At 31.4% G+C, this 266,647-nt stretch overlaps 36 protein-coding genes, 1 long non-coding RNA gene, 3 other non-coding genes and 2 pseudogenes across 63 annotated transcripts; 23 read left to right on the top strand and 19 right to left on the bottom strand.

Moving 5' to 3' along the window:
• Nucleotides 1-4,122: 4,122 nt before the first annotated feature.
• On the bottom strand, nucleotides 4,123-5,194 carry LOC8287620. Its single transcript, XM_002529415.4, has one exon. It carries the CDS (start codon nucleotides 4,975-4,977, stop codon nucleotides 4,396-4,398), a length of 582 nt encoding a protein of 193 aa, XP_002529461.1. The 5' UTR covers nucleotides 4,978-5,194; the 3' UTR covers nucleotides 4,123-4,395.
• Nucleotides 4,679-17,092, bottom strand: LOC8287621 (condensin complex subunit 2). The gene is made up of 14 exons (XM_015725550.2): nucleotides 16,332-17,092; nucleotides 15,829-15,936; nucleotides 15,612-15,729; nucleotides 14,308-14,369; nucleotides 14,162-14,222; nucleotides 13,876-14,076; nucleotides 13,480-13,763; nucleotides 13,242-13,386; nucleotides 12,889-13,145; nucleotides 12,011-12,041; nucleotides 10,953-11,095; nucleotides 9,881-9,991; nucleotides 8,465-8,719; nucleotides 4,679-4,814 (listed from the first exon to the last, which is right to left on the bottom strand). The coding sequence occupies exons 1-13, from the start codon at nucleotides 16,572-16,574 to the stop codon at nucleotides 8,492-8,494; spliced, it is 1,992 nt and encodes a 663-aa protein (XP_015581036.1). The 5' UTR covers nucleotides 16,575-17,092; the 3' UTR covers nucleotides 4,679-4,814; nucleotides 8,465-8,491.
• Nucleotides 17,093-22,599: 5,507 nt separating this feature from the next.
• LOC112536423 lies at nucleotides 22,600-30,801 on the bottom strand. The gene is made up of 5 exons (XR_007217410.1): nucleotides 30,516-30,801; nucleotides 29,918-30,210; nucleotides 24,945-24,995; nucleotides 24,477-24,548; nucleotides 22,600-24,401 (listed from the first exon to the last, which is right to left on the bottom strand). It is a non-coding gene; the product is annotated as an uncharacterized LOC112536423 (long non-coding RNA).
• Nucleotides 25,002-26,598, bottom strand: LOC107262072 (annotated as a pseudogene).
• Nucleotides 30,802-37,913: 7,112 nt separating the features above from the next.
• On the top strand, nucleotides 37,914-41,160 carry LOC8287622 (GDP-L-galactose phosphorylase 2). The gene is made up of 7 exons (XM_048379028.1): nucleotides 37,914-38,844; nucleotides 38,969-39,090; nucleotides 39,209-39,268; nucleotides 39,397-39,639; nucleotides 39,746-39,931; nucleotides 40,098-40,346; nucleotides 40,455-41,160. The coding sequence occupies exons 1-7, from the start codon at nucleotides 38,709-38,711 to the stop codon at nucleotides 40,815-40,817; spliced, it is 1,359 nt and encodes a 452-aa protein (XP_048234985.1). The 5' UTR covers nucleotides 37,914-38,708; the 3' UTR covers nucleotides 40,818-41,160.
• A 2,408-nt stretch (nucleotides 41,161-43,568) lies between these two features.
• LOC8287623 (stigma-specific STIG1-like protein 4) lies at nucleotides 43,569-47,804 on the top strand. Of its 4 annotated transcripts, none has more exons than XM_048379052.1 (2): nucleotides 43,569-43,945; nucleotides 45,399-47,804. In XM_048379052.1, exon 2 carries the CDS (start codon nucleotides 46,847-46,849, stop codon nucleotides 47,540-47,542), a length of 696 nt encoding a protein of 231 aa, XP_048235009.1. In that variant the 5' UTR covers nucleotides 43,569-43,945; nucleotides 45,399-46,846; the 3' UTR covers nucleotides 47,543-47,804. The 4 variants fall into 4 exon arrangements, with proteins under 4 accessions (XP_048235009.1, XP_002529464.1, XP_015581029.1 ...); XM_002529418.4 differs by having other exon boundaries at nucleotides 43,714-43,945; nucleotides 45,399-45,942; XM_015725543.3 differs by having other exon boundaries at nucleotides 43,719-43,967; nucleotides 45,399-45,942.
• A 402-nt stretch (nucleotides 47,805-48,206) lies between these two features.
• Nucleotides 48,207-50,939, top strand: LOC8287625 (aspartate carbamoyltransferase, chloroplastic). The gene is made up of 6 exons (XM_002529420.4): nucleotides 48,207-48,442; nucleotides 48,707-49,252; nucleotides 49,335-49,474; nucleotides 50,025-50,198; nucleotides 50,378-50,614; nucleotides 50,687-50,939. The coding sequence occupies exons 2-6, from the start codon at nucleotides 48,742-48,744 to the stop codon at nucleotides 50,792-50,794; spliced, it is 1,170 nt and encodes a 389-aa protein (XP_002529466.2). The 5' UTR covers nucleotides 48,207-48,442; nucleotides 48,707-48,741; the 3' UTR covers nucleotides 50,795-50,939.
• A 212-nt stretch (nucleotides 50,940-51,151) lies between these two features.
• Nucleotides 51,152-55,733, bottom strand: LOC8287626 (adenylyltransferase and sulfurtransferase MOCS3). The gene is made up of 11 exons (XM_002529421.4): nucleotides 55,342-55,733; nucleotides 54,964-55,056; nucleotides 53,925-53,980; nucleotides 53,467-53,531; nucleotides 53,146-53,220; nucleotides 52,938-53,016; nucleotides 52,509-52,547; nucleotides 52,270-52,378; nucleotides 52,037-52,155; nucleotides 51,795-51,911; nucleotides 51,152-51,683 (listed from the first exon to the last, which is right to left on the bottom strand). Exons 1-11 carry the CDS (start codon nucleotides 55,598-55,600, stop codon nucleotides 51,291-51,293), a joined length of 1,404 nt encoding a protein of 467 aa, XP_002529467.1. The 5' UTR covers nucleotides 55,601-55,733; the 3' UTR covers nucleotides 51,152-51,290.
• A 5,830-nt stretch (nucleotides 55,734-61,563) lies between these two features.
• On the top strand, nucleotides 61,564-62,537 carry LOC8287627. Of its 3 annotated transcripts, none has more exons than XR_007217327.1 (3): nucleotides 61,570-61,724; nucleotides 61,873-61,922; nucleotides 62,057-62,161. XR_007217327.1 is itself a non-coding variant. In XM_048379180.1 (3 exons), exons 1-3 carry the CDS (start codon nucleotides 61,706-61,708, stop codon nucleotides 62,330-62,332), a joined length of 306 nt encoding a protein of 101 aa, XP_048235137.1. In that variant the 5' UTR covers nucleotides 61,583-61,705; the 3' UTR covers nucleotides 62,333-62,537. The 3 variants fall into 3 exon arrangements, 2 of the variants coding, with proteins under 2 accessions (XP_002529468.1, XP_048235137.1); XM_048379180.1 differs by lacking the exon at nucleotides 61,873-61,922 and adding an exon at nucleotides 61,803-61,813 and having other exon boundaries at nucleotides 61,583-61,724; nucleotides 62,057-62,537; XM_002529422.4 differs by lacking the exon at nucleotides 61,873-61,922 and having other exon boundaries at nucleotides 61,564-61,724; nucleotides 62,057-62,537.
• A 655-nt stretch (nucleotides 62,538-63,192) lies between these two features.
• Nucleotides 63,193-66,123, bottom strand: LOC8287628 (endoglucanase 11). 2 transcript variants are annotated; one of them, XR_003080446.2, is made up of 6 exons: nucleotides 65,860-66,123; nucleotides 65,556-65,768; nucleotides 65,118-65,318; nucleotides 64,400-64,654; nucleotides 63,591-64,315; nucleotides 63,193-63,483 (listed from the first exon to the last, which is right to left on the bottom strand). XR_003080446.2 is itself a non-coding variant. In XM_002529423.4 (5 exons), the coding sequence occupies exons 1-5, from the start codon at nucleotides 66,064-66,066 to the stop codon at nucleotides 63,659-63,661; spliced, it is 1,533 nt and encodes a 510-aa protein (XP_002529469.3). In that variant the 5' UTR covers nucleotides 66,067-66,121; the 3' UTR covers nucleotides 63,193-63,658. The 2 variants fall into 2 exon arrangements, 1 of the variants encoding a protein (XP_002529469.3); XM_002529423.4 differs by having other exon boundaries at nucleotides 63,193-64,315; nucleotides 65,860-66,121.
• Nucleotides 66,124-70,349: 4,226 nt separating this feature from the next.
• Nucleotides 70,350-72,825, bottom strand: LOC8287629 (small ubiquitin-related modifier 1). The gene is made up of 3 exons (XM_002529424.4): nucleotides 72,538-72,825; nucleotides 70,760-70,909; nucleotides 70,350-70,652 (listed from the first exon to the last, which is right to left on the bottom strand). Exons 1-3 carry the CDS (start codon nucleotides 72,619-72,621, stop codon nucleotides 70,587-70,589), a joined length of 300 nt encoding a protein of 99 aa, XP_002529470.1. The 5' UTR covers nucleotides 72,622-72,825; the 3' UTR covers nucleotides 70,350-70,586.
• Nucleotides 72,826-74,314: 1,489 nt separating this feature from the next.
• LOC8287630 (B-box zinc finger protein 18) lies at nucleotides 74,315-76,459 on the bottom strand. 2 transcript variants are annotated; one of them, XM_015725542.3, is made up of 5 exons: nucleotides 75,993-76,450; nucleotides 75,751-75,847; nucleotides 75,158-75,273; nucleotides 74,822-75,058; nucleotides 74,361-74,651 (listed from the first exon to the last, which is right to left on the bottom strand). In XM_015725542.3, the coding sequence occupies exons 1-5, from the start codon at nucleotides 76,083-76,085 to the stop codon at nucleotides 74,646-74,648; spliced, it is 549 nt and encodes a 182-aa protein (XP_015581028.1). In that variant the 5' UTR covers nucleotides 76,086-76,450; the 3' UTR covers nucleotides 74,361-74,645. The 2 variants fall into 2 exon arrangements, with proteins under 2 accessions (XP_048235611.1, XP_015581028.1); XM_048379654.1 differs by having other exon boundaries at nucleotides 74,315-75,058; nucleotides 75,993-76,459.
• Nucleotides 76,460-84,462: 8,003 nt separating this feature from the next.
• LOC8287633 (glucan endo-1,3-beta-glucosidase 12) lies at nucleotides 84,463-87,148 on the top strand. The gene is made up of 3 exons (XM_002529426.4): nucleotides 84,463-84,764; nucleotides 84,902-86,209; nucleotides 86,837-87,148. Exons 1-3 carry the CDS (start codon nucleotides 84,689-84,691, stop codon nucleotides 86,869-86,871), a joined length of 1,419 nt encoding a protein of 472 aa, XP_002529472.1. The 5' UTR covers nucleotides 84,463-84,688; the 3' UTR covers nucleotides 86,872-87,148.
• An 849-nt stretch (nucleotides 87,149-87,997) lies between these two features.
• On the top strand, nucleotides 87,998-88,081 carry TRNAL-CAA. The gene has a single exon. It is a non-coding gene; the product is annotated as a tRNA-Leu (tRNA).
• Nucleotides 88,082-107,147: 19,066 nt separating this feature from the next.
• LOC8269014 (ethylene-responsive transcription factor 3) lies at nucleotides 107,148-108,351 on the top strand. The gene has a single exon (XM_002531146.4). The coding sequence runs from the start codon at nucleotides 107,570-107,572 to the stop codon at nucleotides 108,254-108,256; it is 687 nt and encodes a 228-aa protein (XP_002531192.1). The 5' UTR covers nucleotides 107,148-107,569; the 3' UTR covers nucleotides 108,257-108,351.
• Nucleotides 108,352-110,756: 2,405 nt separating this feature from the next.
• Nucleotides 110,757-110,829, top strand: TRNAF-GAA. The gene has a single exon. It is a non-coding gene; the product is annotated as a tRNA-Phe (tRNA).
• A 3,493-nt stretch (nucleotides 110,830-114,322) lies between these two features.
• TRNAF-GAA lies at nucleotides 114,323-114,395 on the top strand. Its single transcript has one exon. It is a non-coding gene; the product is annotated as a tRNA-Phe (tRNA).
• A 3,813-nt stretch (nucleotides 114,396-118,208) lies between these two features.
• Nucleotides 118,209-121,234, top strand: LOC8269016. Its single transcript, XM_015726623.3, has 4 exons — nucleotides 118,209-118,772; nucleotides 119,841-120,290; nucleotides 120,403-120,694; nucleotides 120,841-121,234. The coding sequence occupies exons 1-4, from the start codon at nucleotides 118,356-118,358 to the stop codon at nucleotides 120,975-120,977; spliced, it is 1,296 nt and encodes a 431-aa protein (XP_015582109.1). The 5' UTR covers nucleotides 118,209-118,355; the 3' UTR covers nucleotides 120,978-121,234.
• A 725-nt stretch (nucleotides 121,235-121,959) lies between these two features.
• On the top strand, nucleotides 121,960-127,492 carry LOC8268119 (EH domain-containing protein 1). 2 transcript variants are annotated; one of them, XM_015726630.3, is made up of 16 exons: nucleotides 121,960-122,361; nucleotides 122,459-122,538; nucleotides 122,631-122,699; nucleotides 122,783-122,840; nucleotides 122,940-122,995; nucleotides 123,086-123,128; nucleotides 123,207-123,280; nucleotides 123,605-123,718; nucleotides 123,876-123,978; nucleotides 124,107-124,156; nucleotides 125,483-125,611; nucleotides 125,699-125,950; nucleotides 126,087-126,166; nucleotides 126,424-126,550; nucleotides 126,804-126,947; nucleotides 127,039-127,492. In XM_015726630.3, the coding sequence occupies exons 1-16, from the start codon at nucleotides 122,277-122,279 to the stop codon at nucleotides 127,222-127,224; spliced, it is 1,650 nt and encodes a 549-aa protein (XP_015582116.2). In that variant the 5' UTR covers nucleotides 121,960-122,276; the 3' UTR covers nucleotides 127,225-127,492. The 2 variants fall into 2 exon arrangements, with proteins under 2 accessions (XP_015582116.2, XP_002531194.2); XM_002531148.4 differs by having other exon boundaries at nucleotides 121,969-122,361; nucleotides 123,083-123,128.
• A 3,842-nt stretch (nucleotides 127,493-131,334) lies between these two features.
• On the top strand, nucleotides 131,335-134,767 carry LOC107262213 (upstream activation factor subunit UAF30). 3 transcript variants are annotated; one of them, XM_048379631.1, is made up of 4 exons: nucleotides 131,335-131,549; nucleotides 132,057-132,258; nucleotides 132,953-133,077; nucleotides 134,275-134,405. In XM_048379631.1, exons 2-4 carry the CDS (start codon nucleotides 132,085-132,087, stop codon nucleotides 134,306-134,308), a joined length of 333 nt encoding a protein of 110 aa, XP_048235588.1. In that variant the 5' UTR covers nucleotides 131,335-131,549; nucleotides 132,057-132,084; the 3' UTR covers nucleotides 134,309-134,405. The 3 variants fall into 3 exon arrangements, with proteins under 3 accessions (XP_048235588.1, XP_015582122.1, XP_015582123.1); XM_015726636.3 differs by lacking the exon at nucleotides 134,275-134,405 and adding an exon at nucleotides 134,740-134,767 and having other exon boundaries at nucleotides 131,340-131,549; XM_015726637.3 differs by lacking the exon at nucleotides 134,275-134,405 and adding an exon at nucleotides 133,346-133,983 and having other exon boundaries at nucleotides 131,340-131,549.
• Nucleotides 133,759-135,437, bottom strand: LOC8268121 (GDSL esterase/lipase At4g26790). Its single transcript, XM_015726635.3, has 3 exons — nucleotides 134,764-135,437; nucleotides 134,083-134,572; nucleotides 133,759-133,982 (listed from the first exon to the last, which is right to left on the bottom strand). Exons 1-3 carry the CDS (start codon nucleotides 135,127-135,129, stop codon nucleotides 133,789-133,791), a joined length of 1,050 nt encoding a protein of 349 aa, XP_015582121.1. The 5' UTR covers nucleotides 135,130-135,437; the 3' UTR covers nucleotides 133,759-133,788.
• A 2,853-nt stretch (nucleotides 135,438-138,290) lies between these two features.
• On the bottom strand, nucleotides 138,291-141,901 carry LOC107262210 (annotated as a pseudogene).
• Nucleotides 141,902-143,591: 1,690 nt separating this feature from the next.
• On the top strand, nucleotides 143,592-146,692 carry LOC8268122 (grpE protein homolog 2, mitochondrial). 4 transcript variants are annotated; one of them, XM_048379537.1, is made up of 6 exons: nucleotides 143,600-144,042; nucleotides 144,883-145,069; nucleotides 145,157-145,350; nucleotides 145,489-145,656; nucleotides 145,789-145,917; nucleotides 146,340-146,692. In XM_048379537.1, the coding sequence occupies exons 1-6, from the start codon at nucleotides 143,899-143,901 to the stop codon at nucleotides 146,427-146,429; spliced, it is 912 nt and encodes a 303-aa protein (XP_048235494.1). In that variant the 5' UTR covers nucleotides 143,600-143,898; the 3' UTR covers nucleotides 146,430-146,692. The 4 variants fall into 4 exon arrangements, with proteins under 4 accessions (XP_048235493.1, XP_015582111.1, XP_048235494.1 ...); XM_002531151.4 differs by having other exon boundaries at nucleotides 143,605-144,042; nucleotides 144,868-145,069; XM_048379536.1 differs by having other exon boundaries at nucleotides 143,592-144,042; nucleotides 144,883-145,350.
• A 536-nt stretch (nucleotides 146,693-147,228) lies between these two features.
• Nucleotides 147,229-149,255, bottom strand: LOC8268123. Its single transcript, XM_002531152.3, has 3 exons — nucleotides 148,846-149,255; nucleotides 148,465-148,608; nucleotides 147,229-147,577 (listed from the first exon to the last, which is right to left on the bottom strand). Exons 1-3 carry the CDS (start codon nucleotides 149,146-149,148, stop codon nucleotides 147,446-147,448), a joined length of 579 nt encoding a protein of 192 aa, XP_002531198.1. The 5' UTR covers nucleotides 149,149-149,255; the 3' UTR covers nucleotides 147,229-147,445.
• A 165-nt stretch (nucleotides 149,256-149,420) lies between these two features.
• On the top strand, nucleotides 149,421-156,136 carry LOC8268124 (trigger factor-like protein TIG, Chloroplastic). Its single transcript, XM_002531153.4, has 13 exons — nucleotides 149,421-149,762; nucleotides 149,871-149,954; nucleotides 150,381-150,509; nucleotides 150,977-151,065; nucleotides 151,273-151,456; nucleotides 152,389-152,479; nucleotides 152,946-153,100; nucleotides 153,477-153,569; nucleotides 153,641-153,733; nucleotides 153,962-154,042; nucleotides 154,146-154,295; nucleotides 154,567-154,662; nucleotides 155,845-156,136. Exons 1-13 carry the CDS (start codon nucleotides 149,457-149,459, stop codon nucleotides 155,920-155,922), a joined length of 1,629 nt encoding a protein of 542 aa, XP_002531199.1. The 5' UTR covers nucleotides 149,421-149,456; the 3' UTR covers nucleotides 155,923-156,136.
• A 122-nt stretch (nucleotides 156,137-156,258) lies between these two features.
• LOC8268125 (phosphatidate cytidylyltransferase 1) lies at nucleotides 156,259-161,612 on the bottom strand. 6 transcript variants are annotated; one of them, XM_048379532.1, is made up of 12 exons: nucleotides 161,460-161,612; nucleotides 160,982-161,125; nucleotides 160,177-160,430; nucleotides 159,899-160,050; nucleotides 159,483-159,624; nucleotides 158,903-159,059; nucleotides 158,098-158,145; nucleotides 157,919-158,005; nucleotides 157,326-157,454; nucleotides 157,173-157,229; nucleotides 156,867-156,950; nucleotides 156,259-156,676 (listed from the first exon to the last, which is right to left on the bottom strand). In XM_048379532.1, the coding sequence occupies exons 2-12, from the start codon at nucleotides 161,057-161,059 to the stop codon at nucleotides 156,590-156,592; spliced, it is 1,275 nt and encodes a 424-aa protein (XP_048235489.1). In that variant the 5' UTR covers nucleotides 161,060-161,125; nucleotides 161,460-161,612; the 3' UTR covers nucleotides 156,259-156,589. The 6 variants fall into 6 exon arrangements, with proteins under 6 accessions (XP_048235489.1, XP_048235491.1, XP_048235487.1 ...); XM_048379534.1 differs by having other exon boundaries at nucleotides 161,491-161,510; XM_048379530.1 differs by lacking the exon at nucleotides 161,460-161,612 and adding an exon at nucleotides 161,285-161,440.
• A 4,303-nt stretch (nucleotides 161,613-165,915) lies between these two features.
• Nucleotides 165,916-170,643, top strand: LOC8268126 (65-kDa microtubule-associated protein 1). The gene is made up of 11 exons (XM_002531155.4): nucleotides 165,916-166,063; nucleotides 167,040-167,092; nucleotides 167,211-167,300; nucleotides 167,414-167,617; nucleotides 167,704-167,952; nucleotides 168,059-168,274; nucleotides 168,818-168,973; nucleotides 169,060-169,371; nucleotides 169,617-169,704; nucleotides 169,812-169,960; nucleotides 170,130-170,643. Exons 3-11 carry the CDS (start codon nucleotides 167,229-167,231, stop codon nucleotides 170,433-170,435), a joined length of 1,752 nt encoding a protein of 583 aa, XP_002531201.1. The 5' UTR covers nucleotides 165,916-166,063; nucleotides 167,040-167,092; nucleotides 167,211-167,228; the 3' UTR covers nucleotides 170,436-170,643.
• Nucleotides 170,644-172,333: 1,690 nt separating this feature from the next.
• LOC8268127 (protein HOMOLOG OF MAMMALIAN LYST-INTERACTING PROTEIN 5) lies at nucleotides 172,334-175,861 on the top strand. Its single transcript, XM_015726634.3, has 6 exons — nucleotides 172,334-172,540; nucleotides 172,638-172,738; nucleotides 173,179-173,288; nucleotides 173,994-174,069; nucleotides 174,275-174,415; nucleotides 174,946-175,861. Exons 1-6 carry the CDS (start codon nucleotides 172,447-172,449, stop codon nucleotides 175,699-175,701), a joined length of 1,278 nt encoding a protein of 425 aa, XP_015582120.1. The 5' UTR covers nucleotides 172,334-172,446; the 3' UTR covers nucleotides 175,702-175,861.
• Nucleotides 175,862-178,254: 2,393 nt separating this feature from the next.
• LOC8268129 (indole-3-acetate O-methyltransferase 1) lies at nucleotides 178,255-182,352 on the bottom strand. The gene is made up of 4 exons (XM_002531158.4): nucleotides 181,944-182,352; nucleotides 181,072-181,491; nucleotides 179,840-180,115; nucleotides 178,255-178,988 (listed from the first exon to the last, which is right to left on the bottom strand). The coding sequence occupies exons 1-4, from the start codon at nucleotides 182,280-182,282 to the stop codon at nucleotides 178,635-178,637; spliced, it is 1,389 nt and encodes a 462-aa protein (XP_002531204.2). The 5' UTR covers nucleotides 182,283-182,352; the 3' UTR covers nucleotides 178,255-178,634.
• Nucleotides 182,353-186,161: 3,809 nt separating this feature from the next.
• LOC8268130 lies at nucleotides 186,162-193,040 on the bottom strand. Its single transcript, XM_015726631.3, has 7 exons — nucleotides 192,310-193,040; nucleotides 191,017-191,398; nucleotides 188,680-190,100; nucleotides 188,352-188,465; nucleotides 187,910-188,064; nucleotides 186,900-187,021; nucleotides 186,162-186,336 (listed from the first exon to the last, which is right to left on the bottom strand). The coding sequence occupies exons 1-6, from the start codon at nucleotides 192,757-192,759 to the stop codon at nucleotides 186,973-186,975; spliced, it is 2,571 nt and encodes an 856-aa protein (XP_015582117.1). The 5' UTR covers nucleotides 192,760-193,040; the 3' UTR covers nucleotides 186,162-186,336; nucleotides 186,900-186,972.
• A 3,060-nt stretch (nucleotides 193,041-196,100) lies between these two features.
• On the bottom strand, nucleotides 196,101-200,641 carry LOC8268131 (putative BPI/LBP family protein At1g04970). 2 transcript variants are annotated; one of them, XM_015726619.3, is made up of 6 exons: nucleotides 199,797-200,641; nucleotides 198,571-198,794; nucleotides 197,834-198,182; nucleotides 197,444-197,692; nucleotides 197,072-197,197; nucleotides 196,101-196,516 (listed from the first exon to the last, which is right to left on the bottom strand). In XM_015726619.3, the coding sequence occupies exons 1-6, from the start codon at nucleotides 200,196-200,198 to the stop codon at nucleotides 196,301-196,303; spliced, it is 1,566 nt and encodes a 521-aa protein (XP_015582105.1). In that variant the 5' UTR covers nucleotides 200,199-200,641; the 3' UTR covers nucleotides 196,101-196,300. The 2 variants fall into 2 exon arrangements, with proteins under 2 accessions (XP_015582105.1, XP_002531206.1); XM_002531160.4 differs by having other exon boundaries at nucleotides 198,571-198,710.
• Nucleotides 200,642-200,779: 138 nt separating this feature from the next.
• LOC8268132 (serine/threonine-protein phosphatase PP-X isozyme 2) lies at nucleotides 200,780-205,697 on the bottom strand. Its single transcript, XM_002531161.4, has 8 exons — nucleotides 205,378-205,697; nucleotides 204,567-204,719; nucleotides 203,260-203,322; nucleotides 203,099-203,184; nucleotides 202,211-202,286; nucleotides 201,869-202,137; nucleotides 201,721-201,799; nucleotides 200,780-201,315 (listed from the first exon to the last, which is right to left on the bottom strand). Exons 1-8 carry the CDS (start codon nucleotides 205,516-205,518, stop codon nucleotides 201,265-201,267), a joined length of 918 nt encoding a protein of 305 aa, XP_002531207.1. The 5' UTR covers nucleotides 205,519-205,697; the 3' UTR covers nucleotides 200,780-201,264.
• A 3,571-nt stretch (nucleotides 205,698-209,268) lies between these two features.
• On the top strand, nucleotides 209,269-212,792 carry LOC8268133 (syntaxin-52). Of its 4 annotated transcripts, none has more exons than XM_048378968.1 (6): nucleotides 209,269-209,442; nucleotides 209,792-210,029; nucleotides 210,662-210,867; nucleotides 210,968-211,068; nucleotides 211,229-211,273; nucleotides 212,412-212,792. In XM_048378968.1, exons 2-6 carry the CDS (start codon nucleotides 209,812-209,814, stop codon nucleotides 212,541-212,543), a joined length of 702 nt encoding a protein of 233 aa, XP_048234925.1. In that variant the 5' UTR covers nucleotides 209,269-209,442; nucleotides 209,792-209,811; the 3' UTR covers nucleotides 212,544-212,792. The 4 variants fall into 4 exon arrangements, with proteins under 4 accessions (XP_048234925.1, XP_048234924.1, XP_048234923.1 ...); XM_048378967.1 differs by having other exon boundaries at nucleotides 209,271-209,442; nucleotides 209,784-210,029; XM_048378966.1 differs by having other exon boundaries at nucleotides 209,272-209,523; nucleotides 209,784-210,029.
• A 3,661-nt stretch (nucleotides 212,793-216,453) lies between these two features.
• Nucleotides 216,454-222,246, top strand: LOC8268134 (transcription initiation factor TFIID subunit 6). Its single transcript, XM_048378950.1, has 12 exons — nucleotides 216,454-216,830; nucleotides 216,928-217,014; nucleotides 217,230-217,331; nucleotides 217,424-217,532; nucleotides 217,870-217,973; nucleotides 218,064-218,201; nucleotides 218,287-218,382; nucleotides 218,623-218,747; nucleotides 219,196-219,328; nucleotides 220,780-220,905; nucleotides 221,008-221,119; nucleotides 221,692-222,246. Exons 1-12 carry the CDS (start codon nucleotides 216,546-216,548, stop codon nucleotides 222,054-222,056), a joined length of 1,782 nt encoding a protein of 593 aa, XP_048234907.1. The 5' UTR covers nucleotides 216,454-216,545; the 3' UTR covers nucleotides 222,057-222,246.
• Nucleotides 222,247-222,772: 526 nt separating this feature from the next.
• Nucleotides 222,773-226,250, bottom strand: LOC8268848 (cell division protein FtsZ homolog 1, chloroplastic). Its single transcript, XM_002531164.4, has 6 exons — nucleotides 225,838-226,250; nucleotides 225,478-225,577; nucleotides 225,145-225,374; nucleotides 224,524-224,691; nucleotides 223,716-223,949; nucleotides 222,773-223,247 (listed from the first exon to the last, which is right to left on the bottom strand). The coding sequence occupies exons 1-6, from the start codon at nucleotides 226,072-226,074 to the stop codon at nucleotides 222,978-222,980; spliced, it is 1,239 nt and encodes a 412-aa protein (XP_002531210.1). The 5' UTR covers nucleotides 226,075-226,250; the 3' UTR covers nucleotides 222,773-222,977.
• A 487-nt stretch (nucleotides 226,251-226,737) lies between these two features.
• LOC107262208 (V-type proton ATPase subunit e1) lies at nucleotides 226,738-229,513 on the bottom strand. The gene is made up of 4 exons (XM_015726618.3): nucleotides 229,353-229,513; nucleotides 229,031-229,152; nucleotides 227,797-227,844; nucleotides 226,738-227,108 (listed from the first exon to the last, which is right to left on the bottom strand). Exons 2-4 carry the CDS (start codon nucleotides 229,126-229,128, stop codon nucleotides 227,042-227,044), a joined length of 213 nt encoding a protein of 70 aa, XP_015582104.1. The 5' UTR covers nucleotides 229,129-229,152; nucleotides 229,353-229,513; the 3' UTR covers nucleotides 226,738-227,041.
• Nucleotides 229,514-231,221: 1,708 nt separating this feature from the next.
• Nucleotides 231,222-232,021, top strand: LOC8269010 (cold and drought-regulated protein CORA). The gene is made up of 2 exons (XM_002531165.4): nucleotides 231,222-231,396; nucleotides 231,500-232,021. Exons 1-2 carry the CDS (start codon nucleotides 231,291-231,293, stop codon nucleotides 231,718-231,720), a joined length of 327 nt encoding a protein of 108 aa, XP_002531211.1. The 5' UTR covers nucleotides 231,222-231,290; the 3' UTR covers nucleotides 231,721-232,021.
• Nucleotides 232,022-240,220: 8,199 nt separating this feature from the next.
• LOC107262211 (cold and drought-regulated protein CORA-like) lies at nucleotides 240,221-240,998 on the top strand. The gene is made up of 2 exons (XM_015726624.3): nucleotides 240,221-240,447; nucleotides 240,583-240,998. Exons 1-2 carry the CDS (start codon nucleotides 240,342-240,344, stop codon nucleotides 240,834-240,836), a joined length of 360 nt encoding a protein of 119 aa, XP_015582110.1. The 5' UTR covers nucleotides 240,221-240,341; the 3' UTR covers nucleotides 240,837-240,998.
• A 2,373-nt stretch (nucleotides 240,999-243,371) lies between these two features.
• On the top strand, nucleotides 243,372-244,056 carry LOC8269011 (glycine-rich protein DC7.1). Its single transcript, XM_002531166.3, has 2 exons — nucleotides 243,372-243,565; nucleotides 243,688-244,056. Exons 1-2 carry the CDS (start codon nucleotides 243,463-243,465, stop codon nucleotides 243,861-243,863), a joined length of 279 nt encoding a protein of 92 aa, XP_002531212.1. The 5' UTR covers nucleotides 243,372-243,462; the 3' UTR covers nucleotides 243,864-244,056.
• A 1,620-nt stretch (nucleotides 244,057-245,676) lies between these two features.
• LOC125371150 (glycine-rich protein DC9.1-like) lies at nucleotides 245,677-246,530 on the top strand. Its single transcript, XM_048379582.1, has 2 exons — nucleotides 245,677-245,885; nucleotides 245,993-246,530. Exons 1-2 carry the CDS (start codon nucleotides 245,780-245,782, stop codon nucleotides 246,244-246,246), a joined length of 360 nt encoding a protein of 119 aa, XP_048235539.1. The 5' UTR covers nucleotides 245,677-245,779; the 3' UTR covers nucleotides 246,247-246,530.
• A 3,378-nt stretch (nucleotides 246,531-249,908) lies between these two features.
• On the top strand, nucleotides 249,909-251,501 carry LOC107262209 (cold and drought-regulated protein CORA). Its single transcript, XM_048378888.1, has 3 exons — nucleotides 249,909-250,085; nucleotides 250,233-250,547; nucleotides 250,635-251,501. The coding sequence occupies exons 1-3, from the start codon at nucleotides 249,977-249,979 to the stop codon at nucleotides 251,222-251,224; spliced, it is 1,014 nt and encodes a 337-aa protein (XP_048234845.1). The 5' UTR covers nucleotides 249,909-249,976; the 3' UTR covers nucleotides 251,225-251,501.
• A 2,031-nt stretch (nucleotides 251,502-253,532) lies between these two features.
• LOC8269013 (BTB/POZ domain-containing protein At1g63850) lies at nucleotides 253,533-256,915 on the bottom strand. Of its 2 annotated transcripts, XM_048379232.1 has the most exons (4): nucleotides 256,677-256,914; nucleotides 256,215-256,313; nucleotides 255,084-255,797; nucleotides 253,533-254,790 (listed from the first exon to the last, which is right to left on the bottom strand). In XM_048379232.1, the coding sequence occupies exons 3-4, from the start codon at nucleotides 255,735-255,737 to the stop codon at nucleotides 253,849-253,851; spliced, it is 1,596 nt and encodes a 531-aa protein (XP_048235189.1). In that variant the 5' UTR covers nucleotides 255,738-255,797; nucleotides 256,215-256,313; nucleotides 256,677-256,914; the 3' UTR covers nucleotides 253,533-253,848. The 2 variants fall into 2 exon arrangements, with proteins under 2 accessions (XP_048235189.1, XP_002531214.2); XM_002531168.3 differs by lacking the exon at nucleotides 256,215-256,313 and having other exon boundaries at nucleotides 256,677-256,915.
• Between the last annotated feature and the right edge of the window lie 9,732 nt (nucleotides 256,916-266,647).

Raw genomic sequence — 266,647 nt, 5'->3', positions numbered from 1 at the left:
AACAAATATATAACTCTCTCCTTTGCTTTCACAACTTCCAAGAAAATTAAACTATATATTCACACCCCTTGAATAAGATTGCAGTATAAAATTTTGATGCAGCACATCCGGTAAAAATTTAAAAAATAATAATTAATAATTGATTTAGTCTAAATTAGCTGCAGATTATTTTATCTCTATTTTATAGCTTTTTCTTATTAATTGATAGTTGATTTAATTTTTATTTATTGATTTGGATATTATTATCCTTATTAAGACTTATTAATAATAACTTACTTTTAATCTCATATAATTAAATTTTTATATTTTATAATAAATAATTAGTACTTTGAGATTATTCATAATGTTTAAATAATTATAATTTTTGTAATTATGGTATTTGAAATTAGAAATTCTTATTAGTAGAGTTTAAATTTTTATTTTATTTTTAAAATAACTTTTATAAATATTTTAATAATAAATAAAATTGAGCTAAAAAATTAATTGTAATATTTTTTACTTATTATATATTATTATATTAATTTGTATCACTGAATATAATATAATATAATAACATATATTTACCAATAAATTATACCATCAATGGTTATTTAATATACTAACAACAACTGCTAATAAAATTTTACTAAATGGTTTAATTTATCAGCCATCAACTACCATTATCCGCCATCAGCTACCAGCTGTATTAATCAGTCGAATCAAATAGGCCCTAAATTATAAACAATACTTTCTATTTTACTCCATAATTAAATTCTTATTAATAAAAAGAAAAAAATAAATAACAAAAGAGAATGTGACTCTTGAAAAAAAATAAAAGATATATATATATATATATATATATAAAATATACTTAAGAGTCAATTTCTCCCTCGTAAAATTTAAAGAGAAAGTATATAGCTCTTAATTCATTTTTAAGAGAAAAAGATAACTAAGGAATTTGTTAAAAGTTTAAATTTTACATATACTTTTTATAATAAAAAAGAAGCATGACTTAAGAGTTCGCAATGATGCTCTTAGAGTGCTCAAGTTTTCTAGTTCACTGTATTGAATATGATTGGAGAATTAGTCTTTGATGTTGTTCTTTAAGCATTGAGTTTACTAGTCATAAAATAAAAACAGAAAAATTAACTAATTATTATAGAACTATAATAATCTTTTAAGAAATTTATGAGAGCTTAAACTTAACAGCTAGCAAGGATAAGATGCTTAGCATGCAATAGAAAGTTATTACACCAAAAGGTTCAACAAGATTTATTCATGTGCACAAATCTAAGAGATGCTCATCAAGTTGTAATAATATGATGTAAATGTGGACCCATTTTGATTCACATCACACTATAGATTTTCATATCCAGAAAAAGAAGAAAGAAAAACATAACAAAAAGATGACTGCATGCATCACAATGATTATAACTTAAATATATATCCAAAAGAACTTTAAAAGGGAGCAAAACCCATGAATCTATTTTCTGATGGCTGGCCTCCAAAATAAATGACTAGGAAATGTCACAAACTGGCATGAGAATATATTTATCAAAGGGAAGCATATATAAGAGATGAGAATATCCAATTCCATTTTGCAAGCAGCCTCTCCAGAAATGGACCACCTCAATAAGGCACACATAAATGGAACTTTAATCTATATTTGAAAAAGAAAAGAGTGTCGTCCTCTTTTGATTGTATTACTTATTGTTATTTTTCATCCATCCCCACCATAAAGAGTGATGAAGATAAAGTGAAGAGGAATGAATTGAAAAAGGGATTCAACTTTTACAACAAAAGAAAGGGAAACATAGAAAAAGTTGAAATCCTTTTGAAAACAAACGGTCCAAGAACATTCCTGGAAACTTACCCCACTCGACCCTTAGGGAAAATTCTGCTTTTGAGAAGGATCATATACCCCCATCATCTTTCTTTCTGCACATTTGATTTGGTTGGTACCACCATTTATCCATCAGAGAAATTGCCTTACAACCTGCCAAACAAATGATATCATAGTTTATAAAATTAGGGTATATATATTATAATCATAAAACATATAGAAAATTATGTATTCTTTTACCAAGTAAATTTTATAAAGATCACTTGTTGGCTTCCTTAAGAAATGCTTAATGTTAACATTTTTTTTTAAAAAAAAAAAAAGGTATAAAAGCTAATATGTTGGGGGGGATGACCCTTAAATAGTGTTTACATGCATCAAAGGTTGTACAAAATGTAATAAGCATGGAACTGTTCTTCATTACTAAGAACTGTCAAGTTATTGTCATAATAAGTTGGAGCAATGTATTGAGGTGACCATAAAACAAACTTCTAAATGGTAATCAAACTAAAACCCTGTGGCATATATACTTATAAAGTGAAATGCTTGATATTGAGGTTTAAGTGTTAGGCGAAAGTTAGATTTTATGGGTGTAGATTGTACAGTTAAATTGTAGAGCTAAGATTTGTCAAAAGTTTCGATATCCTCTTTTTAAGAATAGTTATCAAATTAACCAAATCATCTATTTTCATCAACATGCATCTGAATATGAACTTCCATATACTTTGGATAATTCATTTGTTTGTGGTAAATATACTAATGTAGCTTTTCTAAGTATTTATTGAACTCTTTCTTTCATTTCTTTTTATATTGTTTTCTATTTTTAAAACCTTTAGTTAAATAAGATAGAAAAATAGTTCTATATCTCTAATGTATTTCTGAATGAGCTTGGAGCACGAATAAATTTAGATTTTTTTTTTATAAAAATATTTAATTAATATTATAGAGATAATTATAGTTGAACTCGAGATTTTTTTATTATAAATGCTCTAATACCTTATAAAAAATAAACTATTCCATTAAAAAATTTAAAATATTAGAATAAGGATGTAAAAATAATTTAATATCAAAAAAACCAAACTTGTGCAATATCTTTATCTTAAAAGTAAATAGCTAAGGTAAGAGGTAGCTTAGTTGGCGAATAGGTGTCTCTATTATTGATTAGAGTTGACTGTCACATTGGAGACGATAACAACGTTGCTTCATAAAATTTACCTTAGGTTGGTGTGAATGGTATACATTAATTTTTCTTTTTTTACTACTTGAATTCTGGTTTTGGAGTTCAAATTTATAATCTCATTTCCTTCAATAACTCTAAGATAATATATTTGCATCATAACAATTTCATTAAGAAAAAGTATTCAACACCTTTTTTTTTATACATATATAATTTGGAGCGTGTCGGGCAGGATCATTACGAATGGTAAAATATTTCCTTAAGAGGTCTAACGCAGGTGCATAGGTGCATACCTAAAATCTAAATTCGGCACCTTAATTAAACTAAAAGAAATTATTACCATTTCATTTACATATGGATCAATACTTTTTTTTTTAATATGTTGATGAATAAATTTATCTTGAGGTGGTGAATTTATGAGATATAGATAAGGTAATGAATTTGTAAATCCTTCTCAAAAAAATAAATTGATAAGACGGGAATCATTAGGAATTTGTACCCAAAAAAAGATTTAGAAGTTATGATCAAATATTGATTTACAGACATATTCCTTCCAGAAAAACAAATTTGCAATGGCGTAATATATAACATTATTATAAAATCTTTTCTAAGTTAAGAGAAAGATGATGCAGTGTAGAACTTCACTGCCCTTTTTTTATATATCAAAGCAATATTATTTTATTACTCATTTAATAAATACCGAAGGAAAAATTTATATTTGAGTTGAAGCTCCCCATAGCCAGAAGGCTATATCCAATGCCCTAAAGAAATCCTAAGCATCTCAAATGTAAGTGAAAACACCCTCTACACAAAATAAATAACTTGCAGAATACTGAAGCTACAACATAAATAACTGAAAGAGCTTCACTGCCCTTCAAAGAAGACATTTGCCACCAGAAAGACTTAAATTTTTAGCTCTACCCATCAACTTTGAACACATAAAATTAAGAAGTGAAGATCAGAAATAACACCGTGCACAAATCTAATTATTTATTATATAATTATGAATATCCAATTCACCCCAGTTTATATATATATATATATATATATATATATATATATATATATATATATATATATATGGATATTGAATCCAATTCCATGACATTCAACACATAAAATCTTGTTGAATTGTCTGAGACTAACTAGTCCTCACCTGTTATATATTAATAGGAACAAGCATATGATCATAGAGAAAAGCTGCAGAAACTAATATATGTACAAAAAGACCTAATAAAATATGGCCAGGATGAACCATGAGTCAAATATTCCTCTCTGTCTACGTCCATTAATAGCCCCTAAACCAATAATACTAACTTCTAGACTGATCCACCATACAATCACCTGATCTTGTTCAGTGCAGATGCTTATAGAACAATCAATTACTGCATGCATATGCTTAAAAGGCTTTCTGATAAAACCCATGAATCCGCTTCCAAGATTCTTCTCTTTGCATCTTTAACTGCTTGTAGAAGTTGCCTATAAACGTCTCAGCTTTAGTAAATAGTTCTTGCCCACTAATTCCTTCAACTTCTTCTTCTTCAGCTTCCTCTTCATGTTCTTGAACCACATCTTGATCAACTACTTCTGTCTCTCCACTTCCTATAAAGAACAGGCTTGGCATGGAAGGACATTTCTTTACTTTCTCCACCTTTGTAATACTCGAGCTCCTGACAATCTTTTCAGACGCAGATTTTTCGACAACCCTAGTCTTAGAAACTTTAGCCTGCTCAGGTGAGGATGATTGATGATGATCTTGAGCTGTGGAAACAGGAACAGGATGCTTTCTGTCATGATCTAGTATTGGCTTGGAGAAGGCTGCAGAGAGAAGGCCGGCTTCAGCACCAAGAGCTACGATAAGAAGATTAATGATGAAATAGAGGTACTTAGGCCTTATTGAAGAAGATAAAAGGGGTGTTACAAAGAGAAGTGCTGCTAAGAGTGTTAGCATTAGGACTTGAGACTTCTTGAACTTGCTCATGGCAGCTCCTTTTCTTGGTCTGGAGATCAGAAGGACAAGAGCAGTGTGTCTGGTTTTTTTTCCCCCTCTTGAGCTTGAGGAATGGAAGAGCTTGTAGTAGTAGAGCTCAGGTACGGGCCTAAGGACATATATATAGAGGAAAGACGGTAGAGAGAGAGAGAGATATATATGGATGGAACTTGTCGTGTGACAAGAGTGATGGATGGATGTATTTGTTCATTATCAGTCACAATAAAAAAAGTACAAAACAATCTATAAAATGAAAACAGTAATTTTTATAATCTTAAATATGTGTCTCTGTGTGTGTGTGTGTTTTTTTTTGGTTAAGTCTTAAAAGAAACACTCTTGAATTTTAGGTTTGAAAACCCTATTTGGATATCTGGAATTATAAAGGCAGAGACTCAACCACTAATTAGCTACTAGCTAGTCCAAATATTATAATTTAGTTTCTTTGCATGATACTCAGTTAAGTATAACATATTTATGAATAGATCTTTTGTGGTCAAGCACTAAAACATTGGTAAACAATGACATTTTCTAATATTAGATCTCGTTTTCAGTCTTCAGTATATAGCCATCAAAATCCTCAAATAGGTCAGCCTACTGCCAGGATAGGGCTTAAATTTTCTGTCCATTCATGAAATTATAAGCATATCCTTTCTCCTATTGCATGCAAAAGCCGAAAGGAATCTACAGTGAAGGGCAGAGTAATAAAGGATGCAAGAGTATGCAGACGGCCATATGTAAATGCTTAATTATTCAAAATTCATGTTTAAGCAAAACTAGAAAGCCGTAATCTTTATCAGGATGAGAATGCGAATCCCACATTAGTCACAATCATAGCACATAGCTGTAACCCACTTGAGAACTTGGGATTTTTTTTGTCTCATATATAAGAAATGAAGCTATGCTACAAAATCATACAAACAATGTATCAAAATATTAAAACCAAAATTTAATGCTAATCCAAAAGTTACATAAAACTAATTTCTTGAAACTGTAAAAGATTTAATCATAAACTTTCAAGAAACAACAAAGATTCATGGAAAGATGTTAAGATACAAAAATCCCATGTTATTTTATCACTTGAACGTACAAAGAAACAAAGAAAAATGACATAAGATAGTAGCAAGAGGAAGAATAATAGGGACAAGAGAACATGCAAGAGGGGAAGGACTGGAATATAATTGGACAATGGTTGATAAGGTCGGTGAAAGCATATTTTAGTGCTCTCTCTTCTTAGCTTTCCCTTTTCTTTTTTTGCCTCTTTGTTTAAATCTTTGAACAAGACCAAGACAACTAGTGGTCTATTCCCACTTCAAACTTGCATTTCAATTTCATTTCTTTCTTTCACAATTTATATTTATATCATTGGAGGAATGGCATATATTTTAAAATTTTATATTAAAATAAACACAAAGTAATCCATATTAACATATCAAATATTATTTTTCCTTCTTTCTTGGCCCCAAACTGTTGATGGACCCATATCAAGACATCTGATATTTCATTCTTTTGCAACCTGAAGAATATTTCCCGCCAACCCAGAATAACCACTTGCACTAATGCTCGAGTGGTCCATTTCAGTGGCCTTTCAAATTTCGCCTGTGCCTCTTTAGAGGCTCTTCCTTCAGCTCCAACGAAAATGGCCCAAAACTCCCAATCATTTTAACCTAATTTACCTGTGTAAAAATAGGCAGCCATGTATCTATCAATATCATTTGTATGGCTATGGGCTCTTTATTTTGCAAATGACCCATCAACATAGCCCAATCTCAGTCCTCTCTCTTTCTCTCGTATCTTTTGCAGAGATGTTCAGTTCAATTTCATATTGCTTTCCTATTGTCCTAGTAGTACTTTTTGATTTGGTTTTTCTTTTGATTTACGACCAAAAGAAAAGTGGGTCAAGAAAAGAATGAGTAAGCACGAGTGTTTTTTTGCACTTTTTGAAGCTACTCTGTGGCTAAGTATAAGATATGGCAAGCCTTTTGCAAAATTCAAGTTTATCCATTTTGCATCACTTTTATTTCCCTCACTTTATAAAGAAATTTAGATAATCATAACCACTGAGAAAAACATCAGAGACCCACAAATCACGGGGGCCACATAATTGGATATATCATCTATAATGGAGGCAAGATCGAGCACATGAATAGAGCCATTAGCTAAAAGCTGAAGATTCCTATAATCCCTTTTTTTTCTCCTAAGAAAATCTCGCCAGGTAATCTATTTCGGACAACGTAGGCTAAATTATTCGCTTTTATCCTTGAAACAGCAGTCTCTCTTTCAGACCAAAAGGAAAGGAACAATGATCTCCATGCAAGGGATAGCATATTTTTCATCTTTGGAAGTGAAGTAACTAGTGGTAAAATACATTTAATCTACCTTATCCAATGATGCAACTGAATACCTACTCATCCCCATTTCCCTTTTAAGCATACACAAGCTGATTATGTCTTGTAGCAATCTGTAGGGAGATAAGTAAAGTGCAGGTTGTGAAAGATTAAGAGCTGGCAAGGGAAACATAAAAACCAAAAAGATAGGCATTAGTTGAGACTACAGTCATCCACACCTTGCTAAATATGGCATTACAGCGTCAGGATTCTGTCAAAATGATACTGTTTCCCCTTTTACAGTTTTGGGTCATTTTCCATTCCATCAATTAATTGAACCTAGGCCTCTGTCTCACTTAACTACGCAAGCATCAATAATGTACACGGTATTCTTGCCAAAAAGACTAACAGAGGAACACATCACAGCTCTAGTTACACACTAGACAAGTAGATTTCAGGTGGCCATGGCTATAACTCACTAGTTACCTAACCAAGGCAACACTTAATTTCATCTTGCAGACCTACTCCTTGGTGCCTTTACCACAATAAGACAAACCAGGAGGGTTGCTTGTAATTCCAGAAAAATCTTGAAATGGGGAAATCAACAATCGTAATGCCTCAATTCATTATTTGTCTAGAACTATTAAGTAAATATATGAGTGTGATAATAACTATATATCTTAGTATAGTTAACTATAATGTTGGCTCATACTTGTAGAGGAATAAAATGTGCTAATCGCCTTTCAAAAAGGCTCTAGGTTCAAGTTTTGGCATCCTCTCAATCAAGTAAATTGCGTTTCTCAAAGTGAACCTAGTTGTATAATTTGAATATTAATAATATTGCAGTAATTTATTGACCAAAAATAAGCCTATTAATAATAACGTGGGGAATGAATGAAACATAAATTAGGTTCATCACGCAGTCCAAGAACAATTCATGATCAAGAATCGCCGAGTAAAGACAAAGACATCAGACAGGCAGACAGATATCATCTTCGAATAAGGCAGACAGATTTTGGAATTTCATTTACATACAAAAAACAGTAGGACAAGGTTATATGTGCATATATTGCATACACAGAGAGAGTAAAATTTTTCATGCTGATTAGCCCAAAATCATCCACAGAAAGAGAGAGAGTGCTTTCTAACTATACCTTTTGAAACTTACAAAGGATCTTTGACTATGATGAAAACTGCTCCACCCCATCTACATTCTGCCCCAAGGGAGGAAGATGTATGCTGAGATCATCCAAACTCGGGTAATCCTGGATGCTTAAACCATGCTCATTGGCTAAATGCAAAAGGCAAATGAAGCACAAGTGTGGTGAAACATCCTCTGCAGTTGTAGCTTTGCAATCAGCAGAAAACGTGGCCAAGACATCTTTGAAAGACACCATGTCTTTGCAAACCTGCTATGAAAAAAAGATCTTGCACTCATGATAATAATTTGAAAACATAAATATTAACATGTTAATTTGTAGTGTCCAAAAATGAAACGATATAAGAAAGCTCAAATATCTACAGTAACTAGTTAATTAATTAAAGCAGGGAGCTGCATGAGAAAAGTTCCGGTGCCTAAGATATAACTCCCATAATGTCCATAAGCTAAAAGCTAGGGCTGCCACTATGATCTGCATCAAGCTCGGTACAGCTCATCTATAATTTCACATGAGAGTGAACAAAGCACAGGCCTCAAATATTTTGACTAAAGATGACACACCACAGAACATCAAAGATCCGTCAGCTTTTATCCAGTGACTCCTCTAGTTAAAAGCAGATGACGATTCATAATCCATAACAAAGAATCTTGATTTAGTGAGACAAAATACTGCAGTTATTTCCAAAGATTGCAGCAGGATCTCAATTTCTTATTTATAAGGAATAAAATAAGGCTGCAGAATTGTCCTTGACTGGTTTGCGATTTCGAATACAGAGTTTCCAACTGTATAACTAATTGAAGCATGAATGAGGCAAAGTACACGCTGCAAATTAGGGAAATTTGCAAAGTCCTTTCCAGTCCTAGACTTTCATGTTCTTGGGCTTGTTGAAAATTTTTTAGAGGAACACACTGCTTTCACTTATCAGAGTATGCAATTGAATTCAATTCTGCCATTTCCTGGAAAATTAACGTGGCCCATGAAGTTCTAGCACAGAATATATGGCTCTAATAAATACAGTTTAGAATCAACATCGTTGAGGATAAAGCTTCACTCTAAATTCAGAAATCAGGATTCAAAACTACATCCCAAGCAATACTCATTATTCAGTTTCAGGTTTAAATTTTATCTAGCATCAATGGGCTTTGAAGAGAATATGATCTTCTTTCAGGAAGAAAGAGCCAATGAAGGAGAGGCTAGAATTAGATGCTGATGTATCGGTTAATGTATTATGTATCAAGCTTAATTTCAACTAGTTCATAGACTTGTGCTATTATGAGCTTGACGCTTCATATTCAGTGATAAGTCAAAAACAAAATGCACGACCCCCTTAGTATAAAATATTGCGAGACAAAATGCAGAATGATATCCATGTAAGATACAGAGTTCTGAGAGTTAAAATAGTTTGCTCACTGTTTCCGGCACTTCAATAGATTCTTGTATGTGATCCCAAAGTATTTCTTTCAATGCCTGTACATCAACTTGTTTAGAAGTTTTGTCATACTGAACTTCAGTTTTATCCACCTGAATGTTAAGAAAATTTTAGTAAATGTTTCTTTTAATTACATTTATAAGCCTAATTTACAATCTTCAAGGCCTAATAGATGCAAAAAGGAAAATTCATGTGGAAGATATATTCCACTAGTAAGAGTATCCCAATAATACTATATATGCTTCTCTATTAAATTATAAATAATTAACTCTATTTTAATTTGTTTTGAAATTGTACATTCCAATAATATTCTCTATTTTACTCTCTAATTAATTTTTTATTAATAAAATAAAAGGAGAGAGCAACAAAATATGTATATTCTAACAGTAATCTCTATTTTACTCTCTACTTAGATTTTTTAATAATAAAATAAAAGAAGAGAGAAATAAATAAGGAGAGAGAATTTGACTCTTAAAAAAATAGAAAAATAAGAAAGAGAAATAATAGAATATATTTAAGAGCCATTTAAGAGTCACTTTCTTCCTGATTAAATTTTAAAAAGAGAAAATATATCTCTTAAGTTATTTTAGGAAAGGAGATAATTAAAAAATCTCTTAGAAGTTTAATTTTTGCATATACTTTTTATAATTATTTTTGAAAAAAAAAAAAGACTTTAAGAGCTTATTAGAGATATTCTAACAGAAGTAAATATTTTCCTATAAAAAATAATCATACATGCAAGTCCAATTGCAACATGTAAATCTTTTGGAACAAACAAGAGCAAGAAAAGACACTTGCATTAGATTATGCAACCAAGATAAAGAAAACATCTGCCAGTCTTGTGCTTTGTCGAAAGCATTAACAAATAAATTTCTTATATCATGCTAGAGAGGCAAAGTGAGTATCTTAACCCTCAGTCCTAACTAGTTCACTCACTGAAACATGTTAATTTTCCAAAAAATAAAGTGTAATTTGATTTGCACGTAATAATAAAGAGAAGAAAATTTAAAAAAAAAAAAAAAAAAAGCACAAAACATAACAAAATAAACCAACCTGGCGAGGCTTAGAAACAAGTTCATCAGCATCAACCCCACCTTGAATATATTCATCATTATGTTGACCACTAACAATACTCTCATTGTCCCATGATGGCAATGCTTCACCAAAAACATTCCTTCGTTTCCATAATATATTATCTGGAAAATATAATGAAAGATAACTAGTCAACTCAAATAACACTAAACGAAAAGAATTTGGATAGCACATCCGAAATACGTCATATATTTGGCCCTAAATCAAGGTGAGTGGAGGTAGGATTCATATAGTTTTTTATAACTTTTAAGTATGCGTTTCTTTCTGATAATAAGAAGTATGTGATTATAAATCATGATAAAAGAATATATCTCATTGTTAGAAAGTTATGATTCTCAAGAATTTAGCCACTTTTATTCCGATCAGTCATCATTATCACGTCGTTTGTATTTGATAACATGAGTTTAGAGCTTAGCTAATTTTTAATTTCATCGTTTGACCGTCAAATCGTAATTTAAAAATTCATTGATCTCATGAGATTGATTTAATGGTCAAATGATAAGATTAAAAGTAATTAAACTCTTAATCTCTTGTTATCAAATATGGACAACATGATAATGATGGCTGATCGAAGTGAAGATGACTAAATTTTTGTGAATTTAAACTTTTTAACAATCAGATATTTTTTTGTCATAATTTGTAACAACATACCTTTTTTGTTGAAAAAAACACATACTTGAGTTGTAAGTCGGTAAACCACAAAGTATTTTTTTGGTACTTATCCATTTAATAAATACATATTATTTTAAATGCCATATTGATGTTTGGTTGTATTAACAAGGAAACAAGAAGGAATAGCCCAGAGAAGTAATTTCCTTTCACTACAGAAATAGTGCAAAATCATAAAGGAAAAAAAATGACTTGATCCTTGCAGTATATGATAATCTCCTCTTAAGAATTTTATCACATTGGCAAATCCATACATGGTGAAATGATATAAATAATGAATTATATTAAAATATAGATAAATCCTAGAAAAGGATAGCAAGGATACATGTCCACAGGAAAAAATCTCATACCTAAAATTTCCCTTCTTTTCTTTTCCAGAAACTACAGGAAAAAAAAAGTGCTCAATTATTAAATACTGCAAAGAATTTTAAGGAAAGTTGTGTATAGAGCATAATAATCTAAGTAGTGAAGAGCAGAATAATCAGCTGGCATATATGCTTTTTAGTGTGATAGAGCAGATTTTGTGGTAAAATATGCTGGTGGAAAATGGGTTATCGGGCTTTTCAATAAATATCAATACAACATAATCATGTCCTGAAAGCAGAGGAAAGTTTATTAACGCTTGAGGATAGCCTGAGATGAGAGTGTCATAAAACAGTATTAGATGTTGGTATCCACTATTTAACTGTTAAAGCATTCACCGAAACTTGGGAGCTGGGACCAAATATGCATTTCTGTTGGCATGTAAGAAATGATCATATGGCATTAGAAAAGTAGAATCTTTCACATGATAAGGGAACCAGGGGAGTGAATTTTGCAACAAATTTATAATAGCATCAAGGACCGCATCTGCACATGCACTTAACAATTTGCAGGAAAAACATGACTAGTGCAGTTATTGAAACTGAAATATGTAGAACAGAAACCTCTCATTCTCATTGTATTATGCATATTTAGGTCAGTACATGCTACCATAGTTGACTCATTTCTGAGACAGAAGATTAGATTTTTACCACCAACAGATAATAGCATAACTTTCAGTATCGAACATCTCAGCATAATTCTGACAAAGACATGGTGCATAAGGAATCAGACGAAGCTGAGACCAGGACTCGATGCTTTACATTGAGATCAAAATGATACGGACAGTCTATTGATCAAATTTTCATCTCCATACCCTGCTACCAAGAAAAATATTTTAAAATTAGCATAGAGATTTTTATGTTACCATGACATTAGGAAGAAGAAACAACTTCACAAAATTCTCAGGTTGATAATGGCAATCTTCTGGTAATGTGTTGGTAAATGGTGCTCGGTTTGCTGGTAGTAGTAAAGACTTTAGACTTTTAGGGGGAGCAAGGATATCAACCCTTTCTGTGTTCAATGATATCCTGAAATCAGTATCCATCTCTGCTTGATTTTTGTTCTTCTGTCTCTTAGTAGTGAATGCGGATCCACCTTCTGCAACAAGAGTATGTTCTATACCTACAGAAAGGATGCCAGACTAAGTAGCAGACAAATATGCATGATAGAAAATGCAAAATTATAAGCAGCATTTTCTTCATCTTTGCTTATACTTACTATTGTACTTCCGGAATTTCCAGTGATCAGGACCTACCCATATATTTTTCTTTGAAGGAATACCCAACCCTTGAATCAAAAACATAGCGACATTCTCAAGACTTTGATATACATCAGATTCAAATGATATACTGGAGTGATTGTCCTACAAAATCACACCAAGCTTGTCCTCTTCAGAAAAGCACAAAATAAACCATGCATCATACAAGTAACGAGAAAAGTAATATGAACCAGGCACCACAGAATGTCTTTGAAGAGTAGAATCACAACTGAATCTCTCTTTAAAATCGATTGTCTCATCATCATGATTAGATGTCCATGCTTCAAAGTTCCCAAATGAACTTTTATCCATTTCCACTTCACTATTATTAAACCCATCAGCTGTTGCATCAGAATTCTTGTCTACATCTAATGTATCAGATGACCTTTGATTATGTTCATCAAAATGACATATGATATCACTTAGAGTTGGAGAAATTTGATTCTGTTCTAGCATGCTCATCGCCATCTGCTCAATAATTTCTGCAAATAGAACATTCAAATAATTTAATTGAAAGGAAGGGTAGCATTCATCAATGCATTATCTTCACAAAAAATAAAAGGTAGAAAGTGCCCTAATCTCAATGTCATACACCTTTGGCAAATGAGATATCAATCTTATCTGAGAAATCATTCTGGTGTAAATGTAATTTGCACTTCCCTGGCACTTCAAAAGAATCAAAAAGCACCCGGCATCCTCCATATACTCCAAGATTATTCAAAAGGAGGCCCTTGGTCCTGCCTTCATCAAATTGGGCAGATGTCTGATGATACACAGGATCCACTGCAAATGCAACTGCAAAACCAAGATGTCTAATTCCAAGTAAGACGGGGAAAAGAAAAATCAAAGGTCGAAAAGACAATGTAGGATATGCACTTACAGTCAAACCTCTTCACATTTAGAGCTTCAAACGAGAATTCCAATGTTGATAATGATGAAATCTGCATATAGTAAATTGTATGAGTTTGTAGTGTACGCATGCGAGCATATAATTTTCACCAAGGAAATATATGATAAACTGTTTACTTTTTTCTCAGATTCCTTCTTAATATGACTATCATCTTGTTGCCTGCTAACGTTCTCACCTTCTGCCACCAAAGCATTTCTTAGGGAAGCGAAAAAATAATTTCTCTATGCAGAAAAATAAATTATATGTCAATTAACAATCCAATCTGTAATACTGCAGACTGAGAATCAATGAAGGAGCTGATAAATATGGAGGACAAACTTGATTTACGAGGACCGACTATAGAAGAATGTTTATAAAGCCACATGCTAATTTGAAAGCATGGTTACAATAATTTTTAACAGAGAGGAAGCAGAAACTTTATGAAAAAATTAGAAATTATGATAGTCGTGCCAACCATACTACAGTATACATTGTTAATTTGGCTAGTATTCCATTAGTCATTAACATTCTGATACATACTCTGAAGTTGAAAGGCAAGAAACAAAGGGGGAAAAAAAGAAAATAATACCTGTAGTACCTTCAACTAAATAATTTAAATCAGAAATTACCTAAATAATGATGGAGTGATACTGCTATGTCTTAGCTCTTACCTATGCCTAACAGAGGCTGTAGCAAATATTTACTAAGTTGATACAAGAGAGAAGGGAAAGCAAACTTTGGTTTCATGTAATGTAAGAGAGACAAATGAGGAAAACATAACATAGAAGGAATAATCAGTGCAAGTACAAACATATATCTCTAACCTAAGAGGCTGAAAAATAATAAGAAAGAGATTGGACTCCATATAAACTGATAGCCAAGTGTGAAATGTCAACAGATCAGCATTTTAAATATTACAGAAATCTGAATTTCTTTGGCATGCAGACTCATCATTGATCAATCACTTCGGAGAACATTAGCCAAAAAAACAAAACAAGATATCAAGTTTATCCAGAAATGAGTGAAAATGACTATCAACTTATGGAAGAGATGTGAATATGTGAAAATATGAGTGTCACAAACAAAATGCAAATGATTGAATAAAAGCAAATTTATTAATTCACAAGAGCCAAAACTCTATTTTATCAAACAAGGAAACAAAGGAACATCTTAATTTTCAACATGGAAAGAACAGATTCAACTTTATTCACAACTTCAGAGATACAATAATAATATTAAGTGATCCCGGGGTAGCATGCTCTATAAAGCCATTTCACACAGATGTGAAAAAAGCTAAGGACTTTAGTCTTCAGTCTTCACCAAAAAATGGAAAAGAAGGAACCCGCGTATAATCACTAAGGCACAGAAACATGAGAGCCCAAGCACGCACAAACAAATTAAATTTTTGAGTAAAAAACATAAGAAGTCCTAGAACCATTACTTTGTTCATCTTCTAGACCAGCTCGATTGATCTCAGCAAGCAATTTATAAGCCTCTGAGTGCAATGAATCCACCCTCACAGAGTATATTTTTACTCCTGCTTCTAGTGTGAAACTTGCCTGCACATAATACTAATCACGGACATGCTAAAACTAATACATAACTATAAGTATGAAGTCCTTCCAAAATCAATTAATTAAAATTTCAATAAAACAAACCTTTTGGAAATTAGTCTCTGTATCACCTCCTCCTCCTGTTTCAACTTCAATAATCTCACTAAGATGATCTATTAGCTTCAATTCCCATGTATTTTTCAGATTTATTTTCTACAGTTACATTTTGAGACAGAACCACATTCAGGTAATATAACTTTTTTTTTTAGAAAAAGTAACTTTTATTTTTAAAATAATGCAACTTAAAAGGTTTGCATTTCTAAGGTAATGTGCTCATATAGTTTGTAGTTTTAGGTCATTTAAGTAACTCAAAAATTTCGCAATTTTATGTAATGAGCTAAAAAAATGTATGCATTTTTATGCATTTTTTGATAATTTGCTAAGAGAAGTTTGCATTCTTATATGTAATGTGCTCACAAATGTGAACTCTTTTACGTAATGCAACTCAAAAAGTTTGCATTTTGAGAATAATATTACTCGGAACCCTCGTATTTTTTTCAAGTAGGCACATCAAGAACAATAGATTAACCAAGGATACAAATATATACATTCTCAGTGGCGAGCTTGATACAGTTTTGAAACAACTCTATAATTTGATCTTGACTAAGACAAGGAACGTGAGAACGAGGAGGAGAAGAGGCAAAAGTGGTGGCTTTACGGCGGATAGCAGCGGCGCGTGCAGCAGCTCGTGCTTGAAGGCGTTCAAGTTGACCATTATTTGAACCTAAAAGGAAGGAATTAGTAGTCGGTGAACGGTACACCATCGCTGGTGGCAGTGGCGATCTTTGCATCTCACTAGAGAGAAAGATGATAATTTTGAGAGGGAACGGTTTCTTTTTATTTTGGAATGTTCTGATGTTTAAATATTTTGTGGCAATGGAAGTTGTAGAGCCATAATTTGCTTATTGTACAAGCTAGCGTGAGTTTGTAAAACGACGTCATATGTTTTGTCGTTTATTGAAGAGTGCAAAGTAGCAACCGACCAAGGAAATGGCACATAAATTTTTTTTTTTTTTTTTAACTTTGGGAATTATAATTTCTTTAATGGTTTGATGGATAAAATGGAGAGGAAAGGGGAAAAGAAATATTTATTACTAAAATTAAAGTGGAGATAAAGGAAAAAAATTTATTATAATTTTCTTGTTTTGGATAAATGAGTAAAAAAAAAAAAGAGAAGAAGAACAAAGAAAAAATAAGCCCTCTTAAGATTTTTTAAAAGAAAAGGTTTGCTATGCCCTTTTTTGAATAAAAAGTGTCACATTTTAACTGTAAATAATTAATATTTCTCTCTTCTTAATCCTAAAATAAATACTCCACAAAACTAATTTCAATGTTATACCTCAATTAATTTTATTTATTTTTAAATGTGTAAAATATTAAAAAATGACATTTTTTTACCAGAAATATTACTTTAATAAATGCTTAAATATTAATTTAGTGATTGATTTATATGATAATGAGTAATATAGAAAAATGACATTTGATATATTAATACCTTTAATATATCATGATTGATTATAATTAATCCGTAATTTTAAAAATATCATTATAAATTCATCATTAATTCATAATTTTTAATATATTATATAATATATAACTTTTAATATTTCATACGACGGTTTCATATCAATATAAATTAAGTCATCTATAACTCATAACTCATTTACTTTTAATATGTCAACTTTACAATTCTCTCGCAAGGATTCTTGAACCATTAATACTCACTAAACATGTTTTCAAGTATGAGTAGAAAAGCTCACACTGAGAAATAAGTTAATATAAATCAGATAATTATGTACAAGGCATTTAGTTGCGCTATGGTGCATGACAATTGAACACCCCAGAATATTAATTACAATGAGTAGAACCCCCACCAAACAGAAACTTCGCTACTTTTCTGGAAGAGTAGATATGCTCGTGCCGTTTCACGGATGAGAAGGGCCTATTTGATTTTCAGTAACTAACATCAGAGAAGCATCTTTAGGATATTATCCTCTAACTTGGACTTCTTATAAGGACTGCTGCAGTGAACCCCAGCATGGCACTAGCAGCAACCTAAACAGCATGTCGTAACATATACGCAAGTAAAATTGAAATAAGGAAATAGTTTTACAATAAAGATTCCATGCATGAGAGACAGAATGAATTTTTCTGGAACAAAATAGAGTCATGACAAAGTTTACATTTTTTTATTCAAAAAAGTAGGAACTTTGTATTGGTTCAAACTTCAAAAGTAAGAGTATAAATGGAAATTTTACATCAAGCTGTTTAGCACAATTTTATGTAATTTTTTCTTTGTTTATGTGTTGCTTCTTCAAATGAGATGAACAGTCTTCAATCTCCAAGTTTGAATAATGAACCTTGAATTTTGAATAATGAACCTTGAATTGCCTCTTGAATGCCTTAAAATCCACACTTGATCTTCAATGCGATGCTTGAACCACTAAAATTCATCCTTCAATGCGTGAAATAGTCTCCCAAAGTCAAGCGTCGAAGTCTGGAAAGAGATGGCTTGCGTGCATATATAAGTTCCAAGGTCAGGAAATGTCGGAACCCTCGAAACAAAGCGAAAAAAAAAACCTATAAAATTAATTTAGTACGACCGTGGTCAAACCCGTGCTGGTTAGCACGGGACGAGTCTAAGCCGTGCTGAGCCTCCGAGTCCAAAATCAACCCCTCGCTCCCTGGCTGCACCCTCACCGGTGCTGAGCCACCACGGGTCGTGCTAGAGGCCGTGGTGGCCTCGGAAACCGTGCTAAAAAGTCAAATTTGAAGATCAAAGGCTAATGGTTCGGTACAGCTAAAGGCCAGGTTGTGTTGATCTGCACTATCTTGACCTAGGTCGTGCTCAAACTTGAAATGCGAGCCTTTGCCCAATTTTGATGAATTCCAATCTGTTTTCGCTAGTATCACTCGCAAACATTGATAATGTTCATCAATAATCACCTGAAACATGAAAGGAACCAAAACACAAGTGATTCTGGCATACCAGCATAATTAGGCAATACCCGGATTTATATAAAATTACAACTGACAAGTCTAAAATTTCTACTGTAGAGAATCTAAAATTTTACAAGTCAAACATACCAAAATCGATTACATCGGCCCGATGATGAAGGAGTCGGGTTGCTAGATAAAAACTGCGAGAAGACTAACAATCACCTGAAAAACAGTGAAATTGAGACTGTCAGTCTCGAGAGTGAGTTAAAATCATATATCCAAAAATAATTACAAACACTTCCATAACACATTTATTTAATTTGAAATAAACATTAAATCATGCATAAATATACATGTCATGCCATGCTTAAATAAAAATATAACTTTCACATACTATGGGACAGAGTACTGCAGTAGAATCTTAAACCCAACACTAATACCTCGACTCTCTCATTCCAACAGAACTGGCGCCAAGAGAGCGAAGCTCCACCAGGGACCTTTACTCCGGCAAACTCACTCAACTCAGCCCAGAGAGCAATGCTCGACCAGAGCAAGTCCTAAATTTATCTTTAAAATTACAAACTTTTACCCATTATTTTCTGTCTCTGATTCATACCGGTGCGCATGCGGTCCTGATGTAATCCATCAGATGCCATGTTCTATTGTCGTTCCATCCCGAGTCAACACGAAATTAACAAAATCACAATATGGAAAATGAAACATATATAAACAATTAATAACTAAATATTTAAAATATTAATCATTTAATCAGAGATATCGCATAAAAATCTTAGCATGACATACGTAAGCAGATATATGACTTTAACTCACAGCTTTGACGACCTCCTAGCTCTGCTCCGATACCTCAGGTGGAGCGAGCCGAACTGACAGATTATCTAATCACGGAAATATAATTTAATCAATAACATTGAAACATTTGACAGTTACCCCTAGGTCTATATTCCTAGGACAGGCTGTCTAAAAATTCGACTCGGGTAAATTCTACTGAAAATTCGGCAGAACCTCCCCTAAACACGGATGTTTACACCCTGTAAAACGGTCAGAACCTGCCAAAAAACACTTCAAATATTTCAACAGTTTATTTTGACGAGAGTCGAGTCCCCAAGACTTCACTATTTTTTCCGACTCCGCCACACATCACAAATCACGACTAATGGCAGACAGTCCGACAAACTATTTATTTTAACTAACAATATTTCTAATGCTCAACACATCTTAATAAACACATAATTTTACCAATAAATTCTAAAATCAACGGGCCAGAGAAATTACCGAGACGCTTGATCGCTCGGTCGACTCGCCTCTAGCCGCCGAAATCCGATCGATGATCTGAACGCACCCACAGACCCGAAATGATGCGCTGATGACAATCCCAGCTTCCGATCTTCCGATCTGATTCCCAATCATCCGGAGAGATTTACAGACGATCTTGGCCGTTGATTTTTGAATGGAGTTCGATCGCCACGAAACTGGTGCCATTAGAAAGCTTGAGCTGAGGGAAGTCCGGATATATGCCCTCCGATCGGCCAACCCTCGCCGGAGCTCGCCGAAAAAGCCAAAAACTCCAGTTGCCTATACTCTTTTCCCATCACCGGATCTTGCAATTCTGGTAGCCTCAAGGGGTGGCAATGGTCGGAAAAGAAAGCCTCGAAGTTACTGATCAATTTGAGCCCAAGAACGTCGCCAAAGGTCGCCAGAAACTCCATAATCTAAAGAAGGAAAAATCATACGTTTAGCAATTCCCACGCTAACGCCGCTATCACTGCACTCATTGCTCCTCCTCGTCGTCACACGCATACCAGACGGTGGCACGACTCTCTTCCCCTTCTTCCCCGACATTTCGACGCTCCTCCCTCCTTCTTCTTCTTCCTTCTTTCTTTTCTTTTCTTTTCCTCTCCATATAGACTTTTGGTCTCTGACTTTTTTTTCCGTACCATTTAGTCCCTCAACTTTTTTAATTACTAACCATTTCATCAAGCAAAATTTTCCATTAATTCTTAAACTTTTCTTTAGCTTTTCAATTAAGCCCCTAACTATTTAATTTGGTCCAAAATAGAATTATTGAAAATATATAATTACATATTTACCCTTGCTTTTAAATGTAAAATTACCAAAAAGCCTTTGTCAATATATTTAATTATAAAAATACCAAACATACAAGTTTTCATTAAAACTCCATATATTAATAAAATTATATTTTAAATCCTTATTCCAAAATAAATTTCTAATTTAATCCTAACATAAAATTAATTTAATTAATCAATTTGCTAATATTTTTCAATTACAATTAAAACCATTTGCTAATTAAAATTTATCATTCCCCGATAATTCTTTTATAAAAATATTATTTACTAATTCTTTCATAACTCTCAAATATAGAATTTTAATTCGTATATTCATTTTGGAGAAAATTGAATGGCCAAAAATATAATTTATTTCCGAGAGAATTTGCTTAATTATTTTCTGAAAAATCAAACTAATTGGATATAGAAAATAACTCCCTTATTTGTCTAGCATTAAAATTCTATTTAAATCATTTCAATTTAAACCAAATAAAAATAAAGTAAAATTAATTTAAATAAAAACTCATTTATTAGTTATTATTAATATTATCATATTATTAAAGGAAAATTCCAAGTATTACATTCACAACTTAACCTTATTCAACATATCAAGAATGAAACTCAAGTAGCTAAATAAATCATACACCTTCAAAGAAGAACTGTGATAATACCATCTCAAAGTACAACTTATATAACAACTCAACATTAAAGACTAGGAACCATTATCTCACAAGAATCTCTCAAATCACTCAAAGTATTTACAGGTAAAATAAAAAGATTCCCTCAATGCAGCTGCATAAAACCTGTTTACTATAAGCTTGCTCATAAATCTCATTTTCGCTACTGCGAATAAATGAATACCAAAATCAAAGGGTCTTTACAAGGGTTGTAATGTGGCTAAGGTAAAGAAAGGTAAGAACATTTTGATAGAAGTGTAAAATATACTGAAAAATCATATAATTATTTAGAATCAATGCTCAAGGAACTGAATGCCAAATCAACAAAAGTACTCACTAAGCTTTATTTGAAGTAAAAGATGCTCAAAAAATTGAATCTAAAAGAGAAAAGAACTAAGAAAGAAGCACAATAAACACTTAATTATTTTTTATTTTTTTTATTTTTTTAAATGCCACAGCGGCTTACACAGGGTCTGCATGGTTAATTAAACAAACAAAGAGAATGATTATATAAATTGGATTGAAGGGAGCATCAACAAATGATTGAAAAAGACTAAGTGAATTTATAACAAAATTAGACACTATAATTCCATAAAAGAAAAGGCATATCACATAATTATCCAGCATACAGGGTGAAAGAAAAGACAAATGTAAAGAATGACATAAATATAGTATATAGATGTAAATCGTGTAGAAGATATCAAGGCTCAAAACTGATTGATTAATGGAAATAAAGGGTAGGCCTTTTGCCAAATGTGGTGAATCCTAAGTTACCCAAATCATTTAATGGTATTAAAAAATTCATGTAACCTCAACAAGCATTACAGAGCAAGTTCTAGAAACAAAAATAAGTATAACGCACACTCAAACAAGAAAAATCATGAGCATAATTGCAATGGATGCTCAAATTTTGGTTCAAAAACTCACGTTTGAAGTAGCTAAAATTTGCAATTGGTTCCCAAACTTATCAATTGAATCATCACATAAATGATATAAAAAATTGACATAATCAAAGTTCAAAGATAAAGGTTAAAAATTTACAAAGAACTCAAGCGGCAAAGATTTAACCCGACCAAAGTGATATATTGAACAAAGTGAAATTGCTTTCCAAGGGATAATAAAACCGCAGATTCCCACCAAATACTTGAATTGAACATTGTCCTCAGTGTTGGAAAGAGTGGGTATATAACATAGATAACACATAATAGGAGTGAAGTTCATATCAAATATACATATAATAAGGGTAAAGCAAAGTATTCAAATAAAAGAACATAAGATGAAAAAAAAATAAAATAAAATAAATAATGCAAAAGAAAAATAAAGAAAGAAAATAAAAAGGAAAAGGAAAAGAAATAGAACATAAGATTTCACTACTGGTAGTCTGTTGGAGGCACATCCTTAGTGGCTGGAAGGTAAGGAGAAAGGGAAGGCGTTGAGGGAGGTGGCGGTGGTAATGGCATAGGATCCTTAAAACAACCTCCTAAATCAAACTCCATGTCATCAAAGAACCGGTGAGATTGTGCTCCTGAATCCGCCATCTTTTATGTCTGCTCCGCCATGAGGTCCGTTTAGGTGGCCTGCCTATCCAATCCATGCATAAGCTGCTGGAGCATATTAGTTAACCCTTGGAGTTGTGCCCTAGTATCATCCTGAAACTGCCCAAACTCCTTCCTGTACTGTACAAACTCAGTATAGTGATCCTGCTGTAAATCACACATTTGATCTAATCGGTAAGCCAAAGCACCAATCTGAGCACTCGATGTCCCTGTAAAGTAAGAAGAATAAGCTCTAGGTGAAGGCTTGAATACTCTAGCAGGGTTAGGAATCCTAACATCTGGAATCTCGGTAGTAGGGTCCTGATCTCCTCTAACTGCTGCCTCTCTAGCATCTCTCACTATTGCACTAACAAGCCTGTACTCAAGTCTATATGGATGTTGGTTGGCCGTGACCATCTACATGTTGATCATATGTCTAACCCCTAATGGTGTAATGTCGCCAATCTGAGAAAGATCGGCTAGACAGTCGTCCAGTACACCCAATCTCTTAGCCAATCTAGTCACATATGGGCCAAAGCAACAATGCATTTTGTTCTGGGCGTCGACTATGAAGGATCGTACTTGACAAGCAACCAAATACCCCATGTTAAGCTTCTTACGGTGTTGCATAGCCCAAAGAATAAATACATCGGTCTCTATGACCGCTCCAAAGCTATTTCCTCTGCCCATAATGGTGTAAGTTAAAAGTGCATGAAGATAGCGAAGATGATCTGGAAGGCTAGATGCCTTAGACCTGCTGGGATAGTACGGTTCTGGCTCGAGTACGATTGAATCCCACATGGCGTTGTAAGAGATGGGGTGGACATAGATGCATCCCTGATATTCCTCGCCTGAGATCTCCTGCTCAGTCCATAAACCCAAATGCATCTCGAACTACGGAACTGACATCGAGAACTCCCTTCCTCCAAGTCTAAAGTAAATTGCATCAGGCTGATGCCAGTTTGTGATCTGCTGTTGTAGGAAGAAGGTGCTTAGAAACTCAATGGTTAGCTCACGGTAGGTAGGCTCAATGATATCGAAGAAGCGTGCGTAAGGCAATGTGTCAAATAGTGCACGAACATCCTGAGCCAATGCAACTTTCTCCAAGGATACAAAATCAATGAATCGCCCGGCCGTTACTTGCTTCCATCGCATGACTTGGAAGCGGCTCTCATGATCAGCATTTTAGAATATCCATAGGCGATGTCGAGCAAGTGTGTGTGGATGTGCAACTGCTACTCTTCTTTCTCGAACCGGCTGCTGTTGTGGTGGGGATGCTGGTGCTGGTGGTCGCCTAGGTGAAGGTGAAGCAGAAGAAGAAGGTCCATCAGCGGTGGGTTGTGATTGTTGGCAACGGTCTTGTTCTTGTTCTTTCATATTACCTAATACAATCAATCATTAGTAATCGACCAAGTAATCAAATCAAAACAAATTCCACCGAAAATTCAGCAGCATACCGGCTAGAAATTAATTAACAGAAAACTTTAAGCTTCACACTGTGCCTAAAGCCTCAAATTCCTGCAGAAAAACTAATGCCCAATGGCATTCCAGCACAAAATAAAAATTTGGTAATAGCTAGATCATACAAAATAGGCACATGAATCAATTACCAAGTAAAGAGGATTTATGCCATGAATTGATCAACATAAAAATTAAGGCATGAATAAAAATCAAGGCATCCTTATCCTTCTACGCATAGGATTAATTAAAAGAATTTTATATTTCCAATTACCATAGATAGCAGATAGTGCAGATAAGTTCTACTAAGCAAAATAAATTATTTATCTTGAGAGGGGCATGGAGAATTCTTCACATCATTCTATTCTTTGTTAGAAAATTTCACCAGATTCCATAATGAATTTTATTAATTGATTGGAAATTATGCACTTACAACCAAATAAATTAACTCTAATAAATAATCTTACTTCAGCTTGGCGACCAGCATGAAGTCTAACACCAATAGCATCATACATAACCTACAAAAAGCCGACAATTATCCAAGAAGGCTGAGTAGAAGTAAATAATGACACAACTGATTATTTAAACGAGCATATGGTAGTAGGCACAAGATGTAAAACACCATAAATGACAAGATGACAATGTAACAGCATAGTTAAGGCAGAAAAGAAATCCTACTTTGCAAGAATAATTTGTTCGAGTCCATATACATGAAAGTGGAAGCAGAGGAAATAATTCATTCTTGTTTAAAAATTTTCAGAAGACACCAATAATTTCAAAATAGTAAAGATGCATGCCCATGGTACCACACCATTCATGAACTCTCATTTGACTGAACGTTAGATAATTAAAAGGAACTTTTTGACATGAAGCATACCTCACAGAGACAAGTATTTGTAAAAAGGGTAAAAGACCAAAATATCAACAACAAAATTAGACATGCCAACAAAAATGAATTAAGAAGACCTGGATAACAAATACATACAACACATGCTAAAACTAGTGCAATAGCAAATGTCAGTGCTCTAGTTCCTTCTTATAGACCAATAGCTACTGCTAGAGAACTAACAGATGTATGTGATGACGGCATTCCACCTGATCCAAGCATCCGTTTAGAATCCCATCTCTTCTCCTTGAACCGGGAAGGGAATTATAAACAAATGAACATGTAGATAGGAGATTACTCCGAATTACCAACTTTAGCTATTATTCTTAAACACAGGAACTTGAAATTGTAAGATATTCAAAATTCTTAGAATCTAAGATATGTGAAATACACCATTTTCTTATTCTCCAACATGTCTTGACCTACATTAGAAGTGATAGAAAACTAAAAGCAACAAGTATCAATCCTATCATCTACTAATCTCATTCACTTTATTTTCATTTTAGCTGATCATTTATGGTCAAGTTTTTTTGCTTTCTTTTCCCTTCTTCCTACTTCAATGCAATCACTCCATCGTTTGCACCATCTAAAGCCTGCTTCCAAAGGAGCTTTTGATCATTTATTGAGCAACAAATTTTAGCAATGAACAAATTTGAATTATAAATTTAACTACTTATGAAATTACATTTAACATTTTCAAATTCATTGGGTTTCCTTTACCTTTACCATTAATACTATTCAAGATAGTTCCAAACCCATATAATACCTAATAAAAGAAGGAAAAGAAACAAGTGTAATTTTTTTCAAGCATTGCATACATTAAAAAGCACAATAATAATTGAAAATTAACCAAATTTCATGCTCAGTAGCATAATTTAATGTTCAGGACACCAATAATCAAGTTGACAGTTAACAACCCAGTTAAAAATATAATTTAAACCATATATAAAACAAATTCATGAACAAGAAAAATAGATACCAGGTGGTTAAGAGTTTAAGGAACTGAGCAAGGGCAAAAGCAAGGAAAGCGGAGAGCAGAGGGGCATCGGAGGGAATATTGGACGGCTGAGATGATGCTCATCGAAAGCTTGACGATGCATCAGCGGCTGTTATTACTTGGTTCATTGGAAGCAAGGGGAGGGGAATAAAGCTTTTTCCTCTGTACATTCCAATTTGACAGTTCGCTTTAAATTTACAAAATAAATTAAGAAAATATTAATTCTGATGAATTTTTCTTTAAGATAATCTTTTTTTTATTTATCAGATTTAAAATATTCTTTAAAGTTCTTTATAAAAGTTAGAATTTTAAAATAAAAATACGAAAACTATTATTACATTCTTAAATATTTTTGTAAATCAATAAAAGGTATTTCTTATTACTAAAACACATTAAACTAATAATTTACCATAAAATGTATTAATCCAGGACAGAAGCTAACATTTTATATTCCTCTTTTAATTTTAGATTTCCTAGTTGGCAGAAAACAATATTTATTTTAAAAGTTACTTTTGGGCTAATTTGGGCCATAATTTAGAAGCTAAACCAACTTCTTGTTACTGCGAGTGAAAATAGCCTTTAACCCATATATAATTTTCTCTATTGTGACATAATGCCCTAATTATCAATTTTATATGTGTTTTGTAGTCCTTGATATTTATTAACATTAAACAATTTAAATCAAATCCTCCATTTGTATAAAGGGATGCTAGAATTTTTATGCGAACCGATTAAACGATTTGACACGTAATTAAATAGGTTTAGGTTTAGAATAAATGGATTCACGTCATAAAAGGGTCAATCTGATTATAGCATAGAAATAAACTAAGTTGAAGCGGATTGACCTGCCTAATCTGTGAGTAATGCGAATTAATACGTTTATTTAAATAGGTATATAACATGTGTATAAACAAGTACAAACACATTTATTCTCTTATTTTATATATTTATATTAATAATTTTATCATTTATAAAGATATAATTATATTTTAAAATAACAATTCATTTTATAATTAAATAAATATATTAGTTTTTCATTTAAAAAATATATATTTCAAAAACTAAATTTATTAAACATATTATTCAACTCAACCCATTTAACTTAATTAATAAATGTGTCCGTGTTTGGTTTTGATATTTTAATAAGATTAGTTAAACATATCATTTTCAGATTAGCCATTTTTATGTTATACACATATTTTGACACAATAAAGACACTAATTACCAATACTCGACCTATCTCTTTTATAAAACTAAGGTAGTTAGTGGAATTAAGTATTAAGAACTAAAGCATTGTGGACCATAAAACTCGAGAAATTAAAGTGTTGTACGTATATAAGTTTTAAATATTCAATTTATTGGAGCATATTTTAGTCATTTTTCCTCTACTGACAATCAAGGGTGCAAAGTTCACACTTAGGGACTAAAGATATTATTTTTAAATTTAGGGACTTAAGTGTTTTGGGACCAAAACTAAGGGACTTCGAGGCAATTGTCCCAATAATTATAGGCCGAAAAATGCTTCGAAGAGTTAAGATGGGTATTGTTTTTCATTTCACTTTCGGGCCATATATTTCACTATCAATCACTTTTTTGATCCAAAAATTTGGTTTATGGCCATAGCATTTGTGTAGATGCCGACTTCTACATAATTTTTGGGCCAAGAAGCCCAATAGCATTAAATGTGAGATCGACACAAATAGATTACTCGATTATCAGTATCACACACTAAACTATCTAAAAATTTCATATATATTATATTAATATTGATTTATGTTATATATAAAAAAACAAGAAAAATTCGTATATCTATTAATAATATATAGCTAAGTTTACACATTAATATTAAACGATTAATACATAATACTCTGTATTTTAATATTAATAAATAAATGTCAACTATCTATCTGTTTTATATATAGCTGGATATATACATCCAAACTAAATAAAAAAATAAATTTAATAATAAATTATGTATATTAAGTTTTTGTCGGTCAAATTAAAAATAAAAAAAATTAATTAAATAATTAAATATATTAAAATAATAACCGAATCAAATTAACGGATTAGAAATTAAAAGCGATAAATTAACTCAATTCCAATTTGATAAAGTAAATCTAAAAACGAGTTTTTAATTAATCAGAATATTTAATGCACAATCACTTTATTATCAATTTCATATATTAATTACTAGCAATGAGCTTGAAGTGGAAATCAATTATATTGTTTTTATGTAGAAAGCTTTACAAATGGAAAATCTTAAAACTTCTTAAGAAAAGAGTGATTTACAGTTATTATAAACTTCTAAGAAGACTTAACATGTTATCATGCAAATTTTTCACCCAAACACAAATGTATATTTTCTTTATATTTATATATTCTTACATGACAATTGACAAGGAAATTCCCATGTATCTGTTTCAATGCATGTGGAGAACAGAGGAAAATATCAGCACCTTTAAAAGAAAATAAAAAATGAATGAATGAACAGTAAAGTGACACGTAATCTCAGAAGACTGAGGAGGTGGGAACAATATTTCAATTATTTTTGACCCACGTAACATGAATATTCATGGTACAAAATAGACAGCAGAAAGACAATATGGCCATTTATTTGTGCCTTCTGGATAAACGATGAGCCAGTCACTGGAACAGTGGTTGGGTGTTCAAAAAACATATGGGATTTTTTTGATTTAATATTTATTTTTTAATTTACTTATAAACTATTTTTCTAAATTTATTTTTAGAAAAAATATTTATTCACTTAATTTTGAATAAAATAATTTTTAAAATTAAAGTTAAAAAAGAAATTTCCGAAATTTAATGTCAACCCGCAGACATAGTCGGAGAAAGAGATATGAAGATATAAAATTGAATGGAAGAAAAGAAAAGGGGAAAGTATATAAATATTTACTTAGTAAAGTAATTGTCATGTAAGAGAAAATACCGATGTAATAAATAATAATATTTAAATATAAAATAAAAATAATCCAATTTAAGTTTTTTTTTTTTCCCGTTATGTACACTTCAGTTTGTATTTTATGGTTTAGATAAAATAAGGGGCGTAGCGGATAGGATATTGACGGCTTAATATCAACAAGTACTCCACGGTTGAGAACTCATGACATAGGCAATGATGCAATTTATAATGATTTCTTTCTATTGTATCAAAAACTTTGGTTGTTTTGTTTATTTTTTAACTCATGATTTGATAAATTAAAAACGAATTGATACGTTGAATCTATCTTTTACCGTACGATAAGAAAAAAAAAACTTTGATCTTTCAGACTTGCAAAGGGTTTAGAATTTAAATAATTTAAAATATAAAAATAAAAATTAATTATAATAAGCTCGAAGGAAAAGAAAGTCGGGTTGTCAAGAGATAAACGATGAAGAATTTAGATATCATCTGAAAATTTTAAAATTAAAACCGTCAACCTCGATTAATCAGAATATCAATATCATAATGTACTAAAATATGTGTCATATGCCATGATTTAAAAAAAAAAAATACAATTTAAACGCTTATGGGACGAGTGTCTCAGTAAAACTCTAACCCCAATACTAGTAGTCTTTCGTCTCTCTTATTCCAATAGTTCTGGCGCCATAATGTGAAGCTCAACCAGGATCTTCAAATCCAGTTTGGTCACTTGCTTTCTAAATAAGTCGGCGCGAGAGAGCAACAATCAACCAGAGACCTTCCTCCGACAGTCAAATTTTCACAGCCTAGAGAGTTGTACTCGACCAAGGCAAATTTTAAAAATAATAGTTTACTACTTGTCTCTGATTAATCCATCACACGCGGTCCTGATGCAACCCATCAGGTGACATGTTCTACTGTCGCCTCATCCTGATATTACAATTATAGCATCAATAATAATTAATAATAGTATAAATCATAAACAAACATAAAATATTCAATAATATATAAAGAATTAAAGTTGAATAGCCTCGAGTGTAGCAAACATATAAATTATGTGTAATAATAACAATAAATATGATAGCAAAAATCATAGAATAATGATACTAATAATATTCGTACTAATTATTAATTAAATAAAACTAAGCTAACAATAATTATAATTATTAATCAATTAACATCGCATTTAATTTAGACATAATAAAAGTACAGTTAACTATATGACTTTAACTTACAGTTTTACCGCATTTTGCAGTCTGCTCTTATGCCTCGGGTGGAGGTTATTTCGTCGACAACAACTCCTTTTCCAAGCTTGATATCGGCAGCGAGTGGGGAGGAAAAGAAGGCAGCACGGGCAAGGGAGGAGGAGAAAAGGAGGGAGTTGCCAGCGGCTGGAGGTGGTGGCAGGCACAGGACAAGAAGGAAGGTGACGGGGGAGGGGTGGGAGAAAGAAAGAAGAAGAAAAAGGAGAATGGGGAGGGAAGAAGGAAGAAAGGAAAAAAAAAGTTTCCCTTCTTTTATTTATTTTATTTTATTATTATTATTATTATTTAATTTTTTTTAGAATATTATATTTTTTACTAAATTATAATTCAGTGGCAGGTGATAATATATAATATCTAAAAATTATTAATTATACTAATCTGATTTAGAACTTTTTTACTAGTGATTTTTTTATCTAATTCATATTAAAATACTTAGTAACACAATGATCTATATTAAATTAATTTTTACATAATTAATTTTTATATTCATGTAATTAATAACTATTATTTTATAATTATAATTAATAATCAAATAAATATGAAATTCCTACTTTATAGCATTTGAAGAGGAAGTTTCACATGATAAAATTAAACTTCAATATCTATTTCTAAAATAGCTTCTAAAAGACGGAATGATGTGAATAATAATAGTCTTTCGATTGGATGTTGAGAAATGAACATAACGACATTTCCTTCTATTGAATTCTAAACTAAAGAGCAATTAAGTCCTTGTCATTACCTAATCACAATCCACAAAAAGAAAAAACAAATTGAGGGTTGCTATATGACTAAAAGCGTCTCCTTTACTAATAACATTACTTCTCGAATCCTTTTAATTTTTTTAGTAATATTTTCTAAATTTCAAAATAATTAAGGTCGCATTTTCTTTCCTCTCTTTTGAGAAAAAAAGAAAAAAGAAATAAAAAATGAAAGGTAGGCATTGTTAATTCTTGACACACTCTTGACCACAGATATTAAATGGGCAAGTTATGTATAAATAAGTGGTTGAATTGCTCAATCAAAGAGCAAATTAAGGTCGGAATTAACACTTGAAAAGTACCTAAAAACTTCAACATAATTCCTTTCTTTCTTTCTTTTTTCTTTTTGTTTGTTTTATCAACCCTACATTATGATATCATATGGGAAAATTTGGTTTTGCCTCGTCCTTATGCGATACTCCTATTTTTGTTGGATTACCAATCACATCATGCCAATCTGAATTGGAGAAATTTGTACGTTCCTCCAGCAGTATTAATTCTGTTTTCCTTTTTAAATTTTAATGTATCTATAGAAAAGCTAATTAATAATATTTGAAGATTTAGGAGTTTAAAATATAATAAGACATGAGTATCCTCACCAGATTTTTAAGAATATTTCAATAACTTCTTCAATTATACTTTTTTTAGTATAAGAAATATATATATATATATATATATATATATATATATAAATTAAATTTTAAAAATTTCAATTTTATTTTCTAAAATGATTTAAGAATTATATTTTTTCTTTAACTTTTTTTTAAAAAAGTGATTCTTAAGTGTATTATATTATTTTTTTATTTCTCTATTTTTTAAGAGTCATATTTTCTTTTCTTATTCGTTTTTTTACTTTATTAATAAAATATTAATTAGAAAGTAAAATAAAAATATTATTAAGAATATATACATTTTAATAAAAAAATCAATTATTTACTATAATTTAATTAAAAAGATATTAAAAGTATTATTAGAGATATCTAACGAATTATTCTCAATAAACTGAATAATTAAAGCTAATACCGATTTAAAAGTGAATTTTAAATCAGAATTTAGACGTTGAAAAATGACAGTGATTAAAACAAGGGAATCTTATATATATATATAGGACATTATTCAATGAAGTGTAGGATTAGTACACAACAGAATAAACAATTGAGATTAATATTAGATTAGCTTTCTCTACGGTGCATCTGAGTGTAGTATATATCTAGAAATTGACCTACAATTAGAGAGTAACATTAAGTAAACTTTAATTTAGTACAACATGTTATTTTAGTTGTAGTAGGTCTCATTTGTATTATAACATAAGAATAATTTAATAAGTAAAACCAGGTAATGAAATCAATAGGTTTGATAGAAGCAGCTATTAAATTAAGAAAAGAGAACTGGAAATTTTTAATTAATTTTTTAAATTTGAATTAGTTGAATAGTTAAATAATTTCAAATTAAAAAAAATATGAGAATAACAATATAAAAAAATCCACACACAATTAATAAATTATTATAAAAATTATTTTATAAAATGGAAAATAATATTTTCTAAATAGATAATGAGTTACTTAATCTGCAACAAATTTTGTAGGTATATATTACAGCTATAGGGACAATATATTATAGTTTCTGCGGGATGAAGGAGAAAAACAATTAATGAGTAGAATATGAATATGGATATAGAGGGGAAAGGTGGATCTATTGGAACTTTCTCTGCAATTATTCATATGGCAGGGATTCCTGTCCCACATTGGAGGGACCATAATATTCTCTTTTTAGGAGATAAGGAAAATTATGTGAGTAAATAAAATTAGTGCAACTTGAGATTTTAAAATTGTGGAATGGCCTGCTTAAAAAATAATGATTATTATGTCAACTTTATATTCCAATTCCTTTTAAGATTCTTTATATATACAACTATTAGCATTACTCTTTATTATTACATTTTTGAGCCAAGTAGCTCACTTATAAGGAACGAGATTTTTAATATTATGCATGGCCGAAGAGACAATTAAAAAAAATGAAAAGAAAATATTTATTATATTGTATTTGGTTACGTAAAAAAGTGATGTGAATTAATTAATTTTGAATTTTTTTATTATAATTATAGAGAAAAAATAATTAATTATTTTAATTTATTTTCATGAATTTAAACTTTTATACACTATAAATTGATATGTAATTAATTCAAATTCTACAAGAAGATGAAATCATTCTCTTCCTATTCCCTTCTCTCTTAAAATATTTTATTTGCCAAACAAGGTTAAAAGTAATTCTCTATTTATTATTCACTTTCCTTCTTCTCATATTAGCCTCAATCCCCGCATAGTGTAAGTGAAGTTAATATATAGTTCATAGATATATGAGAGGCACAGTGAAGTTGTGAGGATAATGCTATCAGAGACTACTAAAACTCAGAATGCAGTCACTCTGAATAAGGAAAGAATCCGTCCATCCTAATTTAAATACGACACATTGTCACTTCTAAGAGATTCTTACCATGGAAGCTAATATTCCATCCTCTAACACGCCATAATATGCTACCAAAACTCTCTCTCTCTTATTTCTGATTATAAAGATAAGATATTTAATAAAATAACATTATATTATATTCAAATTTTGCCTTTCATTTTTTATTTATTTATTATTAATTTGGTGATCGATACTTAAATCTTATATTTACTTTTAGTGCCTTATTCTTCAATTACTTATTGTTAATTTAATAATAAGAATGGTTACTGAATACTCACTCCAATACCTGGTTAATCTTATATTATCTTACAAATTTAGCCACACTACTCAAGATTGAACAACCATTTAGCCATATCCATTATTCAAATTTACTATATAACAGAAATCTAGCATGGAAGGAAATAATACTAAATTTGGAGTAAAAAAATGTTAAAAGCACATGAGAAATATTTTTAATTTATAAATTTTAATTTTAAAAAATCTAAGTTTGATGTAGAAATTATTAATAAAATCAAAAATTAATTTTTAAAATAAATTGTAAAAAACAGGATAAACGATATTTCAATAAAATATTTACTCTCTTTTTCGTAATTTTTAAAAATACTTTTTTGTATTTTCTTTGAATAAAAAAGCATTAGAAAAGGGAGTGGGATAATTAAGGCCACTCATGAAATCAGGTTATCCAGTCCGTAGAAGTATTATTTCATCTCAAGGATACTCTTCTTTCTTTTTTTCTTTAAACGGCAAGAAAATGTATGTCGTATTCATAATGTTGTAAAATAATTATTCAACTCAAAATTAAAAAGACATAAATAATAATGATTGATTATTTTATTAGAAGGGCTTGCCCCCATCATCCGTCGGTCCACATAACGGATCACAAGATTAAAATCAAGTGATGAGATGCGTGTGGATCAGAAGGATGCGAAGCATCTGATAAACACACGGATTTACCGATAGTGCATCTCACAGTAGTATTTCCTCTGCTTTTTGCAGTAACTTTTGTCTGCTTCCAGTTGTGTCCCCGACTCCGAGTTCTCAATGACAGACAACGGTCCCCATCTCTTTTTTGTCGCAATAAATAAGTACTCACCAATTATCAAAGGCCTCATTTAGCAACCCACGTGGTCTCTTTCTGTACACGCATCATTATTACTATTATACTAATTAGAAGTATATAAATTCCTTGATGCCTTCAATTAATCAAGTTTAACCTAATTAGTCTTTTATGTTTCGTTTAAATAAATATATTTAGTCAAGTCAGTGACTGTTATTAAAATTGGGAATTCAACAATGGGTTGCAGTAATATAAAACTCTACTCCCCACATACAAATTGCCCGGAGATCATCAATAAAAAAACCTTCTACCTTTTATTTTTTTTCCCCCCTAAAAAGGAACTATTAAATGTTTGAAGGCTTAACTGCCATAGTAATCTTTAAATTTTTAATTTCATCATCATATTTTAATATTTTGATAAAATTATTAAATTATATTTATTTTCATCATATTAACTCTAACACATTTTTTATTAAAATATTATTGTTTAAACATATAAATTAATAAAATTTCAAAGTAAAAAAATATGAAATTAATTTTACATTATTATATGACAATATTTTAGTAATAAGATAGAGATATCAATTTAAATATTAGCTGAAGTCTTTTTTGTTGATACTAAAATTCACTTGATGTCGGTAAAATCTAGCTAAAAATCTTACTAAATGTTAAAATTAAATCAATATTAAAGTATAATGCTGATATTTTTTAATAATGTAATTGAATTATCATTTTGATCAACATTTATTTTCGCTGATTCTTCTAATTTTTAATCAAATAAAAGGTTATAAATATATTCAAATTAACAAGTTAATATTTGTTAACAAATGTGGATATTTCAGTTTTTTTTTTTTATAGAAAAAGACAAGCAAGCATTAAAATTTCTATAGGCTTAATTAATAAAAAATATTGTCATTCGGACCACAACCTAAATAATAATAAAAAAAGAAAATCTTATAAGTGGGTAGCTTTTGAAGGAAAGATACAGATTCAAGTGGATCATTGGTTTTATGATAAATATAAAGGAATGATTATCATTTATGTCTATTTAAATATGTTTATGGTTTTGATATGATATGATTTTGACCACCCACATAAATCTATACTTTGAATTAATTTTTTTTTTTGGCCATGATATTAAAAATATAAAGAATTTAAGGGAATCTTTTAAGATCTAAAATCTGATTCCTTACGACAAAATTTGAGATAAACAATTTAATTGGGAGCAGTCAAACAGACAAAAAAAAAAAGGAAACAGAAATCCTTAGAATAAATTAAGGCGAAGACCGAGTGGAAATGTAACGTTGTAGGAAAATGTGGCTGACAAATCACGAGAAGGCTTGGCTATGAGCAGTCCAGTCGAGTCCAGGGGGAGGAAGATGGATGGCCTAATTATCGCCGTACAAAGATACGTTTTTCTCGTGCGAGGAAGCTTCCTAAGGTGGAGGCTTTTGTGTGGTTCCCAACCCATCCACAATTTGATATGGCAGTTCGTTGCATTTATATTTCTAATTTTGAGATTATCGAGTTTAAATCTAAAGATTATTTATGTCATTGTTAAATATAAACACAAATTTAATTGCTATTTTGGCTCTCGTGCAAGGACATTAGGCTTTTGAAAAATTTTGGGTTAGACAAATTTCATAGACATATAGTAATTTAAATCAGTTTAGTCATTTAAAAAATCTTAAATTTTGTAATAATTATTAAATTTAACACATAATTTTTATAATTGTAATATTATAACTTTAATATTTAATGAAATTACTTGTCAAATTTATTAAAATAGAATGAAATTTGGTAACAAGTTAGTTTAGTTAATATTAAAATTGTTTACTTCTTTTGTTATTAAAATATTATCGTATAAATATATAATTTTTTTATATTTTTTATAATTTTAAAGCTTTATTAATATTATGTGTTTAAATGATACATTTTAATAATAAAAGTACCAACTCAATTTTTATTTATTTTGTTGTCATCGGACACGACACGTTAATAAACTTTAATTTAAGATATTATTTTTCAAAATTATATATATATATATAGATAGTAAAAATTAAGTTAATAGATATAATTTAATAAGATTTTGATATTTATATTAATTTATAATATTTTAAATAATAATAGTAAACTAATTACTTTTAAGTATTTTTAGTTACAATTTTATTAATATAATAATATATATATTTTTTTAAATTTTTTATTAATTATTATATAAATTAATATTAGTATAAATATTTTTTAAAACTAACAATTTATTATATACTAAAAATTATTTATATTAAATAATAATTAAAAATATTATTTTTCAAAATTAGAATTTTTATTTTATTATTAGTTTATATAATATTAAATGTAATTAATATATCTATAAGATTAATATTATGGTATGATTAGAAAATTATATTTGTTAATAGAATATTACAATATAAGTAATATATCATTTTTAAAATTTAAATTTAGTTTTAATTAGAAATATAATTTATTAAATAATAATTAATAAATAATTATAAAATTATATAGAAATTTAAATGCGACGTATTAAAAATAAATATATGATCAAAATAAAAATTGTATGTATATAAATTAATATATATAAATTTATTAAAAATTGAATAATATTATATTAAAATTAAAAATAAAAAAATCGGGTGTTAATTTACTAATCAGTGTAAATTATCATTCATTTTTACAATTATAGCATTTAATTATGATATAGCAATTAAATGAAAAGACTTGAGTTGAAAAATAATATTTTAATTTTTTATATAAAAAGCGCAGCGAACATCCTAAGAGACGGCTAAATTAATTTATTTCCAATTCCTACCAAAACATTAAAAAAAAAAGAAAAAATATAATATTCAAATTAAAAGAGAAAAAAAAATGAGCGTGTTTGGTTTGGTTTGGCAACATGACATGACAAGCCACTCACGTGGAACACGCATGTTCCTTCGAAGACCGCGCGTGTGCCACACGGCAGTTCATCTTTCCCAATAAACTGGGATTAAGAAAAAAAAGCATTAAAAATCAAGAAAAACCATAAATCAAATATTGCAGTTCAAGGCAATTTCTAATAGCAGAAGAAACCAAAACCAAGAGAAAAAAAGAAAAGAAAAGTGGTCCTAGCATAGCAATTTCCACCGGGTCCGTACCAAGTTCGTGGTCCCTCTCCGGTGACCTTATTGGGCGTTTTGATTTGAGAAAGATTGTAGCTAAATAGTAATCACACCTTTTTGTTCACCCATTCACAACCACCACTACTTGCATTCTCTCTTATCTATATAACCACCATCTCCTCTCCCACTTCTTACCCACACCCAGATTCCCTTTTATATTCCTTCGTCAAATTTAAAACAATCCACTACAAAAATCTGAGAGAAGAAAAGAAAAATAGAAAACCCCCAAAAGTTTCGGAATCAAGAGATAGCTTTCTCTCTTATTTTCTTTCTAAGTATCCAGAAGTTTATTTGTGATTTGGTGAAAAGGGTAGGAGTTAGTTTTTGTAAAAGAGAGGTGCTTTTTTCAGGGTAATACCCAGGGTAGACAAGTTGTAGACATCACGGCTATACACGGAGTAACTCGGCCTCTAATTCATGTCCGTGCAGTACGACGTAAGGGTTGTGTAACCGAGAGCAGCAACCCTTCGCCGCACGGTGGACGTGGTGCTTTGCCTTCTGAAGGCGGTAGTCCTTCCGATCTCCTTTTCCTAGCTGGTGGTGGTTCTGTCCTTTCCTTTGTTGCTTAGAGTAGTTTCTTTTTATATTTCTGCATTCAATAGCTGCAAGGATAATATATAAACAAAGGTGTTTGTTTAGAGGTATTAGATTTCTCTATTAAGCAAAATCTATTGGGAATTTCGAGAATTTTCTTAAAGATAAGATGAGTAACAAATTGATGCTGAGTATCAAGAGGGTTCCCACTGTTGTTTCCAATTTCCAAAAAGACGAGGCCGAAGATGGTGCTAAAAGGAGTGGGGGCTGTGGCCGTAATTGCCTTCAGAAGTGTTGCATTCAAGGTATTTGTTGAAAGAAACTTTCGTTTTGCTTTTCTATGTATGGTTTTGATGGTCACTTCATGAAGTTTTGGTTGATCGAGTCTTGTGTTATGACTGATTTATGTATTATTTGCTGCATGGACAGGCGCAAAGCTCCCTTTGTATGCTTTCAAGAGATTAAATAAGATTGTTTGCGAAAAGGAGGAGATTGAACATGAGAACATTGAACCTCCTGTTGCATTCCTTGACTCGCTCCTTCTTGGGGAGGTATAATAGTTTAAGCAAATTTAAGAATGAAGAATCAAAATTTGTTCTTTCCTTTTCTGTTATTAGTTCAAATATTGATTTTTTGGAGTTCAATTTCGTATTTGCTTGGATTTTATAGTGGGAGGAACGTATGCAGAGAGGCCTTTTCCGTTATGATGTTACTGCCTGTGAAACCAAGGTCTGTTTTCATATTTATGATATTTCTTTGCTAGTTTGAGTTGAAATTTGAACTAAAAAACCTGTAGAATATGATGTTTACTTTGGAATTTGAAATTTATGCAAATTCTGTGATGATATTGGCTTTAGGTGATTCCTGGCCAGTATGGTTTCATTGCTCAGCTGAATGAGGGCCGTCACTTGAAGAAGAGGCCAACTGAATTTCGTGTTGACAAGGTCCTCCAGCCCTTTGATGGGAACAAATTCAACTTCACTAAAGTTGGCCAAGAAGAGGTGCTCTTCCAGTTTGAAGCAAGTGAGGACGATGATATTCAGTTCTTCCCAAGTGCCCCTATTGATGTTGAGAATTCTCCAAGTGTGGTTGCCATTAATGTAGGTTGATTAATTTTTGTGCTAGACTAAATCGTTATTATTGCTTAATTGAGAGAAGTACTTTAAAGGAAATGTTCAATCGTGACATTTGTTGTGCTCATAACAGGTTAGCCCTATTGAGTATGGGCATGTTCTGTTGATCCCACGTATACTAGACTGCTTGCCACAGAGGATCGACCGTGACAGCTTATTGCTTGCACTTTACATGGCAGCTGAAGCTGGGAATCCATACTTCCGTTTGGGTTACAACAGCTTGGGTGCATTTGCTACCATCAACCACCTTCACTTCCAGGTTTGTATTAACTTGGAATTGAACTACAATGAATTTGAATTTAGATTCACCATATCATATCACATATAATTAATTAGAATGATGAGGAAAGAAAGCTTTATCATCCTTAATCAAAGGAAGAAAAAAAGAAATTAATGAAAGCAATTTGTTAATTTCCATGGAACAGGCTTACTACTTGGCTGTGCAATTTCCTATTGAGAAGGCACCCACTAAGAAGATTACCACTTTGGATTGTGGGGTGAAAATAGCTGAGCTTGTGAATTACCCTGTCAGAGGACTTCTATTTGAGGGTGGAAATACTCTGCAAGATTTATCCAATACCATTTCCGATGCTTGCATCTGCCTTCAAGATAACAACATACCATACAATGTGCTCATCTCTGATTGTGGAAAGTGTGTCTTTCTCTTGCCACAGGTAATGAACTTGAAACATGGTAGAGGTGACTCTGTTTGCTCCTTGATATGTTATTAGAAGCTTAGTTTGTATCTATGTTATTAATTTCAAAAAAAAATGGTTTGACAGTGTTATGCAGAGAAACAAGCTCTTGGGGAAGTGAGTGCTGAACTTCTTGATACGCAAGTGAACCCAGCTGTGTGGGAAATTAGTGGCCATATGGTGTTGAAAAGGAAGAAGGACTATGAGGAGGCATCTGAGGAGAATGCTTGGAGGCTGCTCGCTGAGGTTTCTCTCTCTGAAGCAAGATTCCAGGAAGTGAATGCTCTCATTTTCGAAGCCATTTCTTATGCTGGTAGTAGCAGTGATAATGAAGCTCAGAACATGCTTGAAGACGAAGATGTCAATTCTGTTGGAGAAGTTGGTGCAATTAACCAAAGCTCACACTGCACTATGGTGACTGGGAATCAAGAATGCCTCGTTCAGCAGTAAATTTGTCTGTGACTGTGATGAGCAAACCAATTGTGTTGGGTTCTTATGATTAATCACAGAAGTGTGGAAGTGAATCAGTAAACTACTGTTACTGCCTGAGTGAGCTTCTGGCAGTAGCCTAAATAAGCAAAACTAGGTTTTGCATTGTCAGTCTTGGTTTGCCTTCATTCAGTACCATTCATATTGGTGTATTAAACATATCGGTCATGTCATTTCCTATTTGTATGTACTATGTCAGGTTGTGTAATATTACGCTACGGAATGTTTACTGTTATCAGGCAGCTTATGTAAATAATGCCCATGTATTGGTTTATGCATTTATATGATTGACGACTTTAGGTGAGACATGAATCATTATTATCTAACCAAAAGCTTTCCGGGAAACCATGAGGATCACTTTGATCTTGCTTACTTATAATTCCTTTTGTATTCTGGGCATGGTGATATGGATTGGCCATCAATTTGATCTGAAGAAAGGAACCATTTTCCAGAATTCTATGGTTAAACGAAAACTCATCTTTTCCCAAATGGTAACACCTAATTCCTTACTGACATCTATTAGTTATCATCAGACGCTAAAAAAACTTCAGGGTTTTTCAACCCTTGGAACTTCTGCATGATTAGATCTATTTGACCATATTTTTAATCTCTTGCTTACGGCAGCTATCAATAAAATAAAATATAAAAAGAACAATAATAGAAAAAGTCCATAAAAGGACAATGCAATAGTAGGTCAATACTAAATTTTGAGGTCTTATTAGTACAGATACTTTAAAAATAATATATATAGTTAAGTGATCATAATCCAAAAACAATCTAATTACATGACTTATGCAGGGATGAATTATGGGTAGTATATGCTTAATCAAATTAGATTAAGATGAAGATGATGTCTTTTAGCTGTCATTGTGAATACATAAGCTGATAAGCAAGCCTTTGGCACATTAGGTAGCCAATGCATACTTTTTCCACAATATTGGGCATAAAATGTTAAGAATTGACTTACTTTTGATTCCATCAATAATATTTAAAAAGTGCCAATCATTTGAATGCCTTCTATAATAAAAAATTAATCAAGCACAAATATCATTTGATTAGATAATGAAACTAATTAGCATGTGGGGAATCTCATTACTCATTTTCTACTATATGCTTCCTTATCTTGCAACCCCTCTCTAACCACCCCTTATAGTGACTTAATTAGAGGATAACTTATCCTGTTATTGCTCATACAATATTTCATACTGTTGTCCAATGATAAATTATAATCTTCTAATTTAGTTTTTTTTTTTTTTTTTTTCAAGAACAATACTGTTGTCCAATAATAAATTATAATCTTCTAATACTGTTACATACTTCATTTTAGAAAAAAAGAAGAAGTATGTAACAGTATTTGAATAAAGTTTTTAAAAAATTACTTAAAAGGGTTTAATTTTAATTCATTCTTTTTGAATTCTCCAGTTCTAATACAAAGAACTACTCTTTTCATTAAATTGGAAGAAAATAATTCAAAAATAAAATTGAAGAAATAAAAGAAAGAAAAAAAAAAAAGGAACTCATAGAGAATCCAAAGAGATGGGATAGGATGAGTTTAAACTATAATGATTCATGCCCCACCTTTAAGGAGTGTATTTTGTCCTCTATTTCTTGAGAATTTTCTGATTCGAAATGTTCTTGGATATGAATATTAAGAGTGGTTTTGGATTGAGATTTTAAATGATAAATTTTATAAAATTTTTAGATTTATTTTAAATTTATTATCTAACAAATAAAAAATAGTCTAAATTTATAAATTTTAATTTTTTTTTTTATTTTTTAAAATTTTTATTTTAGAGAATTTTAATTTTGTATGTAGAAGAATTTATAATTTTGAAAGAATAATAAATTAATTATAGTACATTTTAAATTCAATATTATTCCTAATAAATTTATATTATTTTTGATTTTAAATAAAAATATATTATTTTTATATTTAATTTTAATAATAAAATTTATAAATTTATAAATTTTAAATTTATGAACTCCCCAATCCAAATTATACCCGAATTCTGCTTAATGCCTGAAGTTCTTTTTCTTTCCTTTATCAAATTACAGTCAATCTTTCATACTTAGTTTTTAATTAATGAATATCAAGAATTCATTTTTTTATAGTTAGTTAATAAACAGATTTATTTATTTAATCAATAGTAAATCTTGGAAAACCTATTAATTATTATTTATAAAATTTAAATATCTTTATTCGACCCTTTGTGAGTTAAGAAATATTATATCAAATTTATAACTTTCTTATTTATTTAAAAAAATTGCAGGAATAACTACCAAATGAATGAATATTTGGTAGTGCCATTATGATATATGTATTAAATAATATTAGTAATATATTTTTAATTAATGATATTATTAAACTAAATATTATTAACTTATAATTATATAGTGCTATTATGATATATGTATTAAATAATATTAGTAATATATTTTTTAACTAATTAAAATAATATAAGAGAATCTTATACCATATTATTATGGAGGGAAATTTGAGTTTTAACTTTCAATTTTTAATTTTAATTAATTAATTTCACTTTTATTGTTAAAATAAGATATAAATAAGTATATGTATTGTGTTATTATATTTAGAAATATAAAATAAACTTTTTATAATTGAATATATTATATAGATTAAATCTTACTTTTATAATGTCAAACTTAATATTTATATGAAAAATAAAAAAATATATGAATTTAAGAAATTTTTTATTAATAAATAAAAATAAAAATATTACATGTAAATTAAAAAAAACAAAAAAAAGTATGTAATATTAAGCAAAAAGAGAAATTCTAAGCAAAACTAATAGTTTCCGAAAACTACGCCGTTTTAGTTTTACATAAAACTATGTAAAACTAGATAGTTTTGGTATATACCAAACTAAAAGAAAATAAGACAAATTAAACCCTAATTCTAAGCCTCCACCCTCTCAACTCAAGCCTCCATCCTTTCAACTCAAGCCTCCACGCCGTCACATTCGCCGTCGCCGTCGCCCTTGATGTAGTCGTCAGCTGCAGTGGTCGTCGCCCTAGCTGCAATCGCCTCCACCTTTGCTGCCGTCGTTGTCGCCATTGCTGCAGTAGACGTATATTTCTTCAGTAGTTTGGGTACTTCTATGATAAAAATAGTAAATTCTTTTAATGCTAATTTGATTATAGTGCCAGTTCTATATCAGTTGATGATTATCTTGGCTTAGGCAATATATTATAGAATCAAGAGACTAATCCTGTGTTGGTGTAGATTAGTGTGTGTTATTGTTGGATTAGTGGGTGTTGGTTGAGCTTACAAAGCTATGGTTGACTGAAATTTTTATTTTCTTTAAATTGATTATTGAAATAAATTAGGATGCCAACGGAATACTAAAATAGAGCAAATGTCCTAGCTTCTTGGTTTTTTCTTCAACCGCAATTACTCTACCTACATTTGTTAAGATTCCTATCTTTAATTTTTGTTGAAGAAAAGAAATTAGATACTGTAATATTGAATTTTAGGTTGGTATTTGCTACAATGAGGATAACCTTGATAGTGCTGAATAAAGAAGATATCTTGTAAATTTATTTTAATAAAATAGATTGATATCTTGTAATTTATATTTTCATACATAAAAGCTGCATTTTACAGAAACTACTGTGACGTATTAGCTTTTAATTTCTTTGCTTATTTATGATTAATTGTTCATCTTCAATTGAAGAAGGTGTTGAATTATGATGTGTATTTCCATGAAGTTATTTTTGAGCAAGTGTTATTTAAATATTTTTTTATAATAATAGTTATAAATAGATCTATTATTTTAGTATTTAATATGCTAATTAAGGTTTTCTTTAGGAAGCGGTAGATAAATACTCTTAAAGATAGAGTTGGAAGATGTACAAGTTAAGTTGTAATAGTATTGCATCTTATTTGGTTTTTATTATTTAGAACATTATTTTAAATTTTATTGAATTTATGCTCGGGTTGTATTAATATATTAAACTTTTAATGTTGGATACTTAGATTTGATTAGTTTATATTTTGTATTTTTTGTTTTCGTTAATTTTTGTTAATATATTTTAGAATTGAATTATTCTAAAATGGTTTGGTAAACGGGTACCCATTTAATTACCCTCATGTTCATATAAATGGATATTTAACGGGTAGGATATCCATTACCCATTTTAAATATCCATAAACTATATTTAATTACTATTTAATTGAAATGGGTTTTAATCGGATTCGGGTAGTATGCGGGTATTCCTATTCGAATTTGGGACGGGCTTCCGTAAAAAGGACAATTTTCTAAATGGGTTTGGGACGGGTTCGGGTATTGTTATTTAATTGGATTTGGGTTCAGATATTTTTAAATGGGAGGGTACCCTACCCGTTGCCATCCGGGGTTCTTGTTCTTGGTTCAAATTATTTTGCGTGCTTTTCTTTTCTTTCTTTTTCCTGTTTCTTTTGCTGAAAGTTCCTTTGATTTTAGTCGATTGAAATCGACCGTTAAATGATATTGCATTTGTGTTTAGTAGCCCCATCAAAATGTGTTATTGTTGGATTTGCAGAAAGATTCATAGAAAAATGAAGAAAGGAATCCACCCTCAGATGCAGTGGATATCCTATGTGACCCAGAGTGGGAGATTGATGCACATTATGATGACTAAAATTCACCATGTTGGTAAAGTCTACCACTTCAGGGCAAGACGACAATTGGCTGAGAGTTTAGGACAAGTTGCCAAGTTTAAGCGTCGCTATGGCCAGGAAGATGCTGAAGACACTGCAAAATGACCCTTTCTATTATTTTTTCTTCTTTTTGTAAGAGGCTAGAAGGAGCTTGGTATTGGTGCTCAGTGAGTGCTCTGCTGCACAATAAATTTCTTATATATGGGAGGATATTTATTAGGTCAGTTTGCTGTCATATCACTTCCCAATAACAATCATTGCAAGCAGCTTTGCCAAATTTAGTAGTTCATTTGGGTGCTATGAAAATGGAAACATTAAGGTGAAACTCTCTGTATTGTGGATTTATAGCTTACCTGTGGCTGTGATGAATATGTAGCAGTTATGGATTTCTCGTTCAATGAGTTTAATATCTGTTTCTTTCAGAAATATCTTGTCTGTTTATGATTACTTTTAGTTGGAGTTTTGATTATGTATAACTTTTTTTGTATAATTTGATGCATGGCTTTGTAATTGTCCTGCTTCTATTTGTTATGGTCATGATGTAATGTATGAATTAATAACTGATATTGGTTTTATTGTTGATCAAGTGGTCAGATTATTTGCCAATTAAGGTTGGGGATGGGGACATAGAAATGTTAAAACTGTTTGTTGCGTCCTTTGCATCAAAAAATATTTTTCATTTTCTTTTGCTTAGTTGATTACTACAGTAGCCATGGAATTCTTGGAACCCTTTCAAAAATTGTTGGAGTTTCATTTGATGGGGCTTAGGCAGCCATTGCTTTTCATGTGTGTTTCTGCTGTGATTAGTTAATGATATAAAACCTAACAGATGAAGCAAGATAGAATGGTGGTTCACAATCTTAATTGGTGGCTCATACAAAGTTGGTAATGGTTTGGGGAAAAAAAAGGGAGTTCCATGGAATGTTATATACACCTCATGTCCACCATGTGGGCCATAACCTCAAGAAAACTGCCCTACCACCACTCTTTTTAAACAAAAACAACAGCCATTGTTTCTTGAAATAGCACAAGTTCAAGAACAGTTCGATCACACCAATTAGCATCTGTAACTACTATCATGGATTTGTAAAAGCAAAAGACTACCTTCAATACACAAAGCAAAAAGAAAAAGAATAAGCCAATCCTCTCCCCAATCACGTACTTGGTGATTACTGCCTCCTATAACACGTGTCTTCATCTGTAACCTATGTAAGAAAAACATGAATTCCCCAAAATATTCAAGCTTCTCTTTTTGGGAAGAAGATAATTGAGTTTTTATGTATAAATGTATATCTCGTTTTCTGTCTTATTCTTTATGTAGCTAAAAATAATGCAGCTAGGCAATGCTTTTATTGCCATCTTGCTTATATTGATACTCTTTTGTATATCAATAGATTTTTCAGTAGCATCAGCAGGATTGAAACAGAATTTCACTATTGTCATATCACAGTCACCGTGGCTCAAGAACGTGACGGAAAACCTCCCGCATCCTTACCCATACCCACCGCGACTGTTGCCTGGGTGCAGGAGAACACCATGGATATGTAGAGAGGGAATGCATCTACCTAGAGCTCGAATGCATTGCTGCAGAAACAAATGTGTTGATGTGTCTTCTGATATAAATAATTGTGGTGTCTGTGGAATTAGATGCCCCTTTACTTGGCAATGTTGTCACGGTTTTTGCATTAATACCAATGTCAGTCCTTTCAACTGTGGCAGTTGCGGTAACAAATGCCCCTGGGGTGTCCTATGCGTTTATGGGATGTGCGGATATGCTGAACCATGGCCACCATGGCCTCATCCCCATCCCCATCCCCATCCCCACCCCCACCCTCACCCTCACCCTCACCCTCACCCTCACCCTCATCCTCATCCTCATCCTCATCCTCACCCTCCTCCTAAACCGCCAAAACCATGGCCGCACCGCCCTCCTCAATCTCCTCCTAAACCAATAAAACCATGGCCACACCACCCTCCTAAAGCTGACCATGAGCCATCTCAAAGTGCAATGGGTCCGAGTTATTGATCATGTTGAAGTTGGGGACTTATATACCTATCTGAGCTAATCCCTATTCTTTGAGTAAAATCTTGAGCTCTCCTATGTTGGAATTTCTAGTATATTTATGTAGGTGCCTCTTTCTTGTTTTATGTTTAGGGGCACTAAAACCAACAATGTAATATGGTCAGTGGTTGGTCGGTGGCAGTTGTTTGAAGGTAGCATGTTTTCTAAGAGAGTCTCGTAATCTCTGTTATAAATTTACAATAAAAACAACTGGTGGTGTTTTGCATGAGATGTGTTTTATTCTGCTCGTACATGATAGAGAGTGTCTCTTCTTGTTTTCTGTTACATTTTATTAGTTCAATAGGTTGATGAAATTGCCAAAAACAAAAGAAGGAAAGTTGATTCATGGAAATATACAAATGCATTTGCCTTTCTAACTTCAAAGTTATGATTGAAGATGGAACTTACATTTGCTAATGTGAGAATGGTCAAGTAACAAGTCAAACAATACAACTCTATACAAAAGTAATTATCATTATTTCTCTGTTTAAGGCAGCATTTCAATTTCTACTTTAAGCAGGACATATAACTATCTTTGAAAAAAAGATATTATAAATGCAATAGTAAAACCATAAATTCAGCTAGAAAAGGGAGAATAATATTAAACAAATTGAAATTACAAGGAAAAGGCCACTAAAAGCTAAGGCTAAACGCTACACTTTCGTCACAAAAAGTGCATTTATTTATTTGCGCCAAAATCAAGCATGGCTTTCTCCTTATAAAGATCCCGCTTTTTCTATGTTGATAATCACTTTCACTCACTTTCTCTCCTAAAACCCTATCTTTCTTCTCGCCAACCAGACGCACCAAATTAATACAAACAACAGTAAAAGCAATCAACTTTCTCTTATTACAATCACTGAGGTACGTGCTTTTTCTTTATCTCTTTCTCCCTATCCTTGTTTCTCTAGTTTTAATTTTGTTTAATCTCATCTCTACGTAGTTCAGTTACATATTTTTGTTTTTAAGAAAAAGGCAATTCTTTTATCAACAAAATGAAGTCAGTTTCAATAGATATGCATGATATACATAGATTAATGAATCTGCATCGCTGGATCAATGATACTGTGTTTTAGGCTATAAAATTGATTTTGTTTTGTTTTGTTTTGCTTTTTTTTTTTTTTACAGGTTAACATTGGGAACAGCTTATAATCTTATTTTTAATGGCAACCTCGATTGGGTTTTCTTCTTGTTGTTTATTGAATAAGCATTCAATGTCTCCTGTGCCCATAAAGTCCTTTAATGGCTTAATGTGCAATTATTCAAGTTTGTTTAGCAAACAAACATGCTCTCCAAAGCCAATATCTTTTTCTCCTGTATTAAGGCCTTTAATAAGGAGTGGTGTTAGGTGTAGTGCATTGGAGATTGGAAATGCAGACCTTTTATTTTCAACTGGGAACAGGTTTCAACTTGAGGATGTTATTGAAGCACAGCAGTTTGATAGAGAGATTCTCAATGCTATATTTGAAGTTGCACGAGAAATGGAGAAGATTGAAAAGAATTCTCCTGGGAGTCAAATTCTTAAGGGTTATTTAATGGCTACCCTTTTCTATGAACCGTCTACCCGTACTAGGCTTTCTTTTGAGTCTGCGATGAAACGGCTTGGTGGTGAGGTTTTGACTACTGAAAACGCAAGGGAATTTTCTTCAGCTGCTAAGGGAGAGACACTTGAAGGTGATTATTTTGATCTTTTTTTGAATTAAATTGTTTTAGAAGCAATTTGTTTGTTGCTTATGGTTTGGAGCTTGATTTGCAGACACCATTAGAACTGTTGAAGGTTATTCGGATATCATTGTTATGCGTCATTTTGAAAGTGGCGCTGCAAGAAGAGCTGCTACTACTGCCTGCATTCCTGTTATTAATGCAGGGGATGGTCCTGGACAACATCCAACTCAGGTGTGCTGCAATTTGTCTCTGCTAGAATATTGTTAGTTAAAAGTTAAAAGAAGCACTGAAGATATTGGATTAGGAACAAGTTAGTTATTTTACATATTTTCTGAAAGAGTAAGTAGAAGTCAAGGAGACTGTAGAATTTGAGAAGTTGCTGAATTTAGTAATCTGATTGTATCATTTTTCACTGTTAATCTTTTGTGTGAAGCAGCTGCATCAAGCATTTTTCTTCAGTCCCCTCTTCTTAAGAGCTCTCTGCCTGTGTATCTATTATTTGTTGCACAATGTTCTTTGCACGTTGAATTTGGTATGATTGTAGCATGGAAAACCTCTCTCACCTTACATTTAATATAACTGGTCATCAAGACAGTCATTGAATGTTAAATGTGGTAAGAGAAGATGTTAAATGTCACAGTTTATCAGTTGGTGCTAGTGGCCTAGACTTTTGGACATTAACATATGCTCTTTCAGTTACTATTTATTTCTGCTGTTTGTGGTTGATTATATTGGATACCATAAGTTCTTAATGTCAAACTTCGTTTTTGTAATAATGCAGGCTCTTTTAGATGTATATACTATCGACCGAGAGATAGGTAAATTGGATGGCATCAAAGTTGCTCTTGTGGGAGATCTTGCTAATGGAAGGACAGTTCGCTCACTTGCATACTTGCTTGCCAAATACCAGGATGTAAAGATCTATTTTGTGTCTCCTGATGTGGTAAAAATGAAGGTGGGTGGTAGAACTACCTATAATTAGAAAGACAAACATGTATCTTTTGAATGTTAAGTGGCCAGTAATCAGAAAGTAAATCTATTGATAGTTGAATTTGGGTTAGATGATTCAGAAGAATTATCGGAAATTTAGGTTCTAGAGGTCTAGCTCCTCATGTTTAAGGATTCTTTTCTCAGGATGATATAAAAGACTACTTGGCATCGAGGGGAGTTGAGTGGGAAGAAAGTGCTGATTTAATGGAAGTGGCGTCAAAGTGTGATGTTGTGTATCAAACTCGAATTCAGCGAGAAAGATTTGGAGAGAGAATTGACCTTTACGAAGAAGCTCGAGGCAAATACATTGTGGATTCTGATGTGTTAAATGTGATGCAGAAGCACGCTGTGGTCATGCATCCTCTTCCGAGGCTAGATGAGGTAAATGTTACAAGCATCTTTTCAAAGAATATGATCATTGTCTAATTGAAATCGTTTCGTTTTACTCTCCAGATAACTGTGGATGTTGATGTCGATCCAAGAGCTGCTTATTTTAGACAAGCAAAGAATGGTCTCTACATCCGAATGGCGCTTCTGAAACTTCTACTTGTTGGTTGGTGAGGGATGTAATATGAAGTTTCAAGTTTTGACCTTTGACATTTGCTTTAACCTGGTTGTTCATGAGTGAATAATACTTGGTAAAATTGCAAGAACCGTTTGACATCGAGAAATGGGTAATCAAATAAGCAAGGATGTATTTTACTCACGGTTCCCTTTTAGTCAAATATCCTACGAACTCAATTATGGTCTATATTGAACAGTGCTACCATTGAAATAAACCAAACAGTCAATTCCATCCAAGAATATACAACCTCTTTAATAATAGCTCTGGAAAGACGAACGAATATATGTAAAGACAATATTCGATTATCTTTCCAGAGCATAAAATCTTTTTATTTCTGAATGGGACAAAAGAAATAGAGAGACCTCTTGCCTTTCATTCTTTATAACTTCCTTTTTAAGAATCAGAATCAGTACACCACTGGCACAGATAAGTAAAGTCAAAAATTTGCAAACAGAGTTGAAAATAATTTTACAAAAATGATGCGTTCGGCAACTAATAGGTAGGGAAATTTGGATCTACATCATGTGCCCAGGCCTCTATGCCCCCAATGATATCCTTGGCTATACTAAAGCCTTTCTTGTGTAATAATTGAACAGCTCTTTGTGAATCGTTTCCTCTTCTACATACTACATATAAGTTCACACCTGATTCTGAATCAACACCCCTGCGCTCTCCCTCTTCCTTCAAAGCTGAAGAGATTTCAGGCAACCTGGCTTCCAGACTAGATAGTGGTATATTTAGGGCGTTGGGAAGAGCAACAATCTTGAAATGGTGAGCAGGGCGTACGTCTACCAAGACATGTGTTTCCCCTTTAATCACTTTCTCATTGAACTCTCTACTGTTTATTCTGGAATCTGCTGGAAGCAGGTCCAACTTCAAGGGAGCCTGAAAACTCACAAAATAGTAGTTAGGAATTTAGACTAAAAGCCAACTTTTGGTATTGACGACAAAACATAGGTTAAAGATAATGCATCTATTTCCAACAAGTCATAATACCATTGACAATGGAGTCTGAGTGAACTTCTCATAATCGAAATCTCTAAATTGCTTTTGGGTAAATGCTGAATTTTCTCCACAAACTTCGCATTGTAATGACCTACCCCTAATCTTGACCTAAGCAATGAACAACTCAAGCTCAGATAAATCAGCTATTTGCACCATAAAGATCATATAAAGCAAACTAGAAACAAGAACCAAGGTAGTAAAGGTACTGGAAAACATATGAATGATGAACATACAATTCGAATTCGTGCTGACAATGCATCAAATAGTAGCATCCTTCCTGATAGTGGTTCGCCTATGTCACTTGCAATTTTAATGGCCTCGAGTGCTTGAAGACAGCCAATAATGCCAGGAACTGCAATATAAGTTAATTAAAAAGACCGAACTATGACAGGTGTTCAACAATATGGTAAACTAAAACTAAAACTAAAAAACTGGCTTTGACAGTGATGGGAATTGATTCACATACCAACTCCTAGAACTCCACTATCAGCACATCTTTGGCATGCAGTTGAAGGAGGTGGGGTTGGAAAAAGGCACCGATAGCAAGGACCTCCTTTGTAATTATAGACCGTGAGCTAGGCAGATAAATTTAACGGTGTAAGATCAGGAGCTTGCACAGCACATTAACACACAGAAGAACGTTTATTTGAAACCAAGAAGGTTTTTTCTATGCAAAAAGGCATAATAATGTCCCCAATAACATACCTGCCCTTCCAATCCCAATGCAGCACCTGAAACAAGAGGCTGCATGTAGACGAATGCGAAAGGATTAATTCTTGGAAGAAAATAAATGGCACAGCACTACTCTCCTTTCTAGCTATTAACATGGGTCAAAACAAATAACTAAAATCTCATGCAATGTTTAACTCTCGTGTTTATATTCAAATGAACAAATTGGCGTCACATGCACACAAGTGAAGAACCATTAAGCATCCTCATGGCATTAATAAGAACACTATCCATTCGGATTTTACATAATTTTTAAGTCCATCAAGCAACATTATGAACAACAGAGATACAAGCTATATGTCACATGAATTGGATTTTTAAATTTTCCTAACGTAAATATATGCTCAATAGTATCTTTATAGTCAATTCAAATTGAACTTGCATAATCACTTCAGGATGCCATACCTTTCCCAACACTACACAACAATCACTAATCATGTAACGGCTTGGAGCATTATCTGTTGCATCTACTATTATGTCATATCTAATAAAAGTTGCTGTTATGAAAACCAATCACCTTTCTGGTCATTACGAAACTCAAAACGAAAAGAGAGAAAAAGTATAGAGCATGGAGAAATCTTCATAAGACATAAACTTGTCATCTCAAGGATACTGGCTAAAAATTTCCAAGGCATTGGATGTGCGTAAAGCTTCTTGGTGTTCAACAATCTGAATAGTAGAGTTGATCCTGGAACACCAATGTAAATATTTAAACAGAAGTAAGACCGTAATATCAGGATACAAACTTTAATACCCAAGAGAGTGTAAGTGAAAGTGTTTTCATCCTTCATAGTAAAAGCATCCAACCTTCCAACTGCAAAATTATTATGCATTGACTTTCAAAAGAAGATATAGCTTGACATAAAATATAAAATATGCAGCTAGAGAGTGAATATTAATTGCAGTAAGCATGCGATCTAGAATATGCACATACGAGCGACAGGCAGCAGCAGCAGATTTCACTTTTGGCTGACCAATAAATGCTTCAGTATGTATAACCTGAAGAAGCAAAAAAGAATTAGATACAAATTAGTAACTGAGAAACTTATATAGACTATCACCAATTAATAGAAGTAATTGACAAGAAAAAAGCACAATAGAAAAAACATAAAACTACAAATAATAGGAAAAAGATTCAAACTGCAAGCTAATGATTCAACAACAAAAAGACACATAGGCAAGAAAAATGAAACTTAACCCTAAGTCATTAAGTCTTGTCGTTGGAATTTAAGCAGACAATATAAAAGTGAGAGAATATTCAGTCATAAACACCAATTAATTATGCAAAGAAACGTCGCTTGAATTTTGCTCGTTAACAATTTCTGATACTGTCAGTGTAAAATTATAATAAGTATATCCATGATTATAGTGATATTCAATGCAAGTTCTTACCTGTCTGTGCATATTATTTAGTTCAACAACATCATGGTCAACAACACCCAACCGACCTGTGAGGTAAACCCCAAATTTTAAATTAAACAAAAAAGGAAAATTCAAATCTGAATAAAAAAATAGTTCGGTACAATAACATAAAGAATTGTTAGAATTTCACCAGAATCAATTACATAGAATAATATTAATGATGAACAATGATATTGAGCATTCTTTTACTAAAAGAGATCCTCTGTATAACTAAGTCAACTTAACTTAGCATTTTATCCTAGATAATAGTTTAGAAAATATATCCATCTTCATAAGTTTTTAGCAAAGACAAATAAATGCTTAGGGCATAAAAGTCATTCAGGCAACTCAAAACATAATTATCCTAGCCATTCCTCCACTAATCAGCTAAAAACTGCTAATTTCTCCATGAACAAGTTATAGTCACCTGAACATTCCTCCTATCAGCAAAATAACACGCTCCAATCCTATCACCATTTCTTTTTCTTTTTTGGTCTTTTCATGGCAGTTTAACTTGATAAAATGCTAAAATAAGTAATGATAACTATGGCATTTTACCAAAATAATAAAGATTCCACCCATCCCTCAGTTTCTGAAGCATCTACCTAACTTATTTCGTAGTTAACATTTTGAATTCTAACTGGTTTCCCCTGAAACTATGATCAGTAACCTTTACTGTACAATAGACATGATTTCTTCAATTATCAGTAACTTGAGTTTCTTCCCATTAGTCATGGTAGATGGGTGCATTAGTCCTTACACTCAATCATTATTATGCTTTTCCTACTGTCAAATATTCTTAACTATGATTGTAAAAAAAGAATATTGATTGAACGATACTTTTAGAAAACTTGATTGTGCTTTACACATGCAGAGAAATAAAAAAGCAAACTTTAACATTTAATTTGTCTATATAATAGCATATCCCATTTCATTAAATGAAAATGTGTCGTAACTTGTGACCATAGCATAGCACATGTATTCAATGATAGTACTAGATTAGTTCATAAAGAGTAAATCTTAATCTTACCAACACCACAAGCTGCCAGATATAACAAAGCAGGAGAGCCCAATCCTCCAGCTCCAACAACTAAAATAGAAGACTTTAACAGATTTGACTGCCCTACAAATTCACCAACACAAATGTAATTAAAAAAAGAAGAAGAAAGAAAAAGCTTATTTTCCACTGTGAAAAAACATTCTATCATATTAAAGATATTTTTTAATATACCCTATAATTAAATAATGATAAAGCCACTAAATTTTTAATAAAAAATTACTTTGCACTGTAAAGACAAGCATTCACATAAAAACCAATACTTTTAAGCTAACACTACCAGATTGTAAAGTTACTCAATTTTAATAGAAAAAGAAACCTATATATCAATATAAGAAAAGAAGAAAGGACCTTGAATTCCAAAAGAAGGCAGCAAAAGATGACGACTGTAACGATAAATCATATCAGACGATAATGCATGGCTTAGACCAGAATCATTGGTGGAAATTAAAGGACATGAACCGTTAGATGAAGCAGTGTCGTTTTGGAGATTAATTTGACGGAGTTGAGCTTCAAGAGCTGCAATTCGATTGTCTATATTGCTTTTCTCGGTCTTTAAGGTTTCAATTTCGCGGAGGATTCCAGTTGATTCACTTCCATTTGATTCCATTTCTTTCGAATTTGGAGACTTGGATTTTGCGTTTTGCAGAGAATCAAATCAAGATTTTAGTATGCAGAACGAGAAAGAGATAAAGTAAAAGAGAAGAGCAGAGAAACCCTAAATCTATTTAGAAAGGGGTTTTACCGTTTTAATTGAGCAGTTAAGAGTGAGGTAGTTTTGGTAGTTGGCACGTGCCGGATTTGAATAGTAGTTTTTGTCTTAGCAGAGCTGATTGTAATATTACCTTCAAAAGACTGCTGCCACCGTAAAAGAAAGGGAAAATGCTCAAATTTGCCCCTAACGTATGACCACCGGTGCGGATTGGCTCTTCAAGTATTTTTTTTAGCCAGTTGTACACAATATCTTGCCAAACAGAATTCTTAAGCTCCTCTTTAGCATGGAGCTGAAGAACAGAAGAAATTTTCGTTAAATGCAACTGATGTAGGACCTACAATCCAACGGTTTTCCAAAGAAAAACTACTCTCCATCACCATCTCTCCTTCTCTTTCATCACTTTCCTTTTCATAGAAAATAAGTAACCTTAAATTAACAAATTGATTTCAATTAACGTTGACATCGCCATCATCAACAACCACAGGAAACAATGACACTAAGGTTCTGTGAATGTCAAAGATTTTGCGAATGCCAAAATTCTTGGATGTCGAAGGTTCGATGAATGTCAAAGGTTCTATGAAGGTTGAAAATCTGGACGTCGAAGATTGTGTGAATGGAAAAAGTTTCAAAAATGCTGTAAAAGTCCAAAGTGTGAAGATAGAGAAAAAGATGAAAGGGAAGAAATGAAAGAGATTTGCAAACTGAAATGGAAAAAATGTGGACTAAGCTGAGGAATTTGAAAGCTAGCAAAGAAACAGAAATTGAACAGCTTCAATATGAAAACACAAAGATAAAAAATGATTTTGTTGTCTTGTTAATTGAATTATTAGCTTGGATTGCTTATAGGGATTTTGTGAAATGAAATTAATTGTGGTAAATTGCTTGGAGCAGAACTATTATTTGTGTAATTTTGTTAATAGTTTGATAAAATGAAATTATGACAGTTGATTTGAACACTGGATGTACACTGAAATGAATTGTTGTAAATAGAAAAGATTTGCTAAACAACATTCATAATCATAACCAATGAGCAAAAAGCAATGACATTGGCATACTACAGTCAATATTGAGTTAAAGTATCAACACCACTTACTCACAAGCAAATAACAGCAAAGTAGCAATAATATACAAAAGTTACTGACATCACCTGTTACTGCAGTTAAATGTTGACCAAAAAGATAATGCTTGCTCTAAGGCATTAAACACCAAAGTAGCAATAAAATTAAAAAAAAATCATGGAAGCTCTAAGGCACAAAAGACCAAAGTAGTAACAGAATACAAAAAAAGATATTGCTAGCTCTAAGGAAGAGAACACCAAAATAGCAAAAAAAAAAGTAGAAAATGTGCTCCAGTCAAACTAATAATTTGTGGTAAACTATTGGTCTGTTGTAGTAGCATCACTAACTATCTTGCCTTTCTTTTTCTGTCTGCCTATTAGTTGCTCTTTTTGAGCTTGCAACTGTGAAGAGGTAATTGCAACTCCTCCTCTCCATTGCAGTTCTGGAGGTTCAAATGGCAGGTTAGTAGCAAATGTAACTTCTGAGCCATCTCCAGTGAATTTGATTGTCCTTGTAATGGATGATGCATCCCTTTTCTCCTTGCTTCTTCTGAAGTCTCTTTCACATGGTATTGGGAATCTAGTTTGAGGATCAGTTTTCATTTCCTCTGCTTGTAGACCTTCACTAATTACTCTTTCAGTAGTTTATCCAGGCTGTGAATGTCAAAATGTCATATCAAACATGACACAAACTAATATTTATAAGAAAAAAATAAGTATGAAAAGTTCCCTGACATTATAAGTTGTTCTTCCTGTATTCAAATCCACATGACATCCAAAACCAATTGTCCTCCTTGAATTTGTCACACACTATCTTCCTAAGCTTCTTGTAGTTTCATTTCTTTGGTGTGCTTCTTTGGGCGATTGTTGGTGTGCTTCTTTGGAGCACTTCTTGTTGTACTTACTTTGGAAGTAGTTGCTCTTCTTTGGACCCGATTCTTTGGTGTGCTTGTTGGTGTGCTTATTTGGACCCGATTCTTTGGTATGCTTCTTTGGACCGATTATTCATTCTTCTTTGGGCGATTCTTTGGTGTGCTTATTGGACCACTTGTTGTTGTTCCCTATAAAGTTGAAGGCAAACAATTGCACTCATTACAATTTCAAAAATTAGATAATATAAATACTCAATGTGATGCAAAACTATGTATTTTACCTTCTTGTTCTTATTTGGATACTTAGTTCTATTATGTCCTTCTGTACACAACCCATAACTCTGCTTTTTGCCTTTCTTAGTAAGCTTTCCAGTTTTACTGGTTGTATTAGGCTCATTTGATCCCCGAATTCTCTTCTTTCTAGGCCTGCCTGACATCTTAGTTAATGGAGGAGGTTATACATTTGCCCCTAACGTATAACCACTGGTGTATATTGGCCCTCCACAGAGGTTATACGTTAAGGGCAAATTTGAGCCTTCTCCCAATAAATACATGCAAAGAAAATGAAAAATGCTCACCTTTTGCATGTCAGAGATTACAGTATAGGCTGCTCCATTTTCAAGTTCAAGTTCTTGCTTTAGCCAATGCAAAAACCATCTCCAATTATTCTTATTCTCTTTGTCTATCATTGCCCATGCGATAGGCACCATCTGATCATCACTATCTTTGCCTACTGCAATAAGAATCTGGCCCTTAGTAACCCCCTTTAAGAAACATCCATCCAGACCTATGATAGGTCTGCATCCACTCTTCCAGTTCCTCTTAAGAGCATCAAAACATAAGAACATCCTCCTAAACACCCTTCTTCCTTCTTTCAATGCTTCCTTACATAACTCAATCTCTGCTTTTGTACTAGGATTGCTTCTTTTAAGTATAGCTGCATATGCTTCCAAATAACCAGACTCCACTTTGAAACTCCCATCCATTTCTTGGATTATCATCCTCTTAGCCCTTTTACACTTAGCCAGACTAATATTAATTTTTAACAAGCTCTCTGCATCATCTTTCATTTTTTTTTTTTATCTTTATTGAAGGATTTTTATAAATCCTACCCTTGAAATAATTGGCTAAAAACCTAGCAGTAGCACTAGGGAGTGAGAAATCCCTAAAGCATCTATGCTCAGGTATTAGTGTCTTTACTGCTAATCCAGGATTTTTGCCATCTTTTGAAATGAAAAGCACAAAAGTGCAGCTTTCCTCATTTATACATTTAACCTTAAGTCTAAATGGTTCATTTGGATTAATTTTTAGTTTAACACCTAGAGCTACTCCATAGTTTGCTTGCAAGAGGCTTGCAAGAAGAGGCAGAACAAAGTAAAGCAGAAATAATGACTGCAACTCTTAGAACTCTAGCTGCAACTGATCGTAAATGAAAAGATTGGTTATGGAGAAAAAAGAAGAGGGATTGTCTAGCCTCATTAGCATTAGCAAAGGTCATTCGAAGCATGAAATAGCTTTGCCCATCACCTTCATCATATCTGACCCTCTCTCTAAGTGCAGACTGTTCAGGATCAGTTTCCTCATCACTAGATTCTTCACTTCTATCATTTTCATTTATGTTTGCACTATCATCTTCATCATCCTCTTCCTTATTGCTAATATAGTCTGTAGGACCAGAACTATTAACATGTTCTTCAGTAACAATAGACTCAGGTTGACTAGCATCAACTCTATTATTTGGATTAAAATAGCTACTCTGTATAGGCATTTCATTGTTAATGTTTGCAGCAGATGCATCCATATCAATATTCCATTCAATTTCCAGAGTATTTGGTTGAAATTTTTTGGAGTGATCAGCATAGAAATCTATTTTTTCTACCCAATTGTATTTGCTAATATAATTCAAAACTCTCATAATTTCCTCATCATCTTCAACTAAATACAATCCATCTTTCATTTTTTTTTCCAGGTTCAAGTACAAAAATATGTTCCACATTTGCATACCCAAGCAAATTCCTATATCTATCCTTAAAATGTTCATAACAGAGGAAGTCATAATCAAAATCATATAATATATCAATATCACCATCTAGATAATCAATTTTTGGATGTAATTGCCATCTACCACCACAGTTAAATCTCATATTCACAACACCAGACATTCAGCATAAAATAAAATAAAAAAAACTTTAAAATCATTTTCTTATGACAGCAAGCAGACATAGTGTATACAACCACATATAGCTCAAGTATTAAAGCAATCGCAATACTTAACTCACTTTACACAACATGAGGACTACTATTTCGAAGAGGACAACTCAACATATAATATTAAAAAGCAATTACATTTCAAAACAGAATAAAACAATGAGACCCACATGTTTCGGCTTTAACATACTTGGTAACTGCAACTTGTAAACATAGTATACACTTAAACACAGCCGTAACTCACTTCCTTGCTATATGGTTGAGTGGTAATTTCAGTATGTCTTAAGGTTAAAAAAAACGAGCTTCAATCGATCGATTTAGCCCTTACAGTTACACCAGGTTGGTTGTTGGGACAGGACAATAACTCCCACCATTAATTTTTCTTTTTATATCATAAGGAAAAGAAGCCTAGCAAACGTGTCCCGCTTTTATTAAGTTGCTTCCTTAAATGTGGGTTCTAGTAACGGTTATATGTTTTGAACTTAACGTTCTTTAGCTTCGTTCTAAAGAAGGAGCTTAAGAACTCCGTTTGGCGAGATATTGTGATCAACTGGCTAAAAAAAAAAACTTGGAGGGCCAATCCGCACCAGTGGTTATATGTTAGGGGCAAATTTGAACTTTTTCCCTAAAAGAAAATGCTTTTGTGGTCCGCTCAAATTATATTTTATTTAAATTATTAATTCAATGAATAATTATCAAAATAATTTTTATTAATTAGTATAAATATCACAAGTAATTTGTATGAAAAGTTTAATAAAATTATTTTAAAGAAGCAATCGTCAATTAATAATTTTAATTAGAAGGATTTTTACTTTTAGTACGCATATGAATTCAAAGTTTATACTTTTAATATAAAGAAAGATTTTTTTATTAATTAAAATTTAAAATAATATTTTTAAAATTTAAATATTACTATAAATATTTAAAAAATATGATAAATATTTTTATTGTCATTATTATTGAATCATCACTATGCAACACATTTGGCATAAAAGAATATTTATACAGATTTTATCAAATTAACTATAAGATTCATCTATCTAATTTTCTAAAATCAGTTGAAATTTAAAATATTCTTTTAGAAATATGATTTTGCAATGCAATTCTAAATACACTATAAAGCATTTTTATCATTTGCACTAAGATTTATGTGTAATATAGCAAATATTATTTGTTTGAAGGTAGAAGTTTTAGTAAAAAAAAGGTTACGAATGAAGCTAAATTATGCACCAAATTTGTAGGATATCTATATTTTAACTAGCAATTATAGTTACAGAAGTATATTTATATATTTTATATTTTAATATTATATAATTAATATTTATTTATTTTTAATAAATTTGATATATGAATAGAATTGTATATCAAATCTAGAAAAGGGTTTTTTTATATATATAAAAAGATAGCCATTTAGCCAAAAAATAAAGTTCTGATAATCCTCCGACGTTACGAATTGCTTTAACAGGCGAACCAATCCAACGTTTGAAATCTACTACAGACTCATATGGCTAAAAGCCAAAACTGAGTTGCCCAGATTTAACAGGCAAAAGGCTGAAATGACTAGTCTCTTCATTAAACACTACATTATCTAAATTTATAATTATCTAAACTTATATGACTAGTCAGTCGGTCCAAATTATTTGCATGCCTTTAAATCCAATTCCGAACCCCACATACCAACACGTGGCCCATTGAATTACATCTACAAAGACACGTACTTACTTTTCTTTCTTCTTCTTCTTAATTCCCCATTCATCAGCAACTCCTTTAATTTTTCTGGGCTCTGATTCTTAACATGGCATCAGGTTTCCTTCTCTGCAAATTGACACGATCATTGACTGTCAGGCCTTCGACACCACTCCTATGCAACCCCATGATGAAGGTATGTATCATATCGATCTGCCCCTCTTCGATTGAATTTTCTCTTTTTTTATTGATTTTCTTTTTGTTTCTAATTCAGAAAATACAAAAGTATGTATGTTCTAACGTCTGTTGGTTCATCTACTGTACTTCTGATGTCTGCATCCCAGGTTTACATTAATTAATTGCATTTTGTCTAATCTTTTCTCCCCATTCAAGGGTAAGACCACGAACTTCCAAATCAGTACTGATTTAATGACAAAATTATCATATAATATATGAGTTTGCAATTGATGTTAATCATTTCTGGGGTGCTCAAGCAATTCATGTATATATTTATGTGTGATCTTCCAGAGGTATACCCATGCGGAAAATCAAGGGCATCGTGGAGTAGAAGAAAAAGCACCTTCACTAGCCGATGAATTCAGAAGGGTTGCAGAGGAGAAGGCGAAGGCTGAGGAAAAAACCGAGCAAGTTGCAGATCAAGGTATTGCGAGTCAGACTTCTGATAAGACCTCCGACGGCGCTGAAGAGGCTGCTACCGTTGGACGTGGAGGTGGAGACACTGAAGCTGTGAAGGGAAGGTATAAAGGGCATGAGCCAGGTGCTGACTATCGTAGAAGGAGATGATTAGTTAAATGGTATGCAATAATCTTTGGGTTTTGTTCTATAAAACAGTTTGTGTGTATATATATATATATATATATATATATATATATTACTGAATAAAATTTATGAAGCTAAACTAAATGCTCTTACAGAATCTGGAGGTGCCTTATTTGAGGCTAAATATTGGTTCTTTATTGAATTACTAAAACATGAATGGTTACATATAGCTCAGCCTTTGCTTCTAAATGTATTGTGGGGTTAAAATTTATTAATTTATTATAATACTGAAATTTTTATACTATCCTTCTAAAATCTTTATCTTAATTTAATTTGATAAAAGCTGTCAAATTTAATGTTAAAAATATTTTATTAACATGGTTTTGAGTTCGATTAAATTTTGAGTATATAGATGAGATGGTTAAAATATTTGTTAACTAAGAATTTGAGTATTTAGCTAAAGAGGATAAATTAGAATTTTAAGTATGTAGATGAGATTTTAACTAACAATGTTTTGAATTTGAATTTTGAAAATATAATTGAGTTGAATTTTGAATATATAGCTATCTTATAAAATTTAAATCTGGTTCATTCTCTGTGTAACTTGTGACTATTTGCCTTTATTTGTTTAGTACCTTAAACTTTGCTTATTACAGGTGATAAAGATTTTAAAAGGTTTCCGGCTTAACTTTTAAACGGGCATAAGATCTAATAATTCAAGTGATAACTGAAGTTTTCGAATTGATCTTTGGAACAGTGGTGCGAACAGTTTTTAAAATAAAAATGAATAAAAAGCGAATATCATTATTTATTAACAAATCAAGATTATAGGCTCATACCAATCTAATCATGCGACAATCATTAAGAAAGAAAAGACAAATATAGAACCGAGAAAAAAACAATTGAATAACAAAGAGAAGGTTTCTTTTAACATCAATCCACAGTAAGGCCTATTCTTGGATAATCGCAGATTTAATAATCATGAACAAAATGACATCCCGAAATGTCCAGTCTTCTCCACATCTAAGGGAAAATCGAACAATGTGTACAAATGTAACAAATCTAATTACACCATATGATACCGAAGACACTTGCTCCACATATATATGCCAATCTCATCAGGACATTTTTATGAAAAGGCGAGCAACCTTAATTATCTGTCATATGAAAAACTCCTGCACATTCAATCAAAAGAGAAAAAGATTTCTTTCAAAACACTCTTATTTCAGACAAAATTTGTCACCTAAAATGAAAAGGGTGGTAGAATTTTGGGTCAGTTCACCTTCGACGGATGCCATAACCAATCGATTAATGAATTTCTTTTATCCTGAATGTGAAAAGAATGTTCTGTTATATAGAAGCAAGTAGTGATGGATTAGCAGAGAAATCATCCTCTGTTAAGCTTTGCAATCTGGCTAAAACACCAACGAGACTTGCAGTATTATACGTACACGCCTCAGTTTGCATGTAATTTCCCCTCTCATCCGAAAATTCATCTTTCTCATCAGGCCCACCAACAAGGGCCCCAACCACAACATTAGGGTTTGGATCTTGCCTGTTGTACCACATATCATACCCTTGTGTGCACCCAATAAAACCCTTGTTCCCTTTATATGATTCAATGGATGCTCCCCTGTGGTGCACTCTTTGAGGATACTCTGTACCGTACCCAACCAAGTAGCTCATACCCACTGGATTAGCTCCCAGTATGTAATCAATCTGTGATTTGGCAACACTGAGAATTTCCTGCGGATCCAGTATCCCGCGATCGCATTTGAGCCGTTGATTTGATGCCAAAAGATGATCAGAGTAAACTGTGAGAAGAAATGCAGCCGTGGATACGTATTGAAGGTTGTTCCACTGGCGGATGTATAGTAACCCTCCTGGGGTGCGTTTCACATTAGTAACGTTGTTTTGGTCGAGGCAAGAGCAGAGATAATACTCTGCTTTTGATTGGTAGTGCTCCAATATGTGCTTGTGTTTTTTGTGCCTCTCTTCTGTTAGTAACTGCAACTCATATTATGATTAAAAGAATGCAAGTTAGTGCCTAGTTATAAAGATTAATTGCAAGAAAGATCATTGGGGGAATACCATGGAAGCAAGAATTTGAAGACCAGGAAACTTGACATCCCAGCTAAATTCAGAAATGGCCCAAGTGATCCCACCAAATCCATGAGCATTTTCCAGCACATACATCAAATAAGCCTCGTTGTCGGTGGCCTTGTATAGCCACAAGGCTCCCCATAACAACTCATCCTTGTACCCACTCACCGACGTATAGTAACCCTTCACCACCTTCACACTCTCGTCATATTTCCCCCTGTACTTGTCCCCAAACTCGAACAACTTTACACACCCAAAAGAGAAAAGGAGAAAAAAAGAAACATCAGCTCGTGGGTTATAAAATAGATACTTAATTATTAGAATATAGGCTAATTCTTAATTAAAAATTACACTGCAATGAATAAAAAATTTATATTAAATGATTGATATTATTTAAAATTAATAATATATATTGATCATCTCGATTCAGTATAACAATAAAAATAATAAAATTTTAAAAATATAAATATAAGTATTATAAATTGTCAATAAATGTCGTTCATGACAAGACATATACTTTATCAATAAAATAAAACCTAAAATCATATATTAATTTTTATTTAGTTTATAAATGGTTAGCGTTGAACTAAGATTAGTTCAACAGACCCTCTAGTTTTGATTCTACTAAACTTAAATTTTATAAAGGAAATCTGGTGGTATAAGTCACTTTTATTGAACCAGTTAACAACGTAATTAACTAACTTACTTGTTGAGCGTGATGCAATAGTAGGTGGGAGTAATGTGGGTTTGTTTTCCTGAATACGATTGAGGCTGCTGCCAGTGCTGCAGCTGTCTCTCCTGCCACATCCGACCCAGGGTTGTTTGCATCCACCTTGTAGGCTTGTCGTGACGTTGTCATGTCCTCTGGTCGTTGCCAGCAGTAATGATCCGTGTAGCCATCACCCACCTGCAAAACGTTCCTAACTCTTGATTAGCAAGTGTAAATCTTGCTTTCTCTGTCTGATATGCACTCAGTCTTCCTCTGTATGTGGACATGGCGATGTGATTCCATGCATTAAGTTAACACAATTGATAATTCGAGTGAATATACTCTATACATTTAAGATTACTGAGTGTATATGTATATGTATATGTACTGATCATATACAAGTTCGAGTGTTGGAAATATAAATATCGAAACAACCTGAACCCACAAGACATTTGGATGAGTATGCGCTTTGATGAAATAATCAGTCCCCCATTTGATAGCTTCAAGGGCATGTTCATACTCTCCGGCATCGCCAATTTCATTTCCATATTCAATAACACCCCATGAAAGCATTGTTATGGTGAACGCCATTGGCAGACCAAACTTCACATTGTCCCCTGCATCGTAGTACCCTCCTACCAAATCCACCTTCATTACCAACAACACGCGGCAAAGAATCTAAATTAGTTATAGTTTCTGATATTAGAGAGTGTGGAAGAATATGTACAGATGGACTTACGCCTTGTTCAAGGCCGTCGGTGAGACCGGAATGGTGGCGCCATGTCACTCTTTGGTTATAAGGTAAGCGACCGGAACGTTGAGATTCAAAGTAAAGGAGACTCTTCGATAGAGCATCGGCATAGTTGAAAGATTGTGATGTGGGTATAAGAGAAAAGAAAAGGGAGAAGAAGCAAAAGCATTGTACAAGATTATTCTTCTTCTCCATGTTTTCTTTGCCTCAATTCTCTTGTTACAGCGCCATCTTTATATACGTTCTAGCTATGGAAAGAAGACAGCAGAGTTTCCAAAATTGGTGATTGTATGAGATCTCGTTTAAATGTTACTGTTGTGGCTTTTTTTGATTGGTGGTCAGCCTGATAAGTCTGGCCTGTCATAAAATATTATAAGTAAAAATTTATACAGTAAAATCTCTTTATAATTATATATTTAAAATTAAAATTTATAACTATAAGAAAGTTATAATTTAATAAGGGTTAAGCATTATCTTTTTTATAAAATTTAATACTTAATCGCTAAAATAATATAATATTGATATCTTAGTCATTATAATACAAATAAATTTGATAAGATAAAATAATACTATAATAAGACAAAAGATAGCATAATATTTTATTTTAAAGTTATATATATATATATATAAATATTATTATATAAAACAATATTCTTTTAAGATGGAATTTAAAATTTATTATAACTGGTTCAAATTGAGACTGTAATTTGTTTATTACTATATAGAGATTATTTTGATACAGAGTATCATTATAGAGAGGTTTTACTGTATATTTTTAAAGGTTTTTTTATAAAAGTATAGGAAAGACAAATTTTTTTTTTTATTTTTACGCTCAATTTGTCATTAATTTTATGATTTTTTAAAAACTTTTTCTATACTGTTTTTTTAGAACTGCACCATGGTATTCTTTTGATATTTTATTAGTACCCTTTTAGTATATTTTTCTTACCATTAAATTACTTTCTTGATTTTTCTTGATTATATATTCATATATTTTAAAATACACTTTTAATATTTTTGTTAAATTATAGTCTTTTTATGAAACACATATTTTTATATCATCAAAACACACTGGTTGTTAAAAAATATATAATATCATTCAATTCGTGAATAACAAATATAAAGATATAAAATAAAAAAGATAAATCTAACAAATTTGACTGATTTTACAATAATACAAATCAAAAATAATATTCTTTTGGTATCTTATAGGTATACTTTTAGTATCTTTTTTTAGACGAAATTCTAAAAAGAAAATTCATAATAATACAAGTTAAAATAAACAAACTTTCGATGTCTTTTAGGTATAATTTTAATATCTTTTTTCTCACTAAATTCTAAAAGAAATAAAAAAGATAAAAAATAAAAACTGAAGTTACAATAATATAAATTAAAAATAATATCCTTTAGATGTTTTTTAGATAGATTTTAATATCTTTTCTGTCACGAGATTCTAAAAAAATATATAAAAAAATTTTAAAAAAAGTCATAAAAGATTTTCTTTTTATCGTAAAAATAAAATTCTTTTTTGAAAACCAGTGCCCCGTGAAATTTCTTCTATTTTTAAAGATAAATCGAACTTGGATAAAGTTTCAAACCTAATAGATGAATCGGAGTGGACTCGAGCCAAGGCAAAGAAATGCAAATCGTTCAAAATTTTAAACAATTATCTTACTATGTAATTACTAATAAAGGATAAAATCAATAGATCGAAGGAAGTAAAATTAGATATGGTAATAAAGATCTACGCTATTGTTAAAAAATTCAACACATGATATATTATTGGGATGTATAGATTTTTCTTTTTGATTTAATAATCCTTTATAGGTGGTAAAATACTATTTTAAAAGTTTTAATGAGGTTGCATATTTAAGATTTTAACTCGAGACTTTAGGTAAATTATAAGAGACTCTTATAATTTTATTTACATGATCTTGAATGGTTGTATAAATTTTAGTATATGAAGCACTATCACCAGAGAATATTTATTAGGTTAATTTATAATCACATGGAAGATTATATTCTTATGGGGTTTGACGAAGACCTCTTATATCAAAGTCAAGTTATAACATCCAACATCTCTCTCTATTAGCAAGACTAAGAAACAACGCTTCATCCCCTAAATTCTCAATCTTTTTCCATTTTTTCTATTAAAATCTATCTTGTATATTTCAAATAAGATTGCAACTCCATCATTTTTATAGTCTTCGCCATCCTCATCTACCCAACTCCATTTTATGTTAATCATCAAGAAATTCCCGGAGAATGATTCAATCAAATTCCTGATCCTTTTGATTTCTTGAAATGGTGGCTTCATTAGTAATATAATCTTTGAACAAGAACCAATCTCCAAACCATATATGTACCCTTGAATGTCAGTTGCATAGAATCGACCCTTATGCATCATTATATCAACAAAAGAGAAAGAAACCTTTGTAGGGTCTAATCATGCAAAGATTTTTCATACTCGATCTCCTTCTCCACATAATGCAAGTCTTCCTTCAAGATTATAACCGTAGAGGACTAACACAACACAATCTTGATCCAAAGGACTAGTTGTTGATGTAATGCATCTGTTTATGTACATCTCATTGATTTCGAAGTGAAAAACTTTCATCAAGTAATTGGGTTGCCGATGGAAAAAAGATTTTGTTTCTTGAGATGAGATCATAAAGATTGAGCCCGTGTGGAAAAGAACGACCCATGATTAGTAACCAGCCATTAGTAGAACTACAGATTCTCCACTCTTGAAGGTTCGATAGATCAATCTTTTCATCAATGTCTCCGCTCAAGATATTGCACAAGGTTCCATTGCTTGTATCATTTTCTCTATCGAATAGCATGAGTAATAGAATTCAATTAACACGACTCTGGTAGACTTGCGTAGCTACCAACCTCCAAGAAACGCAGACATCCCGACACCGGAGAATTGGCAAGTGCATCGTTTAGGAAGTTGAAGATTAATTCAAGAAGCTCAATTTGAAGAGTAGACCAAGAACAAGAAACTGCCATTTGATGTTACACTCGTGGAGAAGCCCATAAGTTTCAAAGAATTGAAAGAGAAGAGTTTATATTAATTTTGATAGATTTATTTTACAATTAAATCTTGATTGTATCATGAAACGAAACAAATGGAAAATATAAGGAGCAATACTTTATGTTTATACTTATACTTTGTATTGATTTGCATCATCTTGAAAACCCTGACGTTATTTATGTATTATATCGAAATCTGATTTTTCTAAATCTTTCTCCCCAAGTAATCCGAACTTCTATTTTACACACGTGCTCTTTATTTCATAAAAAAAAAATTAAAAAATATAAAAGTACCACAAGAATAAATTAATTAACAAAAGTAGTTGGATATTGCAAAGGAGTTTTTATTTTCGATTGAGCAAAAAGAAAAGTTGAATTGGCTTCTAGGTTCCTTTCCAATGAATAACAATACTGCAAACCAATTACCAGACGTTCGAGCAAGTTGAACCCATCAAATCAGCCTTTAATTTTACATGTCACAGAGGCATAAATCTAACGAAATCGGCTGAAAAATAATTCCCAAATGCAAAGGAAATAGATAATCTCGATTGATGGAAAAATCTCATTCCGATTCCAAAATAATTTTTAACGAACCAATCGATTCATAAATAAATTTCTAATATAAACTAGATATTTAAACTAGATGCAAAAGGAAAGAACTTCAGAAGTACGATAAATAATCCAGTTGGATGAACTATTACCTAATTCTCAGGTGTCTTTCTCAATAATTTGAGACTTGGCAATGGAAGCTTAAGACAATTTTTCTTTTAAAGAAAAAGAAGTAAATAGACGACCACTTGAACAATTCTGTTACACTCGTAGTAAGCAACAGCCGTCGAAGCTGCCTGCAACAAATTGTTATAATTGATGTTCTGCCTTCAACTTTGGTTCCCAATAAACAGTACACAATCAAAAGTTTCCTGCACTTTGAGACCTCCTCTTCCATGTCTCATCTTCTCATAAAACTTAAATGCAGGCTAAATCAATAACTAGCTAAATCGACCCTTTATTTTCTTGGAGAAAAACATCTCATCCTCAATGATTGGTCTACCATGAACAATAAATAATAGGGCAGTAAAAGCTTGGCACAGGCTCATCCCTCATCTATAATAAACTCAATCATTTGCTGAGGCTGTTATTGCTTAAACGGCAAATGGCAACAAACTAATCTCAGAGCCATAGGAGCTGCAACTACACTATATAACTAAGAGGTACTCAACATAATCCAACTAAACCTTAATTCCAATATTTGCAATTGACCTCGTAAATTCTGTTTTCCTCGATTCTAATATGTTTGGATAAAATGGTGCATGTATAGCATCACTCCTTCTATCCACTGTGCATTTTAACACCAAATGACAAGCTAATTTCATCACGTGCGAGCACAAGCAATGATCTAAGTAAGCAAACATACAGAAGTAATACCACATTGAGAGGACGACTATATAAGCATATATGTTATTAACCAGATAAGAACAAAGAGAGCCAGCCTCAGGTATCACCCCAACTCTAAAGATATAATATGACAACTGAGAAGTGGCATTTAGAGAAACAAAGTTCTGAAAAGATGGACAGCATGTAACTTAAATAGCTCTAGCCATTGTTTTTCCAAAGACCCTATTCCACTTAGTACTAAATATTGTCCCCCTACCCAATTAACAACTGAACAAACCAATATATTAGGCAGCAGCACCACCTGTTTGGTGAAGCATAGCATCTATCTCATCCCCATCTTCCATCTCTAACTGTAGCAAATGAAATTAGAAGTAAGTTAGGCACAACTCAAGAAACATGAATAATAGTGCACCTCATGCAAATACATGAATAGATTGGGAAAGAAAGGGGCAGAGACCTCATCTGGTGTCTGCTCCCCACGAAGCCGACGACCATCAAACAGAAATGCAATAGAATTGAACTCCACCGACTGACGATCACAGTAAGCATTCATAAGCTTCTTCAGTTGAGTGCTTCTCTTAATCCTGAAAAAAACTTCATTGCCATCCTACAATATGAAGTTATATTAGCTCATACAATTCAACAAAATCTTAGCATTCTCAGCTGTGAAACACCGTGAGACCTAAGTTGATCTAAATATGCCTCTAACATCCTGAGTGCAAATCATACATTTACGTTCCAAAGAAAGATTTAGCAATCAATCAGTTGAGAATCTTTAAAAGTTCAACTACATTTTGAAATCAGACAAAGTAATGCAATTTGTACACCTCTGGCTAAAAAAAAAAATGTGAGGATAAAGGATCATGATTAACCATTCAAGCTCAAAGCATAAACGTCAACAGAGAAACACAGATGAAAATGAAATATCCAATTTACTGACTTGAGTTCCTCTACACATCTAGTGTTTAGCCCCCACAAGGAAAATTAAGTATGACATACGAGACGGAACATGTCTAATCATCACAATGCAAAGTTGTTCAAGCCCTACACATATGAAACCACAGTCATCGAACAAGGTTGCAATAAAGTAAGAATGCTGGAACTTATTAGAGACCCGCTTCTGACAAAATTCTAATTTTAAAAATGGCAAATAACAGAATGAAAGCAGTTGTAGTTCTGCCAGGAATGATTCTAGGGTTAGAACTCAGCACTGAAATAGCAAAACTCCATAATTATAGATGAGATGGCACATTGGCATAGTCTAGTCCATACTCTCAGTATACCTTCAGCAAAGGTATTAATATTTAAAAATTACAAAAGCACAGCCAAATCAACAACAATATACGGGGTTCTAAAATATAAATTATCACATTATTAATTTCCTTCCTAAAACCCCAAAACAAAAGACAGTTAACATGAATAAAAAAGCATTTAACACAAAATAATGCAGTATTTACTAATCCGGAATGGCGAAGTTAATTATTAAAAAGTACAGCTAGCTGCATACTAGGATGTTCTCATAGATATGTTAAACCATTATCAAAGTAGCAATAAGCACAGTTTCACCATCTCAATATCAGTAAAAATGCCCTTGTCACTAAAACGTCTTGCAAACAGAGAGATCATAAGAAAAACTCATAATATAACGATTTCTACACTAATATCACAGAAGCACTAAACCACTATGATTGCCTACCTAGCAAGCTTAAATTTTGGTTTTCAAACTGTAGAACAACATAATAGAACAGTTCAAATAACCCATAAAAGCAACACATCTAAACACATAAAAAGAATCTTACAAACTATAGAAAAGAGTAAGAAAATTAAGAATAGCAAAGCATTCTAGGACAAGCAGATGGAAAATTAAGTATAAAGTTACCCAAAAACAGAAAACAAGCTTGATAACCCAAAATCGAAAAAGCCTAAAACTTTCAAGTTCAGTGCACAAATTAAACCCTAATACAAGACAATAGGCTAAAAAAACAAAAACCCAGAGATAAAAAAAATCAATCCAAACCCATCATAACCTTAACAATACAAACAGTGGTAGTAGCAATATAAATACAGCTAAAACCTAAGATTTCAAGTTGAGTACTAAAATTGAATCCCACACACAGCACAATTCGCTAATGAAACAAAAATCCAGATACAAAATTAACCCAAGACCCATAAAAACATTAACTTTCGGAGTAACAAACGCAAGCAGTTAGAAGGGTTTTAAAAAGAGGATCAGACCTGGCCCTTGACCTTGAGATTGATGTGAGCAGCAGATTGATCAGTGGGTTTCTTGTCCTCTTCTTGATTTGTTACTCCAGACATCTTCAATTTCTGCTTCTCAAGATTTCTTGCTGATAATGAATTTGATTATGGTGCCGCCGATATTTGCAGATTGCAATCAGAGAGAAAATGAACGGTTTGAAGGGTACTCGCAAGGTGATGGATGGCTATGATTGATTCTGAATTAATCTAACGGAGGATATAGGTCTGGGGACGAGTCAACGTTTCTTTATTATGGTATTTCAAAATATGAGTTTTATCACTTTCGGCTTTATGGTATTTCAAAAAACTAGTCTTTTTCTTTTTCCCTTAAAAACCTTTTTCCAAATTTTAGTGTTTTTATTATTGTACTATTTTAACTTTGTATTAATTATCATTTTAAATTAAATTATTTTTTAATATTATAAAATATATCATATATCTATATAACTATAAAATAATATAAAAAAATAATATTATGTTAAACATATAAATATAATAAATGTTAATTTATTAAAAAATATAATAAAATGATAAAAATAAGATTTACCTATTTCTTATTTTAACACGTTTAAAATTTTTATTATATTTTAAATTAAAAACTGATTGAGCTCATTTGAAAAAATAAAATAAAATAAATAAATTAATAAAGCCAATTTATTCAGTCTTAATTTTTATTTTATATATTTAATTTTATTATTATATTAATAATCGAATATAAAATTAAACCGATTTAATTAATAAAATTATAAAAAATTTATTCGGCGATTTTATCTATAAAAAAATTCTTTATCGATTATAATTTGAACTTATGTTTTATTATTTTAATTTTAGACTTAACAATCAAAATTTAGTATTTGTATTTTATTAGATGTAAATATAATTACTATTTAGTTCTGCGAACATGCGTCTAATCTGAAACCACCTTTACTCCACCTTCACCAATCTCTCTTTCTTTTACTTTCTTTATTGTACGCCACCACCAACCGCCAATATCTCCGCCACTTTTACCAGTCTCTTTTTTAACCTTTCTCCATACCACTGGCAACCACCAATTCCACCACCATCGCCGTCGCGGCTTTACCATTAACCCAATATTATCATTAGTCTCTTTCTTTTAAAACAAAATATACACCGCTTAAAACAAAACATTCACATAGAATGGATCGTCAATACTAGTTTTTGAATTGAAGGATGAATAAATATAATATAAGTATAAGAAGAAAATAGTAATAAATCTTAATTTGTATATAATTATTTTATATCTCATTGGATATTTTTTCACTGAAAAAGTTTTTTTTTTTTTTTGTTTTCCCCCTTTTCTTAAGCATTTATAAAATATTGGAGGAAAGTGGAGTATTAAAGTTACATCTTTAAGATAATGCAATGTTCTCATTTAGCTGGTTTATCTTTTCTTTTTTTTCTTCTTATAATTGGGGTAATATAATCAATGCAATATTCTCATTGCTTCCTTGCAAATTGGTAAAAGAACTCATTTTCATTTCAAAACATTTGCTGACCCATCACAACTCAAAACATAGAATAATAGAAACATTACTTTGCCATTGACATCAAACAATACAAAAGAGTTTTTTTTTTTTTTCTTTAATAATGAGAATTGTTTACAATGCCCTTACATTAAAATTTTCTTATTAAAGTGGCATCAATATATAAGTATCGGATATTCTAATATTAAATATTTGATATAAAATTTATATATTTCTTGTTTATATATTTGATTTATAGATAAGGAATATATTTCTAGAGTATTTAATAATCCTTTTATATAAGGGTACACTTAGTAACTTCAAACAAAATAATATTATAGCGCCCCCAAAACTCAACCTAAGAAGTTCAGAAAAGCCCGACACATTATCATGCTACAATTATCATCTCCATGGTTAAAGAGATGACAACAAGAAGATTAATGATAAAATTGACACTAATTGACTTTCTAACCACTCGTTATTTAATTAGGTCAAGGGAACTAGCTAGTAGACAAAAAAGACTTGCTCAAATTTCTGGCCTCGTGATGGGTTTGCCCTGGTGACGAGTACTGCTTGGGAACAACTCTTCGAATTTCATGATCATAGCTGCAAATTGATGGCAACATCACGATTCTTCGAAACATATATATTTTACCCATGCCAGGAAGAATTAATGGACAAGAGTTCCACAAGTTGGAGCCAGTTTTTTAGCTACAATTTGAAACCTTCCGAGGACATCAACCTAAAAAAACAATGATGCAAAAGGACATACTAACCTGATCACTTGGAGCATGATCATGAACTCGATGAGGCTTGATATTCAAGTCGATCAATTTATTGTCCATCTTGCCATGTCCATCACAATTAGAGTCAGGCAATGAAAGTGGAGAGACTCTATGATTTTGTTGATGATTTTCTCCAAGTGACAACTTAGGTGGAGGATTTTGCCCTTTCTTGGTCTCACCGGGGTCCATTGCTTCGGCAGCTGTGTGATCAGGTTTATCACCTGGAAACTACACAACCCAAAAAGGGAAAAGAAAAAAAGATTAGGACTGCAATAATTTTCAGAAGGAAATGAAAGCAAATTCTGAACAGGAATTGAAATAACAAACCTCGACTCTTTGTCTGAGTAAAAGATATCTCCCATGTGTTCTTTTACCTCCAACATGAACAGTCACATCACATTGCAAACATAGAGAACTTCCATCCACCTCACAGTAAAAGAATGCTACATTTTCCAAAATTGTGGAGGAGAGAACATAATATAATAAGTTTGAGACCCTCTTCCGAAGACACCAAATTAATGCTACCATTGCTTTTAAAAGTACCAGAACTGAAAGGCGTGAGTGTTGATATGATAAATCATAATTTGTAAACTAGAATCTTTCACAAGTTGCCTTTTTTTATACAAATATATTTTTAATGAAATTAAAGTGTTAACTTCTAATTAATTTAAAGTACTTTTCTTTATCTCGGTCCTGCAAGATAACAATCGGCGAGAAAAGAAGTTCCATTTCAACCCTAATCTCATTTCTTTTTTCTCTGTCTGACTTGATCTTCGAAGTGGGCACATTGATCTCTTCGCTGACGCTCCTTATTCTCGGTTGTTATCTTGCAGGACTGAGAGAAACTCTAAACTAGGAGTTATCAAAAACCACCAATTTTGATTGGTTGAGGAAACTCTTAGTTTCTTACAGCAGCATACCAGGTGCATTTTCACAAATGTCACAACGAGGAACATCGCTAGGATTTGCAAGACCAACTCTCACATGTCGACTAGCAAGCTTATTACACATATGAACCTGCAAAAAAAAAAAAAAAAAAAAAGAAAACTCCATCACAAAAGACCAAGTTTCATCACAGCTTTTTGCAGGATAATAAATGGAAGATCATAAAACTCGAAGACAAAATCCAGTCTACACTGGGTTTAAATAAGAGAAGCAACACCTTTTCGTCGCAGGCACCGCAAAGAGCAGCCTCATCAGCTGCACAGAAGACAGCAGCAGCAGCACTCTCACAATTATCACAAAGGGTACGCATATTTATTATCTCCAACTTTCATTTCTCCAATAATACAAAAACAAGTAGAAGTAAAAGAAGAAGAAGATTCATGTACAGTAATTTCCAAGAGAAGGAGAGGGCCAAAACTCAGTTAAGGATAAAGAACGTTCGCACCAAAACAAGACACAACAACAATAATAACAAGTATCTAAATAAATCTACAAGGAAATGATTAGATGTGTGATTGTTATGTGTTCTTCTATCCCATAGGTTTTGTTAATGTTTCAATGCTTGTGCAGATGTTTGTTTTTGATAGTGGTGGGTGGGCAAGAAACTTATGACAGAGACTAAATTAAGATTTTGGATTAACATATGAGGACATATGGAGGCGGGGCCTTGGGGGAGACTCCAGAAGGTTATGACTCACGTGGACTATAATGTTCGATGCGAACGCAGACCCGATTTTGTCTGTTAATTCTATATTTATCAAAAATTCTCCAATAGGTTTGGTTTACGTCTTATATATCCATCAAATCCATTGATAATTCACAAATATTTAAAATAATAGATTATATATTTAATATTTAATATTAAAATATAAAATATTTACAATAAATGTTACTTTTTTATTTATTATGATGTAAAGATTAAATCATTTATTATAAAAAAACTAAAGGTAAAGTATGGCATTATTATTAAATTTATAGATTTAATATTTAATTAATTTTTGATATTAATATTAATATTTTTTAGTTTAGGATATTACCATTTTTTGTATATTTTTATAAGAATAATTATTAAATACTAAATATTTTTAATTAATTTATCACATTAGTAATATCAATTCATTAAGCACTTATCACACTAATAAATTATTATACTAATATAGTGAATTATTTAAAAAAAAAATTATTTTAAGAGTTATGCGATAAAAATAGGATAAAACTATTATAGACATTCTAAATAAGAATAAAATATTATTATTAAAATGTTTAAAAAACCGATACCAACTAAATATAAGAAGAATAATAATTTATCAAAAAATTTAGAGAGAAGTTTATAGAGAGCTCATGGTCTTTTTAATTTATTCTATTATGATTTATATTAAATATCTATTAATATAGTGTCCACTTTAGTTTCACTATGTAATGGCCACAAGATTCAAAGGCAGTGGGGTCTTGATGGGGGCTCTCAGTTGATTCTCACCCACGAGTTAGAAATCTGACAATGGGGTCCATGCCCATTTTCTTTTCTTTTCTTTGATCAATTGGCGGTTTTCATCTTTCTTTGCTCCAAGCTTAGTTGTCCACAGAAACAAAAGGCATCTCTTTCCTCCCCATCAAAATCTTGTTCCAGAGGTTGTCCTTTCCAGCCCTATTCATTGTGTTTGTCCAAGAAATGCACCTCTTAACGCAGCCTCCAACTTGGGTTCTTATATCCTCCACCCATTCCATCCAGCATTATGTACTTAAATCTATTCACATATGTAGTTTTAAGTTTTTTAAAAAATGTGTTTTGAGCTAAAAGAAACAGTTTTTTTTATTTCAATAAAATACAAAATTGTCCTTTTATTATCAAAAAATTAATTATCCTGAAGAACATTAAAAACCAATGATTTATATAAATTATATTACTGGTAAATATATTATTTGTTGTATTTTATATAAAGTACATACTCTTAAAATATCTATGTATGATTTATATGAAAAGAATGTGTGAGATTTACTATTAAAATTAAAATGTAATTTTTATTTTATATTCGATTAATATGTATAATTTCTTTTTACAGTATTTATTTTGTAAGCATGAATAGGTGTTACATGTTTGATGAATTTCAAATAGTATTTTTTATGAACATGTTGATTATAACCTATGATTAAATAATTTATTATATTAGTGCATTAGCCAAAAAAAGTGGACCGCAAACTTGTTAAGGTTAATTTTGAAATTTTTAAGCAGAGCGAACGTTATTCATTAAATAAATTAAATAAAATATTGACATATGACATTATTTATTAGGTGTTATATTTGCATGGATTGATTGATTTATTATTTATTAACTATTCATATTTAAAAATCAATCCATATAAATACAACTACTTATAGATAATATTATTTATCACTATATAATTGATTTTATGTATTGATGGCATAGTAGATTGAGTCTATTTATCTAAATTTAAATTTAAATTCATGTAAGAGATTTGGTAAAACTAAAAATTAAATATTGAAAAATTAAGTGTTGAAATACGTCTGATTAGCTAAAAAAATTTAAATTATTAACTTCTTCACAATTTTATTTTTTTATCAGTTTTTTTTTCACATAAACACATATCTTTATTTCAGACTGTTGCTGTGTGAAAAATGCAACGGCTAAATACTGACATGTAAATTCCTTTTCCTTAGAAAAGGAAACGAGTCACAAAAAGAATTATTGACTCTGGGAAACAACATCAAAACACACCGTTTTGATCATTATACTCTCTGTTGAAGAGATCAAAATTACAAACGGTAACAACAGAGACACAACCTTTAGCACCAGACGTTTTCCAACCATCAAACTTGAATTGTACAATCAATTCGTAATTATCGAGTTGAAGAACTCAATGGTGAGATCCTTAATTCTAATAATTTATTTATTTTCTTTTTTTTTTTTTTAAAAAAAAAAATCATTATAACTGAGGTGGTAAAGAGCAATAAAGGAAATTAGAGTTGTATTGTATGGACGAACACCAAGATGAGGCCGAGAATCAATCCATTATTTACTCATTGTGTACCCATGGCCCAATTCATGCCCTCACTTATTACTCATTTATCTATTTCTTTTTTCACAAAATCCATTATTAACCAACATCTTTAACTTTTTTATTTTATCGTATTGATTTCTCATACTTTTATTTTTAAATAAATATTTTATAAAATCTTTATTTATTTTCATTTTAATTAAGAACTATTAAATATTTAATATAAATAAAAATTAAGCAACTCAATAAAATAAAATTTAAAAATATATTTTACCTTCTTTTCTCTCATTACTATTTCTGCTCAAACAAGAAATTTATATTCTAAAGCCAATGTTTGCTGTTTCATAATTTATTTTTTCTCCTTTTATACCGTTGATAATTCTAGTATTAATTAACGCAATATTGGAAATGACTTGATTAATATTCTTACTTTTAAGAATTGGAAAGACTTTAAACTCGATTAAGTATTCATTGATATTAATAAAAGCTTATTGGGTCTCTCAATGAAAAGTAACTCAAATAAATAAATAAATAAACAAATATAAAAGCTGGTTGGAAATAAATTTGATATTGCGGGAAAAAGAAAATCTATAATGAAATTCATTTTTACTTACCTTTTATTATAATATGTGCTGCTTAATATTAGTGTTATTTTTGGTTTAAGAGTGAAATTGAACAAAAAATGTTTATTATATTGCAAACGGGTAGCCGCATCCAATTTCTCTTTTTTTCAAAAAAAAAAAATCATAAATTCTTCATTCATTTAAAAGTATTTTGATCGATAATAAAAATAAAAACACTATAATCAAAAAATACAAAAAAAATATCACTTGAGTAATCTAAATTTATATTTATATTATTTAATTGCGTTAACAGAACTTTTTTAATTTATAAATTAGTGATCTACATGCTCTAATTAATGGGTATTTTAAATTATAAATTGACTCTTTAATCTTTAAATGATTCCGATTGCAAAAACATTTTCTCTCTAACAATATCACATCTTTACGAAATTTTATAAATACATTTATAAAGAAATCTCATAAAAAGTATATAATCAAAATTTTCATAAAAATATAAAAAAAAACTCCATTAGTTAAAGGAGAAGTAAGAAAATTCTAATAATAATAAAGAAATAAATAAATAAATCAGTATTTATTAATTAAAAAATAATTATGTTAATAAAAAGAAGAAAATACCATTATCAATTTAAAATATATCAACCATAGAAAAAAGGAAAATCTTAATGAAGAAAAATAAGAGAGCAGTGCCACATTCAATCCTTTGATTATCCTTTAGCTTAGCATATGTAACACTCCTCAGATTTAATTTAATTGATAATAAATCAGCTAATCACTCAAAAGCTTTGCATCATTAAAATAAGGAAATGAATTCAATCCACCCTTTTCTGATAATTCTAAATGCAAATTGCAATAGCCATGCAATTTGTCCTCAATCAATAGTCAACCTTTTGTCTTCCTTTTCCATTGGACATATACTAATTAAGCTAATCATACATATATATATGTCTAAAGTTTGAACTCGAAACCTTAATTAAGCTAGAAGAGACTTTTGTCATTTCATCTACACACTAATTAAGCTAATCATTCAGAATACTTAATTTGCACCATCCAACAAGGTAGCATGCAGCAGAAACAGAAGAGACATGTCAATAGGTCAAAGACAACTGCTCCCAAAAACACTCCATTCACATATGGTGGAGAAGGTAAGGAAAATTCTCTGAAGGTTCCTCCAACTTGTGAAATGTGGCAAATCCTCATGATAAAGAAAGTAATACTCCAAAATTAAAACAGCAAGTGTACCAGAAGTATATTTTATACATCTCCTAACAGCAACCTGCTGCTGCCGACCCAACTGATCACCAACAAAACCCTCCAATTTCCTCTTCTTTTTTTTCTTTTTTCCTGTTTTTGGGTGAACGAAAATTCATCTGCCGACCTCATCTGTGCCCAACACATAGAGAAAGACTATAATTGTTCATTATTAAAATATCCTAAAGGACTTTGTATTCTATGGCTGAGTAGTGCCCACCTCCCCTAATCCAACTACCTATGCATGCTTTCAATTCCTTCTTAAGAAAAACTCTCCTTTTTCCTTCTTTTTTTCTCTTTTTCTTCTGAACAGAAAGAAAAGTTGGCAACTGAAATTTAATGGTAGTTTCAACAAGTCAAAATTGAATCGGCCTACTGTAGTTCTTGACATATGAGTTTCTTGTTGGCAAGACAACCCCCTCAACCACTAAATTTTGTAAGTGATTAATAATATACAATAGTATTCAGTAATCGAAATTAATTATTCAGATTGTATATCATTTATTTATTCGTTATAATATAGATACACGATAAAATAAGTAAATTTTGAATATAGTTAAATTTATATATGCTATTTTCTATTTTTATTAAAATATATACTCACTTTGTACTTTTAAAAAGAAAAGGTAAAATTTAACAGAGATTTTTCTTTTATATTAAAGAAGTAACATGTATTTCATTCTTTTAGTATTTTTTAGATACATTCAATGTTTTTCACATTTTTTAGATTGTAAATACTAATAAAAATATAAATATTTGATTAAATAAGTACTTTTAATTAATTTATTATCTAATTAAATATCTTGTGATCATAAAGAAATTATTAAAATATATGTTTTTAATTTTAATCAAATTTGAGAAATAATTTTTCAAAATAAATCTTTAAGAAATTGCCTACACGTCTGAAGAACTCATCATTTGATCACCAATGGCGATACTTAATTATGTGATGGGTATTGAGCGATCTTTCAAGTTTCAATCACATTCCAACAATCAACACCCTTAACAACATATATACTCTTCACCAACATTTTTCTTTTTCTTGTATGTTTTGGTATGACCACTTGACCTTTTTTTGGGTATTTTAGCGCATATTATAAGGCAAAAGGGTCAAATAGTAATACTATATAGTAAAAGATGGAACATTCCTAAGGTTTGGTATTTCGATATACAATACATACATTATACATTACATATATTCTTAACTAAGCCGTTTTGTTTGTATTTTTAAAACTATAAATAAAAAGAAAGACACTCGAACTTAATACTTTATTTAAATTGAATGTTTATTTATTATCATATTAAATATATATAATATATATATATATAAGTAAACTACCTTAGATATAAGTTACATAAGTCTCAATATTTCAACACCCTTGACTAAAGAAATATTTCTACTTGTCGAGAAAGGGATCAATTAATTATTTGCCTTCGTTCTCTTCTAAAAACTATTATCGCTACTCTTCTCCTAGTCAAAACTTCGCATGTGAGACCCATTTACAAGAGCAGGTGACTTACTATTTGTCTCATCTTTAGGGAGAAGTTATTTTAGGGTAATTAAACAGTCAATTTATTATTAATACAGTAGTCTCGATAGACATTATATTCTCTTTGATTATACATCAGAATTTGCATCGAATTATGATGACTTTGAGACCAGAAATGGCAGCAACAATACCTTTTATTATCATTATAAATTCATTGTTGATTTAATAAATAATATTCTACCAAATGCATGAATTGAAAAATTGATGATGCAGTGGATTCTTTGTCTTCATCCAAAAGGAGAAGTCACAGTCTCAAAACCAGCAATTTATATAAAAAATATTGGGACCAATTTGGTTTCACATGCAAATTATGGTTCAATTCAGTGCAAAAATTTGAAATTTTGCTTCTTACAAGATAAGATTGTTTATTTATAAGGTTCAATTATGGAGAAAATAGACCAATCAATTGGGATAGTTGATGCACTTAGTGACATTAGAAAAGGAAAAAAAGACTACTACTTGTTACCCTCTTAACAAGTAGCTAGGTTTATATAACTCTATGTGGATCTCAACTTGTATATTAAATAATTAAATTAATTATATTTACAGATGATGAAATCATTTTTATGTTTAAAGTAATGTTCATAATAATTTGTTATTCAATTTTTTAGGTACGGATGCATAGCACGCATCGTCATGATGGAATTGTTTTGAATACCTTTATATCTAAAAATTAATTAAAACGAGACCATATATTCGCCCAATAGTATATGAATTCAACAAACTAATTCAAAATTGTCAATTGTCACCACCATCAAGTAATGAGTCGGCTAGAAAATTATAAGCAATGGTAAGGTTTAAGCTTGAGACAATTGCTGCCTATCCTTTTCATCACTAGCAAATAGCAAACGTAGTTGGTCGCATAAAGGCATGTAGTCTTTATCACAATTTTGTGTAGTTTGGAAAATATATTTCCTGAAACTTGACAAGCAAATGTAATTCTTTATGATATTATACAATTAATTTGATACTTGGGAAGTAAGGTTTGTGGCTAGCTATAGTATGAAGATTGTATCAAAACAAAGGCAACTGCTATCATAAAAAGCCGCACGGCTTAGAAGTTTATGATGAGAAATCGATTAAAACTTGTTGACTAATTTCTTTGATATAAATGGTACAATATATTAGGTCAATTTTCACTCACAATATGTAGATGCGAGAGTACCGAACGTCCGCCTTGCAATACTCTTTTAATTATGTTTTGTTGACAAAGAGTAATAGAGAACAAACGGGTTATTATTTGATAGAATAATAAGGTAATGATACATAGTTATCGAATATAAATATATATTTAGTCTATTTTTATAATATTATTTAATGTTTTGAGATTGATATTTAGTTAATTTTTTTATTAACAAAGTAATTTTATTACAGTATTATATACCACGCGTGAATAAAAATTGATATAAATTAAATTTTAGTATTTTTTTTTAATATAGTAACATTATCAATGTGAAAATTTTATTTATTTCCCATTGTTACCCGATGTAATGAGTTTGTTTTTGTTATTAGGATGGAATTCTAACAATTTCTTTTTTTCTTTGTTTTTAATGTTTAGAGGGATAGGAAGAAATCTAGTCATGTAGACGTTAAACAAGTAATAAAGTAATTTCACTTTAAAATATATTTAGTACAATTCTTAAATTTCTTATAGGGATAATTACTTCCTTCCCAACATTTGTTTGTAAACTCATAAGATCTATCAAACAAGGGATAATTCTTATCCTTTCATCATTTTCTTCTAAGTCTATCCATTATTAGTATAATAAATCTCTTAATCTTCAAGGTTCTTTTTATTATTATTATAAATAAGTAAACTCAATTTGAGATATTTGCAAATTCTTTTTAAAATATTTATTTATCAATTTTTTTTTTTAAAAAAAAAAGAAATTTTATTTATATTAGACTGAATGAATAATTTAAGAAATTCTTGGTTATCAAAATAAAACAAATTAAACGGAAGCCCAAAATAAGACAAGAAGACAAGAACAGCTGGCAGTTCCAACGTTCAATTTTTAGTGAAAGAAAAAAAATAATAATAAAAAAAAGAAAATCCTAATTTAAACTAAATCATTGCATGTTGAACTCCCATTATAAACTGAGGTGAAAACACAGGGAAGAAGTCAGAGGTAGGCCAACTTCCTGCAACTGTTAGAAGCACCCACGATGGAAGATCATGCCACGTGTAGGGCTAAAACATCATAATAGCATTAAGATTACCATTCATTACTAACTAACTGTAGCAATGGAGTGTTTTAAACGGTCGTGTTGGTGGTGGGTGTTGAGGTTCCCGCTACCTACGCAATTGTCGTACAACACATTAACTTGTTCTTCCTTTTTCTTTTCCCTTTTTGGCTATGTCCACTCTCTAGTCTCTTCACGTGGGCTCCACCACCACCTCATTTCCTCCCCTTCCATTGATTCATAATATAGCCCTTCTCTATAAATATCACTAATCCCACTCCCAACAATACTAACCAGCAACCCCTCATTTTCTTTTTCTCTGTTTTCCCAAAATGAAACAGAGCATGGCTTCTCTTGCATTTTCAGGCCCGTTGTTCCTTTTCCTTCTTTCATTTTTCGTTTTTGCAGGTATTTATCCCCCCACCCTCCTTTTCATTTCTTTCTTTCTTCATATAGTTCTGAAGACGCCTTTTCCTCAATTTTCTCTTTTATGGTTTGTGTTATTATTGCTGTTAATGTTTTGTTTCTTTGTTATATATCTGCAGATGCATCGGGTACTGTGGGAATAAACTACGGCAGAGTGGCAAACAATTTGCCATCGCCAGAAAAAGTTGTTGAACTTCTGAAATCACAGGGAATCAACCGTGTCAAGCTCTACGATACAGACTCTACCGTTTTGACAGCACTTGCCAATTCCGGGATTACCGTCGTTGTTGCTCTCCCCAACGAGCTTCTTGCCTCTACAGCAGCAGATCAATCATTTGCTGATAACTGGGTTCAAGCCAATATCTCTCAGTATCACCCTAAAACACAAATTGAAGCCATTGCTGTTGGTAATGAAGTCTTTGTTGATCCACAAAACACTACCAAATACCTTGTCCCTGCAATGAAAAATGTTTATAACTCTCTTGTTAAGTTTAACCTTTCTTCCATTAAAATCTCCTCTCCTATAGCTTTAAGTTCATTGCAGAGCTCATATCCATCATCTGCCGGATCTTTCAAGCCCGATTTGATCGAACCCGTTATGAAACCCATGTTGGAGTTCTTACGTAAAACCGGGTCATATCTCATGGTTAATGCATACCCCTTTTTTGCTTACGCTGCTAATTCTAAAGAAATCTCTTTAGACTATACGTTGTTTAAGGAAAACCCGGGTGTTGTGGACTCGGGTAACGGGTTAAAATATTTTAGCCTTTTAGAGGCCCAACTCGACGCCGTTTTTGCTGCTATGAAAGCTATTCAATACGACGACGTAAAGATGGTTGTGACAGAGACTGGATGGCCTTCAGTTGGCGGTGAGGATGAAGTTGGCGCAAGTGAGGAGAATGCGGCGTCGTATAATGGCAATTTAGTGAAAAGAGTCTTGACAGGAAATGGGACACCTTTAAGACCGCAGGACCCACTTAACGTTTATTTGTTTGCTTTGTTTAATGAGAATCTAAAACCGGGTCCCACTTCTGAGAGAAATTATGGACTATTTTACCCTAACGAAGAGAAAGTCTATGATATTTCACTTACACAGAAAGAGCTATCTACTCCGGGCAACCAAAACAAGAGTCAGGCTCCTCAGGCGAGTGGCGGCGGTGGAGAAGTGTCTAAGACGGCAGTCGGACAGACTTGGTGTGTGGCTAATGGGAAAATCGGAAAGGAAAAGCTTCAAGCAGGAATTGATTATGCTTGTGGCGAAGGAGGGGCCGATTGCCGTCCGATCCAACAAGGTGCGACGTGTTATAATCCTAATACAGTTGAGGCGCACGCATCTTATGCTTTCAACAGTTATTATCAAAAGAAGTCTCGAGCTGCTGGAACGTGTTATTTTGGGGGTGCGGCTTATGTGGTCACTCAACCTCCTAGTAAGTACACAATCCTTTTTCCCTTTTTTTTTTTTTTTTTAATTACAATGCTCAACTTACAAAAATATAATTACTCTCTCACTAATATCATAATTCTAGGGTCAAAAATTCTCATATAAAACACTTTATACTTGGCATTCTAATTGCATAATCATGTATCAGATTAAGAAATATGCACATCAAACGGACGAATTATATTTTGAAATTTCAAGTTATAGTCATTATTACGAATGGTCTTTTTTTCATTGAAATGGTGAATATCCCTAATTCCCAATTCCTTTTTTTCCATCATTTAATTGTTAGAAACAAACATCTTTCAAGCTATACCCACCTGAACTTAGCTCAAATTATGGACAATTTAAGGCATTTACACCAACTAATATCTACCTTGTACAACATTAGATTATGCCACAATTAGTAAGATGAGTCACCAATGACGTATTCTGTATATAGACACCCATTTCATAAGGCAATATAGTCAAATTCGTATTGTTTCTTCCTAATGTCAATGTCACAACATTTATTATTTTATACGCCTGAGACTTGGATTAATGGTAATTTCTAAGTCAATGTTCACATAGTTAAATAATTTCTTCTTCTTTTTTTTCTTTTTGGAATTTATTGCAGGGTATGGAAATTGCGAGTTCCCAACTGGGTACTGATTAGACAAAGAAGAGGAGGAAGATTCATCAGTGAATATATATATATATATATCAGCTAGAGATTTCCCGCATTCTTTTTACACTAGAAAGCTTTCTTTTGCTTTTTCATTTTTCTGTATCTATCATTTTAAATATAATTAGAAAAATTACTATATGAATATGATTAGTAGTTAAGATTGTTGTAATTGGTCTGACTATTTTGTTTTTCTCTATATTTTTAGTCCTCACTTATGTTTATTCCTCAAATTAATAAGAATATAATTTATTTTTTTATTAATGTGGGGGGCGGATATCTTGTCATCTATATTGTCCTTCTCCCTTGTTATTCTTAAATAAAATTGACTCATCTTTTGCGACAGCATTCAACAGGTCTTCTAACAAGACTATATACTGTAGAAACAGTGAGAAGAAGTAAAATAACCCACTAATATTTTAAAAAACAGAGAGAATAAAATAAAAATAAGATCAAATGATGTATAAAAAATGGAATGCTATCCTCAATCAAAATATATAATATAAAAATATAGCTTTTTTTAAGGGAAAAAAAAACCATTAGAATGCACATCGGGTATTAAGCTTTTTGTGCTGCTGGGTTGCTTTTGAAATTTTGGGAAATCTTGCTCACCTAGTTCTATTAGGTGAAATGACAGTTCTATTAGGTGAGACATTAAAGGAAAAAACACACAAATCATGCAAGGTTTTCTTCAAGAAACCAACAAAACAAAACCATTTTTCTCCATCTTTTATTATTAAAATGACGTTCCCTTTCATGGGCAATTAGGGTTGTTGGTTTCCTTTTTCTTGTCCATTCAATAGAGCCATGAAGGGGAAAAAAAAAAGGGTTATTGTCACTGCAGTCTGGAAATTGACTCATGCATGATTTCATCATGAAGAAAAATTGACGCATGCAAGAAAACGACTCTAAACAAATGCCTTTGGAAGCTATGTTAAAAAATAAAATGATCACCATCTTGCCTGCAGATACAGCAATTTTAACTTTAGGAAAGCCTAGCCAAGTTTAATGGGCTTTCATGGGCCTCCCCGACTATGCTAAGTTTTGTTTAGCCCCGGCAATTATCAATAATTGTCTGACTCCAGTGGTTTTTAAGAGAGTTAAGCAAAGGCAGTCAGGATGGCCGAGTGGTCTAAGGCGCCAGACTCAAGTTCTGGTCCTCGTTAGAGGGCGTGGGTTCAAATCCCACTTCTGACAGTGAATATTTTTGCTTTTTTTTTTCTTTTTCCTGTTTGGCGTAAACAGCGAAAGCTACATTTGATTGCTGAGTAAAAATGAACACGATTATTTAGTTTATATTAAATGTATACATGTTTTCCTGGGAAATCCAGTGTCGATAGCGATATGGTTAATTTGGCGCAGAAGTGTAATAAATGGCGGTGAAGACTGAAGCAACACTCGCCATGGCAGCAGTGAGTGCAAAAGTAGATGGCTCATGCCCAATTATTGGTTTCTGCCTTCAGGTTTTTCCTACCGGCTGGGCTGAGTAGCATTTTCCCCTTCTTTGATAGCATTTGCCCATCCATCCAATTTATAATTAAAAGAAAAAAGAAATTGGAATAAATAATACAAATATTATTTAGTTATGATATAAAAAGAATTAAGTTGCTGATCATATATCAGAACATAAATAATAATATGTATAACGATTGCCCAATTAAAAATCATGAATGCTTTCTTATTACTTATTTTAATTAAAGAAAGTGTCCCATGGAGTACTGAAAAGCCAAAGGGCTTAAGTTGTCTGGCTAATTGGAAAAACAAAAAAAGAAATATATATATTTCTCAATATGAAATTTGAACACCAAACCCAAGGCCTTTGTTCTTAAATAATAATAATAAAAGAATTATTCTGGCAAGGGCCCAAAAGGTCTGCAGGTCAGAGGATAAGAACCTAATTTTCCCGCCATAGCCCAACCTTCCACTTTCATGCAACACCTCCAACTTCGAGGAGCTTCATGTTCATCTCTATTTTTAATTTTGTTATTTTATTTCTATCAAGAATTTAAAGATAAATAAATAAATAAACAAAGAAAAGTTGAGTTCTATTTGGAAGAATTTGAATACAATTTATGTAATAAGTAAATAATAAATTATCGATAGTTTAATTTAAAAGATGAAAGATTAGAAGTTAAGGAAAATGGAGATATTGAGTTTACATTTTTATTTTTATATTTAATAAATTTTTATCTATTTAATGAATATAAGAAAATGATTAGCTCGTATTTGTACTCATTCCATTGGACCTCCCAAGGATGAATAAGATATTACAACAGCTTTCTAAATTTAGTTTAACAAATAAGATCGATATATGTTCTGTTTTGAGATTTGCCAGCAACTAAATTGCTATTTTCGAGTTAAATCTTTAGCTTTTTTCTTTTATTTGGTCTGGACTTACTTTTATTAAAATCAGTTTTTTTGAAAAAAATTATAATTTCTTTTGAAAGTTAGTTTTAGAATTACTAAAAATAAATTTAAATAAAAAAATCTAATAAACCCAAAAAAAAAAAATCTTACTCCCTACTTTAAAAATTGTGATAAACAAAATTTAATTTTAAATCTGTTTATACGTAATTTGATTTTTTTTTTAAATAAATTTTATTGTCAGGGTTCGATGAGACTGTTTAATATTGTCTAAATTAGTATTTGCAATTACACAAACTATTTTTATTACAAATTCTTCTTGAGGTCAATCCATCAATAAACTATAAGGTCGTTTATTATAAAAATTAATTATCAATATAAAATAATGAAAATAAATATAAATCTTTTAAGAAAATACGATGTTTATAAAGTAAAGAAATAAACTACTAAAGTAAATATGCAAATATTATATGATAAAAGTAGTATTTAGTCTAACCAATTACTTAATAATTTTTTTTATTTTAATTTTAAGTATAAATTTAATAAATGAAATGGTAATATTTTTTTTATAAATTTTATATAAAAAAATAGCATGTAAATTATGAAAATATTTATTTAAAGAAAAAAGTGAGGGGGGAAGGGTGGCAACTTGTAAGAAAGAGAGAGGGATGTTTAATGATAAAATAGCAGAAACACGTTAAAGCAGAATTGGAGAAAAGAAAACAAGAGGAAAAAGCCAATGTGCACGCTGCATTTGGGCTTAGCTAAGCTAGCGTGCACCTTTCGCTAACACGAGTCTTTTCGACACTCCAACCTGCTCTGCTCTGCTGCTGCACCTGCCTAACCAATGCCGTCTTCTTTAAGTTTACTTTGTATCTTTTCTTTTACAGTAAAATCATTCTATAACTAAATTATGATGTTTCTTTTTAATAAAAACATTATTTCCTTATAATATTGTGAGTTTATACTTAAGTGATTTAAATTATGTGTCATAATATTTGTAGAATAAATTTATTAGTACATTGGTTTATCATGGCTATAAAACACTATAAATATGAAAAATTACAAATATTTTTTTTATTTTCATAATACAGTACAAGTTACAACTTATAAATAAAATTATATTAGTATATTTGAGGCACATCTCAGTGTTTATTGCTGAAAGTGAAAGGTTTTATGTCGAGTTCTTTCTTCTTTACACTAGATGAATTTTTATTTTTACGACGAGTGTAAAAATTAACTGTGATTTATTATATAATCCACTACCTATTAATCTTTTTTTTCTTGAATATCACCTGAAACATTATATTAACAAAATTTAACGTTATACTACAATATTATTTTTTTACTAACAGATATAAATACATACATCAATATATCAAAAAAAATTACTTAAACTTAATAATATGTAAAACCACATACATATTTATTTAAAAAATTTCTAAAAAGAAATTACAAATATCACTCTAGATTTTTCCTATCCATTATGTTATATTGTCTTTATTTTTCATATGCCTATTAAATTAGAACGAGATTAATGAAAGAAAATAATACTATGTATTTATATTATAAGAAAATTAATTTTTGGTAAAAATAATACGTCAGCTTTTTTACCATCTCTATATAGTAGAACGACATATAAATGTATGGTATGGAAACAGAAGTGCATATTACAAAGATAAACTTTAGGGTATGGTATTTGTAATTATTAAACAAAATCTAAGATATATTTACACGACAACACAAATTTGGGAGAGCTGAAATAATATGATGCAAAATTTGAAGTTTTTGCATTAATAGAATAATATTAGCAAAATTAATTCATAGTTATGAAAAGTACGATGCATCCAATATTCAAGAATTTCTTAAAGACTTTGTTTAAAATCTGTATATAAAAAAATTGTTTAGTATGTGGATTAAATCTGTAGAATTGGGGGAAATTTGATATTTTAAATGTTATATATTAATACATTTTTTAAATGTTACATTTTAAAAGAATTGTAAATTGGTATTTCTATGAAGATAAGTTTTATAATACTATATCTTTTTAAATGAAAAATTTCGAAACTTACTACTTTAACGTTCAATTATAATTTTAATTATATATAGAATCAGTTGTAGTGTCTTACTAGTGTGCAATTATAAGTTTAATATTTTTTGAATAATAAAATTGAAAGTAAATTACTAAAAGCCCTCTCGATATTAATGAAAATGTAATGGTGGGACTCTCTAATTTTTAGAAATACAGGGAAACACCATAAAATGACAGAATTACCCTTCATCCTCCCTGCCATCAGCTACGCCAAGCCACTCGTCTTCTTCCTTCTCTTTGAACCCACAAAATAGAATTTCAAAAGAATATCCAAAACAATGTCCTTTTCTTGTTGCTATTTTGATTTCTTTTAATAAAAAATTTTTGTGGGTCAAAATAACCAGTGGTTTTTTTTATTTCTTTTCTGAAAGCTGCCATGTAATCTTTTCAAAGTTAATCAGGTCACCACTAATATATGAGATTAATCAAATGGTAAAATATCAGATATTATATCTTTCTTGCATTATGAAGATTCGAAAAGCTTTGAGTTTTAACCATGAATTTGCATTCTTGAAATTGGATGTTTTTGGGTAATTGAACTATGCTTCGATTTTTAAAAAAATTATATTCTGTGAATTTTAAAGGAGGAAGGGAAGGAGAAGGAGGAAAGAAAGAAAGAAAGAAAGAGAAAAAGTAAAGAAGACAAATAGCTTGATGTAGCTGATTGCAGATACACAAGAAGGAATGAGGAAGAGATACAAAAGGTAATAAGCATTTTAGGCATATTTCTAAAAACTAAAAGGCCAACTGGTTATTTTCATAAATCTCGAGGGCTCTTTCAGTAATTTATTCTAAAAATAACAGGGGTTATAATGTAATATAAAAATTGGGAGAAGGTATGGAACCGGAACATATTGGCCCCTCAACTATTATTTGACCCAATTAGGTACAAAATTACACAAATTCTGCAATTTAAGCCCCCTTCGGTTCTTGTGACCCTGATGTCCCTCAATATAAATATAAAAATTCTTAAGAGGAAAAGAGAACCACTCAAGCTCTCCCTTCTATTGGTCAAATTCACTACGTGGCAATCCATTTGTCTATTTCATGTCAAAATAAAAAATATATAAAAAAGCTAACAACGAATATCGGGTTTAAAACAAAAACTTGCTCGTCTTTTTATGAGTGAGATCTCAACAACGAATATCGGGTTTAAATTCATTTGAAAATATATAATCTTTTAGCCCTTTTTATTATTAATTATAAAGGGAAATAGCTATTGTATTTTGGTGCTAATTTGACATTATTCTTCACCATATGTTCTTAATTCCAAATAATCAGAAAATTTAGGAGGAAATTAAAAAGAAAAAAGAAAGAAAAGTAATAGTAACAAATGTCAGAGAAAGTGATGTTGACATGGCAAAGAACGAGTGGTCAACCAAAAAAGCCTATCCTGACCTCACCGGACACTAACCAACACTCCATCAATGCCTGTCCCCACCTCTCACACCCACCCCGCCCAGTCCGGTGTGCTACACGCTATTTAATTTATTTTTAAATCTTTAACATAAATTAGAAAAAAGAAAAACCGGTCAAAACTCAAGTTTCAATTCAATCTATACGACTAACTCATACGTGTCTATCGTCCGATGACTGACTTTCTTCTCAAAAGAAAAAGTACACCTGTCGGTTTGCGTGACACCTCGATTCCCGAGAGACCGGCCCATAGATGCTGCAATTTTTGTCTGCGGATTACCAGCCAGCCGGTTTTATTTCACCGGGAAACCGCGTGCTACCGGTTAAATTGGGAATTATATAATGTATTATATTCTCAAAAGAAAAAGGAAAATTATATTTTTATGTTTTGTTTTGGTTTTGTAGTAGACAGGTGACTGGCGTGCACTGGCTTGTGGGGCCCACTCAACGTGTCTTGAGATACGGTGTGTTGGCTTGTTTTTCTTTTCTTTTCTGTTGGAAATTCTTTTTCTCTTATAATCTTTGAGGAAAGATTTTACTGTTGTTTTATTTAGAACCAAATCAATTTACGATATTTAAAAATTATTATTTTATAAACAGCTTAATTTTAATTTATATCTAACAATGATTTATAATCTATTAAGTCCCTCCAGATAAGAAAATTAATGTAGTCCTTTTGTATTTCTCTTAGTTACAAAAGTTATGGCCTTATATAAATATGACTGATTTTATACAAATAATTAATTTAACAAAAATTTGGTAAGTCCATGAAAAATTATATCTATATCTATTAATAAGAATATATTTAATAATTACTTGCTAAATTATCAATTAAATAATAAAAATAAACTATGATTATAAAAGAATTTAAAAAATATATCATTTTTTCAGATATAGAAAAAAATGTAAAATAAAGAGTTAATTTCACTTCTCAAACTTATTTAAGAATAACATATCATTTTAATTTTGTAAAATAATTATATACGATGAGAGTTTTAATTTAATTACAAACATATATTATCTAATTTTATATCTTAAATAAAAGAGAGGCACAGTCCATTGAGAGGGAAGGTCGGCGGAGTAAGGTGATCGGTTTGCGGTCCACAAAGGATGGTGCAGTAGGAGATCTGATCTTGGTTTTCGTTCTTTAGAGGGGTATTTTGGAGATTCTACTTATGCCATTTGTGTCCCCCTACAGCACAGGTTACACCACCAACCCCCCATGGCCAACATTGATAATATTGGGTTGCATGCATATCATTATTTTCTTAAAAGAAATTACAAATAAAATATAAAAGATAATGTCCATTTTTTCTTTCTTTCTCTTTTCCTATTTTGAAGGACAATATCAAATATTAATAATTCTCATCTTTGATTTCATTCTAAAGTTAAAACAAAAAGAAAAGAAAAAAATTCATACCTTTACACTTTTGAAATTGTGTTGTAGCATTGGTGATTTATTTTAAAGACTATAATTATTATAATAAAGTATGTTAAGAAATATTTATATATAACTAATAAAATATTTTATTCAAGTCCAATAGACTATTTATATTTTATTTTTATTTCCACGAGTAATAATTTTTTTATTTTTTTAAATTTTTACCAATAAAAAATAAAAAGAAGCCAAGTTAATTTTTTATTTTATATTTAAAAAATAAATAATATATTATAATATCATTTTATAATATAACTCTTTCAAATAAAGAATTTAACACTTATAAAAACTGCATTATTGAGTCAGTATCTTTTACAAGTTGGCAAAAACTAAAGTGATAAGACTCAGGATTTGCCTAAATAAATATATCTGAAATAAAAAGAAACTCAAAATGTATTTGCCGTTTGATTAATCTCACCCGAGTAATGGTTTTATTTTATTTTATTATAACGGTTAAATATTAATATAAAAATAAAAATACTTATGTTTACAATAAATTATCGCAGCATGCTTTTTATATATATATATATATAAAATATTTATAAGTAAATAGGTACTCCTTTATATACCTTTACCATCGAATTGGAAACCAGAATATAAAACCTAAGTATTAGTTATTGTAGTTGAAAAAACCAAACTACAATAGCTTAACTTTGGGGAGCCAACTGAGATAAATAAGGAACCACTCTGATCCTTGAAGTTGAATATTAATTATTGAGAAGGGAGGGATAGCTTTGTGTACAAATTAAATAAAGGGATAAGGCTTTACCTTTTAGACACTTACCACTCCCATTTTTCTTTAAGAAGGAGAAGCCAGAAGCTAAGCTAATATTTCGAAATAATTTTTTGTTTTATTTTTATATTTATTATTATTTAAATATTTAAATTTAAAGAAAAAACATAATAACGAAGATGTATGTTTTAAAAAATATATTAAATTTATGCTAACAATATATCCAATGCAGTTAAAAATACATATAAAATAAAATAAAAAATCATCTAAAAGTGCTATGAAGTATAGTTCTACAACAGTTGTTTAGATTTTATGACAAGAAAAAATATATAGAAAAAAATGATGAAGACGATGCTATTATAATTTTATTAAAAAAATAAAATTAGAAACTAATATATACATTTCCAAAAAAAAAAACTATATAAATAAGAAAAATTTAAATATTAGGCCATATAAATAAATAAATAAATTGTATAAGAAAGTATTTATATTCTTTATTACATATTAATTCTCTAACCACACTCTTTTTTTATTTTCAGTTTTCTTTCTTCTTTAATCAACACTCATATAATAGTATGAAATTATTTGAATTAAATAGTTGCTTAACAAATTAATATTATCTCTCTAACCCATACTATAACCTAAACATAATATTCAATTAGCAATCTATATTATCTTATCTAAGAATTTTACATATTAGTATAATCACCTCAAGGACCATTACTCATTAGCCCTTATCACCAAAAGGGAAAAGTCATTTTAATTTGCTTATTTGAGATTGCGTAACATATCAAAGAATGTGAAGAATATTCATTACACATTTTACATTTAGCAATCTTGAGAACTACGAAAGGTTATATTGTTCTTTGTCAACAACCTTTTCAGCATCCTATGCTATTATACATAATTTACCTCTTCAGAAAATGAATTTTTTGTTTCTTTTTGTTTTTTTAAAAAAACAAGACGTTTAAGAAGATTTAGTGCTACTTGGGCAATCATTGATATGATCTAATTATTGGCTAAGCCATTTTAATGCTAATCTAATGCTACATATACATTTAAGTGTTAGATATGGCTCGCGATGTATTGGACCTTGTAAAATTTCATATGGATGTACAAATGAGGCCGCCAAGGTACCCTATCTATATAAAAGAATAGTCATTTCTCATCGCTCGTTAGAAAAATAATAAGTTTTTATTAATATTAAAATAATGAATGGAACCTCTTCAATTTTTATGGGTAAGAAAAATTAATCACATCATTTTCTGATTAATTATAAATTAATTAATTTATTTAAATATGAGAATGAATTTGTCAAATCATCTTTTAATTTTAATTATGCCATTTCGATCCAAACTTAACTAGTGATGGTAATAAGATGCCACAGCTTTAATTTGATGTTGGTAGGCCTACAAGGCAAGGCAGGTCAAATTTCTGCCAAGCCGAGTTCCAATTTGAACAAGTTGTTGACATGGAATGTAGCTTTAGCAGGCTGACCTAAAATTTGTACAATTGAAATTCCACAATCCCATCCATGGTGGTTAGAACATACATAATTATGTTTTTGAATGATTTATGCTTACTTTTTGTCACGTACTTAAAGTAAGGTAAGACTTGATTATCTTTGGCCCTAATCTTTGACATAATCCACATAAGCCATGATTAGGATGCTGTTAATGACCCAAGAAAAAAAGGATCTTTCTCTTCTTCTTCTTCTTTCTTTTCTTCTTTTAAAATCTCAGTTTCTTCAAAACTAGTTTAACACATAAATCCACCATTATAACTAACCATTATTTATCCCAACATAAATATCGAACAAACCGTCTAACATTTAGGAACTTTTAAAAAATATTCTAAAATCAATAAATAAGATGTCATTTTTACTTAATAAATTTATTTATTTTTTAAAAATATTATTCTTTTAACTTCTTTTTTAAACGCAGTATGGTTACTCTTTGGTTGTTTTTTAATTATTTTATCAAACGACACAACAAATTTTATTTTTTAAAAAAAGAAATTTACACCATATTTTTTTTATAAAAAATAAAAAAAAATATTTTCATTATTTTCCTTAACTTTTACGAGCTCAAATGGGCTAACAAATATTTGAGAAGAGAATATATCTCTTTTTAGCGTATTCCGCTACTCTTTTCTTTTTCTTTTTAATTATTTTTTAGCAAATCTCTTTTTGTTTAATTTTAATATATATTATTTATTATTGAGTGATAACTAAAAGGAATGAGGCTCAATCTTGAGACTTACCTATACTAAACTAAGTTTATTAAAATAATATATAGTGTTTATACACTTGTAATTTAGTCTAATTAAGTTGCAAAGCAAGTAGACGAGCAACTCACACTTTGAACAATTTAAATACTCAACCGTTTCATCTTTAAATTTAAGAGTAATCAGGCTTGATTATTGGACTAAAACCACATTTGAGTCATTGGCTCACACTTTATTTCTTTTGATCATGCGAAAGAGGAAATGGGGTTCAAACCTGAACTTCCGCACGAGTTTTATAAAGCTTGATTTAATAGTGTTGTTGGTTTACTTTATACTTGAACCATTATCATTAATATTCCCATCATTTTAAAGAGAGAATTATGAGTTTTGATGAACATAGAGACGGTCCACTTTTCTTTCCATACATACATACCAAAAGAACATAAAAGAGAGAGCAACATAAGTATGATTAACAAAAAGGGTATTTTGTTTTTAAGTATGAGAAGACTTCTAATTCTTTTAGTTTTTTTAATTAATACAATAATGATGGTAATTCTATTTCGATAGGGTAGCATATTTTCAACTACCCGACTCTATTGGATCATAATAGAATAGGTTTGAGAAGTATAAAATCGAATTTGGATAGATTTGAGTTTGATTTTTTAAATTTATCACAAGTTGGAATAGAGTTTGGATTTAAGATTTTATAGGTAGCAAGTACCCTTTTTTATATTAATAGTTTAATTATATTACAGATTTTTATTTAATTGGTATAAGTTTTATAAATTTTTACCTAATTAATACTTTTTTTTATGATAATGGGTTATTTATTAATTTGATTTATCTTTTTATTTCATTAATATTTATACATTAAGCAAAATTATTAAGTGGGTATTCGTTTTATCATCCAATCTAAATAGATTTTTTTTAATGGGTACAATATCTTTACTTGATTAATATTTATAACATTATAGTTTTAAATATAAAATATAATCAAACACTAGATGGATAGTACTAACCGGATTTGGGACAAATACAAATAAAAAAATAATTCTTTTAAATATATTTAAATAATATTAAAAGTAATTATATTTTAAACGGACTCGAATCTGAATACATGTTATTGAATCTATCAATTGTCATTCTTATATAACATAGTTGATATATCAATTCATTGTCACTTTTTATTTGTTATCGTATATCATTCTTAATTGTTTAACTTAATTTGTTTTTAGATAGTTTTAGTTAAACAATTATATCTATAATCCCTTTTCAAATAAATGCTTTCTTCTCTTAAATTTAAACTCTATTACTCTCTTTCAAATATTTTCAACTTCCTTGCTCAACAAACATCAAAAACAATGCTAAGCTTTGATTTTCAAATATATAGTTATACTACATTATAAGTTAATCTATCAAACTAGACGACTTGTTTACTAGGTCACAAATCACTTAATTTGGTACCCAAAATTAAAAATAAGTTATTTAAAAGGATTAAAAAAATTTCAAATATATCGATGTAGCAGGCGTGGTAAAAGTATTTCTCTTCATGCTACTATAAGAGAATGACTATCAATGTTGTATAGGATTCGTTTGTTGATCCTCTTTTGGAAAAAAAAATTAATAATAACTATTTGCCTCTTGTGTTTTTTGATATTATACTAATTATATCTTAGCATTTGAAAAATATATATTTTTATCATTTTATTTTATAATTTTATACTAAAAACTCCTTTTATTAAAATTTTTATTAGGAAAAATTGTTAAGTAAGTTTGATTTTATACTATTTGCCTCCTGATTTTTTTATCTAATATATAAATTGCCCCAATATTTTATTTATTGTATTAAAATTTCCTTGCATTTTAAAAGTCAATGCAATTAAAGAACTAAATTGATAAAAAGATATAATTTGATCCTCAAACTTTCTTATCAAAGTTACAGTTCTACTGTAATAAAATTAATAATAAGAATAAATCTATTTTATTTTAACAATTTAAAGTTAAATTATATAAAATTTTAAAATTTCGACCAATATAAATACTTTTAGAATATTTAAATTTAACTAGAATTTAATTATGCTAAAAATTAGAGTAATTAAAGAAAAATAGTTAATTATTTTTGTAGAGACACTAGAATTAATTTTTGCATAAAAATTAAATAAGTAAGTTTTACTATAATAAATAAACTATAAAAGGTAATTTGTATATTATACCAGAGATCAGGTGGCAAATACTATAAAACTAAACTTAATTAACAGTTGTTTAATAGAAATCCTAACAGAAGAGGTTTTTAATATAAAATTATAAAATAGAATAATAAAAAAAATTATAAAATATTAGAGGGTAATTAGTATAATATAAAAAAAAAAACACAGGAGACAAATAATACTTACCATATAAAAAGGCTTAATCACTAATTAAATCCTGAATTTTACACTTTTAAATAATTTTATATAATTGTTTTAAAATTTTAAAATACATGCAAATGCTTTCAATTTATTTTCAAAAATATTTTTCATTAAAAATCTTTAAAATTTTATAGTAAGAAAAATAGCATGACAAATCAATTTTATTTACTAATATAAAAATTAGTGAGTTAATAAGAGATTTATTGCATTTAGATGTAAAAGATGTGAAAGAATGCACATAAATAAAAATTTTAATAGTCAATATTATTAAGTTTAGAATAAACTATTTTTACTAATTTATAATTATTATTTTTTCAGTAAGCATAATCGACTTCTTATATCATTTTTTATTATAAAATTATAAAAATTATTATAAAAATATTTTTGAAAATAAATAAAAAAAGAATAATTATTTTAAAAGTTAAAAATAATTAGATAAAATTGTTAAAAGGTTTAAAGTTTAAAATTTAGTGTATAATTAGGCTAAAGAAAAGAAAAAAGAAGAGGATGAGGATCCAATATCTTTAGGCGGCAATCTCAAAATTATCCAAGTGGTTGGGTGGTATTTTTTTCTTCTTAAGGAAATGGGTACACACAACGCAGAAGAGTCTATCATGGCTTGGAAGTTTTATTTTTGCCGAAAGGTAAATACAAAATACTCTTGTTGTTCCTTTCACTTTAAGTTATGTTTTGTGAATTCTAGTTCATCTTTCTAGCTTTTCTTTCTTCATTTAAACAAAAAAGTAAAATGCAAGCAACCAATAATAAAATAAACGGTCATTAATTAATAGCACATTCCCTTTTATAGTTAATAGGAATAAAATCTAATTCGGCCACTTATTATTCAGGTATAATTTAGTTATTTTTTAAAATTTATAAATATTTTAATTTAAATTTTTTTATATTTAATTTAAATTAGTCATATTTTCTATAAAAAAAAGTGAGATATAAACTCTCTAAAAAGAGAGTAAATATGATAAAAATATAGACAGTTTTTTATTTAAATTCTAACTTTTTAATCTTTTCTATATTACTTTGTCGTGAAATTTTTGATATTAAATATAGACAGTTTTTGTATGTAATTATTTAATTTTTACAAAAAAACTATAATAATTTAAATAAAAATTCATTAATGTAATGTTATCATTTATGTAGTAAATTTAGATATTTAAATATAAATATAAATTCACCATATAAGTACAAGTAGAACAATATGCTAAAAAAATATATAATGAAGTTTTGTGTAAAACGCGAATATTAAACAGTTATATATATATATATATATATATATATATATATATATATATATATATATATATTAATTTAGTACACAAAAAGTTAATTTATTTAATATATATCTTTAAAATTGTAGAGTTTAGAACCCATAATTAGTAAGTTGGAGAAAGATTGAACATTTCACATTTGTTGTCGGATATGAGATTATATATTGTAAGATAAGGGCGAAGAAGACAACATTATATTTATGAAAATTTTCTACATAAATGTTACAATAAATCCAATCAATAAATATTAATTAGAATATAGCAATCTAAATGAATAAAATCTTGGTAGATGCATCAATTCCACTTGTTCCTACCCATCCAATTGTACCTTGAATCATTTCACACTTAACCAAACTATTTAAATGACAATTATTACAAATTATTACATAACATCTATCTATGCTCATTTTTTGTATTGATTTGTAATCAAATATTAATCCCAATTGACGAATAATAATATTAATGATTATTTTCAAATAAATAAAAAATAAAAAAAAAACTCTTTAAAAATTTAAATTTAATTTTTTTTATCAATACGAGTGCGGAATTATCATTTTTATAATGAATATAAAAAACATAAAATTACCTACGTTATACAACACACACGGCCTATTAAGTTTTCATTAAATGAATGAGTAAATAGAGGGAAAATAAAAATAAAAATAATATAAAGAAACTTGTGGCTATTGTACTATTTGCGAGAATATTTGACAATTTTTTTTAAATATGTAGGATTTTAAGCATCGTCAAGTCAGTTGAATTTTAATTAAACTTTGTTGAACTTAAAGATTTAATTGTAATGATAGATCATTTTATTTTAAATAAAATGTTGGAGTATATCTGAAAATAAATTTAAAAAAAAATTAATTACTTAATAGTAAAAATATATAAGAAAATGAAAGTAATGTTTTATTCCCTTAATATGAATAAAATAGTTTTTAAAATTGATTATTGTGAATAATAGAAGGATAAAACATCTAGGTTAGGAAAAAGATGAAAGAACACAATGAAATGTTATGCCTAAAACATAAATATTCCGATTTTTCAAACTTACTAATTGTAAGTGTACGAGTTAAATTATAGTATGAGCAAGTTCACCACGAGATCGATCTCACAATAAACTATATAGCACGTATTATAAAAACTATCACATAAAAAAAATACTGAAAATAAATCTAAACACTCCAAGTCAATATTATGAGAAAATTTTAATGTTTATAAAACAAATTAGATAAACTAAAATGTAAATATGCAAATGAAACAATTAATGAAAACTATATGATAAAATAGTATTTAATCCAGTTAGTACTTAGAAATTCTATTATTTTTCCTTTAAGTCCAATTCTAATAAATGAGATGGTGACGTACTTTTTCTCTAAGTCACTCAAACTAATGATGCGACTTAAGTTTTTTATACCAACATAGATTAAGTAAAAATAGTGTTTCTAATATATTTAACTTAAAAAATTTTATACTAAATATCATTATTAAATTGATATGATGGTCAACTAACAATAATAAATGAAACTAATAAAGTTATAAATGTAAAGAAATTATTTATTAAATATATATTAAAAAGGTTCATACATATATAAAAGGCTAACTTAAACACTCATAGAAATTAGTCTGGCATATTTGATTCAATGACCATTGTAATTAAATAGAAATACTTAACAATAATATAAAACTCCATTTGAGTTAGGAATCCTTTAAGTAGGTGATTGGTCCTCACTTTCAATTTTTTTAAAAACTCTTTAGATCTTAAAAGAGTAATGCAAAATCTAACTAAAATGCATGTGGAAGATGAATTGTAAGGAATTACATAAAGAGAAATAATAGACAGATACAAACTGAATTTTTCTCCTCTCTGTTTAACTGATTTCTACTACTTCTAGAAATTTCTTTTGTAGAGTTCTCCTATAAGCACAACACTTCTAATAATTATGACTTTAACTAACTATTTCAAATAAAATAAACAACTTAAAAGTACTTATTTATAATTACATAATAACTAATTAATTTCTTTTGGTGAGCCTTGTAATTTTTGATTAGGCATGTGAAGTTAATTGTCCACGCGTCTTTATTCTGAGTCCCATAATTGATAATTCAATTTCAGTCTATTTATGTATATTTAGCTTATATTTTATTACACATTACATATATAAAACATTACCAATAAATTATTATAATATATTAAATATACATATATAGTATTAACCTATCATGTTATTTTTTTATTGAAGTTTATCAAATTGAGACCCATAAGCAACCAAAAGGGAGCCAAAACTAAAAATAAGGACAACTCTAACACTCATTGCCATCCTTAGCTCATAAAACTTGCTTTTGAAGATCACATTCCGCGAGGGCGAATAAATAAGAGATTCAGATATTCAAAAATAGAAATAATTTATATATATATATATATATATATATATTAATTTTTAAGATTTATATTTCTTTTGATATGGGTGCTTTATTTATGATACATTAAATTTTCTATTTCGATATGTGTATTTATTTTAACACATGAGATTCAATTTTATGTGTAATTTATGATTTTTTCTATTAATTTATTAATTAATAAGTTACATCCAAATTACACACTTATTCTAATAATAAGAAATAACATATTAATAATAAAATTAATTTTCTAATTAAATAACAATTAATTTTCTAATTAGATAATGATTGTTTTAAGAATAATATATTAATTATATTTTAATATATATTAGTTAATAAAATAATTTTTTAATTAAATAATAATTTTAATTACAAAATAATATTTTTATATATTATATTCTCTAATAAATTAATTTTTAATTATATAATAATTTATAGTTCTAAAAGTAGTAATATCAATTATATTGGTAGAATTAATTTATATAATATTAGAATTAATAAAAATATTTTAAAAATATTTATTGTATCATGGTACAAATAAAATTAAAGATATTTAAAAATAATAGTTAGTTTTTTATTATTTTTTAAAATATTATAAATTAATATTAAATATTAAAAATATATTAAATTGTATCTATAAATCTAATTTTATAATTAAAATAATAATAATGGCCGCACAATCAACAGATAACGACTAGTTGACTAATTAATCTCAATATGGAAAAGCTAACCGCCCCAATGGTTAAAAAATAAAATCATTTAGGATTTAGGAAGGAAATCACATATTGTTTGGTTCTTATTCTTTTTCTATTAGATATTAATTCGAAAGTGGATACAATACTAATTTTGATTATTCACAATTAAAAAATATGTAGAAATTTAAACAAAAAAAATTAATTTTGAAATAAAAACACAATGATATAATCCTTGATTCTTTTAATTATATTAGACTCTAATTCAAATTTTCAAGAGATTAAATGATAACAGACAAGTTTCTAAATAATTTATTAGTATTTATATTTTATGTCTAATTTTTATAACGTTTATGTTAAATTTCTTTAAAATTTATTTTTAGTTCGTGATAAGTTTATGCATAGATTTTTTAAAGTTTGCTTTTAGTTTATGATAAGTTTATGTTGTTTCATTTTTAAGTAAATAAAAATAAATTATATACGGGCGTGAAAATTTAAATGTATAATTTTATGACTTAAAAATTATAAAATTATGAAATTAAAAAAAGCATAAAAATATAAAAAAAAGTGTAAAAAATTCACAAAGACAAATTGAAATAAAAGAAATATACAAGATATATATATAATTTTAACGGCTTTTCATCATAATACAAGATTTATAGAAAAACTGGACTAGTGTTAAAAAATATACATTTAATAGTAAAAGAATATCATATAATACATAAGTTTAAAATTTTTAGTTTCAATATAATATTTTAGTTGTAGTATAATAAAATTATTTAACAAATTTGTTAACGTGATGTGAATTCCTAGAACAATAAAAAAAATTTGAGTAAATACTAGAGTTTTTAATTTATTTTTTATTAAAATATTATTGTTCAAATGTATAAAATTAAATTTTTTAAACATAAAAAATTTATGTATTTAAATAATAATATTTTAATAAAAACTAAAATTAAGATGAATATTAAAATTAAAATTACTAAATTTGACAAGAAATGTGAGTATATTATATTATTTTTTAACAATTAAGTCAAAGAAAATGTATTATTCGATTGTTAAATAAACTCCTAAATATAATTTTAGTTTATTCAAAAAGAAAAAAACATAATTTTATGGGAGCTAACTTAACATTGTCTTTAATTGTTAAAGTGGGTAGGTAATAAAATGTAGCAATTAGTGTGTTTCATAAGACAATTGTTGTATGGATCAAAGATTAGTAATCATGTTAAAATAAGTTTTAAGCATTAGTTAGGTTACTTCTTATAAAATATAATCAAAATACTATTCTTAAAATTAGAATCAATTTGGGATTATTATAACTTCAAAAAAGCTTGAACAAGGAGAAAAAAGAAGCCACATCCGAGCTACTCTTAAACTATTTGGATAATTTTATACCTTATGATAATTCATATCCGGATATTATTATTTATTATATAATTTATCAAATTAAATTTATAAATAAAATTTAATATAAAATTTTATCTTTAATATTTATTCTATATATTTTAAAAATAACAATGAACTAAATATTTTTAACTTTTTTTAGATTTTTAATATTTTAAAATCTTATTAATGTACTAATATAAAAATTATTCTAAAATATTTTTTAATTAATTCTAATATCATATAAATTAATACTATCAATTTACATTAATTCTTTAATGTTTTAAAATTAAAAATTATGTATATAATTAAAAAATTAAACTATTAATATTTATAATGTTATTTATAGAATTAGTATTATTATTATTTTTAAAAATAATTATTATCTAAATACACTTACTAATCATTATCTAATTAAAAATTAATGTATTATTAATTTATTTTTTAGGATTTTAAAGTACTGTTTAATTAGAAATATTTATTAATTAATGAATTAATAACAAAAATTATAAAATTACATATAAATATGAATCTCATGTATATATGTCAAAATAAAATATTTACGTATAAAAAAAAATATATGACAATAAAATTTTAGATCTCAAAAGTTAATATGGACTAGTTGTTTATTTGTGTATACAATTATTATTATTATTTTGAATATATAATATTAAATATATAAATACAAAGTAATATTATATGCAATTATTTATATAAAATATCATCACACTGAAATAAAAAGTGAAAAGAAGAAACAATTAGAGCGGGTACAACAATTTCATGATTTCAACTCCCTCATACTTTTTGATTAGTGGCGTTTCCGAGTGAAAAAACAACTCAATTAAATACGATAATCCAGAATATGAATCCGCGGGTAATCGGTTATTACAGAAACTTTCACAGTATTTAATTATCACCAAACAACACATTCACAACCTCTCAAGTGGTAAATCCTGGCGATAAAAATAATTATACATAAAAATAAATACTAGATTTTTAATCACGACTTTCACAGTGTAGAAAATTTCAGTCCGATTTAATCTAATTATACATAAAAATAAATTTTTTATATAATAAATTATAACTTTTTTAGATACCTTCTTCAAAAATTATATATTTATATTTTTAAAAATATATGTTATGTGTTGGTATAGAATCTAGCAGCAGCAATCCTTCATGTGTCTCAGTCTCCCAGTAGTATGACTAATCATCCTCTCAGATCAACTACTGATCATCGCATTGATAAGCTATTGCCTCACAAACTGGGAACATTAGGGGGATCCGGTAATATCCCAGAAGTCATTTCCGGACTAGACTTCTGCTGGAAAATCGATGTTATATTTTATTTTATTATATGATTAATATATTTTTTTAATTACTATTGTTTTATTAATAATATCAAGTATTAAATGAAAAAAATATTAAATTAAAAGGGAATTAATACCTAAATTTATATTAGATTATAATATTTTTGTACATAAATGTTATATGATTTTAAATAAACGATTAGAAGGAGGATATAGTGCGGAGTAATTGGTGAAGGGGATTAGAATTAGATAGTGAAGATGAAGAAATTGCACATGGATACACAATCTAAACAAAATCCAAAATATGTCCCACAAGAAATGAACATGGTGGCCATCCCTCCACTACACATTCCTTTTCACATTTTACATTTTCCATTTCCCATTTTACATTCAGGAAAGATAATTGTTTGGCATTAACGAAAAAGAAGAAGGACTCTCAAGTCATTTCAACCGCTAGATTATTTTGAACACTACTCAAAAAAATTGAAAAAAGAAAAGATAAAAAAGAAGAAGAAGAAGCAATGATCCGAGTCGGTTTGTGGGGGCGAGAGAAGGTAGAGAAATCGAGAAAAGAAAGAAAAGCCATTACAGCCAGAGAATACCCAAAACTAAAGAGAAACCAAAGAAAATTATCTCTCTCTCTTTTCCTCTTTTTTTTTTTTTTTTTTTTTTGGCTTCTGTTTGTGCCTTCCAGTTCTTATCCCACCTCTTCTTTCTCTAACCCATCATCAATTTTTCTATCTCTTTCCATTTTTCTTCAACCTCTCTACAAAGGGTACTTGTTCTTTGATTCTTTAGTTTCTTCTTCTTCTTCTTCTTCTTATTGTACATGAAATTATTGATTTTGGTTTAGGCTTTGTTTTGCTGATTTAGTTGCTGGGTTCTGTGTGGGTTTTCTTTTCCACTTTCCTCTTTCTTCTTTAATATATTTCTTCCCATCATGAGGAGAGGAAGAGGAGCCGCCGTCGCAGCTAAACAAGAAGCAGCACAGCCTAACGGATCTGCACCAGCACCACAAAATACCCCAAACGGAAAAGAACCCAGATACAGAGGAGTCCGTAAGAGACCATGGGGAAGATTCGCCGCAGAGATCAGAGATCCATGGAAAAAAACCAGAGTCTGGCTTGGCACCTTTGATTCCGCAGAAGACGCTGCCCGTGCTTACGACACCGCCGCCCGTACCCTACGTGGACCAAAGGCTAAAACCAATTTTCCAATCAACGCCTCACAGTTATCTCCTTTTGCGTACCAAAACCCACCTGACCCTTTTGTCGATTATCATCATCGAGTTTTCACAACAAATAATGGCTATGAATCACATCCTGTAAATCCCCAGAGACCCACCTCAAGCAGCTTGAGTAGTACTGTCGAGTCATTCAGCGGTCCCAGGCCGCCACCTACTACGGTGGGAAGTCAGAAAAGACACCACCCTCGGACTCCGCCGGTGGTGCCGGAAGATTGCCATAGCGATTGTGATTCGTCATCTTCTGTGGTTGATGATGGAGATATTGCATCTTCTTCTTCTCTGTGTTACCGGAAACCTTTGCCGTTTGATCTGAATTTTCCACCGTTGGATCAGGTTGACTTTGCTGGTGATGATCTTCAGTGCACTGCTTTATGCCTTTGATGATGATGATGATGATTATTATTATTATTATAATGATTATGACGATCAATGATTATTAAATGAAAACACAAAAAAAAAAAGTTACATTTTTTTCTTTTTTTTTTCCCATCTCTCTTAATTATGCGGATTAAAAAAAAAGAGATTAGGTTAAGATAAAAATGATCTTAATCCCTTATGGGTATGCTGCACTTATGGTGTTTGATGATGAGAAATTAATTTCTACTATTTCTCTCTTACTTTTTTTCTTATTTTTTGGGGTTCTCATGATGATCTTTATTGGTCAGATTATGATGGATTATTCAACTACTCGTTATAGATCCTTCTCTGTAGAAAAAATGAAATTGCTTCAATTTTAATTTTAGCTTTTAACTATTAATGATGTTTTCTTCCATCTGTATGCACTAATTTTGCTGCATTTATATCAGCTTCCTGTGACTTTATAATGGTAGAAAAATCTCTCTAATAGATCTTCAAGATGTAGAAATGGATGATGTTAATTGTTCATATGGGTTCCTAAAATATGAAATGCCTGGCAAGATCTGTGTTGCTAATAATAACTAATTGAGATTAACGATGAATAATAAGGTATATGATTAGATTAGGATATGTTAATCTCGTTTATTTTAGTTTTTTGGGAAGAAAGGATGAACTTGTTTTTTATTTTTTTAAAACTTCTGTATCAGAAGAAGTAATCAGTGATGCTTGTTTCACTCAATTGTTTCCAGCATGAACTGAGAACTGAGAAGGTTTTGTTTACAGACAGTTTGTGATCGAAATGATGATAAAAGGAAATGAGATTATTATAATCTTCTTTCTTTTGCCAATTAAGGGAAGGGAAAGTATGACAGGGAATGAGGGAAAATCATTTCCTTGGACATTTTCTTTGAAAATGGTGGAAGGAAATTGTAGAGTTTTTATTTGCAGGCATAATTTCTTTCTTGTTCTTGTAAAATTAGTGTTTTAAACAAAGCATTAGTACAAGTTTCAAGGTTTTCATTGAATTGTTTAGTTTCAATTTTCAAGAAACAATGTGAAAGTAGTATGTATTTTATTTCATTTTTGAACATTTTGATCTGACTGTTTATTATTATTATTATTATTATTATGTCATGTGTTCAGCCATTAGGTATAAGATATCCAAATAGTTAAGAACAATCCATATTAACTTGAATTTTTTTTTGTTTTGATATTTTATTTTCATCTCTTTTAAAGAATATATTATAGAATTTGGTTGTATTGTTAATTTTTCTGTGAATAAATCTGAGAATTCATTTTGTTCAAATTATTCATAATTTATTGCGCATGCTATTGAAGTTGTCGTGAAAGAAAAGGATTAGAGAGCATGTTCCTGGTCACGCCTTTTAATACTTTCAGGGGACTCGTCTCTGAATTCCTTCATATTTTTTCCTTTGGTGGGTGATTGTGTTTTTCAGATTTAATTAAAATTCACATATAATTGTGTAACTGATATGATACAATTGCCGGCTGAGATTCCGGTACATTGTACGCATGCATATATTCTAATGATATTAAACAATAATGCAATTTTTTGAATCTTTCACTTTCATTTTGTAGAAAAGTTGGTCATATTACAAACTGTTGACTGCCTGCCCTCTTTATTATTTCTTAGATGCTTCTCTGTGTATGAGGAAAAGCATGAAACTCTAATATGAGTGGCTCACTTGACTTGGAAAAAAGTAATAAAGGATCAAGCAATTGCTTAATCTCAACATGTGGCCTTAATTAAAGTGATTTCTGCATCTGTAGCTGTTTTCTGAGGACCAAACTCAGTTTCCATAAAATCCCACTATCCAAATTAATCAAAAAGGGTTGTTTGTTGCTCTCTATATTCATCATTATTGTTTGGTACCCAACTCTCATAAACTTTCCCCTCCTCAAGAATACACCTCCTCTGAATTTGCTCTTGCGAGCGAAAATTCTTAGGTTAAACGGAACATATTAGTGATGGTTAGGAAGGGATTTAAGCCATTCCACTCCTTTTCCGTCTGAAATATATATGTATCCTATATATTTTATTCATAGAATATAAGTAAATAAATATCTATATTTTAAAATATATTAAATATTATTTAAGTCTAGACGTTATTTTTTCAATTATATTTAATAATAATTAAAATATGAATTAATAAAAATATATCTTTAACATAAAAATATATAAAAATAAACATAGTGAGTATTACTGAAACTTAATTCTATCTCGGTTATTTTTAAAGATATTAAATATTATTTAAATCTAGACATTATTTTTTCAATTATACTTAGTTAAAATATGATTTAGTAAAAATATATTTTTAACATAAAAGTTATATAAAAATAAACATATAGGATCCTATCTCGGTTAAAAAAATATTCTTTTACGTCGCATCCGCCCTAATCCTTGAACGGGCGGGGATGGAAAAGGCCTAACTCGCTCCATTGCTAACGAGTATAATGAGATGATTATTTTATTCCATATAAACAAAAAAATAAACAAGCATATGCGGGGATAGCTCAGTTGGGAGAGCGTCAGACTGAAGATCTGAAGGTCGCGTGTTCGATCCACGCTCACCGCATTTTAACAAAATCAGCATTTTTTTTAAAAGAAAAGGTTTCTAATTTCTTGAAAGTTCAAACGCACATAATTGGGCCGTCTGCTCCCCCCTTCCCCGTTTTGAATTGGTCTGATAGAATTGGTTGGGGCTGAAAATTGGTCCTATTGCAGCACGTGTTGTTGGTCCAGTGTGCAAGGCAGCCGACTTAACAAGAGACTTGTGACTTCATTTACTATAGACTCTTGTTCCACCACAACAAGGCTTTGAACAAATTAAGTAGTGATTAATTAAATCACATATTTTGTTGAAAATGAGTGGATGCCAAGTAAAGAGCTTCAACAGTTTGGTAGGTGATGTGAAGAAGAAGAAGAAGAAGAAGAACAAGTTCAAATGGAATTCATTCATATTCATGTTCATTCTCATTAAGAATCGGCACATGGCACATAATTGAAACCAAAATCCACCATCCTCTCTCACATGATGTCCACATGCTATGTATTCCCTCTTGTAATATCATACCATGAATCTATCTCTACTCTTTTTGTACAACACTTATCCATTTCAATTTATAATTTCACATTTATTATTTTTTCTTTAATTTTAGAACGTGAATCTTTCATAAGTAGAAAAGATTTAAAAATCTATCTTGTAACAAAAATAACACTTTCATTATATAGGAAATAAATAAATTAGCTTTTAAAAGAAAAAAAATAATTAATTAATTAATTAATTGCTATCTTTTTTTTTTAAAAGCAATTACTCAAAAGCAAAAAAACGATCAGTACAAATGGCAAAGGGTAAGGTATCTGTCTATTTAAAGATATAAATACATGTAACTGAATCCGTCCTAGACTCGTTTAAAAAAAGTTATCTTTATTATCTGAATCTGTCCCAAACTCAATTAAAAATATTTTCATACTATCTTAACCCGATTAAAACTCATTTAAATAGGTATTAGGGTACCTTACCCATTTATATAAATATTCAAATAATTAAATGGGTGTCCATTTACCGAACTCGTTTACAATAAATAAATTTTAAAATATATTAATAAAATTAAAGTAAACAAAAAATATAAAATATAAATTAATCAAATTTAAATACTCAATATTTTAATACAATCCAAACATAAATTTAATAAAATTTAAAATAATTTTCTAACAATTAAAATATAATATAATATAATATAATAATTTTAATATAATTGGATTCAGTGTAACGGTATCCGCGAATTCAAATCCGACTCCGACATGAGTAATAAAATTAAATCACAAACTCGTCTTAAACTCATTTATTATTACCCGAATTTATGATATTAAAATCTATTCGGATCAGATCGGATACTCGAAAATACTAGCCCGATTGCTATCTATGAGGAGGCATTCGTAAAAACTAAGAGAAAGCAACATCTAATTGTTAACGTATAATGTGAATAACAATATATATATATATATATATATATATATATATATATATATATATATATTGTTTATTTATTTATTTATTCTTACTCAATTTCCTTGTAAAATTTTAATTATCCTTGACCTACTTTCACATTAACATTGTTTAGTGATATATATATATTATAGGCCAAATATTTGTTTACGTTTCAAACGTTTTATTAATTGATTAGTTTAATATTTAAATTTTTTATTTAATTTAACAGACATTTGAATTTTTATTTTTTTTAATATTTAAACACCTCTAACTTTCAATTTAACTTAACACATATTTTAATTTTATTTTAAACACTTTTGTGCAGTAAATGTGAACGAATTGAATGAAGATAAAAATACATATCAAAAAGTGCTAAATATCACAAAAAAATAAAATAAAATGCCTATTAGGTTAAATTAAAAGTAAATAATCAAAATTTATATTACATTTGGCCTATATACTTTTTAGTTTATTCTCACAAACTTTTTTTAGTTCGGATCCTTTGAAAATAGAGAAATCAATTTAATATGATATACAAAGTTAACTCATTAAAGGATCTCAATAAGCTTTAAGAGATTTTTTAGTTTATTTTTCTTTTTTAAAATAATTTAAAAATTATATTCATAATAGCGTTTAAATATATTTTATTATTATCTTTTTCACTTTTTTATCTATTTTTTTAAGAACTATATATTCTTTTTTTTATAAATGAAAAATTGATTAAAAAGTAAAATAAAAAAAAATTAAAACAAAAATACACCAAAATTTAAATTAAAATAAAAAAATTAATTATTTATGATTTAATGATAAATGACTTTACCCATAGGGTATAAATTCTCCCTAAAAGAAATAGGAAGTTGGGGGGACATAAGCGTTTGGTAGCATTGCCCCATAGCAATTTTATCGATCTACTGGTAATCCACAGAAATAAAAGTTAGCAAATTTGGGTTGATTAGTCGGTGATTATCAAGATTTCTTCTGAGATTGTATCAGAATCTAGCAAAGTCCAAGTGATATTTAGTGGTACAATTTGAAGCTTGTCAATATACCAGGAGCATTGTCAGGTAAGGAAGCTGATGGATTGGGCAATTTGTTCAATTTAAGGATTGAAAAAGAAAGAACTTTATGATATACCTCCGTTTGTTTTCTTAGAGTTTTCCTGGGGAATAAATATGATGTTGCTGTGATCGTAGATTCACAAGTTTTGTGGTGGTTGTAGGGTTTGTAGCTGATCCATCACTTTCACTTTTGTTCCAATGGCTGAATGGGTTTCCTAGATATGCTTCAATACACTGGGAAACTATGCAATTGAAAGTGGGCAGAGGGCACTAAGGTGCCAAGTTTGAGACTTTCAATGAATAGTCCCTAAAATTACAGGTATTTTCATGATTAAAGTTCAAGATAAAAGCTAAATTCGACCAACGTTGGTGAATACTCTCTGAAATCTGCTTTTGTTGTAGAGGAAGCTAACAAGTGCTAAGTTGATACAAAAATAACCTAGCTTGTATAGTTAAGGCTTCCCCAAATGCGAACCATTCTGTCTTTACAGGAACCTTTCTTGCTCTTCAATCAGAATTTGAATTGAGAAGCTATGACTTTTAGTGTACTATAGCCAAATAATCCTCTTCCCTTTAGTCTATTAAACTGCATGCTTCTCTATCAATTCCAAAATCAACCAGAATTCACATATTTAATCTGACGGGTAGATGCATAAGAAACAGTTAAAACCAATCAAGATTTCTCAAAGACACAAGATGACTATTCACTGAATTTGATTATCATTATAATTACATGCCACTGTTTTTCTCTTTCTCTAAGACCTAATAGTATAGAATTTCCCAACTTTTATGTTAAATTACCCCAAAGGGATGACCCATTCCATGAAAAAAATAGTCTTTTGTTTTCTCCCTCGAGCGCATCAGTTTGGCCTGCCGCAGTGTCTAGCACAGTATTTAAAAAGACTGGAATGAAGTAATTATAGGAAAGAAGTAAAAAAAAAGAAAAGGGGAAGGCATTCTCAGGAATTAAATTTAAGGTTCGACAGACTTAAGACTGGAAAATGTGCAGTAAAGCATGTGCGGGGATAGCTCAGTTGGGAGAGCGTCAGACTGAAGATCTGAAGGTCGCGTGTTCGATCCACGCTCACCGCATTCATTTTAAAATTTTGTTTCCTTTTTTCTTGGTTGAGATTAACATCCATGATTTCATTTTAGAATTTCCCTCTTCTCATTTTGGCGAAATTAACATCCATTGACTAATCTTTCCCTTTGATGAGATTAACATCAATAAAAATATTTGTTGAAGCAAATCCCTTCAAATTATATCCTTTTATCCATTCAAAATGTGACATAAAATGAATGCAATTACATAATAAATTAAAACTAAAATAGGTTTCTTTTTATTCTTTTATTCTTTTTTTTTTCTTGTCATTTTGTGAAGTTCTTTATCATCAATAGCACAAAAGTTATATGTATTTTTAAGTTTTATTATGGCGATGCTATTTTTCCTTTAATATCATTACTCATCATTCTTTTGAATTGCGATATAATTTATAATTTCATTTCGAACATATACTAATACATATAAATCAATTTTATTATTTGAGGTAAAAAAATTTAGAATCTATGGATTTAATAAAACTTTCTGAATTTAAAATTTATAAATTTTTAAAATTTAATCGTTTAGATTAAATATAAAAATAATAAATTTTATTTAAAATAGAGATAATTTTAAGATAAGATAAACTTATTAAGTATAATATTAGAATAAAAAGATAATATATAATAAATTCATTATTATTTTAAAATGGTGAGTTTTGAATTTTTATATCTAGAAAACTCTAAAAATAAGAGATTTTAAAAGATGAGAAATTTTTTAAAATTCACAGATTTAGATATTTTTACTTGCCAAATAATGAATTTAAGCTAAATTTATGAATTTTATAAAAATTTTCCGTTTAAATTTTTTCAATCTAAACCATTTTGATAAGACGATAGCTATTGTCTCTTAAAATTATTTATAGTATTAAAAAGTTGTACAATTTTTCATAAATCTTATAATTAATATCTCATTGAGTGATTAATGCGAGTGATGCATATAGTTAAAATTTCTTTAGTAATTAAACTTCAAATGAAATTTAATTTGTAACTATTTATAGCATTAATTACTAGTTAAAGATATTCATTAAACTAAAACTCATATAATAAGAAAATAATAGTAATAATAATAGAACAAGTGTCAAATGCTAGATGACAAAACTTTGAATATGGCTTGTGTTACTCAAATCCAACGCACAAAAACCTATCCAGCATGATGCATATGCTACCAATCAGAGACTCACAACAGGCCCGTGTTAGCCCACCACCTCACCTCTGTTTTTGATCTAAAGACAAAGGTCACGTTTGGATGAATATAATGGAGATTAGAGAAGTATGCAAACAGCTTTGAGCCAAGGTGTATGCCTGTATGGGTTATGTTAGTCAGATTAGATTTGTAGAAATCAAAAAATAAAAGTGCACAACAAACAAAGCTTAAACTTAAACTAAACAGTGTGATACTGACAATCCCATGTGGCATTGGCATGTTGGCTTGGTCGTCTCCGTTGATGACGCTACAGACAGTCTACACGTCTCACAGAAAATTAAACAGGCTTCCACCACCATGCACCAGCTGTATATAATCATTTTTAATTATTTTATCTTTTTTTTTTCCTAAAACAATAGATCTAATGCAATCAGTTTTATTTGATTTTTTTACTTATTACTATTGTCAATTTATTTATTTATGAAAAGTTAAATGGATCATGTATTACATAATATAAATAGTTTTTTTTATACTCGTCGTATGCCTAAAATTTTATTTAATACATAAAATAATTATTTTTATTACTTGAATAAGTATATTATTATTATTATTATTATTATTATAATAACTCGGAATCAGATCACATAGGATATTGTCTATTTCAGCCATCCACTTGACTCATAGTTTTGCCTATTTGGCGGATTCGAAAACTTTATAGGAGATCACCCATTTGAATCAAATATGTTTAACTTTAGAATTCCTACAAATACACAACCAAACAACCAAACAACCAAAAGACACCTTATATAATTAATTATAACTTTTTAAATATATATTATCAATCATTTTTCACTTTATTCCGATATACAGTTGGATTTATTTATGTATCTATATACTTTACACTGCTGCCATCCTAAAAATCGTTTCTTGTCCAAACATTATATTTTTACCGCGGCGTCCATTTTCCGCCTTCATCGAACCGCTTTCTATGCTAGACTGTCACAATTATCAGTTAATTACTATTAACAACTTATATTTTCATCTTCCAACAATTAAATTATTTAAACTCATACTTTTAAGTCAAATTTAAGTAATTTAGAAAAAAATAAAAAAAAACTCAATATAAGAACACTTAAGATAGATGTATATATTTTTTGGAAAATAATAAAAGTTAAGAAAATTTTATAAATTATAATCAAAATTTAACTCAACTTCTTTTTGCTTTTAATTTAGTCAAACTTTAGAAATAAGGAATTTTCTTTTAATAAGTAGCGGTGGGAAAAGGGACAGAAAACGACTTCCTTAAAAAAAGGAATTATGACATTTGTCCCCCCATAGACAATGTGATTGGATTGCAATGAGGTAATATGATTGCGTGCTTTAAAATCGACTGAACCATCTAAACTGAGTTTTCTTTATTGATAGATTTATATGAAATTGAATAAAATTAAGATTTCAAATCAAATAAACCAAACTTTGTATAAATATAAAAATAAATTAAATAAAATTAAATAAGAGGTCAAATTAGAGAAGCGAAGAAAATTGTTTTAACTACCATAACATATTTTTAAATAAGTAAATTTTATAATAAATACTCAATAATGTAACTAGTTCAATTATTTTGATTAAATTAATTATTTAATCTAAACAAAAAATGAAATTAAACCAATTTAACTTATTAAAATTAAAAACGAAATGAAACTGAATTATCCGTCCATTCTGATTTTTGTTTTTGTAGTTTAAAAATTTGGTTAAATGTGGCCAATCGTTAAACAACAAATAGAGCCTTTTGGGTTATATTTATGACAGAAATCTTTTAATAATTTCCAATTAATGTTAATGTGCCATTGCTTAAATCAATCACTTACGCAATTTGGCATTTCATCAAATCAGAAGAAACGATTGCCAGCAAGCTACGTATTACTCATCAGTCATCATATTATCAATCCATTACCAAATTTACACTAATCTTAGCCTTATGAATACAACAATATACACTCCAACTCTCATATATCCTAAAATCTATATATAGTATTTAATTAATTTCATTGTATTAAATAATAATTAATTTATTTTATCAAAAAAAACTAACTGCATTTTAAAAAAAATTAAAAAATAATATCATCTACGAATGCTATTTTTCTTAACAAAAAAAATCACTTTTTAAAACTAATAACGAGTGTATATTAGTTAATTTTATATTTTCTTTAAAATAATTTCTTTAATAGAAATAATGATATACGATTCATATTTATTTATTATAATTTTTATTCATATTGATATAACATATTTAATATAATAAAATTTAAAAATAATTTTATAAAAATATTATATCACACGTGAAATAAATAAACATTAGTATTTTCTATATTTATATATTATTTCTGAATGCTGACCACATAAATGAACCACACCTTATATAAACGATACAAATTAAGAAATAATAAATCAAGGACAATAAACACAATGAAAATTACATAACAGGCTGGTAATACGATGTTGTATAGTTTCAGGTGGGTCTGGTAATCCTATAGCGAATCAATAAATGCCAACTATCAGCAATAAATTAGGCAGTAGCTGAAACGCGCCGAGGAACGCGTGAATCTTAAAACTGAAAACAAAATCATCGCGCCTTCCAATTGCAGGTCCTTATATAAACGCACAGCCAAAACTATCAACACAGTTCCTTAATTCTCTCCTCTGTGACTGCTGCTATTTTTCCTTCAAACACAAATCAACCTCAGAGCACAACACAACACCACACAAACATTTTAACCTTAAAAAGGAAATCTGTGTTTCAAAAATCCATGTCAGAAAACAACGCCAACACAACAGACCCTTTATTGGGAAGAAAGAGCAGCAAATTTACAAGAAGTGTGTCACATGCATACGATGAATTACAAAGCTTTAGATCTTACCTACGGTGGATGTGTGTCGATCAATCCAATATATGGGTTACTTGTCTTTCTTGGTTTATGTTCATTCTCTTTGCAGTTGTTGTTCCTGCAATTTCCCATTTCGTTTTAGCTTGTTCTACATGTGATAGCAAGCACAAAAGGCCTTATGATAGCGTTGTTCAATTGTCTTTGAGCAGTGTTGCCACTCTGTCTTTTGTTTGTCTGTCTAAATTTATAAGGAAATACGGGCTGAGGAGGTTCTTGTTCTTGGATAAGCTCTGTGATGAAAGTGAGACCGTCAGAAAAGGGTACACTGATCAGCTCAATGTAAGTTTTCTTTTACCCTTTATATTCCTTTCTTTTAGATTCTATTGGTTTGATATTGTGGTGATTATATTTGTTTGTCCTTTCTGATATTGGGGAATGCTAGTTTTATAGGTTCATAGAGAATGGTGATTGTCATCTTGATTCTTGCTTATTCAAAACAGAGAAAACAGAGAAAACTTGATTCTTAAATAGAATTTAGATCGAGCACACAACACATAGATGGCTATTTCTTCTTGTTCTTTTTGTCGTATTATTTGTTAGGTTTAACTAAAGAATTGGAAAAACGAAATATCTTATCGATCTGGAAGTTTGACTTTAATAAGGGTAGTAGTAATATAAGGGTTGTGCTGTGTTTTGCTGAGCTAAAACACATTGGAACATAAAGGAAAGGTGTAATATGCAAGTCTTTTTTACTTTTCAACCAAAAAAAAAAAAAAAAAAAAACAAATAGAAATATTTAGTACTTTTGTGGGTCACCAGTAATAGAAAAATGACAACTACAAAGTTCTTGTGGATGAAAGTGATTGTTGATACTCTAGAATCCTCACAAGTATACTCAAAAGAAAAATTAAAGAAGTATATTTATAAAAAAGAAAAAGCCAAGTTCTACATTGTTCTTCTGCAACTATAGAATAAGAGAAATCTGTCATTTTAGTCGTATTAAGAAGATTAGTGCTATTGGGACACCTAGCTCTATGGATTAATATACTTTATTATCTTGGAATTATATCTGGAACATGTATTGTTTATATTTTTGCACTTTATAGAAAGGATGTTCTTCGATCTTCACTACTATGGAATAATGTATAAGTAGGAGGAACAGATTCCCCATGATTTGCATCAATTTGCTACCTTCACATTCAATCAAGGTAAAAGAAGAGAGAAAGAAAAGAAAAAAGAAGAGTAAAGTACAAAAAGAAAACTAAATGCAGTGATCACATGAGAAAAGTGTCACGGGCGAACAAAGCTCCCTGCTTTACATAGTTGGATGCTACAACTACTTTGTGATACATGGTTATGAATAATATTTTTGTGAAAAATGATAATAATTTCTTTAAATGGTCGCAGTGGTCACTGAAGCTTCTGTCCATTTTTGTCCTTCCATGCTTTGTAGCAGAATCTGCATACAAGATATGGTGGTATGCTTCTGGGGCCTCTCAGATTCCCTTCTTAGGCAATGTTATCCTAAGCGACACCGTAGCTTGCATAATGGAACTATGCTCTTGGCTATACCGTACCACTATAATCTTCCTAGTATGCGTCCTTTTCCATCTAATTTGCCATCTTCAAATTCTGCGCCTCCAAGATTTTGCTCAAGTTTTCCAAGTGGACTCTGATGTTGAGTCTGTGTTATCCGAGCACCTTAGGATCAAAAGGCATTTGAGGATCATCAGCCATAGATATCGTGCATTCGTTTTATGGGCCTTGATTTTGGCCACGGGAAGCCAGTTTGCTTCATTGCTTATTACTACAAAGTCTGGTGCTGTTGTTGATGTTTACAGAGCTGGAGAACTTGCGGTATATACATTTTTCGGGAACATCTGTTGTTCCTGGTTATTGAGATACTAAATTCAATGCAACCCTTCTAATCTCCTGCAATTTTTATTTATCTTTTCTTTTTCAATTGCAGCTGTGCTCTATAACCCTTGTCACAGGTCTACTGATAATACTGCGCAGTGCTACAAAAATAACACACAAGGCACAGTCTGTTACTAGCCTGGCTGCTAAGTGGCATATTTGTGCAACACTCGATACATTTGATTCAACTGAAGGTGAGACCCCAAGGACCCCAACCGCAAACGGCATCACAGATGATGAAGAAGGCGATGATGCTGGTGACGAAGAAGATGAGTTGGATAACTCTAAGTTGATCCCTGCATATGCATACAGTACCATTTCATTCCAAAAGAGGCAAGCTCTAGGTAAGCCACACTCGGCACCAACCCTGTAACAATAACCACTACATTACCGAATAGGAAATACTAATCTTATGTCACTAAGAAAGCACATTAGTGGAATAATTAACTATAAAATCTAATCTGATGATTGCATGAATTTGAAATGGCAGTGAATTATTTTGAGAACAACAGAGCTGGGATTACAGTGTATGGATTCACACTTGATAGGAGTACATTACACTCCATCTTTGGGGTTGAGTTGGCTCTTGTTTTATGGCTGCTTGGGAAGACTGTTGGTATTTCTTGAGGAGGCACATGGTTTACCAATCTGCTAATCATTTTCCGGTGGCCGGGACGGTTCATTTAGAGCTACAGATATGGTCCTATATAGAGAGAGGGACAGAGAGAGGGAGATTGTATCTATAAAGAGTTTTTGTTTGTATCAGTTCATTCTGTCCTCCATGCTGTGTGCAGTGAGAGTTTTGTTTCAGGTTGATGTATTTTTTTTATTATTATTTTTGTGAAAATAATAATAGTAATTGATTATATTGTTTATTTCCATCATATGTATATATCATTTTCAAAAATTAAATATATCTTCTCTTATAATGGTAGTTTATTATCTCGTAAACAAATATAAAAATTGATAGTTTTTTTCTATAATTTTTTCTATTATAAAAGACATGATTTATGGGACTCTGAAAAAAATTAAAAAAAAAATAATGAAAAAAAAATAATAAAAAAAGAATAATAATAGATTTTTTTCTTTATTTGGCCTACTTAAAAAAGAAAAGCTTAATCCTCTTATAATTTCTGTAAATGTATAAAAAAGAGGCATGAGATGAAGTTTTTGGATGTAGGAATATCATTCTTTATTGAAATTGTAATATTGGCAAACTTATTATACTGTCGCTATAATCCTTCTACCAGAATATTTTTAATAATTAAAAAATATGGTAAGTGGGTTTATGATACAACAAACCCAGATTATGTAATATCTTTTTTGTTTTTCTCTTTCTGTTTTCGAAGAACATTTGATTTTTGGAACTTGATATTTAATTACAAAAAGAAATTATGTTTTGAATTTAATTCATTTTTTATTCAAAATCCTAATCCTTCATACTTTGTTAGAGAAATATTTCGAAAATCATAATAAAGTAATAAACACTATTATTACTATAATAAGCTCTATAATATTATATAAATAATGTTCAGGAAAAAATAAAATTACAAAGTGAGCGGTTGGGCCAACAATTTTGTGTTGTCCATTCGTATTTTTAAAAAGAAAAAAAGAAAAAAGAGAAGTACATTTCTGTGTGTGCCGTTAAAAAGAGTTAACCAGCCACGGATGAAACGACAGCGTTTTCCATTTCAAAATCCCAGGCACTTTTCGTCGGTCGAAAGGATTCTCTCTCTTCTCTTCTCTTCCCAAAAAGCGAAACAGAAATCGCAAGATAGCGATTCTCTTTTAACTGTTTTTTTTTTTTTTTTGCTTTCGACAAATTCGAAATTCGAAGTTCACATTTTATCAAATTACATAAGAATTTAAGGAAACACAGAAGATTTTTCTGATTATACCATATCGTTATTAGCTGAGTGAGTGATCATGGAAATATCTGCTGGTCCAGTTGGTTCTTGCTCTAAAGAGAACCAAAAGATCTATCTTGAATGGTTTGCTTTTGCTGATTCAGGTCGCTTTTTCATAACTCTTTCTTCTCCATTTTTATGATTTTCTTTAATTACTTTTTTGTAACACTGTTTATTCTGTTTGTTTGTTTATTTGTTTAGATGGTGATGGTAGAATCACCGGTAATGATGCTATAAAATTCTTTGGAATGTCCAATTTATCTCGGCAGGATCTCAAGCAGGTTTTTTTTTTTTTTTTTTTTTTTTAAAGAAAGAAGAAAAAAAACTTTATTTCATTTTATGTTTACTGTAACTAATTTAATTTATTATTTAGGTATGGGCAATTGCAGATTCTAAACGACAGGGTTATCTCGGCTTCAATGAGTTCATTACTTCTATGCAGGTTTTAATTACTACTTTTTAATTGTTTTATCATATAGTTAATATTGATTTTTATTTACGTACCTTTTTTTTTTCCCAATGTAGTTAATTTCTTTAGCTCAAGCTGGACATCAAATAGCACATGATCTTCTAAGTAGCCAGGGTCTGTATTCTGCTTCTTCTTCTCTCTTCTTTGTTGTTGATTTTTCTGTTTAATTTTATAGTCTTTGATGTTCTAATTATGTTTAAAATGTTTTTGCAGTTGATTTTGAAAATTTGAGACCTCCAACTATGGAAGGTCTTGACGAGTTGCTAGAAGTAAGTGCAATCACAGTTTTGTTTTAGCTAAAACTTTATTGTTTCTTTCTGTGGAAGTTTGTAATTTATCTTTTATCAAATTCACAGCAGAAAAAAAGGCGTCGGTCTAGATCAAGAGACTTTGATGTAAATGGTATGACTTTCTGTTGTTATTGATTGTGCTGGTAATTTTTTTTGCCAATTGTGTATTAATTGACTGCGAATTGTGTAGGTACTCCACCAGTCGAAACGTCGCCTTCAGTGAATTGGTTTTCTCCAAAATCCTCTTCAAAATCGTCGAAAAAGGTTTTTGTATAAGCTTGTATTGCCTTTTATAGTTTACCACCGGACCTGTTTTGGTCTTCATATGATACTAGCTATCAACGATAATGTATATTTTTTTTGACAATCAATGATAATGCATATGACCTGCAATAATCATTACTCGAGCTATTTGTGTATGCTGGCTGCCGAAGAAGGTTTATCCAGTTGCATAATTTCTTTTCTTTGATGTGTATGTTTTTTTTTTTTTTTTTTATTGTTTTCATTCCTTTGTTTTTAAGTTGTATGTCTCCTTATTCTAACTTATACCCCTTATCTTTTTCTGTGCCCAATTACGTATTTTCTTAGGTACCTCTATCCTCTGTTACATCCATCATTGATGGCCTAAAGAGACTGTACATTCAGAAGCTGAAGCCCTTAGAAGTTACTTATCGCTTTAATGATTTTGTATCTCCACTGCTGGTAAGTGAGTAATAGCTTTGATTTGTCAATCGTGACGCTGTTGCCCGCATATGGACTTGACTAAATGTGAAAGATTATTCAGTAGTAATTTTTAGGTATTCTACTGAAAATTATAGGGCATGAAATCATATGAACTAATAGGTTTCCTTTGCTGCAGACAAACAGTGATTTTGATGCCAAACCAATGGTTATGCTATTGGGTCAATATTCCACCGGAAAAACAACATTTATTAAACATTTACTTAAAAGTAGTTATCCTGGTGAGCTCTCTGCCTCCCTCCCTCCTCCAAAAAAGAAAAAAAGAAAAAAGAAGAAAGAAAAAAGAAAGGCAAGAGTGATTTTAAACTTCATGTTTTTCATTCCATTTCATCTTTTGGTCTTGCTACAGGAGCTCATATTGGACCCGAGCCAACTACTGACAGATTTGTTGTTGTTATGGTACTTGAGGACATCCGTATTTTGTTATGTTGCCACTGCTGTTACTGCCTGTATGTGCATGTATTATGTATTTGTTTCTCTGTGGTTCCTTATGCTGACTTTTATTGTTTAAGAAGGCAAAAGTGGTGCAGCAGGCATTAATTAGTTGGCAGTCTCTTTCTTACATAGATGCTTAAGGTTAATATATACTGCTGGAGATAGTTATTAACTTTGCTGTGAGTGTAGGGGTACTTCTTTGAACTTCATTAGTAGGTTCTTAATAGGAAAATGTTTCAGGTCTGTTGACACAATGATGCATTTATTGGTAATCCAGACTAGGAATAGAAGAGCTCTAACTTGTCAATCAATATGCAAGATATAAGCTGGAATTATTTATTTATCTTTTCTTGAGCAATTAAATAACAAGAAATTTATTGACATTTTTGTCAACTAGGTTCTTTTACCCGTTTTTTATTGAGAGAGAGAGAGAGAGAGAGAGAGAGAGAGAGAGAGAAGCTTTCAATAATCACACCATAGAGAAACTTCTAATTATCACACCTATAAGTTTTTAGGAGTCACAACAAGGGTCTAAAAGGTTTAGCACCTAGGGTTGAATTGAATCACACAATTCTAAAATAGCAAAATTGCTTAACATTTATTAAACTAAAATATCTCTGAATTGGAAATTTTACAAGACTAGGTTTTGATAGACTAAAAATAGAAATCCTAAGCAGGAAAATTATATAAACTAATTGAAACTAGGAGAATACTATACAAATACTAATTTGAATTAAATTAACTTAGAAGAAAATTCTTATTATAACAATTAAGAATTAAAGTCCTAATACCGTTATTCTTGTCCTGCATCAAGGGAGATGCCACTTGCTATGGCTCGACCAGTATTTGGGACTTGGAAATTGGTAGGAAACAGAAAGAGAAACAATGGTAAATTAGTAAATAAAAGGCAACATTTGTAGCAAAGGATAACATGCATACTACGCAAGTGTAAATGATAGCGTGTAAGATTGTCAAGGATTGGAATTTCCTTTATTTTTTCTTTTTTCTTTCTATGAATGAAAATCAATTGTTAGAGTAAATGATAGCGTGTAAGATTGTCAAGGATTGGAATTTCCTTTCTTTCTTTCTTCTTGTTTTCTTTCTATGAATGAAAATCAATTGTTCTTTTGGAGGCTAGAATTAATTTATCCTTGCTTTTACCTTGTCTGAATTTTGCCTTCACTCTTTCTTTTTGGTGCAAAATTCCAAGAAGGCTGAAGTTTTAGTTTTTTTTTGCCTATACTTGTTGCATTGGAATAACAAGTGATGTACTAGCTGTGCTTTCTACAGTCTGGTACCGATGAAAGGAGTATTCCGGGCAATACTGTGGCAGTCCAAGCAGATATGCCTTTCAATGGACTAACAACTTTTGGAACTGCATTTCTATCGAAATTTGAATGTTCTCAAATGCCGCATCCTGTGAGTAATCTACAATCACTAAATATGTTTTTGATACTTAATTTGAAGCATTTGAAACATATAACATATGCTCTTTTGCGATTGAAGTTGCTGGAGCATATTACATTTGTGGATACACCTGGAGTTTTATCGGGAGAGAAACAACGAACTCAACGGTCTTATGATTTTACTGGTGTAACCTCATGGTTTGCTGCAAAGTGTGATCTCATTTTGCTTCTATTTGATCCTCACAAACTTGATGTCAGTGATGAGTTCAAGCGTGTGATTTCATCATTACGGGGTCATGATGATAAAATTCGTGTTGTTCTCAACAAGGCAGATCAAGTTGATACTCAACAAGTAAGAGTTTATTCAACCTCTTCTATTTTATTTACTCTTTTATGTATGCATGAACACATGTTATGACATATATGCACGTCTCTTCTCTATTGCTCGCATAGAATTTTAAGCCACCTGTTTGGTCCTGTTTTTGCAGCTGATGAGGGTTTATGGAGCATTGATGTGGTCGCTTGGGAAGGTTCTTAATACTCCTGAAGTTGTGCGTGTTTATATTGGGTAGGTTTTCTATTAAATTGTTTTCAATAGCATTTTAGGATGATGCGAAGATCATTTCGGAAATAACTAAAAGATTGCGAGTTGTTTAGGTCAAAATGTAAACAATGCAACTTGGCCTTTTTAGTTCAGTTCATTTGGGCATGTATTGGTGAAAACTGTGGAAGACAATTTTGTGATTCTGAAAATTTTGCTCATTAATAGATTGCATCTTATGTTTATTATGTCATACAAACTTAATGTTTCTCACTATTTGGCAGCTCGTTCAATGACAAACCAATAAATGAAGATGCTATTGGTCCTATTGGGAAAGAACTTTTTGAGAAAGAACAGGAAGACCTTCTATCTGATCTAAAGGACATACCAAAGAAGGCTTGTGATCGTCGAGTGAGTTTATCGTTGCCATTTGTGTAGGAGGTTTTTCATTTTTAAGTTAAATAGATGCTAGAATAATGCATGATGCATACGTGCACTGGCATCTAATTCATATATCATGTTATATGTATATATCTGCTTGGAATAAACATTGGTTGCAGAATGAAGCTGAATATATGCTGTTCTTCAGATCATTTTAGGGATAAAACTTTCTTTTTAGAGATATTGTTGTAGTGGGATTCTGATGACAATAAATTACATACAGATCAATGAATTCGTGAAACGGGCAAGAGCTGCCAAGATACATGCATATATTATTAGCCATCTTAAAAAGGCAATGCCAACAATGGTGGGTAAAGCAAAGGCCCAACAGCGACTTATTGATAATTTGGGAGAAGAGTTTGGAAAGGTTTTATATTACTCTGACGCATTATCTATACATGACATTTTCTTTGTCCTATCGGGCATTATCTATACTTACCCGATTGTTGTTTCTGTAGGTTCAAAGGGAGTTTCATCTGCCCCCAGGTGACTTTCCAAATGTTGAGCAATTCAGAGAGGTTTTGAGCGGCTACAGCATCGACAAGTTCGAGAAGTTGAAGCCCAAAATGATACAAGCTGTTGATGACATGCTTGGTTATGACATTCCAGAGCTGTTGAAGAACTTCAGGAATCCCTATGGCTAAAAAGGTCACTTGATTTGGCAGTTTATAGGGGCAAAATATTTTGGCCAAGACTAGGTAGTAGAGTTTAAATTCCTCTGTTACATATTATAGGAGAGGCATTTCTTAGCTTATTATCTTCAACATTACATAGGTATATATCGATCCTTGAGTTGCTCAATGGCTTGAGTGGTATTCGTCTATGTAGAAAATGGGTGATCGATTCCTGTTCTTGATTTGTTCATGCCTCAATAATGTGAGATCAAAACTTCGTTGATTTCATTCTTATCAATCTTTTGTCTAAAGTTGCTCCTAATTTTGCTGAAAGAGTGAAGAAATCTTTAATTACCGAAGACTGAATATATGGATTTGGGTCTTCCTGATTGTTTTTTTTATAAAGAAAATCATTGATTTTGCAAGAATCTTTTCTTTTGCAAGAATCTTTTCTTTTGCATACACCTTTTATCACTGCATGCAACTCCTTCCAAATACAGATGAGAGTTTTTATCTTAAATTCTTTTGTTAATGAATCAGGGATTTCCTTTCTATAAATTACAAAATGAAGCTCTTTTAATGGAAATCTTAAATCACATGTACCCAAGAAAGAATATATATATATATATAAGTATCTTATTAAGGACAGAATGTTTGTGAATAGACTGATAGTTTCTTTCCTTAATAATCTCTTGTTCATAATCGGAATAATTTACATTTGACTATGCAAATAGGTAAAAGTAAGCTAGTAGGTGATATTACTTTTCTGGAAAAGTTTAAAAGAAATTAAACTCACAAAAAACAAATGTTAAATCTCTCTCAGAAAAAGAAAACAAATGTTAAAAAAAAAAAGCCAAAAGAGTTTCCGAGTGAACCATTTCCTGAGAAAATGATATTATGTGCTGAAATTTATAAATTATAAAAGTAGCATAGAACATTATTCTTCAGTTTTTAACATCCCTGTTGAAAAAAAAGATTCCAAAAATGGAAGGGAAAAATAATCTTTCTAGATTTTACTTATTTATGATTGCATATATACATTCACTTCTGTCATAGATATTCCAATACTGATATTGAAAATTAACTGCGGATAGTTGTGAGAAAATCATAATGCGTATATACATCCTGCAGATTTCTGAAACTACCAGTTTCATACAGATTAATGTGCTTCAGGGATTTCTGTAGATCTACCCAATACTACCATCACTAATACTGTCACTTCTCAAAGAATCAAGAAAGAAAAATTCCCAAGAAACTCTCCCCAGTCCCCAGTCCCCAGTCATGTCATGCTTTAGCCCCAAGAACAAGCTTTCAATACCTTATAACAAGAAGCCATGGGAACCCTTCATATCCACATTCCAAAAGAAACTGAACCGTCTTTTGAAACCAAAACCCTTTAACAGAATCACTAATCCTAAACACCACCACCGTAAGCACTATCATCATCACCACAGCCAACAATGCCAACCGGCTCGAAGCTCAGCGGATAATAATGATCGGGGTCATGGCTTGGAAGATGATGACAGGGACCATGAGGATACAAAGAATACTGAGTCTACCTCTTTGCAACTGAATGGAGTGGACGCGAGTGCCCAAGAGTTCATAGTTTAAAATGAGAAGAACCTGGAAGCTTGAGAGGCAGATGTCGGACGAGAATTATGTTCAGACATGGGTTCGTGTTTATGAGCATTAGGAATTAATGTCGGCAGGCACACCAATAAAATTATTATTCAAGGAGTTTGAACATTTATGTATTCTTGTCTTTGTTTTATTGGGATTTTAGTGTGATGCAACTTACAGCAACTTGGAAACACCACCACCATTGTTGATGCTACAGGACTTGATTTTGCTTTTTTTTTTTTTTAATTTAATTTTCATCATTCTGAATCTACACACTTGACACAATTATAACAATTGACTAAACTAAAAGAGAAGTTGCTTTTCCTTTTTCTTCCTTTCTTTTTTTAGGCTTCCTCTTTATTTGGGAGCTTATTTTTATTTGCTTGAGTAGATTTATTGAATTCGATTATATATATATCTTTAAATTTTCTTTACCAATAACTGCAATAATGTAAAACTAGTATAACATCAAAGATATAATTTTGATATCACGTTTCCTAAACAATATATCAGAATGAAAAAAAAAAATAATTCTGAATTCTATTTGAAAATCTTAATTGAAGCGAAAATTGATAATGATTATCTATATTGCATTACAATCATATTCATGTCTCACACCGAATACATAAATTTATTTGTTTTGCTTTCCTGTTTCAAAGAACTCTTTTCTTAAGCCTAAGAAAGCATGGAAGTGCATTATATTAAAGTTCCAAGAATCACTACTGAAGCATCTCAGGGAACACTCCAGACCCAGAAACAATAAATGCCGCGGCCTCCGCACTTGTGCCCGCTGCAACCACTGCGTTCGCCGCCACCGCCAACAACAAAGGCAACAACCTATAAAGGGTGTTTTTATCTGTAGAGGGTGACGACATTTCAGACACAGTAGGTAAGGTAACAATGGAAATATAGAGGATTATGAGTTGGATGCTGAGGAGTTCTTGGACAAGTTCATTGAAGGTTAGAGGCTTGAGAAGGAAATAGAAAAAATTTCAAGTTTTGTGGTACAATAAGAACCATGTTTCATGTAAAAGAAATTGTTGTAGAGAATTTAAGTTTCTTTCTCTGTCAAAATTCAAGATCCTGAATTTATGTACAGAACCCCCAATTGTTAAGACCCTCATTATATATATAATACACACACACACATGAACCAATATTGGATATTATCTGTCAAAAATGTTTCATCATGTCTCTTAAATATAAATTTAAGCGTTTCTGTCAAGTCAGGTTGTTTCTCATGTGTTTCCTGCAAAGTTCAAATTCTTGACTGGGAAAATGCAAATCATAATCTAAAAGAAAGATGCTAAATTAACAAGAAAATCAATGAATAAGGAACAAGATAAAGTGCGTACAAGGTGTACATGATAATCCAAGAACATATATTAGATCTCTAACTAGTCATATCAGTGTATGTTGGAGGCATTGAACTAATAACCTAATGGTCTAACCATTCCCTTCTACGAAATGAGGGCAAGGGATTAACATAAAATGTTATTCTATTTGGCAACAACATCTTCTTCTTGTACTCCATAAGCGTTGCCTCCTCCTCCTAGTTTTGAGTCAGTGGAAAGGTTTTAATTTTGAAAAGATCATTAGTAGACGAAGCTTTAACAGCTGAAGATTGTTGGCGAGCAAAATGCACCCGTCCTTCCTGAATGTATATTTGTATTCTGTGGAACAGCTCGCAAGATCTACAGGAAATGCCTCTCCTCCTTTTTTAGCTTCAAATGGGTACTTCACAGTTTCAACACAATTCATGCTGTTACATATGTTTTCTACTCCACCTTTACCCTGTACAAGAAAGCAAGAAAAGTAAAGAAGAAGGATAAAAAAAAGAATTTCTTGTTATGACCTGCTAGAGTGAAAGTAGTATAGAGTTGTAAGAAATTCAAAGTGCTCTAATTGTTTATGGCAGCAACAAGAACACCAACAATTATTACTTTCGTAAGTACCCAATTTTCTATTTTTCTTTTTCCAAGGAAATCTCTTCTTCTAAGAGTTTGTATTTCTTCCTTGAAAAGCTACAATAACTGGAATCAGTAAACAAATAAATATTATACATTTTAAAGATTCTTGTTTGAGCATCATCCGCAGACTGCTAATTTTGAGTAATCCATTTAGCTTGTGCAAATTTGAGGCTCTTAATAAGAATCTAAGAACTATCAGGTGAATTTACTATGCTTTGAAATACATCTACAGCAGGTGAGTGATCGATCATTCCTTACTGCATGCAGCTCATTTATCGCATGCTACAGACTTTGCTTTTGAAGAATTCATAAATGGATAATAACATTCTTTTTTGACAAGCTATATTGCCTTGTTTCTGTTTATGTTTCTTAATCTTTAGTGACCGTACCTTATTCTCTTATAATATTTTACATTTTCTGTAGTTTGTATAGTTCCTGAAGCATCTTTCTGCTGGAAAATGGCTGGAAACTCATATAGTTTTAGCCAGATTATTATTTGATATCACTTAATTAAACTAATTCTCCAATGTATGGCGTAACTAATTTTTCTCAGAACTCATTTTCCTGTGAGTAAGAAATTAGAATCAAAATGAGCCAACTCTGAAGCCCAACAGATACGGGCCAAACATAAGTCCATTCTTGATTCTGTTACCCGCGGTAATATTTGTGGACTGCGGGTGGTCAGCGAGTGAGAGACAATACAATACGATTAATCAGTGCTGTTAACAGAACAGCTCTCGGTATTTTTCAGTTTTGCATAATCTGGTAGTTAACTTTCTCCTTTTGCTCTTCAACTTTGTTTACTCTTTAATTACTTGTATATTTATTTGACTTAAGTGTTTGATTAAGGTTCTTTTGTACTTGCATAGAAACTGTTTGATTATCGTGTTGTTCTTTTTCTTTTTCTTGTTGGGGTCTTCGAGAATATGATTTTGTATACCCCCTATATTGTTTGATTAAATTCCCCATAGAGTAGCAGACTTGAAACTCTGGCTCTCATTATTCTTAGGTATGTATTTGGTCGTTGATTATGTTTGGCACTCTCTTTTTCTTTATTTATATTGTTTGTGAACTCTATTAGGATTAACAAATACAAAACCCCTGTTTCATAATTTTTCACTTAATTTTATCCAGTCATTCTTAACTTATGAATTTTTTCTTCAAAATGAGCATTTATTTGGCAGTCTGGCAGTTTGCTTGAGAAGAAACAGATATCTTTGGATTTAGTTTAAAATAAGAAGATTGATTTATTTGTTAAATGCTGAATTGCAGAAAGAAAGTAGAGTGAGGCTTCAGGAATATGCTGCCGCAGAAGATGAAGAAGGCTGTGGGAGACAACCCTAAGAAGCTTGCTAATTTAATTGATCTTGTAAATCTTCCCTCAACTCTTAGAGAGTTTGTGGGCCAGTCTCAAATTTCTCGTTTGGGCTGTTTCATGCGTGTCTGGTCCTATATCAAGACCAATAATCTCCAGGTTTCTAAATTTCCTCAGCTAGGTTCCTTTTGTGTATGCTTCTTCAAGAAACTTTTTTAGTAAATTGGAGAGACTTTGACATAAATCATGTTGGGTTATGTATCGTAATTTTCTGCTTTCATCTTCCATGAATAGTTAGTGTACTGATTTCAATTAGAATTCGAACTATTGTGTCTTCATTTCAATCTTCTCTTATTTGCACATAATTTCTATTATAGTTTTCTGTGTTATTACATCACTTGCGCACCTCCTGAAATAGTTTTTGATATTCTGTTGGAAGGGAAAAAACGAAAGAGCAACTGTCTTGATTTTTAAATGCATTCTGTGCATATTCTTCTGCTTCACCTAATGATTAAGTTAGCTATTTGTTATCACCTTTGTTCTTTTTTTGTTCTTCTTAGTCCTTAAATTCTATGGTATTCATGTTAGAGGGTGTCTCAGTCAACACAGTTGATGCTAGTTCAATGTGATTACACATGACAAGTGTTTTTTTTTTCTTAATTTTTGTTTCTTAAATTAACTTAATTGCATAGACTTAAAACTGCTAAGCTTCTTACAACTGTGGCTCTAAGCAGGAGTAAATTTGCCTACTCGTGGTTCTTAATAAGGCTCTAATTCTACTGCTATGTCTTTAAAACTTTAGATATCCTTCTTTTTGAACTCCACTAATTTTTCTGGTTGTCTGCTTCACTAGGATCCGAACAATAAGAATGTAGTCAACTGTGATGAAAAGTTGAAGAGTATTTTGTTGGGAAAGCCTCAAGTTGATCTAGCTGAACTACCTGCTCTGATCAAACTGCATTTTCCCAAAGAGCCAAAGTAAGTTGCAACTTGAAATCAAGATGTCCATTTAGAAAGTAATATCTTCCTCATTGCATCACAAAATACACAGGCGCTTTACATTGTAATTTGTTATTTTTTAATTGATTATCTGAATATTCAATTATGATGTATCCAACACAGAATTCTGGTTCAACTGAAGCTTTCTGTCCCTCTATCAAATATTTTTCTCATAGGATTTTATCTTGTTGCATCAAATGATGATTATAACCTGTATTTGCTTTTTCCTCGACTGTTGGGATTGCAGGAATCCATGAAAATGCTTTAGTAATATTCTCTGCTTTTCTTGAAGCTCCTAGCAACATTTCAGTTAGGGTTCTTCATATTCACGGACAGCTATTCCCCTTCCAAGCTTGGTTATGTGCTAAGTTTTTACCTTGGATTGATTCCTTCAGGAATATATCGAGGTTAAATATTTTATTAACGTGAAACACTTCCGATCTGTTGTCGATTTTAGGAATTGCCATTTGGTACATTTCCCTTCCACCTCTAGTGGGATTACCTTCTTGGTGAAATTTGAGGAGAGTAGACTGCAATCTGAACAAAAGAAATTCGGAAGAATATTGCTTGGCACATCATCTGTTGTTAACAAGATTAGAAGAATGATTGCAGTGCGTCAAGTTTAAAAAAGAAAATTTAGAACAAGGACTAGAACTAGAATTGAGCTAACAACAATATTCTTTGTCATCATTATAGAAACTGAGTTAAGCAATTTTTTACTACATAATCAGCAACAATTTGATTTGTCTTCTCTGTAGGGTGGAAGGAATCCCAAAATACATATTTATTTGCATCTGAGCATGTGAAGGGGTTTCTTTTATTGCACATGTAACCCATCTCAAATAGTCCAGTTCCACAGCATGCTTCTGCTGCATTATCGAACCCTGCAATTAGACGTTGAGTTAGAACTCATTTACCCTGTTAATTCATTTCACATAGCTATGTCAGGGTTCATATAGAATGATCCTGGAGCAAAGAACTTACCAAAAGAACTTGGATTCTCAATAATCTTTGAGAGAATATCATAAGGGTTTGAAAGCACCAGTTTGATCCCATCAAGATTCTTATTCAGCTCAATGAGCATGCCATTCAACTTCTCATTGAAATCCTTGGCCACATTGTTGTATTCTTCAATGCACTGACTTCCAAAAAATATATTTGTTGTTCTTTCCAAAGGCAAGCACCCCATTGGAGGAAGCCCACTTACTGATATCTTTCTAGCTCCTAGAAGATGAAGCTCTGTGATAAAATCTCTAGCAATTCCTACAAGAAAATTCTGGTACTCCCTCACAGAAAACTCTGATGATCTTCCTGGAAGGATGTAGTAATTTTCTAGAAAGTCATTTGTTCCGATGCTCATCAGGTAGAGTGCTTCCCTTAGATGCTCATTAGCTTTTTCATGTCCTAGATAGCCACTAAGTTTCTTCTGGTATTCTTTATAGTACTCCAACTCCTTCCAAAGAGGTATTACAGACTGCAACTCCAATGAGAACGAAGAAATTAAGCTCATGCTAAAGGGTCAACAATTCCTACTATCTTGAATCTAAATATCTTGTTGAACAGTAAATTGTAAGAAATTATTCAAAATGTCTATCCATGTGGTTGCCGGTTAAGAATATGCTAAGTTCTGCCTATTTCTAGTATTACACAGTGAGCACAACTTACTAGCACATCTGAAGTAGCATTATCATAACCAGTTCCTGCAGAAGCGAAGCAAACTCCCACGGCAAAATCTTGTATGTCATACGTCGGATCCAGATATGCAGGTACCGTTGGCTTGAGCCCGAAAGCTTCAGAAATGAAGTCTGTTGGAATCCGACCATTGGAGAACCTTCCAGTGGGTTTGCCACCATTGAAATCCCGACCATAAGGTGCAAAATTGCTTTTTAGTACTGTAGGTATGTAGTCATTGTTGCCTGAATCCACCGAAGAGTCTCCGAACACAATAATGGCCGAAACTTTTGCATTTACCTGAAGGATTTGCAGTAGCAGATGAACTAACAAGAACCGGAACATGGTCTCACTATCCATTTTTAGTATACCCTAACTCTGAAGTTGCATGTACCCTTTATATATAATATTGTATTATATGCAAGTCTGTAGGTGGTTGGTGAAGCCGGTATGAATGATGATTCCCTGTGACGCTGGTTAAAGGGAGAAGCTAATTAAAATAAGTGTAGATGAAATTTGTTGAGACTTTTAATTGTTGCAGAGAGTGGGTGCTTACGCTATGTGTACTGTATTCAATGACTTGAAAGGAGTTGGTTATGACATTTTTTTTTGAGGCTTGCCACGGAGAGTTATTGGCTTCATCTCTCTTTCTCTCTCTCTCTCTCTCTCTCTCTATATATATATATATATATATATATATATCAATTTTATAGTTTTTTATAATAATTTATTAATTAATATGTTACTTTTTAAATTAAATAATGCTTCGTATTCTATTAATTATATTAACTAATAATTAATTTAATTATTCAATAATTTCTAATTAGCTTATTAATTATATATCAAGATGTAAATTTTTTAAATATGCATTTATTATTGATATGTAAGTATTATATTAATGCATAATATTTATTCTTATTATATAATAAATATATTAACTAATAATTATTTTCATAATTAAATAATAATTCTAATCAAGATAATAAAAGTGTATTAAACTTCTCTATAAATTTATTTTAATATTATTTAGTATTAAAATAATAACAATAATTTAGAATGTGCAGATAAACAATTAATTATTACTAATTTCTGATGAGTTTTTGTAATGAAGCTAAAAAGGGTCAGGATTTATATTTTACTTAAAACTGGAAATGTATATTAACGCCTGCAATCCACTGCTTCCGAAAATAGAGTTGTCCCTTCCAGACCCATGGTCCAGGGAGGATTTTTCTTAAAACAGTTGCCCTAATCACATGCACCAGCATCTTCATCCTAGTTGTCCAGGTCAGCAAATAGGCCCTCCCAATTGTCAATCTAACTGGAAGGTTAGCTCCTTTGTCTTTCATCCCTTTCAAACTGGAGCTACAGTGATTGTGTCTGTAGTTTTTTCTTTTTGTTCTTTAGTTTACCAAAAGATCTTTGAATGTTAATTAAAGTGAGAAGCCACTTACACCATTACAATTTCACTGAGCCACCTCACTTGGGGTTGAACATTTGAGCCAAAAACTGCTCATAAGTAAGTGCCTTCTGGGCCAATCTATGAGCCACTCAGTTACTGTTCCTACCAGTACCACAAAAAGAGAAAAAGAAAATTCCTAGCTAGCTAGGGACCATGATTCCTCATGGTTTAGATATCTATTCTATATAAGGTAAGCTGTTAGTGCTTTTATAATTTCACACCCCTCTGAATTGGTAAGGGCTCTTTCTTCAACAGATCCACGGTGGCTCATCTAAAAGTCCTCCGTCCGTCCACCCTAACATTAAAAAAAAAAATATTTATATATTTTGTTAGAGGATGGCTATAAGATAAAAGATAAATAAATAAATAAGAAAACCATATATTTCTTGGCTTGAAGAAGAATTCATGCGGTTATATAACGTATGAGAAGAAGCTGCAATTTCTTACTTGGGTTCCTTTTTTACTTCTTTTTGTGAAAGAATTTCTTACTTTGGTTATACATGCAGATGAGGTAGGATATGCAGCTGTTTTGAGTCATAGTTAAACTGTGACACACCAGTTCCTCCATCTACACGCTGTCGTTTATGTTCAAATGGTAATGGTACTGTAAATGGTAATGATACTGTATCTCTCTATGAGCTTTTCCAAAAGGAGCACGCATTGTTGGGTTTGGTTACAAATTTTGACAAATTTACTAAGTAATAACTTCTAAAACCACTTTGTGTATCTCCTTTCTATTCTTTCCAATCCTGTAAATTATTCTGTTGTAAAAGAAAAGGAAAATTCCTCTAGTGGGTGCCATTGTGGCTGTTCCCTACTAAATGGGGATTGGATCTTTTGTTTATGTAACGAAATGTATTAACTTTTTCATTAGTACTTTTACGTTCTACTTGCCGCAGTTCATTTTTGGGCAGAAGCTTAGCAAAAATTACTGACTTGGAAAATGCTCCTGATGAAGAATGCAAGTGGCACCTGCATCTCGGAATGATTCTGACATTGCCCTGATTAAGAAATCATCTATCGATAATAATGGCATAGCTCTGGTGCAAGTTACATGCGAAGTGCGAGTTCAATGTCAATGACAGATATCTATATCCTTTTATACTGCTCTTTTGCACATTTTGCAGGCATGATTACACATGTCTGAGAAGGAAGGCGCTTACAGGGAAAAAACAAGGAATGGGGATGATATTCTTCAAAGGCCTAAGTTGGTATTGATCCTTGTAATTGTAGTCTACTTTTTGTACATAGTCAAGTACTTGTTCCATTTTTAGTTGTGGAAATGTAAATGATACGTGTCCTGTTTTGACATTGATAATTCTGTCCTAGCTAGTTATTGAGTTGAATTTAATAAGTACAGAGAGGGAACGGAAACAGAAAATCATCCAATATACTAATGCATACAGACTTATGAACTAGCCTAAGTATACAACACCATTCACCATTTAATTTACATATTGTTTATAATAAATTCATATGAAACTCATTTCTGATTTTAGTAAATTTCTCATGTTGATTCATTTTAAATTTATAATTTTACCGCCCTGTACCTCAAATGTGTAGCTTTATTAATTTATATCTCTTGTTAGTTTAGAATTTATAATCTCTAATACAATTTGATCCAAGTATAATCAATTTTATAGAATTAATAAATGTAGAGTTTTAATTAAATTCCTATATATATATATATATATAGTGCTAATCCTTCCTCCCTCACAAGTTGAGGGAATAAAGCATGTAAAATGGTTATTTCAGTTGGTTCCCATTTATCAAATTGTGTTGCCAATCGTTTTTTTTACTTTTGTTTTTTGTACTTAAGTCTTTGTGTTAACAGTTCCGCAAATCCGTTTGTTTTGTTGTTAAATAATTTATGTATAATAAACTTTGTTAATTCATTTTCCAAGTCGTCATTGATATTTCCTAATCAATTTCTTTCCAAATTCACTTGAGTGGGTATACAGGAATCTAAATTTTGTCGAATTGTTAATGTTATGCTCTTTTGAGGTGTTCATGTTCCTTCATTTGGCTTATGTTATTCATGTAATGTTGAGACTAAATGATCCTATGAAATTATGCTGATACTTCCCACACTGTCTGTTGCCACTTTTTCAAATCCCCAAGTAACTTCCTTCCTTCCTTCCTTCTTCTTTTTCTCAGAGTCTATTGACATTGCCTTCAATTCGGCCTTGCAGACAGAGATACTAGAAGTTAAGACCACCTGTCGACCAATAAGTCTCATGAGCATAAGAAAATGATGGATTTGATAAGGTAGTTCAGTGGAAGAAAAGATAGAGAGAAGAGAATTTGATGTTCTTAATCAAACAACAAATCCAAACTTTCGAGCGCAGGATCTTAGCGAAGAAGAATAAGATCCGGACACCGAAAGAACAATTCACATAGAAAAAATATTTTGAAAAAAATGTAATTCCATTAATAATTTTATTTCAGCTCCCTTTTCTCCTTATATCCCCTTACAATTCAACAACTTATCTTATTACAAAAGAAACAGATTGTAACTACTCTCTAAAAATAAAGCACGCGTTTGTTACAAGTCTAACAACTTTGCCATGTCATTAATGTCACATTATTAATCCTGTAACAAATCCCCCTTGCTTAGAAAACCTTGACCTCAAGGTTTAAAACTGGAAAACTGCCGCAAAATGTCATAATAGAACTCCCAAGTGGCCTCTTCCAGAGGTTGATTGAGCCATTTGACCAACACATGTGTAGCAACCTTTGTTCTAGTAAATATTTCAAACTTTTATGGTCAGTTTTGATAATAAAATGTCCTTGCAACAGATAGTGTCTCCACTTTTGCACAGCAAATACAACTGCCAAAAGCCCCTTCTCATAAATGGACAAGTGCAATTGCTTCCCTTTCAAGTGTCTACTAATGTATGCTAAAGGGTTTCCTTCCTGCATAAGGACAGCTCCAATACCCTGGCCACAGGCATCTGTCTCCACCATAAAGCTCTTGTTAAAATCTGGTAAGGCCAAGACAAGTGCTTCACACAAAGCAGTTTTCAAAGCTTCAAAGGTAATTAGAGCATCATCGGACCACTGGAACCTATCCTTCTTAAGCAACTGATTTAAAGGCCTGGCAATTGTCCCAAAATTCCTAACAAACCTCCTGTAATAACCCGCAAGGCCCAGAAAGCCTCTCAATTGTTTAAATTCTGTGGTGTAGGCCAGTTTTTGACAGCAGCTAACTTCTGAGGATCAATGGACACTCCCTCAACAGAAATAAAGTGACCCAGGTATTCATTCTTATCCATAGCAAATGCACATTTACTGGCTTTAGCAAACAAATGATTCTGGCGCATTAGCTCGAATACTGACCTGAGACGACTCATATGCTCTTCCATAGAAGAACTGTAGATCAAAATATCATCAAAGAAGATCAACACAAATTTCCTGAGAAATTCTCTGAATACTGAATTCATCAAATGCTGGAAAGTTACAGGTGCATTTGTTAAACCAAAGGGCATCACCACATATTCATATTGACCACTATGAGTTTTGAAAGCTGTCTTGCCCATATCCTCATTGTTCATCTTGACTTGATGATAGCCAGCTCTCAAGTCAATCTTAGAATACACTTTGGATCCCCCAAGTTCATCCATTAAATCCTCAATCAATAGTATAGGAAACCTGTCTTTCATAGTGATAGCATTGAGTTTCCTGTAATCCACACATAGGCGCCAAGTTCCATCCTTCTTTTTCACCAACACCACTGGTGAAGCATAATGACTAGAGCTATTCTTTATGACACCAGAGAGAAGCATTTCCTTGATCATTTTATCAATCTCATCCTTTTGATAGAGAACATACCTATAGGTCTTTGATTAATTGGATCAGCACTTACCAACAAGGGAATTCTATGGTCATGGTTCTCTCTTAAAGAAGGCAGTTCAGAAGGTTCTTTGAAGATGTCATCAAATTCTAACATTAATTGCCTGATTTCTGCAGAAGGAACTTGCAAGCTCTTAGTAGCTTCCAACATGTTCAATTCCATCTTATCACCAGTTGTATTACACTGCTCTACACATATCATAGCCAACTGAGCATTCTAATCCTAATACTTATTAACTTGCTTGGCTTTGATCTCCCTTACTGATCTAGAATTTATTCCATTCAGAATTACTCTCTTGTGACCAATTTTAAATTCCATTGACAATTTCTTGAAATCCCACACAACTGGACCAAGGGTTTCCAACCATTGTATCCCAAGGACCATATCACAACAACCAAGAGGGATAACCATAACATCAGCCTGGAAAGCCATATCATGAAACTGCCACTTAAAATTCTCAACCTTAGCCACCACATCTAGTGAACTTCCATCAGCCACAGTTACTTTGGTCACCCCTATAGAGCTCAGTTGACACCCTAACCTTTCAGCCATCCTCTTGTCAATAAAATTGTGTGTGCTTCCCAAATCAATCAATATGAAAAGATTCCTCCTTCCACTCATTCCCTTGACTCTCATAGTTCTGTATCCAGAAATACCAGCTACAACATTAACTGAGATTTCAACCTTTTCCTCATCACTGCTTACTTCTTCTGTAATAGATTCCTCCACAAGAACATCCTCCATGTCCATCATGTACAACTGTGTTTTCTTGTGCTTCAAATAGTGACCAAGAGAATATTTCTCATCACAAAAATAACAAAGCCCTTTTACTCGTCTGTCACTCATTTCCTCCTGAGTCAAGAACTTCCTTCCAACACTCTCAGTTCCCTTAGGTTATACCACAGGTTTGTTCTCTGCAATTCCCTCCCTTCTTGCAAAAGTGTTAGGTTTATATCCCCCCTACTACTCTTAACAGCCCTAAAATCACTTGAAAATTTCTTAGGATGAGCTGATTCATACAGTTTGCCCAGCATTAGGCAATGCCTTACAGTGTTTGGCTGAAACATACGTACATGCATCTGAGTGTCTACACATAGACCTACTAAGTAGGCATTAACAAGATAATCCTCAAGGAGTTGAACTCGAGTTCGAATCAATTCAAACTTGTCATGATAATCCCCGATTCTCTCTGTTTCTTGCAGATTTTTCAACTCTGCTATAGGATCATCTAAAATCTCACCAAACCTTTCCAAGATCAAATCTCTATAATGCTTCCAATCACCAATCACTCCATTACTAGATAGCATAATAGATTGGTGCCAATTGGTAGCTGAACCATCAAAATGCATAGAAGCTAACAAAATCTTGAGCTCCTCAGGAGTACGGTCCAGTAAAAAAAATTGCTCACTTTTGAATAGGCATTCTTTTACCTTGTCGCCATCAAACCTAGGAAAATCAAGCTTAGCCAGACGAGTCAAACTTGAACAATGAGGTTGAGTTCTTGTACGCGTTGCTATTGCTTCCCTCGCTATACTTCCTCTAATTGTAACGACATCTTGACTTTGTAGGATCGGTGGTAAATTTCGACCGTGATCACACGAAGAGCTGGCTATGCCAATGGACAACATCTGAATTGCCTCAAACACCTCTGCAAGTCTCTCATCCGACTTTTCACCCAACTTCGCGAACCTGCCATCCCACTTTTCATCCATCTTCGCAAACCTGTCATCCATTAATTCCACCAATTTGACAGTCAACGCTTCCTCCATTTCGTGGCAAGTGGATTCCTTCAACAAAGCTTGAGCTCGAGTTTCTGCCATGGTTGAGAGGTGCCAGGAACATAGCTCTAATACCAATGATAACGTAGTTCAGTGGAAGAATAGATAGAGAGAAGAGAATCTGATGTTCTTAATCAAACAACAAATCCAAACCTTCGAGCGTGGGATCTTAATGAAGAAGAATAAGATCCGGACACCGGAAGAACAATTCACATAGAGAGAGTATTTTGAGAAGAATTTAATTCCATTGATAATCTTATTTCGGCTCCCTTTTCCCCTTATATCCCCTTACAATTCAACAACTTGTCTTGTTACAAAAGAAACAGATTGTAACTACTTTCTAAAAATAAAGCACGCATTTGTTACAAGTCTAACAACTTTGCCACGTCATTAATGCCACATCATTAATCCTATAACAGGATCTATCACGAGCACAGATGGATCGACTCGATCTAAGTCGAGCTTAATATCACCATAGAATTGAGGACGTGAGAGGTTATTGTTATAAAACTTGTGGAGACCCTAAAGGGACTACCATAGTTCTTTCATTCCTTTGGACAATTGTAATAAACAGACGGCGAATGAGAGAGTTTTGCCATCTTTTTTTACTATTTGGATTGATTGAAACAAATGAATGCAAGTAAAGTTGCTTAACAGATGGCCATAACGCCTATCAAGCTAAAGACTAAGTAAGTACAAACATATAAGTAAGAGGAATGAATTCGGACCAAAACAACCAAAAAGTTTAAGAAGCCAAATACGAGTTATGGCAATATGTTATCTTAGCTTTCATTACATGTCCAAGTATCTTCACCGCCAGATGACATCTCCAGTTATGAAAGTATTAAGTCAGAAAAAACTTTAGGCTATATAAGGAAAAAATAATCAACAAAGTATAATAAAATTAAAAAGAATAGATGGTCGGTGAAAATTTGATGTTGAGTGCGTCACGTGTGTAGATACACCAACATTTATAATTAATGCGATTTAATTGATTTCTTTAATCAGATTTTTTGGAAATTCCTAAGCTCATTTACCACAATTTGTTTAGATCCTCAAAAGACACCGTAAAAATTAATTAAAAAATGACAATAAATAATTACTAAATGACTAGTATTTAATTTGCTAGAAATTTGTATAAACAATTGAGTGTTTGAAATAAATACAAATAAATAGTTTACTAGAAACTAAAAGTATTTGCAGAGAATTTAAAATTAATTTATTGAAAATTTATATTAAATTTATATTTGAAATAAATATAAATATAAGGAAATAATTAAAAAATAAAATTTGCTGAAATTTAAAAGTATTTGCAGAGAATTTGTGCCTGAGCATTTAAGTTTTGTTAGTTGTGTTGTTGATGTTGATATTGATATTGGTTCATTCTTTCGTTCATGCTTTTTCTTTCCTATCACTTTTTTTTTTTTACGTGTGTGCTTAGTGATTGTCCATAATTATTAATTACTTAAACTAATTAATTATTATTGACTTAGAATCTTGAGTCTTTATTACCTTTTCTACTAGATTTAGATTTAAAAATTAATTATAGATCAAAGAATGTCATTTCTATTATTTATAAAATTTAATTTTTAAATAAATTTATATTTTTAATTTTCTTAGTTTTTGCAACTCAATTAAAGAGCAAATAAAAGAAATTAAAGCAATTTTCCTTTCTTTTCTCCCGCTTCTGTCCTTCCAAACTAAAGCATAACATCCCTATCCTCCATAAACCTTCTGGAGCATTCCAAAGTAAGAAATAACCTCTGCGTGACCGAAGTTACCAGACAATATTGCCCTTCTAAAACCTCCAAATGCATTTCCTTTCCCTTATGCTAATACATAGAAATTCCTTTAATTAACAAGGGTAATTCTGTCCTCAAATAAATAAACCCACACTTCGCCTTTCAAGCCCTTTCTGTTCTTTTCTTTCTCTCCAAGCACTTTTCCCTCTTTATTTTCTCCCTTTCTGTCTTTCGCTCTACAATTTTTTTTCATTCCCCATAATTGCCCTTCCAATTTGGCTGAACTTTCTTTCAGCTATGCTAATCTCTAGAGTGGTTTTGTCACGCGCCTCAAGGAGCGTGGGTCGGCGGTCCCTCCTCCTTCTCTCTCCGTCGCAGAAACAACAGTTGCCGATCTTCTCCAATCAAATTGAGTCTTTGGTTCATGTAAACTCTAACCAGGTGCGGTTTTACACAGAAAAGTTTCACTATTTGATGTTGGGTTTTGCTAGGGTTTTGCTAGGGTTTAAGGTTTTAATTGAATTAGTCAAATCTTTGGTTTTTCCGGCTGATTTTGGCTAGGGTATTCTGGAATTTTCTTGTTCATGCTTGATATTTAATAGAGTTTTTGGTTTTATGAAGTCGCAAAGGTTTCATTTTTTTGGATATTGATTCTATTAGCTTCCTCGTGTGTTGGTTTGTTAGTTATTTATTATGAGCGTATGCCAATTTTAAGTCTTCCAAATATTTAAGGTATCATTTGCGTATTATAGTACTAGACTTAACATTTGCTATCATTGTTTAATTGAACTTGCTCACACGGCTGAAAAGCATTGCAAATGTTAAAAAGTATTGGCAAAGTATTTGACGAAGGATTTTTCTAGATCGCCACATTGATTCATTGTACTTTTACAATATAAAGTAGCATTGTGATACTCATCTGTGAGAGTTTATGTGATTCATGATGTGGCTTATTGGTTTGAATTCAAATCTTAGGATTAAATTTAAGATTCAAAATCAAATAAAATGATCTCTTACAAAAGGTTAATTAGGAATATAATTGTTTTATTCTCTAGTCAGAAGGCTATAATCCTTTTACCACTATATGTATTTCCAGAGAAATATGATTACCTTTGAAACTACTGCTCAAGTGTTGTGTATATATGCATCAATATCCTTTTTGCCTTTAGATGAACTGTTTTGCAACTCAATTTTGAATTTCAGCTTCTTTATTGGTAAATTTGTGACACAAAATATCAAGTCAAAGCTGAAGTTTTCCAATTCTAGTTTGTTGCTGGCCAGGTGTCTTTGTTTCATCATTCAGCCTTCAGTTCCTCTCCCTTTCAACGATTTGGATTTACTTCATCTGCTTCCCCTGAAGCTAATGAAAAGGAGGGTAGCACTGCAGAAAATAATGCTGATTCCACGAATGTTGAGCCAGAAACATCAAATGGAGATACCAAGCCTTCCAATGAGACCAGGGAACCAGGTTTTAAATCAGAATCCCAACCAAATATATCTGAATCTACCAAAAGAAGGAGAAGAGGTACTAAACGAACTGCATTTTCTGATTCAGATTCTGATACTGAGGGTGATCTGTCAATGGATGATTTGGTGAAGCTTGTGGCGGAAAAGGAAGAACTTCTGAAGTTGAAGCACAAGGAAATTGAAAAAATGCAAGATAAAGTTCTTCGAACATATGCAGAAATGGAGAATGTCATGGAAAGGACAAAACGTGAAGCAGAGAACTCTAGAAAGTTTGCCATACAGGTTCCTTAGCTCTTACTTCATTCTCACAATGACTACTTGCTTTTTTATATGTAGATGTGAGTTCATTGTAGAAGTTCTTTGATCATCTTTCAAATTGAAAGTTTACACTGTTTGCAAATCTTTTAAATTGTCCTGCAGAATTTTGCAAAGGGCCTGCTAGATGTTGCTGACAATTTGGGAAGAGCTTCTTCAGTTGTCAAAGACAGTTATTCAAAAATTGATACGTCTACTGACACTGCTGGGGCAGTTCCACTCCTTAAGACACTTTTGGAAGGAGTTGAAATGACTGAAAAACAGCTTGCAGAGGTAAATATCTGTTACTACTTCACCAATTATCATCCAGCACATATATTTGCATGTAGAGGTGCTTGGGATGAGAGATCTGTTATACAGCTTTATTTATTGCTGAAAGTGTTATATGATATTTTTGCATTTCAGGTATTTAGGAAATCTGGAGTGGAAAAATATGATCCAAGAGACGAGCCCTTTGATCCACATAGGCATAATGCAGTATTTGAGGTACCAGATTCTTCTAAACCTCCAGGGACAGTTGCAGTAGTACTGAAGGTAGTATTTCAATAACCCTAAACTATTCTCATAGTAATCATTTATTTTCCCTATGTTATCAATACAAATGAAGAAAACATGTTAGCTTTTGTCTTTAAAGGAAAAATGTTTTGCAAGAGCTGTTGAGGCAAAGACAGGAGGTTGATTCTTAATGTTAATTTTCTCATTTCATTTCATTGTCGTTGGTGTAAGATGATGATTTTTTCTGTTGCACTTGGAATGATTTGCTTGCTTTCCATTTTTCATAAAAGCATGTTTCATATTCAATTTGTTGCTTGTCTTGAAAGTGCATGCCTTTTTTTTCTGAGATCGCACAATTGTGCCTTCTCAAGTCACTGGATGAGAGTGGTATTAATTTTGGGTTATCTAGCTGTGAATTCTCAACCGCATAGTAAACTGCTTCTTTGTGTTATTCACTGCAGGCAGGATATCTTCTTCATGATCGTGTTATACGGCCAGCTGAAGTTGGTGTAACCAAAGAAGTAGAGAATGATACAGCATCAAACAATTAGAGTTGTATCTTTTGAAGACCTGACAAGGGCGTAGATTTTGCAAATTTTGCATCCCTAAAGAAAACGAAATGTAATGTTTTCCTCCCAGTCCCCAGAGTAGCCTACTATGATTTAATGGGCACAAATTTTTTTCTCCAAAATTCATAATTATTAGCCATAAAGTATGATATGAGGGGGGATTGCGGGTTCCTTTTGGGTAAACATTCTTTTGAGCTTATAATACTTTTTTTTTTTATGTTGACCAGAGGAAAATCTTTCTTCCATTTTTTACTATTTTTTATTTTATTTTAAAATTTGAAATGCATTCATCAAGGATTTGTGGGATTGACGGCGTCATTAATTTTGTGGCCATAGTCATAAAATCTGGTACTTGCCCACTAAGCTCTGACTTATTTTGAGACTAAGGATCTGGTAAAAATGGGTAGAATTTAAAGGCCATCTACAATTTGGCACAATTTTATAGCGAATAAAATTAGCAAACTCTAGATAAGTTGAGAAGGATAGCATTTAGATTTCAGAAGCATTCAACTTCTGGTGGCACCGGATGAGCGAAAGGCATGGGCAAAGTTGTTCGAGTGCCCAGCTTAAATAGTGAGGCCCCTGTAGTCAGGGTTGGAACCTGGAATCTAATGCCAGTCGCACCTCCACTCTCTCTTACAAGAAGTAAAAGACGACACTCTGTCGATTTGATCACAGCACTGCAACTATGCGCCACCTTACAGCGCACAAGGATAGCCCCAATCCATTTGAGGAGGTCCGGTAGCTGCAAAGCTAAAGGAACATACTAACAGAGCAGTAATAAGTGAATGTACAAATGCCATTAATTGACTTCAAAAACATTCATCAACAAACTCCGCATGGAGCCCGACGAATAATTACAAGGTGTGGAACAATAGATGCTCCTACAATGATAACTGCATTATGTGGTTATAGGCACCACAATGGGCACCTAGTAGGACTGTTTAATGCTAGAGGATGACCACCATGCTTCTTTTGATTTAAGGAGCTGCTGGGTGTCAGCTGGGTGTCCAAAAGCCACCTGAGCTTTCTTTCTTCATTTGATCCCCATTGCTCTCACCAACAGAATCGTGGTCACTGTAGTGGCCTTTCAGGCACAAACCCAAATCCAAATTACTCATATTTGAATCCTGCAGGCGAAATAGACTATTAGTCAATTACTGCAGAGTTGATACATTCAACATGACTTCTTAATGGGCTAGATTTCATAAACATAGAAAATTTCCAGTAGCGGAAGTTGCTCGCTCTGTGCCATTACAGGTTTGATATTTAATTGATCATAGTTCTTAGCATGAGTAGAAAAGTTTTGAAGTCAAATCAACTGGCCAAGAATCTGACAACTTTTTCCTCAGCAAAAGACTTGAAAATTTTGGAACAAATAGGCAGACATATTAAGAGAAGAAGAAGAGATATAGCATTATGTTGCCTAGATCATAAACAGAAATGCTGAAAGAGTCACAAATTCAAAGAAACATGTTTAAGCATTCCACTCCATCAATTTTCATGTATTTTTCTACCAAGGCAAACATGAAAAGAGAAAACATCCTCATATTGGTCTTTTCATGTTTGTCTTTATAATACAAGGATTTGTCTTTGTAGTTTCTCTTTTCACAAGAATAACATATGAGGGTTTTTTTTTCTATTGTCATGTTTGTCTTTCTGTTCGAAAGGTATCCTCATCTTCTAGCACAACGGAATTAAAAAAAAAAAAAAAAAAAAAAACAAAAATCAATAATAATCTTGAGCAGGCAGGTACAAGGACTTAGCAGCATTCTGGTCTTTTCATCAGCTCCAGATTATAATTGGGCCGTCCAAGAACGCAGAATGCAGAATTCAGAATTCAGAATACAAAATCATCCCATGAAATAACATAAATAACTACAACTCGTCAGCTCCTAACAAAAAGCACAATGAAGCAAAAAGAAAGCATACATATTAAATGAAAAAGAAAAAGAAAAAGCAACCAAAAAATGAAGCCTGTAAAAATAGTGAAAATAAGAGTGTATATAAGTGAAACCTGGTTTTCTGTCTTCAAATCAGAGTCACTATTTAGTTCATCATTCTTGGGAGTTTCCAATGCTGTGGATTGGTCAGTCCCAGATGCATTACCTTCATTATCAACCTTTTCAGCTGCCTTTTTCCTTTCTTCAAGTACGGCAATCTTCAAGCATAAAAGAAAAAGAAAATGTACAATCAAAATCATGCTCAGTTGAACAAGTGCAATGCCTTCTGAGAACAGAATCAGCAACACATTTCCACAAGATGAAGCAAACCCAGTTCTCTCTAAATCAAAAACTAGCCCTTTAATCAAAATCAACACTTTACACATATTTATGTTAAATCCCAGAAACCCTAAGCAACAAAGAAAGACCAAAACATTACACACAAGCATACACACCGGAGTATAACGGAACTTCCGTTTGGGAGGCTCCTCGGAGGAGGAGGAAGAGGCACCATCAGTGGCAGTTGACGGAGAGAGAGGGGTCCACCGACAAAGGAGGAGACGAGAATTGTTGTTATTGTTGTTGTGAGCGTGGGCGTTAGAGCGAGAATTTTGGTGGTTACCGGTAGAAGAAGAAGAAGGGCCCACATGGACCCACTTCTTCTTCCACTTCCTCACCGGACCGTTAAACACGGCGGCGGTCGCTGATGGGCCATATCGCGATGATGCGCGGCCCAATCTCGACCCCCCTCCTTCCATGCGTTTCTTTTTTTCTCGTCTCGCTCAGAGCCCAAGAAACCGATATCTCGGCTTTTATCGGGGCAACTGTAGATTTTGCCTTTTTTATTTTTAATCTGAAAAAGATCAGAGCTTGTGCTATACAAACAGGATATTAATTGCATCCGCCCGTATATGTTTACAAAACGACGTCGATTTTTATTTTTCGCGCCATTTCTTGTCTGCTTGTGCAAAACGCACCGCTTTTGTTTGGATAATATTTTGAAGGGTATGCTTTTAAGGCGTTTACATATCCATATGCCAATCTTGTTCAAAGCTCTAATTCAGCTATGGAGCTTTGCATAAGGTCAAGATTGCTTCTGAATTGGAACCAAAAACAAAACCTTCAATTGCTTGGAAAAAGACCTCTTTTTTCTGTTACTCTTAGAACCCAATTTTTAGAATTCAAGAATAATAAGAATTTGGTCTGCATTCAAAAAGTTCCATCAATTTCCCGCCAAACCCATAGACAAGCATTTGTTGTTTGCGCTCGTAAATCTGCAGCAGCATCAGATTCTTCTGTAGCTGTTGGACCTGAAAAAGATAAGCTACCAGCTGACATTAAAGTCATTGAGAGCCAAGAGCCCAATTCAACAGTGAGTCTTTGCTTTTTTCTATTTTTGGTTAAAACTTGTAGCGTATATTTTGACTCTTAATATTAAGTTATACAAGTTCCATTATAAAACCTTTCATCTTTTTTGCAGTTAAGGTTGACCGTAGAAGTTCCTCCTGCTGTTTGTGATGATTGTTACAAAAGGGTCATGAATGAGTTCATGAAGCAAGCTAAGGTAAGGTCTTCTTCTGCCTTGCTAAACTTTTATCTTTCGTTTCTGAATTTAGTAAGTACCCTTTAGTTCTACATGTTAATATAAATGTCAGAATATCTGCATTTGACTATTCTTGTCCACTTCCACTTTTAAATCCTAATTAGAAATTTAAGCATTGAGAACTATTATGATGTGAGCTTCCAATTTAAAACAACAATTATACTGTCTGAGAGATAGAGCTAACTTTTGGCTGTTGCATTGTTTATAACGTCGGACAGACATTGACTGCATAAATTCTTTTGTTATATAAAGTTTTTGTCTTTCTGAGTGGGACAATGAAATCTATGCAGGTGCATGTGTTTACATTTTTATCAGATGCTTTTTTTAATGTGAAGAATATGTGGTTCTTGGGTTATTCATGATAGAGAGATTGTGATTTGAGTGCAGATCCCCGGATTTCGTCCTGGAAAGAATGTTCCAGAGAGTATTCTTATGAGTTATGTTGGCAAGGAAAATGTTCAGAAGGCGACAGTTGAGTCTGTTTTGAAGAGGACCCTTCCACATGCGATGTCTTCGGTATTGTTCAAGTTATAGCTTACTAATCAATTTGCTTTTTCTTTTTGTATGAAATGAAATTCCACATGAATAACTTATTAGCAACAGTTCTAAGTTTGCTTCAATAAGTAGGTATAATCCTTATATTGTGATCCTGGACAGTCTGTTATCCACTTTGTAGTAAATTTCCTTTGAAGTTAGAATCTCTTTTTCTTTTTAAGCCAAATGTATAACACAGAAGCATTACAGAGAACATTATCTTTTAACAAATTTATAGAAAGCTAGAAACCCTTTTCAGTGTGTTCATCTTGAAGCTTGAACTTCTTCTAAGCAATCTAAGATCTACTGTGATATCTTTTAGTTATTTTCTTCCCTACAAAGCATACACCATGATGCTATTAAATGCTAGTTCGGCAGTATGAAGTATTACATCAATTCTAATGCATTTTTGTTGAGGAACTGCATCTTATTGGTCTTTTGTTCCTTAGGTGACTGGAAGGGCTCTGAAAGACTCAGTTCGCATTGCAACGAAATTCTCCGACATGGAGAAGGACTATTCTTCTCTCAACTCTCTCAGGTTTTCAGCTACATCTTCTACTTGCTTTTCATTTGCATGTTCTTACTTCTGGTAAACTTACAAAACACAAGTAGCTCTTAGGTTTCCTACCTTCTGTTATGTTGTGGTTAAAGTAAAAGGATGCTGTTTAAGGAGTTGGAAAGTGTGTTGCTAGGTTGCAATTCAAACAGTTTATGAATATCCTTTCTGAGAGGACTTGTGGTCCAGATATGATGTTATTGTAGATGTGGCACCTGAAGTCAAATGGATGTCGGAGAATGCATACAAAAATTTGAAGATTGTTGTTGAAATAGACAGTGATATTGATGCGCTGAGAGCTTCTGAAAAAGAATTAAGACACCGTCAAAAATCCCTTGGTGCACTGAAAATTGTAACTGACAGAGGACTGCAGGTAACAAATGTTTTAGTGGGTATATTTTTTTCTTCTCTCTTTTGTGTTCACAGTTTTGTGGTTTTGATGCTTCATTGAAGAAATAAATTGGAAGGAGTAACCCCTGAATGATTTCAGCTAGCACAATTTGTACAAGCATGTTGTTTATATACACTTTTTTCTCTTCTGGGTGTCGTTTTGTGCAGAAACAAAGAAGAGAAAGTTATGCATTTCTAACTATTAAGGCTTAATTACCTGAACATACTAACTATGGGTAAATTTATTATTCTGGCAAATTCTTTGATAATGCATCTTTATGGCCTGTGATTTTTACGTATTAGTCATAATTCTAGCAAAGGTCTAGAACCCATTTGCAAGAAATGGTTCGGGGATTAAGTTATAATTTCTAGTGCAATATCACTTATTTTGGTTTGAATAGGAACCATGTTAGACTTTAATTTCCATCAAAATAAAAATTAAATTAAAAAGAAAATCTCACTTGATAAGTACTATTTTTTCAATATTGAGGTTTTATCACTGGAAAGAAGGTTTAGACCTTGGCGACATTTATAACTTAGAGTGGTACATGATGTAGAGGCAATAATAATGCAGTTCCAAATAATTGAAGACTAATCCAGTCATAATTAATCTTTTTGAATATGTTTCCATTTTATGAATTGATGGAATTTTCAGAAATCCAAAATTTCCCATTTTAAATTGTTATTTCTGTTTTTCATATTAGTGAATTTTGTAAACTATTTTGTGCTCTAGGTTTCATTTCCCTCTCATTCAGTTTGATCACCAATCTAGTTGCACTTTACGGCATTCTGGTTAGAACTTCACTTTTAGGGACTAATATTAGTACAAGAATTTAGAGCTCAGAAGGTTGCATTTTATTATTACCTTTTATATTTATAATGCTAGGTTTGCAATTTATGTTGAAATTTCCACAGATTGGCGATGTTGCAGTGATTGATATTTCGGCAACAAAAACTGATGAAGATAAATCAAAAGTTCAGAATATTCCAGATGCAGAGAGTAAAGGTTGGCTATATGTGCTTAAGCTTATGTTCTATGATCATCATTTTATTTGGTCATTTTGGACTTCCTAGAACAAATACCTGCTCAGAATCAATGTGACATTCAAGGAAGTCATAGTTATTACTGTTTATATTCTAAGTACTGAAGAAAGGAAAAACTATCAGTAAAAGCACCCCCAGTTCTACCATCTGCTATTCATTTTCTAGAAGTTTTTGATAGGTCAGGGACATGATCAAGAATGGTAGTATCTCCCAATCGGAAGTATTAGGATTCTATTTTTGAATAAATTATTAGAATCTGCTCTTTTCTTTTTATAATTAGTTAAGATATTTGATGACAATTACCTTATCATATCACAATGCTTTTTGAAGTTCAATTATTTCCACCACTATGATGTTCTCATTATCAATTTATTCCTGTAACTCCACAGTTGTTTATATATTGCTCCTTCAATGCCATTTTTGTCCAGGTTTTCATTTCGATACAGAAGATGGTGATAAAGTACTACCTGGTTTCCTTGATTCAATAATTGGAATTCAACGAGGTGAAACAAAGTCCTTCCCACTTGTTTTTCCTGAATCATGGAATCAGGAAAGTCTCCGTGGTGTTCATGCCCAATTTACCGTGAGTTCCATTCTGTTATGAGAAGTGCACCTTTTAATTCAAAAAGTAGAATAAAAAATGAATCTACAAATTAAGACATGATTAGGCAAGAAGTTTATCACACATTTATCAACATGTCTTGTTTCATGTTTTGCATTTCTAGAAGATTTCTTCAATATTTTGAGCAGGTACTTCAGAAGCTAGTTATCCTTTTCCGGCTACAAATTAAGAAGGGAGAGTCTTACTTCAGTGTTCCATTGACATCTAATTGTGATCCTATGTGTAAATTGACAACTTTTAGATCATCTAAAAGTCCAATAGATTTCTGAAACTGCTTTATAGTTTTTATGGGTTTTATAATAGTATTTTCCCTTCTCTTTTTCTTTTCCTTTTATAGGTTGAGTGCAAGGAATTATTTTATAGAGATGTGCCAGAACTGGACGACTCCCTTGCTGACAAACTTGTTCCTGGATGCACCACCTTACAGGAGGTAATCCTGATTCAAAATCTTATAAGGATTCAAGTCATTTCGGTTCAAATTTTTGCTGTGCAATTTTGCAGGTCAAGGAATCGTTGTTGCAGAGATGCTTAGAAGTGGAGAGATCAGCAAAAGACCAAGCAACTGATAATGCAATTCTTGACCAGCTTTGCAAGGTTAGTATTATGTTCTGAAGTGGCAATTCGCAGGTTTTGTTCCTCTCTTGATGTTTTTCTATTTGTGCCAGCTTGGCATGGTTTGTGCATCTTGCATAAGGATCTTTTTATCATGATGAGTACCAATGTGCTATATGGGCTATTGATGTAACTCATAGTCTGCTATATTTATTTTAAATTCACTTTATTTGGCTTATTATGGTATCACATCTATCAACTTGTTTTCAGATGGTGGAGGTTGATATTCCTAAATCCTTGTTTGAGGAACAAGGTAGACAGCTTTATGGAGCCAGACTTCTCCAAATCCAGGTTGGTTCTTCACTTTTCCACTTTATGGCTGTTCTGGGCACACACTGTTTGCACATTCACATGAGTCAAGCATGCACCAATTCTCTATGTTGCATTGGCACAGGCAAATATGAGACTAAATGAGCAGCAGTTGGCTTCTTTATCTAGTCCAAAGGCAGTTAATGAGTTCCTAGAGAACCAAAAGGAGAACATAACGAAGGTGATAAAACAGAATCTGGCGGTTGGAGATATATTTAAACATGAAAATTTGCAGGTATGCACATTCAGTTGAGGTGTTTTCTTCTTTCATTCATGGTCGATATGAAAAAAAGTTTTCGGTGGAACTGGTGAACCACGCAAGCTGCATTGCTTGGGCCGAGTAAAGACTGGCTACCTAGAAAGATCCCTCACTGCACAAGTTCTTCTGATTCAGATAGTGATTCATCCAATAAAAGAGAACCCAAAGAAAGGACAAAACAATTTAGTTTATTTTGTTCTCTTAAATGGAAACCCCTGAAATTTAGTAAATCTCTATATACATGCAGTTTTCAACAGAGGAGCTTGTCAAAGAAGTTGAGAACTCAATCGCTGAATTCAAACGCCACAAACAAGAATACAATGAGGAGAGTGTGAGGGATCAGGTTAGTATAGTTAAAATCTTTCTGCTTTTCATTCACATGGCCATGGCTGTTTGTTTGCCTTATCAATGGTATTGCCTGGTTATCCCTGGACGGTATGAAGGGCAGCTTGGGACGAATCTTTTGGACTTAAAAGTTGTTGCAATACGGGAGGATCATCATCCTTTCCGACTTTGATTATTTCCTAATTTTTCCCTTTCTGAAAGGACTCCATAGTTATCGCAGCTCATACCGTGGATACTACCTCTCCTTTGTTTTCTTTTCTTTTTCCCCAAGCTATTTTCTTAGGGCGCAGACTGCATAATTTTCTACTTTTCCATGAGATCCGCCAGCTCTGTTAACATTCTTCCTTTCCTAGGCTAAATTTTGTACATATCATTGGTCCATATTATTATTACTGTGACTTTTCTTTTCTAAGAAGGAACCTCACCGTTCCCTTTTAGCTACGTGTGCGTAGCTTAATATTGAAAAAAAGGAGGCACAAATTATCATCAACTACTGCTGATATGCTTGGTGTACTCTGTGCACACCCTAAGCCTTGGAAGTTGGATCCTCAACTTTCTGACTCACTTCCACACCTTCTTTACGGCTTTGTTTCACTCCAACCACCGCCTTTTACAACCTCCGTTACACTTCTCCAATTCCTCTCATCAGCAGCACCGCCACCATATGGCCCATTATACAGCCATCCAGGTTGAAGAAGTGGAGCAGCAGGAGTTGTATACGGCGGCTGTTGATGGCGAAGGCTAGAGGTGAAGGATCATAGAATGTGGGATGGGTTGCTAGGCCAGCGTTGTTGGCTGCACCGTCCCGACTCTGCCTGGTGGTTGTTTGGAGTGTGTGGTTAGCTGGGTCCAACTATTGGTTTGATATTGAATAGTATTACAGATTGGAATTTCAATGGGTTGTCAACAAAGAAAGTGATCAATTTTATATTGAGTTAAGATTTCTCTGTCAGCTTTCTGTTGACCAACATTTTGTCGGGGGCTCCGATCCCCTTTGTCGAGAGGAAAGAGCATATTTTGCATGATTCCATTTTCAGAAATGCAGGTGGTACATTTACATTTTCCTAAATCACTTTATGTTCTCCTGGGACAGTTCATGCGTTAAGCTGACATAGCATATAGCATGATAGCATATTGCCAAAGAAATTTTATTTAGTTTGTTCTTCTTATGAATTGATAGGTACAAGAGATACTAGAGGGAGCAAAGGTGCTTGAATGGCTGAGAGAGCACGCAGAGATTCAATACGTAACCAGGTGAGAGATGAGTCAGTACTCCGTAAGCATTGGAAAAGGGTCATGTCATGTACAAAACCAGAAATTATAGAGGTGCTAGTAGTAGTGGCTCAAAGTTTTGTCTCCTCTGCAATAAATATCTCATAAGATAGAACCTTTTTAATAATAGCACTGTTAAGAATGAATGTAGACTTGCAGTTTCATAATACCGAATGTGAACTTAGTGTTGGTGTGGAAAAGAATTGCAGCATTTACAATGAAACAGACGGGTCATTGATCTGAAGTTACCAATAGCTTAAGAAGAGTACCCAAGAACCAAATTCTCTCTCCCTTATCTAAAATCCATATTGAGAAAAAGAAATTCAAGCCAGTAATTGCGTTCCTTAAATAAATGTAGTACAGTCAGCTTGGATACACAACTTTGAGAAATATCCTTATCATTTGAAGAAACGGGAAGAAAAAAAGAAAATTCAAGCTGAGCTAACAATATACAGAGGTCAGAGTGTGTTCGAGAGCATACAACTGAAAGAAATGTTGGTTAAAAGACAAGAACAAGACTAATCAATTGAAGGATAAAAAAGCACCTATAAAATCTTCCTCCAGTCACCTCTTCTACTGGGTCGAGGTTCAGAAAATCCACAATACGGCATCATAAGGTGTAACAATCTGGATAAACAGCAGTCTGCCGAACTTCAATGCCTCCATTGTCTCTCCTGGAATATTTGCCCTAGTTTCATAAACAAAGCTTGCTGCTCCTCCAATGTAAGGCTCCCCAATATCTACAGCACCAGAAGAATTTAGACATTCTGTCCATGCTAGCTCAAAGGATTCAATAAGAATTTCACTGTGTTCTGCCTGGAATTAGGCATAAACATTGACAAGGAACTTGGAGGTAATCCTCTCATTTTTCACTCAATTTAGACTTTCTCTACAAGTATGAGATAGAATAGTTACAAGATAAACAGTTACCTGGTCCAAAATCATCTCAACTGAATAGTCTTGTGGAACAATAAATGACTGATGATAGATGTAAGCGAAGACAGCCATTATCATCTGCAATATGCAAGTTAAATTAAAGCAGAAAAAATATTTATAATTGTGCTTGTAAATGCATAAGATAGACTATATTGTGCAAGAGGAATGTAGAAAAGAATACAACATCGAAAAGATAACAGTGGAAAGCACAAAGCAAAGGTGAACTATCTGAAACAACTAAACTTAGTGGGATTATGCGGGCAATAAAATCAAGCATCAAGATCAAAACATTCAGTTTACCTGACAGTCCATTCTATCAGTAAATCCACCATGTCCAGGTATGCTATCTCCAAAATCCTGTATTTATAGGAAGGCAAGGGTAATGGAGAGAGATAGCGATATCAGCATTCTGAGAATTTCAAAGACATCTCATAACTTATAAATACAGATTACCTTGATCTTAAAGGCTCTCTTGAAGCCACTGGCAAAAAAACCTCCAAAAGGTGCTATAATTGATGCAAATAGACCCAAGCACAAAGCATGCCATTGCACGGGCAAAATTGATATCTCTTTCCAGGGAAACTGTAAAAGCACCAGCATATCTTTCACTAATATGCAACGAGAAGTGACACAAGATGACACACAGATATTCAAATATTTCAAACAAGAAAGAAGAGTCTAAGCATTAAGCTTGAAGTTAGAACAAATGAAACATGTATGTTGGAGTGTTTAAGTGAAGAACTTCAATGAGAAATCTAGTACTGAACTAGCTTCAAATCTAGAATACTAGGATCAAGCACAAACTTGAGCTAGGCCAAAATAAAAAAAAAGATGGATTGTTTGAAATTGTTTTGTTTAGTGTGGCTAAACCCAACACAAGCAAAGATTATTCGAACTGAACACTTCTAGAAGTGAGAAAAGAAAAATCTACACAGTAGAAAGATGAATTTATCAAGTGGATAAAGTGATATGCTCACATACACTTGAAATAAACAAAACATGCTTAAAATTCTTGATCTTTTATCATTTTTCTATCTTTCACTCACCCAATCAGGCAGCCATCTCGGTAAGGAATAGTGCTCTGGTGTAAATAGTGGACCAGGATCGCACTGAAGCCACCCTGTTGATAAGTCCTGAAAGCTTTCCAACAATATTGAGAAACATATGAAATGGCACAGAAGAGTGTCATAAGAAATTTGTATTTTTGTGCAGTCAATTAATTTACCTTCCTTGGACATGTCAGCCACTGGAAGCACCCTAATACATTTGCTAACTGATTCACATACAATGTAAACACAATGAAACCCCATCATAAAACAATATTGTTATGTGAAGAGAAAATATGTATATACACGCACATATATCACATTCATCCTACCTCCATCTATATTCTTTTCCCTCTTTTGCAACTGAAATAGTGTAGCAAGCAGGTTCATATGAAAGCATGGGTCATGCAATTTGATTCTAAGAAAAAGACCACCATTTTCGATACTTCTTACAAGCACTCTTATAAACTAGGCAACTACATGAATGGAACTTAACCGAAATACAAAAAGGATCTTTGAAGGCATAGATACAGAACACAACAGCGTCAGGAGTTAAAATTCATTGATGATACTGCACAATGTTTAAACCAAACAGTCGCCTGAAATATCATACTTCAACCAAACAAAAGAAATGACCACGATAATTAAACACAAAAACATAATCCATAAAATTCAAATCCTTTATTAGTCTTTCAACATTAGTCTTGAGGCCAATAAGCTAATATGTCTTTAATATTTAATCTAAATAATATTTTTCTAAAAAAAAAAAAGATGGACAAATGTATATTCCCAATTGAGTAGAAATTGTAATCTGATCAAGCTTCTGATCCATATACTTATGATCACAGTTCACTCACAACATAATGATAATGGTAACCAACTTAAAAGAATTCTAGTGAACATGAGTTCATTTCACTTCATTGAAGATATGCTTTTTCTCCAACAGTTGAACCAAGAGTCAATTAAGGAATGAATAATGCTTACCACAAATGCTGAGATAATAGTTGCCACTGATGCTCCAATAAAACCCTCCCATGTTTTCTTTGGAGATAACTTGATCAAAGGCGTTTTTCCAAAAAAGAAACCAAAGAAATAAGCAGCAACATCATTGATGACAATAAGTAATGCTGGTAGAAGAAACCTGTGAACATATCATGACTTCTCAGACAGCATCAAATGAAAAGAATTTCTAAAAGTTCAATATAAAATGCATAATTAGATGCATAAAAGAACTTAACATAGAAGAAAAGAACTAGCATTGTAATCATTTAACTGCAAAGAGAAATAAATTTGGTTACTGTTTAACTGTTATTTTCAATCAAGAGGAGAAGAACTACTTAAATAATCTGCAAAAAATTTGGCCTTTCTCTATTTATGACATTTATCGTCATACGTTTGTACTTGTAGGATTTGCTAGTTAAGCCATTACATTCTAGCAGTAATAAGCACACATGAATACTAGGCAATGTAGATTTAAATTGATACTAAATCAGATAAACATTTTTTTTTTGAACAATGGATCAGATAAACCTAAAATGAAGAATTATGATAGAACTCATGTTACCAGAAGATCCCTTCAAAAATATTGGCCACAGTGAAAGCAGATTGAGTAAACACTACAATGAGAATCATGTGCGTCCAAGCATATTGACTAAACTGATACTTGTACATCTTCTTCTTCAGTGTAAGAATGAACCACATAAAACCTGAAAAATCGAAGATGAAACCCATCTAATTATTCAAACATCAAGAATGAGCTCTCTGGACAGCACAGGGTAGCAAATTACATGATAAGCTTAAATAAATCAGGATAAGAAATAAGATCCCTGGAAATTTGTTAAATTAGCACAATGAATGTAACCCAATTGCCTTTAATATATGATTATATGTATGTCTACTACTACAAAGCTATTTTACATAAACACTAGGATAGACATTAACAAACTCGAAAGTAAGAACTATTATGATAAATGGCCAAACCTGCAATGTATAAAAAGTAGCAAATGACCATCTGATACTTGATTAAACCGCTCACAAGCTTATAGAAGAATTTATCTGAAGTTACTGTGTTCACAAGTCGTTGGCTGATTATGCGGCCATACACAAAAAGCATTGCTGTGAAAAAGAAGTGCCTGCCATAATAAATGATACATTATCATCCACGTATGTCAGCCTGCTTGATGTTTTCACAATTAATGATTAGTTTTTCACTTTCATTTTGTCCAACACCAGAGCAAAAAACTAGCAATCTAGCTTACCAATTCAAGAGCCTAAATCCAGGAAGACGCCTATCTTCATGAGCTCTTCTGAGTAGATTGAACAGCTCTCTTGCCATAAATATTTGGATAACCACTACTGCTGCCCAAATGTAAAGATGCCCCATGTAAAGAATAAACAGAAAGACCCCAAGCATCCACAAGGATGAGTATGCTCTGATCCACATTGATTTGTATTTATCTTGGTCATTGATGAGTAAGTGACTCCCGTTCAATCTGCTTATCTCATGAGGAAGCTGCAACAAAAAACAGTAGCATAAATATTCCACCTTAAATATGCTATATACTGCCCATCTATGCATATAAAACACATCATAAGCATTCTGACCTGATGCCAAATTGATCATAGTGCCAAGGGCCTAAAACCTTAGAGCATTATGGCAAATTAAGTTATCAAATGCTTAGTTCTGACCTAAAATTCATTGATAAGACGGCCTCAAATTGGTGAGATTTTGATTACCAAAGAACTAAATTCTTGTATTTGCTATGTTCATCTTCGTACATAATATTTAGAGAGATTCAATTGAAAAAGATTACAACAGAAAATTAGTGAAGGAAATGAAACCAAAAGATTGTTTTCAAATACAATTCCTTAGCACAGAATTAATAAACAGCATTGAAGGCGATGCAAAATTTTGGCGCTTCTTGCACTAATTAAACTATGATATTTTCTCAACTACCCACTATTCAGTTGGTACACCCACATATATAACCATTGACTAATTCCATTGATTCAACAATAAACAACCAAGAAACAGAAAAGAAAGAAAGAACGGTACAAACTGACCTCATTAGAACGCCTGCGATGTCGGATTCTGGGCGTTGATGGTGCACTTGTATTATGCTCCTGCTTGTGCATAGCCATAGCTATTATTACTAAAACGACTCACTGCTCTGTGCTCAAACTTTGACAATGATGTTTTCTTCGTATCTGAAACAAGGAAATGAAATCAAGAAAATGAATCTCATCTCAGGAAATGATTTAAAAAAAAAAAAACACATATTAATTAATGCCAATTAAGCAAAGAAAGTTGTGTAAACTTATGTACGCTATGATGAATCTTGAGATTTTTTTTTATATTTTGATTACCAAAAAAATAAAAAGAGATTAAGGAATGTGCATGATTGAGTTTATCAACTTCTTCGCATTGTTTTATATGTTTATGTTTATCTCTCACCGATCAATCAACAAAATGGAATAGCAAAATCAAAAAAGAAAAAGAAAAAAGAAAAACAGAAAGAAAAGGAAAGAAAAAGATAACTACAGAATTGCACGCCGTTTACAGGGCTATTGACCTGGCAATACCCTTGATTGCCACGTGGAAAACTATATTAGTTGCAAGGACTGTAACGATTCAGATCCTTCCCTTCCCAAACCCATCTGAAGAGTGAAGATGGTCAATCTCTTTGTAACAGAGATTATATTATTAGTTTCAGAATCTATTTTACATGTTAATTTCTCAGTATCCAAATACAAAGCAAATCATTCCTATGATCTCTTTGTTATTTCTATAATGATTAATGACTTCGTTAAGGTGAAGCATGTTGTTTGTAGGGAAAATGATTTTTCGTATTTTAGATACATGGGTGAGTGAGATCTTCATGTGATACAGGTTTAGATATTTGTGACTGCTTCAAAAGATATAAGAATTTATTTTTTAAGTTTTTAATATACTTCACATGAAATTCAAAGAATGCAATTTAATTCTTTTATTGATTAAATTTTATTTTTTTCAATTGACTGACATAAAAGATTGACGGAGGAATAAAAAATTTAAATTATAGAATTAATTTTTAAATAATACATTAAGGTATTATATGTTAAAAAATCGCAAGAAAATCACAATTTTTTATTAAAAGAGAGAAAAATCTTTTAATACATATATAAATTTAGAGATTACTCGTGCTATGATATACTTATAACTCAGTCCAAATGAAAAAAAAATATTTAATTCATTTCGTCCCATTATTAGTGGTAGAACTCAGAAACGAATTTAAATTATCTCATCTGATTATTCATTTTAAATTATACTTAAACTATTTATATATATATATATATATATATATATATTATTTTATTTTTAGAAAAATTAAATATTATTTTAAATTTTTATTTTTTAATTATATTTAATAATAATTAAAATATTAAATAAATTAATAAAAATATCATATTTTAACATAAAAATTATAAAATGAATATAATGGATATCATCCGAACTGAACTCAACCCCGTTTCAAAAGACAAATTTACTTCCTACCCTCTTTGGTCCATGCTCCTACGGGGCAAGAACACAGGAGGCCGAACACACCCCGCTGCCGTTCTTATTCGGCTTGCTTGCATCATGCATGAAATTTACTTTCTTAATTGACTATAATTTAGTTGAATACAATTGACAAATTACTAAAATGAATAGGCTAAAAAATAAAATGGAAACTAATTGTGTATTGAATTCAAACTCAAGAGACGAATTTGGCATTTTAGGCGGCTTCTTGTTTATGCAGAGAATGAACAGTATGAACCCAACAAGTGGTTGGTGGTGGTGGGAATAAAAGCAATAAAACATGCTCCATGTTGGTTATTGATGCATGAAGGTCATTTTTGGTGGTGTCCATGTTCTGCCTCTGCCTGAATAGAGACCACCAACCACTAACATCCCCAAGTTAAAGTATGTCAACGGGACCCCAGCTAGTGACCTATATATAAGCTTCCTTGCATGTTGCTCATTCCTGATAATTTCTTCCGATTTCTATGAACTAGCGAGCCAATCACTAAGTAGGGATGCTCCCTCCCGAACCTTTTCGAAACTGATCAGGAATGGATGCCACTATCCCAGCTCCAATTCAGCTATATTCTATTGATCATGCCCCTTTCTACAGTTGTGTATTATTTGGAGACGTTTTCGGCTCCATGAGAGAAAATTCATCGAAAAAAGGAAAGTATTTCTCTTCTCATCTCGAATCATATTTCGATATACATATATAGAAAAATCATAAATATAGAATGCGACATTAATTAAAATGCATATATTTATTCCATACAATATAAAAATCATGAGAGAATATATATTTTATTTCTGAGAGGCGCTATAATTAGAGATATCATTATTTTTAATATAAAAATTTATATAAAAATAAAAAATACTTATTTTCAAATGCTGATTAAATTATTGATTTATATAATTTAAAATAACCAATTAGATTTATGACGAAACCTCTAGAAATCAATCACCTTCTACATGTTAATGTCAACTACTGTTTCTCTTTTTTAAGTGACATTATTTCAGCTTTGTATTAAATTCTTGTACTGTTCCTATCATATCAAAACATTACCATGAAGCTAATGTTTTAATTGAATGTTGAATTGTACACAAAGAACACTCAGAAAAAGAAAGTTTTTTGAGGCTAATGTTTCTTTGTAAATTCTGGGCTTTGTTCCTCTGTTAATGCAATTTACTTTATGTTTAAAGAACTAAGAGTAATTAACTAATTAAAGCCCTAGTTAGCTAGGCATGAGCTTTTGTTAAACTTTTAGGCATAAAAAACAAAACAAAATAATTATAGAATAAGCTAATAAGTACAAGAATCATGTGAGGTGGTATTTGGATGGTTCAATGCACACAAATCAATTCTATTCATGCTATCTCTGTTTTGCCCACATGAGGCATACCCTACAAAGCTTCTCTCATTGGTCTCTTGTATTTTATTTTAGGATTTGTTTTCAGACACAAAATGATTCACCTGCTTAAACCCATCAATTTTTATTTCTTTTTTTATTTTTGCTACTCACTTAAAATATTAGTCAAATTTTTTGAAGCCAAATCTTTGTACCATTTTATTAATGGTTAAATAGCAAGAGCAACCCACAAAAGCAAACACATGAAATATAATATCATTATGTATTGTCAACTAAAATAAATGTTTCTTGTGGACTAACAAAATGGGTACATCATGTTTCAAGCTAAACTATAGAATATGCACATTTTGTGGAGCAATTGCAAGGAAGTAGGAGGGGAATGTTACTATTACTACTAGGTTTTGATTTTTAAAAATTTAAAATGGTTATTTTATCAATAAACTAAAAAAGATTATATAATTTCTACCTCACAAAATAAAATAAATAAAGAATTAATATTTTAAGACAGAAAACTGATACCAAATAGGTTGAATTTTGACTTCCTGATCTCATTTTTCTTTGTTTCGATCCAAATTCTACATACAACAAACTTAATATTAAATTAAAAAGTGCTCCTATTAATCTATTAATGTAAATAATAAAATTCTAAAATATTTTCTTTCCATTTATCTAACAGAAAAAGGAAAGCTGGTTGTGTCGTATCTAGCATGTGATGCAAACAAACAATATCTCACCATCTTTTTTGATATATAACGATAAATCATTATTATTACTATTATTATTATTATTATTATTATTATTATAAGTTTTGGGTTTTGGATTTGGACTGACTGGGTATCTAAAACACTAATATATGTCTTAAATATCATAACAACTTTGCATGGTGATGCATTAAAGATTAAAGAAGAAAAAGACTGATAATATACGTGATGGACACCTTGCATTGACAAGTGACCTTTCCCTCCCTTACTCTCATTTTGCTTTCCAATTTTTAATTCCATTTACGCCCTTCTTCTCCATTTTAACTACCATTTTGCCACTTCTTTTTGTTTTTCCTTTTTTAAAAAAAAAAAAAATTGCTTTCACCATTGACTAGGTAAATTAATTTTAATTTTTCTCTGTATATTTGGCACCTAGTTAAATATATATGTATATTGGTTACGAATACTAAAGCTGGCCAACACTAGCTTTTTCCTTCTTTGTAGATACTCATCAATGTTGGCCAAATCTATCTTCCAATTATGGTACAGAGAAAGAGACATGATGGTAAACTTTTTACTAATCATTAGGAATTTTTATTTTTATACTAATAATGACCATACTATATTTCTACTTTTAAATAGATTAATAAAATAATTCAATTGGGTATCAATATCATTTGATATTGAATTTATCAATTAAAATGTTATACTTTATTTGATATAAATGTATAAATCTTATTTTTTATATTCATTCATGAAAAATTACAAATATAACTAAAATTTACTATTAGAATTTCTTAATATTTTTAAAAAAATTATTGAATTTTATAAATTGAATCAGATAAATCATTTAACAACGATCATCGTCATTAAATAAATAACTTAACAACAATCATCATCATCGAAATATTTAATTTGATTACAACTAATTTTACATACTTTTGTCTTGGATGGCCACTCCAAATTAAATATGAACACCACCATTTCTAATTCTAGCTAAGACATTTACACATGCATTGTTTCCCTCCAGCATACTTGTTTATTCTCTAGTAGCCCCACTAATAAATTCAGACAGGTAAAAAAGTTAAATGCCTATATTGCCATATTTAGACATGTATGTGTACTTTTGTGCTGACCGTCCGATTGGTTGATTGTTGATTGTTAAAAACCACAAACTGACCCCACAAAGTTACATATTTAATGGGCCCCACCCCAGAACTGACCGCACTACCAGTCAAACCTGAAGAAGAAAAATGAGTTTACTGCATAGTGAGTGACAGTGTCATTTTCGTAAATAAAGCCGAAAAATGTGGGTACTAAGGGAACAAACTAAACAATTAGATTTAGATATAAAAAGGGACCCACCATCCATATCCCTGCCTCTTTTTCTTTCTTTCCCTGTCTTTGTCCTTTTGTAAGCTTCTTCTATTATCAGTGTACACAAACACTGAGAGACCCGAAGACCAGAAAAGAAGCAAGCTTTAGATCTGAGACTAACAAACCCACACAAACCATAGCTCCAAGGACGATCTGGGTAAGCATTCTTTCCGTTGTCCCTGCCCTACACTTCAACTATCTTTATTTTTCTTGTTCTTTTTCTTTTCTTCTTTTTAAGTCTAATGCAGGTGTATGGTTTTCTTGATCTCATTTTTAGTAGTTTCTGACTCCTGGGTCATGCTTGTCTTTGAGTTTTGTAGTTACATGAGAGATCTAGGTGGGCTTGAAGCTGTTGCTTAGTTGATTGAGTCAATGTTTTGTTTATGATGGTGAATTTTTAGTTCAAATGAGGGTTCTGGGTTCTTTGGTTAAAATTATGATTGATAAGAAATGGGAGGTGAATCTTGAGCGACTCTGATTGTTGGGTTTGATTAGTGTGTTTACTTTTGGAAATTTGAGATCTTGGCATTTCTTTTGATCCTTAGTTGGGTAGTGAAATGTGCCATGATTAGTTTAATTAAAATGATGCTTTTCGTTTGGTTGCTGAGTAATTGATGGGGAGGAAAAAAGAAGTCAAATTGTTATCCTGATCCAGTAAAGTGAGTTGTTTTGGTGCAATGAAGTAATGTCTTGTTTGGACGCTGATAATACTTGAGCAAGAGAACAAGGATAATAAAGTTCTAATTCAAGTAGAATAAGTTGTCTGGTATGCGGTAAGTGACATATGGGGAAGAGAAGAAGTCAAGTTGGTATCTTCTTCATGCCTGAACCACTTGATATTCAGAATTGTAGCACTTTTTTAGAAATCAAATAGCACTACTAAGTTCTAAAGTGATAAAGTGATCTGCAATGGGTGTTTCTCGCCTTACTAAAACTCTGATTCTGTGATCATTGAGTGGAGCTCTAATTGCCAAATCATTGAAAGGCTACCTTTCTATAAAATGAGTTTGAACTGTTAAACCGGCTAGTGTTCCTCCTTCACAGGCTTAATGATTTTTATTTTTTCAACTATTTCAGTTCTTCAAGGCTTTTGAACCTTCTATTCATTAATATTTTGTGGCCATTTCTGACAGGTGTGCATGTTTTATTTGTCTGATAAAGGTCTGTCTATCACTGGTCAATAAAGGTACACATTTGATGCTTAGTTCTTGGTCTGTAGTTATGTGTGTATAATAGTGGATGTTTCTTCATACAGACAAAAATAAATTTATAATTTCTTTTGAATGCTCTATGGTCCATGGTAGGTTGTAGATTTACCATAAATGGCAGTCACAGAGGGTCATAATCCCCTTCTTGGAGAAACAACTTGTGGTACTTTGTTACAGAAATTGCAGGTATTTTATTATACATTACTTTCTTTTTCAAATTTCATTTTCAGCTTTTCTTTTTCGCCGTCCATTGTTTTCTATAAAGAAATAGCTAACTTGCTGCCCTCAATGTCTGCTAGGAAATCTGGGATGAGGTTGGTGAAAGTGATGAAGAACGGGACAAGATGCTTCTTCAAATAGAACAAGAGTGCTTAGATGTGTATAAGAAAAAAGTTGAGCAGGCTGCAAAATCAAGGGCACAGCTTCTTGAGGCACTGTCAGATGCCAAAATTGAACTGGCCAATCTTCTTTCAGCCCTTGGAGAAAAAAGCTTCGTCGGAATGGTGGGTAATATGCTTTATTTGGTCTTATCTGTGGCGATGTAAGAAAATTGGATGCATGATCCTTATGGTTCTCATTCTCTGTGTAGCCTGAGAAAACTTCTGGAACAATCAAGGAACAACTTGCAGCTATAGCACCGGCACTTGAACAACTGTGGAAACAGAAAGAAGAGAGGGTAAAGGAATTTTCTGATGTACAGTCTCAAATTCAAAAAATTTGTGGAGAAATTGCTGGGAGCTCAAATGTTAATGGGACTCCAACAGTTGATGAGTCTGATCTATCTCTAAAGAAGTTAGATGAATATCATGTGCAACTTCAAGAACTTCAAAAGGAAAAGGTAATCCTTGGTATTCGTAATGATCCATTAGTACTAAATATCATGTAGTTCCAAGTTTGTAAGTGTACCAAGTTTACTACTGCTAATTGGTTATTTGTTATGGCAGAGTGATAGGTTGCAGAAGGTCCTTGAATTTGTGAGCAGCGTGCATGATCTCTGTGCTGTCCTGGGGATGGACTTTCTCAGTACTGTAACTGAAGTTCATCCAAGCTTAAATGACGCTACTGGTGTGCAGTCCAAAAGCATTAGTAATGATACATTAGCGAGGCTGGCTAAGACTGTCTTAGCTTTAAAAGAAGACAAGAAGCAGAGACTTCATAAGGTAAGGTTTCTAATTATTTATTGTGAAAGAAATGTATAACTTTGTAATTTTCTTTCATACTTGTGTTTGAGCAGTTAAATACTACTTGGAAACTTTGGCAGTTTTAACTTGAGGAATGATGAATGGCTGATCCTCTTGATAGTGTAGTAACTGTAAATAGTTTAGTAATTCCTGTAAATCTGAATAAGAGGATTCATCATTCATTTCTTTCTACAAAAGAGAAAATATTTCTTGCATGTGTTATTTCTGTTTGCCAACTGTGGACTTCAAAGCATTAAAAAGAAAAAAAAGATTGTTTTGATTCTGGTTAATTTGTCTTTGGTATAATTTACGAGCATTATCCAATTAAAAATAAGTGGTCAAAATTTGTTATTTTATGAATTCATTAGAACGTTACAAGGTTTTTCCTTGTGTACTTAAATCAGTCATTTTTTGGATGGGTGAAGAAATCTGGGACTTTTCTTGTCTCTCTTAAAATCATATGTATATGCTTCTTCTTGAAAAATAAGATAAAGCTATTTGACATGTATCTTCTTTCCACAGCTTCAAGAGCTAGCAGTTCAGCTGATTGATCTGTGGAATCTGATGGATACCTCCGAAGAAGAAAGGCAATTGTTTGATCATGTTACCTGTAACATATCAGCTTCAGTTGATGAAGTGACTGTCCCTGGTGCTCTTGCGGTGGATCTGATTGAACAGGTATAGGTATTTTGCAGCTAAACAGAAATATTAGATTGCATAAACTGTAATAGCAGTTTACTCATTTCATTGTCCTTTGTTTTAAGGCCGAGGTTGAAGTGGAAAGGCTTGATCAGCTAAAAGCTAGCAGGATGAAAGAAATTGCTTTGAAAAGGCAAGCAGAACTTGAAGAAATATATGCCCGTGCACATATAGAAGTAGATCCAGAGGCTGCTCGAGAAAAAATCATGGCATTGATCGATTCTGGTAGTGTTGAGCCTGCTGAGTTACTGGCTGACATGGATAATCAGATATCAAAAGCCAAAGAAGAAGCTCTTAGCAGAAAAGAGATTTTGGACAAGGTTGAGAAATGGATGTCAGCATGTGAGGAAGAGAGCTGGCTTGAGGACTACAATAGGGTATCTATGATTCTCTCTTCTCCTCCAAATTTTAGATGATCTTACTTGACAATATCCAATTGTGAATTCCATGTAAAATATAAAGCTTACCTGTACTGAACTTTAAAATCTACTAGATTAATGAGGAAAGAAACAGATGAAAAAGATGTAGTTCATCAGGGGATAAATGTAATTTGGGTGTAGAACTTTTCTTTTGCATAATAGCTGACTCGGGTGTTAAAATAGTTGGCTATGTGTTGAAACAGGATGAAAACAGGTACAATGCTAGCAGAGGCGCGCACTTAAATCTCAAGCGTGCAGAGAAAGCCCGGGTATTGGTAAACAAAATTCCAGGTATCTGTCAAATTAAGAGCACCTGATCTATCAGACTTGATTTTTGATAGATAAGTTCGTTTAAACATTTATGATTTTTATTTTGATTGCTTCTTTTGGCCATGTAGCACTGGTGGACACCTTGGTCGCCAAAACTCGAGCATGGGAGGATGATCGCGGCTTGCAATTTGCTTATGATGGAGTCCCTCTCCTGGCAATGCTAGATGAATATGCCATGCTCAGGCAGGAAAGAGAAGAGGAAAAACGAAGACTTAGGGTGAGTTCAATTAAGTGATGTCTGTGGATTCATACTTGAATTTAGGACCAGCTTGTTTTGAGTTCACTTTGGTCTAAGTTGACTTTAGGCTTGTCAGTCTTTCATTTGTGTATAAAGGTTGTAAGAGTGATATAATCACTGAAGGAGGCTTCAACATTTGGATTTGCAGGATCAAAAGAAGTACACCGAGCTGCAAAGCACAGAACAAGAAGCTATTTTTGGTTCAAGGCCCAGCCCTGCTCGATCAGTAGGTACAAAAAAGGTGGTGGGGCCTCGTGCAAATGGAGGTGCAAATGGCACTCCCAGCAGACGACTATCCTTGAATGCTCATCAAAACGGCAGCAAGTCCAGTACTAAAGAAGGGAGGAGAGACAGTACTAATAGGCCAGCAGCCCCTCTTAACTATGTAGCCATATCAAAAGAGGATGCTGCATCCCACATTTCTGGTACTGATACTGTTCCAGCTTCACCATGACTAAATAAAACAGATCTCTGTAGGTTTACACCCTTTTGATATTACTATTGTGTAGGAGCTTGTTGTAGCGATATAGATGCGAAAAACCGAGAACTGGGAGAGTAAACTGTATTTTTTTTCTTCTTTTTTTCTTTTTCCTTTTTAGCCTTGTATGATCTATTGGCATTTGGAGCTGTTATAATTTATGGTGCTTTACTTCTTCGAGTCAGATCTAACTGTAGTCACTAGTTCATTTACTGCCTCACGGGTTAGCATCTGCCAACAATTTGTAGGCAACAATCTGTTCAATTGTTTACCCCATTGATGTTATTACTCCTCCGGCAGGATATCAACCAAGACTTGAGAAACCACCGTATCTCATGGCTAGATTTTCACATTAGGAAGATTTAAGGGTTTGAGGTCGTAATCTCATGGATTTAAGGGTGCCTTTGCAGTTGGTAAATTGTCCCCTGGAATCTTGTCAATAATTTTATTAAGGGTGGTTTTGCTGCCCTCAGGTGACATACAAACAAACTATGGCACACTTTGGAGTGCAAGAACATGGTAACTGCAAGGTCTGTCATGGTTGCCCCCAGCCATAAAAAATTGCTTCACAGGTCATAGCTCACCATAATATACTACATAAACCATAAATTAGAAATCATTATAAATTATCATATGGAAATTATGTTTGAGTTGACACCACTTTTGCTAATAACTTGCATTCATATGTAAGGATTCAACTTTTAAGAATTTGAATAAATTTGAAACTCCTTCCCATAAACAACAAAGTAAATGTATAGAAATTTTTTGAAGAAGACAACCTCAGGTTTGGCATATTGTACTATTCCTCTCCTGACATTTTAAGAATATATCAAAATGCCTCCTTTCTTTTGTGACATTATTAATGAAGTCCCTTTCTGCTAGATTTTCTGTTAATCCATAATTAGATAAAAATACCAAACTTGCCCTTGAAAATCAATTTCTACAACTAGCATCAATATTTGTTTTACCTCTTTCCTTTTCTTCTTTACAAATGACATTTCCATGTTGAAAATTACAAACAAATGCAATATTTTCATTATAAATAAGTCTCTCTCAATCTTCTTTACAAATGAATCTCTCTCTATCTTCTTCCACTATCTCATCCTTTTCCTCTCCACTTGCTTCTAATTTTGCTCTTGCTTCTTCAACGTCTTTGTAGTTCTGCAGCATTATTTGCAGCTTTTTGATTGACCAAGTAGTCTTAAAATAGCAATAAATTCAAGTAATTTTAACAACCTATAACCAATTAAGAGTAAAAAAATCAATTTCATGGTGTTCTCTTCAACAACCGACCTAAGGCTATTAAGGTCAATTTCATGGTGTTGATTATTTTTGTTATTTTCTTTGTGCAATTTCTTCAAGGGCTTTTCTTACATTATTTTGATGAATTTTTTAAAGAAAAATTTATAAAATTTTATTAATATATAGTGGAATATGATAGAAGTAGTGGTGGTCTGATGAAACGAAATAAGAAGTTTAAAATTATAAATAAAGGAGTGATGGTAGTGGAGGAAATGAATGACAGTAGGTATTTCTAAGTCGAGAATAAAAAAAAATTGTAGGAAACTAGCTATACATAGAATTCAATCTTTGGAAAAATAAAAAAAAAATAAAAAAACAAAAACTTATAGGGGTATTTATGTATTCTCCATATAAAATTGACAAAAATACCTAAAAATAGGGGGATTTTAATATGGTATCGGGGCATTTACTATATATTTAGAATGGGAGGGGAGAATATTTTAATATGTCAAACCTTAGGGGGTAAATAGTATAAATCCCTTTATTATTTGGGATGAACTTGCAAGGGTAATCCCGCAATTTCATCAAAGGCAAAGGACTAAAAAGCTGACAGCTGATCTGGAAAACCGACGTAGTTTTTACATATTATTGGCTAGCCATTGCAATTTCAACTTCAAGTTTCGAAGAATTGCCTTCCCCGATCAAACTCAAAGCTCGAAGTTTCTCCCTGATCAAACCTAAGGAAATGGGGAGCGAAAACGAACCCGCAAAACTACTGTTGCCGTATCTACAACGAGCCGATGAACTGCAAAAACACGAACCTCTAGTTGGTTATTATTGTAACTCTCTTTCCCTCTCCTTTTAATTGCAAAACCTAAAGGTCTATTTATTTCTATCACTAAATATCTGAATGATCACTTAATTGTTTTTTATTAGGTCGATTATATGCGATGGAGAAGGGGTTAAAGATTCCACAAAGCGAGCGAACCAGAACCACTAATTCTCTTCTTGTTTCCCTTATGAATCAGCTTGAAAAGGTTTCTCCTTTTTCTCATTGTTATTATTGTTTTTCCTAATTCAATTTATTTTATATATTTATGATTGCACTGGTACTGAGGCGCTGGGTGTTGTGAATAAGTTGACCTGGTTGCCTATTTTCAATGTGCAAAATCAATTGTTGGGATCCGCTTTGCAGCTTAAAGTATTTTCTTTGTTTTTTTGCTGCCTGTAATGCCCATACATGTACAAGAGTTTTGATTTTTGAGCTATTTTATTAACCTAAATATCCTGTCTCTTTTACATTTAACTAAACTTTCTTTGCTACTGATTGTTTGCCTGTTTTGATTTTTGACAATTTTTGTTATTCCCAATGTGCTTCATGTTTTACTTGATTTTATTTTTCTGGTTTGGCAATTATTGGTTTATCCTGTTTTTCTTTTCCTTCTCATAATGGTTCCTGGTTCCTGGTATTGTACAGGATAAGAAGACGCTGAAGTTGGGGCCTGAAGATAACTTGCACGTGGAGGGATTTGCATTAAATGTTTTCGCAAAGGCAGACAAGCAAGATCGAGCTGGACGGGCAGATTTGTATGTCTATTTTAGCCTTATTATAGATAGTGAATTGATGCATACTTGAGGCTTAATTATAGTTGCTTTTCCTTTTGATTGACTTACCTGAGGGACATGGGCTCCTGTTTGCAGAAGCTGGTTTGAAAGCCTAATCTGTTAGGAGAGCTGTGGGTCATATATTATTAAGATATATAAGCTAAACGGTTTGAGCTAATGATGCATGGTACATTAGCCATTTACTGATGTGATACCACCTCATCCGCCATGCTTCAAAGATTTTATTTCTTGTATTGGGGAAAAAAGGGGTTGAGCAGAGTTTCATTTAAGTGTTTTAGGCCTTTACATGATAGTTGACAATCAAATTTATAGTTTTCCATGATTGATTCATATATCACAAGAAAATTTCTTTTTCTGCCACATTATATGTGTTTGGTGAATATGATTTGACTGAATAATTCCAGTGTTAAGGAACCTCAGTTATGACACTTATCATCTGAATCCTGGGGCGGGGGCATGGCAGCAGGAAGGCATGTAGTCCTTTATTTGATCATTTGACTGTACTGGACCTAATCTGTGACATCAATGTTTGATAATAATAATGATATAGCTAATGGAATAAGATATTTAATGGTATTTAACAGCATTTTAAGTTCATATTCATGTGATTAATTGGAGAAATTTTCCATTCTAGGTTTTTGATTTAAAGCTTGTGCTTGGTTGCAGGAATACGGCAAAAACATTTTATGCAGCAAGCATTTTCTTTGAGATTTTAAACCAGTTTGGTGACCTCCAGCTGGATGTGAGTTTCAGGAAATCTTATTGCATATGAAAGCCCTATTTATTCTTCAAAGAGTTTAAGGATTGTGCAACCTGAACTTGAATATTTGAGCATCAAAGATCAATGCATTATATGGTTGATAGATAGATGGTATCTATCTTTATGATCACAAAAAAAAAAAAAGGAAAATTTATTGTTGTGTTTATATTTTTCATTTATTTTACAGCTTGAGCAGAAACAGAGGTATGCAGTTTGGAAAGCTGCAGATATAAGGAAAGCTTTGAAAGAAGGAAGGAAGCCCAATCCAGGTCCTCCTGCTGGCGATGAAGACTTATCAATTCCATCGAGTGCACCTGGCAATGGTTATGTATGTTTTCACTTTCAATCGTTTGAGCTTATAAATGAAACTTGACATGATATGTTTCTTTTAGAACTTTAAGTTTAGAATCTTTTAAGTGGAAGAAACAGAGAGAAGACTTTTGGCTTTAATTGGGGATGAGGAATTCAGTATGGGTAGCAGGGTTGGCATCTATCTTGGAATATTAGGTAGTCTTAAGGCCGTGTTATTAAGAAAAAGAAACAGGAATAGAAAAGGTTTCTTTTCTCACTTTCATTATTCATTTGTAGTACTCAGTGAACTTCAGCTATTAACAACCTTTTTACACTAAGTCTCTCTTTCTCGTGTCCTTCATTGTAGGTTAAACTGGTAAGCTAAAAGCTCCAAAAGAATAAGAATGAGAATTTGATCACCAATAAATATATGGAATCTTTGTGAATTTACTTGTTTAGTGGTTGGTGAATTAATGAAGGAAGTATCTAATTTACTTTTATTTCAGCAAACAATCAGTGAAACTTGGACATTTTTGAAGAATCTTCAAGCTATGTATGTCCTTGCAGGATCTTGGGACTACTGAGACTGTAGCTACCAGTCCTCGACAAGAATCTGATCAAAATTCACACTTCCACGATCAATTCAATGACCATCATTCGACAAGCATTCAACCATCTGTCCAGTTCCATGAGACGGTTAACAATCAGCATTCTGCTCACATGGCTTCACAGCCTCAGTTCCATGACTCAGTAGACAACCACCATCCCGCAAATATCCCACCATCGCATCCCTCTTACACTTCTGCTGGTTATCCTCCCCACGATTTTCATCCGCCTCCTCCAGCAAGCGGATCAGAGGATTCTCCATATTCTCAGCCATACCACCATCAGTCCTATTCACAAGAACCTCAACAGCCTGTGCTACGGAATTATCCATCCCATGAAGCACCCTCTTACTCATATCCCAATTTCCAGTCTTATCCCAGTTTCACAGAGAGCAGTCTTCCATCAGTACCATCACATATTCCTTATTATCAGGGCTCTGATTCTTCTTATGCTCCGCAATCAGCTCCTAGCAACTATCCATCAACTGCCCAATACACTTCAGGCAGTAGAAATGGAACCAGTTCGGATCCTGCTCCTACTCCCGCTCAAACATACCAATATGACAGCAATTATCAGCCTCCACCTGAGAAAATTGCCGAGGCACACAAAGCTGCTAGATTTGCAGTTGGAGCCTTGGCATTTGATGATGTGTCAGTTGCAGTGGATTACTTAAGGAAATCACTTGAATTGCTGACGAACCCATCGTCTGGTCAGTGAGTTATTCATTTCTTCCATTAAGGTCAGACTCCATTGGTGCTTCTATCATTTGGTTTTGACTTTTGAATCCTTCAATATGTAAATTGATTAGATATTTGCATAAAGAGACTCACAATTGTCCATTTTGACATACTGAGTGAATGAAAGTTATTATTTATAATTTCCTCTGCTCTTTGTGGCATCTCATTTCTGTTTGGATGTTGAGAGCTCAGTTTGTATATCAGTGTTTATTTGTTCTCAGATTGAAACCCTTTTCCAAAGATATTTGAAATTGCAAAGAATGGGACATATTTTGTTCTAATTTATCTTATAATGAAACCCTCTGTTCGATCCTTGGTGATTGGATTGGTGAATAGGATTCTACGTTGGAGTCTCAGATATTAATCTCTGGCTTGGGGGTAATAGCTATTGCGGTTCAAAATCATGTAACATACGTTATGGTCGTGGGCAATGTTACTGCTGCATTGAAAATCAATTTGTTTAAAAAAATTAATAAGGACGATTCCCTTGTTTGTCAAATCTGGCTTTAGATGCTCGCTAAATCTTGTTCAAGAATGATATGCTAGTGTAAGTTGTTAAGCTTTGTTAATATGTTAATTGACCCATATACTGTGATCTGCGGGGCAAAAACTGAACGTGCCCGTTACCTCGTATGTATTTGGTGTTTTAGACTCAACACCTGGTCGAATCTGAGCATAGTAATTTGACCCTTTAAGCTGCTTCAGGCCATGGCTCGTCGCTGTTGGTTTCTGGAAATTTCATATCCCATTTATGCTCACAATGTTAATACTATTCTGAATCTTTGATCCAACTGTATCTGTAAGTCTTTATCATAGTGGGCGAGTCATGGTATTTGTAACTATGATTCTTCCCATGGGAATATGATTATTGGAATTCCCAAATATGAATCTTTAGCTTTATTCTGGTTGTCTATGTGGTCGATGGTCTCAAGGTAAAAAGAGTTTTTACAAGCAACTTATAAGATTTTTAATGCAACTTGTTTGTCAAAATGCAACTGACAGGTTTAAAACCCTTGATTTAACACTTGATTTGTTACAATAAGACAATACATTGCTGTGTCCTTACCGTTGAATTTCGAAGTGTTCTGTCCAATTCCAGCTTTGTATTGAATAATTTAGCTAGTGAGCTAGGTGATGTTGCCTTTATCACCTGTCGGATAAGCCGAGAAACATCATAGTTAATGTCTTCATCATCTTAAGATTAAGATCTGTAGCATTTATCCACATTAAGTTTCTTGATGATAAATATATGGTTTTATCCAACTCACAACCACCCAAAAATAGACACTGCTAATTAATATCTTAGTTTTACTCTCATCTGATTAGTTACTTGGTTCTATCTAAGCTCCGCTCTTGGAGGCAACGTCAAGGAAGCATCCTATATAAATAATATACACCAAACCATATTATCTAACACAGTCATTCATTGTTGGCTCCGAGAAGAAGAAATGGGAGCAATCTGTTCTTGTTTTGGGCGTTCAAGCTTCGAAACATTTCCTAAGGAGGATTTAAACGATCACAACAATGGTTTATTAATAACAGCAAATACTGAAATATTAAAGCAAAGATGTTCGCAACGAAAGAATGAGATAAAAAGGAGAGAGTTGAACCCGCAGGAGAAGCAGAAAAAGAAGCAGCAGCAGCAGCTGGTAAAAGATAAGGAGTTTACTACTCTAAAGGATTGTCTATTATCATCACCAGCAGTGGACACCTATTATAATAGTAGTACTAATGGAGATGATCCATTAGTTTACTGCCATGTAATTCTCAAGCAAAACAAGGTTTATCCTTCTTTTGCAGAGGATAATGTAGATTATGCCTCCAACCCAAGAGGCAGTTTCTCTAAAAAGAGACTTCTAAAGATTAGTGAAGTTAACAGTAGCAGTCAAGTGGATGTATCTTCTTCATTGACAAGGAATCACAGTAAGAAGATAAAGAAACGGGTGAGCTTTAAACTTCCAGAGGAGTCTGATATATTCATATATCATATTCCTGAGGAAGAAATTTAACAGTAACTATATATATTCGCAGTACGTAATACTTTGCTTAATTATGTGCAAGTGCTACTTTGAATTGTGGGTCCTTGTCAAAATGGTGAGTATAAAAAGTAGACCTACTGGTAAGTTTTGTGTAATATATGCAAAAATGCGTGGAAAAGGATGTAAATTTGCTTGAAAAATAATGCAAAATTGTCAACAATTTTGCATGTCTATATATTACTTTATTCTCTCACACACATGCAGTGAGATAATTTGTTTAACTAATCCAAGTGCCTGTAATCATTATTAGATTTGAAACTTTAAATTAGCAGTACTATTGAACTCTGAAAGGATGATAAAATAATAGCTAGTCAAAGAAGAAAGAAGAATACTTTTATAAAGAAGAGAGGACCTTTCCCAGTCTGTAACCGAAGTAACTACCTTTGACCCCTCCCTCCATCATCTACCTCAATAAGAGACTAAGGGGAAAAATAAAAAAATAGTTCACTGTTCTCTAGTCAAGTCTTTTGGGCTGATATTAAAAGATATATGTATAATAGAAACATTCAAAGAGAAGTTAAATTCCTGACTGAAAATATTACAGACAGTTCTGAATTTTACTAGTCTATCACCTCGCATTGCATCTATAAACATTAATAAATAACTAAGCTACAAAGGAAGCAAAAAGAAAAGGGTTTACAATCTCTTATTTACCTAGTTTTGGATTCAAGGGAACACAAAGTCACAAAAACCATCAAGTATTAGAGTGAATGAAAGCTTCCTCTCTTTTGTGTATTCTGACACATTGTGTGCAGTGCAAATAGCACACAATAAGAGAGCAGAAAAGATGAAAAGAGACAATATGAAGAGAAAGACCTTTTCTCCTCTCTTTTTTCTTTCTTTCTTTTGAATGTGTACTTCGTTTCCTTTTTCTTTAAGCAAAAGAAAGTGATGCAACTATATGAAAGAATTGTAGCTTCTCTAGTAGGTCTTTTGCATGGCTTGTGGCTCGGCGCTCCACCCGTAAAAACAGCTCGTCGCTTAGCCGGTCGCCGATGTGGGCATCGACAAGCACTCCTGAGACACTCCTGCAGCTAGTGGCTAAAGCTCGGCCCACCTCAGCCGCATCATCAGGACAGTCAACCACCAGAGGACTCCCTCCTTTGAAAACTTCGAGTTTGTTAATGGAAAATGAGCCATCAGCTTCTACCACATATTTGAAGTCTTGTAGGCTTGGTGCATACACAGGAATATTGAAACTGTCACGCTTCTCGCTAGTAATAAGACCCTGTCATTAGTGTAACATCATTAGCTACCATTCTTTTTTGAAAGAAAATCTCGTGACAAAATATCAATTTAAATCTCTAATCACCACCAACATTCAGACAAAAAAGGTGTTAATGAGTAAGTGGCCTTTGTTTTTTTGCCCACTAGTTGAGCTATATAATGAACCCAGAAGCAAATGGTGATGAGATATTTTCAGCTATTATAAGATCACATGCATAAATCTACATATGAATGAATGCCTTATCATAATCACACAGTAAAACTCTGATTAAAGTAGTTTTGTACTTATTTATCAAACAAAAAAAGAAAAGGAAGTAAAATTGGGTAGCTTTATACTCCCTTTTAGCCCTCAATTTCATTGTTATCTGATCAGCAATGATCAAATGGATGGCAATGTGGCTTCTGGGCTTAGTTCATCATAACGTATGATTATGTTGGTGCTACAGGAATTCTGTAAATACATATGTCCTACCACTTGGGACAGTTAATCATGTTGCCGACAACAGTGGATCAACAAAATGGATGGCTAGATTCTAGCCTTGGGAAAGGATCAAATGGTTAAGTTTGACTAGGATTAATCATGACCAGTAACATTTCATAATGAGGCCTCATTGTAAGACATCTTTTGTATGCAATGATATCATCTTCTGCATGGTGTTTTCTTGCTTTTTGGTCTGCCAAAGAGCAAAATGGAATGGAAGATGAGTACAGTGCTAGTACTGTCATGTAATTAATACAACAGCACACACATATAAATATTAAAAATGAATGGATGAAGATATGTTTTTCGTTTTTCTCTTTTTCTATAATTTGGAGAAGGGCTAGCTGCTGCTGCTATGATATGATGATTACCTCTTGGACAAGATCATCCCAAGCATCCTGATAGTGGGTCCCAAATAAGAGGCCTGCCCCACCTTGGTCTGTGGGATCCATTGAAGTTCTACCCAAGCAGACAAGAAACATGGACCCACCTCTCTTCATTTCTTGTGATCTTGCTCTTAGGAATCCTGCTAAGTCTGTTTGGAATTGCTTCTTGTATGCATTTGCTGTTGATTCACTTGCACCATGGATATACACCCTTCCTTTGTTATATGCACCTGATCTCTTGTCCATCACACTTTCTGGCACCTATACAACCATGGAATATATTGTGTATCATGCCCATTAATATAATTTCTTAATTTTTAATTTTCTGTAAATGCATGTCTTTAAATTAATATATAACTGATACATTATTCATTAGTTTTTAAATTATTAAGAATTTTTAGTATAGATAAGAGTTAGCTAATAAAATTCAAAGAATAATAAAACTAAATAAGAATGTAATTGATTACATTCAGTAATCAATTATATGTCTCTTAATATAAGAAGTTAATAATTTAAACTTGGCACCCACTTTTCACTTTTAAAATTTCTCATGCATAAAAACACCTTTAAAAGAAAAAGGATCATCAAAACCTTAGCCGTCCGCTTGCCTTGGAAAACCAAGTGGTAGTGCTTTGCTTTTTTCTTTTTTCCCCATTTGAAATTAGCCAAAAAGCCTTTTGAAAACTAGTTCATGATTTGAAGAATAATGAATCTATGAAGTCAGACCCACTTGAAAATCTTATGAATTTGAAAATGAGAATAATCTTAATTAGCAATGTCCTTGATTAAATCGTAAATGGGTATTAACTATAGCTTAAAACAAAAACATACTCATACGCTCCGATTTCTCTTTCCCAGTTGAACTGTCTCTCTCAAAGACCTTCTTTCACCCACCAACCCACCACTTCAAAAAAAGATACTCTCTCAACAAATATTTCAAACCCGTGAACATTCATCTATCTGATGATCCAAAACTTATTCATTCTTTTAACCCTAATTTACGACCATAATTTTTGGATTGACTTCTTGACCATCTAAAGCCGGCAAAGTCTAGCACAATTTAGATAATTCATTTGACTCTTAACTTGCACCAAAAGTATATATATATATATATATATATGTATATGTACAAAGCTAGATACATATATAATATACATGATATGCTAAATTTTCTTTTTAAAGCGAAGTAAGGAGTAAAGGCTATCAAGAATACCAACCTGAGAGAGCCAGTGCAAGGAAAATGCAGAGTGAAAGACATCAATTGATCTTGAAGGAAAAAGTCTCCGGTAAAATGAGCCTGGAACTCCAGCCGCAAAATAATTCCGGTGGCCACTGGCAGCTAGACACTCCTCCATGCTCCCCCCGTAATTGGCTAAGGGAGGGAGGAGTTGAAAAAGAGTGTTGAAGTCATTGCTAGGGAGATCGGAGAAAAAAGCTGAAAACTCCGGCGGCTCGAGTCCCGATGACTCATACCGTTTGATCATGTGCTTGATGATCACATCAATGATGTAGATTGTGTTGTTGCCAGATGAACATCCTAAGTCCACTACCTGAAATGGGACCTCAGGCCAGGAGTTCAGGTGCACCTTGTCTAGGGTTTCTTCAAGAAGGTGGAGCATGGATCGAGCATGTAAAGCCTGCATGGATAATTAGGGTTAAGCAAACAAATAAGAATAGTAAATGAAGAGCTTTTGTCCTCTCCAGCGAATTTCTCTTTCCTTTTCTTGTTCTCTTTGGAGATGATCCAAAAAACTTCAAGAATCTTAGCTTACATTAATTTATTTACATACATGATACTATGATACTATATTCCCACTAGCATATGGTAAAATCAACATAATTCTAGGTATAAAATCAGTACTTAAATAAATAAATAAATTTAAGCAAACTTGTAATACTTGTTTAAATCAATAATCAACCAACTAATAAAGAATGTGCGACTTGGTTATCAAAAAATAAGAACTGACTAAAGAATGCATCAAATGTATCTTAGATCTTTATAAAGAAAGAAAACATATAAACATATATAAAAGAAGATAAAGATGAGGGAGAAGCTAATTTAAGTAGCTAGAAAATTAGAATTAGCAACCTGGGCTTGGGAGTTATTAGCATAACTAGCCTCTCCTTTGCCTCCTTTCATGCAAAGCAATTTCTCAAGCTTTAAATTAGAGACAACAACATTGTTTCCTATAGGGGCCATATCTGTGTGTGTGGTAAGAAATGAGAAAATGTAATGGAAGTGTAGTAGTTGAAGAAAGAACAGTTGGAAGAGGGTGTTATATAGGGAGAGCTGAGTACAGGAGTAGGTTATGTTTGTACTCCAGTTAGGACACAAAAGCTGGTTTGTGATAATTATATTTGTCAAAAAAAAAAAACCCTTAAAATAAAGTAAATTAAAGAAAGATGATGAGGTACAAAATCCACACATATGGGGCCTCACATGCAACAACAAAAAGTGTATAAATTTAGACCCCTCGATTATCGCCGGAACTATAAATTTGCCGATTCCATATATGCTACTTGTTGTGTGTAAAGATGAAAACAAAAGAAAGTGATTACTAATTTAGCATAGACAAAATATAGTGCTTGTTTATATATATATATATATATATATATACATATTTATTATTTTCTAAGTTTCAATTTTGTTAGATGACATTTTGAAAATAGTCTTTGGATTCTTTGGCAAATATAAATGTGTATGGAGTATGTGTTATTCTATTCTATGCTCCCACTAAATGAGCAAACCAAATTATTGACTAATAATCCTACTTAATTAGCACTTAATACGTACAATCAGTAGCCAACAGAAGATGACAATTATGTTTCTTAATTAATTATAGCTACGTATATGTTTCTTGTTTCTTTAAAAGGTGAATGATTAGGAGGTGTTGTAACAACAGTTGAGACCAATAAGCACTCAATATAATTCATTTGTTAATTCTTTTAGTCACTGTTAAACCATACTTAATGAGATGATTAAAGTTATAATTATTCTGTAGTCACTGTTAGAGAGCAATTTCATAGGATAATGGGGATCAAAGGGATAGAGATCTATCAAAAGCTAAATGATGATTCATCTGGTCTCTTTTTTATTTTATTAAACCATCATCCCAGAAATCAAGGTCCAGTTTTGTTATATGTACCTAATATTTTACTTAATTAAGTATTAACTACTATAACTACACACACACACACACATATATATAGGCCATCTAGTTTTGTTGGAATAGAGTTGGTGCTTAAGCTAGCACCACTACTGTACTCTTTCTAAGAGCGTCGGATCCTACTGTTTAATGTGTTGGCTTTCAAAATTGATCGATTTCTCTTTTCCGTATTAAATAAATAATCTTCATTTTTGTGACAAATGTATAATGCCCTTGCATAAAAGAAAGAAAAATTTGAAGACCGTTGGTATTATATTGGTTTTATTTAACAAAAAGACTTCGTAAAAATCTAAAGACCCGGAATCTTGTCCTTAACCTTTCCTTGTGTCTTCTCCTTTTCACAACTCTTTTATCTTAAAGTCTACACCGCCGTAATAATCGCCGGTTCACATGAAACTAGGCCGGCCATTCTCTTCTTCTTCTTCTTCTTCTTCTTCTTCTTCTTCTTCTTCATCTTCTGTCTTCTTCCACTTTTTTACCCTTCAACTTCCAACTACCCTATGTTACCACTTTGTAGGTTTTGTTTGTATTTAATTATTACTTCTGTTATCGATCATTTACATTATACATTACACAATACAAGCCATATAGAGAAGACATTTTATCTTCTGTTCCCTCCTGTGTAATAATATATAGTCCTTTGGCTCTTTAGTGAATTAGGCTCTGACGGGTCTGAATCTTCTTCAATCCTGAACATAACTCCAGTACAAACCTACTCAGTCAATTAGTTCACCATAAATGATACTTCTCTTTCTTGTACTTCACTAAATTAAGTTTGAAACTTCAACCTGCAGAGTGAACCATTGAGGGCCAAATGCTGATTCATAACTTTGTATATACATCTTTTTTTTGGCTGAAAAAATAAGATTTTTCCTTTTTGGATTAAAGTTTTTCAGGCCAAAGAAAAGAGAATTGTCGGAAAGTTTAATAGGGTAAAAAAGAGTAGTGGTGGAATGGTCAAAAGAGATGGTGGTTAAGTTTTCATGTGTTGTTGTCTGTTATATTTCTGTGATGGCCCATTTAGATTTTTAGATTTGGAGGTGGTCAAGCTCAACTCGGACCCTCGATAACCTCTCTCTCCCTCTGCTTTCTGCCACTTTTTTTCTTTTTCTTTCTTTAGTTTTTTAGGCAGCTAGCTATAGATTGAAACCTTTCTGCCTATATAGTACCAATATTCGACACTAATTTCTCATCAAGTTCAGCTACTTAATTAATTTTCTGCCGCTGGTAATTATTATGATATATAAGATTCATCTTTGTTTATATGCTTGGGGCAAAGAAAGCACATATTTTGAATGTAAAGCCATGTGATCATGTGATTCATGACTAGCTAGGAATTTCATTAAAATGCATCGAATTCTGACCCTTTTCAAGCCCTAGCCTGAAAATATATATATATATATATATATATATATATATATATATATATATATATATATATATATATATATATATATAAATGTGTAGCACAAAAGGGCTTTAACTTCCTTTAAATATCAGCAATTTTGTATTCTACAACTTATTAAAAGAAGCATGATTTTTGTAACACTTCCAAGGAACAGCCTTCCAATAATCAGTCAAACATAGTAATGGCTTGGTTCTGGATTTATCAGGCAACTTGCAAACATGGGTTAAATTGGATTCTGTGAAAGACACTGAAAAAAGGAAATATATTAGTCTAACAAGAGACCTTCAATAGGCTACATAGCCCCCTACTTAATTCTACACTTAAATGAACAAGAATCTTACAATTTATGGCTCTATTGTGAGTAGTGCTTGAATTTTATAGGATCACAAGGCAGATGAAACAAATATTGACATTATGTTAAATACAAGCAATCCAAAAGCTAAGGTATTAATGTCAATGGTGGACTATCAGAAGCATACGCATGATACATCTATAAAACCTATAGCTCTCTCTCTCTCTCTCTCTCTCTCTCTCTCTAGCTCCTGATATTTCAATGGGTATTGGAAATTGTAGATGTGTATGAAATTTAGGGCTTCACAAATGATTATTTGATTAGATAAGTTACTTCAATGCCCATTAAAGAGATTTTCTTTTTCTTCTTCTTTTCTATTAATTATGTTTTGATTCAGAAAGTATTTGTCTGCTGCATGTACAAATTTTAGAAACATAAGTACATTTCCTCTGATTGGAGGATATAAAGTATGAACTCATGCCTGTATGTATAAATTAAATTAAGTCATCATCATCATCATCTTTCAACCTTATCCCCCTTGACATCATGCACTTGCTGAATCATTCCTCTCTTTTTTCCACTCTCATATCCCATTTACATTAGGGTAATAATCATGTTGCTGGGCGCCCGCCCTTCTCTTCAAATCATATCATATCATATCTACATGTTAATTCTCAATGGATCTTACATGCTATGCTTTGCTTTGCCCATGTAAGTAACTAAGACGTATTGAAACAAAATATATTTAATAGTTCCCACCATAAAATCAAGCCTCTAAACTGGACATTGGTCGGCAACTTCGCACACACAAACCCGTAGGGTAGTGAGGCGTAGGTCATATAACTTGGTCCATAATTCATCCAAAACAAACAATTGCCAGAAAAATGTAGTTTTCTTTTGGAGATGAGCTGATGCACATGGCAAACAAAAACAAAATAAGAAAAAGAAATTTGCATTCTTGTCCTTTTACAGCAATTTAATGAACGCCAAGGGAATACAGATCAAACTTGACAATGGCATATCATTATGGGTAGTCTCTCTCTTTTGCTTGGGTTGCTAATCCTCCTGTGCAGGTTTTTCTTTTTACCACTCCTTTGTAATGATCTTCTTTAATGAATTTCTTTCTTTGCTCGAGAAAAGAAAAAGGAGCATGAATGAATAGTAATTGCATGCAATAATACATCCAGTTAATGTGAAATCACCCCAACATGTAAACCATCCCACAGAAACCAAACACTTCAAAACCCTCTTGTTAATGTTGCCTATGTGTTGGGAAAGCTTTTCTAATAACTATATGGAGGTCTTTAATTTTTCTTTTAAATAATAATAACCCAATAAATAACCAAGTAGAAAAGCTAACTCAAAACAATTATCTAGCATAATAACATTTATTTTGAAACCTAAATTAATTCAAAAGAAAAGAAAAATTTGAGAGAATGCTTCAGAAAACTAATTTTACAATTTACTAAGCAATGATTTACAGTACACTAAAAATCTTTGACAAACTGGTATAGAATAAATAATACAGAGCTGAACTAGCGATAGGTATTGTACAAGACATGAGTATCAAAACTCACTCATCATGTTTCTGCAGGCCCCATTTGATATTGATTTCCTGTTATTACCCACCAAAAAAAAGAAACAAAACTTAATAATATCCACTGAGAGATGCTAAGCCAAATGACAAAGAAAGGGTATTATAATGAAAGGAGTAAAAGGCAGAGAAAACCATGATTTAGTGGGGAAAACAACAGTTGATCCATGACGACCTAAAAACAATGTGCCTAATCTCCAGAGATTGTCATATAATTGCAATGACATGCATTTCTAATACACAATCTCTATATCTAGTCCTACAACCCTACCATTCCCAGGTCATTAGCACCGTAACTATCAAATGGGGAGGGATAAACCAACAGAAAAAAAAAAAAAAAAAGTCTTCCTATAATCTCACATGGTTATGGCTATCACTGAAAATGAAATATCAGTATTTGTAAATCCCATAAGCAGAGAGAACTGAAGCTGTACTAGGAGCACATACATGATAACATACAGAAGCCACCACTTTAAATAGATTTATATGCTTCTTTTTCTCTACATGACCTCCATAGCATCAATACAAGGCTCACAAGTTCATTGATAAGGCAGCAATTTTCAGCATATGTGGAGCAAGCCTACCTGATCAAAAGGAGCACTGTGAAGATGCCAAAAATACAGACTTCACTATCCCCCAGAATATGTGCATGAATGACTAACTGAAAACAGGTCGAAAATTTCCTTTGGATTCATCATAGAACCATCTGGAAGGAAAAAAAAAAAAAAGAATTCCCTTGTCAAAATAGAATAGCAAAAATCAAGTCAAATTCACTCAAAATGAAAAAGTTACCGTATGTACATGTCCTCATAGCTTAGAGGTAATTCAGAATAGTTAAAAAATAATGTAAAACATTGTAGAACAGGCTTATAGTCAATCAAATAGGCATTCCCTCAACTGTTTGATTATAAAAAATGATATCCTTCTAGGCATAGTTCAGCAAAAAAGTAGTCTACTACTTATCATACCTAGATATGCATTTCAAGTTTCATCAAACTCATAAATATAAGAATCAATATGACCTCAAAGAAACTACTAATCTATCTCCAGGCAAGAGCAAGAGTATATCCACTTTTTCGTGGGAAAACAAAGCAAACTTCCTTTCAAAAGTAAACTAATTGGTTGAACTAGCATTTACAAGTAAAATTATTTACACATTCGTCCATATTGAAGTTGTCACAACCTATGTATTCTAGCTGTTAGAACCTGTACGATTAAAAAGACAGGACAACCATCTCAGATAGTGAACAGAGGGCAACCTTTAGGTATTTACTATGAGATCAGGATGCTCATTAATTTGATAAACAGGCACCAGAATGTCTTTATATAAATAAGGGGTGTTGAGCATGCTTCCTTTCACTCTTAAATCTTTGATAAATTCTAACATGTAGAGAAGGAAACAAAAGGAAAAAAGAATGTTCTCCATAATTGATGCCAAAAAATTATCTGGATTATAATAACTCAGAGAAAAAAATTGCATTCTCATGTCTACACAAACATAAATTTAGATAAACACACCACGCAGACATTCTCAAGCTGCAAGCAATTGTGAACGTTAAGCAAGAATTCGAAATTAAGAGATGAAGGACCGTACTTGCATAAAAAAACTGGCCATGATTCATTTTTACCCTCAATTCCTAACTGACTTCGTCTTTCAGCATTTTCTTGAAACTTAGTAGGAGGGAGTACTTGACATGGACCTTGAATCAAATCAGCCAATATGCTGCTCTCGTGATTAGATTCGTATACCTATAAAATAGAAACATGGAGTTAAATTCTCGTGAAAATACAACATTTGTCAAAATGCATATTCAGTAAAGGGGAGGGCAGAATTAAAATCAACCAACAAAGTTCACCAACTAGAAACTGATACACTACCTTTTAGGAAGATACACATGCGTGGGAGTATTTATGCATGAGCTTATTTTATTTTTATTGAATTTTCAAAAACACTCAACTATTGTGCAAATGATCAAACTATTCTATGACAACTTCAAATACTCGAGAAATACAGAAGTAGATGAGAAGAAAGTTACCTCATTGCTTTCAGGGGCACATGGGTGGCCCACAGCCTTGGGCAAATCACCTGGAAAGTAGCATTGTCTTACAAGAACCCACTTTGATCCAGTTTCAACATCCTCCCACATTGCCTGCAACAATAAGTCACCCTCTGAATATAAGGAACTCTGAAACAAAGACTATTACCAAACTCAACCAAATGAAGCGACCTATACTAATGGCAAGCAATAGTAGAGAAATGAATTAGTTTCAGACAAATCACAGAACTAATTTCTAATGTTTTCATTCCTGTACCAACAAACTACTGCAATAAACATATGATGGAATGACTCGCATATCACTTGCCTGAAGTTTAGAGGGTATCAGTTTCTCATGACTAGAACGAAAAAGGGCATGATCCTGCACTTTGTATGTCGCCCCACCAACAGAACAGGACACATAAAATGTTTTTCCATCTGCGACTTTAAGTACATTGCCGATCCATTTTACACTGTGGATACCAGCAGAATTCATGCCAGCATGCATTCTTGCCTTATTATTAGCTTCAGAACTGCCGACGGACTTTGCATGGGCTATGTCTTGCTCATTTTGCTTCATATCTAATGTGGAGGGACAGTCACTATGGCCTCTTATACTCTCCAACTCGTCAACCATACAATTGTTCTGACTAGTCTTCATTGGAATTTCACCAGTGCTAGATAATTCTCTTTGGTTAATATCTTGTAAATTGTGAGAGGATTCAGAGTTTTCAAATTTGTTAGTAATAGTCTCGCATAATATAGCAGGAGACTGCAATTTTGATTCAGAAACTGATCGCTCATCCTGTATGCATGATCCAGATACTTGTGTTAGCTGAATAGAGCTTCCACTTGATAAACCAACAGAAGGATAATCAGAGACAGCACCCAAAGAGTTCGTTGAGTTATTTGGGCCAGCACACATCCCTTGATCCATATCTTTCACACTTGACGGGGTACTATTCCCATTAATCTCCCTTTTCAAATCAGATGTTGATTCAGCACAAGTTACGGTACCAGATACTGCAGGATTTCGTAAACCAGAGCTGCCATTTGCTGTTAACTTCTCTTGATTAACCTTTTCATCTAAAGTTTCAAATTTCTTCTCTAATGATGGCTGAGCACCACCTGAATTAGAAGGCCCTTTGGGTGGTGTTATGCTCCTCATGACACGACCATACTTAGGGGGTAAAGGCTTCCCATTGCTTAAAGCTGTGCACCTCAAACAGTGCCACTCGCCACCTCTTGGTATTCCTTTCTGATTCACTGCCTCCAGACATTTTAAGTGAAATCCTTTCTCACAAGCATCACAAAGCACTACAGTTTCCACCTCATTGGCAGCAACTTTGCACATTTGGCAAGTCAAAGGCTTATTCATATAATCCCTTGAAGGTGGAGTCCATGTAGGATGTTCAGGAAGTTTTGGTTGCAACAATTTCTGAACAATTTTAGCAATTTCATTGTGGTTATTGAAAAATGATGGTGGCTGAACATACTTTACTCCTTGCATAGGCTGATTTATACTTTGCAAATTTGCAGATGGACTTTGAGTGATAAGTGGTCTAAATGCTTGATCTCTTCCAGCTTGAGGTGCAGCTTGTGACATAGCCAAAGTAGTAGCTCCCTCAGCCTTGGCAAAATTATGATTTAATGCCTTATTTTCTGGTGTAGCCTTGTTTGAGGGCACAGAATGAGATTGCAAAGACCATGTTGGAGCATTCATCAATGGCTGATTTGCAGAAACATTTGCTGCAATCAGACAATTTAAAAAGTATAAATATCTTAAAACAGAGTAATTGGAGATGATGATATTGAACAATTTCTACTCCACTTCTGAAACAGGGACATCAGTCTCAACCCATCACTTAATCCAGTCCCTCCTTCCTGCCCATCTATTTCTCCCAGAAATGCACACATGAGAACATATACTAGGTGTTGTAGGAACAGCAAAGAGGTCACAGAGAACAACCCAGCTAAATCTAAACAGTTTTGCGATATGAAACCTTTTACTACGATCTATGTGACTATATGGTTAAAAATGAACTGATTCTTTTCTGAGTCTCCAATCGCTAGATTTCTGATTATTTCAGTATGAATCTCAACATATACTGCAACATGGGGATTCTGTTTTTCCCCTCTTTCGAGCATAGTCAGTATATATATCTAGCTTTCATGCATCTATTATATGGGAGCTTTGGGCATTGTGTTACCAAGATTTAATTTTGAAATATCATGTCCTGTGGCGCTAGAAATACTTTATTATAGTGGGTTTCTTATTGCTTTTGCTGTCAAATCACCAAATTTATTATGTGTTTGCAACCAAGTGCTTTCTACTTCAAGGTGATACTCTAACATATAGTTAGCATCACCCAATGAAGTGTGAAAGACAAGAAATTAAAAGCCGTAGAAAATACTAATACTGTGATATCAAAATTCTGCAATTAGAGCAAGTTCTCTACAATTCCCCAGACAAGCTATTCTTAAATTTGCTTGATTACATCTTCCTATGTTGTATATGAATTAACTGCCAGGTTCAACAACCCAAACATCATATCTACAATAGAAATATTTTATAAAAAAAAAAAAAGTAAAAGAAAGACTGATACTAGAGCACCATTACAGATTCAAGAAGACAAGATATTAAGGGAGAGGGAAAAATGGTTACCTTGTACTTGTGGTGCATAAGAAGTCCCATTTGATCCTCCCTCCGGTTTAAAATTTGTTTTTTCAACTTTAGGACCTGCTAACACAGATAGATCCCTTCCTGGATGGCTGTTGGGTATCCCTGTGGATACTGTAGAAGCTCTTACTTCACTGGTGGCAGAGTGATGCGTTATAGATGTAGAAGTTACTGCCAAAACATGCCCAAGAGCTGAAGAAGTGGGATGGCTTCCAGAAGGTAAGAGTGGATTAGTGGGTTTGTCTGATGAAAACACGCGAATAGAATGGGACGGCCCACAGACTTCACCCATTGCACCAAAACTTGGTTGAGAAATTTGAGATGTATATGTAGCAGATGGTGCAGGGAATTTTTTGGAATCTTCCATCTGGAGAAGCAAGAAAAGCCTCGCATCTTTTAATTGTAACAGTTTAATAAAATCCAATAAAATGCAGAAAGATAGTTAACTAGCTTGAGCAGAGATAACAAGTTAGCTCGATCCACTCATGAGTGTACCCTTAGATTTAATCCAGGAAATATATAATATCATGAGCCTAATATCTTAAGGCCGATACTCTTTTACTCAACTGTGTCAGTTAACCTTCAGAACTCACTTTACAAGATAACACATAGTAGCCCAAACACCTAAATCAAAAACCACTATATTCTTTTTTATATTTTATTTTATTTTCATTTGAGCGAAAAGAAAAGTAATCCAATTGCGTTTATAAGTCCTTTATTCCATATTACAAGGACCTGTAGGCTGATGAGCCGCACAGCTACACCCCATTAAGGGTTAGGTACCAAGCACTTCTGCCAGATCCCACTTACTAAAGAATTTTAGATCTTACTACCTAAATTGTAGCTCTTTTCCTAATGTATTTGTCCCCACTGAGCATTTTCCAGTTCTCCTAGCACTTGACCAAAAAAAAAAAAGAACTACAAAATTACTGATGCTCTTGACCTCACAATCCACAAATGGTATATCAGTATATGTAGTGATCACTACGATATAAGTACATATACTACTAACAATTAACATATTACATATCATGAGTTTCCACAGTAAGGACGCAAAAGAAATAAACCAACTGGATCAAAAAACATAAATAGATAATCCTACCCAACTTTAGAACTTCCACTAAACTAAGATATACGGAAGCAAACTAAAGACGTAAACCCTTGAAACAAAAACCACAGCACAAACTAAAAACAAAACCAAATCGTAATATTACTCGAAAAAGAAGAAAAAAAGAAAAAGAATTCAAAACCTCAGACAGATAGGATAATCAAAATTACCTTCTTTTTTGCAAATGAGATCTTTTCTTTAATCGAGAGTCTAGTATTGGGCCCTCGAAACTGACCCAATCTTTGATCTTTTAGTTTCGAATTCAGCCCTAAATCTTCAATAACACTCCCAATAGCATCTCTGGCAACTAAATCATTGGGCTTCCAATCCTGACAAATCTCTACCAACTTTGCCCTAGCTTCCTCCATTAATTTAACCTCCGTTTCTGTCGGATTCTTCCCTCCTCTCATCCCAGCCATCGCCGACAGCACAAGAACAATCTCCGCCACTCTTTGCATCTCTCCGGTCGCACTTCTCGCCTTTTTTACCGTTCTAAACCCTAATTCTCCAGTTTCCCCATTCTCTAAACCCCTCTTGCTGATTGAATTAACCTCCTTTTCTATTTGAGGACTATTCACATTACCAGTTTCTTTACCCACGTCATTGTTACAAGTATCCATGTTTTTAAAGAGCAAATCCCATGTACGACCCCGTTTTAATAAAGGAGAGACCTGTAAGAGGAAAGAAAGAGAAAGAGAGAAACCCTAGAGATCGAAAATTTTAAATTTTTGAGACGTTAAAATTATAAAAAGAAACGTTTTTGGCGGGTAAATTAGAGAGATTTATGTTATTGAATTCGTAATTTGAGTAAAAAGAAAAGGATGCGAATTGAGCAGAGAGAGAGAGAGACAGACAGACAGAGGGTAATAGAGAAAGCGTGTGTGTGTTTTTAGAGAATTGGGTTATTTATTAGGTTTTCATTATTATATATCGGTTTGTGTGGACCGGGCGGTTTTCTGCACTTCGATCCGGTTCAGTGTACTGGGATTTTGACTTCGCTGCAGTGCGAGTCTTACGGTTCTTGTTAATAAGCCAATGCCCGTGCTCCACGTCACGCTTAATTAATAATCCGGTGTTATTAATTTCATAGTAACTTACTAAAACCCCCTTTCATTTTAACAAAATCCACATTTATGTTCTTTTTATTTAAGAATAAAAAATAATATTGTCCTCCACTCTTAAATTTAAGTACACTTTCGTCTCCTATTAAAATAATATATACACATTATTAGTCCATATATTTTCACTTCCAGACAATTTTTTTCTTTCAGTGTTTTGAAGTAACAACTTAATCCCTGAATTATTTTAAAAAAAAAACTTAATACTAGAATGATTAGACTAAAATATTATTATGTTTAAAATATGAGTAACTAATATATATAGCTTTACTTCAAAATTGATGGACAAATTGTAAGGGTTAATATATAAACATCATCAAACTTAAGAATATTTTGATTAAATTTTAAAATAAGAAAGATATAAGTATATGTTTCATAAAATTGTGTGAAATCTATTTACTAATTTAAATTTTAGAGAAATATGTAATTATAAATGAATTTTATATTAATAAGTTAATATATTTTTTAAGATCTTAATATATTATTTTATTATTTTATGAATTTTTTATTATAATTTATTCCAAAATATAATTTTTAGTTTTTTGAAAATAACTTCTAAAGTTCTTATTTAGCACAAACAATATAACTTAATAAAATTTAAATTCATTAACAGCTATTCATAAAATGTAGTGTTGCGTGAAATTGATTATAGCTAAACTAAATCCTAAATATATAGTATAATTCCTTAAAAATTTCAATAAATTAATAATTTTTATGAGGCAAAAATATTTATTTCACCTTTACTATATTATTTTATTCTCATATCTTCTTTCTTTATGAAATGTGTGAATTCATTTTTTTCCTTCCTCCCCTTGTGAATTTTTTCTCCTATGATCCTTTGTATCATATATATGTCTTAATTATTTTTTGTTGTTGATTGGATTTTTCTTCTTCTTTTTTTTTTTATAAATAAACAAATAACATCACAAAATGCATAAAATATTATCTTTTCATTATACTTGGTTTTATTTTGTAATTTAATTACTTTCCAACTAAACTATGTAACATAAGAAACAAATCCATTCTTTTTATTAGTGTAGCTACTAATTTTGAGTGGGGGCAATTTTGTAGTTTATTTAATTTGTCAAGTTGTAATAAAGGTGAAAAAGACGAAATATCACTTTGTTGCTGGCCATTTTCTTCATTTTCAACATAACCGATAACACGGGATAATTGTCTTTTATTTTTGTGGTTAATTAGTAGAAATATATAATTTTTATCTAGATTTAAGATATACATCAAAATAAATAGAAAAATGACACGTATATATAAATATTTTATATTCTGATATTAAATAATTGATTCATACCATATTATTATAAACTAATAAATATGTGTCAATTATTTTTTAATTTTATTTATAAATGGGAACGTAGACTAAGTTTAGAGAAAGAATTCTCATTCTAAAAAATAATGGACAAACTTTCCTACTTTTAAGATAAGATTTGCTATATATGAACATATATTTCAAGTTTGTTAATAATAATTTTTTTTATAGAATTCATAAATAAAATGTTAATATCATTAGAACATTAAAACATAAATGATCAAAATTGTCTGCACGTACGCTAATATTTCAAATTTACCAAAGGTGAATTATCCTACAATTATTATGTTAATAAAAAATAAATTAATTATGTTAATCTAACTTCTATCAGAATGATTATACGAAAGGACTTAAGGAATCTAAAATTTTTTGAATTCTTAACTCTATTCCTAAAAACTTTGTTAAATCTAAGTAAAATATTTGTTTTAAAATAAAAGACTATAACTAAAAACTGAGAAAATAAGACTAATAAAATTGAAAGCTAAAGAAATTAAATTGAAAGAATAGTGTTTATGAATACTAAAATAAATCTAAGCTAAGGGAATTAAGGAACTCAAAGAAAACTTGAATAAGTAAAAAACTACAGTACTATAGAGAAAATATTGTTAAGTATTTTTGATTTGTTGATATGATTTTTGTTCAAATGATTGTTGGTCATGATTCTGAAGTAAGCTTCTTAATTTATCGATTTCCTCAGCTTGGTGGTCATTGTCTCTGATAACTGCTTCAATTCACATCCTTAATGAAGCAACTTGTTGAGGTAATTAAGCAAGTGATATTAATTTTAGAAAAACGGTGTCATCAACTCTCTCACTTTCTCAAAAGTTGAACGTCGGATTGTTATCTAGATGGTGGTGCAGTAAAATTTTCCAACTCCCTCCTAAAGGACAATTCTTTCTTATACTTTCTTCTGAAACATCTCTCCGCTACTTTCAACTTCTTAAACCAATTGATTTCTTCTCATTCTCCATATTTTACACGTGATGATTCAATAAAATCTTAAGGTTCTCCATTGTGACGCCTTAGATATCTAAAAAGATTACTGCATCGCTTCAAATATTAGAATAAGTAATCCATACACAATGGCTTTTCATTGCACCACCTTAAATATTTGAGTCAGCAAAAATAATTATTGCACTGCCTCAAGTGTCTAAGTCAGTGAAATAATTATTAGACTGCACCGCCTCAATTGCACTACCTCAACTTGCTAAGTCATTGCAGTAATTAATGTGGACTCAACAACATCCTTGCATAATGATATTTCGATGCACCACCTTAGATATTTGAATCAGCAAAATAATTACTGCACCACCTAAGTCAGCAATATAATTATTACACTGCACCGCCTCAATTGCATTGCCTCAAATATCTCAGTCAACGAAATAATCATTATATTGCACTACCTCAACTATTCGAGTAAGTGCAGTAAAGTATTATGTAAATGGGATTGGTGTTTGAAAATATGTCAACTTTAGTGGGTCTAGGCCAAAAAATATTTTGAATGTAAGCAAAAATATAATAAAAACTCAAAATTTATTTTAGAAGCTCCAGCACGTATAACACCATAAATTATCACTGCACATATATGATGAGATACTGACCTGAATTGATCTGAGTGTTTAGCATACTGTTTCGTGCTACAAACGTATATACACCTACTATCCTAGCATATGAAGATAATCAATTTTTTTTCCTTTATATATATATGTTACAGTATTATTGAACATCTAACTGTAGTGGGTGGGATTGCTGATTGAGAAGGTACCCATATGTGACGGCAAGGTTGCTGCAAATCGTCATCTTTGAAGCCTTGCAATGTATTTCAGTATCGCGAAGTGTAAATCCATGCAGAAGTGGCAAAGATAATCCCTTCATGAGGCGTATGTTCATGTATGGGATGAATATAGTCTCAAGAACAGCAAAAGCTACTGGCTGCAAACAGTTCACCAGATTTTGTGAGGCTAAATAATAGATTGATATACTGTTTAAATACTTAGTCAAGAATGAGATACGTGATTCTCTCTCCCTATGGGATGCTTCAAAGAAGAGATATCATCAACTAATTATGTAGCTATCGCCTTGCAGTTGATAAAATTATATGAATGAACAACATTGTTATGTACCGTCCACAAAGCAGACTATTTCAAGCTCAATTTATTCAAATCTGCAAAGGTTTCACATATTATTACAGGTTGGATAATTCCGAGAAGATGGACTCCTCGAGTCGAGGGACATTATGGCTACCGATTTAGCAACCAAGACAAAGAGGTCCGCATCACTTCAACAATCTTTCAGGGAATTTATAGTTTTGAGCCTCCAGATCACCATATATATCAGTATCTTATGTGTTACTTTATCTAGACAAATAGAGCTGTTACCTTCCAATATGGAGAATTATAAATTACTAAACCTACTGAACAAGTTCAGACTCTTGAAAATAATCAAGTTGCAGGTAACAGATCCAGTATGAAATCAGTATTAACATACCCGTAATAGATGCATATGCAGGTCCCCTATACTGCTCCACTTGTAAGACATAGTGAAATCTTTTAACTTGAGGACACCAGCTAGCTTATTCCTTAACATATGCGGAAAACACGAAGATCTAACTACCTGCACCAACAAAGAGCAGCTATGGAGAATCAAGAACATCATACCGACAGCATTTTGCTCCCAACTTTCAAATACAAGAATAGAGTATGGGATGCATCACGAAACATAAGTCGCCAGCAATATATTTAAGCTCTGAAAGTTTACTTTCTCAAATAAAAGATTGAAGACTTAAGTTGGCATATGGCTAGAGAGTAATACATAAAAAAGAAAATGAAATGGTTACTAAGTAGTAATAGAAAGCCATACCAATGAGACACATGCAACTGGTATAACTTTGTTAGCATCCAAAACGTTGACTGTCACATCCAAGTAAATGGTGGCATCAATGTCATTCTCTACAATTTTTATTACTGGTGGAGAAGTTAGTGACATGTTAAGAGTCATGTCATCATTCGGATACTGCTTGTAGAGTTGAGGATATATGAATCTCCATGTTGCAGTGTTTAAGAAGGATTGATTTGGAAATCTATCCACAACCCAATGCATATAACCTGCCTGACCACAGAAGTTAAGACAAAGAACCATCAACTTAACTGCTTAACATTATATGTCACGCAAGTGTGCATCTGTTCCATGGCTGGGCATATTGGCTGATCCAGAAGAATATGCAGTATGTCTATTGAGATAAGAACTTACATTGAAGTATACAGCTGCAGCTGTATTAAAAACATTTTCATGTAATGAAATCTCAATCATCTTGGCCGGACAGTTTGAGGAGTCCGCTTGTATTCCTCCGTAGTAATAGTTGGGAATTAAAACATTATCCAATGCCATGAATAAACCATTGATATCAAATTCAATGGAAGAATTACTCAGCACAGGATCGTCTACAAAAGCAACATTCATTGCAGAGACGTGATCTATAGAGAATCGCTTTGGAAGTGAATGCAATCGAGAGTCGAGTTTTGATATGCCTTCTCTGATTTTCTTGGAAATAGCATTTTCTACTGCAGATGCTATTGGCCTTTCAAAAGCATCAACCACCCTGGAAGATGAAGGATGAAAGTGCAGTAAGAATATATTTTCTTCAACAACTCATGATGGATAGCCAGAGAATGGTATTGAAGCACAAATAGAACAAGATAAGAGGCGTTCTAATCCTATATCACTTCTTGAAGAAACAATTGAAAGCAATTACAATATTTCCAAGTTTATGCAGCGAATAGACTACCTAAAAAGCAAAAATAAAAAATACATATTATGTTTTCATTGAAATGATAGGGCTTTAGCAGTATAGTAAGAACTAAATTTGGAATCATATCCTGCAACATAATTCACCTGAAAATATTAAGCGTAACACCTTAAACTCTAAAACAAAGGGATAAATAATAGCTTCTCAAAAAAATATTAACTTATGTGGGAGGATTGCTTACGCTTGATAAAGCCAGGATGCTCCGCCATCCAGCTTGATAGAGATATCTTTCACATTACAACCACAGTTCAAGAGAGACAACTTTAGAGTTCCATCTTCTTCTTTTAAAGTAACAGTAAGCCCCACTTCCATATCTTTAACCTTCATAAGAGTAACATCAAATTCTTTATTTCGTGAACTGAAAAATCGTCGAGGATTATTCTTCTCCAAATAAAAAAGCAAATGCTACAGAAAATAGATATTACAACATAAGACGTTTCCCTGAAAGGAAAAACCAGAGAAATTGGTAACAGAAGTACCATTACCATATCATTTTCTGTTATTGAATAAACATGGAAAGGTTTAATGGAAAAAGAAATAAGGAAAAGTGGGTAAAAAATTATTCAAAATAAGCCTTAGACAAACACTATATCATTACTAATATTGTTACCAAGTTTATGAAAAGCTAATTTCAGCTCAACAATCTACTGCTGTGTATTTAAGTTTTTCTGTTGTTTGACTCTGATGCTTGCAATAATCTTTTTGTTGATTCTCCAAAGTTATTTTTTCTCAATGCCCATGGTGCATAGAGAATTGCTGATCCCTAAACCCATAGAAACCAGTAACTGACAATTTGGTCAGAATGCTGCAACATTAATCCTTCTACTAGTAGCCTTTTCCATCCAGTTATGGACTTCCAGAAACAAATTAGAGATGACACATCATAGGCATTGCTGCCCATAAGAAGAAAGGTGATTGCTTTTATTAGCAGTTCAATTAAATTGTTCTAACTACAATATCAAGTCACCACTGAAAAAGGTTAATACTCTTGGAAGCATAAATGGGTATGAATGGCCTAGCAAAGGCAGGCGTTGATATGCAAAAATGACTAGTTAAGTTACTCTTTTATGTGTTGTAAGTTGAGGGATATCATATTAACAAGCTAGATTCTGAACTATCACAACCAAAACTACATAATTCAAATGCCATGATCACTATGTAATGATATTTACTTCATTGAGAGCTCTGCAAGTGATCGTTTGCATCCTTTAATTTCCTGTTCCCTAGATAAACTGAATTCTGACAGAAAAAAGTTCTTGGAACCAATATAAAACCAATTGCACAACCGTCAAAGTGAAAAAGAAACTTGAGACAGGGAAGCACAAAGCGCAGAAACTAACAACCAGAAACATAACTGAATAGTAAGGAAATAAAGCAAAAGCAAAACCCTTTATGCCATATATATACCTGAACTGAGGCACGTCCACTGTCAGAAAGCACAACTACCCATTTCTTATAAGAGTACATCCAATTCATGGTCAAATCAGCAGTAGCACCTGAAGCAACTAAAACAATACCCATATCTCCAGTTTCAACAGAAGAAGAACCAATACTAACACTATTAATCATGATGTCTGAAAGAACAATATTAACTTTTCCAAGAAGTGGGATTTTCTTAGACTTCTCAATATCTGGCAATTGAAGTGGAATCATAGAAGACACTGCCTTCTTTATGAGAATACCTTTAGCAAAGTCAGTACCTTTATTGGATAAAACCACAGAAGTGAATCCTTGTTCATTGGATCGTCGATGGGTACTTACAGGAGTCCACAGAAATAACAAAACTAAGAAGAAAAGAGGACGTGCCATGAATTTTAAGAAGCTACCCACTGAAGGAAAATGATTAAATCATCGAACAGATAAAAGTCAAGAAACGGAAGCAGATTATAGAGAGATTATCGAGTGAAAGCAACTGGAGGAGGTGGACCATGAAGAAAAGTTTATTAAAGTCTTTTGGAGTTTTATCCATTATTTACTTTTATTTATACAAAGTTAGACTGGATGTTTTAAGATATTTCGGCTATAAACAAGAACCACGCGTATGTAAGTGCGTTAGATAACATCATCAGTTAAGAAGAGACAGTTTAATCTGTTATGCTTTTGAAGGAGCGTGATTCATGTTTTGTCAGGATAGAAGCATCTATCCACAAGATTCGAATAGCGTCAGGTAGAAATTTGCACGTGCCTTTCAAAGACGCAGTCCAAAAAATTATTCAGACTGATTTATTGAGCAGAGTACTACACATAAACGACCACTTCTACCTATTTTCAATATTAATGTCCCAAAAGATGTATCATATAATAAAGATTTGAAATTTGAAAAAAAAAAAAAAAAACAAAGCAAAGAGTAGATTACCCACATTGATGAAAAGACGTGCAAGTGAAGCATATGAAAGAAGACGATCATAAATATTTTTTATTGTCCAAAAGGACAAAGCATAACAAATATGACAACTTACACTTCTTCTGTTTATCCTTTCAATGTTTGCTCCTAAAAACCTAATCTAGTAATTTCCTCAATGAAATGAAAGCAAATCGAATTCCTGTTACAAGACCCCTTTATCTCTACCCATGTTGATGAAAGGTGGGTGTCCTATATGATTCACTCGCACATTGCATGATATACAAGAATAATAATAATATTACACAGACATGTAACAACAATGGTGGTGGAAGTGGGAATATAAAAGAGCACACCCTCAATAAACCGAATGGATTAAAAACCATAAAGTAAGGTCTCCCGGTCATTTCAAGAACTTGATCACTGGGTAACCACTCCAATAGTTCTGATGTTACTCCAGATTTTCTTCATAATCCAACTGAAGTTCTTCTTCATCAATTCAATTTATAGTGATACTAGGCTTAGCCAATTGTATCATAAGAAGTAATCAGGTGCAGCTTTTTTTGCTGGCGCTCCTCTTGATTCCTGCATTTCATTTTTAACTTTGGAGTGAACCACAGATGTAAATAACACACCAAGACAAGTAATAATGAATAACAAGTAATATCAGGCAACCTTAAAAATAACCCTTAATGCATTTCCATACACACACTCAGTTGTCTATCTGTGAAATCTTTGGTTCTGTAAGTTCCAAACAATATGAAGTTCGCATAAATGCAGACAGACAATCTGTAAGGTTAAGACCATTATACTAAATCCTCATTTATTGAGAGTCTACATATCTTACAGATATTTGTTCAATAAGCCATAGATGAACTAGTGCAATTTCAAGCCAAGGTAAGTCTAAAATAACCAAGAAATATCATATAGCCAAAAAGCATTTTTTTTGTTTAATTTTGAAACCAATTTCCAGAAAAATAAATTACCAACCTGTGGAGCTGCGTCAAAATCACGAAACTTCTTATTCAAGTTCTCGTCCAACTCCAGAATTGCAGCCACATTACCACATCTGCAGAGGTCCAAGTGAAACCATTAGACTAAAACAAATACAAAAGGAGAGTTCTAACTGGTTCTTTACCTATAACAGTAGTTTGGAGCCGACCAAACAGTCACTATTTGGTTATTGAACATCCATTTGTATCCTTCCATTACCAACTGATGAGCACGACATATATAATCAATATTGTTTGAGTGGTTAAAAGAAGTGACCACACTGCCACCAAATAGAAAACCAGCACCACGTGGACTCAAGCCCCAACCCTCTACAATATCTTCAGGATCAGACCAGAGAAGGTCACACATGGCACCATCATGAGGTACCTCTTGCTTTCTATCAATTGTTCGGATCTGGCAAAAAGAACTTTTAAATATCTACTAGCAAAATTTCATACATGTCAACAATCAGGATGCATCCTCTAACCTGATCCAATGTTGATATGGCAGGAGAGAGACCACCATGAACACTGAAAATCCGGTTCTCAATGAGAGCTGATAAACTGTAACAAACCAGCACTATAATTCAGAAGTGACTAGCTCAATAGGAAGCAACTTAACAGGGAGGGGAAAGTAAGAAAAAGAAGGAAACATAATGGACATGTCAAGTGAATATCAGGAAGTACTATTTTAATTTGCAGTGTTCTAAGTAGCATATAAAGTACAACGCTTTGACACCTGGTAAATTAGTGGCAGTATTCTCTAGTTTCATCATGCAATATCCATATTTTACAAATCACTTCTAGAAAATTCTCCTCAAACTCAAGGCATATAAAATGTTGAGATATTACACATGGAGAACTAGTATTTGTCTCCAACCATACCTCAAAAGCAAATTAAACTCACAGCACCAGCTAGATGGATCATGGATGATACAAATGGTGTGCTGAATGCGGGTGATTTAGTGAAAAAGAAACATAACCTAAATAAAATCTTGTAAAAATTTACAGGCAACTGACTTTTCAACCTCTAACAATCAATTTCAAGCACCAGAAAGAAGCAGCAGTCGAATTTAACTGACATTAGACATGCAGAAATTTTAAGAAGTTAATTTCAACAATGCCACAAAACTAATGCATTTGTTCCCATTTACAACCCTCTTGAGTATAATTACCAAACTTGATTGGATGGTCATCATGCCAATCAAGGAAATCTTTCAGATCACCCATAAGTAGTGAGATGATTAGATCATTTACAATTAATATTGGACATATGGCTAACCAAACCCCACAAAATCATCTGAGTCAGTCTTTTACACCATTCAACCTTAATATACACAAGAGCCATGTATCTTACATAATCAGTATTTCCATACCTTAAGTAATCAAAAATATCTGTGCAGTATCTCCAAACATTCACAGAGCCATATTTACGTAGGCATTCATCGTAAAATCCATACACCTGCGGACAAAGTATAACTGATTAATACCTTCAATGCATAGAATGTCAACAGGAAAACCAGTTAAATCAAATAACCTGTGTTATCTGACGGCTCTCATGGTTCCCTCTAATGAGAGTTATCCTATCTGGATACCTCACCTGTTGGATGCACTATTATCATCAGTACTACTTGTAGCAGTAATAGATGTAGTAATAAGAAGAAACAAAATGATAAAATGAATGAAGAAAACATAATAACAGGATATAGAGGATTTTGTGCTTAATATAAGTAATCCACAGATGCAAGAGATCTAACATTAAAAGTCAAGATACAAAAGGAATATACAATAGTCCCAACAAAATAAAAAATTTGAGGTCAACAAAGTAAGATTTAGTAGAATAACAACATGAGAAAACTCAAGGACAGACTTACAGCTGATTAGTTTTAGTTCTCTCTTGATCCATCTTCAAGTTTTAGAAGTTCAACTGCTTTGGTTATGAGATCATTTGATATTGAGAATACAGGTGTCAAAAGGTTCATATTTATACAGCATTTATGGCAAAATTTGTACATGCAAGGCCTTTTACATCATATTAGACATTACTGCAGCATTAAAGGAGTGTTCCAGTGCTTTGGGATGGAATGCTTCCTCTATTAATTGTCTTCCTCCTATTATGTCATATATCATTTCCTCAAATTGATTGCTTCCTAAACCATTCATTAGGTTCAATCCATGTGAATTTCCTAGTTGCTATTCTATCAATTTCCACAGAGCTTTGCACCTTACCAAAAGTCTAGAAGAACATGGCCAGTGGATTCAGTTTCCACATCTTCCTACCCCAACCCTATCAGTTTATGTGATGCTCAGCAATGATATCCAATATGTCTAGGAAATAGTAACAAGAATTTAACAAGGTCAGTGGATTCAGTTTCCACATCTTCCTATCCTAATCCTCTCAGTTTGTGTAATGCTTTGCAATGACTCCCAAAAAGTCTTGTACACCGACATTTTGACAGAGCCACTGGCTTCATACAACATTATTATAATAAACAATTTCTGCATCAAATTCTCAATCAAAAATTTGCAAAGAACTCTCAAGCCAGTTGCATGACCATCAGACAGTGGCATACACAACAATCCAACTTTGCGCAATAATCCAATAAAAAATCAGTGTATCTGACAGCAAACAATGTGTCCTGAAATTTTACAGGGAAGAAGTATTTGAAAGGCAGAAGAGTTAACTTGGAAACCACAGAACAGCTAGAACATAGTGAACAGGTACTCTGCTTAAACATTAATCAACAAGTACAAGATCTCATCTAATTAGAATAAAGTGAAGGAGAAGACGAGAACAAAACAGAAAAAGGAAACCACTTAATCGTCTACAAATATTAATAATACCTTTAGGGCTAGGAGAAGCAGAAATGTCTCAACAGAATAAAATCCTCTGTCAACAAAATCTCCAAGAAACAAATAATTAGTCTTTGGACAATCCCCTCCAACCTTGAAAAGCTCTTTCATATCATAGAACTGCCCATGAATGTCTCCACATATCTATTCATGAGAATTGCAACCAATTTAATATATAATACAGGTACCCAAAATTTAGAGCAATAGCAGACTAAAGAAATCGATCCAGATGTTTATATTTAATTAGGTAACAGCAATGTTTCCATGTGAAACAGATAAGTAACAAATGGACTCAATTCAAGTCTGCCCGTTAATCAAAGCAAACAGGTAACGAATTGAATTAGCCAGCAGGCAAGCATGTGAAGAAGTTTCTAACTTTAACGATCCTAAAATCTCAGTATCTAATAATCGGACAGAAAGGGTTAAAAACACACATCTAAGTTCCTAAAGCCAAAAGGCACATAAGTAAATCTAGACTAAGCTAATCTAAAGTACATTCAACATTAAAAGAGTATTCGGACCAAAATAATTTTCAGTCCGAAACAAGAATCTTCATAACATATTAGTAACCCTAATACTAGTATTATCCCTAAAATAGAACCCTTTACTCTCCAATGCAGACTAAATATTTTGTAAGCAATTAGCTGGAAATTAAAAGGCAATCATATACTGTCAGTCCAAATCAGAGCTAACAAAGCTCAATAAACACACCCAATTTGTTTTAAAAAAAATTAAATAGAAACAGAGTAAAGATTGGGAATTTGGTTTAAAAAATAAAAAATAAATAAAAACAATACTGAACTGTGACAGGAGCATCGACACGTTGAACGTTGCTTTCTTCGACAAGTATTTCCATAGCTTTAAGACAAAGAGCTTTCACTTCTGATTCTTTTAATGGCTCGCATTTCTTTAGCTGTTCTATTTGCCTATCTAGGTCTGACATTTCCTCTCTCTGTTTTATGCTCTCTCTCTCACTCTCCAAAACCCTAAAATTAAACAACAAAATTGGGAATTTGGAATTTGGACTCTCTCTCTCTCTCTGTGAATCTCTAGTGTCTCTCAATCTGCTACTGTATTATATTACAGTGCACACTTTCCTTTTTTTGGCATTAAGGTTTTTGCTATGTTGCCCTTTTATTATCTTTTATTTCATTTCTTTGACTCAATTTTTTTATTAAATTGACTTATTGGCCCACATTTGCTATTATTATTATTACACTATCATCGTTACTTCTTGAATTATCCCAAATTTAATTGAATTCTTCCATAATCACTTGGTTTTTCTTAGTATGATTTCAATTATTTTAAAATGCTTTATTTTCTTAAGTTGAAAGTATTGAATTATAATAATAATTATTTCTCTTATCATATATAAGAATTTAATACAATATAGCTCAATTTTAATTTTGTAATTTTTTAGACTTTTTCAATCACTGTGTTATCAATAAAAAGATAATTAATAAAAAAAAATGAATAATACTTGCCTAGACTGAGTTTACTGTGGACTAATACATGTGGAGCGGTCCGAGTGTTCAGGAAATTTTACAATTAGTCAATAACAAACCATAAATACTATTAAGCATTTTAAAACTGTGCTCTCAATGAAAAACTCCTAAACTCGGTTCACATTCTAAGATTCTCATATTTATATTTACTTTTATTGATATATTATTAGTAATAAACCGACTATTATATATGTAATACATCATAAATTATTATTAAATAATGAAATTGCATTGGTAAATTCGCAGTCTAATTGAATTTATTGAAAAATTACTCACTTTTAACCAATGTATTTTATACTTAATTGTATTTTTGTATTGTTTATAATTAGAGTACATTTTTGTCAAAAAAAATAATAATAATTGAAGTATATTTATTTATTTTTATAATTTTTCGTATTAATAATTTATTTCTTTCAAGTTCTCCAGCGTGATTGCTTTGAAATAAATTTATAATTATGATATAATTTTATTACTTTCTTGTAAAAACGACCATACTAAAATGAAAATAAATTCTTTTAATTCTGATGACAAAATAAAAATAAAAAATATAATATATATATATATATATATTAGACTAAATACAAATGTATAATTCTCAACATGTATAGAATTTGATCTTACATGTAATTTTATAGTTATTTTTATTAATTAATAAATTATATTTTTAATTAAATATTTTTAATTTTTAAAATAATATATTAATAATAAATTAATTTTTAAGAAATAATTATTATTTTAAAAACACATATTAATTATATTTTAATTATATTAATTAATAAATTAATTATCTAATTGACAATAATTTTAATTATAAAAAATAATAATATCAAGTATATTGATAGTATTAATTTATATAATATCATATAATTAATTAGTAAATATCTTTAGAATAATTTTTAAATTAGTATAATAATAAAAATTAAAAATATTAAAATAATTAAAAAATTATATTCTTAATTTACTGTTATTTTTAAGATATAATAAATAAATATCAAAAGTCAGGTATCTTTAAATTTTATTTTATAGATTTAATTTTATAATTAATATAATAAGTAAACTAGTAATTATAATTAATTATGAACTGATGGAAGGTTCGAGATCTGACGCACGTGGACTAGGTACAATACTGTCGGTTACTGTTATATTACATGCAGTGTCTTATGTTCTTCATCTCCTGATGATCATACCATGCCACTGACGTGTCCAAGATTCTTTTTATCTCCAGAATTACTACAGCAAACGTTCAAAACATACAATTAGATCATGACAGAGTTTTTATTTTCCAGAAAGAAAGAATGGAATTTATAAATTTTGGTACAGTTTCCTCTTTAATTTATTGTCTTTCTTAACATGAAAATACTGACAAAGACTAATTGAAGTAAATAACCCCCAAGTCCTAAATCGTTTTCTGTGTTGATTTTATTATATTAAATTTATTTTATATTTTTATAAAACTAATTATTATTTTCTTCTAAAGTCAATGCAGTTAAAAATTGAATTAATAAAAAAATAATTTAATTTTTAGATTTTTTATTAAATATTATAATTTTTCAAAATTAATTTTTTATTAAATTCGAATAAAATTTTCATTTTTAGCATAGTTTAATTCTAATATCTATCAAAATAATAATAAAATAAATATGTATATTCAAATTAAATTGTATACTTGATAATATTTTTCTAAATATAAAAATATTTTAAATTTTTAAATTTTTAGACATAAATTGTGATAAAAATTAGAATAAGTAAAAATGATAATTAATTAATTTGTTAAATACTAAAATTAACTTATTGTAAAACTATCTATTACTCTCACTAAAATTAATATTTTCATTTTAACATAATAAAAAAATATTTAATTCTCGATGGATTTCATACTTGGTAAAGTTTAAAGGTTATAATTTTTTATTTTTCAATTTAGTTCTTCAACTGCATTGATTTTAAATTAAAGAAATTAATAGTTAATTATATAAAAATATAAAAAAAAATTAATATAATAAAATTGATACGGGGCAACTAGTAAAAATCATGAACTACCTCTTTGATTCATGTAGTTTAAATTTATTAATGCCAAAGTGGTAAAATAAAAAACCAAATTGAACAAAAAAAAAGTGAAATTAATATCATCATGGATAAAAGCACTTAATGGAACATTACAATTTTACTAGTTTGTTTTTTATTTTTCACAAGCCAGAGAGGTCCATAAGGAAAGAAGAAGAAAACAAGAAGCTGTTGAAAAGGACGGACAAAAAAGGGGGGGGGGGGGGGGGGGGGCAGCAGAGGCACCATAAATGGAGATTCTAACTGTTGTTTTTGGCAACGTTAATACAATACATCAATCATCAAACTGCTTGCTGTCCAGTTACAGCTCCCACTTTGGTTCAATCCACCTGAGAAATCCAAGTGTTGTCTCCTGCCATAAGGTCCTCCTTTGTAATTGATTTAAGGAAAAGAAAAAAGAAAGGCCACAACCAAAATTGCTTGTATCAAATATAGTAATTTCCTAACATATAATCAAAAGTAAAGAATATTTATCTTCACGTTTTACCTCTCTAATTGCAAAGGTTAGATCAAATCCAGGTTGCATCAAATGGCTTCGATATCCCCAGAAGTTGAGTTTCTTCAATCTATTATAAGGGTCATCCAGTGAGCCACAATGAAGGTCTATCAACCAGAAATAACTCGTGTTTGAGATTGATATATCTTTTCTTCAATATATTTTTAAAAAATATATTAATTCGCTTAGTTTTTTACAAAAATAATTTGTAAAAAATCTTTAAAATAATATAAAATAAAAACTGAGCAATCCCAAATATAAATGACAAAGCATTTTATCTCTCTTTGAAAAAAATGTTTTATAAGAAATTAAACAAATCAGTATATTAAATTAAATTTATTTTTCAACACTCAATAATAATTTAGAAGACACCCTGAATATAGTGAATGAATAGCAACTTAATACAAAAAATAGTTTAACGTGATTAAAGTTCTTGAAATATTTGTTCATATGATTGTTATGATTAGAATTTATTATTATTTTTTTTTTCTGTTGGAATTGTTTTGAAGTGAATGGTCGGTGTTAATTAAGGAGACAACGACAATTTGGTCAACTTCACCACGAAACTAAAACTCTACGATACGCTGTCGTAAAAGTGAAAGTTCCTTTTCTTCTTAAAAGATTCATACCATTCCGCGCAATACAAACGACGAAAGAACCGGAAATAGACTGCCGGTTTGATGGTGACTCCGCGTCCTTTATCTCAGGCCCCACTGCCCATTACGACATCGTTTCTTGATCACTGATCAACAGAATTTCCTTTTCTCAATTCAACCAAATTAATTAATTAAAAAGCAAGGCACAGGTAATTTCCCGTATTTTGTGTTTCTCTTTCTTTGGGTTCTGATCAAATTAAAATCGCATCAATCGCTTGATTTTCAATCTGGTTCGTTAAATAATCTCTGTGTATTTGATTTACTGCTCTATGAACTCGTAATTCGATTGTACAAAATCTTTGGGTTTTGTTGCGTAAATTTCTTTTCTTTGCATATGCTAAAGTGCGTTTGTATGTGTATATGATTCTCAATTAAAGAACTATGCGGTTTCTTTCTTTTTTAATTGAAACCCTAAACATTGATGCCAATTCTGCACTGGTTTTGTACTAATAAGAGATTATTAGGTGTTGAATTGTGTTAATTTTCTTAGTTTTTTAGGTAAAGAAGAAAAGAGAAAAATGGCATCTTCAATGGATCCATGGATGAAGGAATATAATGAAGCAGTGAAGCTTGCAGATGATATTAATGGGATGATATCGGAACGGAGTTCGTTTCCTGCATCAGGACCTGAAACTCAGCGTCATGCATCTGCCATCCGGAGAAAGATCACAATTTTGGGGACTAGGCTTGATAGCTTACAGTCCCTTTTGACAAAGCTTCCTGGGAAGCAGCAAATGTGAGTGATTGATTACTATGTTTTACTCAATTGTGATTTTTTCTACATTTTTTTAATGCTAATGTTTGTGGCGATGCTGCTTTGTGATCAACCATGTTACCTCTAGGCATGCTTTGCTGCATTTAGGAATAATAATACCTTTTCTTTTGCTGGCAATCTCTATAATCTTGTATTTAACTGGATAGTCAAGAAACTTGAGCTGTTCTAATTCTGGTCGCTAAGCCTGCATATTAGTAGTGGAAATTCACAATTGCAGTGTTATATTTTATTTTATGGCCAACTTATGGTTTAGCCTTTTAGGTTTACACAATTATAAACATGACAAATTTAAACACATCTCATCCATTATGGTTGGTTGCATAAATTATGCTCCAGCACTGCCTGCATGATGTTGCTGGTTTTTGTGTTCTCTCTGTCTTAAGTTTTAGTTTGCCTCTTGTAACTTGGGTGTTTAAATTTCCATTCCTTTTAGATATAAAGGATTATTTGCTATTATAATATTGGTAATTCTATTTCCAGCTCATGCTTCACCATTTAGCTGTTGATCAAAATTAATAACTGCACAGGCAAGAGTGATATTTAGTTAGTGTAACTGTCCAAAGCTTATGGATTTTGCCTTTTGTGATGCACAGATCAGAGAAAGAGATGAATCGTCGCAAGGATATGGTTACAAATTTGAGAACAAAAGTAAACCAAATGGCTACCACGTTGAATATGTCAAACTTTGCCAACAGGGATAGCTTGTTTGGTCCAGAAATAAAGCCAGCTGATGCCATGCGCAGAACTGAAGGTCTGGACAATCATGGCATTGTTGGTCTTCAACGACAAATTATGAAAGGCAAGCTCCTATTATTTGCTTATGATCCTCTTTTTACACATCGTTGTGTTGCTCAGTTTCTTGCAAATCTGGATTCTTATATGCTATGCCTTTGAAGCAGAGCAAGATGAGGGGCTTGAGAAGTTGGAGGAGACAGTAACAAGTACGAAACATATTGCATTGGCTGTTAATGAGGAGCTTGATCTTCACACAAGACTCATTGTATGGTTTTCTTTTTTCTTCTTGCTTGCATATGCACATTCATTATCTTTTCTTTGTTTTTGTCTTTTAAAAATCTTTGATACAATACCAAAAACACATACTTTATGAATCGAGTTTTGCTAGGCTCTGAAAGTTATATGGTTATTCTCTCACTGTGCAGGATGACTTGGACCAACATGTGGATGTTACCGACTCCCGCTTACGGGTAATTATCTCCCCTTTCTGTAACTGCATATGCTTTCTTGGCATTTTATTGTACATGAGCAGTAATGTGAATTACGGAAATAATTTGGAAATGGAAAAATCTCTAGAGCACGAGAAAGAGTGACGCGAGGAAAACCATTAAGCATAGCTTATTGTCCTCCTAGAGATCTTCCGAATAATGTGAGAACCTGGTAGATAATTTGATCGTTGTGAATTCTCTTTGAGGTATGAAATTTAGGGGAACAGTAACCTGCACATTTGCTCTTTTTTCTGGTTGCTATATGCTTAAGTTTAAGTGAAGCAAGAAGATTAGCAGTAATGGTTGTTGCCTTTTCGATCCTTCATCTATTGAAATGCAATCTATTTGGAAAGGAAGATGTGAAAGCCAAGAATTTGTACGAGTTTTATTTTGAATTATATAATTTAAGATTTAAACTTGCTTGGGAGAAAGAATATAAACATTCTTAAAGAAAATCTTGGAGAGATAATTTGATTACATTTAGTAGTAGGTATCTAAAAATTACCCATTAGCAAATTATGATCTACATTCGTGAATCTGGTTTCGAGTCAACTGATCTACAATAATAGCTAATATGTATATAATAAACAGAAAAACTAACATACCAACTTTGAATGCCTTTATCTCCAATCACAACCTACCTATCCAAGTACAATCTAAGAAAATCTAAATTCCCGATTCTAGATTGTTTTCCCTTAGGTTGTAGGCAGCCATGTTTATTGTTGTAACTTCTGAAATATTGGGTTCTAGCCATTATTCTTGTTTGTTTCATAGGAAGCTTCAACTAGGATCATTAACAGTGACTGGAAAGACGATGCTTTTTCTTTGATTTATTCTTTTTCTTTCCTTTTTTGATGTGGGGGCTGGAAAGACAACGTTGCATTATAATCTTATAGACCTTATGATTTAATAGCTCCATAAATAATGCGACGAGGTCTTGCTGGAAAGCAGACAGTGTATGCTGCAATTCAAATCACCTGATGAGTCTTAGTAATGATGACGCAATAGTTTTGTGATTTGTGCTTGTGCTTTTCTTTTGTTTTTATGTACAATTGGATCTTATCTTATATCTAATAATGGAGTTTACATCAAACATTATCTTTTGATGTTTGTATAACAGCGAGTGCAGAAGAATCTGGCCATTTTGAATAAGCGCACAAAGGGAGGCTGCTCCTGCTTGTGCATGACATTATCTGTCGTCGGCATTGTGGTTCTGGTTGTCGTCATATATCTGCTGATCAAATATTTGTAACACAACTTAACCCACCCATTTTTCCTCGTCATCTTTTTTTTTTTTTGCGTGCCATGTTGTGTAATTTGGCCTTTTACTATTGTTTCATGTTGGAACACTGCGTTTGGCTTTTGCCTTATTTTCTGTTGGTGCTTTGTGAAGTGAAAATGCTGAGTTTGTCAAGTAACTGTGTAAATTACAAGTGTCCGGTCAATTGTGTAATGATTTTCACACTTTAATTATTGAGGGTTGCTACTCTCTTTTCACTAATGTCTATATCGGTGCTATCGATCTTCTAAATAAATAATCGACTGTTGACACTAACGTGGGAAAGAACAACCAGATTGAATGTGGCACGAAAACTAAAAATTAACTTGATAAGTAAGGATGTATCAGGTACCATTTGAATTGACGGAAGAGAGAATTAGAAACTATGGCAAAAATTGATTATCATTATAGCATTTCTAATGCTTTCTTTATATATGTTAAATTTTTTATTTTAAAAAATTATAATATAAAATGATTTTTTAATGTATTTTTTATTTTTTAATATAAAATAGATTAAAAAGAAAAAGCAAGAGAACTTAAAGCTATTAATACTGTAGAAATAAAAGTAAAATAAAGAATAAAATATAAAGAGTTTGTTGGATTTAAATAAAAAAAAATTATTCTTTATATTTTGATATTTCTTAAGATTTTTTTATTATAGAAATTATACTCTTTAAAATAAAGAGCATTATTGATGATACTTTTATATATTAAGAACTAAATTTTATTTTCTATTTTATATCTAATAAATACACTACAAATCTTTATGCATATGATTAATTAATATTTGTGATTTTTATTTTTCTATTGGTAGAAAGTAAGAAAAAAGAGAGAGAAATTAAAACCTTTAATATTTATGAAAAAAAAAAGCAAAATAAAGAATCAAATATAAAGAGTCTGTTGGACTTAAATAAAATATTTCTCTTTATAAATGAATATTCCTTAACATAGTATTTGATTGTAATCTATAAAACTTATAGAATTTAAAATTTATATGCTTTAAACGAAATGAAAATTAATATAGTATTCTATATAATCAAATTTGTGTGAAATTGATATAACTAAATTAAATTATAATAAAATAAATAAAAATTTTAAATAAATTTCACATTAGTAAGTCAATACATTTTATAATATCAAAATATTTCTTTCAATTTTATTAAATTTGTTCTCATGTCTTTTTTCTTTGAAACGAAATGAATTTTTTTATGAATTTCAATCAATATTGTCTATTATAAAAAAAAATATTCTGTTTAGAATAAAAAGCACCAATTAAGATGCTCTTTTCATTTGTGGAATGTTCGGATAGCTAATTTAGATCTAATTTAAGTCTGTCACTTCAACACCAATTTTGAAATTAAATACTCAACAAACTGTCCCCAATTAAATTAAATTCGAACTCAGGACATTGAGTTGGTGAAAATCATCTCCGCTGGGCTACCACACTAGATAGTAATATATAAAGCTCTTAGCTAGTATTTTGATGTGTCTAATTTATTTTGTTAATATGGTAGTTGTATTGATGTGTGCCAAAATTAGTTTTATTTTATTTTTAAATAATTATTATATAATATATTTCTTTTATTTATTGTTTTTTAATATTAATACATAGAAATATAATTAATATATTAGAAAAAGTATTTATTTGTTATATTTTAATATTAATTTATGTAATTAATATTTCAATGAATAAGTTACTAAAGTGACTTCATTTTATATGAATAATTAGTAAGAATTGAACATGGGCTGAAATCTAAAAAATTTCGGCCAAAAATTAACATTTATTTAACACATTTTAGTGACTTATTGACTTTTTTTGTTTACTAATTATAAAGACGATTTATATTATATCTATATTATATATGTCCGTTTAAATAAATTAATAAATATCCATTAAAAAATTATTAGGTCTATAAATGATGAATACTTATATCATCATAGAAATCGTTTCAATATGTATCACAAAAAAAAGAATCTAATTTTCATAAAAAATCATAATCATCTTCGTATGAAAATAAATATTTCATAGTGTTTTGAAGAATATACATAAATTTATAATAATTGAATTGACAATAATAAATTAATAAATATGTAGATCATAAATGATAAATATTCTTACTAAAATAATGAACAAAAATTGATTAAATACAAATTGAACATCATTACAATAAATAATAAGTATTGTCTCATGAATGATGGATATTGATGTTCATTATAAAAAGATAATACTTTTGATTATAAAATTATTAATTACATATTGATGAAATATTTAAAATTGTGAAATATGCAAAAAAATAGTTTCATTCACTAATAATATAACAACTTAGTATATAAAGAGTTCCTAAAAATTATATTATATTAATTTTAATAAATGATTTATTTTATCATTTGCCGAAAGTATATTAACGTTTAATTTTTCAGAATAGGACTAATTAAAAAATAAAAAATAATTTACTAATTATGTTAATTTTTAAATTTACTTTACCTATAAATATAATATATATATATATATATATATATATATATATATATATTTTTGAGATATAATTTTTAATATGTGTTACTATATTTTGACATATTTTAATATTTGTACTATTTTTAATACAAACTTTGTGTATAAAGAAAATTAAAAAACATTAAAAATATTTAATTTATTATTATTCATAGAAACATTATATTTACATTATTAGTAAAATTTAAAATAATTATGATAATTGTATAACATACAAATAAAAATTATTTTTATAACTATAATGCAGTTATTGCCATTTATTAAATTATTATTATATGAATTTAATTAATTGATAGTTAAATTTATATATATATAAATATTTTTAAATAAAGAAGTGCAATTTCAATAGTTAGATTGAAAATATTTATAATTAAAGTAATAGTAACAATTCATACAATACGCAGTCTATAATTGCTTGATAAATTAATTCTAATGTGTTTGTTATAAATGTATCCTACAAGTTTTTAAATTCATATTTAATAAGCTTGGTATAAATAAAAATTTATTTATAATTCTATTTCATTCAATTCCATTTCACTTCAAAATAAAATTTATAGAATTCGGTCATAATTCTATTTTAGTATAATATATAATTAAATATCTAGATTTTTAATTATTTAATTATTTTAATATTTAATTTAATTTAATAAATATTTAAATTAGATTTTCTACAACTTCTTAAATACTTTTAATATTTTTATTTAACCTTACAAACACCTGAATCTTATTTTTTATAACATTTAAATATTTTTAAGTAGTACATGTGAACGTATTGAAAGAAACAATATATAAGAAATTAGTATTGTTCGCCACACGTGTTATGCATGTAAATTATTATTTTATTAATTATAATATAATTTTATTTAATAAATTAGTACATAATACAATATTAAATAGTAAATAATTCTATTAATAAAATATTATTATTATAATAATAAACACTTAAATATATCAATGAAATAAAAATTAAAAGCATTATAACTTTTTATTTTTTATTTTTATAAAAATTTATATTGAATTATATGAACTTCATTATAGGTATATATACTGTGATATAAAGTAATTCATCAATTTCTTATAGGCTTAATAATATATATAGAAATATTATAAAATTATAAAAATTTACATGAATAGATAAATTATTAAAATATTTAAAAATTATATGAAAATATATAAAAATATTTATATCCAAATTAAAATATTATAATGAGAAAAATTAAATTTAAGTATGTAAATATGTATTTAATTTATAAAAAAAACTATTAAAGTTAGAATTCAAATTTTTACCTTGGAATTATTTGTTAACGTCAAAAGGCCAGATAATATAAGCCCAATACAATTAAACTTGGGTATCACTATTTTCAATCGCTTCAACGATGCTATGAATACATAAGTTTACAATTAGCCCTAAATTCAGATTCAGACATTTGCACCCTCTAATTATCTCAAACTCAAATCACCCCATGCAAAATCCATTCTGCATTTATGCATTTATCGAATTTACTAATTGCTACATATATGCCCAATTAGCAACAACGCCAGTATTTAGCCCTTTGATTAATTCCTGTTTGATATTTTGCAAATCTCTTCCTTTTTTGTTTTCTTTTGAATTTAAGAAAAGAATGAGTGTAGTGCCGAAAGAAGCAATAGAAGTAGTTGCACAGAGCATTGGTATCACAAATTTATCTCCTGAGGTAGCCTTGGCTCTGGCTCCTGATGTCGAGTATAGAGTTCGCGAGATCATGCAGGTTTCAATTACTTGTCTTCTTAGATCTTTTGTAGTAAAGTTATTTACTTTTATGATTTTGAAGACTAAATAACAATTGGGTTCTATTTGTTTTGAAGGAAGCTATCAAATGTATGCGTCATTCTAGAAGAACTACTTTGACTGCGGAGGATGTGGATAGTGCTCTTAGTTTAAGAAAGTTGGAGGTCAGTTCCTGAATTGTAGTTTGATGCAATCAGGTCTAAGAACTGAATTCAATTAATTTCTTGCGAAAACATTTCAATTGTGACATGCTTTCCTTTCTTTCAAGATGCCTATATTTAAAATGAAAGATTGAACTCTAGCAACTATTATTAGCTCCAGTTTTAGGCTTCCCGATAGAAGGGGTTAATAATTTACATTTACGTTTAAATTGATGCAGCCAGTATATGGGCTTGCCTCTGGAGATCCATTGAGGTTTAAGAGAGCTGCTGGGTATAAGGATTTGTACTACATTGATGACAAGGATGTTGAGTTTAAAGATGTAAGGGAACTTTTATTTTTATGAATGTTGAAGTTTATAAGAATAAACCCATAATACTTTCTCATTGTTTGTGTTTGATATTATGTTTCTAGGTGGTTGAAGCTCCTCTACCAAAAGCACCTCTTGATACTTCCATCTCAGTTCACTGGCTGGCAATTGAAGGTGTTCAACCTGCAATTCCAGAGAATGCTCCTGTTGAAGGTATCTTGTTAAGCTTACGTTCATTATTTTTCAAAATGGGAATCAAGAGATTGTATTAGTTCTTGCTACTTTGCTCGTTGTGTGCTCACTAGAGTACAATGTTCTGAATTAGAATTCTAGTACTAAAAAGTTTACTGACTTTATGTGCGTTTTAAAAATTTTAAGTAGATGTAGTTCAGGTTGTATATGCTTGATGGTCCACTAGGATCACACCCTTTCGCTATTAAGCAGATCATAAATTCTATAAGCTACTTGAACTTTAGTGATATTGTGTAGTTCCCCTAGACAAGACTCTTCAGGTTCAAAAACTTATATTGGTGATGTGCTTTGTTTGCAGTACTTGCAGCATCCTCTGATGGTAAAAAGTCCGAATATAAGGAAGATGGCCTCCCAGTTGATGTTAAATTACCTGTCAAGCATGTATTGTCCAGGGAACTTCAGGTAAATTATAAGTAGCTTGTTTTATATCTTCTTTTCCCTGTGACCACAAGAAATGGTTGAATATCAGGATATTTTGTTGTTTCTGTGCAGCTGTACTTTGACAAAATCACAGAGCTTACAATGAGAAAGTCTGATTCTATCCTCTTCAAACAAGCTTTATCTAGCTTGGCAACAGACTCCGGGCTTCATCCTTTAGTTCCTTATTTTATATACTTAATTGCAGATGAGGTTGTCTTGAAATCATTTTGTTGTCTATTTTGGTGAAGGTTTTTAGTTTTTTTGTGAACTTACTTTCCTTTTATAATGAACTCAGGTGGCTCGAAATTTGAATAATTTTTCTGTCCTGTTTGCTTTGATGCGTGTTGCCCGAAGCCTTCTTCAAAATCCCCACATACATGTAGAACCCTATGTAAGCTAATTGGTAGCTTGATTGAATCTAGATGCTAAACCATCTTTATCTAATAAAGTTTCAGATGAATTTTATCTTAATGTTTGTAATATTTGCATTTTCTGTGCTTTCAATGCCCTTCACAAGTATCAGCTCTGTTTAAAATTTAAGCTGGCTGGGAAGTTTCTAACCAGTGTATTATAGTTAAAAGGCTCTTTTTTTTTTTTATCTTTTGATTTTATTTTTCCCTGTGCTCTTCAGCTGCACCAACTGATGCCATCTATTATTACCTGCCTAGTTGCTAAAAGGTCGGGAAATAGATTTTGTGACAATCATTTGGAGCTTAGAGACTTCACAGCAAATCTGGTTGCTTCAATATGCAAAAGGTTATTTCTGTTTTATTTAATATGTCAAGCCCACATGGGTCATGAATTTGATTAGAAATATCATCTCTTAAGTGGATACTTTCAATGAAAGGACACAGTTGGAGATGAGAGAAATATTCTTGCCATTTATGTGAAATAATTCAATTTTTGTGGATAAAGGTTGGGTCTTTGCTATTGCACAATATGAAGTTCAATTGCTTGGAAGTTTCCTTTGAACTTAGCTGTGCATTTATAATAACATTTGCACCAGAGTAATTACTGGACTTCTGTGTTCATGTACATAGATAATAATAGATGGACTTGTTTTGCAGTCCTTATAGTGAATGTCATGATAGTTAGTACGGAGGATCTTGCATCTTCCACTATTAATTTTAAAAGAATATGATAATCTCTTTAGTGTCTTTTGGTGTGCTATGTTGCATGTGTTCTTATCAAATTATATTTTCAGATTTGGGCATGTTTACCACAACCTGCAGCCCCGTGTCACAAGGACTCTACTCCATACATTCTTGGACCCATTAAAATCATTGCCTCAACATTATGGTGCAATACAAGGATTAGCAGCATTAGGACCAAATGTGGTAGGTTATGGTTCTTAATTTCAAGTCTTAACAGCAATAGGAATTCTATTATTATTCTGTATGTATGTTATATTCAATTTATTTTAGTTTTCAGATGTGCTTAGTCCCATAAATGTGGAATTAATGGATGTAGGCAGAGTTATTTCTACTTATTGTTTTTAAAGGTAGAAATTTATGAATGAAAATTAAGTTGCATTAAAAAGTCTGAGTTCCTTAAGAACTTGAGATCCCTATTATCCTTTTATTTCTATTGCAATCACCCCATCACTAGATCCCAAAACCTGGGACCATAACAACTTGGTGTCGGAGCAGGTTGTTTTGGGGGATTTTTTGTGTCTTTCAGGAACAATTTGGTGCAATATGAAGATATGTCAAGAAGATATAGTCCAGGATAAGATGGAGTGTGATCAAGACATGCAGCAAGTGATGCAAAATGAGATAAGCCTGTTTGTTTAGAAGAAGTTTCTTGGAATCCTAACAATTAAAAGGCTTCAATTGTAGTGAGATATATACACATGGCCATTAATATAAGAAATTATTTTTTTTGGAGATGCTGGAAGAACAGATTTTGAAGTTGAGAATGCAGAAATTCGAAAGGATCGAGTTTCCTTTTAAACTTAGAGATCATAGATTTCTCTGAAATGAGCTCTAAAGATGGTTGGGTTCTCTCAAGAATGAACCCCACTTACTAGTATGTTGGAACATATCATAAACCTGGATCATAGTGCATGAAGACAAACGCCTTTTCGTGGTTCTTAATTTGAAGTCTGTTAGCAATAGGAGTACTGTTATTGTTCTGTATGTCAGTAATGTTCAGTTTATTCTAGTAACTAGATGTGCTTAGTGTTCCTATGTGGAATTAGTGGATGTGGGGCAGTTATCAACTGGTAGCTATTTCCTTAAATCATTAAATCTAAAAGTTAAGTTTTTTACTTAGAAAAAAAAGCCTGAGTTCCTTAAGAACTTGAGATCGAAGGGTTTTCTCCAATGAGCTCAATTATCCTCTTATTTCTAGTCCAATCTCCTCATAACTAGATCCCACAACCTGGGATCATAACATGGTGCTCCTCTATTATTATCTTACCATAAAAACCAAAAAGTTAATTTGTTTTCTGGGGTTCAGGTAGAGGAAATCCACAGTTTCGGTACTTAATTGTGTTTGTATTTAAATTAAGTTTCATAGATGTATAAGTTCATTCATTGCATACTGTTACAGGATCTCAAATTTCACATAGAAATGGGGAAAGGGAAGTTACAACTAATAATTATTTTTTTAATGACACTCTTGCATTTTTTGGATCTTTATTTATTATTTGTGTTTTTTGTTATTCTGGTTCCTATCTTACAGACAAATAAGGATTGTAGTTTTATTTCAATTTTTGCTCTTCCTTCCTCTAAACCTTTCTTTCTCTGGTTTGAAGCAATTTGTAATGCTTTTTGACTTTGCACAGGTTCGTCTTCTTATACTGCCAAATCTGGAGCCATATTTGCTACTTCTTGAACCAGAAATGCTTCTTGAGAAGCAAAAGAATGAGATGAGGAGGCATGAAGCTTGGAGTGTTTATGGGGCCTTGATGGTGAGTTCTTTTTTCTGCTTGAGACTAAAATTCTGTTCCTGTTTTCATATTAATTGGCTACTGGTGTGGCTATGCCATACTAACATAGCCTAAATCATTCAGCGTGCAGCTGGTCTATGCATGCATGATCGGATGAAAAGGTTACCTGGTGTACTAATGCCACCAACACGTGCTGTTTGGAAGAGCAGTGGAAGGCTTATGACTACAGTGCCAAGTATGGCTTTCTTTTACTTGCCTTACTGGGAAACCATACATGACTGCTCATATATATGCTCTGTTGAAAATTACAGATGATACGCAACCTCATGCATGTTCTTGGGAAAAAGAACACAGTTGCTCAGATCATCTGTACCTTTGAACATATACCTTATTCTCCTGAATAACAATTTCTCCTAGCCATTATGCACAGCTTGGTAGTAGGTAGTTGCTTGAAGTATGATAAAATTAGGAAATTAGCATATGATAGTTTGATGTATAAGTTTACCAGAAGACACAATGCATTGAGTTTCTGTGTGCTTATGGTTTGAAGAGTGACGAGAGTCAGGGTCAGTCTTTGATTTGAAACTAATCTGTGTGCTTATGGTTTGAAGAGTGACAAGAGTCATGCTCAGTCTTTGATTTGAAATTAACGTGGATTTTATTTTATTAGTTTTCTTTTATTTTAACTTGGCGACAATGTTGGATGCATGGTTTTACGTTCGCTGAGCATATTACAGAATTACACCATGTAATCCTGATGCCTTTTCTTCTGTCTCATGGTTGGTCCTTGCTTCCAATTAAATCAAGATAAACGAAAAGCAAGCTCAGACAACTTGATTCAGCAACCACCACTCAAGAAACTAGCAACAGATGGTCCAATGGGTGTAATACCGATGAACTCAATGCATGTAGACATGCAAGGGGCGACTGGTGGATATCACACAGCTAGTGGAGCTTCTGGCATGAGCATATCATCAATGTCCCGGCAGTTACCTAATGAAAACATGCCAGGAAGGGATATCAGTGGAAGGGTGTCAAAGGTGTTACCTGTGCTTGCTCGGGCTTGGAAGGAGGACATGGATGCAGGACATTTGCTGGCATCACTGAATGAACTTTTTGGGGAAAGCATGTCCTGCTTTGCTCCCAAGCCTGAGTTGTCTTTTTTCTTGTAATTAGTTCAGATTATTAACAATTTTTGTTATGTTTCTTTGTAAATTTTCTGGTAGATTCCTTGTCCTTCCTTTTAGAATAGGCTAATACTATATTGTCAAAGAAAGGTGGACGGAATTCTTTTCTGTAAATAGCTAACTGTAATCTTAAACTTAGCTATTCAATTTATGAGCAATTTGGGGAGTCCGGAAAGATGAAACCGTAGATAATTTAGCACAAGAGACTTCCGTGTTCATTTCACATGGTAAACTGTTACACTACAATCTCCAAGCAATAATGCCTAAACTGATTAATGCCGCAATCCTACTGCTTCAGTTAACCCTTATTTTACAGGCAAGAGCCAATAGTGCCTAAATTGATAAATGCCGCCGTCCTACAGCTTCTGTTAACCCTTATTTTACAGGTAAAGCCTGGAGGGCATCATCTATATACTTCTAAAGTTTAGGTAGTGAACCTGTCCACATTGTCCAACACATAATGTAATGACCAGGGACTTCAGCTCTTACACTTGGTGCACCGATCAACCTGTTGTCCTAACCAGAGCCGTCGGAATTAGAATCAGAAATTTAGAACAAAACTGCAGAGGCAGAAACCCATTTCACAAATTTTTTGAGATTCATCAAGGTGCTATTATTCCAGAACCGTTAAAATGGGAAACTTGAAAAATGCAGTGGAAGAAGCTCATTTTGCAAATTTTTTGCAGTTCATCAAGGGGCTATTGCTTTAACTCATGGCTAAAAACAATGGACTAACAATGGTATGCATAATGAAATGCATAAGTTGATACACAAACAACTGAATGATGTGATTGAGCTTCACAATCAATACACAGGTGAATCGGGAGGATAATTGACTCCCTTCTCTTTCCTCTTTACTCAAAACAGAAAAGGAGTTACAAAAAGAAAGAAGGGAAAACAAATGAATCAAAAGAAGAGCTTTCTTGGCGATGGTCTAGATGACACAGTGGACGGTGAGGGCGAGGACTTTAGAGGGAGTGGAGCTCCCTTGCTTTCTTGGCTCCCTGTCATTTTGTCTAGAAGTTTCGCAGCCTTGGGGTCTGTAAGAAGTATCTTCTGAAATGATTGTGAGAAGCCAGTTGCAATGATGGTAACGTGGATCTCCCCATTATAGCGATCGTCCACAACAGCCCCAAATATAATGTTTGCAGATGGATCAGCTAAGCTTGTAACAACCTGGAAGGTTACAGCATGTGCAGATATTAATAACAGTATGTAGAGGAAAGAATGACCAAGATTCTCACGGTTCAACAACTTATAACATTTTCACTTTTGTATATATCTTTTAAGATTTTTGAAAAGACGTGAAAATTGAAATAGTAGTTGCGTTCAACAAGTATGTGAATGCCATCAAATAGAAGCTAAGCCCAACAAGGGCCCCTGTGTGCCAAATGTCACCATTAAATTTTTGACAAATTGATGGCAGAGGGTGGGGTTTGGAAAATATCGAGCGAGTAGAAAGAAAAGTGAGGTACTTGGAAACTCCAATCTCCAAAAGGTAGATCTAACCAAGCATACGGTTTCTCTAAGGACTTTCTGCCAATCGCATTTTATTTGTCCATAATTTCGGATACCTAAGGACATGTTTGACCCAAAGTATTTTGTTTCCAGCCAGAGTCTAAGAATTGAAAGCCACTAACATACCTGGGACACTCTATTAACTTCCTGCAATGTGATGTCCTTTCCTCCGGTTATATTATAGACTACCCCAGTAGCTGACTGAATTGATGATCCAATCAGGGGAGCCAATGTTGCTTGTTCAGCTGCTTCTTCAGCACGATTTTTGCTGGAGGAAACTCCAACTCCAAGCATTGCTGTACCAGAATCTTTCATTACTGCTTTTACATCTGCGAAATCCACATTAACCAATCCAGGTATCTGCAAAACAAGAGGATAGCAATTCACAACATATGCTGACGAGTGAGAAAATTTCTTGTGAAAAACTACACCAAAAGAAGTTGTCACCTTAAACAACACGCAACAGTCCTATAGCTTTTCTTCTTTTTTTTTGTAAGCAAACATTTTTTGTTTAAAAGAAGAGAAAAAAGGCTGTAGTCCTTGTTCAAACTAAGAGCAAAAAGAAATTTCAATCATCTCCAACAATGAAGAAGGGACTACTCCTCTCAAGAAAAGGAACAGTTCATGGAAGGATGAACAGCAGAGGATAGCTCAATGAGAACTTTCAGGAATGGATTAAAGAAAATGCTGAAGCATTATCAATGAGAGAAAAGATGCAAATGCAGTCATATTGTGATGTGCTTTCAATTATTTGAGCATTCTGCTTAAAATGCAAAATTTTCCGGCCTTGACATGCTTATCATCAGACGATCAAGGTAGACATTAAATGACAAAAGGTTATAAGAAATTGTCACAAAGTAACAGACAACGCAAAACAATTTCTCTAGATACCCGAGCATATAAAAGCAGCGCATTATTTAGTAAAGACACTCACTGTAATAATATCTGAAATTCCTTGCACCCCTTGGCGTAGGACATCATCAGCAAGAAGGAAAGCATCCTGAAGGGGAGTCTGCTCATCAGCAATATCAAGCAGGCGGTCATTGGGTATCACTATGAGAGTATCAACATTTTTTTGTAATTTCTCAATAGCCTCTAATGCCTGCAAAGAAATAATATAGGAGCTATTTACTCAAAAGAATAAAAATCTCAGTATCTATATGAAACTACCAAATAACAATAGTTCATAAGCTCAAAAGTCCAAGCTCCTACTTCACACTTGAGGAAACATATAGTCAACAGATATACAATACAAAAGATCAATCAGCAGTAGACTGATCATCCAAAAATAGACACATCATTCAAATTCAATTTACACACACACACACACACACACACACACAGACACACACACACAAAAGCACATCTAAGAGATTGCAGTCTCTTAGTCTAAGAGGAAAGCAGACATCAACCGACATCTCACTGATTTACAACTTGAAACTTTACAATAATTCCATTAAGTTGAACAAAGCATCCACTTCTTTTCAGGCCAATTGTAGCAAGCAAGATATTACCACATAACAAAGCCTAAATATGGAAGTCATAAAACCCATACCTGAAGGGATCTCTTACGCCCCTCAAAACTGAAAGGATATGTAACGACACCAACAGTCAAGTACCCGGCCTCCTTTGAAATCTGAGCTACAACCGGGGCAGCACCAGATCCTGTACCTCCACCCATACCAGCAGTAATAAAAACAAGATCAGAGCCCTTAAGAGCATTCGCAATTGCGTCTTTAGATTCCTCTGCAGCCTGCTCTCCCAAAAGTGGGTTCCCACCAGTACCTGCAATCAATTAAAAAGTGAAAGATGAGAAAACAGAGAGAGAAAAATTATAGACTATTGGAATTGAACTCACTACGGAGACCAAAAAAGGAGAGAGTAAGACCTAGTCCACGAGTCAAAAGCTCTCCAATTTGAAGTGGGTTCTGAGCAGCAGACTGTAATAGAGCTTGAGAATCGGTGTTTATAGCATAGAAATCAACACCCTAATTTCAAGGAAAAAAAAAACATAAAATAAACTTTTCAACACCCTAGTGAACACGTGCATACATTCATGGACTGAATAAAAAATAAACTGCTTTAAAGCTTCAAAATTTTAGGTTCATTTGTCAATAAATAAAAACCTGGCAAACGGCTTAGAATAACGAAATGTGCAATAAAATTTACGAATGCAGGCGGGGAACATTGTGCAGTGATAAAAAAGAGAAGAAAAGAAAAGAAAAGTTCAAAGGAAGAAAGAGTTTACCTGCAAACCGCTGCCAATCATGCGATTAACGGCATTATTGCCGCCGCCACCCACACCAACAACCTTTATTTTAGCAGATTCAATTGGGGCAAATGAGCAGCTAATGGCACAGGGACTACTAGAACGGTGTCTTCTAAAAACATTAGTTCGTCCAGTTCTATAGGGAAGAAGTACTTTTTGGTGAAGAGAAGAAGCGGACGTGTTCGGATTTGATAATTGAAGTTGAAGTGTTGCCATTGTCCACAATATTTGAGAGAGACGAGAGAAATAGTGAAAGATAGAGAGAGAGGTTTTAATAGTTTAGGGTTTTAGATAGATTTCATTTCAGTCTCTCAAAATTCCAAATCTGTCGCGTCATTGGCTTTGAGCATCTTGTTGTTGCTGATACTGCTGTTGCTTCATATTCTTTCTTTAAAAGATTGGGTGGGGTGGACCACTGTTTTTGTTTCGCGCTCAGCTTCCAAAAACTACGTCGTATTGGTAGCTTAATTCAACATTTTAACAAGCAGTCTTTTTTGCTCAAAAAATGTCATATGCTACCTTGTTTTCCATCTCTCATGAAAAAGGTCTACGAATTAAAAATCATACAAGTTCCTATCAGATAAAACCTGATCTATCATTATTGGGTAAATCCTGTTTTATCTGATTAATCAACCCTGTTTGCCCTCGTAGGATATCAACCTTCCACTGCCTTCAACAATTTGTCCAGTAGCATGCCAACAAACCATTATATGTGTGCATCGTCAAGAAATTAAAAACAGTCCATTTGAAAGTTGAAACCCTTGCATGAAGTTTCCTTTTTCCAGTAATATAACAGGATAAATATTTCGCAAGTCCACCAAACTTTCTTGACTAACAAAACTTCAGAACCAAATACAATACTGTAGAATTAAGAACTTATTAGCTGTATAAACTAAAATCAAATTTACTCATTTCCAACGATTATTTCATCCAGATTTTACATATTTGTGCACTCAACGAGTGATAGAATGACTGCTCAATGTATTTAAATTGAATGAGAGGTCAAGAAAAAGCGGTAAAAACCGAACCACCAACGACAAATCAATTCAGAGTTACATAGGGATAAATATTACACACAGACCCAAAATGAGGAGATACTGAATGATCCACGGGTCCTAAATCATGCTGACCCATGCACAAGCCACATTGCTGGTTTACCACTCATGCTTTTGCAATAACATCTTTACTCTCCTTCGCTTAGGATAGGCACGATGAGTGGTTTCATCTGTGCAAGATACACAATAGCCCACCTAACAAATAAAAAGGGAGGAAAATAGTAGCTGTTAGATGATGATAAAAATTCATGTGTTCTGCTATGTTTTTCAAATTTATTGACCCCAAAAGCAAATATCATAAGCTGATATGCTCACCAGAAAAATTGCGCTCTATATACTATCTATACTTTGAAGTGCAATTAAATCATTATTGTATGCACTACCAGTTGTACCTCCATATTGTTTTTCAACTACATTATATATCAACATAATAGGGCCCTCTTCATCAAAAACAAAAGTAGAGTTCTTTTCTACAACATAAGCAGTGTCACTGTCAACTGATGCAAAGACTCTTGATGTCAATGCCATTGCTACAACAATGAAGAAGTACAACATTCATATTTGTGAAAATTGCAAAAACAAGTTGGATAATGAAAAAGAGTATCCCTCAACTAAATTTTGACTTTTTAAGTACTATAAGCATTACAAGATACTTATAGACAGAAGATATCTGAAGACAGTGACTATGATAAACAGATATCATTTGAAAACCAGTTTTAGTGACATTAAAGATAATTTATAGAAAAAAAAATTTTGCAGTCAATTATAGTATGAAAAATCACAGGCAATTGGAATTTTTATTGAACTCTGGAAGAATCAGTCTTTATGCATATTCAGTAACTTCATAAACTATAGAAGGAAATGTTTCAGCGTAGAAACTTACATCATCCAACAGCATACTACTGCTGTTATAACCAATGTCAAATGGAATCTACACAAAAACGCACAAGTAAGATATATTGCACAAGACAAAAAGGTCATAAAAAAGAAAGGAAAAAATTCAACGCATGTGCATAACATTCAATAATAGCTAATTAATGGGACCAGAGAAATATAGGCATCTGAAGTATTATACTTCTAGAATATAAACATCAGATTATAGTGTACATGTACAATTTCATCACTAAAGAAATATGCCATGCGTACAGCGTACTTGAACCTATGTAGACAATGAATCACTGAGTACAAGACCAAGGGTCCAAGACACATAAATATATTTGCGATACTTGGTAGAAAATCATACAGCACCTATGCATGATTTTATAAAGCCAAGAGCATACAGCACATATCAAATGGACGACTATTAAATCAATAAGAAACAGTAAATAGTCTAAACATCTCATTTTCCTTGAATGCGATGCACGAGCTTATTAGACATAAGAATTAATAAATAAACCTTATAAAGGGTGATATTAGAGATCATAAATCTATGGTTCATTTTGTTGAAAAAATAACAATGCACCAATCACAATAGCACACAACTACATAGAAAGCAACCAGCTTGATCATCAGTGATTTCATGACTTCCGCCAAAAATCCAATCTTGCCATTACATTTATGGAAAATGTGTTGATCTACCAATCTACATTTTCCAAGAAACTAAAATTTGCGAATCAATTCTAGAATGTGTTGATCTCCAGCTTGCCAATCAATTCTACATTTTCCAACCAGCTTGCCATTACATTTATGGAAAATGTGTTGATCTCCAGCGAATCAATTCTAGAGTCTTTATATCACAGAAAAACCACACTATCAAAGACCACTCCATAAAATGCCACCTCTAATTATACATTTCAAGAAAGCTCTCTAAGCAAGTACCTGGCGTGATCTTCACTGATTTGATCTCAGTTACATATTCGACATAATTTCAGTAATGCGATTGCATATAACAGTTAGACAATGTGTCCCATGTAATGAAATTGCTATGATCCTTCAATTCATTAAAAACCAAAACTAGACTCTTTATATCACACAAAACCACACTATTAGAAACCTACTAACAGAATCTAACAGTACTTATCAAAGTAAACAAGCTAAGTTTATGGTCATATAAGCAAATGCAGCATAATTAACGCTAATCACATAAATTCAACAAATTGACATTATGAAAAGCATACAAATTTGCGGAGGGGCCTCTATTGCAACAGATTCTGGTACAAAGCGACGCAATTATTCCGATCACCACAAAAATTAAAGTTGTGACCAAAAACCCCATCTTGATGTACCCTAATTCTGATCTCTGCAATCCAGTAAAACTCACGAGATATATTAGAAATCCAAAAGAGGATTTTTGGATCGCGAAGGAAAGAAAGCTGAATTGGTTAAGGAATGAGAAAAAAAAAAATTAAAAGGAAAAAAATAACAGATAGGGATTTGGTTATGTGTTTGGTTGCCGAGAAAATACTGGAAAAACAAAAAGGAAAAATCACGGAAACTTACTTGGAAATATGAAGCTTTCTTCTTTTTGTGGTTTAGGTGTGTCGCTCCGGTGTTGCGAGATCCATTGTTGTGATTGTAGAGATTATGATAGAAATCGTACGAGCGTAAAGGCCTATAGGCCCATTTTAGTCGGCCCAAATTTGCTTAACTAGACTGTATATTGGGCTTTGAAACTACTTAATATTCAAAACTGCCTCTTTGTTTCACAAATTGTTGAATGGAACAAGCAAGAGTAGTGAGAGGTATTACAGTATCTTCAATGCACCCTTTTATCTTTATATTTGTCAAACTTGGAAAATATGAAAATCTATTTATCAGTTTTCTACTCAAGAAACTTCTACAAGCAAACATAAAATTCCATTTCTCTGAAAAATAAGCCCAACTCTCCACAACTAAAGATGTCTTAGAATTCGCATTATTCAATGATTTGATACGTATTTCTTTATAAAACCCATTAGTCAATATCTCAGCTCTATTAAGCTCTCCCTTAAACAAGTGTGGGGAAAAAAGAGAGAACCCAAAATCTAAACCCTTGCCTTTAAGAGTCCAAAAGAGGAAAATTCTGCTAATTTAGTGGCGTAAGGGAAGTATGCATGCAATATTAATATACGTATAAAACCATGCGATACAGAGAAACTATTTGTAGTTGTAATGTTACCCAATTGTATTACCCTCTTTTCTCTTCTGAAAAATGTGAAGAAAATCCTAGCAATCTATCTTTGAAAACTAGTACTCTCCCACTTGAAATTGCCATAGTTTTTGTTGGTTTTTAACTTCCTTTCGTAAAATCTGTAGTTGGTATGTTGATTTTTCAACCACATACAGTGTTTGAATTGAGTACCTTTTCTTTTCTTGGACAAATAGATATTTTCCTTTATGGATCGGTTTGTAGAATGTCAAGTATTTGTGTAAATAAAAGTGGTAAGAAATTACATAGAAGAAAGAAAAACGTCTAGAATCACTTGTATGCTTTGTCTAAAAAGTGATGAAATCATACATCTGCATTATTTACTTTTTCTTTTTGTGTTGTATCCAATCCAAACTCAAGAATTTGCAGAATTGTAAATTCCCATCTCTCATGGAGATTTGTTTTAAGACTTTCATTTTTTGGAAAGTAATTTTGAGATTAAGAACCTTGTTTTACCCTCTTCACTTTACGTGATGATTATATGATATTTTTATAGTGTATATGCAACAGTTGGTGTTATTTATGTAAATTAATATTAAAATATAACCAATAAACTACTTTTTTATAGGAATTACTTTGTATATAAATGAGAATTAATTTTATTTGCATATCAACAAAATTGACATATGTATCTTTAAAATAAATTGACACATGTAAATAAAACAAGTTAGATACATGTCAAACTTTTGATTTAACACTTTCAGAAAATAGACTGATTATAAGAGAAAAAAAATGAATATTTAACTACATGTTCATAATAAATACAAAAAAAATAAAATTCATTGAATATTAAATTGAATTTCCCTTCCCCATTTATTTAGTTAATAACACCATTATTGAATTCTTAGATATTGAAGTAATTTTCTATTACAGAAATTGCAAAATGTGGATGTTCCCTATGTTTGAACAAATTACTGCATTTGACAGTTAATTGTCGCTATGTTACAATAAATTGCTACTTTTTGCAAATTTTGATTCATGATTTATTACTCAAGAAGAATAACATTTAGCTCAAATACAAGATTATATGATGGGATTACCATCAAAATCTGCAATGCTTTCACAGTCATAACATTATCATCTAAACCAGAGGAAATTTAATGGACCCACTTCTCAGAAATAACCTTACTTTTCATTCCTCTCCTGCAAAAACATCTATAAATAGACGAACCCTAAGCCCCACTTCCTCATCCAGCGCTCAAGCAAATATTCTGTAGTCTTTTTCTCTCCTTTGTGTGCTTCAGAGGACAATGACGATCTCCAAGACTTTCTTTCTCCTTGGCCTTGCATTTGCTGTTGTTCTTCTCGTTGCATCTGAGGTCTCAGCACGTGACCTAGTTGAAACTGCTCAGACTAGTAAGCTTTTAGCTTCTTTAATTTGGTCAAACATATATATGCATATATGCATGCGAGTTTTTGAACATGTACTGAATAATGATTATTTTATTCAAATCTGTAGAGGAGACTGAAAATGCTGATAAGGGAGGCGGATACGACAAGGGGAATGGATATGGGAACGGCGGATATGGAAACGGGGGAGGCGGACATGGTGGATATGGAAAAGGTGGCGGACATGGTGGATATGGAAAAGAAGGCGGATACGGAAAAGGAGGCGGACATGGGAGGGGGCATGGTGGCTACCATGGTGACGCTGCTGATGGAACTAATGCTGGAAACTAGACAGACTGAAAACCCCTTTTCCCCATGGATACTTGCGTGCGTTTGCTTGAACCAGAAAAATAAATATATGTAAATAAATGTCAATAAGGTTTTTTAAGAGGAGTAGGGGTTTGATGGCCTCCATGTCCCTATCCAACTTTGCTGCAAAAGTTTGGTATATAATGGTTGATTAGTTTCATTTCCTGCTTCGAATTTCAGCCATAGTAGACTGCTTTAAGCTTGTCTTTGTACTTGCTGTAATGAATTTGCGTTTATTGTCAATATGTCATGCTTAATTCGTACCTTTATTATTATTTTATTATTATAATATTTTTATTAAATTCTAGAATGCCATAATTTACTATAACTTTTAATATTTTTATGTGTTTATTGAATGAAAAATTATAAAATTTTAAATTAATTTATATGAAATATTTTTTTTTGAGAAATTTACATTAAAATGTTTTAATAAATTTAAATTTATACAAAAATTATATATAAAAATATTTTATATAAATTCAAAACAATTTTTTTAAAATTTTCTTATAATAAATATATAAAAATATTAAAAGTCACTATAAAATTAAGACGCTCTAGAATTCTATCTAGATTTTTATACCAATTGAGTTATAACCAGTTAATAGAATTTACAGATATTTAATAAAGAAAAAAAAATAAAAAATGTAAGAGAAAGAAGAAAGAACAATTTGCTACACCTAACGGCTAGAAATCGCATCATCAAAGCAAGTATTCTTTTTTGTTTCTTTTTCTTTCTTCCTCTAAAGCAAGATAGCAATTAGAGTTGTTGTGTGTAGAGTGTATAATTGAAGCTAATCAAACTGTAAGTATTCTTTTTCCTATTAATAATTAGTTATTGTCTCCAGCAGATGATAGCATGCCTAATTAAAAAGATGCAATAATTCTTTTCTATTAAGTATTAGCTTGTTTGGAGTTAAAGAAAATAATTATAGGTTTTAGCTTATTACCCATTCTTCTAACACCAATATATAAATATTATAATACTTCAAAGCTTATATCCTTTCGGTTCAATCATCGAAGCTGTCTTTTGTGACTTTTCATAGTCGGCATTTACGATCGTAGCGAGCGGTGATCGCTAATTAGAGACTAGAGTCGCTTCCTTAGCCACCATAATAGATTTTAAAAATACACAATGGTTTAAATTATTTTGAATTTTATTCTGATTTTTTGTAATATTCTATGCTTTAATATTAGACAAATAAGGCCCAAAAATAATTAAAATTATACTATATCTATCCAATTACATTAGAGTGTGCAAAGTTGACGTGACAATCCTATGTGGCAAATTGAGTTGAACACATAACTTTAAAGTCTAATCTTTTTTTTTTTTTTTAAAGTCTAAAACTCTCTGTTTTGTCTCCCCCTAGATATAACATACCCATATCAAATTTTCTCTAATTCCCTTAAAACAATCACAATTTCATTGAGTCTCATATCCCAATTTCTATTTGTTCTATTCCATACAAAAAGTTCAAAATATTTGAGAGAAAGATAAACAACCACATTGTCATAAAAAATTTAGAACTAAAAGGTTTCATTAGTCTCCTATGTTGTATTCTCTTAAATTTGCAAACAGTTTTTTTTTTTTTTTTTACTTCTTTCTATATTGTATTTGCTTCTCTTTTCAAGACTATATCAAGAAAATAAATAAAATTTTTGGCAAAAAAAGAATTAAACTTTCTATGTTTAGATTCAGATTTTGTAATCTTTCAATAATAGGGTTATGATATGCTTCTCCTTTTGCTTATTACTCGTACCCATATTTCAAAATTTTGAATCCAACATTCAATTAAATTTTTCATTAGTTTAATTCAATGCGGTTTCATTGAAACCTCATTGATAGCGTGCATTTTATACATACTAATTATCATATTTTCTTAGTTATTATTGAGTATTTATGCTTAATTGTAGATCTTAAATGTGATTATTGATTTTTATGTTAGACGGAACGTTTTGATGCAACATGAAGCTACAAGGATGATATTTGATGAGTTTTCATAAAGATTGATGCTTTGGAGAGTTTTGGATAAAAGACAGAAAAGATGCCAAAAGATCTCTTCAGTTAGAGTGTGCCTATGGCGTATTCCAGAAATCTGACTTTTGTGGAAAAAGGCTTAAAGTGATATTATTTGCCATGTGGCTTTTTAATTCATTTTTGGGAGTGTTTATTTACTAAAAACTCCTTATTACTTAAGGTTAATTTAGGAATGAATGATTCCTATTTTTGAGACATAACTTCTACTATTTCTTATTAGGTAAGTTTTCCTATTTGGGGGAAAACTTAAGAGATATATCAGTTTTTTTAGGGTTAGAGATTGAAAGAGGGGGGCTGCAGACCAGTTTTTCTTCTTCATCTCATCCATTGTTTTAGCTTTCTTCTTTGCTTTATTTTCTCTATAACAATTATATGTGGCTGAACTCTTTTATTTCCAACTCAAGGTTAATTAAGGTTTGAATTCATATGCATTGTGAGATTTAATTGTTCTTCATTATTTTCTCAAATTTATTAATATTCATGTATCTTCTATGTCTATTAGGAATTCTATTGTTGTTGATTGTGTAAAAAGGCCTATTACTCAATTATCAATATAGTCTATGCCAAATTAGAATATTAAATCCATAATTTTTTAATTATTCTAATGATTAATGGTAGAATAACATACCCATATTATGTGGATACATAATCTAGTCTAAATGAATTCATCTTATATATTTGTTGGCTAGAATTGGATTTCTCTAGATTGCATTGCTATTGGTAAATTAAATCTTGGAAGCTTTTATAGGGTTGTTTATTTAATAAGAGAATTAATCAAATGACTTCCATTGATTAACGAAAAATTAAGGAGAAATTAGGTTGTTAGAGCTTCTTAATAACTATAACCAATTTATTAATGGATTTGGAAATTATATTTACATCAATGATCAATTCAATGAATTAAAACTGAAATTATACCTTGGGTTGAAGTTTTCCCATATTAATTTATCTTCTCAAATTTTATTATTACTTCTAATTGATTTTTATTTTAATTTGTTTTAATTCCAAATTTAAAATCCCCCTAATTTTATTTAAATTTTATTAAAGAAATAAATCTTACCAATCTCTGTGGATTCGACCCTACTTGTCACTATTTATAAGTTGTTTTTATTTGAAGAGTAAGAATTTATTTTTGTTGGATTTGGCCCCCAACCACTTATTCAAGTTACGCGGATATTGGTTGGGCTCCATTTAACAGCCCTGATAAGATTTGGCACACGCCTAATATAGTTTGGATAAATTTAGTATAACTCTAGTCATTTTAAGCGTAATTTGTATAGTTTTTAAGTATAGAATATTACTGCAAAAGTTAAGATTGTTTACACCATTTCACCTTTTAAATATTATTTAATTAGCAATCAACATTTTAATAATTATTATTTATGATCGTTAAATGATCACTATTTATATTTAGTGGCTATTGATCAACTACTTTCTATGGTTGCTAAGATACAGTTTTTCTTATAGTATTAAACAATAACTTAAATCTTTCATGTCATTTTTAATTATTCCTGTGATTCTTTCAAACTTCCAGTATATGTTGCACCACCAAAAGATATCAAAGAAAGTGTTATTTACTCTAATGAGGTTTAAACACCGATCCGTTAAAGATTCAGAAGGAAGCCTCTTATCGTCCATATGAACTAATTAAACACAAGTCAAAATTCTAGGAGTCCTCAATCCAATCACAACATAATTATTGATCTTAGATCCCCTCACTAGTTTGTTACACACCGAGTTGACACTCAGGGATCCTATATATGTGAATTTTGAAAATAACAATATAACATGAGAATATGTATATGAAATGATAATGGTTTTTTCTAATTCAACTAAAGTCTCAAATTCAATCTTTGGATATACATCTGTGTTAAAATCTTTCGAATAATATTTTACTACCCGCAAGAATTCTGTCGGACAAATGATCGGTACAAATTATATATAGATATATAAGAGTATTTTAGAGCTTTAATGATATATTTCTATATATAAAATTGTGAAAATATATATTTTTACCCCACTTAAGCTTAATTGTCTATTTTTAGGTAATATTAGCAAAAAGAGAAAAATATAGAGCTAAGTACTCGAAAAGAAACTTAATTGCACATGTTCGTGTCAAGGCTCAAGTTTAAAACCTATAGACTGCTAATTACAAGGCCCAAGAGACATTTTAGTCATTTTGTATGATTATTAGGATTTATATTAAGAGTTTTTTATGAGATAGTATTTGGTGGAGATCAAAATACTTAAAATCTTATCTATTAGATAGACTTATATTAGTGTACTTATCTCGAGGGATATTTATATAGATGATGACTTTTCTCTATATATATCTCTGCAAAACCTAATTCTGGAGATAAGAGTGTTCTTCATAAACATTTAATTTTAGTTTTCATTACTCTTTTCAAGACTTAAGGAGCTTTTTAAGATTTAAAGAGCTTTTCAAGAAGTGGAGAGTGAGAACTAATCTTCTTCCTACTTGAAGAAATCCTAAATCAAGAGGGAGCTTTAATTTTTAGTCTTGTTTTATGTCTTTCTATTTATTATCATATGATCATTGTGTTAATATGTTAGACTAGTTTTCATAAGTGTTTAGTTTAACCTTTTTATTTTTGTATGAACCTTGTTATTTATTTATTTAATGAATGATTTCTTTATCTTCATATCTTTATTAGTTTCAGTTATTATTGTTAGTTAACCATCATATTAATTTAGCAATAGTAATTGTTATGAAAATCTTTAGGTTAAGAGTATTAGAAATATCATCTTTACTTTAACCTATGTTGGTATTAGAAACTTAGGTTGCATTATTAGCTTGAGTGATTTAGGGAAAAAGACACATCACCATCTCATTTATTACATCTAGACTTAAAGTAAAACAAGAAAATTACTAAGTAAATGGCTAGACTAAATACTATTTTTAGCATATAGTTTTAGATCATAAGCATTTGCATTGCGTATTTATTTATTGTTTAGTTGTTTTACTTTTATGAATATTATCCTCTCAACATATTGATTTAGTGCAATTAAATTTAATTTTATTATTTTATGTTGGTAATTAATTTTTATAATAAGTGGTCTCATAGTTCCTTGAGAGATTGACATCGTGATGAACTTTTACCCTTACTATATGAACAGTTCGTGCACTTGCAAGTACTAAAAAAGACACATCAATAAGCTTTAAATTAGTTAGACTAATTCTAGATGCTAAATAAAAAAAAGTATAATAATCAATATGGTTTTTATTTCCTTGAATCTCACTTTAAAATTTGTCATTACACTTCCTAATAATGTTGGCTTTTAAGAGTTACTTATGTGCCTAAAAGATTGGACAATGGGTTTTTTTAGATCTCCCTCTGAATCTTTTATGAGCATTGGTGATATGATGAATTTCATCAGCTTGTAGAACAATATTGTTCCAACTTAAATAAATCCCAAGATTTAATCAAATTGTTTAGTGATATGATGGCTGGATTTCAGGGAGCCAAAGATTAGGAGTTTAAATCCCTAGAGTTACATCTATTGAGAAGATTTTCTTTTTTTAACAAATTAATACTTTCATTGAAATTTAAAAAATTTTATTCAATTAAATATACTTTTTCTTCGCTTAACCAATTACTAGAAAAAATAAAAATACTATGTTGAACTTATATTATGTATGAGAATAAATATGATGCAATTGAAAAAGAAATACACTCAATTTGAAGGGTACATATAAATAGCTAACAAAATATTTATCAATTAATGTTTTAATATTTATTTTTATTAATATCATATCAAGGATTAAACATGAGAATGTAAAAGTAATATTCACTTTCTATTATTCATTTTTCAAATTTACTGATCTTTTGTCATATATATATATATATATATATATATATATATATATATATATATATATATATATATATTAATTTCTGAAATTTAAATTTTCTTGATATATATGTTTAATTTTTTATATAAATTTTTTATTTTGATATGTGTATCTATTTTTGACACATGGGATTCAAGTTTATGTATAATTTTATATTTTTTATTAATTCATTGATTAATAAGTTATATTCCTAATTAAACACTACTCTAATCCTAAAAAATAACATATTAATTATATTTTAATATTGTATTAACTAATAAATATTTTTTAATCAAATAATGATAGTAATCCTATCCTAAAAATAGTATATTAATTATATTTTAATATTATATTAACTAATAAATTAATTTTTTAATTAGATAATAATTTTAATTCTAAAAATAATATTCTAAATAATATTTTTAATATTATATATAATAATAAAATAAATCTTTATTTATATAATAAATTTTTAATCTTAAAAATAATAATATCAATTATATTGATAGTATTATTTTATATAATACTAAAATTAGTTAACAAATATTTTTCAGATAATTTTTATATTATAGCACTAATAAAATTTGAAAATATCAAAAATTTTAAAAGAATATTTAAAAATAGTTTGTTTGCTATTATTTTCTAAAATATTATAAATTAATATTAAATATTAAGAATTTTATTAAATTGTATTTATCAATTTGAATTTGTAATTGAAATAATAATAACGGTTCTATTTAAATCTTACCTTATTCTATTCCAATCACTCTGATTTAGTTGAAAGAAAACCTTTCATATTTAATCGACGATCAAATTTAATTTTAATTAAGAGATTTCAACTCATGAAATAAGAAAAAAGAAAGAATTTCTTCACCACAACAAGATGGAGGACAAAATGGATTCCATCCAACCTCTACAAAATAATTAGAAGAATAAATCTAAATTTTTATTAAATGACAATATTCTTATTGTAAACACTTACATTGCCGAAAAATGTCATACAATCCAATCCAATGATCGTTGCTGAGTAGAAAAGTATATTCTTACTGCATATTTCACACTTAATGTAATATAGAAGAGCATTCTAGTTCTAATATACAAGACAGTATAATTACCATAATACATAACATCTTAAAAATCATTTAAATATTTCTTTAAAAAAGATTTAAATATAATTCTTTTTATCTAAGTCTAATGAAATTTTTATATTTTTATTTTTATTTTTACAAATATTAAATAGTTTTAGTTTTTCAAATTTTTTGTCAATAGAACAATAAGATTACAAATATCAAATAATTAAACGTATTGAAATATATAATTATTTATTAAATATAAAATAAGAGTCATTTTCATATGTAGAGAACTAAATCAAATCTCGACTTTATATTTAAAAATAAAAAATTTATTAAAATTTTTATTTTATTGATATAACTCTTTAAAATAAAAAATTTTAATAAATGTAAAAGATGCATTAAAAATGCTCTAATATAGTATATGCATAAATATGTTCATAAGGTTGAGTACGCGTTCAAACCGTCTAAAAATTTATATAATCTAAACACATAATTTTTATCTTAACCCTGTCTAAATTCAAATTCATAAAAACTTAAGTTTTTTTTGACGGACTTAAAAATATTATCTTTTGAAAACCTGTCTGATAAATGTAGTCTAGCCGAAAAATCTACATTTAAATATTCCTAAAGATCTACATTTAAATATTCATATATTTTTTATAATTAATTAAAATTTGAAGTTTATATAAACTGACCAGACCGAACTCGAGTTGAGGCTTGAAAACGTGAGCCCGGCCCCCCTTTTTGAACACGTGTATCTACCGACTTAGCTATATACAGTTGCATATGCACTGATTGGTGTACTGACTACAGTGCAAGTTCACCAGTTCTCAATTGAAGCACGCATGCATGGCAGCCGTTGTTTCTTGACTTTCTCCCTGTATTAGTTGGACTCTGGCCAGTACCACAGGCACACCTTGCAAACAAATTGTGGTGCTATTCAATATATCATTTGGCATTTCCTTTGCTGTCAAAAAGGAGAAAGTAACAGTTTCTTTTTCTTTTCTTTTCTTTTCCTTACCGTTTTTCCTTCCTCGAATAAGGGGTAAGGAACGAATAAAAATCATATTGTTATATACTTAAAAAAGAAAATAGTAAAACTAGTATTATTAATTTTTAAAATTTAATAATTAAAAAGTTAAATAATTATAAAAATAATATAAAAGTTTAAACCTCCCTCTCATAGTATGATAAGTGGCTTAATTGGAAGGGAGTTGCCACGTCTTGCAAATATCCAATAGCTTGAAATTAATTACTCCAAGACAAATTGTCTGCACAGCACCAAAGTCTACTCTCCGCACCACAGTCGACATCAATTATAAATGACCAACTGCTTTATCATCAATTTCTCTGGTCTCCAATTTAATTTGCAGGGAATCCCTGGCCCCTTCTCTTTAATTTAAATCTTGACTTTTCATGAATTTCAATCATCCATCCGCTTACACGACAGATATAAACGGATCAACCCAACAGGCCAGAAAGATCTTTCGGACCCAATTCAACTTCTACTGCTTAATTTCTCTTCTTAAACCATCTATAAATAGAGGGCACACTCACTTGCTCATCCCATAATTACTGATCACTGCCTTCTTCTTCTTCTTCTTCTTCTTCTTGCCAACTGACATTTTCTTCGGAAAGAAAAATGGCCTGCTCAAAGACTTTCCTCCTTCTTGGCCTCGCCTTTGCTGTTGTTGCTCTCATTGCTTCTGAGGTATCTGCTCGAGAGCTTGCTGAGACTACTCAAACCAGTAAGCGAACTTCACATATAATATTCTGAGAATAACTTCAAATGAGCCCTTTTTTTTACTTTCTTTAATGTGTTAAAAAGAAAAATACGTATGTTGTCAAATTAATCAACTTCTTTGCTGTCTTATTTTTTGTAGAGGAAAATGAGGAAGTAGATGGATATGGACACGGAGGGTATGGCGGCGGAAGGTACGGCAACGGAGGATACAACGGGGGCCGTGGGGGATACAACGGCGGCCGTGGAGGATACAACGGTGGGCGTGGAGGATATGGAGGAGGGCGCGGAGGATATGGACATGGAGGACGCGGAGGATATGGGGGTCACCCTGGTCACGGTGGTCACCCTGATGCTACAAGTGAGACACAAGTGGCAAGTGAAGGTGGAAACTAGGTGAAGAACCACAGACGCCCTAGCGAGCTGCTACTATATGTGTCTCTTTATATATAAGTATGTAATTAAGTGAGAGTTTGCGAGTGAGAATAAAGGATGTTCAATGAGATCTTTCTATTTAGAAATAATTAATATCATGACTTGCTCAACTGTTCGTGGTCATTTACTTGTCACTTTTTCCTTTCCTTTCTTCTTCTGTTTTTTTTCTTTTTTTTTTTCATACGGTAGTCTCACTTATGGTTGATTGATAAAATACGCTCTTAAAATTTTTAAAAAAATTATACGCATAAAATTTAAATTTTATATTTTAATTAATTTAAAAAACACCATTATCATCTCATTTATCTCATTTATGTACTTTTAAATATTATTTTTTAAAAAAATTATATGATCAATGACATCAATTAGATTATTTTATTTTTCTTTTTACGTAGTCAATGAACATCAATTGATTGCTTGATTATTAACATAATTAAATAGCCAATTAAAGTGAGAGAATGAGGGGGATAACTCTTGATAAATGGATAGAATATCATACATTTGGAATCTCACCAACATTATTACAACTTACAAAGAAAACAAAACCACCCTTTTCATAGGAAAATACAATGATTTCCATTTATTGTTATTATTACTCTTAATAGGGCAAAAAAAAAAAAAAACAGATTACGAATTATAAGACATAAGAGCGTTGGAGAAAAAAAGAAGAAGACATCAAATAGCCATAAGAGCTAACCCATGAAAATCTTGAGCAAGACGTCGAAGTAATTAATAATAATGATGTTCAGAAATATTCAAAGCAATATGATCACTTGTTTTCTTTCGTTTTTCTTTCTTCTTTTCTTTTCTTTTCTTTTCTTTTCTTTTTACTTAGTCGATAAACACTAATTTTGTCATTGTACAAAATATAATCTTATTAAATATATATCTGTTATGCTATGATACTGTTATTATTATTTTAATAATTAATAATAATATAAATCTTAATAGAATTTTTAATATCTTTTTATAATTATTTATTACATTCTAAAAAAATAACAATAATTTAGAATGCTTTTACATGTATTTTTTAATAACAATTTAATAATTTGTAATTTTCTTTTCTTATATAAAATTCATTCTATACTTCTCTTTCCTCTCCTGTCTCCATCTTTGACCGTCTGCTTCTCCAAAATAGTGCCTTCTACATGGCTTTGTTTCTTCACCGTATGACATATGTGAGAAGTGCATATTTGGTCTGGCTATGGATATTGGTTTGGAATGTTTTTGCATTATATGCTCACCAAAAACTATAAATGTTTTTGCAATCACAATATTTATATATTTGACCATGTCCACACTTGGCAAGCAAATTCTTAGTGATACTCTTCACTAATCTGAAAAATAAAATTCTCTATTACATTTTTGCAGTCGTAAAAATAGGCTAAGTTGATACATCTTAAACAGATACTAACCATATAAACTGTATTCTCTCAACCATTAACTATAAATATAATGGCTAAATAAATAAAAACCTCCTACCACAATGGTACAATAGGGTGGGCTTCTCAAGGAAAATCTAATTGGAAGGGCTCTCCATAAATTAGAGTTAATATAAATATTGGCTAAAATCAATTATTTTCCTAATTCACGTAAAGTACAGCATGCTGTAAACTATATAATAAAAATAATTATATTTTTATTCGTTATAAAAATAAAAATTTAATTAATAAAAAAAGAGAGAGTCCAAATTCAAGACTTTATACTTTAAAAAATAAATACACTCTTGTCCCTTAATCTAGTAGTGAAGTGTATAGGATAAATCTATTTGAGTTATAACACCAATCATGCATTTTATAAGACATGGAATAGGTATTTAAAATATGTTGACTTTTTTTTCCTGAAAATCATCTTTGCTAACCACAGTCTCATACGGGTCTACTAGACCCACAATGCACCCTCTTTTTTTTTGTGAACCTACACATTGTACTTGTGGCTAATGAAAATTATACAATTTGTACTGAAATGTCACTAGTTTTTCTTTTTTCATATGCGAAATGGCAATTATTATGTCTTCAATTTTGTTAAGACTATGATGCATATCTCAGATCATCTATCTATGAGTAAATATTGTACAAGGGAAGGACTTTATGATTAGGCTACAGCATACCAAGAAATCAGTTCCAATTCTGTTCAATATTTAAATTGCTTTAAAGTATGGTTGAAAATGAGTAAATGGACTTCAGCTTTACTCTTTCAGAGTCATATTTCTTGTGCTTGTTATCTTTTTGTTCATCAAGTTAACAATCTGTTTATGTTATAAATAAATAAATATACCATAAAAGTTCAGTGTCATTTTGACAATGTCTAAGAATTCAGAAATTGCAAAATGTAGGATATGAGCACATTTCTTAAACAATTTTTTCAAATTTTCCAACTGTCCTTATCCCATTAGTCCAATGCTTAGATAATATATACATGTATATAATCAAACCCAATAAATTATACTGACCACTTACCAACCTCACTCTTTGCAAGAACTTTATAAAAAGAGCTCTAAGCCCCATTTGCTAATCCACCACTTAAGCAATTATCTCCTTCTCGTCTTTGAAGAGTCACATTATCGCTTTTTGTGCTACTAAGCAAAATGGCCAGCTCAAAGAATGTCCTCCTTCTTGCCCTTGCATTTGCTCTTGTTCTATTCATATCCTCTGGGGTCTCATCTCGTGAAGTGGAGGCGGTTCCTACCCGTGAGTTTTTAAGTTTCTTTTAGAACGATAACATGTTTTATATCCTTTAATTGTGTGTTTGTAACAGGTAAACATGTAACACTCTTACTAACATTAATTGCATAATCTATTTAATGTTATAGAGAAGGATGTGCAAGCAGACGGAAATGGACATGGACGCGGAAATGGATACGGACATGGACGCGGAAACGGATATGGGAACAAAGGGCATGGCCGGGGAAACTATGGTCATGGTGGCCACGGCCACTCTGCAGGTCATGGTGTTGCTGCTGAGACACAAGCAGAAAATGGAAAGTGAAGACGAAATACATAACCAAGAAAAATAAATAAAGTTTAATAAATATGACAATAAAGTTTGCGACATAGGTTTGCTTTCATCTTCCTATGATCGAAATTGGCTAAGGAAACTTGATTGTCATGTAAATTAGTTTCCTTGTCTTCATCTTTGTAGTGCCCCTTTAATCATGTTATGATCAATTCTCGTTGTTCTATTTTTCTTTTTTTTCCTTTTGATAAGCAGCTATAAAATTAGTCTTTATATATTTTGTCGTGCAGTGAAATAAGAGAGAAGAAATATTTTTCTATTCCCTAATATACACAAAAAGAATGAACTGATAAAAAACATTTCCTTTTTATTCAAAAAATAAAAAAAATAAAAAAAAATATTTCCTCTAAACGAAGTAAATTGACGTAACAAAATCTTTCAATTTCATAAAAATTTCATAGAACTCAAGAGCATTGAACCAAATATTATATTAATTACTATAGTAGTGGAGCTCAACCTAAGCCAAAAGAAAATTCTCAGGTAAATTCGGTCTACCGTATTATCTATAGATTAAATCAATTTCATAGTAACATAGCATTAGTTATTAGTTATTACTGTGACAGAAATTGGTATTAGTTTGAGAGTTTGGTCTTATTCAATCATATCGGAATGAATCTGCCCCCAGATGAGTACTAGCGGTTCAATTCTTTCGCGAGTGAAAAACTCGTTTCTTCCTTGCTTTCAAAGTGAGGGGTTTCAGCATTCAAAATCAAACGGTTCTTTAGATTATCGAGGAACTGGGCAAAACATGAAAGCTTAAGTTTTGGTAAAGACATATGAGAGTGAAGCTAGCTGTGAGCATTCCCTAGCTAAGCCCGAAGAAAAGAGATGTGTTTAGATGCAGAAGCTACTTCAGATATTTACTGCATACCATGACAATAGTTATTAGTTATACATTTGTATTTGTTAGTTTTTTTTATCATATGGGTATGAACTGCATCCAATTCACGCACTAAGACCAAAATGTCTATACTCTTAATAATCAATTTTAATTAGTCTTCTTCAGACATATACCCCTAACTTTGAATAATGAAGCTTTACCTCTTGTTAAACAAATAATCAACAACATAAACCATTTGTTTTAAAAAAAAAAAGAACAAAAACCATTTTGCGATAAATTGCATCTGATATTCAAATTACGATATGTATATAGGTTCAGAACTACAGGAACTAATAAACATTTATGCACTAACCATTTCCACCATTAGATGAAGTGCCAACGATAGTAACCATCAAATTACATAGACTGATTTTATTTAGTTACATTTGCTAAATCCAGACACATATGGATCTGAAGAATAGAAGGATTCCGTATCTTAATGAGAGCAATAGCGATCTTTGGAGTTTGCCTGTGAAGTCGGAATACCTATAAAGCACGTATGAACTACTGCTACATAATGTAAAGAAATTTTATTGTCCACTTTTCTGCTTTTGATGTAAATAATAAATACAACAATCTTCCTATATATATATGAGCTGTTGACAAAAAACTTGGCTTAATTTAGACAGCTGAGTAAAAATAATTAGCTCTCTGGCATCATTATTTAACTTTACAATTAATGCCATATTTCAATTAAATTCTAAAAATATATTTCGAGAATTATATGCATTTTGATAAACCTAACCAGTTTTCTATTTTATTTTATCAAATTTTACTTAATTTATCACATTATGTATTTATTAAATTTTTAAAGTGATTAAATTAAAATATAATTAAATTTGAATGGCTGATGCTAACTAAATGTAAAATTTAATGACCGTGTATATTATTATCCCAACCAAAACTTACTCTTTCTCTTGTACAAAGCATAGTATAAGTAGAGAAGCGTCATGCTCAACCTCTTCATTCTACACTTGAGCTAACTATTGCTTTTCTTTGCTAAGGAAAAATGGCCTGCTCAAAGATTTTCCTTCTTCTCGGCCTTACTCTTGCTGTTCTCCTTCTCATCTCCTCTGAGGTCTCAGCTCGTGAACTTGCTGAGAATGTCGAATCCCGTAAGTGCTTTTAGCTTCTTAATTTTTATAAAATTACATTCATATGCGACTAATGCATGTTGTATATATGTAAGAATATAATATAGTTTTTTTTTCTAATTTCGTAGAGGAAAATGCACCAGTAGATAACAAATATGGTGAAGGATATGGAGGCGGAAACGAAAACGGCAAACAATATGGAAACGAAAATCGGAAACGATATGAAAATGAAAAGGGAAAGGGGTCCAGAAAAGGAAAAGGAAATAATGAATATGAACATGGAAAGGGAAAGGGAAAGGGAAAGGGAAAGGATTATGAAAAAGGAAATAACGGATGTGGAAAGGGAAGTAATAATGGACACGGAACGGGAAAAGGAGTATGATGGTGAGGATGGTATCAAGAATGAAGCAGGAGATTATATGAAAAAACCCTTTCTCCGGGGCGGCTTGTTTTTGCATTCAGCACCTGCTATATACTTACTCAAAACAATAACATTGTATGCCAATTAATAAGGATGCCTTTCATGATTACTCTTAATCAGAATGTCTCTGTTCAAACTTCTCATGTATATATACACCTACACTGTGTACTGTAATTGTAATGTCCTTGTACTTGATGTTAAGGAATGCATAATCCATGGCCTTTTATGAAGCTACTTTAGTGTTATTTCTTGTAAGATTAGAGAAGAAAAAAGTATAAACAAAAGGGCAAAAAGAATAAAAGCTGTTCCGCATCTTCTTCTTCTTCTTTTCTCTATATATTCCCGTAATTTCAAGTTTCAAATTAATTAAGAGGATAGTTCTGTTCAAAAGAAAGTCAATCAGGAGGGAGTATTTACTGTAACTTTTAAGAGTAATATCAATTGTTTGCACTAGTTTTAAATGGATCATCAGGTTTGTCAATGGCTGCCTTTGCCTTATTTATGAAGGCTTCAGATTTTGATTTCTGCAATTGTCCACGATTCACGAGCCAAGCATTAAGATTCATCTTCCGTAATTGGTCTTTCATAAATTTGTACAGCAGCAAGCCTACTGCTACTATTGAAAATGGATCTTACTCGCACATATTCAACAAATGTAAATCTACTACTGATCTTTTCTCTTAATTATTTTGAAATGTATTTGCCGTTAAATTCATGCAGTAAGCTGTGGGGACGAAATTTTGGCATAGCGGCCCCCGGGAGGCCCGCACGACGGGCTATTTGGTTATTAAGGAATTCAAAGCCTCTTTTTTTCTTTTTTCAATTCCTTTCTTTTAATGTTTGGCTGTTAGAAAGTGAAGGAAAATTTTGAGATTATGGGTTAAGATAGAAGAGACATATTTTTCTTTCTTGTTTGGTCAGTGACAAATGAGAAAAAGTTAAAAGTTTTTTTTTTTTTTAATTTATGATTTTCATTCATTTTTAATCTAATCAATGATATGTCATGTATTTTATAAAATTAAAATTCAACTTTTTAACATCCGGTACGTCATGTTGGTATTTAAACCCTCTTTCTACCAAAAAATAAAGAAAGTTTAAAGGACTTTTCTAATATCTTAAAATTAAAGTTTAAAAATTTTATTTAATAAATTGATGATTAGGGATAATATTGAAATTGAACAAAAACTTCAGGGACATTAAGTGTAATTTAGTCTCAAATTCACAATTTATAGAAAAAAGAAAAAAAAAAAAACAGACTACAACATCAACCTCTTTGCAATTCAACTTTAGCATTTTATTTTCATGTTTAAATTCTAGTGGGATTTCCTTTGTTATATTTCTTATTATTTATACTAAATGTAAACCAATTACTTGCCAAATTCTTTACTTTCACAAGAAAAAGTAATTTTTCATGTTTACATTGCCAAATGTTTTTTTTATTTCTTTTTTCATTTTCATTTTATCATCAATAATTTAAAATAAAATTAAAAAATTAAAAAAATCGAATATCTCAGGAATCCAAAATTATTTTTGGTTTCTTAATAGTTTGCAAAATATATTTAATTTTAATCATTTGAAGTACCTTCAATTTAAATCCAGGGCCAACATAGCAACAAGAAAATCACTTTTACATAAAATTTGGATTTCATAACATATGGCCTCTTAATTGCAACGAAATTGTGTGCAATGTTTTCTTTTTTAAGTAACTCTTGAAAAATGTTATATAATAATATTGTTTTAGAGGTGAACCTTTACAAATGAATAACTGAGTAATTGATATTCACACTTCCAATAATATACTTATATTGTTCCTTCACGAATGCTTTTTTCTCTTCTTTTTTTTTTTTTGGTTATCTTTTGTGCATTGAGGTATAATCAGTTTATGGTATATAAAAATAAATTAAAAAGTTGATTTTTCAGTGTTGAGAAATTATATTTACATGTTTTGTATCATTATTTAATAAAATGGAAAAAAAAATATTTTATGAATTAGAGTTGCAAAAAAATATATACATAAATAAAAAATTTCACGGATAAATTACTCAAGTGATCCGTGAACTTTATACTAAGTTTTATTGCAGTCAATTAACTTTGATTTCTTGCAATTAGGACACTCTTACCTAAGTGCGGCAAGAATTTCACAAGAAATTTAAGATAATAACATACAAATTAGGTGAATTCTAGGTGTTGTGATCCATTATAGTTTTAGATATATTTATATATTTATTCAATGGGAAATTATAAAATTTAAACTAATTTACATAATTTTTTTTAAAAAAAATTTACATAAGAATATTTTAGTACGTAATTTTACGTAAAAGTTAAATATTAATATATTTAATGTAAATTTCACTTAAATTTTATAATTTTTTATTAAATTATGTATAAAGACATTGAAAGTCATTATAAACTATGGCACTTTAAAATTCACCTACAAATTATATGGTAAAAGCAATAATGAAACGTAAACAAAACCCTAACCAAAGAAAGTTTAATTTTTAGTTTTTTTACTTTACAGAAACCCTTATTGCGCGTAGTAATTAGTAAAAGTCTTGGCACCAAAAGAAGACTGAGAATTTACCGAATGGCCTATCTATTTTAAAACGTGAAAACAATTAAAATCATCATAAAATGGGAAAAAGAGAAAAAAACAACTCGCAAAGCAATTGGAAAGATAAAGCGAGAAGGCAAGAGATATCTAAGACGAAATATGTATTTATTATATTCTTAGACCTTATTTTGTCAACCTTCAAATGAAAAAATCTCTGAAAAACTAGAATTTTTCCTTTTCTGATTTGTTGTACAAAAGATTGAAGGCAATTTTGCACAAATAAAACATGCCCGGGGAGGGAAAGAGAACTGACATAGACAAATAGAAAAGACAAGAAAAAGAAAGAAAAAAAAAAGTGTAACCCAATTTGTTTGCTTTACTTAATCAAAGATCATTTCACGAGGCATCAACTTTCTTCTATTGGATTGGATATTAGACAATTTAAAAAAAAAAAATGAGGTTAATAATCCACAAGATTGATTACTGATTTTCCAATCTTTCTCTAGAACTTTGTCTTGGTTTTCTTTGTTTATTGCAATTATAAGAATATCATAGGTACGTCACAGAGCTCAAGTCTCTGAATCCAATTAAAAACCAATGGAATAAAACTTAAATTAGCATTTTGATTTTTCCAGTAGATTTAATTTAATTTTCTTCACTTTTGCGGCCAATATAGTATTTTTATATTAATTTTAGCTCATTTTGATCATTTTAATTCACCCGTGAGCTTAATTAATTAGTTCGCAAGGGGAAAATTTTCAAAAGAGAATGTTCAAAAGATCAAAATTTTCGAAATATGGAAAATCCACATCTTTGAAGAACTTGCTACATTTTACAAACTGTCCTTCTCTTATTGAAATTTTAAGGGAAAATGTGTAGTTTTTCGTCTTAATGTGAATCTTCATGCTTTGACTCCATTGATCCAATGCTTACTCAGCATATGAATCATCAAAATCTGATAAAAATCTGGTGGACCCAATTCCTAGCTCAGTCAAGTAAGCTCTCTTATTTCTTATTTCATCTCGTGCCCAAAAAATATGTATAAATAGGGAAGGCCAAGCTTCAGATTTCCATCAAGCATTTCTGCATGTTAATTTAATTTCTAGTCACATTGTCCAATCCTTTGTTCTGCAAAGGAAAATGGCCAGCTCAAAGACTTTCCTTTCTCTTGGCCTTTTTCTTGCTATTGTTCTTTTCATCTCTTCTGAGATTTCAGCTCGTGAGCTTGCTGCCACAGTCCAAACCAACCGTGAGTAGATAAATTTACTTTGAAATATTATGCTTTTATTTGTTGCTTAAGTATATTAAGGCATACACTTTGGGTACATTTATTAAGAGATATATTTATCAAGTACTAACAAAATGTACTAATAATTAATGTTCAATTCTTCTACAGGTGGGAATGAACAGGTAGATTCGCACTATGACCATAGGCATGGACATGGAAATGGATATGGGAAGGGAAGCGTACATGAATATGAAAAAGGATATGGAAAAGCGTATGAACATGAACATGGTAAGGAATATGGGAAGGAGCACGAAGGTGAGCATCTAAAAGGGTATAGATATGAACAAGGCAAGGGGCATAATGAAGAGCACGAAAAAGAATATGGAAAAGGTCACGGGAAGGGGCACGAAGGTGAGAATGGAAAAGATTATGGAAAAGAGCATGAATATGAACATGGTAAGGGTTATGGGAAGGGGCACGGAGGTGAGCATTATGGGAAGGGGCACGGAGGCGAGCATGGAAAAGGATATGAGTATGAACATGGTAAGGGTCATGAGAAGGGGCACGGAGGCGAGCATGGAAAAGGGTATGAGTATGAACATGGTAAGGGTTATGGGAAGGGGCACGGAGGCGAGCATGGAAAAGGATATGAGTATGAACACGGTAAGGGTCATGAGAAGGGGCACGGAGGCGAGCATGGAAAAGGGTATGAGTATGAACACGGTAAGGGTCATGAGAAGGGGCACGGAGGCGAGCATGGAAAAGGGTATGAATATGAACATGGTAAGGGTCATGAGAAGGGGCACGGAGGCGAGCATGGAAATGGGTATGAATATGAACATGGTAAGGGTTATGAGAAGGGGCACAAGCATGAAAACGGAAAGGAAAATGGAAAAGAGCACGGATATGAACATGACAAGGAGCATGGAAATGAACATGGAAAAGGGTATGAACATGGTGAGGGCTACGAACATGGACATGGAAAAGAACATGGATATGAACATGAAAAGGGACATGGAAAAGAATACGGAAAAGGGCATGGATATGAATATGGAAAAGGGTATGGATATGAACACGGAAAGGGAAATGGGAAGGAGAAGGGACATGAAAAATCTGGTCACTATGAGTATCCAGGGCATGGTGTTGCTACTAAAAACTGAAGTTGAAAATTAGATGGAAGACCTTTCCTTAAAAGGGTAAGTCTTTCATCAAATTTCCATGCATCATTAGATAAGTTTTCCGTGAATAAGAGTGTTTAGAGATGCGGCCATCTCTATGTAAAAGATATATACTGAGAAATTTATGGTCGCTATAATAGAGTAGCTTCCTTAGCTCTCTCCAATAATGACCTAATTTAAGTCTGTCTATCTTTCCAATATTGTTTTCTTAATTAACTCTTATTCGGTATGTAATATAATGCACGTTAATTTAATGCCATTACCTGCGTAATCTGTCGGTATTATCAATTCTACTTGTTGGGGAATAAAAGAAAATGAAAGGCAGAATATAACCAAAAAGAAGAAGAAGAAGATAAGAGACTGCCAAGATGCCTTCAAAGAAATATTAATGGAATTATTGTGTTGATATCCCACATATTTAATACAAGAAGCATGCTTAATTTTGAGATACTAATTTTATTAATCAAGCAACCAAGATGTTAATATTGTAATTAACTGAATAATAGATACCTCCAAAGTAAGATTATTAGCAATAATTGGTACTTCAACTCAGCTCCAGCACATAATAACTATACCTATTTTTGAGATAATTATTTTATTTAAATTGCCAAGCGGCCAAGGAAAGAAAAGAAAAGAGAAAATTAATTGTGATATTAGAAGAATGGTTTTGAGCTATAATCATTCTGTAATATGTGGAAATTAATACTATTTTGGAGACAGAATAAAGTCTCTTGATATAAATGAGAAAAACATCTGAAATTGCAAATCCAAATAAATAAAATAGAATCTGGCATTGTATCTTATATTTATTAAATCATTAAATGCATGAAAATACGAATTAATTGATTTATATATAATAATAAAAAAAAAAGAGAAAATTAATTTGCTATATAAACCAAAGGCAATATTCACATGGTTGAAAGAATTTTAATGAGACTTTGTGAAATCCAGGGTTGTGCAAAATCTAAAATTCATGATTACAATTTCTCAAAATGAAGTTTTCTAAAAGTTCTTATAGGAGATGGATTTTTGCCAAAAATTTTCATTTTAATAAAGGAGAGATTAGATTATTCTTGATTTTTTTAGTTTCACTAGATAAATTCATCTATTACAAAATGAAAAATCCAAGCTTCATTTACAGGCAAAATCCTAATTCAATATAATACAATGAGAAAAAGAAAACCAAACCCAAATATGAAGAAAATTGAGAGATCCAAGGTACATGCATAAAGAGAATGTTATGTAAATCCATAGGCAGATAATAATGATATAGTTTAAAGAAAAAGGATCATGATTCTGATTGAGACTCATGCGGAGGGCATCTACAAAGACAAAGGAGGTGTGGAAGCTAGATGATTCCTAAGGCAATATAAAGAATTAGATCCAAAAGTCCAAAACTGAGCAATGTAAAAGTGGTTTTCATCCCACCAAAGGGTTTGAATTGATACAGTAAACTCAGCAAGTCACTACTTAGATCATGCATGGGATGCAACATTGACATTTATCAGTCTTTTTTAATTCATAGAAGGGTCACAGTTTGCAATGGAATTGAATTAAGTAGCAAAATAATAACCATCTTGATCATGACAAGTGGGTTTAATTTGGTAGTAGGTTGATGTTGGTGTCTAAACAATGGCTAGGATGGGACCTGTAGTCTGAGGGACAATACTGCAACAGCAGGTGGGCAGTTGGCTGGCAGGATACTTGAGTTCGAGCAATATTGTATGGTGTTCAAGGGTTTGAGGCTGTGCTTTGGGGCTTATTGAAATGTCCGGTGGCCTGTGTCCCGTGAGTTTTGTTTTATCTCTAAATTTTGCCCACGTGCGGCCTAGCTCACTTAATTCTCCCGAAGTCAAGATTGCTAGTCAGCCTTCCCTCAGATGCCAAACTCGACAAAATGGCAGCAACTACGTCAACGGAAGTAAGCTTAAAAAAGTGGCACAAAAAGAGCACAAGAGTTTGGAAAGATAAACTTATATTGCTTAGTTCTCTTTCTAACTTTCTCTATCTCTCTCTATATATATCCTTCCTTATATGCCGAGAGTTCTAGAGAATTCTACACTAGCCCAGTTGCAGAGAATTCCACTCTTATCTAGTACTCTCAGCAAAAAAAGAGTAGTACTATCGGCAAAAAATTTTGAACTTGAGCTCCACGGTACGACACTTGAATGATGGAATTTATGAGAATTCAAGTAGAGATGGACTTTATAGTTGGTTTCTTTTTTTCTGTTCGTTTTCTCCTTATTTTACCCAACAGAAGACAGAAAAAGTTTGCAAAACGAGATATGACTTGGAGTTCAAAGAGAAAAAGGTTTTGGGGTCAAATTTCCAGTATTGTCTTAACAAATAAATAAATTTTTAAATATCACAGGCGTCAAATGTACTTCATATCTTCTTCCAAGCTAAACCTGACTGGTTTTCAGTACACCACAAACATAATCCACCTCTATGCAATTCTAATACTTGCCTCATGAGTTGTCGCCCTGGTTTAGAAAGGAAGAAGATAAAACAGCAATTGCTGATGTGGTCAGGATCAAACTCATCGTAGCATAAAAGCATACTGACCATCAGAGAACCATTCTCGGCACTGTGAAACTTTTAGCTTCTCACGAGTTTTCGATGGTTGCAGTCATGATTCTCAATGGCCTTGTCCTCTCCTGTTCACCGCTGCGTCTCCAGAAAGCCCTTCTCCACCAAATTTCAAATCCTCTTTGTATATTTGGACAGTCTTCACCAGAGTTGAGGAATCGATTAAACCAAGCCAGTAAAATCTCTTGCTGCCAAGCCAGAGGTAGAGTTAGAATTGTGTTACTAAGACCGTCCTCGATTAAATGCCGATCGAGGCCTTTCGATGCCCTCCTCATCCATCCAAAATCATCATAAAATGGCACCAACCATGTCTGCAAAAGCAACCACCTTACTTCCTTTGAAGCTAACAGCTGCCCCTTTCCAATCCCTACAAACAGCCTTGCTGTAACTCTGCTAATCTCATACCTATGAAGAGCAGGAATTTTAGAATGTGCATTGGACAACTCAGACTGAGATGCCCATGTTTTGAGAAAATCTTCAGCAATCTGTCTATCAATCAAAATATCCAAAATCCAATGCAGATTATCCGCTTGCCGTGCAATCTGTCCTATATCCTCCTGATCTCCTCCTGCTGCGCGGATAAAATGGTAATGAAGCAATTGCAAGCATCCATCACAAGCTGAGTACAATGACTCTTTCCTTAGTTCATTTTGAGAAGAATTCTCACGAAGCATCTTCGACACCAATCCTTTCATCTCACGCCTAGCTTTCTCATCTTTGCCTTCAAGAACTACATGCAAAAGCTTGAGAAGCACTTCATCATTATCACTGCTCTCTTCGGTTCCATTAGTAACTTCAACTGAAATCCTCTTAAGAACCTCTCCAGCTCCAACTCCTTCAAGGCGTAGCTCTGATAACAATGACGCTACCTTCTCTTCTTCATCCTCAGCCCATGGAGCAGCTTCTAGGTACTCCAAACAAGATAAAACCCCAGCATCAAACCCAATTGCCGCAGAAACCTAGTGCAAAAAGAATCAACCAATTCAGTACTTCAAAACTCCAACAATACACAATAATCATTTCAAGTTCAGCAATTAAGGCAAATATTGATTCATAGCCGATATCAGTATAAGTAAAATTCACAAGAAGTCAAAAGCATTTTCCTTTTTGTTGCTACATTTCCTCAACAAGTGAATGGATTTTACTTCCAAAATTAGGTTTCCTGTCAATTTCCATATCACTTGGTGACCAACCAATCAAACCGCTTAAACATCAAACACATATAAATAAACAAACCAATATAATAATATACCTTTAAAATTCCAAGAACCTTACAAACATCCTCCTTCATAAGCTTTCTTCTCAGATCTTTACAATACATTAACCTTAAAGTCTCAATATAAACCTCAACATCATCACAATCAGCAATCTCCACAACATAAGGCAACAAAGAAGATCTCTGCTGCTGTTGCTTAGCCCAACGATCGGACAATTTCACAGCAAAAAACCTACTATGAGCAACCAAGATCTGTCTATGCACATTCATTGAAACAGTAATCCCATCTTTAGAACTCAACGTAAGTTTCACATCACTAGTTAAAGAATCATTAAACTGATTGCCAGGACTCTTATTGCCCAATATATCACTTATCCTCTGCATAATTAAACTCTGTTTATCTTGAACAGACACTTGGGTGTTATTATTAAGTGACCTATTTTGCACCATATTAACATTGTTGATTTGATTGATTTGGTTGTTTCTGGGTTGTTGCATTTCTGGTTCACTGGCCATCATTTCAAAAAGGGTAGGACTGGATCGGGTTTTATCAGGTGGTGGTGACATTGGGTTTAAAAGACCTGCAGTGAGTGCAGAATTAAATTTAGTGAAACTTGAAGGAAAAGAAGATGGTGCTTCATGATGTGGAGAGTGATTAATACTGTTATGGCCATTGGGTATAAACTCCATGACTGGTGATAGAATGCCAGACGAAAATCAGATCTTCAACGTTGATGGTGAATCAAGAACCTGCAAAGTAAAATTCTTGGTCAAGAGTTAATGCAGGCAGATTATAAATTGGCTAAAACGTTCTATTGATTTTACTAGCAACGATTATTATCATTGTATCTAGACAGTCTAAAAATGCAAGAATTTAAATCAACCTGAATTCTGTCTAATTATTTTTCATGCTTGGAAAGCCTACACTTGCAATAATAATAAAAGAAAATAAGGCATGATTTGCAAAAGTCTCACTTCACAAACGATTAATTCCATGGAATACTTGCAACATACAATTACCAATTTTAGTGGGACATTTAAGGGGAAAAAGAGGACCGTCGTGTACATCAAAATATATAAATCAGATAGTATGCTCAGATCAAACACATGATTCAAGACACAATTATTTAAACAGAAAAAGGAAAAGTTAATACAAAATAGACAAACCAGAAGATTTGAGGTGTCTTTGAGGAATTTTAATGAGAGGGATTCTCTTGAACGCCTGAGCTCCTCCACCGCCCATTTTCTTTTGTTTTCTTTATATTTCTGCTTGTTGAAGAAGAAGAAGAAGAAGAAGAAGAAGAAGAAGAAGCGAAAAAGCGAACATAGAGAATGTTGTTACTTGAACCAGGTAAGAGGAAATGAAAGCATTATTGGGTTTCAAATTAAAGAAGTAAACATATATCTATCGAATATATACAAATCAAAATAGCAACAAAGAAAAAGAAATTGAAGTTAGTAACTCAAGCCAGATATCAATCAGACAAAGATCATGTCAATAGATTAAAAAGACCCAGATCTGAAATAGAAACGGAGCCACCCATAACACGGCACAAATCAAATGTGTAACCAAAATACACAACGATTTAATAAAAAAACAGTGGCATAACTTCATAAAGTGAGGCTTACAAGTAAAGTAGAACTTGTTAGGAGGATCAAGCCTGAGTCTTCTAGTAGGCAATAACAATTTGACAACAAAAATTTATTTAAGAATTTCAACCCCAAAGGACGGCGGAGCAGCCGGGGGACAACAGCGAACGACAAGGGACAGCCGTCCGGTAGAAAATGGTGATTTTCTTTTTCTTTTTGTTTTTGTTTTTCCTTTTTGTTAAGAGGGGAGGGTGGGCGGCTGCATTTTTTCAGACCGGATGTACATAGTGGAGTGAAAACCTAAGCCTTATGGACAAAGTATCAATTTGCCCCCTAAACTTATGTTAAGAGTTAAATAAACTAAATTTTATACTTTTCCAACAAATAAGTATAAGAATTCTATCTGAAAATCAAATTAAGCCACCATAAATTTCTTTCCTAAACTATTTACTCTCCACTTCTTTTAAAATTTTAATTCCGCCAATTAATTTCTCGCTGTAACAATTTCTAATTCTTTTCTATAATTTAATCTTTTGCTTTCATATAAGCCAAAAGGCATAGTTATATGATTGGAAAAATTTGAAACGAGAGATTTTGAGAAATATTAGGTCCTTCTTCTTTCAGAATTCAGTTTCTTTCTCTAATCTGCATCTCAATTCTTCCTCTTTTCCTCTTTCCTATCTTCCGATCAGTCCATGATCTTGGTATCTGATATTATTCTTGCATTTTTGTGTAAACCCTTCCTTATACAATTACTTTATACATTTTCAATCAAGTATAGCCACATATCTTCTCATTTTAGTGATTTCATTATAAATTAGATAAATATTTGCTCTATAAACTAAAAAATTATACATTTATTATAATTAAAATTTAATAATTTTATATTTTATATATAATTTTTGAAATTTAAACTATGCAAATTAAGATATTTAGTATCATAATTTTGGGATATTAAATAAGAAGTCTTTTTATAAATTTATTTATCAAAATGATTTTATAAATTTAAAGCTAATAAAGTGCAAATAAGATGATTTAAGCATTGATTTTTTACTTGGAATTATGAATTCAAATATAAGAAATATATATACATTATCTTTATTGTTTTATTCAGGAGTGGATTTAAACAATTAAGTCAGCGGGGTAATAATTTTAGGATTAGAATCCTTTGGTATTATTTTATTTTTGGAACTAATCCTCTCGTGTTATTATTAATATATGATATGTCATGTTTAGATATTTAACCATTAAATTTATAATTGATGATTGATATTTATTATTTTAAAAGTAACTATTTATATTTAAAATTCATAAATTAAATTTTTTTAAAAAAAATTAATTTTTTAAACCAAAGATATGATCAATACATGCTAGTTATTAATGTCAGACGAATATAAAATTTTTGGATGGATCATTTTGGATCCTACAATTTTTATAGTTTTAACTCTATGGAGAATTAATTCCATTAAAAAGTGAAAGAATATCTCAAACTCAAACATCTCCAAAAATAAAAGTTGTATCAATCCAACTAAATCTGGATTGGTATATCTCAATTATTCAATTGAAAATTAAATATGAAAATTATGAATTATATTCAAGTTGAACATAAGAGGATGTTAATTTATAATTTTATCTATAGCATATTATATGTCATTACTATTTTATATTGCATAATCCTTAATTTATTACTTTAACTAAAACAATTTTGTTACAATATTAGTTTACCTTTTTTTAATTTTATTTTATGTTCTGAATGATTTTATAAAATTTTTAAAAAACTAAATGCCCATATAAGAAAATTGCTATGATAATAAAATTCAACAGTAATACTAAAAATAAAAACTAACTTGCAAAGGTAAATATAGAAATATATATAAAACCATTACATTTAATTTAATGTCTTATTTTAGTGTTTAAATGGTAATCCTAAAAGTTTACACCAATTTTTTTTTAAAAAAAATCAACAAGTTATATAAATATTTCTCTAATTTATCAAACATTTAAATATTTTAATACATAAAACATTATTTAGTAAGTCAATCCAAATTATACACAAAAGTGATTGAGCAATATGTAAATCTAAATATGGGACAAAGTAAAATTGTTAATCAAGAAAAAAAAATAAAGTGTAGGGGTAAGTCTTTTTCTTAAGGAACAAGTATGGAGGCAAATTCGAATCTTAGTGGGGGTATAAATGCAAAAACAAAAAGTAATATTTTTGATATGGATAAAATGCGCTACCGGTGGTGGTTCGACACGGAGACGGTGCCTTCGGTTTCCGCTTTTGAATTTTCTACTATCCACAAATCATAATATTTAGTTTACTCCGGCTAACATTTTTTGATACAAACTATAAAATGAAAAATAAATATTTATACAAACTAGAGAAGTACAATAACTATCAATAATCAGTCTCAAATTCTAGCCGGTCCTTTTTTTTTCTTTTTTTTATTTATTAAAATTTTATCTCTTCACTTATTATTAATTATATTTTATATGGATGGTCATTTTTTTATATTAATTAATTTTAATAAATAAATATTAATATATTTTTTTAAAATTGTATGAGTTTTTCATATAAAAGGTGGAATGTTGAGTCTTTTCTCTATATAAATGATAATATGTGTTTGGATTTTATTCTTTTGAGATTATTGAAAATTAAATTCGAGATTCCACCGGTTAAATTTATCAAAAATCACTTATAAAATTTATATGTGATTTAATAGGTGTTTAGTTGTGAAATGTTTTATACAGCTAGTTGTAAACACTCATATTAAATTTGTTTAGTAAAATTTAAAAATTAAAAATTAATAGTTAATTTAGTTATAATTAACTGTTGATTCTATCAATTTATTTTAAAATACTTCATATTATTTAATAGTTGATTTGCTTTGATTTTATTTATTTCAATAACATTAATTTTATTAAGATAAATAATTATTATTTTAAATTATATTTAGTAGTTAAATAGTTATACATTTGTTATTATAATATTTGAAATTATGAAATTTTTATTAATAAAATTTTATTTTATTTTAATTTGATAATATAATTGAGTTAGATAAAATTAATTATAATATTATTAATTAACTTAAAAATGTTACTAATTTATATCATTAAAAATAGTATTATAAAATATAATATATTCAATTATTGATTATTTTATATATTAATAACAACTGTTAATACAATTTTATCAGATAGTTTAATTTATTAATTATAAATTATTAGTTAGCTATCATTTTTATTAATTAATTGAATTAAACAGACTCTTAATGGCATCCAGTGGAATGTATTTTTTATATAATTATAATCCATTATTTCATTTAAAACACAATCAGTTTTAAAATTAATTTTTTAAAAATTTTATAATTTCTATTAGTGAAGTATTTATATTTTTCTAAAAAAAATATCTAATAAAATCAAGAATTTAAATTAGTTTCTTTCCTGAAAAAGAAAAAAGAAAAGATAGGAAAACAAACTGAAAAAGAAAGGCAGGAAATAAGGACACGCATTTATATTGTATTGACTGATTCCACAAACTACATGTGAATATCATCATATTCAAAAGAGACGTGTGTTCACAAGCTAAAATGTGACCCAACTAATGACACATAAATTTCGGGGTGGTTTTGATTCAAGGATTTTAAATGAAAATTTTCTTTAAATTTATAAATTTATCTTAATCTATAATAATTTTAATATTCTACTTAAAAAATAAAAAATAAAAATATTTTAAAAAATAAATTGTTATACTACTTTTTTATTTCAATATTATTTTTAATAAATTTATCTTATCCTAGAATTATTTTTAGTTTCAAAAAATTATTATCTTTATATTTTATTCAAACTATAAAATTTTAAGAATTTATAAAGTTTTAAATCTAGAATTCATAAATTTTAAAATCTTAGTCATTATTATCATTTTTTGTCATATTTAATAATATAGGTCTAGAGCTTAATAACACAAAACGTCATTGTTTCAACTATGAAATTGATCTAATCGGACTTATGACTTCTTAAATGATAATTTAATATTTAAATAATAAAATTAAATATTGTTAAACAACCCATATTCTGAAAGCTTGGCTTGACACCAATCGTTATTAGTCTTCTTCAACCACGGGGACAGGCTTGGAAAGGAAAGTCCGCAGGGCATTGGTTTCATTCATTCTTTAAGGCATAAAGGTGCATTGTCCCACTAGTTTATGTTACCGGCTATACCATGTTTGGAGATTTTAATTTGAGAGCAACGTATTTAGAATAATGCATTTTGTTATTTACCGTATCTGGCTTATATCTTGCAAGGCAAAAAGATATTTCTTTTCTTTTCCTTTTTCTTAACTTAATTAATATAATGTAAAATGATTGGTTATGTATTCATTTTATATTTCTGAATGACTCATAAATCTGTTCTTAAGTTTTGAATTATTTGCTTACTGATTTCATCTTGTTCACTTTCTTATCTATTCATTCTTTTTTCTTATTTTCTCATTTTGCACATTGTAAATTTTTTAAGATTTATTAGGATAATAATAATAATAATAATAATAATAATAATAATTATTATTATTATTATATGAACACTTTCTTAAATCTAATAAAAAGCATACTATTAACATCTAAATTTAAGATTTAAAAATTCACTAAAGAAAAATGTCTATTTTATAAATTGATTAGATATTTTAAAATTTATACAACTGATAAAGCGAGTCTCTTTAATAAATTTCTCTGGCTGCAAATCGAGTTTATGCCTATAAATTAGAAAAAAAAAAGAAAAATTATTAAAAATATAATTAAATTAACTCGGTTATTATAAATTTACAAAGGTTAAATAATTTTAAATTATTGCTTAGTTATGAAAATTTTATTTCTAATAAAAAATAAATTAATATATTTTTGAAAAATAAAATCAATATCATTTATCTTTTTCCTCCAATTATATTTATATTGCATGAGAAAAACATTAATAAAGAGGTGAACTTATTATTTTATTACTATTTTTTTATTTTAATTAAATTTAATAACTCAAAATGTTAATACATGAATAAGGCTTGGAATCCATGACATAGAACCGAAGTGCATAAATATGATAAGGAAAGGCCCAATGGGCTTGTTGTTTGTTTTGGTTTATTTTACTTTTTGACTTTTCTATGCTCCGTCTTGGCTTTATCTGTCCTTGATTAAGGGATCCTCCTTAGTGAGGTGTTTTTCTTATAGCCTTATTATCTGTACATATAAAGAGGCTACAGCTTTATAAAATTAAAATTATTATTTTAAAATTTTTTAAATAATATTTTATTATTTATAAAATTTTTATTCGATATTTTTTTATATTGACTTTTAATACACCGTACACAAAAAAAAAAAAAAAAACATTAATAATGTTAAAGAATTCAGCAAGCTTTGCTTGCCTTTTTCTGTTCTTGATAGAATACAATATCTTGGCTCATGGCATCTTCAAGATTTTGGAATTTTAAGGACTGAGTTTTGTTGGAGGATCTCTAATAATATCTTTTATATTTTTTTTATTAAATCATAAATAACTAGTCTGTGGTATTATTAATATTTTAAATATAAAATTGAATTAATAGGTATAATTTATAAAAAATAAAAACAAACAAACTATTTTTAAATATTTTTAACCTTTTTAAATTTTAAAATTATATTAATACAATAATATAAAAATTATCTAATAATTAATTTTAATATTATATAAATTAACATATTAATATAATTGATATTATTATTTCAAAATTAAAAAATATTATATAATTAAAAAATATCTTATTATTAAATATTAATATTATTTAAAATATTATTTTCTATAACTAAAATTATTATTTAATTAATAAATTAATTTATTAATTAATATAATACTAAAATATAATTAATATGTTATTTCTCAGGATAAAATTAATATCATTATATAATTAATATAATATTAAAATATAATTAATATACTAATTTTTAAAATTAGAAAGTGATTAATTAGGAAGGTAAATCAATAATTTAATAGAAAAATTTAAACATTATACATAAACTTGGAGCTCATATGTCAAATTAAATACACATGTCAAAGCAAAAATTTATGTGTCAAAATTAAGCATAAATATCAAAAAATTTAAATATAAAAAATTAATATATATTAGTTGTTTACCCGTCGCTTGCACGATCGTTATTATTATTTCAATTATAAAAAAATCAAGTTTATATATATAATTTAATAAATTTTTATTTTTATATTAATTTATAATATTTTAAATAACAATAACAAACTCACTATTTTTAAATATTTTTAAGATTTTGTCATTGACTCTTTCTATAAGCCCATAACCAATACTAGGAAATAGTAGGCTTAAGGTCACCAAAACCGTAGTAAGCCTAATTAATCGGCAATTCATATATATATATATATATATATATATACACACTATTAAAACAACCTAACATTTCATTCACAAATCTACACATAATTAGATTAATCCTCCAGCTAGATTAGTAGCAAACATCCCATAACTTATTATAAACAAAATTCAAACATAATATAACAGGTAAAGAGTCTAGAATTTTAAATAATTCGAAATGCAAAAAGTAGAAATTAATTACAATAGGCCCGAAGGAGAAGAAAGTTGGGTTGTTAAGAGAGAGAGACGACGGAAAACCTAACTATCACCTGAAAAATTAAAATTGAAACTATCAATCTCGAGAGTGAGTTAAAATCACATAATCCTAAAATAAATACAGTCATATCAATAAAATATTTATTTAGTCATAATAAAATATCATATTATATTAAAACACATATCATGCCATGATTTAGAAAAGTAAAATTTAAACATTTATGGGACGAGTAGCCCAGCAAAACTCTAAACTCCAATTATATTAGCCATTTGACTCTCTTATTTCAATAAGACTGGCGCTCAGAAAGCAAAGCCCGACCATAGTCCTTACATCTAGCCTGATCATTTAATTTCCAATAAAGCCGGTGCCAAGAGAGTAACGTTCGACCAGGGAGCTTTCCTCCAACGATCAAATTCTTATAGCCCAGAGAGTTGTACTTGACCAGGGCAAATCCCCAAAAAAATATTTTTACTAACTGTCTTCGACTAATACTAGTGCGCACGCGGTTCTGGTGCAACTCTTGAGGTGGCATGTTCTACTACCGCCTCATTCCAAAGTTACAATCATAGTATCAATAATAATTATAAATAGTATAAATCACAAGTAAATATAATTATTCAATAACATATTAAGAATTAAAGTTGAATAGCCTCGAGTATAGCAAATATGAAATTATGTGTAATAATAATATTAAAATAATAATAAATATGATAGCAAAAATAATGATAATAATATTAATAATGATATCGATAATAACGAAAATAAAATTAATAATAATAATGCTAATAATAAATAATCGAAATAATTTTAATCAAATAAAATTACTAATAAAAATGGCAATAATAATCATAATAATTATTAGTTAATTAATAATGTATTTAATTTAGACATGACATAAAAGTTGTTGATTATATCACTTTAATTCACAGTTTTGCGGCGCTTTACTGTCTGCTCTTACATCTGGGGTGGAGCTGGCTGGACGGATGGAATTATCTATTCACGAAAATAATTCGATTAATGAGACATTTTTAATTTTTCCTAAGCCTAGACTCCTATATTAGATTGTGTAAGAAATTCCGACTTGGAAATTCTACCAAAAATTCGGCAAAATTTCCCAAAAAATATGGATGTTTACCCCTGTAAAACGGGTCCAAAACCTCCTAAAAACACTTCAATATTCAATATATATTTATCAGAATTTGGGTCACCAAAAACTGCATTATTTTTCTAATTCCACAACACACCACAGATCACAATTAATAATAGATGGTCCGTTATTAATATTATTCCACAAACAACCCACGAAAATTTTTTGATATCTAATTAATTATTCACAACTACAATTATCACAAATCAAAAAATAATTAATCGCACTAATCAATCCATGATATTTATAGTTAAACTATCAATTAATCAAATCAAATTAATTAGTTATTTACAACTAACAATTAATGGGTTATTAATTTCTAAAAGTTTTTAAATAATTTTAAAGGTTCAAATGATGTTTACCGAGCAAAAAATTCAAAATTCTATACCTTCCAGATACACCGGGATCCGAAAGCCGGTACCGCCAACAGTGTCGGATTTCAAATCCGGAAGCCCCTACGTGAAGCTTGAGTTGCGGGGAGTCTAAAAATAGAAATACTTTTTTCGAAAACTCACCGAAAGCCACCAGATCGAGGCCGAAAAGTTTCAGCTCTGGCGAGGCTATAAACTACTGCCGATGGGGAGCTCGATTCCGACGTCGGTTTTTGTGAGGAGAGGGTGGTAGGTGGCTGTTTGCACGGCGACAATGAGAGAGCTTCCTTTCTTCAAGCTCGACGTTGGTAGTAAAGGAGAAAAAAGAGGAAGCGACACCGACGAGGGAAGGGAAGGAGAAGAAAAAAATTTTGGCAGTTGGAAGGTGGCAACGACAGCGGAAGCCGAAAAGGAAGGGAGGTGAGGGAGGAGAGGAAAGTGAGAGGGGGAGGGGGAAGGAGGAAGAGGGGGAGAAAGAAAGAAGTAATAATAATAAAAGTTATATTAAATATATATATTAATTAGTTATAATCTTATATGAATTAATATTATCAATATAATTGATATTATTATATTTTAGAATTAAAAAATTAGTCTATTAGTGAATATAATATTTAAAAATATTATTTTTTATAATTAAATAATAATTTCTCTATAATTAGAATTATTATCTAATTAGAAAACTAATTTATTAGTTAATATAATATTAAAATATAATTAGTTTGTTATTTTTTAGAATAATCATTACCTAATTAGAAAAATAATAATTATCTAATTAGGAAACTAATTTATTATTAATATGTTATTTTCTTAAAATTAGAATCAATGTTTAATTTGGAATGTAACTTATTAATCAATAAATTAATAGAAAAAACCATAAAATTACACATAAACTTGAATTTCATGTGTCAAAATAAATAGATATGTCAAAATAAAAATTGTGTGTGTTAAAAATTAAGCACACATATCAAAAAAATTAGGTCTCATAAATTAACATATATAAATTAATTTTTTATTTTATTCATTTTGAAATATGTGTATTTCTATAATATTCTCTATTTTACTTTCCAATTATTTTTATTAATAAAGTAAAAAAAAGAAAAAATTTAGTAAGGAGAGAATATAACTTTAAAGAGAAAAAGACAAAAAAAATAAATATAAATAATATAATATATTTAAGAATTCAATTATCTTTACTCCGATCAATCATCATTATTACATTGTATGTATTTAATAATATGAATTTAGAGTTTAACAATTAAAAATATTATCGTTTGATCGTTAAATCGATCTCATCAAATTAATTACCTACTTAAACTATAATTTCACTATCAAAAAATAAAATTATAAATTATTAAAATCTAAACTCATATTATTATATACTAGCAGTATCATAATGATGATTGATTAAGATAAAGATTTATTGAATCCTTATTAATTGAGATTTTTGATATATAGATCTTTATCAAGTTTTATAATCATATATCTTATTTTATCTAACAAAATAATATATATACTAAAAATCATAAGCCAGTAAAATATTTTATTTTTTTATATATTTATCTCAAGAAAAATAATAAAAAATTGTACATAATTTTAAATGTATCAATCAAAATATTTTATGTCGGTAATTCAAAGCAGTAGCAACCTTCCAAAGTCAATAAATTCTTAGACTCCGTGACGTCAGGAATGACACATGCAACGTCGTACAGGAGGATATCATTTTAAAGGGAAACGTTGGTAAATTGGAAACTAAAACGGACAAGAATAATATCTTTTAACGTCTGTAACGGAGCTGGATGTTTGAAAGTAAATATTTATCTTTTTTCAAGTTTTCGTGAGAACCATAATTTTTTTTTAGATTACGA

The sequence above is a fragment of the Ricinus communis genome, chromosome 9 (genome assembly GCF_019578655.1).
Source record: "Ricinus communis isolate WT05 ecotype wild-type chromosome 9, ASM1957865v1, whole genome shotgun sequence".
NCBI lineage: Eukaryota > Viridiplantae > Streptophyta > Magnoliopsida > Malpighiales > Euphorbiaceae > Ricinus > Ricinus communis.
This window is presented reverse-complemented; position numbering and strand designations above follow the sequence as displayed.

Coding starts and splice junctions, on each gene's coding strand:
- LOC8287626 (XM_002529421.4), bottom strand. CDS start 55,600: ATGGAATCAAATGGAAGTGAATCAACTGGAATCCTCCGCGAAATTGAA. Junction 53,981..54,963: donor TCTGGCAGCTTGTGGTGTTG/GTAAGATTAAGA, acceptor TTTACCTCACAG/GTCGGTTGGGTGTTGTTGAC. Junction 53,532..53,924: donor TAAATAATATGCACAGACAG/GTAAGAACTTGC, acceptor TTGCTTCTTCAG/GTTATACATACTGAAGCATT.
- LOC107262213 (XM_048379631.1), top strand. CDS start 132,085: ATGCTGCCGCAGAAGATGAAGAAGGCTGTGGGAGACAACCCTAAGAAG. Junction 132,259..132,952: donor TCAAGACCAATAATCTCCAG/GTTTCTAAATTT, acceptor CTGCTTCACTAG/GATCCGAACAATAAGAATGT. Junction 133,078..134,274: donor CATTTTCCCAAAGAGCCAAA/GTAAGTTGCAAC, acceptor TTCTTTCCAAAG/GCAAGCACCCCATTGGAGGA.
- LOC8269013 (XM_002531168.3), bottom strand. CDS start 255,737: ATGGAGTTTATACCCAATGGCCATAACAGTATTAATCACTCTCCACAT. Junction 254,791..255,083: donor AGGTTCTTGGAATTTTAAAG/GTATATTATTAT, acceptor TTTTTGCACTAG/GTTTCTGCGGCAATTGGGTT.
- LOC8268121 (XM_015726635.3), bottom strand. CDS start 135,129: ATGGATAGTGAGACCATGTTCCGGTTCTTGTTAGTTCATCTGCTACTG. Junction 134,573..134,763: donor ATGCTACTTCAGATGTGCTA/GTAAGTTGTGCT, acceptor TTGGAGTTGCAG/TCTGTAATACCTCTTTGGAA. Junction 133,983..134,082: donor TGAGAATCCAAGTTCTTTTG/GTAAGTTCTTTG, acceptor GTCTAATTGCAG/GGTTCGATAATGCAGCAGAA.
- LOC8268122 (XM_015726625.3), top strand. CDS start 143,899: ATGCTAATCTCTAGAGTGGTTTTGTCACGCGCCTCAAGGAGCGTGGGT. Junction 144,043..144,867: donor TTCATGTAAACTCTAACCAG/GTGCGGTTTTAC, acceptor TTCCAATTCTAG/TTTGTTGCTGGCCAGGTGTC. Junction 145,351..145,488: donor CTAGAAAGTTTGCCATACAG/GTTCCTTAGCTC, acceptor ATTGTCCTGCAG/AATTTTGCAAAGGGCCTGCT.
- LOC8287623 (XM_048379052.1), top strand. CDS start 46,847: ATGCAGCTAGGCAATGCTTTTATTGCCATCTTGCTTATATTGATACTC.
- LOC8269011 (XM_002531166.3), top strand. CDS start 243,463: ATGGCCAGCTCAAAGAATGTCCTCCTTCTTGCCCTTGCATTTGCTCTT. Junction 243,566..243,687: donor AGTGGAGGCGGTTCCTACCC/GTGAGTTTTTAA, acceptor TTAATGTTATAG/AGAAGGATGTGCAAGCAGAC.
- LOC8269016 (XM_015726623.3), top strand. CDS start 118,356: ATGTCAGAAAACAACGCCAACACAACAGACCCTTTATTGGGAAGAAAG. Junction 120,291..120,402: donor ACAGAGCTGGAGAACTTGCG/GTATATACATTT, acceptor TTTCAATTGCAG/CTGTGCTCTATAACCCTTGT. Junction 120,695..120,840: donor CCAAAAGAGGCAAGCTCTAG/GTAAGCCACACT, acceptor TTGAAATGGCAG/TGAATTATTTTGAGAACAAC.
- LOC8287628 (XM_002529423.4), bottom strand. CDS start 66,066: ATGGAGAAGAAGAATAATCTTGTACAATGCTTTTGCTTCTTCTCCCTT. Junction 65,319..65,555: donor CAAATGTCTTGTGGGTTCAG/GTTGTTTCGATA, acceptor AACGTTTTGCAG/GTGGGTGATGGCTACACGGA. Junction 64,655..65,117: donor TATTGCATCACGCTCAACAA/GTAAGTTAGTTA, acceptor GGGTGTGTAAAG/TTGTTCGAGTTTGGGGACAA.
- LOC8287629 (XM_002529424.4), bottom strand. CDS start 72,621: ATGTCTGGAGTAACAAATCAAGAAGAGGACAAGAAACCCACTGATCAA. Junction 70,910..72,537: donor ATCTCAAGGTCAAGGGCCAG/GTCTGATCCTCT, acceptor TTCATATTGTAG/GATGGCAATGAAGTTTTTTT. Junction 70,653..70,759: donor GGGAGCAGACACCAGATGAG/GTCTCTGCCCCT, acceptor CATTTGCTACAG/TTAGAGATGGAAGATGGGGA.
- LOC8269010 (XM_002531165.4), top strand. CDS start 231,291: ATGACGATCTCCAAGACTTTCTTTCTCCTTGGCCTTGCATTTGCTGTT. Junction 231,397..231,499: donor AGTTGAAACTGCTCAGACTA/GTAAGCTTTTAG, acceptor TCAAATCTGTAG/AGGAGACTGAAAATGCTGAT.
- LOC8268134 (XM_048378950.1), top strand. CDS start 216,546: ATGCAAAATCCATTCTGCATTTATGCATTTATCGAATTTACTAATTGC. Junction 216,831..216,927: donor GAGTTCGCGAGATCATGCAG/GTTTCAATTACT, acceptor TTTGTTTTGAAG/GAAGCTATCAAATGTATGCG. Junction 217,332..217,423: donor AGGATGTTGAGTTTAAAGAT/GTAAGGGAACTT, acceptor TTATGTTTCTAG/GTGGTTGAAGCTCCTCTACC.
- LOC8268133 (XM_048378968.1), top strand. CDS start 209,812: ATGGCATCTTCAATGGATCCATGGATGAAGGAATATAATGAAGCAGTG. Junction 210,868..210,967: donor TCAACGACAAATTATGAAAG/GCAAGCTCCTAT, acceptor CCTTTGAAGCAG/AGCAAGATGAGGGGCTTGAG. Junction 211,274..212,411: donor TTACCGACTCCCGCTTACGG/GTAATTATCTCC, acceptor TTTGTATAACAG/CGAGTGCAGAAGAATCTGGC.
- LOC8287627 (XM_002529422.4), top strand. CDS start 61,638: ATGGCATCAGGTTTCCTTCTCTGCAAATTGACACGATCATTGACTGTC. Junction 61,725..62,056: donor TATGCAACCCCATGATGAAG/GTATGTATCATA, acceptor GTGATCTTCCAG/AGGTATACCCATGCGGAAAA.
- LOC8268848 (XM_002531164.4), bottom strand. CDS start 226,074: ATGGCAACACTTCAACTTCAATTATCAAATCCGAACACGTCCGCTTCT. Junction 225,578..225,837: donor TGATTGGCAGCGGTTTGCAG/GTAAACTCTTTC, acceptor CCTTGAAATTAG/GGTGTTGATTTCTATGCTAT. Junction 223,248..223,715: donor AAGTTAATAGAGTGTCCCAG/GTATGTTAGTGG, acceptor GTAACCTTCCAG/GTTGTTACAAGCTTAGCTGA.
- LOC8268124 (XM_002531153.4), top strand. CDS start 149,457: ATGGAGCTTTGCATAAGGTCAAGATTGCTTCTGAATTGGAACCAAAAA. Junction 149,763..149,870: donor GCCAAGAGCCCAATTCAACA/GTGAGTCTTTGC, acceptor TCTTTTTTGCAG/TTAAGGTTGACCGTAGAAGT. Junction 154,043..154,145: donor CCAGACTTCTCCAAATCCAG/GTTGGTTCTTCA, acceptor GCATTGGCACAG/GCAAATATGAGACTAAATGA.
- LOC8268130 (XM_015726631.3), bottom strand. CDS start 192,759: ATGGATACTTGTAACAATGACGTGGGTAAAGAAACTGGTAATGTGAAT. Junction 190,101..191,016: donor TTATGCACCACAAGTACAAG/GTAACCATTTTT, acceptor GTCTGATTGCAG/CAAATGTTTCTGCAAATCAG. Junction 187,022..187,909: donor TGGCCAGTTTTTTTATGCAA/GTACGGTCCTTC, acceptor TTTTCCTTCCAG/ATGGTTCTATGATGAATCCA.
- LOC8268129 (XM_002531158.4), bottom strand. CDS start 182,282: ATGTGTGGATTTTGTACCTCATCATCTTTCTTTAATTTACTTTATTTT. Junction 180,116..181,071: donor CCTTGCACTGGCTCTCTCAG/GTTGGTATTCTT, acceptor ATGGTTGTATAG/GTGCCAGAAAGTGTGATGGA. Junction 178,989..179,839: donor GGGATGATCTTGTCCAAGAG/GTAATCATCATA, acceptor CACTAATGACAG/GGTCTTATTACTAGCGAGAA.
- LOC8287630 (XM_048379654.1), bottom strand. CDS start 76,085: ATGCGTACCCTTTGTGATAATTGTGAGAGTGCTGCTGCTGCTGTCTTC. Junction 75,848..75,992: donor GCGGTGCCTGCGACGAAAAG/GTGTTGCTTCTC, acceptor TTTTTTTTGCAG/GTTCATATGTGTAATAAGCT. Junction 75,274..75,750: donor CATTTGTGAAAATGCACCTG/GTATGCTGCTGT, acceptor TGGAAAATGTAG/CATTCTTTTACTGTGAGGTG.
- LOC125371150 (XM_048379582.1), top strand. CDS start 245,780: ATGGCCTGCTCAAAGATTTTCCTTCTTCTCGGCCTTACTCTTGCTGTT. Junction 245,886..245,992: donor TGCTGAGAATGTCGAATCCC/GTAAGTGCTTTT, acceptor CTAATTTCGTAG/AGGAAAATGCACCAGTAGAT.
- LOC107262211 (XM_015726624.3), top strand. CDS start 240,342: ATGGCCTGCTCAAAGACTTTCCTCCTTCTTGGCCTCGCCTTTGCTGTT. Junction 240,448..240,582: donor TGCTGAGACTACTCAAACCA/GTAAGCGAACTT, acceptor TATTTTTTGTAG/AGGAAAATGAGGAAGTAGAT.
- LOC8287620 (XM_002529415.4), bottom strand. CDS start 4,977: ATGAGCAAGTTCAAGAAGTCTCAAGTCCTAATGCTAACACTCTTAGCA.
- LOC8287622 (XM_048379028.1), top strand. CDS start 38,709: ATGAGTAACAAATTGATGCTGAGTATCAAGAGGGTTCCCACTGTTGTT. Junction 38,845..38,968: donor TCAGAAGTGTTGCATTCAAG/GTATTTGTTGAA, acceptor CTGCATGGACAG/GCGCAAAGCTCCCTTTGTAT. Junction 39,091..39,208: donor ACTCGCTCCTTCTTGGGGAG/GTATAATAGTTT, acceptor TGGATTTTATAG/TGGGAGGAACGTATGCAGAG.
- LOC107262208 (XM_015726618.3), bottom strand. CDS start 229,128: ATGGGGTTTTTGGTCACAACTTTAATTTTTGTGGTGATCGGAATAATT. Junction 227,845..229,030: donor AGAGGCCCCTCCGCAAATTT/GTATGCTTTTCA, acceptor GTTTTTGTGTAG/ATTCCATTTGACATTGGTTA. Junction 227,109..227,796: donor GTAGTATGCTGTTGGATGAT/GTAAGTTTCTAC, acceptor TTTATTTGTTAG/GTGGGCTATTGTGTATCTTG.
- LOC8268132 (XM_002531161.4), bottom strand. CDS start 205,518: ATGTCAGACCTAGATAGGCAAATAGAACAGCTAAAGAAATGCGAGCCA. Junction 204,720..205,377: donor GTGTCGATGCTCCTGTCACA/GTTCAGTATTGT, acceptor TCTCATGAATAG/ATATGTGGAGACATTCATGG. Junction 202,138..202,210: donor CCATATCAACATTGGATCAG/GTTAGAGGATGC, acceptor TCTTTTTGCCAG/ATCCGAACAATTGATAGAAA.
- LOC8268126 (XM_002531155.4), top strand. CDS start 167,229: ATGGCAGTCACAGAGGGTCATAATCCCCTTCTTGGAGAAACAACTTGT. Junction 167,301..167,413: donor CTTTGTTACAGAAATTGCAG/GTATTTTATTAT, acceptor AATGTCTGCTAG/GAAATCTGGGATGAGGTTGG. Junction 168,974..169,059: donor CGGTGGATCTGATTGAACAG/GTATAGGTATTT, acceptor CTTTGTTTTAAG/GCCGAGGTTGAAGTGGAAAG.
- LOC8268119 (XM_002531148.4), top strand. CDS start 122,277: ATGGAAATATCTGCTGGTCCAGTTGGTTCTTGCTCTAAAGAGAACCAA. Junction 122,362..122,458: donor GTTTGCTTTTGCTGATTCAG/GTCGCTTTTTCA, acceptor TTATTTGTTTAG/ATGGTGATGGTAGAATCACC. Junction 123,281..123,604: donor CTTCAAAATCGTCGAAAAAG/GTTTTTGTATAA, acceptor GTATTTTCTTAG/GTACCTCTATCCTCTGTTAC.
- LOC8268127 (XM_015726634.3), top strand. CDS start 172,447: ATGGGGAGCGAAAACGAACCCGCAAAACTACTGTTGCCGTATCTACAA. Junction 172,541..172,637: donor ACCTCTAGTTGGTTATTATT/GTAACTCTCTTT, acceptor GTTTTTTATTAG/GTCGATTATATGCGATGGAG. Junction 172,739..173,178: donor TTATGAATCAGCTTGAAAAG/GTTTCTCCTTTT, acceptor GGTATTGTACAG/GATAAGAAGACGCTGAAGTT.
- LOC8269014 (XM_002531146.4), top strand. CDS start 107,570: ATGAGGAGAGGAAGAGGAGCCGCCGTCGCAGCTAAACAAGAAGCAGCA.
- LOC8268125 (XM_048379532.1), bottom strand. CDS start 161,059: ATGGCTATGCACAAGCAGGAGCATAATACAAGTGCACCATCAACGCCC. Junction 159,625..159,898: donor CTACTTTTTATACATTGCAG/GTTTGGCCATTT, acceptor TCGATTTTTCAG/GTTTTATGTGGTTCATTCTT. Junction 156,951..157,172: donor CTGATAGAATGGACTGTCAG/GTAAACTGAATG, acceptor TGCATATTGCAG/ATGATAATGGCTGTCTTCGC.
- LOC8287621 (XM_015725550.2), bottom strand. CDS start 16,574: ATGCAAAGATCGCCACTGCCACCAGCGATGGTGTACCGTTCACCGACT. Junction 15,730..15,828: donor CAGAGACTAATTTCCAAAAG/GTTTGTTTTATT, acceptor TATTATGTGCAG/GCAAGTTTCACACTAGAAGC. Junction 13,387..13,479: donor CTCTTCAAAGACATTCTGTG/GTGCCTGGTTCA, acceptor GTGATTTTGTAG/GACAATCACTCCAGTATATC.
- LOC8287625 (XM_002529420.4), top strand. CDS start 48,742: ATGGCAACCTCGATTGGGTTTTCTTCTTGTTGTTTATTGAATAAGCAT. Junction 49,253..49,334: donor TAAGGGAGAGACACTTGAAG/GTGATTATTTTG, acceptor CTTGATTTGCAG/ACACCATTAGAACTGTTGAA. Junction 49,475..50,024: donor CTGGACAACATCCAACTCAG/GTGTGCTGCAAT, acceptor GTAATAATGCAG/GCTCTTTTAGATGTATATAC.
- LOC8268123 (XM_002531152.3), bottom strand. CDS start 149,148: ATGGAAGGAGGGGGGTCGAGATTGGGCCGCGCATCATCGCGATATGGC. Junction 148,609..148,845: donor GGAAGTTCCGTTATACTCCG/GTGTGTATGCTT, acceptor TTATGCTTGAAG/ATTGCCGTACTTGAAGAAAG. Junction 147,578..148,464: donor ATTTGAAGACAGAAAACCAG/GTTTCACTTATA, acceptor TTTCGCCTGCAG/GATTCAAATATGAGTAATTT.
- LOC8287633 (XM_002529426.4), top strand. CDS start 84,689: ATGAAACAGAGCATGGCTTCTCTTGCATTTTCAGGCCCGTTGTTCCTT. Junction 84,765..84,901: donor TTCATTTTTCGTTTTTGCAG/GTATTTATCCCC, acceptor ATATATCTGCAG/ATGCATCGGGTACTGTGGGA. Junction 86,210..86,836: donor TGTGGTCACTCAACCTCCTA/GTAAGTACACAA, acceptor AATTTATTGCAG/GGTATGGAAATTGCGAGTTC.
- LOC107262209 (XM_048378888.1), top strand. CDS start 249,977: ATGGCCAGCTCAAAGACTTTCCTTTCTCTTGGCCTTTTTCTTGCTATT. Junction 250,086..250,232: donor TGCCACAGTCCAAACCAACC/GTGAGTAGATAA, acceptor ATTCTTCTACAG/GTGGGAATGAACAGGTAGAT. Junction 250,548..250,634: donor TTATGGGAAGGGGCACGGAG/GTGAGCATTATG, acceptor AGGGGCACGGAG/GCGAGCATGGAAAAGGGTAT.
- LOC8268131 (XM_015726619.3), bottom strand. CDS start 200,198: ATGGCACGTCCTCTTTTCTTCTTAGTTTTGTTATTTCTGTGGACTCCT. Junction 198,183..198,570: donor GCATCCTGGCTTTATCAAGC/GTAAGCAATCCT, acceptor TTCATCTTCCAG/GGTGGTTGATGCTTTTGAAA. Junction 197,198..197,443: donor CAGTTGCATGTGTCTCATTG/GTATGGCTTTCT, acceptor TTGTTGGTGCAG/GTAGTTAGATCTTCGTGTTT.